A 278856-nucleotide genomic window follows, 5' to 3' on the forward strand; every position below is an offset into this window, starting at 1 on the left:
TTCCCTCCCCTTATTTCATCCCATCATACATCTCTAACCTCACTATACACCCTACTAATGTCAAATTCAATGACAGATTGTCTGTGTTTGCCCTTTTGGGGTTTCAAAGATGTGAAATGTTGGTGAACTAAGATGGGACACTTTGTGTCATCAGGGAGAGGGTGCATGTCTGTAGACACAAATAGAAAGGAATGAGGGAGATTAGTGTTTAACGGAAAAGGTATTTAAGGGCATTACAGATTTCACGAAGAGGAAATGTTTGAAGAGGTGTAGGTGCTAACAGTAGCCTTTACATTTAACACATAAGTGAGAGCACAAGTGACATCCGCACGTGGCTTGGTGGTTAAGCACTGTTGCCTCACAGCAAGAAGGTCCTCAGATCCAGAGTCCTCAAGGTCCTTCAAATTCCAACTTGGGCCTTTCTGTGTGGAGGTTGCATGTTCTCCCCATATATGTGAGGGTTTTCTCTGAAAGAAATCTCACTTCGATGAATTGGAAACTCAAAGTGCTTATACAAACCCTATTTACTTAAACGATATGTCTTCCTTGAACAACAGCGGTAACATTGGCTTCTGGGAACTGATGCAGATGACAATGGAGAGATTTGTTGTGGTGGCAGGCCTGGTGAGATCCCTCATCACAAAGCAGGACCCTCATAGACCAATGCACACCTGATGATGTAGTAGTCTATTTGAAATGTATCTTTGCATCTGTGACTCATCAAGTCTGAAATGGAATGAATGTCACAAGTGCACACACAAGAGAAAGTGTCTGTGATGTGAACACGCTGTGAGTTGGCTAAGGTCTGGGGATTTTTGTTACAGAACATCAAAGGTAGAATAGCTTCTGAAACACTGAAAACACCTCTGATCCAACTGAAGACACATGACTACGTTGTAAAAAGGTTTAAACACACCAATAACGCACAGCTACAGGTAGAGTCTCATGTCTTCTCTGCTGCATATGGGTGAGCCGTGTGATTAGAGCAATGTTCAATGTGTTTACGTGATTTTAGTGTGATCAAAGCAGATCAGCTGATCAGAATGTTATTAGAGCCATTTTCAGTCCGAGCATTTTTATTTTTGTTATGATGATGCATCCCAATTGTTATTGGAGCTATTTTCAGTGTGTTCAGAGATTCTTCATTTGAGATCATAGGTGTTTTCACTGTGGTCTGGGTTTTTCTTTTTGTTGTAGTCAATCTTTTTTCTGTGTGACCTGTGTGAGTTATTTTGACTGTTATCAGATAACTTTTCAGGGTGATTGTGTGTCTTCAATGTGTTTCAATGTGTGTTCATCACCTGCCTGTGACAACTCCATTGTGATTAGATTGTCAGTGTCTTTGTGTGTTTTCAGTTTGATTGTGTGTTTTCAGTGTGATCAGAGCTGTTTTAGCATGATCAGAGAGCTGTTTACACTTTTCAAATTAAAGAAACAGCTCTGATCACTTTGAAAACAATGCTATCATAGTTATTTCATTGTCCAATGTCTGAAGGGTTCAGACTATGAAATAATATCATCACATTAAAAACAACCCTGATCATAAATATTTCTTTTCTAAATTAAAGCTCTAAATACATTTTATTAGTCTTATTCTAAATGCAATAAACATGGACATGAGCTATAGGTGATGTCAACAAAAGGCTGGCTGGGTGTATTACAGGAAGAAGGTCTCTGCTCCTGTGTCCCATCATTATATTTCAAAAGAGTGATGAGCACCTATTCAAATAAGGCAGCAGTAGTGATAAACCAATATTATGGGTTTAATCGGAATTTAGCCAGAGAGGGGCCATCAGATCCTGTGATCGCAGGTGGACCAGGACCTGTGGATAAAATGAATAAAGAGTGAAGCATTGTATGATAAAAAATTAGGGTTCATTCTGTGATTCTGTTAAAGGTCCACCAACTAAATTCCCTGCTGAGGTCTCAGAGTGTTGCCTCTCTCTCCCAGACATTGGTGGATCTCCATCATAAGTACTGGATACAGCCCCTCTTACAGACATTATAAAATATATTGTCTGTGTTGACTCGTCGCCAGTCAATTGATGAATTCATGTTTTGGGAGATCACAAATAAAGCATAAGTATCTCAGTTGTGGTGTAAATGGTATTGAATCAGGGTTTCTTGTGTTTATGTAGGACTCATACCACTCACATTGAAGCCCCCCTGCCAACTGTGACTGTGTCATCGATTCTACTGATATTTTGATGGTATGATATGACAATTTCAATTTCAATTTGTTACCTTACCCCTGTGTTCTAAGGAAAGTTTGGCTCGGGGGGGCAGTGTTTGGTGGGACAGTGATGTTTTATATCACATAACCAGTCTTCACCAAGGAGTAATATTGTCATTATGTCATCATTTAAGTTCTGATAACACAAGTAGATGTTATTTACCGCTTCTTTTTTTAAAAGATTATTGGCGAAAAGGACATTAATGATTAAACTAATTTCATAATACTACCACTTTTTTAATACTATGGTATTCCTCTAAAAGAAGGATGATTTCTGGCTAAAAAATAATCAAAATAATGCAAATGTGATATTTCACACTCATGTCTGTGTCTTAAGATATCACTCAAGGTAATTAAATATCCAACAGATGGTATGCTGAATATTTCATAAGTCCTAAAAAGGCTATTTATAAAAAAGAAGCCTTCATATCCATTACTTGCCTCCATAAATTCTCCTCCATGTAGATGTATTAAAGTGACAGCAGAGCAGCTTATGGTCTTTGTAAAAACATAATTCAATAAAAAGGTAAGTAGCTGTCTATATAAGTTTTGCTGTCACAATATTTAACCAAAATGTGAAAGCTAGACTCTGTAAACCACATGCAAAGTTGATGGATGATGATATCAAACATAAAACCCATCAATCCATTTATGCACATAATCTTCACCCATGTCACAAATAAAACAATGTTGTGAAATAGCTTGAGTAAAAACAGGATCAATTTAAACTGTGTGTGTGTAAATAGTGAGGTTTCTTGATATGAATCAATAAACACAAACCAGATGTAAAAGCATGTGTGATCCTTGCTAATTGGCATTTCATCTCATTAGAGTTACACAGAGGAGGCAGAGCTGAAGCTGTGCAGGAGGTTGAGATGCTTCTCAGCACATCATACTGTACAGAGGCACCTGGAGGGTTGGCACATGGCCAGGCCGTCTTTTTGTTATTCTTCTTACACGTGTTAACACATCACAAACACATCAACGCTTCCCCGTCCTGTCCTGTTTCATTGCGTGACTTTAGAGGTGCCAATGGAGCACTTTGTAACTCAGACATGCAGCGAGCGGGCAGTTTTTTTGGCATCCTTTTGCACCGTGCACACCAGGCACGCTGGGATTTGTGACAGCTGTAGGCAGAATGTAACAACATTCGGTCAGTCTTGGCAACTGGAAAGGAGGGACAGGTGGAGCAAGGCTCATCTGATTGAGTCTTGCATGTGTGAGCGGGTTGAGTCAGCCAAAGCCTCATATTATTATCATAATGCAGAAATCCAGTACGTGACCCCGACCCCATGCAATGTGATGATGCCTGACAGAAAAAAAAAACACTTGAAAATACTGACCAATGACAATGCAATAGAAGTTTTACACCTCAATCCTTAAGTGACGTTTTATAATTTAAATGGAAAAGTCTACTGCAAAAAATATGTATAAAGGTAGACATTGCAGGGAGTATAAGACAGAAATCATGATGAAATGACTTGTAGTTTCATGTTTTGGTCAAGAATCACAAAGGGGGATACAAGTTCCAGTTTTATTAAATACAGAAAAAATCAAGGCTGCTTTGAGAGGTGCAAGGTTTAAAGTACGTTGTTAAAATATGTTGTTTCAAAGAACGTACCTGTATTAGCTCTTACGGGACTGTAAACTCAATTAAATTCAACTGTAAGATTATATGGGAAGTATTTTTCATTTACATATAAACTTTTGCTGCACATCTGTCCTTGAGCTGTGTATCAAACAAATTCAATTAGTGTGTTTCCATTTCATTGCACCGTTGGAGTGACAGGTTTAATGTCAGAATGGCTGAGAAACAATTGTACCTTTTATGACTCTCCTTCATCTGATTGAATTAAGTGTTTGTCGTTAACTAAAAAAACCTTTTATTGTTGTTGTTGTTCCTCTCAACGTCATGAATTCATCATATATTTTCATGTACAATTTCCAATATCCAGGCTGAGCATTAACATAAAGCATAAGTATTATTTTAGAGTTGAACAGAGGCTACAAATACCATGCCTTATATTATTTTGTCCTTTAGACCAGTGGCCGGTAGCCATTGCTGACCACTGACTTACACAGTCTGGATGAGGTCTATGTTATTGCCCTTTGTGTGTGAGCACCATGAATTGTAAAAAAAAAAAAAGTGATCTATGGTGCTGACATCATTAGGAAAAACAGTGCACCATCAGTGTGTAGACGACTGAGCCGGGGTGGATGGATGCAACGTCATGCAAACAGATGTGCAGGTTATTATACTGAAAAAAATGCAGAGATGACAGATGTGCAAAATTTGGCTAGCGTGAGTAACTTAAATTTGTGGCCATGAGCAGATTAACAGTGTTTCTTCAGTCTGTCAGGTCAGGGTAAAGAGCATGTGTGTATGTGTGTGTGAGGGAGAGAGAGGGGGGGGGGGAGAGAGAGAGAGAGAGAGATAGAGAGAGAGAGAGAGAGAGAGAGAGAGAGAGAGAGAAAGAGACAGAGAGAGAGAGAGCGAGAGCGAGAGAGAGAGAGTTCGACAGGCTGGTTAAGCAGGATTGTTGATATTTATGCATCTGATCAAAATGTGTCTCTCCACGGTCCAGATGCCTCTGAGCCTCTCTGTTACATTCCTCTTCTGCTGACATATTTCTCATCTCTTCCGAATCTATTTGCTGCTACTGTTTTTTTTATTGTGGTGTAACCACCTGCCAAAGGCCGTGGGTCAAGGAGCCTGTAAAATGTAAACTTGTAAAGATCAATCCGACCCTCTGGCTCTGGACCTGTGTGTGGCTCGCTCATGCCTGCTGCAGGCTCCCATTACCTAATTGGAATTGAGAGGCATCTGGCCTGCATTTTTGTCTGCACTGCATTCCTGATGGAGATCCCCTGCACAACCACCGTCATTTGGACTCAATCCGCAGTGTGAGGCTTTCTTTCTCCTTATGAGTGGTCCAACACCCATTTAGACTAATAGGAAATGGGAGATGGCCAACCACTGAGGACACTGTTTAATTCACAAGATCAAAGTACTGTGGCATCATCTTCAGTGTTTCTCTACTCAAAACCCCTTTTTGCGTCAGTGACCTTAGAACAACGAGTATATGGTTTAATTAAAATAAAGGCATGGAGCATTGCAGATAAATTAAACTGGATGTTCTTGACCAATTCAAGTGGGCTCGACTTGCAGTATTGACGGTGATTTTGTATTCACCATAGTTTAGGATTGATCATTTCTAGCCTATCACATGAAATGAATTATGGCTCATTAATATCCATTAATATGGTAGAGAACTGCCTGGCAAATGACCTAATTTTGGAGAAAATGAGAGTTCTGACTGAGAAGAAAAATGTTAATTGGAGGAGATAACAATATCATTGTTCTGCTCCTCAGCTTGTCCCTTATATTGATAATACTGGTACCACTAAAACGCAAATGATGGCAAATCTGAAAGAGATTCATTAGCGCCAAAGAGAAAACAGAAGAGACAGATTAGTGCTAAAGTGAAACAATTTGGATTAGAGGCTGCAGAGTGGATCCTGTCTCCCATTTCTCTTCATTAAACACCTCTTGTCTCTTTAGCAGGTGCAGCTGCTCTCTGTCTGGGTGGAAACATCTCAAACTAAAGGCCCTGTTAAAGCAAGGTTAGTCTTTTCTGAACATAAACAAACCTAAAACAACGCAGCAATGAATGAGCGTAATACAATCTGGTTTAATGAAATTTACAATCTGAAGGGTCTCCCGTTCTGTGGGCCATCTATTGAGGGAGCAGTTGGGATCTGCAGTGCAGATATCTGACTCCTATTGTCAGTGAGAAAAGAGGAAACAAGAGCAATAGACAGGCGTAATTTGTCCAACACAAAGGGCTGAAACTCATTCAGATCCTGAGAAAAGCTGAACTTTTCACATTTCACAGCAGTAGCAGCAGCGTGACTTTGGACTAATCTGTAAAGAGAGGGACCATTTCATCAGAGGTCTGTGTTTTACATTTGATGGTCCTTTATTACGTTGGAATATTTTTCTCACATAAGCTTGCCTTAATATTAGTGGTGTAGAAACTTGCTACAACTGATGATGTTCAGATAATGAAATAAAACACACAGATTAACTGCAAAATAGATTATCATTGGATTAACTAGTAGTTCCAAATAAATACATGAAATACCTTTTAGAGACAATGCCAATAAGTGACAGAGCTATTATCTTTATTATTATTATCTTTTTTTTAAAGAAATAGAAGTGTATAACTTCAGTACATGAACTTTTAAAGGTTATTTTGGGACTCTTCATCTCTGCTTCACTGTCACATAGAAGCAATTTATCCTGACACCAGACTTCAGGTCTTCATTTTATAAAAGGTTAACAGTTAAATGGACTGTTGTGTGCTGAGGTGTCACTGCCTGACTCAGTGACTCTGAGTGCTCTGTAAGATTAAGGACTTGACTTCATTTGTTTGCTCATTTGAGATAAATGTAATAGCTGCATGTTATCATAAACAGCAACTAAAAAAAAGGTTACTTTCAGACATTTCATCCTTCTTTCTATAATGAATTATCACTCCACTGCCACACTATAGAGATGGCTATCTCTGGTGTTTGTAATGTATAGTGAGTGGGAAGCTTTCAGGGGAATAAAGGGAGTGTGGATGAAGACTGAAATGTGACATAGGTCTTAAGATTAGGTTTTGGCAGTCAAGGACAGTGGAATCTATTTTTAGCTTTACACTGACTGTCCACCTTAAGTCATGTGTTATTGTTTGACAGCTTGATACACATGAAACTCGTACACCCTTGCATCAACGTCTGTCAGCAAATAAAATGTGAATCAAACCTGAAGCTTTCCTACAGGCCTCACTCATAACGTGCTCCTTCTTCCTCCTGTGCTGTGATCACTTGTGTTGTGAAGGAGGGTGAAATGTGCGTGTGTGAGTGATCTCACGTGAGCTCACCACGGGGACCTCCACCCACTACACAGCCTTGGTGACCACCTCCCACAATGCCATCTGGCACCCTTTACAGAGGATCCAGGCGGGTGCTCTGTATCTGCTCACTTGTTTGTTTGAGTGAGCGTGTAAATGCCTGAGTCGTCCTGTATGTGCTGTCAAGCGAATGGCAGTTTTCCAGCATTATACATGTAAACACCACAATCTATCAACCTCACTTTTTTCCATGCTGGGTGCCTCTTTTCTGACGGATCAACAACATTGGCCAAACCTCCACACCTATTTCTTTTTGTAGTCAAAGCATACCTTCACAGATGTTATTGAATCATTTATAACCCCTATAAATATTTACAAATAATTATCTGGAATATCTCCCTGGTGATTTTTTCCAACAATGTTTGTGTTGCAGTAAACGAGATGTGCTTTGATTTGAGGGTGTACAGTACCTTCAGCAGTGCATGCAGATAAGCATAACTCACACGGTTGTTGTTGTTAAGGTTTCCTGCATCGCACACATTTTGCAGGTCTAATTTTAGCCTTCGCTTGCATTTTCTCCGTTGAGGATCGTGAATTTACCTTGGAGTGGTAATAGTATAAATAGCGCTAAATACAGTAGCATGAACCAACTGATGAAGTAGTGTACAGAAAAATAACAAGAGACAGAATAAAATGGTAGACTGGAAATCCAGTGTATCCATGACTTTAGATACTGTGTGCCCTCTTTGGAAAACCCTCCTGTCCTATTTCTTTGATCTAAACTCATTCTATACTTTCTATTTATTTTCTTCACCAAGTGTTTGATTCCCTGAGCCCTGTCAAAGGCCCAAGTCAGAATTACTGACCTGAGAACCAATAGGAATCCAAGTGTCCCCTCAAAGCCTCAGACTAGTTTTCTTTTTTTACACTTGGGAGGCAAGATGCTGCCATGGAGAATTTTATGTGACAGGAGCTTTCAGTTTGTCTGTCTATCACTTCAAATGAGACATGAGTGATATAAATACACTGTCTGACTGTCTGTCCAGATACCCTTGTCTCCATCCCTCACCAATAATCTGTCATGTGGTCCCTGTGATTGCACACTGCCCCTCCAACCCCCACCCAACCCCTGCTGTGGCCCCTAGCAGAGCCTGTAGATCTGTCTGAGCGCTGGAAGTACTTCACCCCTCTTGACTCTGATAAGGACCTCCAAATAGAAACAGCCTTCAACATTCTCAAATTGGCAAGCCAGCGTAATGACTTGAAAGAAAAAAAAACACCAACGGGATGGATACAGAGATTTTATTGGATTAGGGCTTGTCGTCTTCTTTACTGGCTTCATTTCTGTAACGGGACTTATGCTGAGACAACGTGACAAATCTGTGAAACGGCACACCAGTGACAGATTAATTTGATTGACTGCAGGAATTGTATCTATGAGGACGGATGTGACCTGGCAGCGCGGAGATGTTCAGTTTCTGCTTCCATGTCTAGTTTGTGGGTCAAACTAATGTCTCAGCAGTGTAGACAGTCAAGGTAAGACAAGAGTGTTACACATTGAGGGAGTGCGACACATCAAACACCTGCAGCCAGAGGGGAGATCAGGCAAAAACGATGATGACGATGATGATGATGATGAGCATATTGTAATTATAATGTTTAAAAAGTCATTTCATCAGCCCAGATATTGTCCAAGTTTTCCAATAATTTTAATGTCAAATTCATAATAACGCTTGCAACTTGCCAGCCATGATATTACTTAAATTAGGATGTATTATATTACCCTGTAAAAATCTTTAATAGTTTTACTAATGGAAATGAATGCCAACTTAAACCACAGAGTGCTTTGCTCTGATCTTGAAGTTTCACACTGATGGATTTTAAATAATTTATACTGCATAGCAACTTACTGTCTTGGTCTGCATGCTATGATAAGTATGACCAAATCCAATCCACTTCTATTAATTTATTTCCATAGATTTTGACTACTACTGTAGCAGGCTGTCGTTTTATTATGCAAAACTGTCTCCCTTTCTATTTTCCATTATGCACCTTCCTGTCCCTGCTCAAATTTAGTCAAATTACTTAAAAACACCATGACACAACAAAAAGTGAAAAAGGAGAGGTCGACTATTGAGCAGATTGTACATTGTAAAATATAAAACGTATCAATTTTTCAATACTCTGTGGAACAATATATCTAACAAACCCCAAGAGAAGCAATAAATTAAATGTAATTGAGATCTGACAGATACAAGCCTGGGTAACTGATAACCCCACCTGCTCAAGCATAAAGCTGCAGGAAAGGATTTGGGGGTTTTCACAAAAAATGTGCTTGGTGAGAGCAAAACAAATTCTGATATATTAATGTGGGATTCCAAAATGACAGTATGCTTTCAGAGTCAGAGCACAAAGTCAAACTGTTTGAAAATCCCAATGCACATCTATTGTCAACTCTATTGGGGTTTTTCTAGTACAACTATGGAGTGAACACATAATTCATACACTGTGTCGTGTACAAAAGGAGGTCGGCCAGAGTTAACGTGCGGATGAATCACTCGACTGCTGAATCATTTTTGATCTGGAAACTCTGTGGCTACATCAGCAAAGTCCACAGGCCTTTGATAGCTGGCACTGCTGTCCGCTCCTTTATTAGCACTGCAACGACGTCGCAGCAGAGCCGATCAATAACTGCAAAAATATTGGAGGCATTGCTGTCCCAGCCTACAAAATAATCTTACTCATGAAGTTCTGATACTCTTCATATTTTTTGTGCACTGTTGCTTTTGCCTGCTCAAATCATTTGTCGCAGTGACATACTGGAGGTTTCACAATTTTTTCCCAGATGACCAGTGATGGAGAGGCCAGTTTAGATAACAAAAGATGTTGTAAATTAGGGGAAAGTTTCAATATAGCAATTGATCCTTTCAAGGCCATTAAAAAGATTAATGTAATCAGGATCATCTCACTTCTGTGGGACTCTGTCTGGCTGTATTTAACAGTTTGCACAGGTATGTAGATCCGAAATTACAAAATTGTAACTCAACCTAGAAATTAACTATATATTCATAGTGGGTTATATGTAGATATAAATTTCTTAGCGGCCCTACCACCTGGATCCATGCACATTCAGGGGGCAGCGCCAAGGACAGCAAGGATTGAAAGATACATCAAAGATAGTCATGGGTGAAAATGGCAGACTGAAATGATGAAGAAGACGTGATAGGTAACCCATAAATATGTAATGCAGATATGTGATGGGCTGAAGGGGAAGATCCACCACAGGCAGAGGGCCATACATATAAAAGCCAAGTATAAGAGAAACATTAATTTTACTATGAAAACAGTAAAAAGTGCTCAAAATATCTCCAGATCAGTGTCTCACTCAAATCTAGGCCAACATTCTTCTTTAATAGTAGAAGAGACCATATGGAGCCCAGGTGTTACCAAGTTATTTCTCAGCACACTGGGCAATTCATGTCTCTGTTCATGTCATCCTATGCAATGACCTATCCATGACTCTAAAAATAGATCTCATTACATCCATCCATTCAATCATTCTCTGCATTCGACATATCTTCCTATCCTTTGCCTCCTTTTGGGCCTTGGATCCAATCCCAGCATCTACTGGGCAAGAGGCCACACAGGTTATCAGATACAGGTCAAACACAGACAAATTCCAGCTCCACATTATGAATCGTCGTTCCTGCCTTCCACTCATTACACTTGCTATGTTCCATTCAACTTATTAGGGCCATACTAAAAGATATTTTATTGAAATGAAGACATATTAAAGGGAGTTTATCCACTATTATTCAAAGGCCCATCTGTCACGAGTTCTCCTCACAACGATTTACCTCCACCCATATCTGCTCTATTAGTTTTCTGAACTGCTGAGCACATAGATTCTAGCAGCACCAACAGCAAGTCTGCATTTTGCTTATAGGACTCTTGATGGTTAATGATATCATATGAATGTTAAGCAAGCTGACACATGATTCTTCATCCATTTGATCGCCCAAAGTAAAGCTCTGTATGTATAAATGGGCTGTTTTTGTTTTTGCCCCTCTAGAGCCTGAGGAGCCAGTCTGAAGGGTTAGCATCAGTATCTGCCCCTTATAGAATATTATGACCACAGTACAGACAACAAACATTTTGGGGTAAAAAAGAAATAAATCATCGCTTGTAATGAGAAAAAGTTTTGAATGAAAAAACTTAACTCTGTCACTGTTTCATTTCCTTTTATTCCTTTGATAATGGTAAGAATGATTAATTCTCATGTGTACCCGTGTAGTGAAGATGAGCTGATCTCTCTGATGAAGTACTTGGTCTCAGGTCAGTTCTGGAAATTGGTTTTGTGCACCTGCAGTATTGATCAGTGTAAATCAATGCAATTGTTCTTTTTGTCCTTGCTGCACTGTAGACAAGGGCCATTCACAGTGGTTCCATTCAATCTCTAGACATTACGCAATTATCTTATCTATCGCAATTTATTTTAAAATGTTTACTATGGCTGTAAATACATAAATTACAGTCTGCATGATTCTAATTTTAAGTGTATCCGGACATTTTATAGATTTAATTTGTTTCAGATTTATTGCAAGACCTAAGTAAAAATATGTCCAATTGGACACTTTCCAAGTATCAAGGCATACAGATTGCACAAAACAGCTTTTCTGAGAGCCTAAATATTTGCTGAAGATACTAACAGTACTGGTGTATGTTGACAGTTATTCAAGCCAAGATAGCTTCTCTCCTTTCTGTCCCTGCCTATGGGCCAACATATCCATCTGGTGTTTGAAAAGCTACACTTTTGATCCAATAGCAATATTGCAATGTGTTTGATTACTGTGGGAACTTTGGAGTGGAGTCTGGAGATGTAGGCTACTGTGTGAGGAGAAACAAATGGCTTGCCTGGGGTGTCAGAACAGCAGAAGGCTTTGCTTGTGTGCAGTCTGGAGGAACACGTGTCAGGGTTTAGCCAGAACAAGGACACAGCCACCGTTTGCTGTGCTTACAGAGGCAGATCTCAAGGTCTGAAAATGTTAAAGCGGACAGCTGCAGTAAAACATAAAAGCCCATCCAAAACTATTTATCATTATCAACTCATCATGTCTGAAACACCAATGAAGTTTGAATACGGATGTAATAATAACCTGCAGAGAGTCAGTCAAAGCTCACCTTTCTCTGAAGCAGCTGAAGATAAAATTACAACTAACAGCTTGCAAAGCATAATGGCCTTTTCTGATGCCAACTGATTTGTCTTTCTGGTGTGTTCACTTTTTCTCTGCTACCCTGATTCGTTTTCAGTAAGTGATCACCTACTTGCCCCAGAAAAGGAATGTGAGGTTTTTGTATTTAGTCAGAGGGGATGCATGGACATGTTTCTATTGATTGTGCGGCAACTATATTTGTGAATGTTGTGTTGTCACTGCGATCTTGAACATGTCTCTTAATGTAGGTCACTCAATATTGTATATGACTAAAACGTCAAGGTGAAATGTGTAAGACTTGGTTGAGTGACAAACCCACAGAGAATTATCAGCCAATTTGCAGGTTAACAAAGATTTGAGCTTATTTTAGTTCATAGCTTTGGTTATCCAGCCAAACACGTAAGGTATTTTGATTCTGAGCTCATGAACCCCTCATCCAACACAGAGGGCAACTGTTTGCATTAAAATGACCAGCGTTTTAAGGATAACAATTTTAAATGAAGAAGATATGTCACGTTTATCAATCAGTTGGTTTCAGAGACTTCTCTCTGTTATTTCAATTAGAGCTGATCCTGAGTTTATGTACTTCCTGGTGTGAAGTGTCCCATGTTTACAATATTGACTTTTTGAGAGGTAACATATTGCTTTCAAACCTTTGTTAAAGTTTTAAAAAATCAGTCATTCGGGATCGGGAATTTCCTGTTGTTGGCCTGTAAAGCCCTTTGAGACATTGTATGTGATATTGGGCTAAAGAAATAAAGCTTGGCTTGAATATTTTTGCAATGTTGACAATAGAACAACTAGAAAAAACTGTCTCACAGGGGATAACAGAAAGATAAAGAATAGAAGAATGGTAGACAGCTTGGTGCCTTCTTTAAATTTGGCGTTATAAAATCTGTTTGTTTTAAATAGAACAACTGTCAATACTTTCTAGGCTTGGTGCCAACAGCTTGAATACTGAGCAAAATGAGGGCTGCTGCTTCAAGTGTTGTAGGTATTCAGATCTATTAAGTCTCCATTCTGCTTCTATTATTCAAACAACAACAGGAATGCAATTCAAAAAAAAGCAGCAATGTGGTGTGTGCAGGATAGTTCCTCCTCACAGAACTGGCTTACAATCTGTACAATGGAGTGCCCTTACATTGCAGGACAAACTAGATGCACTCCAAACCACCATGCCATCAAGCACTGCCAAGCAGGGACCAGTGAACATGATGCAGTTCATGCACAACAACAGACAAGTCTACCTGTTCCCCAACTGCTTCACAGTCACTGATTTTTTGATTCGCCTCGAGTCTCCTGTTGACTAAGGCCGGCCTTGTGTGTATATCTTAGGTTCTATGCTCATTCATCCACACATTACACTGAAATGCTTGATGCATCTGGTGCATAATTTAGCTGTGGTGTCTGGGGTGTGACAAAGCTGAACTGTTAGAGGAACATGTGCTGGACACTTTCTAGATGTTTTCTCATCTCTGTTGCTCTAGCTGCAGTTTGCATTAAAACGCAGTCTGTGTATCTGGACAGATTGAAAAATACGGTCAGGAGTGGGGCGATATCTGGATTCCGCTCCATCTATTTTTCGTGGGCTGTTGCAAATCCCAAACTAAATTTATTTCTTCTGCTGGCTATGAAATTGTATTTTAGAATTAGATATAAATATCATAAATTAGCTACTGTGCAACTTTCTTCATGTACAGATATCACTGTTTTATTTTCTTCTTATATTGGCCTCATACTTGTCTATCACCACAAACTGGTCTACTTGACAATTGTAGCATATGCCTTTCACCAAAGTTTCTGACAATGTATCAACACACACTGTGAGAAAAATACAGCAAGGAAGAACTGTGAAGTGCGTTGTGATAGAAACCCTGGCTGAACAGAAGAAGAATGGAAAGCCACAGACAGAAACTTATCCTTTATCCTCAAAACAAAATCCGAACACACAATTGAGGTGGATGTAATGTTTATTTCCGTATGGAAGCAAAGGCACTATATAAAATGCATCCAGTTTATTTTAAAGACACATCCTAATGTATTTCCCTCTAATGCGGAATATTGAGCGACTTGGCACAACAATTTTCCTATCTCCCTTATCTCATCTTATCTAATACTTTAAAGAAGAACAGAAGAGTTTTTGGCTTGGGATGACTTGGATTTTCCACATAGTTGCAGGATCTAATGTGCTACTATCCCATTACAATACACTGTATGATGGGAGCAGGAAATGTAAAACAGTCAGGAAAATGTTTAACTTTAACTTTCACTTTAACTTAAACCGAGTGATACATTTGAGAAACTGTTTCTCAAACTTTTTTCATAGGATTGTCATAGGATTTGCCAAATGTTTAAGCAACTAAAATGTGTACTACCACAATTGTTATGTATTAATGTTGGTTTAAATATAAGCATAACCTACGGCATAATTTCAAATCACCCCAACATGTCCTCAAATTTTTTTCCTGGTTTCTCCTGCCTCATACATGTTCTGGATGTTAGATTGCCCTTGATGGTGAAAGGCCTGTTTTTGTGCCTGCTCATTTAAAAGAAAAATAGTTCTTAGAGGACACACTCATAACCAAAATAATCTGACTTGATGGAAGTGATGCATGCATCTGGCAGCAGCGAATAGCAGCTTCTCTGAATTGCTGAATGCAATCTCTTGACTCTTGGCCATCTTTCAATAGACATCATCTGCACCACAATAATTGAGAGACTCGCGCTTCCAGCAAGTAGTAAATATATAATTTTATATAAGCAATAAAACAAATGACACTACATGATGATCTGCCCAAGCACAACTCTGGGCACTGAAATTTGAAGCACTGAGATTCTTAGCTGGAGGGTGCATGTATGTGTATAGTGTAGGATGAATATCACACTATACAGCAATACAAGGCTGATCATGAATATAAGGATTACGAGATACCAGAATATGGTGTATTATAATCCTATGGTATCTTAAAATGGTAGTCTAAAGTATAACTTTAAGACTAACTAGACATGTGAATTTGGGTTCAACGTGTAACCAGTTCAAATGCACTTTTTCCTTTATATTCAGCTTTTTTTTAACAGGTTAGTCAGTGAAATGGCCAAGAAATCACCATGACTAGTATCACAGCTGTGCAGTAATCATAATTGCATAAGTATTCAAGAGCACCAATCATTAAAAAGGCATACAGGTGAATGATAAAGCAGAAGTCACAATAAGATCAGTCAATGTGCAACAGCAGTTCAATACCACACCAACAGGAGGAGGAGGAGGAAACAAGCTTAAATAGATTGAGACTAAACAAAGAGCTTCTATTTGAATCAGCCCTAAGATCTTTAATAATCAGTTTAAACTCACTTGAAGCTCTTACAGTTTTACATTTTTGACCTGAGGCTGTAGGTTGTGGGTGGGGGGTCGGAGGGGGACCATTTCCCACCATGGTTTCTAGACAGAATAGTTCTTCTGCTTTGTATTTATCAAGGTCTGTGTGTGTGTAATACAGAATCAACTAATGTAACAGCAAAGAGTCATTTACCAAAGAGTGACGTTATTATATTACCATAACTGAGATGTTTCTAAGAAATATTCACCTTGAAGGAACTCAACTACCCACCAGCTGATTATACATTGAGCTGTAAAGCATAATTTAGTTTATTTACAACCAAATAAATCAATTTCATTTCCCTGCACTCCATCCACCTCTGTTTGTTTGATATATCACCAATAAATAAATAAAAAGGAGATGCTGGAATACTAAATTGTCGTGTATCACACATTGTCATGCTCAGTGGTGTAATAATCTTAATGATGTGCTTATGTTGGCTTGTTCTACACCGTTAATGACTTGTCATATTTCCTGAACTACCCATTAGCTCTATCTGATTTTAGCAGTAGAAAATATGATAGAAACATATCCATAGTATAAACAAACAAGTATTAAACAAAATAATAGCTGTAATTGGTGTTTATCCATCATTCCCATCTGTTCTAGATGTGTTATGTGTTATCATACAATATAGAATAGAGCCTGAAGGCAACACTGTGGTTAAAATAAGCACACCTTGATTTGTGTTAGAATCTTGCCTGAGATACAGATTTACATCTGTTACGTAACGCAGTAAGCATGCATGCTAGCATAATTAAACATAGATATATTTAGGACACAGCGAATGGTGTGCACCTCACATGTGGCTGACAAATATAGCATTCAACTAAACTGATACACAATGTTTATTTGTGAGAATGGGTATACAGATGGAAATTTCTGCTTTATGGACACATTACTACACGTTCCAATTTTATGATTTTGAAGAGAATGTACATTATGTCACAGGTCTGTTAGTACTCAATATCAGGAGCCATCGCTGATTTGTAACAGGCCACAGAGGTAGAAATGGCTCTATGTATGCAGGTAATGTCGCTGGAACTGCAGGACACATATGACAAAACTGGACTGATGGTCATGTGAGCGAGGCAACAGAGCTGTGGGCAGATGGGGCTCCAGTGCCTGTCACTGGGCCCAGACATATGAGTGGGTCTGCAGGACAGGCCTTTGATTTGCAACTGGGGGGGAAATGGTTAGTGAATATTTCATTGAAAGCCTGGTGTGTATGCCATGGGTCAGTGTAGTGACAGCTGTCAAGCTCAACATATCTTATTTTTCTATTGAAGCAGAAATAGCCTTACATACATCACCTATGAGCATAATAACCACTAATTAATGTTTATTTTCATGGAAAGAACCTTTTATGAAAAACTACTAACAATATCCCATCAAAGGCTCATAGGAATGTGGAATGTGTCTGCAGTTAATTTGATATTAAATAATTATTATCCATAATGAATTTTGAGAATTTATTGTGAAATGATCATTCCTAATAACCTTAGAGGCCCACTCACAAAATTTCCAATGTCAACATATTAGGATTGTGTTTGAAGTGAGTGCTAAGTGTAAGTATAACAAAACACACTAAGAATGCATTAATAAGAAAAATGATGATGGTTAATGGTGAACTCAAAAACAGTTCAGGTCAGTTTGTCGTCAAATTTTAATCCCACGGATACAAGTTTATTTTACTGGGATCTGAGTCCCATTATGCCTATTGAGTATGTGGGTCCAATGACATCATGAAGTATAGATGGTCATAATAAATGTAATAATAATAATCTAGGAATATTGTAATTGTTTTTATGGCAAAGGTAGCGAATTTAATATACTTTGTTGTATTACAATATTGGCTTATTTTAGCGGGTGTTTTCCTTTCTGAGCCTGCTGCTGCTGCCTACCTACAGCAGTAAAAGCCTCCCACATAGTGTCAACTATAAATTCTTGCCTGTGTGAGTGATGCTTTGAGTAGCCATGGAAACCTAGTATAATAGATCCCCCCGCCCCTTCTCTCTCTCCCACTCTGTCTCTAGGTCTCTCTCTCTCTCTCCTGCTCCCTCTCTCTCCCCATCCACACCAGTGCTACTTTGCGCATGTACGTCCGGCTACCGAGAGCATTGCATCGACTCCAAGATGGCGATAACACGTCTGGCTTGCCTCCTCACTCTGCTCTCAACTCACTGTAAGTAGAAAAATAGCGTTAAATAGCGTTTGTTTTATCCTCTCGCTTCGGGAGACATAAGTCCGTGAAATGTTTTACCCCCTACAGCTGCCAGGGCGACATTTTACTCTGGCGTTAGGCAGAAATAGAGCCTGTCTCCGAAGTAACCCTATATGTACACAACTAATGGAAAACTCGAAGCGGACTGTCAGCAAACACAGTTATCCCACTGGAACGAATTGTATTTATTTTCTGAATCACAACTGACTCACAATTTTCGGTGTATTTTTTTGGACATCCTGACCGGCAAATGTGCGGGTCAACCCTGGTTTTAGTCCGCCAGTAGCTATTGTTTCATAAATCCATGGCGTAGCCGGTCTGAGATTTACTCACTTTTATTTTTGTAACGTTGTGTTAAAATGGACCAAAAAAGTGTAGAAACTGAACGCAATTTAGAGTAATTCCTTTAGTTTAATCCGTGCCCTATTCCAGAGTGTGTTGAGCTACCACGTTTTTGACTTTGCTTCGGAAAAGTTTCGCCCCTCGCAAGTTCGGAGTGCGACTTCGTATCAGTGAATCAGCACGAATTCACCTTATTCCGTGTATTTTGACTAATGTGACGTCTTTTTTGGTTTAGTTTTAGTTTAGCCACGGTGATGGTGGAGATGTTGAAAGTAGTGATGCTTGATAACGGTTTTCCTGGCTGCGGCTGAATACAGCAGGCTGGTCGCAAGGAGGAGTCAGGCTAGCGTAGCACTCCTCCTCCTTCTCCTCCTCTTTCTCTTTCTCCTCCTCCCGCTGGAACCCCGGAGAGCTGCTGGCTTCTGTCGAGCAAAAACAACCGTTGGAAAATATATATTTTAAGTTTTTTTGTGTTTTTGTTTTTACACACTCATATGCTGTGTTGGTTAAACCCGGTTTATAGTTCGAAGCGACTGTACACACGCACACCAGAGTGCATATCAATGCGCCAGGCTACAGTTCATTTTATCCAACCTTTTAAAACACATTATTTAGGTTATTCTTTGGTTTTCTTCTCCAGGTAGAGCAGGGTTTAGTCTTTTTTGCTTACAAGCGATTCGTGATTTAGAATTATTATATTACTTTGCATGTTTAATGTAACTCTGTGTGTGTGTGTGTGTGTGTGTGAGAGAGAGAGAGACAGAGAGAGGAGAAACGATACACGCCACTTGTTGCTGTGCTAAGTAATGACTCTTAGATACTGAATATTGTTTCACTTACTTGCATTATACCACACAACGTTGCTCCCAACAGCCCTTACAGCTGAGTTACTCCTAAATCATACTATTGCCAAGTTTCATTAGATTAGTAACCATATCCATCTAAGCATATATAAACAATTACTTGTGGATGTTAATGAAGGGAAACTATTGAGCAAGCTGAAAATATCATTTAGAGGCGTTTATCCTGCCCTGAAACCATGAATTAGAAGGTTTATTTTAATTCATGGCTATATTTCAACTCATCATTAAAAGTAAAGGAATTTATATATTTACAGTAGCATCTGTGATTATAAATTATGAGATTTTAAATAGCGTTAGATTTCAATATATGGGTGCCTTAGCCTTTTTGGAAAATGTTTGTATAGCAATTGTTTTTGATATACACAATGTTAAAATGTACTTGCGAGACATTTACAAAGTTGCTGTTCTGTTACTGGTCTAGCATGATTTTTTTTTCTTTCACAACATGCCTTGAAGTGTGATGGTTATTTTTCTCCTTTTGCCCCAAAATAGACCACATAGGCAAGGTGGGAGTGGACAGACATGAAGATCAAAGGGAGAGACACTCTCCTCTGATCTTTCTAGTGTGGGATTAGGCTTATTCTCTTTGCTTTAATTAGGGATAGCCTCCAATCTCTTGCTGTACTCTGAACACTGGATCTATTGAAATACCACGAGGTTGCATGCTGTGTTTTTTTTCTTCTCCAAATGATACATTTCAAAGTCAGCACATTTAATTTGTGTGTCGGTCCCCTTAGTAAATCTGAGATAGGCCATGGTGTCAACACAATTGACATTTTCACAGGGAATGAACTGACAAAGATTTAGGAATTTCTTTTGTCTTCCCTGGACAGGCCTTAGGCATGTTGGCTGGCTAACAGCCAGCAGCGGCACTGTCTTTAGAACCAGGCCAAAGCTGATTGCATTGAGGCTGGTAAGAAGCTGTGTTATACATGTTAGGCGGTGATATATAGAATAGAATACCTCTTGTGTTTTGGAGGAGCTAGTTTGAAGTTGTTGTTCTTGATGTTCTGTGGAAATGAAAGAGAAATTGAGTTTGCCTTGCCTCTTGTTCCGTCGGTCGCACAGTTATTTCTGGGACTGTGAGATGTGCTTGTTATTTTCAATTTGTGACATTCTTTGGATCGATCTTAATCGCCGTGCAACCCAGCACCACCAAACATAGTGTAGCTGCAAATATCAACTCAGTCATCTGTCAACGAAGAAAAAGAGCAGGGCTATTGTTATTTTAAGTATGCATACCTACTGCAGACTTTCCAATCGGCTCTAATGGAATGCATTTTTTCCATCTTTACCTGAACCGTTTCCATTAAAATATTCCAAAGAAAGAGGTGCACACTTAGGAGGACATCTGCCAGGACCCTCCTGCCAAGAGCATAGCCAAGATATGTGGGAGCTTGGATGATGCTCAAAGTGGATTACTCTTGAGCTAATATAAACTTTGAGATCACTGCTTTGACTATTATAAGAAACACCTGTGGACATCTCTACAGTTCAAAACCTTTTTGCTGTACTTTTTAAATTGTATGTATCAACAAAAGCAAACTCCAACAGATTAAATTAAACTTGTATTGTCAATAATATTGTGATGTGTGAGAGGAGAGCCATGTCATTTCAGCTTTCAATTATTAAGCTTTCCCATTTAACATACTCATATGTTGACATTATTAATTGTGAGATTACTCTAGATGGATAGCTGACATTTTTTAAACCTAACATTGTCTTAATTGTCACCTTGTAGCTGTCAGACTGGTCCAATTCAAGCTTTCTCTATCTGCAAGGATAAGATAAGGGGAAAGCTGTCCACTAGACATCGGTTGAGGCTCCCCAATGTTTCCTGCTGATTGAGTTATTGCATCACTGCAAATGCTTTGAAAATCTGCTACCCCACACCTATCTTGGGTCTTCACGTGGTGACATTTGCCATCACTCACATCAAACAATTGTCTAAATGACAGCCAAATACCAGCAATTGTCTGATTGTGTTAAGTTGGCATGTGTGCCGAAGCTGGTTGGCATGGCAGGATATGGTGCCCCCAAGATAAGCAGTGATAGTGGCTCCCCTAGGAGGTGCATGTTGTCACATGTTTCCCGACCCACCCAAAGCTTATTAGCAAATGTTTGGAGCACTGTCTGAATGACATGTGCTGCCCCTGTGGGCAAGTCACATACACTCTGACATTTTACCATACAGACAGTAAATGGCAGCGTAAAATGGGAACAACAAAGATACAGAACCGGGTCCTTTGCTGCTCAGAATTTGTTTGTCACAAGCCAGGAGTTATTCTCTGTGGAAACCTGTGAGTGACAAATGTGTCGTCTTACTGCCAGTTACTAAGGATTTGAAGTTTAAACTGTTGTGTGTGGTCTCGCAGCTGAGAATTATATAAATGTTTTCCTAAAATCACATACTTTTGTAATCATTGCGAAACAAATAACTGCAGTCATCTGTGAAACAACAGTCCCTCCATGGGATAAAGTCAAAGTGGCACATGGCCCTTCCTGTGGAATGACCCTAAACAGCTGAGCTGAGTGGGTGGAGGTGTTTTGAGCAACATTGCAGGCGTAACCAGAAATATCCGTGGTGTCCCTCCCAAACCTGAGTGTGTGTGAGTGTGTCTGTTAGCAAATGCAGCATTCCAAATAGAAAACACATGGAGGCAAAACATTCACATCATGTGCAGAGACGAACAATCATAACCACCCGTTTTCCTAAGGGGATAAAAGAACCCCCGATGATGAGTTGGCTAAGGTCAAAGTAGAAGAAGGGAGAGATGTGAGGAAAGCTCAGCGGTCCTACCAGCTAAAGAAGTTACAAAAACAAGATGGGTGTGGCGCTGCACCTCTCGAGATAGAATACCATTTCAACTTAACACAAAGAAGAATTCAGCCCCTGTCCTGCTTTTATCATTTTTTCTCTCTCTCGATAAACTGTAGCAGATGCTGAGGTTGAAAGGCAATCACTAACATGCTCATGTTCCAGAAATGGAAAGCGTTTGCGTGCTTCAAATGTCAATAAGACTACAATGTGAAGGAACCACTGCTTATAAACTAGATGCCAACCTCTAGGCCAAACCTACTGGCAGAAAACTCCATGTGAAATATCACATTGAACATATTCGTGGAAAACACGTTGAAACATTTTCTCAATAAAATTGGTCTGCCTGATGTACAGAGAGATTTGTTTTGTCTCTTCCTCATCAGCAGGGTAGAGTAATCGTTTGTTTTGCCAAGACGCTATTATTGGATGTTTAGGCTCCTCAAGATCAACAGGGTAATCTGTGAGACATGTCTTTATGGCGGTCTGGGTTTAGGGCAGCGTTAGAGTAGTTTCCTGTTGGAGGATCTTTATCTGTAGTCACATTATGCCCTGGAGGGAGGAGGTGCAGTAGCAGTTTTCCTACTGATGGGCTCACTAGATACTGTCGGCGTATGCCAATAGGTCAAAAGAGAGCACCATCGATCAAACATCGTGATGCTGTCAGCTGAGCAAAATAATTATGGGATTCATTAATGACACGGCAGAGGCAATGAACTACATGTGGACGAGCTGCTGTCGCTCTGAAAGGAAAAGGCTGGAGGCTGTGCTCCCACTGACAGTCGTAAACAGATAATCGCTCCAGACTCAGCTTTTGTTTACCAGGCTGTAAGCAAAGGGCAATCGCTGTCTAAAAACGTCCAAAAGGTGCAGTCATTTTACAACCTCAGTTGTGTGATTGCCCTTCATTCCAAATCGCTGCAGTATCATCGCAAATATAATCTTTAGAAATATTCAGAACGTTTCCAGACATTTGCAGTATCATCATAAGTCAAAGAACTTTTTGAGTTATAATTTTCATTTTGAATTACTAAGCAACTAAATGTGATTTGAATATTCAGATGTCGTCAGTGCAGTGTCAATCAAAATCAATCACCAATCAACCGATAGTTCTTTGGCTAAAAGGTCTGCTGCTACAGACAGATGCTTTAGCCGTAGCTATGTAGTTGTATGGTGCAAATTACAGTGACCCAGTACACAGTCCCTCTCTCGTCTCTGACTTAGTGTTGTTATGAAGTCGTTAAATGTTAGGACATGACGATACAACAGACACAAATGGGGGGATAGAAAAACTAAAAATAGTTTTTGATTATATGCACAGCATCAATCTGTCAGGTGTCAGGTCTCACACTCTCTCTCGTCACACACGCACACATACGATGAAGAAAGGTGTCATAAGAGCTAAGCAGCCAAGAAGCATGTGCGTGTGGTGTACCCAGCAGTGACGGGCAGTCCGCACCCCATGACCTCTCTCTGCCTGTGCAGACACATACTGGCGCACACAGATACATGTCCGTGATTGTTTAAAACCACTATAGACAATCCAGGTCCAATGTAACATAATTGAAGTCACATTTGAAACTTTTATTATTTTAAAATCTCTAGATTTCTAGTACCGAAGACGGTGCCTCCCGATTAAACCGGGTGGGTTTGTCAAAGCGAATGCTTTCCTTTGCCAAGGGAAACTTTGTTCTGATTGGGAACTCCTGCCGATTGCATGAACTAGCTTATATTCGATTTAAATACTTAACTTAAGTTTATGTTTTAAATATTAACATTTAGCCCCACTGTGGTAGATGGTGGTGTTTGTTTTGCTTCTTAACTTGGACTTATTACAATGAACAGCATCTACACACAGCATCTGGTTTGTTTCCCCTTTCATGCACATGCTGAGATGCCTGTGATTGAGGAAGACTATGTGACAGTCAAAACCATGTAAAGACTTTGTGACTATGATTTAAGGGAAAGCCGCACAATATAGAAGTAACACTTCGGTGATTAGTAGAGTACTTCATGTTAGACACAAGTTGATGCAAAGTGTGTTCATAACAGGTCAGTACGCCACAGAAATGAAAGATTGGCCTGTTGGCTTGTTCAGTGAGGGAGACCTGGATCTTGATGTTCTCAACTTAAACATAAAGAAAATTGGAATCTAAGCTTAGCATGTCTAGACTTAGCACATGTTAAATTTAGCTGATGTTAAGCACATGTAAGTGAGCTCTTCCAATAGAAGACGAGCTAATTATTTTCTTGATGGTTAGTAATCCTACTCAAGACATGACACTAATCTTTGTACTTTTCCAAAGGGGTTATTTGGACCAATTACTATAAAATAAATTGCCATTTTTGTTGGCCCTAGAGATAAATAGATAGATACACATAGAATGGTGATTAGAAATGATAGCTCCGCTGCACTGTTTACATCTTTGCCCACAGAATGAAAAATGATCAATAATGGCATTGATTTTAATGGTATTGAATAAACCTAATGACTAGGTTATAAAGCTAAAGGAAAGGTCAACATGATGATGATGGAGCTGTGTGCTCGTCATCTGTTTGCATTAAAACTTCAGCAACTGGGTGAAAACTGTCCTTGTTGGAAGAGCTGTTAGATGGAACAAAAATAGATACTTAAGAGCGAGAGATGGAATGGATGATATCTTGGAGCATTAATGGGATTTCCGAATGCTGTCAGAAAAGATCATGGGTGCCTGGATGGCCAGTGCTTTTCAGGGCTTTGCTGTGAATCACGCTGGAGTGCACAGTCGAAGCCCAAAGACAGCATACACAGGCCAGTTGCCTCATGTGTGTGAGGACATACTTTGAGTTAGTAAGTGCCTCAGATATTTGTCGGGATGCCAGACATAGACGGCGAGTTTGTAACATGGTGGCTGGCCCCCCGATAGAGGGAGCATTGCCTGTGGTCCTATTTAGCTTCTATGTCAAAGGCAACAACAGGGTAAAGGAGAGGGAAACAGTAAATTCATCAACTTTCAACTTCCATCTGGAGCAGTTTGCTTCATCGTAAACAGGTCCCTTTGAATGGCAAGGCTGGAGTCTCAAGGCTTATCAGAGACCAAAGTGTTAAAAGGAGATTGTTTAATGGTTCTAGCAAATGAGCATCGTTGTCCAAATAAGAGCGGCATTTTAAGGAGAACACTCAAGGAAAGTTAATCTTAGGCAGCTGGACTTGCTAGTTAAGGCTTGAAGATGTTTCAACTCCCATCTGAAAAGCCTTTGCAGTTCTGTTCTTCAGTTCACTTAAAGAGAAGAGAAACTGATATATATCGTTAAATACTGCACTCTGTATCAGCAAGGGCTCAGTCTGGGAAAACAAAACACGGATAAGAACCCTGATGAGTCACAGAATGCTCCCAATCCCATTTGGTGTTTCCTGAATTTATGCCATTAAAGTTATAATTAAACTAAATTGTCAGCTTCTCAACATTAAACCTCATATCCTGCCACGTAACAGAGCAGAGGCGTCTTTTAACTGACAATGCTATCTGCTCTGCTATTTCCTTTTACAAGACTTGTAAAGCCAGATTAACATATTTATACAGTGATCACCACAAGAGCTTAAAACGTACCCTTAAAAGAACGCATCAGGATTGTGACGATTCCTCACAAAGACATAATAATCTCAGGGCATTGTTATAAGGGATTTTCTAAGATTTAAAAGATGTACCCAAAGAACAATTCCACAACAAAGAGAAAACACAAGCCACGAATACATTTGGAGACGGTCAAGGTCAAGCCTCCACAACTGGATTTTCATCTTTACAAAACAACAAGCACGTAGTTTGTCTCAGATTGTGCTATACAATTAAAAACTATACATACATTTCACAAGTGTTAATTAAATAGAGCATTTATTCTGATGTACCCTAAGACAAGCTCCAGATCTAGGACCTCTGGCCAATGTTCACAATGGGAGATAAGTTCACTACCATTCAAAACCAAAATCTTTGGATTGACCCAGGAGGAATGATCAGGAATCCCATTACTGTTGTATTATCCGCAGCCAAGTTGCAGGTGGCATCCAATCACAATGAATGTGTTAATGAAGAAAAGCGTTTTTAAGACTGTGTTTGAGTGGTAAAATAGACTCTCAAAAAGGACTCTCACCGAGGAAAGCCTAACTTAAGCTTGTAGTTTTTGGAGAAGAGGTTCAGTAGTAAGGCAGTAACAGTAAAACAAATAAATATGATTAAGGAAACAATCGCAGGATGTGCCATGTAGTTTCCTGAAAGCTCCTGACAGCCAAACGCGTTGGCAAGGTGAGAGACAAACACAAAAGCATGGACAACTGGGAGTCCCAGAAGTACTCCAGAAAACATACTGTCGACCAAAAGCAGGTCTTATTTTTAACATAGCCGTATACTTTTATGAAATGCTCGTGGGACATGCAAACAAGTGAATTGCGTGGATTGGAGCAGTAGAGTCACATTTCACACCAAGGGAAAAACAACCGGTAAAGGTTAAAGTTTATGATTGATGAGAAGCATCAGCAAGACGAGATGCACCCATAATGTGACGTTAAAGTTGATGATATCTGTTATGAATATTGTCCATTGTTGTGAACGTGACAATACACAGAGCATAGATACATAGCTTCTAAAATATTCAACATCCAAAAGCAAAGAGCCAACAAATGATTTATTGATAAAACACAAAACAACAGTAGATAACACAGCAACAAAGCCACTTAGTCAGCAGCGGTAAAGTTTTTAGTGCTCACACAAGGTCGAGAATGTGTGTTCCTGTTGTGGGAGGTACACAGGAGGAGGAACAGGGGAAATATATAACGGGACCAGCCACCCCACACCCACCCTACTCCACCCCAAAGTTTATCCCAGAGCTCCCGCACGGCTATTAATTCTGGCTCGATCTGGTTCCTGCTAGAACAATGATCTTATGGTTTTGTGAGCTTTCTGCCACACTCGGAGGGAATCTCGTTCTCTGCGGTCAGCGAGTGTCTCTTAACAGCCTCCATCCTGCCAGTGCCCTGTCTAATGATTCCCCTGCCCCACCCCACCCCCAGCGGGAATCGTTCATGCAGAAATGACCGACTGTACAGCTTTATCTGATATCATCAGCGCTCAAGATCATCACCGTTCACAACTGTGGGCAGCTTCCTTTAGGGTGGTTGTTAGTGTGTATCAGCGAGAAGCACAGTTCAGGGTGAGACTGTAATACTCCTATCTGACTGTGACCTTTGGATTGGTTACCAGTGCTACATTACAGTTACTATGTATGGCACTTATCCCTGTCGTATTGTACTGTTCAGTGATTAGCAAAATATATTCAGGCAGATGGAGACTGGCGGTTTTCCAGTCAATGATAGTCACCTCTTATCATGCCACAGCTCCAGAGATTCAGTGCAGGCTGAATGTTTGTTACTGGGAGCAGGGAACATTACATTACATTACATTACATGGAGCAGGGAACAGGCTTGTTCTCTCAAAATGATGGAATACTTAAGGTTCTATGGCTCATTTTAAAGTAGGAAGAACTGTATCATTTAGGCAGTGTCATGTATTGGAACAGAGAGCATATTTATTTCTGTCATGGAGGAACTAAGGTCCAGAGGAGCAGATACTCAGACAGAATGCCACAGAGCAGTTATGTCTGACGTAAGCAATGACAGCAGGTGACTGAGGTTGCCAGCTGTCCTCTATTCTTACCATGAAAGCATTTTGGAGCTTGGCCATTGTTTCCCGGACAGTTGCCGAGGTTGCACCGTTACCGCACACAGCCCACCTTTACTTCCTGTGCGTGTCTGGTGTAGCTCTCTTTACAGCCAGGAAGCGTTATGGGTGGCATGAAACGGACGCTCATTTGGCTCTCTGATGCATTTGTCTGGTATTTCCCACGGAAACTCATCGAGGATTCCATCCTGAGCAGGTGATAAGGAGGGGTTGGGGGGGTGGCGGGGGGTGCACGAGGGGAGTCAGATGGTTTGACTGACTTTCCCCAGCTGTTGTCCAAGCAACATTCCCTGTCCCACCACTCAGGCAGCCGATGCAAACTATTTGAATGTGGAGTATGCCTTTGTGCACATTTGTTGTCTGAGGGCACTGCTTGCTTGGAAATTGGACACTTTGATGTCTCAATATTTAGTTAAGTTTTTTTTTTTTTGACTTGGTGGTCACATCTTGCTCAGCAGTTGGCTCTTCAAATGAGAATTGTCATGATTTATCTCTAGAGTATTGCAAATGGAATTTAGAAGTGTTATAAGCCTTTTAAATCATCAAGTTATTTTGTCTGGTCGGAACAAACACATTAACACATATCCAAACATAAAGCTGTTGCCTCACAGCAAGAAGATCTGTGAGAAGTTTGAGAAACGTTTGCTAGAATTTCCTCCGGGTGTTCTGGTTTTCGCCACCCTCTGCCAGTGCCCTTGACCAATGCACTACAATGTCGATCTGGAGTTCTTCCCCGGGCACTGGACTGTTGCTGCCCACTGTTCTTCATGGTTGGGATGGGTTAAATGCAGAGAACAAACTGTTTGTGTTAAATTATAATCACAAATATTCCTGTTACCTTTGTGTTTTGCATTTCTGAAGTCCCATAGTTTCAGTGAATGTCATGTTTTGATGCAGCTTAATCAGATACAGACCTGACCTTTATCAGATCAGATTCAAATGTCATCATGGTGTAAAAAGGAATCAAAATTATAATCTTGTAATTATATTTTAGATTTAACTACAGATGTTGATAGTGTAACTGCAAATTTTCACAGAACTCTTACAGCTCCTGTTTTCATCCTTTTGGAAAGAACTCTATCTCACCACCATGAATGTGTCATGAGAGTGTGAAAAACCTGGCTGTTACGTAACATTTAAAGTGTCTTCTCAGTAAACAAGATGATTTAGGCTTTTTTTGTGATAGTACCCTTGTGGCATCACTTTCTCCATTTTAAGCCTTCAGGGACATTCTGAAAAGTGACTCCCTTTCCCTCAGCCATGCCCGCCTGTCAAAGTTCATTTCACCTGTGACCAATCATCCCCACACACTCCCTCCTCTTCATGTACTCACAAGTGCTTACTAAGGAACAATTGAACAGCCAGAGCTGCTTCCCACAGCATTATAAAAATGCAGGCCATATGCCATAGTTTGTGAGGGGTTGGTCAAAGCAAATCTTTGTCAAAGAGTAAGAGATGTAACGTATTTGACCCCTCACTCACTTCTTGACTGTGTTGTTTGACTGGAGCTTCCCTTTGCTCACACAACAGTGAAATCGAAAGTGTTCTTCTCTTAACCTTCTCTTAAATAGGGTTGTTGCATTTACTGGCGTTTCGTAATGGAGCATTATATATGTGGCATTTACACCAGTTAAATATATATATATATGTAATTATATAGTTAAATATATATTTAACTGCATTTACACTAATTAAATATATATATATATATATATTTAACTGGTGTAAATGCCACAGTTTTCCGGTGTTCGTGACTCATGACACAAGATGGCTTTTGTTCAAGCGTGCAAACAAAGGCACTGTGGAGCCGCTGTTGTAAGTGTAGACTTTAGAAATGGTGGGATTTGTCCTGACCCTGCTGTTTCAGAGCCGATAGCATCTCGATGACGGAGCTGAATACTGCTGGGGGGCCCTTTTATGAAGATTTGATGAGTTTCCTGCAGCCACATTATGCTCCTGAGTGCCACCATTGTACATCTACGCAGTCGAGGGGCATGACTGCATCTGGCTCCACTCTTTCCCTGTTTGTGTATCAGCACTTGTACAGTCAGCTCTTGGCATTTGTGTAACACGTTGCGAGCCAGTAAATTTACAGTAAAATCACATCGTTAATGACTCCTCCTCCCCAACGTGATCCAATCACAGCCTTGGACAAACCAACAACGATGTGGGCCGTGCTGGGAAAATAGGGACGTCTGGTCACTTCCCTTTTTGCCCCTCTGCTCTTCTGTCCTCACCCCTTCAAGCTTTTCACTACTTGTGAATACAATTGAAAATAAAAGTCAGCAAAGGTGTATAAAAAGTGAGTGTGTCCCTAATGGTTGGATCACAAAACGCACCCTTTCAGTTCAGCTCTTTTCAGCTCACAGTGGGCGTCCTTGGCGCATGCAGGAAGTGAGGCAGATTAAACCTTTTGGACTCACTAAGTCAACATGTCTCTGCTCTGTGGTGTTGCATTATTGTTCAGCTGTCAGACAAGCCTTAGCGCATAGTAGTCATCTACGCTCACTGTCCGCCACCGCGTCGACAATGGGCGCTTATCTCGCCAGCCGGTCACAGAGGGTCTCAGCTGCCCAAAAAAGGGCCCATGTTAGTTTCCCAGCCTCCATATTAGCCTGATAAGTGCGGATTTGGGTTTGGTTACCAGATTTTTATGTTGTACAGTAATTATTTGCTAATCCTTTGTGGTGAGCTGATGGAAATCTACATAAAAGGGTGAATCATTCCACTGAGGAGAGTGTGTGTGTGTTGGGGAGTGTAGTGGGTGGGGGAGGTTCTTGGTGTACAGGGTAGAATATTATCCAGGGATTTACTACTATGTATTATTTCCTGACCAGTTTGTTGTTGACTTGCTGAGAGGATATAGGTGAGTGCATACTAGTGATATACTAGTGATTTATAAACCCCTTCTGTCGTGATTGGTTTAAAACTGTGTCACACTGAATGGATTCATCCTCGTGAAATTTCCCATAATCCAATGCCAATGGCAATTTATTTTCATCATGCTTGGTAAAGGCTTGTGTAGACATTGCATTCCTAATTAGGTTTAAGGAAGGGGTCAGCCCCCCTGGACGAGAATGTGAGGCATTTGCAATGAGCGCTGCTGATGCCACCTGTGCAGTGCAGTGAGGGGCTAATTCTGGCAGCGAGTGTGGCGTGATTTAACACAGATTTTCATCTCTGTTAAACCTGTTGCGGTGAGTTGAATTCGCTCCCCTCCCCTCCTGTTACGTCTCCTTTAAGCTGACGCCATGGAGCTCCCGAATTCATTTGGACTTACAACATGTGTGGCATGTCAGATTGTTCACATATCAGAAATGCTGCGCCAGTGGAGGCCTCCTCACCCTCTTAGCTTTACGCTTACCTATGTTTTGACAAGGCGTTCACACGGGCTCAACCAAAGACAGACCTGGGCAAGAAATGATAAGGCAATGATATCATCCTGGAGTATGGCTATGGTTTCCCTGGATGCCTGTAGAAGGCAGAAAGAGCTACTGCTGCTTACACTTCTTATTCCTGACTTGAGAGGGAATGCAATTAACAGGCTGCGGGGGCTCTGGCCACGTCTTGCAGTCACTATAAATAGCATCTCAGCTTTTTAATGCTATCCTGTTGTCACTCTAGTGAGGAATAACTCATGAATGTACAGTACCAGTAATTGCACTGTCCATTGATAAAATACATTGACAGAGGATTAACACACAAGACGCATATACCAGAATTGACAATGATATTACATCGCTGATTAATCCCAACCAGCGGCGTTTGGAGATTGCAACATGCAAACCACCAACCAATCACCAGTACAGTAGGCGGTTCATCTATATTGAGAATGTTGTCATCATGTGGATCAGGTTTGGTCGGACAATGGCAGCACTTAAGAAGCAAGCGTTTTGATGTTCTTTCGCCCTGACGTATTGCATTCTTTGTGTAGAGGTTACAGGGCAGACTGACATTTTTCTGCTTATTGCAATTATTCATGTGCTGCTTTTATCAACACTTGGCTGTTCAGCGTCATCGTAAAATGTTAAAATATTTTCTTTTTAACTCACATTCTTCAGCTGTTATCACATCACCTGTTGCCGAAGGTTGATAACATTATCTCACAGTCAGCCCAAGTGTCTGACTTTGTTTAACTATCAACACTGAGACCACAATATATAATACAAATTAAATTATTTATTATCTTTTAAATAAAAACAATGGCTTTGCAAAGATGGTTCCCCACCCAGGTTTTCGGTAACTCTCTGCTCAGACAGCAGCTGGAGCAAAGGGCCCATTGTTTCAGGAGACACTGTTAGAGGTGCAAAATGGTTCATAAAACACTTTGTAAAATATTTCTGTCTCTTTGTTCCCTTGTCATGTTTTCCAGGAGGATCTCTGGTCTTTGGTCTGTACTGTATGTGGAATGTCATCATTCCATAGACACAATAGCCATCGACCATTGTTCCGTTTAATTAAGCATTCATTCACTCCTACTGCCTGAAACGGTCACAAAACAAAGGTCTCAATTGACATGCATGACTGCTATCACCGTGAGAAGAAGCAGTGTGACACCAAACAAAAGTTCTATTTTTATCCAGTAACTAGGACCTCATTATCCCAGCGCCAAGATGTTTCACATGACTTCATGAATGAGCAATAGTCTCATTTAAGATCATTCAGTTTGACTATGGAGACTCAGGGACGTAAAGGCACTTGAGGTTATTTATCGGAACATGTGCAAACGAAAAAACAAAAGATTCTCCTCGTCGTAGGGGCCCATTTTATGGCACAGCATTTGCAACGCTTCCACGGATCCCAACAACATAGGGGTGAGGAGCCCGCTGACAGGATAGGGACCAAAACTGGTGGCAGTGGGGAGAAGGGGCGATGAAAATGCATCAGTTGGCACACTGAAAGCAGAAGAGCTGAACGTTAGTGAATGGTGTTTGCAAAGGTAAGCATGCATGTGATTGGCCAGGCCACTGAATGAACGGTGACATGGCCAAGCTAGTTAACATGCTAGTTTCTCCTGATTGCAGAAATTAATGAATGAAACGTGACATAGTGGAGGGTTACTTTGATTGGGGGAACTGGAAAACAAGTGTGGACTATGAGTCTGAGTTTCAGGGCCCATAAGTCTAAGTCTAATGATCAGTGTCGTGCATAGTGAGTGGAGTCTGGTGTATAAAAAGTGCTCACCAATGGTACTTACATTTCAAAAATACTTTTTGCATAACAGCCTTGTGTTCAAATATGCATCAGCTAGCAGATCATACAGTAGTTTTGACACGACTCATTGCAAAAGAATTCCCTGCTTATCATGTGATGGGTGTGGCTGTGTTCAAGTTATTAGTTGCTAGACTCTGGGGATTCATTGAGAACAGAAGATCATATTCACTCCTGCACTCACTCTTTGAAGGCCAAGTGCTATTTGCATGTTTCTGCTGTTTTATCTTGAATGAAAAACATCAATGGGAACTTTGGAATCGGCAAGTATAGGACAGCAATATATGGCTTAACTGTGTCTAACACACACACTATCAACAGTTGCCAGGTACTTTGATTTTGGACTGAATGATGTTCAACTTACATTTATTGATCAGGTCAGTCATAGTCCTCTGCATACAATTCTACAGTTCTGCAGATTTTGAACAGTGAGTTTAATCTGTGGGGCTGATACGATGATGGCTGGCATCATGGCAGGGGAAGGACACAGCGTGTATAAGGTGGGAGAGGAAAAGTTGCATTTCTTGTTCACAGTCAACTCCTGTGAGCTTGTTGTGCTTTGCTCGAGGTCAGAGTCAGAGCAGGCCCGATGTAGACGGGAACACTGACACAAAGTGACAGGTTCCCAGGCATGTGGTGACGCCACCAGCTCTCCCCCACAACCCCCGGCCCCTGGATGGCTCAGACCAGGCCTAGTCTTTGACCCTGCCTAGATCACGGGGCTCACTAGCGGTAAGGCAGATGGACTGCCCTGGCTTCACTGGGCTCTCACATGAAGGCCTCCAGCAGCCTCATATGTAAATGCAGAATACATGAATACATAAGGAGCCCTTGTGGGGAAAGCTGAATAGTGTTTTAGTAAACCTGTTACAATTGGATGCAAATGAACAAACTCCTGATACCAACTTCTAGTCTGGCAGATTCAAAACTTTTGATGATAAAACTGCCTCTCTGGGACGTCACCTCCACTGTAGGATAGCATGTACAGAACAACAGAACTGGGTTCTCTTCTGGGTCATTGCTGGTCTCATGCTTCTATCTTCTAATTTTATTGTAATTCTTTTAGATCTGAAAACTGGAATTTTTTATTAGATGTTTCATACTGGTGTTAGTCTCGATTAGCTCGATGTTCGAACATGTAAAAAAAACTTCAAAAAGCTATACTGTAGCGCTCCAATATGGAGAAGCCTTCATGGGATACATAAAGGTTTAATATAGCTGAATATTTTATAAACTCTTGACATTTCCCGCTTCTACAGTGACATGCTTGTCTGCCTCCATCCATTTCTGCAATCAAATGTGTTGACATTTGCTCAGAGACTGAAGCAGTGTCTGGCATGTTTATTTCAGAGAGGTTGCTATCTTGAAGTGCTCTACATACATAATCTATACTTCAAATCTAGAGGGTTATTCCCCTGCATTGACAGGATCACTAATTTAGGTCTATCAGATTGAGCAGAGAAGCCATCTGTGGTTTTGAGTATCAGTATCTAATGGGAGGGTTTTGACATTGGTGGAGAGAAGTTGTGTAATAAGAGATAAATCAATTGGAATCCTTTCTTTGGTGCCTTTATTTGGTTTGATGTCAGGATTTGTTCCGCTGCGGTGCTGTGAAACGTCCATGTTAAGGACTTTCACTAGTATACAAAGAGCAGAGGGTTAAAAATAGGTGTGAGCGGGAATAACAACGTTGACCAACCAAGACTAACCTACAGTTGGTGATGGGAAAGTCTGACTGTTGGATGACCGCAGCTGTCCCAATACAACCTGGGGTCATTCTCCCTGCCAGCTCAGCCCTCTTCTCTCTTCACGCAGGAACACTTGAAAGGTTTGTGTCGTCACTTTCTCCCAACTGTTCGCGAAACAGGTGGGACCAACCGTGTCTAGTCATGGTCATCGGAAAACGGAATGCAAATCCAGTTACTATGGAAATACCAATATTGCTATGGGAACTGGAGAGGCAGAGCACACTTTCGTCTAGCCTCACGCTGTAATTGTCTCTCAGGAAGAAGCTTATGGTAATGTGTGATGCTCTTATGAATTCATTTGTTGGGCCTTGCATCCCTGCTGACATCACAGACTTTTACCAAATGGAAATTAGCATCTCTTTGGGGTGAAGCATGCAAGAGTTCTTCAGCAACAGATTAAGTGTTCACGGTGGTGATCGCTGAGTCTGAGTCTGAGTCTGCTGTCCACTCATGACTCACACTCATATTATTATTATTATTTAAACTTGGATATTGTGTGATTTTTACATGATCAACAACATTTTAATTGGCTATGGACAATACCATATTATCCTCCCTCAGATGTCCTCAACAGCCATAAAACAATAACAACAAATTTCTCATCAAATCTACAGTATCACAAGTTACACCAAATGGATTCATACTGCACAAGCGTGAGCCTCAATCTTTGTGGATTAAGACAACAATAGTGTGTATTGATGAAGTGAGCAGTGCCAAAGGCTGTAACCTAGTTTCCTGGATCGGAAAAAACATTTGCACTTAAAAGATGTTGTGTGCGTTTTCAGCAACCAGGGCGCAGCAATGAGACACCACAGGAGCCCTCCCATTGGATCACACTCCTCATTTATAGACAGTCAGTCAGTTGGTTAAGTTAATATTTGATGATGAGCATTTGTGGTTGCATATTTTGTACTGCCTGGTATGGGTATGTGGCACCTCCATACACACAGGCTCTGTATCTGGACACGCTACTGAATCTGATCTTCTAGACGACTTACAGTATGGATTTGGTGGCTCTAGTTCATCATGTTTTTGCTGCACCTAACATATTGTGTACCTGCACCGGGATCATGGAGAACGACAACAAACACATAAAAGTTATTACTCATGTAAAAAAAAGTACTTTGATAGAGAAAGGAGAAAGAATCAACCCTGGCCACTAAGATCCCAATCTCGCCAGCATCCACAGATGAAGGAGAGAGTATGTCCGTGCACGGCGTGAGTGCAAGTTCTGTCATCGGATGACATTATCCAGATAATGTATCCAGATACCGAGATGGCATTTTATTCGAAGGCGTGAAAGGGGGAACGAAAGGTCATAGTAAATAAAAAGCACCAAGTTATGCCCCTATTAGGAAACAAGACGGGACGGAATAACGATGCTATTCAGAGGGAGTGAAGAGCGCAAACAGCACAGGGAGAGGATTTGTTTGTGGGGCTATTTTAGATTTCTACCAGTGTCTGTAGTGATTTGTCAACGCAAGGAAAATCACACGTGTAACAATAACGTTGACGGACCATGCCATTTCTCTGTGAGAAATGATGAACCGATGTGTTTAATGATGCGTTTGTGGTCTGGACTCGCACCATTGGCCGTCTCAGCTGCAGTGACTAACATGGTTTAACTCCTCAGCTGCCATATTACTGATTTGGCTCTTGGCTATGGCTTCTTAACCTCCATGAAGGGAACATGATTCTGATTAAACTCTTGGAAGAGTTCCAAAACTGCAACTGGTTGATGGTTATAAAGATGAAGTGAATATACTTTGATGTCTGTGGTTTCCGACAGGAGCGTGGGAAACACCCACACAGGCACGAGGCAGAGCCGCTCCATGAGGAATATCACTCGCTTTCTTAATTGAACCTTTCTATTTATGATAGCAGTGTCACCTCTCTTGGTACTCAAAGCACTGGTCTTCCCAAGAGACACAACAGAATAAAAGGGTGATTCATTCCACAGAGCAGGCATCAAGAAACACCCTGCTCCTCTGTGTCTGTTATGTTATTCAGAGATGGAAAATCTAGAGGGGAATTACAGAGAAAACACTGCAGTCATCACAAGGGCACAAGTTTGATTCACATGTAGGTCACAGAGTACCGGTGATAATAATCAACATCACACACAGACCTGGGCAGGAGAGAATGTCACATCTCCATAATGTCATAATGTATACACACATCATAGAAATACATGCTGTAGGTTGTCAGTCTCTGAAATAGTTGTCAGAGGTCACCACAGTAGAGGTTTGTCATAGGGGATAAAAGAGAGAGGATGAGTAAGACACGATGAGGGAAGGATGTGTCAGACGGACTGAGTGAGAAACAGGAAACACTCCTCTCATAACGCACATTCAGCACTTTCTGAGCCTCCATCAGGCGAAAATCCGAGACTGGCCAGTGGAGTTGTTTGGTCGCTATGGGAATAGCCCGAAGGAAACAGTTGTCAAATGAATTGCTCGGATACTTAGGTGATGATTGGATTTAGTCTGAAGCATGGAGCGTTTTGGGAAGCAGAAGCTAGCAGTGTTAAAATGGCCACCACACCTCTCACACTACGACAATTCCAGCACTCTTTTATGAAAGCGGTGTTCTATGCAGATCACATAAGGCCGTGTCCTGGTTTGTTCTGAATTGTTTGATTTCTGCAGTATTATCCAGTGCCTTTTAAACAATAAGTGATGAACGATTTGATACAAATAGATCCCAGAATACTCACATGTTCATGTATGGAGCTGTGCCACCTACAGTAAATGTGTGAGTGATACTACCGATGAGTCACAATGCAGCATCATATCAGTTCAGCCAATCAGCTGCCAACAGTGAAAGTGATTAGGGAGGCTAATAGTATTCTTACTGATAGGAACAACAATAAACATAAGATGAATTCAAACAAACTCACTAATCCAATTGCTGTTTCTCACATAACTCTCACATTCTCACTCAGTGTAATGTGACGTGCTGTGGGTCAACCTCTCTGTGTGTGGTTTGTGTGTGTTTTCTCGGACAGCTGTCTGCCAGACACGTTTCTCAAGCTGTTTATCTCCACTTAAAACGCCTGAGCTGCACTAATACTGTACTAATTACGGAGGAGGATAGAACAGAGACCAGGACTAAGTCACTCCAATTAACTCTGTCAAAACACGTGGAAATGAATTGATAGGGAAGTCGCCGCGCTAAATTCATCTACGGCAATAATTTATTGTCAAGTTTGGATTCGATTTCAGCATAGCATATTATGATACAGTATTTTGGACCCGTAACATACTTGGCCTACTTAGATTTCGTATTAGCTTACACAGCATATGCAGTTAGTTGAAGACTAAAGCTGAGACGTGAGCGTGGATCACCAAGCGCTAAACAAACAGAACAAAATGTAGTTTCAGTTTTCCGAAATCTGGGAAGTTGAATGAATAAATCCTCCCCACATCACTTTTAAATACATACAATAACCTGGTCTCCCTTTTTGCATATAAAGTAGTAGTTTGAAAAGCTTCTTCGCCGTATTGATGCTGTCCTAACTCACATTTCAGAGGAGAAGTGTAGATTGATGTCCTCTTTACTTTGCAGTCCTCTGTAAAACTTCCTCTCTGCTTCTGACAATGACGACATCAAGGACATTGTCATCCAGAGCAGCAGGGCTGAACTTTCTGTCTGTCTCTCGGGAGCAAAGTTTGTTGCCTTTGCTGTCCCAGTTATGTCTGGAGGTGCAAAAGCTTATCCAAATTAACATTTAACATTCATGAACGTTTCACCCCGACAAGGTGTATTCTCCCAGAAATAGCTTCAAATGTGACAAAAGCTGCAAGACTCTTGATTGTTGTAGGGGAGTTGCGGTCAGAGGTCAGGGTTTCGGGAATCACTGTCCTCTGGCTGTTTGTCATGAAGAGAGATTTCCCAGTTTAAGTGATTTCTACCTGTCTTTCTAAGTCTTCACCAATTCAGTTGAGTAACAAAAGAGACAAAAGAATGTCAAGAAAAGAAAAAGAAAAAGAATAGATACAGAATAGGATGACCTTCAACTAAATATCTCCGTGAATGTGAATTTCTGAGGGTCGACCCCTGTTTGACCTACATTCAGCGTCGTTACCGTCAACACCGAGCACCAGCAAGCTGTCGTCTTGTTATGGTCTCCATAAAGACTGTTGGCTAATCAGCTTAGCCCCGTCTGCTCCAACAGGTGACCCTCCACTCTGTGCCGGGTCACTGTGTGCCGTGTGGAGGGGACAGTTGGTGGGAGGATGAGCAGTTTCCTTCATTAAGGCCCACCAACACTGTTACCACTAGCTAGCTCTGAAATATGCTGCAATTCAGCAGTTCGGGTTGTTTTGAAGTGATGACATTACTCTGTGGTAACGACTTAAACTGGAAGATGGTCAGAAACAGAACAAGCCCAAAGAACACTGGGATGTAAAGATAATAAAGACGACGCGTTAGAGGGAGACAGGGTGTTTGGTGATATAATGTTTGACATTATATTGACGTTGAAGCTCACTTTCACATTTTTGGAGGAGTGAACACGCAGAGAGCTCGCGAGTTCATGTCATCTGTGTTGCACCTACATGTGATCAGCAGCGTACTGTGAAAGTTCATGCTCATGTTCCACCGCCCTCTCTCCTCGCCCCTTCTTGTATTGCAGGCTACTTTACCGTGTTGGCAGTGGTGCTCAAGACGAATGACAATTCACCGTGGACCAATGAGTTTGAATGTAAGAGCCAATGGACGATGGATGTCATTTGACTTCTGTTTGTTTTTTTCACATTTACACTGACTTAGTTTCCTGTCATGACATCACTTCCTCCCTCTCTGTCCTGCAGCAATTGAATTATCATGTTTGATCGAGTCCATTTCCACAACCAATCCCAGAATTGAATGGAAGAAGATCAAGGTTGAGGGACCCAGTTATGTGTTCTTTGACAAGAAGGTCTCAGGTAAAGTATAAAACCTACCAAACCACTGCACTGAACTACAAATAAGACATTTTGACGTCAGTGTAAAAGACATTTCTCTCCCCACAGGTGATTTGGAGAACAGAGCGAAGATCAGGGAGCCTGCGACGTTAGTAATAATGAACGCCACGCGATCGGACACAGCCAAGTATCGCTGTGAGGTCACTGCCCCAGATGATCAGAAGTCATTCGACGAGATTTTGATCGACCTTGTTGTAAGAGGTAGTTTAACTTTTCTGTGCTATCGATTAATCTCTGGATAATTATGTCATACACATGTACAATAGAAAGCCATGATCACTTTGAATGAGGTAGGATGAACCCATGTTGCTGCGCGAGATGCATTGCAGAGGCATGTTGGAGGCTATAAGGGGAAGCCTCTGAAACTACATCTGCTCTGAATTTCAGTGCTAAAGAAAGAGAGTGTTACATGTTTGGTGCTGTCTGTTGTACCCATTTACGTACAGTCCAGTGAACCCTTCAGGGTCAGGAGAATGTATACTGTCATGTCAATCACAGGCCCAGCAACAACACAATAGATCAGGGAACACTAACACACAGTGGAAGCTTTACCCAAGTGTCAAGCCCCACGTGAAAATGCGATACACTGACTGCAGCCATGTGTTCTGTGTCGATGCAGTCAAGCCGGTGGTGCCAAAATGTCGAGTCCCAAAGTCTGTGCCTTTTGGGAAGTCGGCGGAGCTCCGCTGCGTGGAGAAAGAGGGCTTCCCCAAGTCCCAGTACCAGTGGTTCAAAGACAAGGAGGAGATTCCGGACGACCCAAAGACCAGCCCCAAGTTCTTCAACTCCTCCTACATGCTCAACTCAGAGACAGGAACTCTGGTTAGTACAGGCGCGCATATGTTTGTGCAAGGACACGCATGAGTGGCAAAGGGCTGGGTGGGGCGGGGGGACGGTGGCCTGATGCCCAGGGGTGGGGGCGGATATTTTAGGGAGACAGTTGATGGTGCAAGAGGGGCTGAGCCACGAGGGGAATCTGCTGTCCTCGTTTGCACATTCCTCATTTCTCTGTCGCTCTCCAGCACAGTCACTCAGCAACCCTGCGACGCTCCTCTGTCGACCTTTACAATCTAAGATGTTGGCCAGTCAGGCACACACAACAGCATTGTGCCGTGTCTTTATGTATGTTTTATCTTCTATGATCACGTTGATAGGAGAAGTTGGCCGATTCACCATTTTGCGGAAACACTATAATCTGATATTTGTTGATACTGTTACACATGGGAATGTCTTGTTGAGACGCAGCGATGAGGGCAGTGAGTTTGACTGTCATTGACGCGAGCGGCAGACGACTATTTTTATGTTGTTTTTAAAAGGCTAATGTAACTCAGCACCACCAGAGTCTCTGTGTTGCGTACTGATTTAAAGTTCAACAACTGGCTAAATTTAATAGATCACGCCAATTTAACTAAGTGCTTTTGTCCTGTCTGTTTAATGTCCATGTTTATTATTTCCTGCTACAATGGCATTTTATCAATTATCAAAAAGAATGCTATGTTGATATGGGCCGCACACTCACATGGTGTGTGTCACGTAGTCCTTTCCTCCGTGTTGACTGACTGACAAAGTGCAGAAACTGGCGACATCAGTCATAGATTATGACTTTATAGATTATGACTTTGTCTCCCATGCAGAAGTTCAGCTCAGTCAGGAAAGAGGACGCAGGATTGTACCACTGCCGAGCAAAGAACGACGCAGGACACTCAGAGTGCGGCCCGCAGATGATGGAAGTCTGTAAGTGTTCAGGCTCTCTTCATGTAGAATCAAGGCTGATGGATATGAAATACTCTAAAGTGCCATTTCATTGACTCTCTCTGTCTGTGTATGTGTCTTGACTCCACAGATGATATAGACGTTGTAGGGATTGTGCTGGGTGTGGTGGTGGTGGTTGTGGTGCTCTTGTGTATAACAGTGGGGATCTGCTGTGCGTACAAGCGGGGCTACTTCGCCAGCCAGAAACAGAACGGGAACAAGTAAGTCAACCAGGAATCCTCCCGTGGAAGAAATCATCAAGAGTGTTACCAGTAATTTCACTCATCAGAGCTAAAAAAAAACAAACAACCTCATAACAGCTGTGTTTTCCTTTCAGTTACAAGGTTCCAGCTAAAGGTGATGGAGTGGACTACGTCAGGACGGAGGATGAAGTTAGTAAAGAGAGAAAACCTAAATGATCTGAAGTGAAGCTATGAAACTCTTTCAGCTGCATAGTATCACATTATACGTTACTGTTTGTTGTTGTGGTGACCTCACTCTGCAAGCCGGCTTAAAGAGCAAGACTATGGTCCATCAGTCATGTAAAATATATGCAAATTGTACTTAGTGGACAAACAAACATCTAATGTCTTTATTGAGAGACAATACCAGACAGGATATGTAGCTCATTGCCCAGAGCTCAGACATAGTATGAAAATGAATTGGGTGATAAATTGGGTTAAAGTGGTGAGCAGGGAAGTCACTATCTGTATATCTCAACCAAAATATAATTCAATCATGTATAAATGTCGGTCAGGAAGTTGAGCTCCAACAATCAACAGAAGGTAATTGTCTGCATAATGTTCCTGGCAAAACTCCTGTAGTATTGTAATCTCATGGTTTGTGTTCTCCGCAGGGCGATTTCCGGCACAAATCCTCATTTGTGATCTGAAGAGGGAGCGGGAAGCCGGCGGGGGGACGGAGGGGGAGCTGCCGAGTGGGAAGCGCGACGTGTCGACGGAGCTCAACGGAGCCGAGGCAGTTTGGGCTCCGAGCGCTCGGCACCACTGATATCAAACATTTCAAGTTTGCCAAAGGTGACAGGATTTTCACAGGACATCATCCGTATGTTACGTATACTCAACTACATGGATAGCAACTGAAACGCATTTCTTTATGTTATCATCACCCACTAAACCTTTCATTTCATCTAAGTTATGGAGTTGTTACTTTACAGGTTTATTTTTTGCATGGTTTTCAAGGCTAAACATAATTAATGATGAAGAGAATTGACATCTTCCATAGTCAATCTGTCAAAAATCCATTTCTACTGTAAACATGTTGCTTCAAACCTTTTGTCATTTGTAAAACATTTCTTTTCTACTGTTGAAATTTGTCAGACTATTTTTGATGGAATATATTTTAAAATGCCTATAGAGAAAGGTTTACTTTTTAAAATATTTGTAAAATACTAACATGTTTTTTTTTTTGTTTTTGTTTTTTTTTTGGTTGTGGATAAAATTATGTAACACTTAAACCACTTTGCATCAAGCTGTAAGCATTTGTGACTGAAAGAAAGAAGGGTTTGACAAAAAGATAATCCACTCGTGTTAGCATATCAAGATCAGGTCTTACATATTTAATTTGTCGGCTGGGATTCCAACCAGTTTGTGTCACGAGAGACTTCCTTGTTAATGTGTGTAGATAGTCTTAGTGAAAGGCTTTGAAAAGTTCCAGTCAGATGCTGTGAAACACTGTTACACAATCAGTGCTGCATTTTCTTCTTTTTAAGTGTCCTTCTGTGCTTGCTGTTCAACTTGTATATATTGAATTTACTGTCCATGTTGGAGTTTTGCTGTCATATGTACGTACGTTCAGTATTACACTATAATAATACAGGGTTTGTTCGTTAACCCTCTAGACCAAAACACAGCATTACAAGAATTTTTACACAGAATTTACTTTGATTCTCTATTATGATTATTCCAGTAGAGATGTCAAGAAAACAACAAGAAAATGTCTGTGAGGTTTTAATACTAAACACTAAACATGGTTCTTTACTATGAGATACCATATTATTTGAGTTATGAAATCAAATTACCCACAGAGTTAATTGCTGCTGTGAAGAGTTTAAGTCCATTAACACATAGTACTGGTTTAGGCTGGACTAACTACTTTGTAAAGGGTACCAACAAAATGAGCAGATATACTGTAAATACTACAACTACATACATCACAATATCCTGTACTACAATCTTAGAGATAAAGTTTGGTTAATATTTCCTGATGTATATTGTGTTAACAATTTTATTTTGCTAATTTTCCTACAAGATAATAGGTTGCTTCATCACTATCCTTAAGTTCAATTTAGGGGTCCAAGCACAAACATCTGCAAACTCTCTCTCTCTCTGTGGAGATTTTACGGTCTCAAAACTTAATTCAAAATGACAAAGAACGTAGAAGAAACTGTCAAAGCTACAGCAGCAAAACCACATCGGTCCAAAGTCTCTCTAGATTTTCGATCATCAACTCAGCAATCACCCAACGACTATCAACTTACCTCAATCATCAAAATCAACATTATGCATATAGAATGTCTGGACCAAGACGGACAAATACTATCACTTTGTTTTATATTCTTTACCATCTTGCCTGAATTGGCTGTCAAAGTTGAGTGGGCGTGGCTTATTCCAACCAAAGTGTGGTATCTCGTGAACAAATCAGGCAGTCGAAACCAGCTTTTATGGTAATATGCAGTTCAGACTTTTGCATAGACTGAATCATCAATTCATTTTTTCCGTGGTCATCACACCCACCTTGTTCATGCTTGGACCCCATCACCTGCCACTTGCGGCTTTGTTTTACTGATTGTTTTAGATGAAACTTGTAAAGGTGGTATAGATAGATAAAATATATCTATCTGTCAATTGTCCTCATTCCTCTCAGTATTGTCATCTAGATTCTTAAAGTTATTAATTTAGCAGAACTTTTTTTTGAAGGGGTCTTATTTTGGTGGTCACAGTCTTTTATTTTGTGAAGATGTGAAATGGCTCTGCAATTATTGTTATGGCAAATACAGCTGGTGTCTGGAAGGGTCTAGAGGGTTGACATTTGTACTGATTGTATATAGATGTTTGTGTTTATTTTTCCCCTCAAACGATTGTGTAAAGTGGTGAAAAATGTCAAAAGTTCCTATTTGAGGCAATATGAACCTCTTTCCATTTGTAAGACTGAAGAGTAACATTTAGCACGGAGTTCATAACGCATTGTTGACAGATGTGTTACGGACGTATTATGATCTGGAAGCGTGATGGGATGTTACGGAAGGTTCAGTCATGGTAGAGACGATCGGCCTGGCATTTGCAAGTAGTTACCAAACAACCGCTTCTTCTTTTTCCAAGTGAACATGATGAGTAAGGAATGAGAGGAGGTGTTAGATGTACTATTAACACAATTCAGTTCACAAATAAATCATTTTGTAGCGTCATGTTACGCCCCAGTTCATTTGTACAAATTTCATTCCTCTTAAGTGCCTTCTGCCTTTGTAATAGACCAGTTTCATACTTTGTTTGTTTCTATGACGCGGTTACAGCAAAACACGTATTTTGTGCTCGTTACACCACGACCACGGCGTTTGAGAGGAATGATGTCACCACACAATTGTAAAGTGGAGAGAGTATTGTACCATTTCCCTTCTTTACATATCTGCAAATTTGTAAATAGCTTTTTTCAGACTTGAAGGTGTAGACATGTTGAGGTAGAAATAAAACTATATTAGTGCCTAAATATAGTGGGTATTATTTTTTGGTAAAAACAGCACATATGCATCAGCTCTGGTTTATAAACACATTGAAAAAGCAGCAGTCCGGATAAATCCTCAAGCCATTTTCGACACGATTGCTCTATTTAAGTTGAAAGATGAGTCAGTATTCTGATCCTGGAGTTGTAAGTGATATTCACCAGAGTTAATGCAGCGTGTTGGCCACAAAGTTTAACAGTCGAAGAAAACTGACAATAAAATCAGTGGAGTAGCTACTATATGCCCCCCCCCCCCCCCACACACACACACACACACACACACACACACACACACACACACCGATGACCTCTGTCTTTAAGTTGGTTTGTTGGTTGGTTATACGGCTGAGGAGATGTATTTATGTCACACAAACAGAGTGTGTATTCTGCAGTACAGAAAACCTAAGAAATGCAAACACACCAGCGTATTCTGATCTTTCATTGATTGAAGACTGGAATGTCTGGACAACGCGATTATGTGAACCAAACTCTTAGACAGTTGAATGGCCGTGTAGGGCCACTTCTCCTTTACTGTTACTGATTCAACCATTCTATTTGTGATTTAATAAAACTCACTGTTTTACCATTTCACTTTAAGTGGAGAATTGTGATTTTTTATATATATTTACCTCAGCCAAGGAGGAAATGTTCACCTGCGTGTGTGTGTGTATGACGAGGCCCTGACAAGTCTCTGGTCGGACTTACAAAACAACAAATAAGGTTATACTACCATGATTAATCGTTCTTATTCATCTGATTTCAAAGTAATGATAGTAAACATCTGGCTTGGTGGAGAAATGAGCTCTCTTAAGTTCCCCGTCCATCTTATTTTCCACAAATTTAATATCCAAACATCCAGGTGGACGAAAGACAAACATATGACAGTTCACTGCTCTTCCCATGTGTTTACATACGCATCATATCCCACTGACAGCATTTTTGTAAATCCAAAGCCAGAATCTGTTATTGGAAGTGAAACCATGTCCACTTCCTACATAGAAATCCACTTTTTATGTTTCTTTCTGGTCATTCTGTTAACTGGCAGTAAGTTCTCTGACTGGATTTCTCTAAAATCAATGTGTTGAGCAGGGATGATGTACTGCAGCTGTCTGGAGAGAAGCACTATAACCTGATTTCATTCATGCAGAAGTCAATTATAGTCTGGAAAGCCCCTTTGGTTCAACATGGGATTAAAGAAAGGACTTTCTTGAGTGATGTTTCTCAGAACACACAGAGGCTGACTCACACACTCCCTCTGACTCAGGTCGTATATCTGACCAAATGTATCCAGTCATGTTTGATCAATCAGCTAAAATGGAAAGTCATGACAATAGAGTGATGGACACTGTCAGATCTGTGTTCCAGGAATATAAAACATTTGCATTCTTAGCATTATTTGGAGCATTTTTTAAATTTTCCCTGGGAAACACACAACATATTATCTTTTATCAGTTCAGTCATGACTGTTATGATCCTACAAAACCTGAAAGTAGAGTTCAACTGATAATAAGTTGGAGGCAGACAAGACAAACCAACACAAAGTTTATTTAGAAGAATTAATGTGAATAACCAATACTGATAAAGGCTGGCTTGCTGTTTTAAAACGTTTTACCTTGGTTACCAGCCAATCAGGAGAGGTGGTGAGGCCATGGTGCCAGCATCTCAGCTGATAAACCTGTTTTAAATAGAGAGAGAAAGGGGTAGAAAACGGAGAGAGAAACAGAAAACAGGCCCTCAAACGCACCGCACAGAACAATGACCGGCTGTCTTTAGTCCTCTGATGGAACAATAAGATTTGACCATATAGTGAATTCATTGTTATATTGGTGTGGAACTTGAACTGTTTGCACAGGTCAACGTCTAGCTGCCAGTCCTCTGCGCTCATGAATAGAGCCGTCAGTGCTTTGAGCTGCTGTCTGGGCTTCGATCTCTTCCATCCTGCTGGTTCCTTCTCTACACCCTCCTATCCTGTTTGTTGTTGTTAATCTTCCCTATGTCCATGACTCAAGTGCACCTATTCATAATTTAAATGTAACAAAATGTAATTGTTTTTCTCTGAGCCATGCATCACCCTTCCAGTAAGTTCCATCAGAGTTTACTGTCCCTCCACTCAACCTGTTGAGTAACTTGTTTCTGCTTTGAAACAACAAACCAACGGACGATGAGATCCTGGTGGAGGTGAAGGCTGTGTGTGTGCTAGCAGTGTGCGATTTTGAACAAAACACCACTATCACCTGATTTATTGGTCTAACTAAAATGAGGCTTCAATTAGGGTAACAGGGAACTTTTACATTTCAGTTCTTCAGTTCAGAAAGCCTGAGCAGAGCAGATACACAACATGTGGAGGAATTCCTGACACATGAAGTAATTCATTTAGAGTATCACAGCATGAAGTGATATTCTGACACACTGACATATTTGTCTGTATCAGTGCAGAGCTGCGCCTCATACACTCCAACCACAAATAATTGGCTCCAGCTTTTCCTGCAATCTGCAGCTAGAAGAGCTTTGTGTCTGCTCTCACTCTCACTCTCACTCTCACATATCCCAGCATGCAACTGGAGGACAATTTGAGTCATTTTTTTTCTCTACTAACAAACTTAGTCAGTGTTATGAAAGAACATGATTACATCTTATTTCATACAAAATAAAAGCTGCCAAGGCATCATTCAATGGTTGTTTGATTGTGAAACTTTGGATTAAAGGAGGATCAATATTATCCTTTTCTCATCATCAGAACTAATTAGGTAGTTAAAAGAGTCCCGGAGGAGCCTTATAATGAGCTGCAGTAACACAGACACTGTTTCTATTAGACACACATACCCTTTGCTATCACTGTGTCTTGGTTTATTCCCATAATAACAATAAGGATATTACTATTTATACACTATGATGAAAAATGCTATACTGATTTGGCGTATACTAGCTTTTTTATCAAAGTTTATTTCAAATCAGTCAGTGTTGTTCATACCACACAAATTGTGTCCCCTTTCTTAAATACTTTACTACTGGATCACTGACAAAGTTTACATTCCAGGATGTCTTCCAGTTTCTGATGGATCTCAATGCAGATTTCCTGTGTCCTCAAAGGCGATTTCATAGGCCTTACAATACAAGACACACTCTTACACGCTTGTAATTTGTGGCAATTTATATTACAGGTAAAATGGTCAGATTTGGAAGTGTTGCCAGGTTAAAGTAAAGAATACTTGATTTTAAACTAAAAGGAAGCAATCGGATCCCCTGTTGTGATTAAACTCTGCTCCCTGGTGGTGATGGGTCGCAAGTACAGACCAGTGTCACTAAACGTGCTATGTTGTTGTGCTAAAAATTGTCTCATAATTTCATGTCCAGTTTAGCAAGTGTCGAACCGAAAATGTGTGGAATTTGTTAGATTTTAAAGAGTGTGATTTATTTGGAAAAATGTGCAAAATATTAAAGTTTGAATTGTGTTTTCTCACTATAAACATATACTGGTTGGACAAAATAGGTCAAAGTTAGCATTTCAAAGGGAATTATGTAAAAGAAAAATATGTATGAAGAAAATGAATAAGCTGAAAGATAATGTTTGATGACAGTTGGAATATTTTCAAAAACTGATAGCGACTGCGAACTGGACTAGAGACCCCTAGAGGACATGATGGACACTACATATTGCCAACCATTGGTTTCAAGGGGGTTTCAGCAGTTGTGTGATAGTTGTAATAATCAGCTGCCTTCAGGGTCTGGTCCAGGTCAGGGTCCAGGTCTGGGCCCCAGGCAAGTGTCTGCATTGCATTTGTAAATTAAGAAATCGCAATCGTTTGCTTCTTCTTCTTCTTTGTCATTATTATCATTATTGGTAGGAGTAGTATTGTCTGACTGGACATGAAATTATGAAACAATTTGTAAGAAATGTACGTTTTGAAGACACAATGCTGTACTTGCTGCCGGTCACCAGTGAGCAGAGTGTAATCACATAAAGCAATCAATCAATCAATACGTCGCTCACGATTGTCTCCTTCACGTCTTTTTTTTTTTTTTTTTTTTTTTTTTTTTTTTTTTTTACATCATTCTTTAAATATTTTAGGTTTCCTTCAGTCATTTCCCTTTTCCATCATCGTAATCATAGCTAATTGAGATGTTCTTGTTTTACATGTTAATAGTCCTTATTGTTATTATGGGTATAAACTAAGACACAGTGATTACAAATGGAGTGTGTGTCTAACTGCTTAATTAGTTCTAATGAAGTTTTACGATCATTTTGACAACAATTAAATGATGCCCTGGCAGCTTTTATTTTGTCTGAAATGAGATCTAATCATGTTCTATCATAACACTGACTCATTTTGAGGGCTAATGGAGAAAAAAACACTCCAATTGGCCTCCAGTTGCATGCTGGGATATGTGAGAGTGAGAGTGAGAGCAGACACAGAGCCCTTCCAGCTGCAGACTGCAGGAAAAGCTGGAGCCAATTATTTGTGGTTTGGGTGTATGACCGCAACTACACTGATTCAGATAAATATGTCAGTGTGTCAGAATATCACTCCATGCTGCCTGAAAAATGATGCCTCCACATTTTGTCTCCTCTCTGCTCACACTTTCAAAGTTACCTAATATAAACAGAAAAATACTTGGTGTTCATTACACACACTTACCCTCATCTGAACCTCATCAACAAACCAAAATTCCCAAAACATAGAGATGGTGTGTAAAATTCTCTTTTACCTTAATGAGCATAAATGCAATATAATTAATGTTTAAATATGATGCCTGCAACATTTCCAAAAAACATTGAGAAGCATTGTAAAAGTTCTGTGTATCCCAACTATTATGGTAATGATGTTAACATAATCTACAATAATCAACATCATCATCATAAAGACAAACAATAAATTAAATCATCACAGAATAACGTTTTTTCTTGAGTTCTTATAACTTCCACAAAATATATTTATTGTGTTTTTATTCCAATATCCAGAATTTATTTTGTAAAACGGAGTCGTTCACGTTTTTGCCACAGTTGTCTTTATTTCAAGGCATCATCCACTTTTCTCTGATTTATACCAAATAAAAATAACAAAAAGGTCAGAGTTAGACAAATTCTCTATGTTACTATGAGTATGGTTCATATCTTTGAGTTTTACATATGACATTATAAATATTTACATTTAATAATGTTATAATCTGTCCAAACATCTTCTGGTTAAAACAGCGGTCGCGTTCACATGACTGGTCGCGCATGCGCAGTTGCACACTTGGAACTCGAAATATTACATTTTCTGTCAGGCTTTTTGCACTGGACATCACACTGACAACCGAAAGGCTAAATTACAGGGAAAACAACAACAATAACAATACAACAAAACGTGTTGAATCGGAATCAGTATCCTGGATGAGCAGCGATGAGCTTCTTTGGTTTCGGTCTCAGCGCGGACATTGATATAGTTCTGAATGACGCCGAGACAAGAAAGAAAGCGGAGCATAAGAGCGAAGACGGGAAGAAGAACAAATATTTCCTATTCTACGATGGAGAAACTGTAGCCGGGAAAGTCAACGTCACCCTCAAGCAACCGGGCAAGAGGCTGGAGCACAACGGCATCAAGATCGAGTTCATCGGGCAGATAGGTGAGCGGACGCGGCCTGTGTCTACCCCTTAGCCGTTGAGAGGGAGAAGCAGCTCTCGGAAGTTGTGCAATATTTACTTTTATGACGTTTTAGCTTCATGCCAAATGTGTCCCGACACTTTGAACTTCACACCTGCACGCGAACGCACCGTAATGTTAATGTCAGTTTGAAAGCGTCAGGTCTCGTGACAGATGTGTTGACGGTGTGCTTGAACGCATCAGCTGAGACCTTAAACGCTCCACTTCCGTATATTTTCCTTCTACAACTCAGACCTCTGACCTTTTATCCTCCTCTAACCTCTGTCACAACTCGTGATGATATGAGACAAGTTCAGGATTTGCATTTAAGATGTTATTCAAATAATTAATGTTGAAGTGCAAGTGTTAGACCAGTGGTTCTCAAACTGTGGAAGGCCAGAACCCAGTGATCTGCAAATACATGGCAGATTATTAACATTAAGAAATAGTCATTATTAGCAACATCACCCAGTAACTGCTGTAAACTCAATGTTACCACAGAAAACTTTCACCTGAGGCTTTTCAACTTCTAGTAAGGTGGTTGTTGATATGTTTTGCTCAAAGGTTGACACATTTAGAGTCTAAATGAAAAGATATGTTACTGTCTGGATGGCAGACTTTGCAAAATGAGGTTATAAGCTTATAAGGGTCCACTACAGTTTCTGGGTCAGGCTATGCAGAGATAGATGGACTGGGTCAACACATACACTGTTGTGTTATAAATAAAGCAAATTCAGAATAAAAGCAGAATAGAAGCATGACATTAACGTTCTATCCTCCTCTCACAAGCCTTGATTGTGGAAAGGGAGAGTTAATGAGTGAATACAGCTGGAAAACAGGTTTGAATGAGCTGAAAACCTTTATTCATGTTCTATAGTGGATCTCTATGAAGGTGGTGGTTCTCACTTGGTACGTAAGGACTACGATTGAGAACCGCTGGCCAAAAGAGTTAAAACTATGTGAGGACAAGTCAAAGTAAAGACATTAAATTAAGCAGAAACCAGATCCAGTCAGTTGTTTAATCAAACTGCTGTGATTTGTCCACCATGACAGACAGAGAGGAACATAAATTTACTTCTTCAGAGTTTAATTTCTTTAATGGTAAGTATTGTGGTGGCTGTGGGCTCCATCCATTTGTCTTTGCCAGACTGTGCATTTTGAATTCAGTCAGTAGCACTGCAGTGCGCCTCCTCCTGTATCTGTTTATCATTATTTGTGTCAAAAGTGGAGCTTGGAAGAAGAGTTGCAGTTTTGAAAATCACCCTGTTAAGAGAGAAAGTGGAGTAATGAATCAGATCAGATCAAGTAGCTGCATTTTGTATCTTCTCTGAGGATCCAATCAATATATTAATATGTTAAGTAAATAGTTGAAAGCGATTTGACTTGAATCATATTTAAGAGAAAGCTTTTATAGTGGCCTTACTGCTCCCTTGCAGCTGTCTGATGGTCCTAATGTGCCTCTTCCAGAGCTTTACTACGACAGAGGGAACCATCACGAGTTTGTCTCTCTTGTGAAAGACTTGGCTCGTCCTGGAGAACTCACACAGTCGCAGACGTTTGACTTTGAGTTCACGCACGTGGAGAAACCCTACGAGTCGTACACGGGTCAGAATGTCAAGCTACGGTAAGATCTACTGAAGAACTGAACAAGAGCGGTTTAGTAATCTGCAATCTAAACTCAGTATGAAACGATCACATGTACAGTTTATTACATAACAACACCATCACAGTGTTACCTCAGGGCAGGGGTGTCAAACTCAAATACACAAACTGGGACTAAGCTGCGGGCCAGACTCCATATTTCTTGAACAATGGACTATAATTGTGCATGTTTTCCCTTCTCTCCAGATATATGATCATCAACTTTTTCGTATAGAAACATACTTAAGTTTAGCTTAAACATTAAATCTGGAACAAGCACAACTTAATATTATAAAATGGCTCTTATTTTTATCTTAATCCCCTCTATTGCTTTGCACTATCCACTTTGCTGCTTTAACGTGAATTTCCCCATTGTGGGACGAATAAAGGATTATCTTATCTTATCTCTTATTTAAAACACATGAGAAATGGATTTTCAAATAAGAGATCCGTTTCTTATTTTTATTTAAATAAAAGAATACTTTATGCCTCTCTCTAGCTGTAACCTTTCAACTTTATTTTCCATGGGAACCTTTTTTTCACAGAACAGCAAAACAACCAAAATAAAATAATAATTTCCTTCAATGAAAATCAAACAATTCAACTATTCACAGTCCATGACTTTGAGTAGTAACACAAAAGTCCATAAAGAAAGGCTCAGTTTGCTACACTCTGTTTTACTCTGATGCACATAGATCTGTGCTGACGAACATAGAGTGACTTTGATTAGAGTGTCACTGATTACTAAGCAGTCCAAACTTACATTTCTGGGCTTCAAAGTCGACAAATGGCCGGGTACACTCGGCGCTGGTTACGTAGAGTTATTCAGCAAACTGTGCACTTGGCAACACGGAGGTAGAGATCTGCTCTTTCAGGTTTGGCAGCACGGGAAATGGCCCAGGTTTCCTTGTAGCATCTGAGTCTCCCACAGGCACAACTGGGTTTGAAAAGCCCTCACCGCAGCGTACATGTCCGTGATGACACGGCCCGCCCTGAAGATGTATAGAGTAATAGAAGTATTTATAGACAATTTTTGAGCCGTAGGAGCTGATTTCCTGTTTGTTTCGCAGATACTTTCTGAAGGTGACGTTAAGCCGGAGAATGAACGACATCAGCAAAGAGCTGGAGCTCTTAGTTCACACACTCAGCACCTACCCAGAGCTCAACTCCTCTATCAAGATGGAAGTAGGCATCGAGGACTGTCTACACATAGAGTTTGAGTACAATAAATCCAAGTATGCCTATAATATATACACAAAGATCTCAAAATGACTGGTGAGTTTATGTGTCTTGTGTTTGGTTTTGATGGACAGGTGCCATTTTCTTTCCAGGTATCACTTAAAAGACGTGATCGTAGGTAAGATCTACTTTCTGCTGGTGAGGATCAAGATCAGACATATGGAGATCGACATCATCAAGCGGGAGACGACTGGCACGGGGCCAAACATCTACCATGAGAACGACACAGTGGCCAAGTATGAGATCATGGACGGTGCACCAGTCAGAGGTAACATGAAGGTTTCATGCTGAACTCTGACCTCTGCCCCCCCATGCCGGCTCTGGGGGTGCGTTCAGTTTTTGACAGACTTGATTGATTTTTCTGTCCTGCAGGAGAGTCCATCCCCATCAGGCTGTTCCTAGCGGGCTATGAGATGACGCCAACCATGAGGGACGTCAACAAGAAGTTCTCTGTGCGTTACTACCTCAACCTGGTCCTCATCGACGAGGAGGAGAGACGCTATTTCAAACAGCAGGTACGTCAGCGCATACTGCAAAATGTCCCAATGTGAGTCATCAAGTTCACTGTGAGTCACATGCTGCGTTCAGGTCATCTAGTTTGGCTCGTGACTTTGCTTTCTTAGTACTCAAATAGTTGAAGTTGTGAGGTCTTGCTGCTTTGCGGCTTATTATCAGAGATGATATTCATTTATTTATTCATTCGATCAATCTTTCATACATAATTACAATACATTTTCTGTATGCCAATCACATAACCAAGCCCTCCAGGGTATGGGAGGGATACGACATCATAACAAGATAAAGATATATAGGGGATATGCAGTATATTCAAATCATTCACGACATCTCACCATAAGTATAAATGAAGAAAAATACCCCTAAAGCAGCTAAATGTGTCAAATTACGTAAACAGGAAACTCAAAATGGCATAAACTCCAAAAATTGACAATGATGCAATTCTGTATTTGCCATAAAATGAGCTCTAATTGCCATGCAGGACTCTGTAGCTCATTGCCGTTACCCTTCAGGAGCTCTAAGGTCGTGGTTAGATTTCTGTGCTGGATCTCATTACCACAGTTGTTTAAATTGTATTGTAAATATTACTGTTTAATTTATTTCCATCATAAGCATGACAGGAGACTCGGCTGATTTTATACATCAAATTCAATCTATTTGTCATGGAGGTGCTGCTTCCCAGGTTACAACAGCTGCATGGCTCCATCTGATGAGCGATGAGGGTAGAATATTAAAGATATGATAGAAATATATGATAAGAATATCAATAAAGCACTCAAGTATATGAACCATTTAAAGCACCTGTTTGTTCCAGCCTACAGACTGAATTTATGTCAACATTGATATATTATTTTAGTTTCGAAATCCTAGAATTTCCCGTATATAGAAGGATCTTTTTCTAATTGCCCAGCCCCCCTTCCTCTACATTGTCTGTTTCATTAATAAAGCGTAATTTGCATGTTCAAGCAGAGTCAAGCAAGGCTGATGCCTTTTTGGGGCCAAATATCTGGTGAATCATTCAGCGACACTATGAAATGGAGGTCGTGGCGAGCTTACAGATGAACGGGCTGGAATATTGGGGAGGTCAAATATAGGATGAGGTGCTCAACCAACCCAAGCAGGAAGGAGAACATGTAATCTGTGCACTAAGTTGTAAAGCTCAGTGTGCGGATCCCCGTTTCTCCCAGAGGTCCTCATTAGCCTGTCAACCGACGGATGAGTGAAGATGACTTGCATCAGGATGTAGGCTGGGTTATGTAAAGTAGTGTCTTCAGGTGACATGCCTGTAGTGATGTTTAGTGTGAAGTATTCAGTCATTTATAACTCTGTGTTTGACCTTTTAGTATTGATTCCTAGCAGATCAGACGTGAGCGACCACCTCATGCAGGATCCCATGGTCATAATCAGTCATTATGTCATTGCAGGAGATCACGCTGTGGAGGAAAGGCGACATAGTGAGGAAGAGCATGTCTCACCAAGCAGCCATCGCTTCCCAGCGCTTTGAAAGCTCCTCCAATGCAGAGAAAGCCACGATCAATGAGGACGACAGCTAAAGCTCTGAACATCCTTCATCCTGCTGTAGGGAGAAAGTGTGTGTGTGTGTGTGTGTGTGTGTGTGTGTGTGTGTGTGTGTGTGTGTGTGTGTGTGTGTGTGTGTGTGTGTGTGTGTGTGTGTGTGTGTGAGAATGTTTGGCTGTATTTGTTTGCATTAAGATAGTGGGTGTGTGTGTGTACAGGCACTGTACATATATAGCACCTTTACAATATGCTTACGATACCTCTCACCAACACACACACACACACACACACACACACACACACACACACACACACACACACACACACACACACACACACACTCCATAGATGGCAGGGGCTCAAGGTGCCAACCTGCTCATCAAGAGCAGGTCACTTAGACAGGCTACCTAGGAATCAAACCTGAAACCCTCTATAACCCCTTTAGGGTCTGTCTGTCTGTCTGTCTGTCTGTCTGTCTGTCACGGGAGACAAATGCACTTGTGTATGAGTTGGAGATTATATATGAGATTATGTTTCTAAAAAAAGAGCTCACATTTCTTTTACATTGTGATGTCATTCATTTAATATTATTATTTTGCATTCATGCCCCCTACTTATTTGTGGTATTGACTACAGTCTGACAGATACTGGATTCTTTAAGGGCGATGTCAACATTTGATAGTAAAATAAATGTTCACAGCTGACTAATAAACTTAATATCTACAGTAACAGTAAATATAATAGAACAGTATTTCTCAGCAGCACATGTCAATGAACAGGCCACCAACATTAAACTCAATTGAAATGCATTGAATAAGATTGATGCATCGCACTTTCCCTTTTGCATAATTCTGCATTGTTCTCCATCTGACTCACCTGTATGAGTTGATCATTTTGTCCCTGCTGAAATCTGTCAGTCTCTAGTTTTTATGTCAAATTTTGTCCGTATTTTACCAAACAAGCCTGTTAAATGCAAACGTGCAGACGCTCTGAATGAAAGGAAATGAATTTACAAATTTGTATAAGACGATGCTGAGAATATTTTCATACATTCCAAGGCTTTCCTCAGATAACAGAGGTGAATATAGAGTATTTATTTTAAACCGAATTCATTTTTATCCGCTCCATTTGTCCATTTCTACCAGCATTACCACTGCATCACTTGCTTGAAAAATGCAAATGTACTAACTGGTTGTGTGTGGGATTTTGCTCTTTACTTTTTAACACTGTTTGTTCTATTTTGACACTCTGCTTTCATATTTGCACTATGATCTCTTTCTGCTTTTTGTGTTCTCAGTGCTGGATGAGCTGGACTCAGGAGTAAAGTCAAACTCTGTCCTCAGGCATCACTTTCTAATCCAATAGAGTCACTTTAACACTTGTGTTTAGTGGGACTCCTGCCTATTAACTGCCTGTAGAATGTTTGGACTACCATTTTGTTCAGCTTTGTGCCGAAGGGTTTATTGCCACGAGTTTCAGTGCAATACTTGAGAATAATTGCCACTTTGTACTGCCGTGCCTGTTCTCCCCATTTATTTGCTGCAGCTGCTCTTAAACTGAGCGTGGGGATGTGTCTGAATTTGGTTTTATGATCCTGTTATTGTAAAATAATGAATGTACAGAGGACGATTCTGTCTTAGTTTGGCCTGAAAATCATTTACAGTCCGTTTACATGCACGTTGAAATGTTTATTTTTAGTCCCATTAAGGCCGTAAATCTTTTTACTTCATTAGATTGAGATCTGTGTTCATTGAGTCAGGTGGACTCCAAATAAATTGATATACTGGAGCATGTGAAGCAATCATTATCTTATCAGTGGAACGATGGTATCTCTCCCTTCATTGGCCACTTAAGCAACAAGTCTTGTATATGTAATGATTATAGAGCTTATTCGGCTTGTTGCCTTAATAACAGCACCGAAAAATCCAATATGACGTGCATGTTAATGAACTGACTGACTGAGTCCTTATCACAAACTTAGTAATGGAACCGGAACACAATTATCTACTCTGATTAACCAGAAACAAAACAAGTATGATTATGCTACTGATTGACTGAGCTCTTATCAAAAACTGAAAAAGAAATAATCATAAATGTGTTGTTTTGTCGTTTCTGGTTAATCAGAGTAGATCATTGTGTTCTAGTTCCATTACTTCCCTTTATTACTTTTCTGAACTTCATTTTTGTGGAACAGCATAAGAACACACTAAGCCCAGACGCACCCTGTTGTCCTTTGGTTGCCCTGATCAGCTTAACAAGCTCTATGCTGTGCAACTTATATATATACATATATCACTGTGTATCATGTGAGGGGGTTAGATATTTTTATAATTCATATCTTTAAAAGATTAAGTACAAATGAAATATAACAAGCTCCATCCCAGCTTATGTTTATCTGTCTTGACCGCCAGGATAAATCAGTGTTTGTATTTCAGAGGTTTTCTCTTTTTGCTATATTGTTGATGCTTTTAGAGATATCTGCTTCTACTGGAACTCCATTTGCACTGGTTATACAGAGTGTGACTGTAAAACACTCAGTTTCACATGTTTTAGTTGTTCCTCTTTGTGATTTTTGTCTTTGTATGTGCTGATGCAGACAGTAGCTCAACTGATTTATGTTGTGGTAGAGTAGCCTGAGATTGAAATAGGAACAAAGGATGAAATGTGAATATTATTGCACAATGTAAATGCAGACTTCCTTATAATATTCATATTTTATCTTCCTGTCTATAAATGTTCCCCTCCCCATTTTCTTTTAATTAAAAGGGAGTTATTGAAAAACACATCTTCTCTGTCTTGATAACTTTACTACTTATAATAGGAATTTACATATGAATGATAATTTTACTGTTTCAGTCTCTGGTTCAACACATTGGTCCTCAGATGAGCTCTGACATTGTTGAGTGAGGGTTTTTTGCCATTTTTGTTTCATGATCTTTTGAGATGTGTAGAGTTGTCAATGCTTTACGGTGAGAATATTGGTTAGTATAACTTTGTTAAATACCCTACAGCTTGACCAATCATGTATTTTGTGCATGTGAAGATACAACTGATACAAAAAGTGTTTTGTGTTGTTGATATGAGGAAGGATGAGTGTCAGATTAAACAGGAAACAGAAGAGGTTCAGTTAACCTGTAGTGACATATACTTCATGTGTATATTTCTATATTTCTAGAATATATATGTAAATCATTGTTCTAAATTAGAATGTATTGGGGATCCCAGGTTGATTCTAATGTAGATTCTTCAGATTTACATTTATAAAGATAACTCAATAAAATATCTAATTTAACAGAAGAAATCCTATTTACAGACACATTATATAATCAAACAGATAAGTAATTAATGCTTAGAACTAATTAATATAATAGATAATTATTAAATAATTAGTAATAAGATGCATATAAAGTCCAAACCATCACCCATGTATGAACCTGCATATCTGGTTTATCTCACACCCAATAAGTTAAATGAGGTGTATTCAGTTAATCAAGATCTGTGGGGAACCAACTCCTGATCAACTGAACACACCTGATTTGGCTAATAAGTAATTTTTGAATCTGATCATCTGAACCGGTCCAGCGACGTCTGTGAAAGAACAGCTGACGAGGAGGGAAAGGCCTTGTGTCAACATGGAGAGACAGCTGACATGAGGAAACAGACGTCCAAATGGGGGAGGAGAGACAGGGGCCTCACATTGATCAGTACTTCTTAACAGGTCAGCCAAATCACTCAAGTGAAGCACAGCGTCTGGATGAAGAGCCTCAGAACTCCTGTCATGGAGGAGGAAAACTCAGAGCACTGAGACGTTGGTAGAGGGACCCAGCCGACCACCAAGACCTCCAACAGAGAGGGAGATACACGGGCACAGACCACATGTGAAGTGGCTAAGTGCAGCTGATAAGAAACTGTGGGAGGTAATAAACACTGACTTGACCCGAACTTGGGAGCAAGTCAGAGGCACAGAGGAGAAGCAGCTGGAGAAAATGGAATCTGGGACAACGGAATTCACTTCAGAGCCCTGCGGAGATGCCATGACATCATTGTTGCAACTGGTTAGCTTGGTGACATCTTTGTAGTTGCTTTCCGAAATTTGATCAGGCCACAATATAAAAGTAACCACCAGGAACTTCAGGAAGATAGGAAGTGCGGGTATATCTGGGACGCCAGGATTCACTGTTGAGCCCTCCAGAGATGTTATGGGCTCATCAATGACACACTGAAGAAGGATGATGCCCACTTGATAACCCCAATGTGCCAACTGCCTGCCTGCCTGCCTGACTAACCTCTCAAAGCAATCTGCAAGTCCTCACACTATTGACAATAACATCTCATCCAGTGTTTATTGACTCAGGTGTGGGTAGAACAGCGAAAGATGGCAAATATGCAATGGAGTGAAACTTTGAGGATCAGGATGCGAACCACTGGACGTTTTGCTTGACAAATTAAGTTTTTTCATTTTGTAGCAAATTGTGCTCTATAAAAACATCAATTTATATTCATTGAAACATGGTAAATATTGGGCATTTTTGCTCTAATTCTAGAATGAGGGAGACATGTACATAAGATGCGATTCCAACATGTTTGGTCACTGCATGTGAAGCGTTTCTGCAACTGAATGCTCAAGTTTTCAGTAAATGGAAGGTCAGAGAGTATGTTCCAAGTCTTACCACTAGGGGGCAGGTGTGGCTCATGTTTCTTACTGAGGTAGATGAGATTTTTTTTTAAATTTACAATTCAATACTGAAATGTAAATGAATTACGGGTGTTTATAGTTGTATTGTGTGACATAGTTCTTTGGTTTCCTCACACCTGTCATATCTTCTGTATTTAACTCAGGCATTACGTAAGATTTAAAAAAGATGTGAATGCTTAGTTAGTACAGAGAGCAAAACTACTACTAACTTCCCCTTGAAAATAGAAGCAAAAACGTCCCCTCCTGGCTCAGGTGCGTTAACAGGTTGTCCAGACAACAACAAATTGTATCAGATTACTCAACACATTAAACATGGAGTGAAACTCAAACAGGCTGAATACCACATGAATGATATCATGGACGTTTTTCCACATGAACAAGCATTGAAGTTTATATGTAGAAAAATGTTTTGCTTGGTGAACATGACTGAGCAAAACAAGACAGACGCAGCCAGAGTGCTGAAATATGCCCACAAACAACAAATATTTGCAGACAGATTGATCAGGAGCAACATGAACAGCTGCCAAATCTGGACGTCAGCGGGCATGAACAGAATGATGAATTCACTTCAGCAGAATGAGGAGCAATTGAAAAATGGCTCTTCTAGTACAAAACTACATTAATCAGCCAAGTGACTGTCACTTCAGATTCTCGCAAGCAGGCTCAAACACGGTTTTGTTTGGTGTGGAAATTGCACATTAGTCAGTGAGTTGTTGTCGATAAGTGAATTTGAATCACATCCAGTATAGTCACACACATACAGTATAAGGCTGTATCTTATCTTATCTTATTTGAATTAAGGGGTATGTAGGCTTAAGAGTTTTTGGATGGTTGTGCCTGTTTCAGATACTGCAGAGATGATGGGATATTTCAAATGTTGCATCTTTCACTAGTAGATGGATTGAGGGTTTACTGGAAGTTAGGAATTAGTGTAGAGAGAGATATTTAGAATTCAGAGCTCATCCCAAGTTTCCATTAAGGATTCAGTGAACTGAATTATGTTTGATGCATTGATTCATTTTTATCTGCTGTCATATGCTCAACTTTCAAAATCAGTATGTGTAAGGCTTCAGTGCCTCGGTGCAGGACTGAAGCCTTATTCTGAAGCTCAAGTTCAGCCTCCAGTGTTAAAGGCCAAGCATTCTTGAGGAAATGTCATGATGGATGAGTGACTCGCATTTAAAGTGCTGGCCATTTTCATCCTTTCCCAACAAGCCTTCAGGCTGTTTGCTGTTACATTTATTTTGCTGCTGCGGTGAGAATGTGAGTTTCAGGTAATCAACAACATTTGGATTGAATGACATGACTGAAATATCTTGAGCCCAGTTTCACCGGAAGCAAGTGTGAGGGCTGAAAGGATATTAGACCCAGAGTGTGACTATGATCCTGTGTTTGCAAGATGGCTCCTGAACAGTTTCAGCTGTGTCTGATTTCCCCTACGGACCGACGTTTGTTCTTGCTGACAGAGCTGACAGAAGGGTTCTTCATTTTTATCTCCAGGGTGAGTCAGTCTGTCACTTAAGCCTGGAAGGTGGAAAGTGAATCGAAACAGGTCAGGTATCATGTATCTGAGAGGAGCAGGAGCAAAGACATCAGATGCGATGGCCAGGTTTGAATTTCCTCTTCGATTCCTTAAGTTCTCCTTTAGTAACTCCATGACTCCTTATCTCCATTTCATATGTATGAAACAGACAACATTCATGAGGATTTCTAATGTTATGTTCTACGTTTCTGCATGAGAACACCTATTTCAAAACAAACATGTTCACACTGCCAGTTCAGCCTGTTTACAATGATTTGGAACAGGGGAAACAGTTCAGTACTGAGGTTTGACTTTTGACCTAATGTGGCTTGGCATTGATCAGTCATCAGTTTAGGAATAGAAATGATATGGAAAAATTTACAAACAACAATATGAGTCATATGGTTGCTGGTTGAAACCCCATCACATTTTGCACTCAGGGGCTAAACCTTCAGCTTTAAAAGGTTGACTCCAGTGAAGCTGAAGAGCAGAGGTGTCAGACTCCCAACTAGGGAGGTACATCACATCTAGCATCACATACCGCTACGCTGGACTCAGATCTCTCAGCGAATCCCCCTTTGAAGAGAAGCCTATTTATCCAAAGGGCCACACTCCCTTTCTAGCATGATGTAATATGTGTGTGTGTGTTTATGCCTGTATGGGTGAGTGAGTGTGGTGGTGTCACTCGAGGTCCTGCTGAAAGGGGTCCAAGAGGGAAAACAATCTTGAGCATATGATCTATGAGGATATGAGTCAGACTTCTCCATCTCCTCAGAAAAAACAGATTTGTCTTTGTATGGCGTAATACTGAATGAACACATCACTGCAATCCTGTGTTTGAGATTCACATACAGTATGTGTTGTTTGTGTCAAAATGACACTGGTGAAGCAGAGGGTGGCACTACGCTGTTCATCTGATCAGTGAGCTGCTGTTTGCATGTGAAAACTGCATCATCACTGCATATCAACTATGATACATTACATGAAAAATGCAAAACATCACAACATTGTGTACAGCCAAGTGCAGTCAAGCTACACTTTAACCCTGTGGAGTCTAGAATTAACTAACTAAATCATTTCACTGCTTCATGTTTCATTAGATTGTTTTTTATTTGCTGCCTAAAATTTGCATTGTTTATAAATTCACTTCACTAGACAGAAAAACACATTTTTGTTGTGGGAATCTTAACATTTCTGACAAACTTGTATTGTCAAATCAGACAATTTGAGTGAAGAAAGCTGAAGAATCTAGCAAGATTCTTCTCCAAGATTATTTTCACGTAATTCATTTTCAATTGAATCGTTCAAACTTGCTTCATAAATGGTTTTAAGACGTTTTGGCAAATTCAAATTTTCATGTCCACCTTTTCACAACCCCAAATTTGTGATGCTTCACAGTGCAGCTTTTATAGGTGAAAGATCAAAGATGAATTCAGTGCACATCAAAATTATGAAAATGACTTTGGACTCCAGAGGGGCTCAATTTGCTTTCATCCTGCCAGATTGAGTTCAAATACTAGAACTAAACAGGACTTTCCCTCATTATCTGAATTCAATGTAGTGCTGAACACATTAAGTCTGTGATGCCTTACTGCAGGTTGGTAATGGTGGGATCTGTAAACTGAGGGTTAAGGTCTATTTTCCGGCTAATACCTGTTAAGGCTTCTAATACAATGAAGACCATTTCACACATAAACCTAAAATATTGCATGGTTCCATGAAGGTCACTTATGCATTGTCTGTGTTGCTTGAATTGCAGCAAATTCAAAGTAAATCTTTAGATTAATATATTGACCATGAAATCATAATAACATGGATAATTAATAACCTTCAATACTTAAATACTTGTTTGTCACATGCAACACAATAGACAATTAATTGGGTATTCCACACTTTGTTTGCCAAAGCTGACAAATTTATTGAACAGAATAAGGCTCTGCAATATTCATGGACCATCAGTGTTGCTCTGCGGTGCACCTAGTATGTTATATTGTGTGTTTAGACGGATACATCCTAAAGTATTTGATTTCTTCATGTCTACCCTCTCTGGGGCTGAAATCGCTTTAACCGTAAAAACTCCGATAGCCCTTGAAGGCACCACAGGGACACTTCAGCTCCTCTGCTCCCAGTCTCAGTCTGTGGCGTGCTCGCTATTCATCCACACGGGCAGAGCCTCTCCTCAACTTTTAACCTGGAAAAACGACCCGGAACGCTAACAAACAGAGAATGTAATTGGGATTTCGCAGTGGAAATGTCGAGTTATTTTTTTTTTTGGTGAAGGTACTCTGTATTTTAGATAGAAAGCAAATGCAGCTGAGTGAACGCTGTTGTCCCGAGGGAGCCTTTTTGTTTGGGGTTAATGTGAATGCAACTAATGGCGCGGTCGCCTTCAGCTCGGAGAGACATTGAGTAATATTGTGTGATATGTTCACCCGGAATTGTGTGATTCTGATGGGTCAAGCTGAAGCTGCGTGTGCGGAGCTCAGGAGAGGAACATTTACCAGCGGCGGAACGCCAGACAGACACCGCGAAAGCTAAGCCCATCTCCACCGAGCAACGGAGACAATACACAGACACAGGTACTTTAATTTCCATTTTTTTTGGGTTACATGTTTGTGGTGTTAATTTCATTCACCAGAATAACTTTGCTGAATAAGTATCATTAGTTTCTGGTTGGTGGCCACTCCATTAAGAGTGCTAACGTTAGCCGGCGCCTATGTATGTATTGTGTGTGGGAGAGGCAGTCAGGGACATGTGTGTGTGACTGTGTGTGTGCGTTCGAGCGTGCGTGTGCCGTTGGCCAAAGGGAATAACGACTACCCAGCAACATTTGGCTAATCCCTTGGTACAAAATGCAGTGAGGAGAACTACATGCAAAATTCCAATCGAATGTCAGGCATTTTAACGCCGCTTTCAACTATTGTAAAAGTTTCAGTTTGTAATAGAAAAGGTTGAATATTCACATTTTAGATTTGATTCTGGTCCACGGTGTTACCTAATTCAGCCACACCCCACAGCGTGAGGTCGTTAGTCCTATCTGATGTACTTTGGTTAGGAGGCAAGCTATTTTAGAAAGAGCGATTTTTTTTTCAATGGAGTTTGCCGTGTGGTGTTACCCTGACAGGAGAATGGTATGCATGCCAGCAGGCGTGTACAAGCCCATCCATGTGTTGCTCAGTCCTACTAGAAAACATTCAAAGTTTTGGTTTTGCATTGGCATAGAGCTGTGGTTCTCAAGCTGTGGTGCGTATTCCAACTGTGGTACATGACTGAAATGTTCTGTTTAGAATAGATAAAGGGGCAATCTATCAAAACTGTTGTGCTATTCAAAAATAGAAAGCTATCCTTAAAATATTCCTCCAATGTTTTATCATAATTATCATGTTTCAAGTAAGAATCACACCGTAATTCTTGTTGGAAAATAATTTGGCTTGTCCTGTGTGCAGACAAAGTACTTCCCTTCTACCTCAGTGTTGCATTTACTTGAATTGATCAGCTGTGATCTCAGTCACCTAGACAACAGCAATTAGCCAGGAAGTGTTTAAATTTTGGTTTCTTTGTAGATTTGTGCTTAGGTCGTTGAAAGGCTTTTGTTTGTGGTTGGGCTGAGCACTTCCCGGTTTCACTCTGAGTTTCAATGGGTGGGTCCTGTAACCTATCTCTTGCTTTGTTGTGGAAAACCGACAGGGACGGTATTTTTCTCTAAATACTTGATGCCCTCAAGAGAGGTTGAACGGGGCTGGAAAAGCAGAACAGGCTCTGATCTGGGACATTTAGGACACAGCAATTAGTCAGTAAGTGTGTTTGAATCTGTGTTGCTTTGTTGATTTGGACACTCACTCCGCTCTGCCAATGAATGATGGCTAGTGCCACCACCACAACGAGGCCCTAAATATCTAGCCAGAGACTTCTCCTTTGTTGTCCCAAGGTGGCGGAATGACTTACCAAACTCTTGGAAAGTATTTGGTCTTTACCAAAGACTTTTGTGAACAACGTCATACCTACCGTCTACCTATTTATTAAAAGAACCCAAACCCTTCAACTAGAACTCCCTTTCTTATCACTTTCACCCTTAATTTTGAGTGTTCTAGGAAGGATTGTCAGAAAGCCACCCACAAGTTATTTGATCCAATGGTACTCTAATGCTTCTTTCCTTGTATTTGATTAGATTTAGATTCAGATATGCACGGTTAATCCTTATTTAACTTGGAAAACCAGCCAGCTAAGCAAACAGGAAGTGATAGGAGTGAATAGGCTGCACAATGCACTTCACAGTGTGTTCACATAAAGCATGCAATCTCTAACCACAGATCTCACAACCCACAGCTAATCATTTTACTCATGTTTTGGTGGAAGATAAAAGGGGGGGGGCTTGATTTTTACAGGGTTACACATGGATGAGAACATGTTCTATTTTACATCAATGACCTGAGACATGTTGCCATGGCTAGAAGAAGAAACTTTTAGGGGAAAAATGGCAGCGGGAAAAGCAAATCAGAGAGGCGTCTTTGATGTGGAAAGCCTGGATTCACTTTAGCTTTTATAACGCTGAAGGGACAAGCAAAATCTATTAGGGGTGCGCCATCTGCAAGAACTGTGTCGTACACAAGCAACAGAAGGAACATACACGGCCACCTTGTGCGTCGTCATCCTGATCTCGTGGTGGAGAAAACAGCTAAAGTTACAACAACTGGAAGTCAGCCTATATACACACACTTTGTGACTGCAGGTGACATGATCACTGCATAGAGGAGTGAAACACCTCTGTGCATGCTGATCAGGTGGTTGTCCTGAAAAAGAACATGCGTATTTGAGGATGAATAAAACGCGTAAAACTGAAAATATTCTCGTGAGGGATAGTTGTATGCTTCCTTGAAACATTTTAATCCCAGAACTGTTTTCTGGCAGCTTGACCGTGGCCAGTTTAGGACTATTGTACATTGGAATGATGACACATGTGGACATGGACACCCCACGGGCCATTACTCTTCTTTTCTGAGAAGGTTATATGGGTAGTTATTGCCTTTTGTATGTAAATATCATTTTATGTGTTTATAACTATTAATCAATTATGGTTAAATGATGGTGTAAGTAAGTGATGCACTTTCATTTATTTCAATGAAACCCGCAACATCCCCCTCGGGGTGACGGCACCTAAGACCTCCAAAAGCTTGGGAAAGACCTGGATTTGTATTAGCACAGCGTCTCTCAAAGCGTCGCAATACTGCCACCATCATGATTGCCGTGAAATTGTTTACATGCTATGGTTCATGAAGCCTACATTTAAGCGTTATGGCTCAGTGCCTTTTCAGCACAATGAGAGAAGACATACTTTTGCCAGTTGGCTCTTTGGTGTATTGGTTAAACCCAAACGCTCTGTGCTGCCTTTATACTCGACATGTTTGAATTTGATCTTACGGTGATGCACTGTCCTTCTTGAGCTTGTCATTTCTTGCATGAAGTAATGAAGTTTCGGTTTCTTTGGGTTTTTGTTCCACTGGATTTAAGTCTTATTCTCTCTCTCTTATACTCTCTGATTGAACACTGTTAAGGGAAAAAAGGCAACACTGTCACTGACTTAGTTACAAGATGTTCCAAAAATGTCTAGCCACACTGCCAAAATGTGCCGTGATGTTCCTCTTTACCTACATTGTTTATTTGAAATGAAAGGAACACAGTGGATCTCACCATCTGCACATTCGGGTGAAATGGGATCAAAGATTGTACAAACACCAAGATGTATTTTACGGTTATATTCATTTTAATCCTTTATTGTAAGTCAAGTATGTCTTTGGATGCCGAATGTCAAACGGTTTCTTATTTATCATAGTCTGCCAGCAACCCACTCCCAGGTGTGTTTAGAGTGGGCAATGATAAGAAATCATGACATCACAGTGCAGTTCCACAGCAATATCTTAATGTTGACGTGGTCATAACTCATCAGCCAAATCAGCCGTGGTGGTTTTGTCCCTCATGTTCGCTCCGTTCAGTGAGGACTTTCTTTGTTGCCGGTTAAGAAAGGCTTGTATTTGGAGATCTAAACAATCCGTCCGAATCGTCTGTCGTCTTAGTTTGCTTGAAATGAAGAACAGATGATGACGCTTAGGGAGAGATTTTACAGTGGCAAGAAGGAGGTGGACATGAGCTATTATATAAAGGACACTAATCATAAATGCGTCAGTCATAAGGAAAGCCATTAGTATTTTGTCCAAGGCCTGTTTTTGGACCATATTGCTGCCAGTCCCTGTAGCATTTATAATAAAACCATTTGAAAAATCAGCAAGCATAAAATGGATAAGGAGCTCCCATGTTATCTGACTCTCACAGGCCATTGCACCAGGTGTCTACTGCCAACAAACCAGTTTTTCTACTCTATCTCTATTTGATTTAGTGTGGCAGAGTGATGTGAGTTTTAAAAGGACTGCTGAGGTCTAAACAAGCAATGAAAATGAGCCGTTCTTCTTCCCCGGGCCCCATTTAGCTACAGTATCATAATGTAATAGCCCTTCTACAGCGGGGTTCCTGGCTGAAAAATGGTCTTTGGAGAACACATTATTTTAATGCTGAATTTATCAGTATTAACATTAACTGCATCAAGTAGCCACCCCACAGTTTTCACCAGATGACGTTGTTTGAGAGCACATTGTGTTTTACAGCAATGACCTGGCCAAGGGGAACAGTGACCTTATTCTCACTTCACTGCTCTTTGGCTCTTCATCTGTTCCAACAGTGACTATAATGTGGCTCATCTTGGGCCTCTGTTGGCTAGTTGCCTTTCCCTAAGGGATTTTTACTTGACTCAATTGACTTAAAGATTTTGAAAAAATGTATTAAAAAGAATGTGAACCCGATATTGGTCTTTACCGCTGTTTGGAACCTATCCAACGACACTCACCTCTCCACTTCATCTCCCTCCCTCCCCTCTCCCTTTTTCGAAAACACTGATGTCATACAGTCAGGCGGTTCGCACTGTGGCTGTTTCACAACAACGGTGGCGGATGAGCGTGATGGGGCTGTCGTCCTCTTTGCGTCTATTTTGATAGCTTGTTTCACATTAGAATTAGCTTTATGTAACACACAAACACACACGGACACTCACACACAGACACACACACACACACAAAAGGCAAAATGCTTTTCAATCAGAGCTGCTGTGGTGTGCACTGCGACAAGCTCAGTGGTGCTATCAGCCATACAAAGAGCAGAGATTTTTCACCAGGTCTGGACTGACGAGTGTGTCTTTACATTTGCCAAAGCACAAGTGCTCCAAATTATGGTAGTGGTAGCGCGCCTTGGTTTATACTGGCGTGATTATAGTAATCCTGCAGCTGTCTCGTGGGGGCTCGTGAGGAAGTCCGACACTTCAAAATGCATTGTAGGTGCAGCGTAATGACAAAGGCCGTGCAGGTGCCTGAGCCGAACATACTGCGATAAAGTTAGTTTCACCTTAGACAGCGTATTTATGCATACCGAACTAGCAATCCATCCGTTTCACACTAGTGATAAAAGTACATTTCTTAATGCAGTTTACTAAAACATGTTTAGCACTAAACAACTTATGGTTGAACCATTTTACATAAAAGAGATATATATATATATTTTACCCTAAAGATATATTTATTACTAGTTATTACTGTATACGTATACATTCATCTTGTTGTGTTGGTCATGTCTTAATGATAAATATTTTAGCCTACTAAATTGTCATATCACTATTAATTGCTCATTTAATGCAATGAAACCACTTTCTTTTCTATAATTCTCGACATAATCTTTGTAAAATGCTTCTTGCCTGCCCTCAAAACTTAGCTGACTTCTTATTGGCGTCACAAATTGACAGTTTGGAGACAAAAATACACCATCAAATCGGTAGTATGCGTGGCAGTTTAGCACAACAACGGTATGCAGACAGATTATTCCCTTTCCTTTTCCTTGTTACGCAACCAAATGGTTTGTTTTGCTGTTATGTACATGAAACCTCCTCCACTCTCAAAGGTCTTCTTGTTTGTCTCCGTCCTTTGCTGCCACGCACAAAGCCAGACATGACCCCTGACCCCCGCCTTGGATACTGACGCATTGTGAGGGGCTAAGCATCCATTGTGACTCCTTTCCGCATGTTCATCAATTATGTATAAAGCATTCTGTGCTTTCCTCAAGCCCATAGAGCATTCTGCACTGTCCGTTGGCCTTGTCCCCACAAACAGCCGCAGACTCTCCATTCCCGGCATTAAAAAAAGCTGTTAGCTTCAAGTTACCTGCACAGTGGCAGATCCCCTGAGGATTCCGTGACATTCCCAAAGGAGATTCCATTCCCCCGTAAACAATTCTGGTATTGAGATAGGCGGTGATTAGCGAGTTGCCAGGGTATTCCCACAATGCCACCGTGGAGGCTAATGAGCTTGGCTTGAAAAAAAATAGTTGTCATTCAAGATCCTGCTGGCAACAAGTGTGTGTGTGAAAGTGCTGTGGACGTCACATAGCTGATAGTTATGCTGGCGGTCTTACCAAGAGAGTCAACATTCAACAGATCTTGTTGTTACAGTGGAGAAAAACATCTGCTGAGCGCTGGAAATATTCAGAGCTACAAGGATTGGTTGAGAGATTTATTGATTCTGTTAGCATTTTAAAGCACTTTTACTGCAGTTGTAAGGTGTTGAACCCATGGGGCTGTAAAATCATTTAACCACTGGTTCAGTTTTTTGACTATTGGTGGATAAGCTAACATGAATTTTGTTAATCTTAAAGCACCAGAGAACAGAGGCGGGAAATTGCAGCCCAAGTATATAAAGCAAAAGCAAGGACCAAATAAATGGCAAATAAGATATCGTAAGTGACATTTTTAAGATATGGTGACCTTAACGAGCAATGACATTAATAAGAATTGAGGAAGAGCGACCAGAGTGCACAAACACCCACTTCCCCTAAGTCAGTTTGGACATTAAAAAGTACAACTACAAAAACAGACAGACGTTCCCCAGAATTTCATCACACAGAAAGTAAAGGAACGTTTTTTGATTAGTTGTTAAAATTCAATTTTGGACACATCTACCAAATGTTTTGCCATTTCTGCGCTGTTTGCAGTGACCATTACCCTCGTTGGGCTAAAATGAGTTTGTTTCCTGGGCTCAGTTCTAGCCTTTGACCTTTGACATCATGTTATCCACACATCTTTCCCGCTCACTCACTCTCTGTCACTCTCACACACACGGATACACACATACTAAAAGTATAAGAAATTAAATGCAGTCTGAAATTCAATATTAGATCGTTATTACTGGACGCATTGTTGCGATGTGTAATCTGTCTCATCATGATAGTCTGTAAATCTCTGCCAAAAGCTACACGGAATGGAAAACATTCAGCTGTTGCCGCTACAACCACCCTGTAAACTGTCGCCTTTTCCAGTGCGGTCATGTGTGTGGTAACTTGTCAGGAGTGAATTGTGTCATCTGTTGGAAAGAGACTTGACACACTCGCTCCATTTTTTATGACAAAAGCTTTTGGCATTTAATTCAGAGTTTAGGGATGTTTTTAGATGGATGCAGTTTAGAAGAAATCATCCATCAGATGAGCTCAGTCCATTAAAGAGATCGTATACTCGATTTCCAATTTGTATAAAACGGCCATCATTTCAAAGAACCTTGTCAGCAACATCTTACTCAAATTGTTCTTGTCTGGTGGTCTGTCCATTTGTCTGCAGTGGTGCTTCTTGTTTGGTCTGAATGGTTCATGCTTTGTAGTTAGTTTCAGACTTCTTGAGCAGGATGCTCTACAGCCCGGGGGCTTCAGACAGCAAAGGCCTAGTGAGGCAAAACCTTGCCTAAAGCACATTTATGTAGTGGGTCACACTGATTCTTTCCATTGGACACACACTTATCAATACCCAACACCCCCACTACACCTCCATTCCACTAATTAGGTTGATGGGTGTCATGTTGTCTGGGTACATTAAGGTCAAATCTACCCATCATGCCTTCACAAGATGCTCACATCTTCAAGTACTACTATATATTATACTCATCTCTCTTTTGCAATAAAGCTAAATGAAATTCAATTGCAGTCACCTTCAGGATAAACTAATATAGGAATAGAAGTATATAATGGTATATCATATATTGAATAACAAGTCTGTATGTAAGACTGCACAGAACTTATTAAATATGCATGCAGCATATGGTCTCTGTGCACTATCAGCATCACAAACACAAGCGTCGCTGCTGTAGAGGAGACCCGATGTGACCATTTTGTGACATTGTAGCTGTGTTTAGTAGGAAGTGAAATTAAAATATCCTGTTTCACAAGAGGAAAAGTGTTGAAAGCCTGGAGCAGAACAATATCCTCTGAGCAAGACTGTGCAAAAAGCACAATGATAAACAGTAATAGCCAACAGCTGTAGATTTATAGACGACACAGGTGTGTTGTGGAATCTGGAGGTGGTGCTTAGGGGCAGGTGGCGTAAGCTGAGTCATGCAACGCAAAGTGCAGTGTTGGCATCGGCAACTTGTAGGTGCATCTTTAACCAGGCTATGTCACTGATGGGGGTTAACCCTGCCAGTATATATCCTCAGTGTAGCGGTTTTTCCGTGGCGCACAAGCTGAAACGAAACGGTTAGAACAACAAAAAGCGCAGTGAAAAAGATACAGTAGTTTGGCCTCCGTTTGGTATTCCAGTGAGCACTGCAGGGGCACACGGAGGTTGTCAGCTGGTTTCTAGGGGACACACTGAAGTGCACTGGCAGTTTTTTGGTCTTTCGATGTGCATGGATCTCAACCAGCTGGTACAGTACACAAACACTTTGTAAAAAGGTTAATTCATGCAATATATCAGGAAATTCCTTTTTGTATTGCATAGTGATTCATTGTAAACCTGTTTTTACCAATGCAGCTGGATGATGTGACTGAAAAAGTACAACATGTACAGCACACACAGATGCAACATAAAGTGGGTTTATCAGGCTTCTTCACAAATGTGGTAATGCTGATGGTCCCAAATAATGTGGAAATACATAGTTTTCAGTTAAATAACTTTTATATGATTTTCTTTGGAGTGGGAGGGGGCCCTACTTCACCTAAGACTTAAAACAAGTTTGGGAAAGCCCTGCACTGGTAGGCCACACCCTCCTATGACAGCAAAACAAATGACAAGGTTGGAGAAATGGAGACGGACGCCACTGACACCAGCCATATCGGAGTCTATACCAGCTCTGTCAGAGTGCAGCGTCACCCTTTATTCTTAGTTGTGCATTGGTCGTCCTCTCTCTGCAGTGCTGTGTTTGAGAATGCAGCTTGGCTCTTACACAGGTTCCTTTGGAATTGACACACACACTCTATACTTGCAGATATATTTGTACGTTTTCAACCCTTTATGTTTTTGGATTGTGTCCCAGCTCTGCCAGCTACTTGGAGCTCATTCTCAACCATGGCTCACACTTGCAGTTGTTTGTTCTTGCCGAAGAAATGCAGTGTTTGATAATGTGCCCCAACACAAGAAGCTGTCAGAGCTCACTCAGCTCACTGTGTCCTCAAACATGCGTCATACTGGAGGACATGTTTTCGTTTGAATGTGATGAGACTTTCTTGTGCTCATTTTGAAATAGGTTTATTCATTTTAAAGGTTTTTTATAACCAGATCTCTAAACTGGATGAAGCACAGTTTCCAAGTAAGGCTGTTGTGTATACTTCTAACACAGGTTAGGAATGTAAAAAAAGAAACTGCTCAACAGCAACAGATGACCTCTGACAACATCTATTTTTTAATTTCTTAACAGATTCCTCGAATAATGAACTTGTTATGCTCTCCGCTCTTAGGGCTCTACTCCCACTCTTACCTCCATAGGGCATTTGCAGATGTCTATCCATTCAGTGTTTCATAACCCATTCCATTAACAAGGTGTGAGATGAGGCTGTGCGATTATAGACAGAACTAGAATCACAATGATTTCGCTCAATATTGCATTCATGATTATCAATAATGCTCATGCCACAGATTCAGAACAAAATATTTTTATTGCACTTCAACAGTGTTATTGCAGACAGGAGGTGTGAAAACCGATCAGGCTCAGTTATGGCCATTTGGCTGCAGTCTCAGTCAATTTAGCCCAGATTAAAAGAAAAACATTTAAATAAACAAATGGTTTATCATGGTACAAATTAAAACATGGAAAAACAGAAAAATAAGACTAGTCAAAATAAAATGGGGCTCCTCGTCCGTCATTTCAACAACAAGATGATATGCTTCTTGCAAACGTTACCACATGCGGGAGGAACAGTCAGTTCATAGGTCTTTGGCTTGAAAGACAAGGCCGTTAACATGTAGTAGCTGTAGTTTCTTTAGTAGACACAGTGCAGACAGTAAAAACTGAAACAATTTGATGTCGAAGCTTAACAATGTCTTAACTGATGCATTCTAACAATTGTGATGTGTGTAGATCACAGGTGTCAAACTCAAGGCCTGCGAGTCCGGCCCGCTAGTCACTTTATGTGGCCCGCGGGAGCAAAGAGCTTTTGAGCGTTAATTGTACATAAACTACATTTCCCACAACGCATGTCGAATTTGGGACCCGCAAAGTCACGGCATCCTGCCATTAAAACGCAGCGTTTCCACATCAGCATCAGATCAGCGCTTAGCAAAGGTGATTTTCCGAGGATAGATTCTCTGATATTTTAGTAAAAGATTCCTTCATGTAATCTTTGTCTGTGAACGGCTTTCCGTGCCTTACAAACTCCTCAGATCAGTCTTCTTGATCGATTTGCTCTCCCCAGCTTTCCACAGCAGTATCCAAATCGCTCTTTTATGTTCATTTCCTGCTTTGTACTTTTCAGTAAATGCTGCGTGTTTGTTCTGGAAATGTCTTTGAACATTGGACTTGTTTTACTTGAGACAGTGGTTCCCGAAGTGGGGGGCGCAGCGCTATTGCGGTGCGCAATGGGAAGAGGAACGATACAAATAAGTATCGCTTCAGGCAAATGAATGAGGCCATACTTAGCTTGGCTAGCAGTTAGTTTTGCGTTACAAGCCCAGTTGTGAGGGATTTAACTAATTATTATTATTATTAACAACGCAGGAGACTGAGTGATAGGGGGGTGATTCTTATCAAAAGAAAAAGTTTGGGAACCACTGAGTAAAGAAGTTTCAGGTTGTTCATCATATTTTTTGTAAATAGATATGTTAACATTTGCAATATGAACCTGTACTTCTTTGCACTAAAACAAAGGGAAAACATTTACATCCATTTATAGGTTATTATGCTATGATTTAACTAATCCCGCCCGCTTGAATCTACATCGGGCTGAATGTGGCCCCAATCTAAAAATGAGTTTGACACCCTGGTGTAGAGGAACACTTGGTATAACATGGAAAAACTGCTCACCGGTTTGTTGAGTGAGCGTGGAGCATTAATGCTTCAATGCAACTGACAAAGATTGGCATTAGTGAGCCATCCTTGCCACATTGAGAGAAGAAGCCAAGCTAATGAATACCAGACATGCACGAAACCATCCAATCAGTGAGGCATGGGTTTGTGTAGCTCGTCTGTCCCTCGTTGCTCGAGCTGTCAGAGATAATTGACAAGAGAGATGCCACACTGAGGCTGACATCCTGGCAGCATTTTCAGCACAGCTTTCCCAGAGATTTATGCTTGAGTTTTCCTAATAAATCACTTATTTATTTGTAGGTGTCACAGTGAGCCAGTGCGCCAAGCGACGGTGCCCTCTATGCAGTAGCAGAACACTGCTGCAAGGCCATTCTCTTTCATGCACCTTTTCCATGTGTTTGACCCACTGAGTGACCAAATTGTAAAGCTGCAGGCAAGTCCACATTACAGTTAATTAGACTGCCAGCAGTCCATATGGCTGGCTGTATGAAAACAAGTCTGTATGAATAATACAACCAACAGATATATAAAACTAGCTGCTTTGCTCTTTCATTTGATGAAGCTGACAGTCATTAGTTGCCATTCCTCATTTATTTAATGTGCTTGAAAGGCCATGATGATGATGCATAAGCAAACCCCTCCTGAAGGGTGAGCGAAAATGGCCAATTTTTGCATCGGCCAAATATCGGCTCCATCTGTTGCGGCCTGAGGAAGGTGAGGTGTAAAATTCATTTCCAAGATAAACATGTTTTGAATTTCTGTCTTTTGCTGCCCATTTTGCTGGACAAACGCACACTTTCATGTGAGTACAGTGTAGCCTCTCCATGTGATGCTTAGAGAAACACTCGTCATGGGGGTGTTTGTGTGCGGCTATAGGTAGAATTGGGAGGTGATATGCTACCTGCATTTCCCTCTGTTCAGGTTAAGCAGCTCAGGGCAGACAAACGCACTCAGCCCCTGTCTAATTTTGCGGCAAATTAAATAACTAATATTAGAATGAAAGACGGACGGGACAGAGAGGGACAGAGGCCAGTGAGCGTGACAAACAGGTAAAGGAGGGAGAGAGACAGCTCTGTTTTCTCTGCTTATCTCTCAGCCACCAATCCTCGGTCGGCAAACTTAAATTTTTAAGGGCATGATTCATGCATTTTCTCTTTTAGAACCTGTATGCTTACCTGCACTGCCACTTAAGTAGTAAGTCCAGTAGTAAATGTCATTGCAGGAGCCATTAGCTGTAGGTAGTTGTGGTCTTAGGTGTTTAACTGTGGTTCCTGTGGATCCTTAAGAAGTACTAAAATGCAAATGACAAACAATACTTCCAGGGGCACATGCAGGATAAATCGAAAGACACCGTATACAATGGATAATAAGGCACTTGATACCTACATGAAATCTGAGAGACACAAATGTTATGCTAGCGCCCGAAAGAACACAATGAGCTATAAGGTGAAACATAAAAGAGAATTCACTGTCAACCAGATAGCATGTTTTTGCTCCCTACAAGCCCTGGCCCAGCTGTGTGACATTTTTGGTGTGTGAGGAGAAGTAAAACTGTGAAAGCTACTAGGTAAAGGAATGGCAGAAGTTTTTTGAAAGATGAACATATGGCTCAGTTAATCGAGTTGTGCTTACTCTGATAACATTATCGGAATAAGTGAGGTTATTGGATTAAGACATTTACATGACGGCTTCAGCAATCAAGCTGTGGCCTGATTCTACGTGTAATCGCATCATAGACCCGTCTGCCTCCTCATATTTCAGCGTGGTTATACAGAACCACATCTCGCCTATATTGTGTTATCTTCTCAGGTAATTCACTTAGTACGGTGACCCCATGTGGCGCTGTTGTGAGTGGGTGTGTACCTCCGCAGGTTTTAGTGCTCATTATCCAGACTTTTATTACTCAGCCTCAAGGTCGTTCATCTCACACGTGTCACTATTCTTTCCCTGCACACATCACAGCCTGTTCACATGGTTGCAATAAGCTCCAGTGGCTACTACCAACTCATTTTCTTCAATGGTCTCTCTTGGCACTCATTTAGTCAGGCCAAGGTATCAGTTAAAGTGTGTGTGTGTGTGTGTGTGTGTGTGTGTGTGTGTGTGTGTGTGTGTGTGTGTGTGTGTGTGTGTGTGTGTGTGTGTGTGTGTGTGTGTGTGTGTGTGTGTGTGTGTGTGTGTGTGTGTGTGTGTGTGTGTGTGTGTGTGTGTGTGTGTGTGTGTGTGTGTGTGTGTGTGTGTGTGTGTGTGTGTGTGTGTGAGATGCATCGCCTTTTATTTTCTCTCTCTGTAATCTAAGTGTCATGCTGATGAGGTCAGACTGTTTGGGGACAATATTTTGCATGGTGATGCTTTTTGGCATAATCGAAGGTCACCAGTTACTATCCATAGTATGTGTTGTGTGCGACAGGGGAGCAGTTTTTGATTATGGACCAATACAATCCGGTGCAATTGCAGCCATTTGTTGATTTTATTATCCAAAATGTTTCTCCCAGGGGCGCAGGGGTGCAGTGGGGGATGCATGGCAAAATGATGAAATTCATTTTTCCAATATGGTTTGGGTGCATATATTCCACTGCCACATTGGATGATTTTATTAGCCTAATTTTAGAGCCTTTTTGCAGCTCTCTACTGTATCTCTTTGCTTTTACATTATACAAAACTTATTTACAGACAAAATGAAATTAATTCAGACTCCAGTCAACACAGTGGTGTTGTGTTTATGGTCGAGTGGCTTTGCTCTTTCTTGTGCTGGCACGGTAACATGTTCTGGTGCCTATGAGATTAGCTAACCCAAATCTTGTCTTGTTCATCAAATCCTCTGCTCGATCTCCCAACACCCAACCACATGCCGTTGCATTAAAATGGGTTCTATGAGGAAGAATTAGACAACAACTAGGAATGAATGAGCTTCTTTTGGCGCACTGGCTTATCAACGTCGATATGTGAGTAGATGTTTTTCTCTATTGGTTTCTAGATTTAAACTTGAGCATAAGTGTTGTTTATGTGAGATTTGTAATTGATATGGTATTTTATTGATAATCAACGTAAAGTAAAAATTGATTGGTCACAGATGCCAGATGGCATTTTGAAAGTCATTTATTCAACCTTGAAATACTTAGATTTTGTAAGTCATATCTGTTGTATACCAGATGAATGAGGCTAAGAGACAGTCCTTTCTTTTGCTGCCTCTTTTAGTTATTCACTTTGCATTTGAAATCTAATGCATAACAGTGAAACCTGAACTTCCCTGCGGGTGCTAATCTAATGCTTCTAAGGCCAGCTGCGAGTCTCCTTAGGACTTATTCCATACATCAAATGTAAAAGCTATATCGTGAAATGGCACCTCACTAATGTCTTTTACAGCCTTTATTACCAAACATGAATATTGTTGGTTCTGTAGCTTAACTTTTTTGAATTACTTTGATTTATAGAGCATATGCTCTTAGCTACTCTCTGTAGATCCTTCCACACCAGCTCTCAATAGAAAAAGAGCAACAGACTGATATTTGGTATACATTTTTTTGACTCAGACTGTCTGGCAACTATCTGCTTTCTTGGTCATTCAGCTGTCGTCCAGGCCTTAAATGTGGCAATGTTAGGGTCTTTACCTAGAGATATCGGTTATTTGTCGGTGTCTATTCAGTTTCATCCTGCAGAGCTTCTCCTTTTCGCAATGTTGCTAAATTGAATTCCCGACAAATCCATCCTCAGGGATATCATTCTGCTGATATTTCGTGTGAATCTCTTTCCCCAGCCATTTCCACAACCGGGATTTTTGCTTCTTGCACAAGTAATGAGCTGCTGAAATCAAATCAAATTTGTTTTAATCTCATTTCAAAAATCTTCATGCAGGAGGCAGATGTCTTCCCAGAGGTACTTCATTGATTTCTGTTCTTGTTTCCCCTTCTTCAGACTGATGATGTGAATGAAGTTCTGTAAGGATTTAATCAGTGAAGTTATAGTATCCCATGCAGGTAAACGACTTAGATCAACAGTTGATTTTTGATATTCTGTTAGTTTTCTTAAATTGATGGCCGTTTTAGCTTGATGCTGTGGTGGATTACAAAGTTTTACATTTTAAGTACCTTTGCTACCCTGTCTGTAGACTTGAAGTTGCTGTGTGAATGAACTTCAGTATCTCAACTAAGGACACTTTATCAGCACAGATGGCTTTTTCAAGGATCTTACCTGTAACCTTTGAGTTGAGGACAACTGACCTTTTAGAACAATCTCTCTAACCAGCAGGAAACCCTGCCATGTACAGTTTTGCTAGACTGCTTAATGACACCACTTGAACATACAGTCCCAATTTTGCGGTTTTTATTGTGCAATATATGTAATATGAAAACACAGAGAAACTAAATGTTGATGCCTGTTATTTCCCACACCCACACACAATATTAACCAACAAATTCAAATGTGAAATTAATCTAAACATCACAATTTCTTCACTTTTTTGTTGATGTTACCCTACACGCGGGATTGGAAGTTCTGTCGGTCTCACGGGGGGATAATAATCACAGTATAATTATTTATGACGTCATCAATAGTGTCTCGCAGGCCGGATCAAACGGCATCGGGTTCCCCACCCCTGATGTAAAACATGAGTAGCTCTCAGACACTTTTATTTTGTCAAAGTAGCTCTCAGAGGCAAAAAAGGTTAGAGACCACTGTCTTAGATTCTAATTAGAGAAATTATATCAGCAATTATGGCGCTATCTTTATGAAACTACTGTGTGTGTGTGTGTGTACAGTATGTGTATGGACTATTGAGTCTTTTAATCTCTTCTGAGCTTAACTTCTGTCCTCTCCCAGGAACGGCCATTTTGTGTGTTTTCTGCTGCATCATGTATTTGTGGGAAGCTTGGCCTGCTTTGCCCTGATTACGTTGGCATACATAAATTAACTTCCCCTTTTATCTTGTGTTTCTTTTCGCTTTACACAAATGAGAAATTTGCATTTTTACTGCCACACGTAGTATACAAGCGCAGTGCATGAGCTCAAGACCTCCTTACGTTTTATTTGGAGGCAGAGATCGACATAACATACAACAACATGTACAACATAACAGAGCTGAAATCAACAGCTTCATGTCCAAATCCCCATGTCATACCGCTTACTTGTCCTCAGCAGTGAGTATCATCATGCACTGTAGTTGTCAGGCCAATACTCTGTGGGCTGAAATCGATAAGATCATGTACAGAGTTGCTGATTTCTGCTATATATAGAGAGCAATGTTAATTTTCGTCTCACAGAAACAGCAGTCAGAACTTCAGGGAGTAGACAATCACAGGTCAGAACATAGTTGTGCATTTGTTACCCATTGGCTCGACACCTTAAGCGTTGTTGATTCATACTGTTACCAGCAACATGGAGGAAACCTTGGTACAGCATGAAATAGCAGCCGGATGCTTTTGAAAACATTATTTTTTACGGTATTTTTGTATCTGGAATCTGTTATTAAATATCTCTCCACATGAACCATCTGCATATTATGTGTGCTACATGTTTGTCTAAATTATACACCACAGAGAGCCTTGAGGATTACATATGCTCAGCGAGGCTCCTTCAGATTCTCAACCAGCTGCTTTTACTGCGGCCTGTGACGATCTTCTCCTCCTACGCATCCCCCCCCCCCTGTACGGCTGTATGGGCTTTTCTCTCTTGCCTTGTTTTCTCTGGGTCATTCCTGTTGTGTTCCTGTCGACTATTTTCGTCTCTCAACAACACTGCATTTAGGTTTCACTGGGAGGTTGTCATGTGGCTGGTCGCATTATCGCATTAATACCTGAGAGGGTGCTCGCTGCTCGGATCAGTTACACTGATGACCCAGTGGGGATGAGCTTAAGACTGTTGACGTGCCTCAGTAACCTTAATCTGGGTAAATAAAGTCCTCCAGGGTGCTATCAGTTTTAAACAATGGACAAAACATTTTCTTCAAAGTAGCCTTACCTCATTTGTGAATCGTTTCATCTTGTGGAATTCAATTCTTACTTTTCTTGAAACCTGTACATTGAAAAACAAATGGCATGTTCAATTTACTTTACACTCTGAGATTTTTGCAAAATCAAAACCCATGCAAGGTCAAGGTGATCAAGGGTGATTTAACACAGACTTTATTTGGTCCGCTTGAATTGAATCCTGATGTGTTTGACCTGAATGTCCTGTTGATTTTGACATGTATGAAACCTGGACTATGACTGCTCCACATATTAACCATACCGAGAGCTTATAAAGTTGTGTTAAGGCTGTAGTCAGTGTAGCCAGCAGCGATGTGCAAAGTGATCACTAGCATAAAGTAGTGCATTAATTTGCAACTCTACAGAGTGAAAAGAAGTATTGTATAATGAAGTGATCTGAAGAATATATGAATTACCGAGAAATACATTTCCGCGATTCTTTTATTGGGCCGATGCATGAGCGGGGAACAGTTTTGGGAATTAGTGCCCCAAACTCATTTTCGACATTATGGAAGCTACGATCTGATGAGAAGCTAATGGAGTCTATTCAGTTATTAGACTGTGACCCATGAAAAATGCAGATGTTTCAGGGTAAATTATCGAAGCAAAACTTTTCTTTTCTTGTCCAGTCAAAGCTGTACAGAACTTAAGTGAATATCTCATATAATATAAGTGATCTCTCAAAAATAAATCAATATTTAGGATGAAAATTAACTGGAAAATCCTGACATTTTGTCAAATTGCTTGGGTGTCACTTTAACCATTAAACTTCCAGGTTGAGAATGGAGACCTCAGTACAGTCACCACAGCAGACAGTGTTGGTGTTTGGCTGTTGATTCACACCAGGATGTGTGTGCCAGAAACTCCATGTGTTCATACTGAAGTGAAATGCTGCCTTGCAAAGCTCCATTAGCATGACTTGTTTGATCTACTGGCTACACACACAATTAATGATTTTTTCTCCCCTCTCCCTCCCTGCGCTCTCATCCTGCTCCCATGCCAATCTTCCCACTTTCCTTTTTTCCCCTCTCATCACACATCTTTTTCTCGGTGTCGTCTCTTCTTTCATTATTCCACTCATACCTGTCTTCCCTCTGCGTTTTCCCCCAGTCATCCTCTCTCACGCTACTACATGTGATTTATTTCATCTCATTCGTCTTTCGCCCTCCTGATCTACCTCTTCACATCCTCCCCCTCCCCCTCCCCTCCCTCTCCCTCCGCTTCTCTGGCAGGCTGCTCATTGCAGTGAGTCAGTATCATGGAGGCAGGCAGCGGGGCTGCCGCAGCGGTGGGGAGTGCAGCACTAGGACTGCTGGGAGCCACAGCAACGTCCAGCCATGACATCTTGGACAGGTAAGAGCATGGGATGAGGCTAGCATAAACGCTCAGGAATGGACTGCCCAGTACGTTTGACATTAGTGTGAAGCATGGAGGAAGAGTATGTGTGTGTATATATAGTATGTGATATGAGCTGGACCACACCTTGCAATGTAGATGTGTGTGAATGTGCTAGTTTGGTCATAGTCAAGAGTAGGGACATGATGTGTGTTTGTGTGTGTACACGTATACAGTTCAAAAGCATATCATACTGCACTCTGCATGCGTGTCTGCATGTGTATCTTAGACTGTAACCACTGGTTTCCACATACAGTATCTGTAGCAAATGTGCTCAGGTGGTGACAATCAGAATAGCTGGTTTGTGCTTGAAGCAGCGCTAGTTTGTGTGCGTGCGTGTGTGCGCGAGCGCGTGTGTGTGCGCGCCTCTGCTAGAGTTTGTGTGTGTTGGTCATGTTGATGGGGGTGTTAACTTGGCTTTCTCTACGCCTCAAGGAGAAACGACACCAGTATATGTTCATGCTGGGGGAGGAGGGGGAGGTATTGGTAGACATGCCTGATCGCTGTAGCTGAGCTGAATGGATGATCTTGCACAGTCACCGCTTAACCCCCACCCCCCCATCATTGCAACTCAGCCATCACTGCTGGAAACTCTCATTCAGATGTCCTTTATTGACTGATCATTAACTCCCAACTCCCAACAACCGTTACTACTGCCGAGGGGCCAAGTTACATCAGCTCTCAGCTAGTTCCGCTATTGCTACAGCTGGACACCCACGCGTCAGACACCTACTCTTCAGCATGTACACGCACAAAATCACATGTGAACACGTGCCCAATACATCCATAAATACAAATACGAAGCCTCTTGTTGAAACACACGTGGGGTATGCATACACAACAAACCCCCATTAATCTTTGTTGTTGGGCGCTTTACACTGCACAGGGGGATCACACTGGAGGTGCTATGCAGTTATCAGTAATCCCCTCTGTACTACAGTAGTTACGGAGGTATCGCCAACCTCCTGCACTTCCGTGGGACTCGTACCATTAGAGAGGAAAATTTGAAGTTGTTGACCTGACTAATTTAGATTTTTATTTCCGTTCTCAGTTGAGAATATTACCAGCCATTCTAAACTCTCATGCCTGCAGGCTTGTAAAATTTGCATCCGCATGCACAACTGTTCCGGTGCCGTCCAATCAAGTAGCCATCGTGTGTGGCACAGCCCCTCTTCTCACCCCCGCATTTTTGCCAGGAGGGGCTTCTATTTCAATTTCTGACGCGGAATATCATTGGCTCCCCCACATGTCTGCATCTGTCCATGTTTAAAGGACATGGGCGATGGGAATGGAATTCAAATTTATTTGGGTGGATTACGGTTAATGCTGTTGAGCCACGTCCCACCCCGCCCCTCCACCTGCCCCTTCTCCTGTTCTACACCCTCCCCACCCGGTTCTGAACTTGGTCTAAATCCTGCACGAGAGTTACCATGGCAGCAGCAGCAGCTTAGCATACATTACACAGTGGTCCAACATTACAGCGGAGAGATTGAGTGAAAAGAGAAAATAAGACTGATAGGGTGAGACGAGATTGAGAGCATGGAGAAATGACTCCAAGTGACCAGAGCGGAAGAAGAAAGAGACGTTTCTCAATTGAAACTCAATTGTGATGCTTGTAAAATACTCCATTGCTGTGTTTGCATGAGGGTGTTTGTACCCATTGCAGCACATTATTTCACTATCAACAACGGCATGGTGACTGTTTTGCTAGGGCGTTCTAAAGTTGTTTGGTTAACCCTGCTGGGGAATAGTGGATCAGGGGACCAGCAGCCAGGACAGGGAAGGCTGATTGCAGACACAAGGCCCCCGATAGGTGACACAGTCAGCCTTTTTCCTTATCCATCTAGGTTTGCTCAGGAGTTTTTCCTCGTCGTCCTTGAGAGCTTTGGGCTGGGTCGGGAATTTTCCGGATGTTGTGGGTCTGTAAAGCCCTTTGAGACATTTATTGTATGTGACATTGGGCTATACAAATAAACCTGACTTGACTTGACAGAGAGAGACGGAGTAAGTGGAAAAAGTTATAAAAATCACTTTGTTTTAATAATTTCCTGTTGTGCCAATTTCTGGAGTACCACAGTGTTCAGCAGAGACCAGTCAAAGTTGTCAGAGAAAGCGAAGTTTAGTCACATTTGCAAATGGAGGAGAGCTACGTGTGCACAGGAAGCTCACCTAGCTCTCTCTGGCCCACACAGAGAAAAACACTGCCGTATATCAGAACCTATCACTTAGGCTCGCAACCTATATGTCCATCTAAAGTGAGAAGAACCCTGTAAATTGTGACTTTATGACCGTGAGGCCAAAACCAGGCACCAAAACCAGAAACAACCGGTTTTCTGCTGGACAGGAGAAACCCTGAACAAAGGCCAGCATAAGATACACGTTGTATAAGCATACTAATACATAATAATACACAGTACGAGTATAAAATTAATCCAGATATAGACATAATCTCTGCCGTGTGTCCTCACATAGCTAATTAAGGGTACACACACGCCGCCCAGGGTATAGCTTTCCATTTACTTATAGAGCAACACAAATTAGTAAATTAAATTAAGATTAGTAATTTCTTTTAAGTAGTAACATTAATCCAAGACAAATGAGATTTTTCTGCTCTAGATTAGAGTCCATAGAATGCATTATTTCTAGCTTATTTAATGGCCTGTTATGAAGAGCATATCCTCATCGAACCAGTTATGATTTCATTAAGAAATCTTCTGATCAAAAGAATGAAAAATCAAAAGATTTAAGTTCTGAACGCTGCCACCAGCACTAATGTTTAACATACTGTATTGAAAGCTGTAGTAGTTTTTGTAGTATTGCCAGAAAATGGTTCACTTTAGCTTTAGTCACACATTCAGTCTTTCCCTGAAAATGTCTATCCAGGGACACTTCCTGTGTGAGCGGGATATTCAGGGAAATCTGTACCTCCACTTTTCCACCTGAAGACCATGTATCATTCCGGGGCAAATGCCTCGTTGAATGTTTTGTCTTCAACAGTAGAGTATGATGTAGTTTAACTGGGCATACAAACTGGTAAGAAAATCCGAGCCGATCCCTTTAATGTAGTAGTCTGTTTATTTATACTACTGTATAAACAGTATATTGCTGCTTTGTCATCAGTTAAAGGTAAACACACAGTAGGCCAGTCTCTGCCAGTTTTGAATGATAATTAGGGCTGAGGATTGGCTTACAAGTTTAACAAATTAAATTTCTTTCTCTCCTCGTGGACACTCTAAACAGCTCTCTGAAATTGGTGTCTTAGTGCTTCATACCAATTTATTTTGCCTAGCCAATTTATTTTTCTAACATGTGCTCTTTGAAACAAGACGCAACATTCATTAATTCAAGTGAAACAATGTTGAATATGGTGTTTAAACAGGCAGTGTGAAGACCAGAATGTTAAAACGGAACCTACAAACCCCAATTCCCCAAAAAGTTGAGATGATGTTTAAAATGCAAATGAAAACAGAGAGCAGTGACTATTTATTAGAATATATGGTGCCTTCACAGACGTGCAAGTCGCCCATGCCATGGACACCATCACACCCCCATACCACGACAGACGCAGGCTTTTGAACTTTGCATTAGTCACAATGGGGACAGTCCTTTTGCTCTTTGTCTCTGAGAACACTACGTCCATTATTTCCCATAACAATCTGAAAAGTTGAATTGTCGGAGCACAATACAGGTTTCCGCTGTGCGTCAGCCCATTTCAGATGCACTCCAGCACTGAAAAGTTGGCAGCATTTCTAGATGTTGTTGATGTATGGCTTCAGCCTTTTGCTTGAAGTATCGTTTGCTATTGAGGAATGCCTTTTGAGCATTGGGAGGTTCCCCACCCCTGGTCTAGAGATATGGATCGTTTGTTTTGGTCTGATGTACCATGTATATGACAAAGAAGCAACCTCAGTGGGATCGTAGCTAAATTGCTTTTTTCCTCGAGTTTTCCAGTCAGTAGATGAAATGGAGAACATCCTGAAGGTAGAAACTTCGACCTAGACCAAATGCTCCTCTGTCTTTATTCCTCCTTGTTTTTTGATTTCAAATACTTTTTCCACTTTATCAATAATCAACTGTAAGTGACTTGTGAAAACAGCCATTCAGCAATTGCAAATAAATGAATGATTCTGTTTTTTAGAATTGTCTCTTCAATGTTTTAAGTGAAAGTCATGTGGTAGGAATGGCTTAGTTTACCCTTTTTCTATTGAGGCAACAGTAACAGTAGTAATAATTTCTCCCTTTTATTGTCTCTTTATTTGGCTTAAGAAGCAAAACTTTGAATTGATTTCTGCACATCAACATGAGTCATTCTGCTAATAACTGCAGTTAGTGGAAACTGGCACAGTAAAGCATTAAGGCTAAACTAGATTTTACACAACATTCTTGGATAGGTTGGTCTAGAGTTGCTGCTATTTATGTACCCCTGGTTCACCTACAATAAGAGACATTAAAACTCTAACCACCAGGAGGTCATTATGATCTAAAATGGACTGGCGATGTTTCTCAGGATCTTGATGAATAAAAATTAGATGCGTTTTCCTGATTTAGAATCATTATCCCCCTGTTAAAGTAAACCCTCTAACTGAATCAGAGCCCAAACATTGTGTGAATATTGTCACTATGTCTTCAGAGAAATACTTGCACAGTGTCTTGACTGTTAACAATTACTATAATAGTTACCTTGAATCAACATCGGTGAATAGATTTTTGAAGAAATATTGTTAAATGGTAGAATTCCGCTCAGTTTAAGAATTAATGTACTAGTTTTTTTGTGCGTGATTAGTTATGTCTGTACTGGAACATATTGGCTTAAAAAAAGGGGTTTGTGGATATCAAGTGGCTGAATCTAAACTCAATCATAGATTTTATTATGTAGGGCCAATTGATAGAAATTATCGATTTAAATCAATTGTGTGTCATCAATTAAATATTTATTGATGACACATTCTCTGTATTGAAGGAGTGCTGTCTGAAGCAACGGCTCATCGTTTTAATGTAGACAGGGAATCCAGAGTTTTCCAAATACACTGACCTCACATAGCCATGCCTGACTCATAAGCAATCATTTAATTGCTTGTTTGGTGTTACATTTAGCATGTGTCTAAATGTTTTCCGGTCACAGTTGCCGTGGTGCAGATTATGACGAGTATAGTGGCGTGAGCAGACACACAAAGAGCAGCAAGATATGACTTTATGTGGACGGACCAGTGTGTGTCTGTTACCTGTGCTAATGCTGCCTATACAAAACGTAATCGGCCAGATATAAATCACTGCAAATGTTTTCAATAATTAATTTTACTCCAGCTAAATCATAAATATGTGCTAAATATTCAAGCTGGTGAAAGTAACAGTGTGGACTAGATACTTTATTCTAGCAGAACTCTACAAGGGATTCAACCTTCAGACAACCAATTTCTTGAGGGAAAATTGTGCGATTAAAATGGGAAATTGTTCAGCGTCGCACAAAAATAGGGATGGAGGGACTGGCTATCAGACCTATGGTTTGTTGGACGAAGAACACACATCCCCCTACACACACAGACACATAGGCTGTGTTTGAATAAATGTAAAAATGATAAAGATGCCTGCTGTTTATAAAAATGGTAAAAAAACACACTCATGGCATAATAATAAGAAATAGCAATGCGTAACAGCACAGGCTACCACCCATACCATTAACCCCAATAGTTTGTAAATAATAAATCAACAAGATACAGTACACCAGTGATTTCTGGTTCACACTGAACGTCTATTTTCCCAGGCATTCCGTGCCTTCACTCTAATAGTAGAGACGTGAGGAACCGTTGGCTCGGGATTAGTGAGAGATTCATGGCTTTCACTTGCACAGCAAAAGGGAGCTGCTATTCGTACTGGTATGGTGGGCTGCTGCGTCATCTAATTTCCAGTTGTCAGTTGTTGAAAAATTCACTCATCCATGCGAAAGACTTCTGTGTTTTTTGTTCTGGTCTTCCACTGCCTGTTCTCCTGACATACTGGTCTTTTTTTCTTTTAGGAAAGTGCACATCATTACCAGAATCACAAAAGTGTGATGTGTAGTCAACTAACGCCACTTATTTTAATTTTTTGCAGCAAAAATTGAGAATCCAGGGGCGAATTTGTCCCATGTCCCTGTTTCTTTCCTACTCTGGCTTTGATATACAGACATAGAAAGATTGTAGGAAATTTTCAAAATTGATCACTGAAAATGGAAGATTGTTTTCTCTTGCATCTCACACGATGCAAAAGGAGATATGAACTACTGTATTATCATAGCAGGTTGATGGGACTGGATACTTAGTTTCTTCAGTCAATTTCTCCTCTTTTATGGATTTCTGGAAGGGTGGTTGGACAGAACATAGACAGGAGTGCTCCATAATTCACATTTTAGAGAAAAGTTTTCAGGCTCTGGTGCTTATAGAGTGGCTGGAGCAGGTGCTTGAAGCAGCTTTCCTTTTGCTTTGCATGCCTTTTCACCAAAGAATGCTGGGAATGCTGGGAGTGCAGTACTACTGAGTGGAGAAAGTGATATTTGGCAAGTATGTGTCGAAGCTTTGCCTTCATCTCTCAGCTGCTTCAGTAATGCTCAAACTTTCCCTAGTAAGTGGCACTTGACGCATGTCATTAAGGTCAGCTTTGTGGGGAGATGTCATGCGCAGCCAAGGCAGTTTCGTTTTCAGTCTATCCAGAAAGCCTTCTCTGTCCCTTCTCAACGTATTTGGTGTTACCTGCTGTGCTACATGACAGGGACATACCAAGAAAATCACATTTCTGAAGACCGCCACTGTCTTATGCTGTGGGATAAAATCTGCTGAAATCTGAAAGGGAGAGACCTGCTGTGATGCAAAGTGACTAATACAGGTAAATGCATACATGAAGACACTCCCAAGGTCTTTGCATGCATTGTAGGACCCTTGTAATGATTTGGATTTGACAGTATCCTTATGTGTTTTGTCATGTATGTAATAAATCCTTGTGTTAGAAAGCAGGAAAAGCCTGTATCCAGGTAACCCTGACACTGGTGATGAAACCGAGAAGTTAAATCTACCCATACCAAGTATGAGAACGCTGCAGTATGTATAGGCATGGCAAAAAGTATTGTTATAGTTCTAATAAAATCAACAAAATGTTTTGAAAGAAACATGAAACTGAAAAAGAATATCATTCATCATTCTTTTTTCATGTTTAATTATCCATATGCTTTACTTTTTATTTATATAATATCCATAAGGATATTTCAGAGATAATCACGGGTGTTTTATATATACATTATATACTGTATATATATGTGTGTGTGTATATGTATTTATTTTTATTTTTTTATATTGTGATGGTACCAACACTTTGAGCCACGTCTGAATGCAGCCATGAACAAAAGTGTGTATATCCAAAACCAAGCCACCACTCACAGCCAGGATACTAGCGGACTATAAATGTACTAATTTTGAGCTGTTGTGCTGTTCTGGGGTTTTAGCCAGAAGTGAACTTGTTATCCGTAAGAAGGCGGAATTGTCTCTCTCATAGATATCGAGTGATTCAGAAATGGTGTGTACAACTTTTATGCGTTTCCCCTTATTTTGATTCCAGGCAATACATATTTCTGTATACTATATTAGGTCTTGTGAGTGGACACAATATTTGTCTGTATAATGCAATGCAATCGAGTTTAATAGCCCAGTCATTACCACTGTCTGTGGGAGAGAAGAGTTTGTTCCACCCAGTGGTAATGTTTCAGGCTGTAGTTTGTGGTGTTGCTGTCATGGACTTTATTATATTGTAAGACACACTCAGTGGAGAATTGAATCAACACCTCCCAGAGACGTTATAGTCTGGCTTACAAAGGTAGTATTCATTGCAGGGCTGTTGTATAACATTGCATTACCTTGTAGAGTTAAACTTTTGTTTCGTCTCCTCCGCATACAATAGAGGCAGAGATAATGGGAGCATAATGTTACACAAATTTAGTTTTTATCAATTCAGGTATTTTGTGTTTAGTTTATACCCATGAATCATCCACATAAAAATGGAAATAATGCAGTAATGTATTGGTTTTTGTTGTATTTTCTATACCCTTCTGTCAGATACTCCATGCTTGAATATTGATTTTCCCTCTACTGTATTCATATTGCAGCGGCTTCATCCCCTCATTTACTTTCTTCCTCACCTCTTCTTGAGTCATTTCTAATGGACACTATGTTTATAACTTTTTGGGTCTCACAGCTTCTAGATATTTGCTTGATCTCCAAAGCATTTCAGATTTAATTGTCCTCAGCAGCCATAACTAACCAAGTTACCCCCAAGAGTTATTATAAAAATATCCACTCACTCTAATTAAGATACTGGCAACGCATTCCCAAAAATTCAGGAAAGGGACCATCTAAGACTTGGAATGTTGAGGAATGTTAAACATTCCACAGGAAAAACAGGTTAATGACTAACGGGTGATGCAATCATGATTGGGTATAAAATGAGCATCGATGAAAGGCTCAGTCGGTTATGAGCAAGGATGGTTCAAAGGCCACTCCTTTGCATAAAAACCGCTTGAGCAAATATGCAAAAACTGCGACTAAATGCCTGCGATCTTTGAGCCCTCAGACGGCACCGCAAGAAAAACTGGTACGCTTCTGTAATGGAAAGTGGTGGTCACCACACTGGCTCGGGAATACTTTGGAATACCGTTGTCAGGAAAGGCAGTTCGTCACCGCATGTACAAATGCAGGTTAAGACTGGACTGCACGAAGAGGAAGCCATATATCAATATCCAGAAACTGCCTGCAGTCCAGACCCGTCTCCCATACAAAGCGGGTTGGGCATCATGAGGTGTAAAATATAACAGCAGAGACCCCGGACTGTTTAGCAGCTGAAGCCTTATATCAAGCATGACTAGGGGGAAAATCCACTTTCAAAAAGACAATAATTGGTGTCCTTATCTCCCAAGTGATTGCCGAGTGTTGTTAAAGGGAAAAGTGATGTAACACAGAGGTAAACACAGCCCTTTCCCAACTGGTTTGGAATGCGTTTCTGGCAGCACATTTAAAATGAGTGTTTATTCACACAAAAACAGTCTAGTTTATCGGTTAAAAGATGAATTATCTTGTATTTGTACCGTTTTCGATTAAGTATGGTAAAAGAGAACTCTCATATCCCCACTTTGTTATTATTTTCGGAAAAATACACGTAAATAGCAGAGAGAGTAACTCTTGTAGTGAGAGTGCAAATGGGATGCTGCCCTGATAAGCCAGAGCCCAGAGTCTTTTGAAGTGTAGGAGTGTGACTCAGCGAGAACTTCCCAGATGCTCCTGGATGCTCACTCGACATGCCTTCCACAGGGAGTCTGCTCACCACCGCACTCCACAGTAGACAATCCCCACAATGCATGTAGAGAATTAGTGTCACAGATGGAGGTGCCCACTGATGATTTTGTTTTTAAATTAAGTGTTATGTCCATTTTTTCTAGTGTGATTTAGTATTATATCACCTCAGTCAAAACAGAATAATGAATTAATGTTTGTTTATAATATTCTGACCTTTTATAACGGAGGTTTTGTCTGGTCCAGACCCATTTAGAGCTCTAAGGCATTAAGGTTTTGCCACTCTTGCTTTTTGACCTCTTAACCTCTAACCTAACTAGCCCTCTAAAAAAACACACACATGCATTAGAAAGCACATGGCCTTTGTTTACTATCTTTGACAGCTCATTTTCATGTGGCAACAAATATTTTTGGACAACTTTAGATCCCAGACACGCCTACTTCGCCGCCATTAAGTGGGTCTCATTTCGGCCGTAAAGTCCAGACTTCCCTGAGTCGGCCCACTGTGCTCCCTCAGCTTGCTTGTGTGGAGTCAGCGAGTCAGCATATTGGAATACAGCCCTAGCAGGGCACATAGCGATGCTGCCAGCGTGCCAACAAAGAGTATCAGCAGGGCGAACAAAGCTTCATGCCTCCCTCTTTGTTTTCAGAGGGGGCGGGGCAGGCAGGCCAGCGAATTGGTTCATTATCGCAATCATCTGGACTGGAGTGCGAAGCTGTAGACTGAGAGTGAAAAAAACAAACCAAGAAATAAATAACTAAATTACCCCAGGTCTGTCTGTTTCCTTTAAGAATTTGAAAATATGTCTGTTTGTTTTGCTGATATACTTCCCTGGGGACCCTCCAGTGACAAATTGCTGTGTTTTGTATTTATGAGAGCTCTAAAGAGTTTGTTCCGCCGCTCACTATTGGCTCTGAATTCTAATAAGACATGCTTTACGGTTTCCGGATCATTACCAAATGTGCATGCTCCTTTGGGGTGTTTGCCAACTTTATGCAGTGTGTAATTGATTTGTCTGTGTCCCATTCTTAATCGGTTATGATGCTTTCTTCCTTCTGATTCCAGCCCCTATTCCCTTCATCTCCTACGTGCTTATGTAAGCCGTAGAGATGCCTTCCGGTTTCACTCTGGTCCCTGTCCTTTTGCCAAGTAGTATACATATGTGAGCTTATAATTGCTTCAACAAAGCTGCGTGACAAAGGTTTGACCTTTTTATTAACGTCATATTTAATGAATTATGTTGCAGCCCTCTGTGATAGGCATATCACACACATCACTATGATAATAAAGAGTCAGTCGAGCAAAATCATTTTATTAAAAGGCCACTGCCTTTATGTCTTGTCCGTGCACTCTGTCATCTTAGTGTCAATGATGATAATTGTACTAAGGATACTGATTTTTTCTTTTTAACTTAATGTACTGTTAATGTATAAAAACATTCCTTTTTAATATATTAAGCGCTCAGGCTTCAAAGTACGGAAACTAAAATCATATTCATGCAACTTTTAACTGCTGGCATACGCATCAAATGCACATTTCTGTGACTGGCTGGGATCTGTTGTTGGTTTAATGTCATTGCACTGCATACTCTTGGTACTCGCCACCATTATAGATCATTCTTACATAATAGAAGGGCTCACATCATCTTAAACAGACTTAAAAAGACAGACGGAATCAGATGAAAAGGAAATCAGATGCAGACACTGTTGCCCAGGTGCATTAGGGGAAAGATGAAACAATTTAAAGTCTTTGTGTTACCATAACAATGATACTTGACAAGGTTTCCTCCTGCCCTCAAGTCCAATTATCTCAGTGAAAAGATGTTTCAGGCGCTGTCTTGTCTTGTTGCTACAGACTTCTCCATTTTTCGAAAATCCACAAGTCTCCTGTTTCCATCTCATGTGTCATCTGCTCTTGTTCACTCAATTGATGCAGATGTACTGTTGCTTCAGTGCTGCATTCAGAACGATAAAAATCATCCGTATGCAAGCCTAAGAACCTTGAGTGCGTACGTGATGCTGCATATACCTGTATACTGTATGTGTGCATCACTTGTCTCCCTTTGAAAGCTGTTGTAGCAACCCTGCACCCAAAGCTGTGCTCTGCTTCTCTTGGATTTCTTGGACCAAAGGCAGTCTTCAACCAACTTTGTTTCTTTCTAGACTAAATCTCTTTCCAGTCCTTCTGTGCAGATGATGCAGATGATTTACTTGGTCTTTTATTTAAATGTATGTAAATTCATTACGGCCCTAATAAACCAAGCTGCAACCTTAGACATTTTGTCTCTATTGTATTTGAAAGCACTCAAGTACCGCTTTCAGTGAGACATGGGGACCCAGGTTTGCGTTGGAGATCAGTCTGAATGCTTAGCATTTATCATGTGACCTTACCGTTGTTGAAAGCAAGTGCAACACTGCTCAACCTTTGTGATCACAGGTGGAGATTTTATTTAATACTAAAAATAGGCAGCGTGTATAAAGGAAAAACTTCTTCTGTATTTCTGTGGTTAAGGGAAATGTGTATGTAACAATAGTGGAAGACTCGTGTCTGAATGGGGACATCCAGAAAACCGATGACAGCAGTCTAATATGAATGGCTCCAGTGTGGGCTGATTGTTGGTGAAAGACTTGTAATCCAAAAGGCTGTGACACACAAGATAAGCAGCTGTCTTTTCAAGCCCACGTGTCATTTCAGCTCTTTGTTCATGCTCTGTTCCTGTGTTGGTTCAGAGCAACATTCAGATTGGAATCTGCTTTTTCTCCAAATAGCTGTGGCCTGCCTCATGCAATGACTTACCAAACTTTCCACCATCTTTGACCTCTTTCAATGGGTCTTAATAGTTGCATCTGCTGTAAATTATGGTGTTTCCCATAGTCATTTCTTTTTTCCTCAGATTCTCCACAATTGTATTTGCAACAAAGTTAGGAAATAAGTGCAGCACTAACTTTCCATTTTTGTTTGTTCTAGGGGCTTGAGGCCAGGACGCCACCTGGAGGACGACGACATTGTGCCTGAACTAGCTTACATACATCCCAGAGAGAGACCTGACTGGGAAGAGACCATCAGTGCCATGGTGAGACACATGCACTCGGTGTCAGTCATTTCTTCTATATTCTATATTTTCCATCTAATGACTCAAATATACGGACAAAGAATGCCTCCTGTATAACTGATGGGGGGGAAAATCGGCCAGTAGTGTAATGGATTTACACCGTTAAACGGTTAAGATGTTTTTATTTCACAAAATGCCCCAAAACACTTTCTATTCCCCCCCCCCCCCCCCCCCCCCAAAAAACCTAAACATTTTCGTTTTTTGATTTCTGCCAGCGAGGGCAAACATAGTCCTATACAAATAATGTATATGTCTATGATCTGTCTGTGAGTATGTCTAGGGTAAGACACAGTCAAAATGCAGTCTCTCACGTCGTGGCTCAGGACTTAAAAAATCTGACATGAATGTCTTATCAAATTTGTTGTTCTTGAATAGTGGTGTGGTTGTTATCTGCGTTTGTTTTCAAACTAGATGATCAATTACTCGTCTTTCTGACTCTTATCAGAACTGCGTCTCCACTCCTGAAACACCACCACACATTCGTGATTAATGCCTATGAACCTTTGTGTCTGAAAGCTTCCCGTACGAACAGCTACCCACATAGATAATCATCTATCTGCCATCTGTGAACTCTTGTCAATCGTTTATTTCAGTCCGTCTCTCCGCCTTGGCTCTCATTCACTAGACGGCATCATTTATTATTTTCTTTCTTCCCATCTTTGGTTGGGTCTTGCTTCTTGCATCAACTGCATGTTGAAATGAGGCCGTCTCCATGGTAACATGCCGAGCCACCCGTGGTCTGCACGTGGTTGGAGCCCTATCACTAGTGTTCACTTCGATTCGGCTACATCGATGAAGAGGAACAACAATCTCACCAGGCTAATGAATATTGATCTCATAGATGTCTAATCGACATTAATACTGTATCTATGCTATTCTTACCTTCAATATGTCATATGAAAGGGACTGTAGTTTGCCATACATTATTATGTCTTCATGAGCTTAAGGTAGTGATGAGAAATGCTAAGCAAATGAGTGGACGCTGTCACTGTGCTAGTGCCATGTTGCATCACAGATAATGAGCTTTGTGGACTATAGTGCACATAGAAGGCTTATACTCCAAACTTCCCCTTCAAATAAAATATACTGAAAAGTGTACATTTTTAGCAAAGTTATACATTTAACATGTCTCACTGCGTTAAGATGTTGCATTGTAATTGCATTTAGATCATCCAGTAGGCTGTTACTGTATTAAGATCATTGACTGCTGCTTGTCTAGAGGTAACTTCAGGTTAGGACGTTCAAAGCTTAGACAAGCTGGCTTTGACATTAATTTACACTTCTTTCTCTCTCCTGTGCGTATGCTCTTCTCTCACACTCTCCCTCTTTGGCACTAAGCTTTAGCGAAGCTCAAGTGAAAAATTTCACACTAAGTTTTGATAAGTCCCGTATAAGAACAATTAAAATGAGGACAGAGCAGCTGCTGTCCCATATCTGCCTCAGTCAGCCTTGTGGAGTGAACACCCTGGGCCAGAGGTAATGAAGGGTGTCTCAGTTGTCCGAAAAATGCTGACCTCATCTGCATACCACCTTAACTGTCAGTGACCGTCTGGCTCTGCAGCCACAAGGCTGAAACAGGAAACTTTCACACTTTCTACAGTCCAGTAATGCAGTTTACTCTCTTTTTATTCATCATAACTTCATTTTATGGTTTGCTGTGGATGTGGTTTTCAGTAGCCTGCTGTCAGATTAAGCCCTGTTCTTATAGGTAGGCAAGCAGTACTTGATATGCAAATTTCACCATGCAATCATTAACTGATAAAATCTACTTGCACCAAATGGATTCCTCGGGCTGCTTTAATGTGTTTTAGGCCGCAGCTGCACATTTTTCTCACACTTTTCACAGACTAATTTAGGCTAAATAAATCAACTGAGTGGCTTCATTAAGGGGTCATCTAACAAGAAGAAAGAACAGTGTTTTTTTCTGTTGTTTTAATGAACCCCTATGTGGATAAACTGAAATACTGCTGTAATCCAATGAGTATTAGGGTTTCAGACTAAATCGATCTCCATCACTACTGACTCTATGCCAACTAACAAGATTATTCTCTAACACGGTTAAAAAGCGTATGATAATCAATACCAATTAAGGCAGCAGTACACTATAAACAAATCACACTTGTGCAAACCCAAACTGCTATTGAACATGCAGTTTTAAGCAAATGTCTCCATACTTTACATACTGTGGGTTGAAGTTTGAGAGTTTAACAACACTGCATTCCAAATGGGAAAGCTTGTACATGCCTCTTTGCGGTTACTATACAAATCCTTTTCTCACCATCATTTGTCTTACAAATGAGCAAAAGACATGTAGAACATGTTGTTTCCCAACCCCAACGCCAAGTCATGTGGATATCTAATTATAAATTGTGGTCAGTCAAAGATTTCCACCACAGACGGGTGAGAATTTGGGAAGAAAAGGTGTTAAGGGTTTTAATAAGGTGGTGGGCGAACTGAAGCCACCAGAGCGGCAGTATGTCATCATTTTACTTACTGTGGCTGTGAAGGCCATTGCATCATTCTCGTACTCATCCACTCCTTATGTCCTATAAATGGAGGCAATATCATTCCAGAAGAGCCCACTCCAATCAGGATGGGAAAATCAAATTCATTTACGACAGTTTTTATTCAGAATTACTGTATTGATTTCAAGTGACTCTTCCCTTTAAGGCTAAAATTAGAAAATCATGGCTGCAAAATGGCCCATGAGAACTTGTGATCCAAATCAGTATAATCCATGGTTAGCACAGTATCTTCAAGTATACCTTGGCATAGGTCAAATCCTGTGATGGCATGTGCCAATATGCACTATTAATTCATCAATAATTCACTCCCGGCGTAGAGGGCGTCACCCCAGCCTGACTTGTTAAACGAAACTTCGCTGTAGGGTTGGTTACCCAAGCTGATCACAGTAATATAATACATTAAAATTGTGTAACCACGCCACACAAAAAAAAACTTTAGTCTCAAGTGTGTGTGTGTGTGTGTGTGTGTGTGATGTTGGGCAAGTTTCTTGTTATCAAATATAGTATGCACCTGTTGGAGAGCTGATGTTTGTGTGTTTCTATGTATTAGGCAAGAAGTGCAGAGATCCCCGAGCTGCGAACTGAGCCCCTCATGCGCTCGTGCAGCAGCAGCACAGCCAGCATGAAGGTCAAGAACGTCAAGAAGTGAGTACACACAGACACACACACCTGCCTCTGCCTGTCTACTGTACCTCTTCCGTGTCGGTCCTGCCCTCTCTGTTTGTCTCACCTTTGTAACTCTTTATCGCCCCGGTTCGCAGATTCTATTCCTGTCTTATTCCTTTATGTTTCCACTGCACTTTCCCTCCCCTAATCCTACTCACTCCATTGCTGTATCATGCTTTGTGGTGAACTGCTAACCAAAATTGTGTGTATGTATGTTTGTGTTTGTTTTTAGACTATGCTTCACCAAAGGACACTTCCCAAAATTGGCAGAGTGCGCTCACTTCCACTATGAAAACGTGGATTTTGGTACAATTCAGGTAAAGACCTTAAACATGAAACGTGCCTTTTCAGTGAAGTGTGTGTGTTTTGCCAGTGTAGCGTTTGAAGTTTAGTTGATGTGACATTTTTTTATCATTACATCAGTCTGGATTCTTGTGTCATGGTGCAGAGGGCTCTTTGAAACACCAGGGAAGTTCAAAGAGCAAAGGTTCCAGTTATTTCCCTGGAGTGTTTATAAAATGGAGAGATGATGTTCACGAGCACAAGTATGACTCAAAAGTCTCTCCAAATTTATGTCAAGTAGAATTGACCCTTTTGATGTTATCATGACGAGAGGTGATGATTTGCATTTCTTTGATTTTGTTTTTGACTGTCAGCCACATTACAGCACTTATTCATTCATCTGTGCTTCACAGATCCCAGTTAGGGGCTCAGATAGAACTATTCCAGGCCTATTTATCTCTAATGAGCTTCTTCATCATGGTAAAATTGCATGCTGACATGAAATTGCTCCTCTCTACCTGCAACATCTTGGATGAAAGCACTTTGAACGTTTATAGCATACTGTAACAGTCTTTGAACACAAGACTGTCAAGGCTGTGCCGTTTTTCACAGATTTATCTTAATTCTCAATCGTCAATGTGATGTATCGAAAAGGCAGACAGGCTTGTGTCTTTATGTGAATACAAAGGAGTAAATTACAACTAGACAAAGGAGACGATTGGAAAAGAAGTTAGAATGGTTAAAACAGTTCAAATTTGTTGCCTTTATCTGACTTTTGGCCAATGCATGGCAGGACGGGCAGCACCTCAGTCCCTCGCAACCTTGAATAGAAATGAACGGGTGTCATGAAAGGTTTTATATTCATTGATTCCATGTCACCAGCACAGGTGTCCATATGAAATAACTTAAATAAAGGTAAAGAAGATTTTCTGACATTAGTTTGACAGACCTCAAAGCACTTTCTCAAATCGTCCACCTTTCTTAGACAACTTAATGTCATGTTAGCAAGAGTCCAATAGGGGTCAGCATTCAGCTAAATTTATAACATGCAGCCATTGAAAGAACAGGATGAGAGTATGCAAAAGAGAGTAAAATTCTACTTTGGAAACCAGTTATTTGTTTTCATATCTCAGCGATCCAGGACAGACGCAGTCTGTTCAACTAATGTGATCCTTTCTCAGTACACTGGCTCTTCTTTTAATGTTCCCAGCTGTGTGTGCTGGGTGGCCTTACTCCCTCAGAGCAGCACTGTCTCAGCCTCTGTGGTTTTAGTATTTCTTTGTATATAACACTGTCTCTTTGCATGCTTGTGCAGATGCTGCTGTGTGCTTTTAGTATTCACCATGGCTCCTGCCGCCTCTCTTGAGTGAACACAACCCCAAGCAAAAACTCCTGTCTTCTTTGTTTTCTGAAGGTTGTTCCATTTGTTCCTCAGGTCTTCAGTCAATTTAATTTGTTGACACGCTTATACTGAAATGCTCCGAAATTCATTCAGTCAATTTGCCCAAATGAACCTGACATGTTGATAAATGTTTAAATTAGTTGGATAGATGCAAACTCTGTTGCTTACTTAAAGATTCAGAGAACGTTTCATCAGATTAAATTCAGAGGCATCATCATTGAGTCCCTGCAAGCGCTGCTAAATAGATCGGGGTGTAATATCACAACAACATACTGATAATGCAAGAAACCCAAAGAGAAAGTGTTGTGTTGTTTGATCATCACAAAGGCCAGAGGAGTGTGTGTACCATTCAGAGCAACACATGTAAGGGCAGTACTGCTATTTTAACTGTATTATTAGTAACCTGCGGAAACCAAAAGTCGCCTTCCTCCCATATTTAATGTTTTCTCTCAAACTGTTCCTGTTTTGAATACATAGTTAGAATATTTGTTTTTAATATCCAAATGAAGGTTAGAGAGGTCTAATAACATATAGTTGTTTGTTCAACCTGAATGAAAGAGATTTTAAAGTCAAGTGGAAGGTTTGTGCTGTTCCTGTCTTTGAGCTTTGCCTGGCAGTTCAATTATTATTATCTTTGAGCTGGATTGGAATGACAATTAATTTTTCCTAGCAAATGCTGTTTTTCATTAATGTTGAAAGTACAGTGTGGATATTATTCTAAGCCTACGTTTTACATATATGTTTGGTGCATATACTTGATGTCAGCAGCACAGTCTCATTGATAGGAGTTCACCCCCCGCTGGTTCACTGTATATGCGAACACATGTATGGTTTGTATTGTAAACTGGTGCCTCTTACTGACATTTGTTCAATGGCAGTTGCAAATTCATAGTGAATGCCTCAGCAGCAACACCTGCATCATGTCCATCTGCGTGAGTGTGTTGTGGTGGTATTCACACTACAAGCAAAGCTTCATATGGGCAGAAAAATGCAGTCAGGCATGTGATTGGGCTTCCTCACTCAATAAATTCAAGTTCAGATCTATATATCAATTCTAGTTTTATTAAGGCAATGGTTTTATGATGATTTATTAAGTCCTTTCTTTGATGCACATGATCAAAATCAGAAAATCTTTATCTATCTTCATTAACCTTGGTAATCTAATATTTGCTTATGTAAGAATAACAATGTAAAATAGATTAGAACAGTACAAGCACACACGATATACAATGTTAGATATAAGATTCAGACATCGGTGAATGGAACCAGTTCTCCAGATAGAGAAGTGTGATGTAGTAGTTATTTGGGTAGTTATGGATCGTAGAATATTTCATTCATGAGATAAAGCAATTTTTGTAGACACTAACTCTCATTTTTTGCCTAAATTTATGTAGAAAGTAATAAATATCAAAAAGCAAAGAAAATACTTTTGTTGTTTTGCTCCCGAAAGTGAAATAATTCAAAATGAAAAAATCAAGTTCGGGTGAAAGTGGATGAAAAGAATTCTTCACGGTTCAAAAGTTACAGACAAAATTATTACAGCGCCGCCATCAGGTCAATCACGTTTTGTTATTTATTTGCTTGACTAGTGGGTGAGTTTTTAAATTTATGTGCTTGGACCCCTAATAATAAAAAAAAAAGGTGTGTGATAGGCCCGAGACATTTATGTGAGACAGAGAAGGGTGACGTAACCAGAATTGGACAATAATCTAGGCAATCAATCTGAATTTAACAGCTGTGAGGGATTGCCCCCTCCCTCATCTCAACAACACTGTATGCACTTATAAAGGGTGTGATTTTTGTGTGTGAGTGAATGAGGGCTATAGCTTGTATGTATCTGTGCGGCCATGCATGTGATAAAGATTGACACCCCTCTGGGCCATTCTCAAGGCTCGCTTACTGTGTTCTGCTGCTTGGCCGATGGGGCCTTGTCTCCAATACTTCCTACTGCCTTCGGACAGATGACAGAGAACGTCTGTAAGGGAGGGGGACTGCTTATCATCTTGACTGTCTGTCATCCATAAAACCAGCCATCCATCTGTTCATGTCTGCGTCCTCCCTGCTAGCTGAGCATCGTGACACAATATGCTCAAACGGCCCACTCGCCTGCTTCACTCACAAAGGACCAAAAGAGATGCATGGAGATGAATTCCCTCCCCCAAACCATGGGACCCAATCCATCAATCGCAGCACAAACGCTGAAGGCAGCAGTTGCCAGCACACACCCAGCCAGCCAGCCAGCCAGCTAGCATGTCCTTTAAAGGCACAGGACTTACAAATTACACCACCCCTAACAAAATGTAAGCACAATCTGCATTTTAACATCAGGTTGGTAATTACAAATTGTCCAGGTTTACAGTGTTAGTTTGTTCAAGGCAAACTCGGGGCCACAGCAGGCAATAAGATGATGTCAAGCCTTCCATCACACGTTCTTGCAGGGGACCTCGCTTCTTGTGAGCAGAGGATGATGTAACTGCTTCTTCATTCTGCCCTTGTTAGAGGAAACAAAGGACCAACCACAGCACCAACACATACATACAGCACCAACACACATAGACACACACACACACTCATATGCTTAACCTCCATGTGTGTCTGTCTATTAATGGAGGACAAATATGCTATGGACGTATAATATACAGTATACACCATCATCGTGTTGTTTTCAACTTCAGAAAATATTCAAAATCCTAGTGTTTTTATTTTCCCCATTTTGTTGCACAATTATCTAACTGATAAATGATTGTTAGTATAACATTTAGCTGTAAATCTAGACAAATCAAACACCGTCTTGGGACTTGTAACTGGTAACTGAATGGCTGATCAGCAAATCTTAAAGCTGCCTGCATACACTACAGCAGTGGTTACCAAACTTTCTTTCGTGCCCCCCTTATATAGATCAGAAGTTTTTTGCGCCCCCCCCCCATACGTCTCTCCACTCAGGTTGTTCCTAATACATCTATGTATGTTTGCACTCCTAGAATAATATTCATATTGTTTTACTGTGACATACAACCAGTCAGAAAATAACAATTTTCTCCCAAAAATCGGTTCCATATACTCTTACTCTCTTCCCATCCTCTGTGACCTAACTTGGAGAGCCTTGGGACCTGGGATGTGGGAATGTTTTAACTGCTCAGCTGGCGATTGGAGTAACTGGTTCATTGCAGGAGCATTAAAGCATCCGTGGAATGCCTTACCCCATCCTGGCCTCAACAACTGTATTTTGCAATTTCCTCCTCTCAGCAAGATTAGTGTTCTTTATAAGCCAGTCATTATGTAAAATTGGGATCAGTGATGTGTCAAAGGATACTGTCTATTGAGTTAATTGACAACGAGCTAATGTATGTTTGTGAATATTGTGATTTGTGTACATTGTGTGCAGTTGTGTGCATTTACAGGGTGAGAATATTGATACCAAACTCTCTACGCTATGGTGGAAATCCATTGTTAGGCCTGACTGAGTGCTCTGTAGCCTGAGGCTTACACTGAGTTAGATTACTGTTGGTGAATTTGATAGCACGTGTATGTGTGAATGCACGTACACCAGAGTAAGCAGATGTCTCTTTTAACGGGATTGTCATTAATGAATCCCCTCCAAGTCATGATCTCATCCCCTCGCAGTGTTTAAATCCTATTGCTCTCTTCAGCCCCTTATAAGATCCATTTTATAGCTTTAGTAATGATTTCAGCTGTACCTTCACACTCCCTCCGTCAGCTCCGAAGTACTGCAGCAGAGCCCCACAGGCATTCTTGCACTTGAATCCCGTCTAGTTCTGCAGACTGACAAAAATACCACGGTGTGAAAGTGATGTGATAGATAATTTCCCTCGCAGCCTAACCTTCCAGCTTCTCCAATCCCCATAAATAACAATTAATAAATAATGACAACCTGTGACATATGCTGTACTTACTCATAGTCCATGTGATAAGGTGAGAAACAAGTCGTCAAAGTACAAAAAATAAAGCTCCCGGCGTTCAAATGTGAGTATGAAACTAGATTGAGTTTGTTTTTTTATGTAATGGAACAGAACAAATTGAAAAGATAAATACAAGTTGACATCACTTTACAGGAGAATGTATTTAATAAGCTGAACTCAAGAGTGAATGTAGTGGGAATAGCAAGCGAGTGAGTTTATTGATTTGTTCAGAGCTGTGGCAGACAAAGATGCATTGACCTCATCCACCATGCCTGACAGAATTTGCTCTGCTAAAAGTCAGCAAGCTTTCAATAAGTTGGTTTTGGTCATTCTGTGAGTAAACTTGTTTTTCTAAAGTTGCTGCATCTGAACAAGCCACCAGCTCAGAAAAATCTTATTTGTGCATATGCTGCACTGACACTAGATTATTTTTTAACATTTAACGGAGTATATGAGAGTATATTTAAAGTATATGAAATAATTTCAATCTAAAGTCATTCTGTATCTCTCCATAATCGTGTATTAAATTGCCGCCTGGTGATCAGTGCATTTACAAGCTTCTTATTTAAGTGAAAGGATGCTGATGGATTGTCACTATTGGTGTTTGGGTGAATCTGGGAGATGTGAGGCGCAATCAAGTTGCTGGTTCATAAGAAGTCAATGCAGGTTGAAGAGTGGCAATCAGGTGAGTAAGAAGAGAAGGATGGTGGGAGCGTCATACATCGCTAAGACCAAAATCACTCATGTATTGTTTGGCTGTTCCTATAGATTTCCAATTCTGGGTTCTGCCTGAGCTACTTGACCTATCAATTTAGCGATCAATCACATCGTTTCAGTCCCCACAAACTATAATCATGCGGTGTTGGCATGATTTGAGAGATGAGAAGACAGAATGGACGGATCATTTCCATCAATATTTACAATACAGATGACTGTGTTGATATATTGTTATTATTGATATGTTTTCCACTGAGCACAAGTCAGAATAATGAATAACTGAAGTCCAAAATCACACTTGTGAGTCTGAAATAGTCAAAATTCAGAGTTCAGGACTGCAGCACAGCTGTGTGTGTGTTCAAAATGTCTTCACCTGATTGATAAAGGGGAAATGTTCTGCTGTTCTTGCTAGATGAATGGATAGATAGATAGATAGATATATACCTGGGTAAAACATAAACTTGCTTTTAAGGTTAAAATATTCCTGGTGTAATTTTGCAATTGATCTTAGTCGTGATATTTCTGTGCAGAAAAGATGTTGGGCTGGTATATTTAATAGTTAGAAGAGTAAGTATCTACTTTCTTTGAACATTTGTTTCTGCAACAAGATGATTTCTAAAGGCTCATTTGCATATGCATAAAGCTGGCCATTGTATTCGTTTAAATCAAAAGAAAATTTAATTGAGACCCAGCACCCACTTGCAGTCCAATACCTCGTACTTTCTACAGTTTTATTTCTGTGATTAACACAAATATGCTGATCTAATTCAGTGAGTTTTTCCTGGTGGATGTAGTTTAAGATAGACACTTGAAGAAGTGTTTCAGTGTTACTTTTGTCAGGAGCTTCCGCCGTAATTACATTTCTGAGATAATGATGATGATGAATCGACCTCCTCTCATATGGCTTAGACTGTGTGTTAAATCAATCCATCCTGTCACCGGCAGACTAGAGAGCTCAATGAATTGGGTCATCTTTGGATTATCATTTAATATTTATATTTAGACCTGTTGTAGATGATAACCGCGTTCTCATCAGACTAGCATCGCAGCTTCATACGTAGGCTATGTTCAGACTGCAAGCCTTAGTGATCAAACTCGATGCATTGCTCATATGTGATATTTTTTATTAAGCTCTTCACATTGATCTTTGAATGTGGCCTGCGTTTGGTACCAGTCTGAACAAACTTCTGACTACACGCTCGCCCAAACATAAACCACTCTCTCATATACGACAGCATCACAGGAGCTTCCAAAGCCCAGAAGTGTGATGGTCCATATCCTGAAAATAAACCCAGACGATTACTTCTCATACTGGGAATTAAACTGGATCCAGGTTGCAAATGATAAAAATCCGATCTAGGTCACTTCATACCTGTAGTCTGGACGTAGCCAAACTTTAACAGACAGAAGTGTTGCTCTGCTTCCCTCTATTTCGGGAACAATTTGGATTTCATGTTTTTAGCGCCACTGCCATTTCCTCTGCAAATATTTTGTACCTTAGGTGTTTACCATTATAGAATTTAGAATTTCAGTCCAACCAATCTTTAAAAAAAACTTTTTAATCTGTTATTTCAAAAGTGTAGATGGAAGCAACAAAGGTCAATTCAATTGTTCATATTAAACATGAGGTGCACATGCTGCCTATAAGGTACTCACTCATCTGATCACACAGTATTTGCATTTCCCATTGACCTGTAATCCTGTAGTCATACAAACTGAGACATTTAGCCAGTGTGCAAAAGTACATTGTTAGATTTCCTCTGATGTCAGTGTCCTAGTGGCCCAGTTGTCTAAGATGCAAACCACATGAGGAAATTCAATTTGCCTCGGTGTAAAACTCCCCCTATTTGTTTACAACTGCATTTTCCTTGCACGGAGAAAACCTGCAAGTGTGGGGCAAGTGCCAGTATCTTTGTAGCCAGTAACCTTTCACATATCCCCGTCACAAAGGTTGGCTGATGGGTTTCTGTCCTTTTTTAATCCATTTCATATGGGGGCGGCACAAATGAAGTCATCATAGCTGATGCAACCAATGCTTTTTCTTTCCTTTTTTTGTTTGAATTTGGCTGCAACCTGAGAGCAAGTACTTCTACAGAGGGAGGCCAAGATGATATTTTTAGTGATTTTATTTCTCTTTTGCCAATGTGGTTACACTGCACGCTACCGTCCTATGACTATTTACTGTGGCTTAAACTCCAGACTCTGATGAAAGCCTGGTTTCAAAGGGGCTTTTTCATTTTTCTTGCTTTTATAGGGAGAGTGGGTCGGTCAGTAGTAAATCTGTAAAATACACATGGTCGCAACAATACAGAGAGAGCGTTGGTTAGTTTCTTTTTTAGAGATATTCTGTTCTGCAATGGGTATTCATTATAATCTGGATTGGATTGGATTTTTCTGCATTTAGTGTGAGTTGAGGTGTCAGGCCCATGATCTTTTCTTCTGTTTCTCTTCAAGTAGATCTGTCATTCATCTGCTAGGTGTGCACTTGCAAGAGATGCACATTTATGTAGTTGAATCCTCTTCGTAAGACTGTATTTTCCAAGAGGACAGAGTGGAGCTTGAGAGAGAGAGAGAGAGGAATGCACATGTGAAAGGAAAAAAATGTCTCTCCTGCAAGTGTAACCCTCCCCTTTGTCTGTTACCTCCTGCCCCCTCTCTCTCCTCTTTCCTTTCTGTCTCTCGCTCACCCTCTCCCTCCATCCCTGCTCTTTGTCCAAGGAATGTACCAACCAGGGAGAGGGAAGAGGAGGAGAGAAGGGGGAGGGTTGAGCCAGCATGTCAGACAGGGGAGAGGAGGGGAAGGGAGAGAATAGCATGTGGCAGAAGGACAGAAAAAGCAGACGGTGAGGTCGACGAAGGAACAAAACTGGGTAGAAATTCTGGCTGTGCCCTCCTCCTATTCTATTTCTGTTGTGGATCAAATTGGCCGTTCAGAAAGTTCAGTTGGGAGCAGAAAGAAGTAAGCACGCAAGAAAGACGGCAAGAAAGAGAAGATGCATCACAATAGGAGGATGGTAGGCAGAGCAAAATGGAGGGGATGAAAGCTGTCCCAGAACCGGCTATCATCCTCCAACACCAACAGAGTAGCTGCTGCTGATACTGATGCCTCTCTCTCTTCTCTGAATCCCACACTGGGCGAGCTTAGGCTGTGCGTAAAAGAAAAGTGGAGAGCTGACATTTAGGTCGCACTGAGGGGAATTGTGTTCCACGCTGGTGAAACGGGACTCTGCGTGACGGGATGCACACTCGCACATTCTCACACTCGGGGAACCCCGTACACTCTTACATAGAGTGAGAAATAGAGTCTGTGGACAGGTGCTGGAGTATTAAGGAGGGACACGACTCTGAGCTGCTGCATGGCACGAAGGAGAGGAAAGAGTAGGAACTAAATCAGGGAAGGAGTGAAGACACAACTCAAGCGACAGTGAGTACAAAGGGTTTCTCTGACGGTGGCTACCACAGTCTTCCTCTTACATCCATCCTTCCTATTTGCTCTAACTCATTTTCATGCTGCTGGTCTGTATGTTTCATTGCTTGCCCTTTTCCCTGTGTACCTGCAACACTCATCAAAATATGGCTGTTGGATTTAAGTTTAGTCTTTCTCTGCAGAGACCTCTGTTAAAGGGACAGTGCAATTTAACCTCTGGGATCTCTGGTTTATGAATTCATATGCTTGCACTTTGCACACAAAATCTTTCTCTTTTTTGGGGGTGTTTGACTGAAACATTATTTTAAAAGAATAGTAACTTTGGTTGTTGCTGATGTGGCAAATGTGACATAGAGAGCAACATTGTTTTAAGGATATTGCATAGTTTTTAGGAAGGTGCAGTGCTGTTTTATGCAGGCGATGTAAATGGGATTTTGTACAGATCCATTGCGGAAGTAACCAATCAATACCTCAATTCAGGGGTGTCAAACTCATTTTAGTTTGGGGCCACATTAAGCCTAATTTAGATTCAAGCTGGCCAGATTAGTAAAATCATAGCATAATAACCTATAAATGGATATAAATGGACAACTCCAAATTTTACTTTTGTTTTCGTGCAAAGAGGTACAAGTTCATATTGCAAATGTTTCCTTTTATTTAACTATCTTTTTACAAAACATATGATGAACAACCTGAAATTTCTTACCTCAGTGGTTCCCAAACTTTTTCTGAAGGACCCCCCTTCTGTAGATAAGAATCGTCCCCCTATCGCTCCCTTCTTCTGCGTTAATAATAGTAATTAGTTAAATCCCTCACAACTGGGCTTGTAACGCAAAACTAACTGCTAGCCAAGCTAACGGTGCTGATCAGCGCAAACTGTGAAGCAGCGCGGATAAAATCAAACAATGGATAAGGATACACATACATGGAGCAATAATATTATCTGGACACTGCTATATGAAGAAGTATGGCCTCATTCATTTGCCTGAGGAGAAACTTATTTGTATCGTCCCTCTTCCCATCTGGCACCGCAATAGCGCTGCGCCCCCCATTCCGGGAACCATTGGCTCAAGTAAAACAAGTCCAATTTCAACAATAAAAAATAATAAGGTGTATACATAAAACAATTTGTCAAGATCTAGCAATGATTTTAGATGTACATACATTTCCACATCTGTGTAGAAATGTGAACTGAACTGACTCACTATCTGTGGATAACTCCAAAAATCTCTTGGAGGAACATAGAGTTTAATTCGTGGACAGTTACAATTTGCTTTCACTGACAACAATACAGAGAGAGAAATAATAATAATTGTAATAAATAAGAAGTAAAAGGCAAAATATTCAAAGACCTCTCCAGAACAAACAAAAGCAGCATTTACCGAAAAGTCCAAAGCAGGAAATGAATGTAAAATAGCAATTTGGATACTGCTGTGGAAAGCTGGGGAGAGCAAATCGATCAAGAAGACTGATAATTGAGAGATGATTGAGAAGATCACAAGGCACGGAAAGCTGTTCACAAAGGGAGATTACATGAAATAATCATTTACTAAAATAGAGAGAATCTATCCTCGGAAAATCACCTTCAATCACCTTTTCAATCTGAATTCGACTGTGACCAAGGACAGCAATGATGTCTTCCGAAACTGACTTAATGATGAATATGGTTGAGATGAAAATCCAATCTGCTCTGGACTTGCTAGATGCAACACCTTGAGGTCATGTTTGAAATTACACTCCCATCGCTTTGCTGTCAAAGCTGCAATGCCAATCTTAGTGAGCGGCACCTTCACAACAGCATGAGTTTTTAATTTTAATGTAGTTAAAAAGCAGGTAGTGGGCAGGCACAAGCCTGCATACAAGACGAGGAAGGGATTTTAATGCTGCTGCTTATTTCTTTGCCTGCAAATCTTGTAAAACTTGCAAGAGCTAAAAAAAAACTGCACAAACTGGACCCACAAAGAAATTATGGAGCTGCTCTCCATCTAAGCTTAACAGACATTTCTGGTACAGTTAGAGACACAGTGGTGAACAGCAACACTACAGCAACGGGGGATAAACAGCAGGATCTCAGCTAAACACTGTGCAAGCATCTCAACTCCCGACTCGTTCCCAGTTGAATAACAGAACTCGGGAAGGAGCTTGTGATTGTGCAACCTACCTGTATGTTAAGCCAAAGTGGCAGGCTTTCAATGTTTCGCCAAAGCAGAAACGTCTTTCAATGTAGTGTGTGAAGTATTATGCACTTAGAGGAGGCCTAGAGTCGCAATTGCAACCGCAACTCGGTTTGAGATGCACTATTCTTTGTCTTGCATATTCATTGTGGACAATAATTTTGATGAACTACTCCGCAGGACCAGTCGCCAATGTGTTCTGTTTGTTGCATAAGTGGGGAGATGTCCATGTCAAACAGTGCAGAGCTTTGTATTTACTGTCTCATACAACTACCTACAAGGTTAGTTATGGGTTACATAACTATGAATGAACTGAATGGAAGCACCAAATGTTCTGCTCACTTCACTCTTGCTCCTTGCTACAATGAGCCTGTAAGATTTCTGAGCATCACTGGAAGATTCTCCTGTTCTCACGATCCGTTACTATCTACGTACAGTAGCGTTAAGGCTGCTGGCTATTTTATATTCTTATACAGCAACGGTGGGGAACCTTTTCCCCATTGCGGGCTTACAATGCTAAACAATTGCAGAAAACCCATTTGTCACTTGTTTCACAGGTGTGATCTGTCATTGCAAAAAACATTGCTGAGGAGATGCTTGTTACAGTTCTGTTTGGTCTTTGTTTTGTTTTGCCACAGCAGTGAATCCCAAATCTAATTTGCACTTAGGTCCGCTATCTGCCTCTGTGGGTCTGTGCTTCAAGTTAGTTTTTTTTCAGCCTGCCTGGCTGCTCTGCCAACAAAACAGATTTGGTATTGAATTGAATCTAGGTTGCTCAGTGCTGATAGTACACAAGCATTGGCTCATTTACCGTTTTCTCTCTTTGAAATGAAACAAAGCTACAGAAAAGGACTTTGGTTAAAGCCCTTTTTACTGCAGCCCCTCAGTTAACTGTCAAGGCAGGTAAATGGGAATCAGAACAATTCCAATACCGTATTTGCTACCATGTCATTGGTCTAATAGGTCTATTTACTCCATCTGTTTAGGGAACCTTCTAAGCGCATGAAAATCTTGCTTTTTAGGATCTCTGTCCGAGCAGAATGTTTATTCTGTTTGAAAGTGCAGCAGACGATTTATGTCACAATTACAAGGGTACAATTGAAAATGATGTAAGCTGGAACATTGTCCTTAAGAGCTGGAGTTCTTTCTTTGAGACTCGGTAGGTGGAGAAGAAAAAATGGATCAGCTATTATTGGCATCTTTGAAAGAGGATGACAGTGGCTTTAGCTTATTTGGAAGAGATGGTACATCCAGGAATATGGAGTTTTTGCTGTTTGACAAAGCAGAGTTTAGACCAGCTGAGGAATTGCCCAAATTAACCAAACGTCCAGCTCTGCCCACTGGCCCCTCAATGGTGATTCACGCAGCCATGGACAAATTATGACCAGGAGGAAGAAATAGAAACGACCAACAATGGAAAAACTACATTGGACTCACTGAAAGAGAGATTTGCAAAATGTCTTTTTGCCCTGAAAGTGCCAATCTGTATAAAGTCTAATGGGGCGTTCAGAGTAGAGGGGTAAAGTAGGAGAGTGGCGGTATGTAAAACGAATGAAAAGCTTTCAGGGACACTTATAAGCAGAGGGACGCGGTCAGAAACACCGACACCGCTCCTCAGCCGTAGGTCCTCCCAGGGTGTTATAGAGTTTCAGTGCCGCTGGAATTGGACTTTCACAATATAACCTTTGTTCCGTGGCTCCCTCCTCCTTGCTATTCAACATTTACAGAGACAGAACTTCACTCGCCCAGGGAATGGACAGGTGGCGAGTAAAAAATGAGATTGCATATGAAAGAAGAATTGAACCTGGCGAGAGTCAGAGTGGGATAAAATTGCTCAGTAGGAATTTCTGCTTGAGTAAACTTGATCTTAATGTCTCAAAGATATATCAAATAGGTAAATACAGAAAACCTTGTGTAGTTCCTATTAAGGCTTTGGAAAGAATGTAAGCCACCAGAACGCGGTGGATGTGTAATTATTTCCCCGTTCCAGCTCCAGTGCTTGCTTTGTAAAAGGACACTGAGGGTCTCAATGTTAATATCTACTCGAGGGTCTGGGCACAATGATGAAGCAGAAGAAAGCATATATGCAAGGAACTTCCCTCTCAATACATTTGATCTTGTGGTATGCTTCAGTTGTCTATATTATTCTCTGTAGTGCTGTCCACTAAAGACCTGTAACAGATGCTAACTGTAGCATAACTCCATGCTTCATCCTCCTTACCTCATCAATATTTCATTGAGATGTGGGCCGATAACACTGGTCAACCTGCAGTGTAATCATTTTAAAGAAAATATATTTATTTTCAGAGAATTTATGTCAGTGGTCCATTTTAACCATGAAAAGGAATTTGTACTCTAAGATCAAGAGCCATGTGCGTTCTGGATTCATGCCTGCTTTGTCAGTCTAGTAGTAGGGAAATGAAAATAAAATATTTGGAGTAAAGATGACCTCCTTACAATGTCTGATAGCAGCATATTTCTATATTGTTTTTCAAATTTAGGATTCCACAAGTTTATAATTGCACCTTTATGTAAACGTCTGTGTATATTGTACTTTTGTTACATTGATACTTCCTGACATATCTGGAAACAACTGGATCCTGGGTGGGATTTAAAAAAAATGTTTGTGTCCACACATCATGAATTTGTAACGATGGGCTGGCCTATTGGTCCATTAAGTTGAGTTGAAGAACTTATAAGCCATGATTGATGCCACACTATTAAGGGAGAGCTTCATGCCATGCCAAATGAAAAGGTTACTGAGACAAAAGACCTTAAATGAAGGCTGGGTTGTTATCAATTGTCTGATCTTATGTATGAAGAAATGTCCTAACACTTCACTCTCTCTTTCTTCCAGTTATCCCTTGGAGATGAACAGTGTGAAGTGACACGGAATGGCTACGAATCTAAGGAGCTGGTGTACTTAGTTCATATCTACTGCCAGGTAGGGCAAAGCAGTCCACAGTTCTTCCAGGCTGATCAACAGCAATTGATCATTTTTGTGACCATTTGTTTGTTATTTGAAGAATCTAGTCATGTGTGTCTGAATTGAAAGGAGCTGTTGTGTGAATGTCAGGTAGAAGGTAGAGAGATTCAGATTCTTTTAGTCCCCCTAAGCTCTGACGTGCTTACGTGTGCTTATAAAATTTTCAGGATTTTAGCTGTGCTGAAATATGTAGCTTTGATTGCCTCGCTTAATGGAACGGGTCAGTATGTGTCAAAGTCCTCTAATGTGGGTCACTCAGAGGAAAGGTTGCAGTGCTTCATATTTCAGACGTTCCTATGGTATTATTAAACCTTTCAGCCACTCATGTTGGCAGCATCCATAAAGTACCAATTTTACATTTGATGTGCTGTTGAATTATCTATGTTTCCATCATAGAAAAGGTTTTGAAGAAATTTGTTCAACCCAGAATTGGACATGGGTTCAGGGATAGAGTACACATACACATCAACCATTCTGAAGCTGTGTTTCAATCTTGTCCAATGACCTCTTCGATTTTGGTTTAATTTATGTTCCTCTACAGATCTTATTCCATTTGCCTGACCTTGGCAATACCACATACGTGTGTGCTTCAATACTACTTGGAAATTCCAGCTTCTTATAGCCATCGGAAAAGGGCTAAATCTACACCAGTCTAAAAAACAAAAAGAATTGAAAACATTTGGCTCTAAGCTCTGCACTAAGACAATCTAATGGTGAAAGTAGAACAGCACAGTGAGAGTGGTACTGATCCGCAGACTCAGAAAGGGGTGGGTAACCAGAAGCACCGTCTGAAACTGGGGCGGAAAATGCAAAGAGTTCCCTCCCAGCAGTGTGTCTCCCAGCCAGCTCTTTTGCGGGCTGAGCACTGCACTGCAGTCCCAGTCGCACAAGCCCTGGCTCCAGTACACACACATCTTTCTAGGCCAAATCAAAGCACAACTTTTTTTCATCACCAGTTTCACTCTGTGGGTTTTTTGAGGCTTGGAACCCTGGGTTGCTGGATAAAAAAACAAACAAGAAATCCATGGAATAACTCAAAGACAGAAAGAAAATCTTTTATTTCATGTGGTGGAATGAGCACAAGATTCTCTTGGCGTGCATGTGCTCTGTTGGAGATAAATGGCCACAATTACACTAGGAAGGACTGACTGAGATATAGATATTCTTTGTGAGAAGAAAAGATCTGTAGCAAAATCAGTTGATACCTGAGAATAAAGACTGACAGCAGTGTGGGTGAGTTTTAGTGGTCTTGACTCTGTGGCTCTTTTGTAATGTTTCCTGCGAGGTTGAACTACCAGTCCCAAATATCGTGCAGCCAGCGGTTAACCTTGAGGTTTAGTCTCGATTTTGCACCAGTCTGAAGCCTGGCGTGGTTTTCAAAATCACAGATGTGAAGGCACAGGGGCAATGTTGTGGGTAGCATGTTAAAGTACTCGTGTACTAAAGTACATTCGGGTCCTCAAGTTGTTGACTCTTCCATAATATAGGGGTTCAAGGTTTTGCTCAAATCTAGATGGAGAGAAACATAAATCCTCCAGCCGCTTTGTGTGTACTTGCAGTGCACCACAGAGGGCTACATTGTCCAAATAAAAGCTTCACCGCCCCTCCCTTATGAAACCTCACTTTTTAACCTTTCTGCAGGGACGAAGCTGGATCGTGAAGCGCAGCTATGAGGATTTCCGTGTTCTGGACAAGCACCTGCATCTCTGTATATATGACAGGCGCTTCTCCCAGTTGCCTGAGCTGCCACGTTTAGACAGTCTGACCGATCAGACAGAGGTAAACTCACATAAACACACGTCCACACAGTTTATTTGAACTGAAGAAGTAATAGTTGTGAGAGGCGAGACAAGTATGGATTACGCACACACCCGCTCCCCCCCGCACATTTTAATTTGCAAAATCAATGCTTGTGTTCATTTGGAGAAATGAGCTTCCCTTAAATATTACTCAGATTTAATTAATGTTGTCACAATGCCAATCAGTGCTTTAGTCGGCCCCTAAATGAAAAGAATGACTGGGCAAAACCTTTATGGACAGATTGCACACGGATCAAACCAAACTGGTAAAACGAGTTTATCACTGAGGAGCATTGTGTGGGGATTTAAGAATGATAGTATTACAAAGCTGCCGTCAGCACATAATTGTCCCCTCCAGTCTCCAGTCTCTCTCTGGGATTAGCTGTTCCTGCCAAATTTCCCTCCATTTCAGTTCAGTGGCAACTCCACAGCAGCAGCGACTCACTCTTTCACAAACTCTTCTTCTGAATAGGGCCTCTTCTTTGCAATTAGCTCGCTCACTACATAACCCGCCTGAATAACGTTGTCTCTACAACAACAAGGTTTTGTGAAAGCGGCTTGTTGTGATTCCAAACTTACCAAAGAGCATTGATTTTTAGACTCTAGACACATTTGTCCACCCAGCTCATTTTGTTAAGCATGTTTTGGGCGGTTTCATTACTGCTGACATATCCCAGGTTTATCTCTCACTTCAATAAGAAAATAATGGTTTGTCCATTTCTCTTGGAAAACTCGGATACATTCTCTATCAATCTTTCTCATATCATATCATTCTTTTCTTTCCAGTCAGCATCTTAATTCTGCATGTCGACAATGTGGCAGTGCAGAGAAAAACAACCAATCACAAAACAATTCAAGAAATTTAATTCCATGAGTATGATTATGCTGCGCTGCTGAGTTGGTTGGATATTTAATTGAATTGAAATAACCTGTAGGCCAGCACAGCCCTAGTTGTTATTCAACTCATGCATGATAAAATGTGCTCGCCTCATCTTATGGTACTTATTTAACACATTTGGAATGGTCTCTATAGCTTGGCTGAAATTAAGTTCAAATTAATATTCAGTTGAGCACTATTGAAGGAATGACTGTGTATTAAATGTAATGATTCTCTAACTGGCTTGTGTCTTTGTCCCTGTTAGTCCGTTTCCCAGATGTTATTGGCTTACCTCTCCCGGCTCTCAGCCATTGCGGACAACAAGATCAACTGTGGACCTGCCCTCACATGGATGGAGGTATGGCTGCGTTGTTTATTGTGAAAATTATATTGACTGGATTTTGCTTAAATAAGTGTCAAACTCTGATCACTAAAATGTCAAACACTCACTAAAACTTCCATGTTCTCCAGGTTGACAATAAAGGCAATCATCTGTTGGTCCATGAGGAATCGTCCATCAATGTGCCGGCAATTGCTGCTGCCCACGTCATCAAGCGCTACATTGCCCAAGCCGCTGACGAGCTGTCCTTCGAGGTGACGACCCTCAACTGTCTCCGTCGCCATCCCTCTCTATCTCTCTCTCTACCTGCATTAAAATGGAATATACGTGAATTTGAATCTCTGACAGATATTTCCTTGTTGTTGTCTTACATACAATACATTAACGAGTACATAACTGAATTTGTTAGATGTGGGGTAAAGAAAGGAGAGATTAGTATTGTCTTTTACATTGCAAATAGTCATTGTAAGAAAATGTGACTTTTATTTCATGTACTCTAAAATGTACCCTTTACTCTTCCCTCATCTCTTTGATGCTCTCTGCAGGTTGGTGACATTGTGTCCGTTATTGACATGCCTCCTAAAGAAGACACCACATGGTGGAGAGGCAAGCACGGCTTTCAGGTTTGCAGCTCATAAAATGGCTCTCAGGCAGGGGGTGGATACAGAAAACTCACATCAACATTTTTCCATGGCTCTTGCTGTAGAAATTCAATTACACTTAGATGTTATTGGATGTGTCATGTGGACAAAGTGACAATCTTGTTGTGTAGAACATCACAAATGCTCGGTTTGTTCAAAGACAGAGTTACAAATCCTATTTTAACTGAAGCTGTTCAGATTACAGGCTGTTTGCCTTCCTCTGTACCTGACTTCATCCATATGCATACACCGTCTTCAGTATAACCCAAAAAGAGGCTCTGCGTTCTCTTCAGGACTTTTGTTATAATATTACATCAACTCCCCCAGTTGCTGCTCTTCCTGCTACTTTAAGGATTGGAGCAAGGCAATGAGGAACCAGGCAAGGCAAAAGATCAGAATCTATTGAATCTATTTATTCTTTCTATAAATCTGATAGAAAGAATCCTAGTGCTAAGAGAGGTTTTTCGGTTGTTTGCTAAAGGAATAGGTCAATCAATGTGTGTATCATAAGGAGAAATATAAATTTTCTGGCCTTTATCTGAACATTCATTCATTCAAGCTCATGCGTACAATTTTAAGACTTTTAAGCACCCTGCTTCAGACATTCAATTAGGTCTAGCTGAGTTTTTCAGTGCAGCAACAAAGCTTGGCTTTGTGCTGGCGGCTTGGCTGAACCTCCCCCGACCTCAGCATTGACCCAGTTGGTTTTTTTTGCTGCCACAGGTTCACAGCCAACACGTTACCCTCATTCCATATTGCCCCATCGTCCTGTGTGTTTTGGCTCTCTGCCCACAAGGAGAAGTCATGCCTTCCAGGCTCACTGGCAGGGTGGCAGCCAGCAGGCAGTTACTGATCAGTTCCTTTTATACCTAAGAGAAGTAGCCAGTGATTGGAGGCTGCCGTTCTCTTCTCGGTTAACAGACCCTCTCTATCTGAACAGACATCAAGCGATGAATAGCAATTTACTCTGATAGACATTGATTAAAAGCCAACTGGTAAATGTATCAGTTGCTCTTCTTGAAGCCAGACTGAAGCTCACACTTGTGGCGGGCACAGGGGGAACCGGTCATCAAACAGCCCATGCAAAGACTGCAGTGACATAAAAAACACATCTGCAGTGCCATCTCTCTCCACTAGGAGGGTGTAGCCTGCATGACAACCGCAGGGTAACAAACACTGCAGGGTTGTGGAACTAAACCTGAGAGCTGTGCACCAGTGGAGGAAAAAAAGAGTGTACTGCAGCAAACTGACAGATACGTACAGCCATGTGGATAGTAGGGAAACGTTCTATATATTCTATAGTTCCATACAGCTAATGCAGTTGTGGGGGCCCACAAATCAGTCAGATTTACTGTAAAATGAACGGGAAGCAGCCAAGGCCATGTAATGAATCTGCCACAGAATAACTACATGCACACTTGTTCAATACCACTTTATTTCTACATTCAACGTCTCTGTCAGTAAACCAGAATCACATGACCCAACACTTGACCGAGGAGTGAAGTGTGCTAATAGTGTTTCCACTTTCTCACTGTGTTTTTCTCCAACTGTGTTTGTGCTTCCTCCTGCCTCTCTCACTGCTATTCTCTCTCCCCAGGTTGGCTTCTTTCCCAGCGAGTGTGTGGAGCTCATAAATGATAAAGTGCCGCAGTCTATGACCAACTCGGTGCCAAAACCAGGTACTACTCCTTCTCTTAAACTGCTCAGAGGAAATTTTGGTGGAAGGAAGTAATCACTGGTGGTTGTTAATGCCCCACCACTGAAATGGCTGTATTTTCAGGAAAAGGGTGATGGATGATGCGACTAGGTGGGTGGGTGGTTGTGTGTGTGCGTGCGTGCGTGTGTGTGGATCTCAAACCTAGTCCTTGAATATTATTGCAAGTGTGATCGATTTGTTGCATCAGAGAAGTGCTTTTGATGTCAAAAAGATCTTTATATTGCATTCCTGGGATAATACATCATGCATTGATAGATATTTTGTGATGATGTGCAAATATCTTAGCGAAATTTCATATTTTTCACCGACAAGCATATATAAGTAATGAAATGTTATCATGGCAATATAAAGTCCAAATTGTAAGGTTGTTGTCGTGAATGGTAATTTCTTATTCACACAGATCATCCACTTACATAGCTAATAATGTTGTATTGACTTCATGAAATTCAAATGCCATGAAAATAACTGCTGGTCTATTGCTGGTAAAAGCAGACAGATAAGCCCTTAAGTGCACCTTAAACCCTTTAACCCTCCTGAGAGCGTCTAACTGGTGCTGCACTTGAACTTTACCCTCACCCCCTCTTCACACGTTGCATATTACCGCAGCCAATGAAAATAGCAACGGGCATGTCACTTTACATTAACTGAGCTCCTTTGATCAAACCTCAAGGTCTTTCATGAATCCACGTCACATCTTCCAAATCCAAAATATTGATTAAACCAATATGACTCACTCTCGCAACCCTCCGGCTGGCTCTTTTGGTGGGCGAACGGAGCCAGAGTCTAACCAATGAAAGGCCACCAGGAATCCCAGTAACTGGATAAGTGATGACAAACCAGAGAAGAAATCGACACCGCAAAATTCACAATTATGGGGTATTATTACAGCCGCTGGGCTCCTGGTGCTGTTGGACGTCCATGTCATCTCATGTGCCATTCAAGTTTTTGATTAAGACCATATGATTGATCGGAACTGCATCTTGTGGGGGAGACGTAACAGTTGCTGTGCACACAAAGGCTTGCATTAATCTGCCTACCCACTCCCCTGCTTTTAGGCAACATTTAGGTGCTCGTTGCAGTGTTTTACTCTGCTGGACTCCATAACTTGCATATGTCGTAATTTGTTTCCTTCCAGTGTCACATACTTTATTCAAGTGCCCTAAGTACTAATTTTTAGATTGGCTTCTGTATTGAACAGCCCTTTTGCAGTTATTTGCTAGCTGTTCTAAGAAAATCAACTATTGTGTTTTTAAATGATGTATTAGATTAGAAAAACTAGCTTGTCAGCTCCCTGTTTGTGTCAGAACTGCACTGCTCGTTCTCCACGGTTCCAATACATCTTTAATACTGTCTTTGTTCGACTGCACAGGGATACAGTGTTTGCGTTTGACTTAAATTTTGCATTTGACTGTGACTCCACCTCCTCTGCCTCAGCCTCCCCCTGCTCTGGCCTGCAGCCTGCTTCATGGAGTCTCTTCCCTCCCTGTGCGTGTTGGTATACACACTTCATCCACCTTCTGCATTGCACTGACCCCTTCCCCACAAATGTGTATTTACACTTTTGAACTTGCATGGCTCTTTGTGTTTACTGTTTGGACAATTACAAGTTAGGAATTAAATATGTTAACATTTTATGTGTTTAGTGCTGAACAGTTGACTTAAGCAGGTTAGTAAAAAAAATAAAAAGAAGGTAAACTTTGGTTTGTTCAATTAGTCATGTCTGTACCTTTTGAACAGTTTGCTGCCTTTGCATTGAATAAGAATTTCAAACATACTGCACTCAAGTCCCAAAAAATGCTGCTGTTTTATTTTATAACTTATAAGTGCTTCTCTCCCTCTGCTGATTCTCTCATGACTCCATCGTCCATCCATCCATCCATCTGTCTGTTGGTCCATCTGTCCACCGGGCTGCATGCAGACTTGGAGATGGAGAGTGTAAATCAGGACAATGCATGGGTGGCCGACCCACTAAACCACTACAGCCTAAGTTCAGGTAGACAACAATCCTCTACGTGTGCTGCACTGTAAACCCTAACCAAGAACTAACTTCTAACACATCCTTTAGTAAACGTGTGACTTTTAATACCACTATACTGTAAATATGTTGGAGTACTCTGAAATTTGGGGATGTAGCTTTGGCCTGTCTTCTTTCACTACCTTAAAACTATTCTGTGTGACCTGTGACCCACTTTTCTGTAATATGGCTAGTTTTCGCTCTTATGTGGATGTACAGTAATAGTACAGCAGTTATGCCCCAGTAGTGTGTAGTGTAGTGTGTTTGTGTGTATGTGTTCGTTCTCTTCAGTTGTAAAGTCTGAATGGGGTTCTGTGTGATTTAAATCTTGTAATTATCACAGTGCTTTAGAATGTTTCAGTGTTGTCAGTTCATGGTGTATGGCATGCCTCTGAAAAGGGAAAAATGTTTTGTAGTAGATGTGCAACCTTTTCATAGCCTTCCCTCTACAGCGTAATCCTTCCAGCCCCGCTTATGCCGCCTTGGCATTTTTTGTTTTCGCCTCACAAAGTGCATGCAAATGACCCCAGGAGCGATCCAGGTTACTACAGCGTTTCCCAAAGCCGCTCAATATAGCCCGTGTCTCAACGAGGTCCTGCTGTATTTGTGTGTGTCTGTTTGGTTGACGCTGAAAGGCCACGGCAGGGGTGCCGTGGTGCTAGGTCTCAACCAGCCTTGATTTATTTAATCCTTTTACAATGAGGGGGCCTGTAAACCTATCCATTGAGGGTTAAGCTTTGTCCTGCAACAGTAAGAATCTCTGTCTCCCTCTCCATGGTGACTGAAAGAGCACATTCCTGCAGGGAGGCACACAACTATGGAAAAATTTTCTTGCTGTGCTGAGATTCACTCCATTCACCACAAGCTATTGCTGTTTCACACATAATGATGGACATTGTTGACATGCTACCCTATGCAGTTAAAAATAGGGTCATTGACATGAGGTTTTTCTTACTCCACAGCCTGTATGTCTATTCTGCCCGTCTGAAAAGAAAACTACCCCAATACACAGCACTTAAGTAAGAGTGACAGTCTGCCCTTGTTGCCTTTCCAGACAGTCCAGTAGACCCACAAGTTACTGACCCAGATGTAGTGCGCCCTCCCCCACCCACAGTGCAAGCCTTCATCATGTCTGGGGGCCAGTCGTTTGGGCAGCTGTGTGTATGTATGAGCCAAGACAGCTGGTTATGAGAAGGGGAGAGGAAGGGAAATGACAAGAGAATGTGTGAGACAGGGTAAGATGTGTCCTCCCAACCCCAAGCTTCTCACATCATTTCCTTTTGCTCCGGTGCACGGCTTCTTGTGTAAAAGCTTCAATAAGGAAGATTGTTGTTTTAGACAACATATTTGTTTGGGGGGATGTTGCTTTTGGTGAAAGTGCACTTCCTGCAAAACTTTCAGCTAATCAATGGCTAGTGGCAGTGTATAGAGCTGCATCGCATCATTATTATTTGTTTTGCTGAATATTTTTATTGAAGAAAGCGTCTGGCATTACAATGAGCATCCAGTTATGGGACAAGTTTTGACATTAATTTACACATACAGAAGGGAAGAAAAGACAGACGCAACAGAAAAAGAAGAGAACTAAAACAAGAAAGAGAGCAAGGACAGACAAATGGATAACAAACTGACCACAGCCAGCAAAGATATGTTGAAATGACAAGACAATGTAGCCATGGAGAGTCAGATTACATCAGTGTTGCTAGTATGATGATCTAAGAGGCGCAGTTTTTACAGGGTGACATCATACCACTGTACCATACCAGCAGTTGCAAAATGCTTCATGGGCTGTGGCAAGTGAAAAAAGTGGGGAGACACAGGGGGGAAACAAAACAAACAAAACAAAGAGGGGAGAAAGCTCATTCTCCGAGGCACACAACTTAGTTTTGGGTTCGTTTGATCCCGTAGATCCAGGATGTGGTGATAAATCTCAGAAACAATCCCTATTAGTGGTGTCCTGAACATAAGCAGACCCTCCCACATTAGTTGAGGAGAGGAAGGGAAGCTTTGAAACTTGTGAGAAGCAACGTGTCTGATTTGTGTCTGTGGATTTGTGGAATTGGTTTGCAGGCAATCTGTGTTGTGATGACAAACAACAAAAGCTGTTAAAATGACCATCTGAGTACAAATCAAGGAAGCATCATATGCCTTTACTGATATGATACCATACTTAGAAGGTAGAGTCCAAAAATTAGGGAGACTGGACCTAGGTCAGGTGTGTCTTGCAAATATAAAGTGTTTCCTAAATTGGTACCAAATCGTTAAATTATTGCGAACCACAGGGTTTTTGGTGAACTTTGAGATCCTGGTTGGGAGAGAGAAGTATATTAAGGCAGTAATGGAAGATGAAGTGCAGCAGAATTGAGCTTCCAGCCTGCACCAGACTGGAGAATCCATCCAGTAGCGTAAGATTGCATCATTATTGGGATTCATAAATATTCTCACCCACATCAACATCATCTTCCTGCAGTCTGAACTTTCTTCAACATTTTTTTCCACTTCCCACGGTTGAAATGGATTGTTTTCAGTGCTGAATAGCAGGTGTTTACCACATCAGCCTGCATGAGAGCTCACTACTTCCTGCATAGGTAGCATGATGGTAACTCCATGCTGCGGATGGATGTTTGGCTCGTCTCTTGACAAAAAGACATCTGTCCCAAACACTCCCCAAGCACTGTGTTGGCCAAACTCCATCCACTGTTTTATTGTCTCAGTGGTAACCCAGCTGCCTCTCATTATTCTGCCAATTCTTCTCTAAAGAAATGCCACCAGTACAGTTTTCACGCGATTGTATTTTAAAGGGAGCATATGATAAATAGCTACTAATCAGAGGAGGGTCTAACTATCTTGCATAATCGGCCCACTTCCATCTTTGGCAGCTGGTTTACGCAATCTGTTGAGAGAGAAAACGGTCCTGTGTTTCACTTTGTACCTCAGTAAATGTAGAAGTTACTGTTTAAGCTTGTTTGTTGTTTAAAGTGTTTCTGCTTTGCCCAGTTTGATACTTAGTGAGACAGATCTATGATCAGTGCTTGCTTGACTTAACTTAGTGGGATCCTAAAGGTAATACATATTGGAAGTAGCTGTTGGAAATTATAAGAATAAATATGTAACACACTGTAAGTGCCTTTTTGCCTACTGGGAAGCACAGACATTTAAGGATCAGCTGAGAGAAACTTTGTTTGGCAAACTGAGTAGCTTAAACACTTGTCAGTGGAGGCGATCACACGCATTTAGGGAGTCTAAGTGCAATCTTTTATTGCTAGACCAAAAACAAATCTGTATGAGTTTGCTTTCACTTAACATTTCTACTTAGGGACCCTGCTAGATAAGGAATTAGTAGGGTAATGCTTTTGGGGCCAGAAACTGGGAAGAGCTGTTGCAAACTGGAGGCTAGGCCATCGTGAGTGATAGTTTAGACAAATGTAAAACAGACTCGATCATTCTGGCTGCCAGGGCGAGTCTGATGGTTGGTCAATAGCATCAAAGAATTGGAGGCAGTTGTGTTTGATTTTTGTCAGGATGTTGAGCCTTTATGAGAGCCAGTTTAAAATTAAGTCATTATGGGGAAATAGAGAGTGAAGAGAAAGTAACTTAAAACGACCTCCAGTCATGGCACAAAGTATACACTATATCTGTAGCAGTGGGGGTGCTGCTGGTTACACAGTGTAAAGGAGCATTTTCCACAGTTTTAAATAACCAATGCCAATGGCTTCTTGCCTGCTGCACTATTATGTTGCCTTCACTTGGAAATATTGTAATTACAGCCATGAGTGCTGCAGCAGTGTGTTATTGCTGGTACAGTGGGGGTGTCTTCTGGGTAAGGGACCATAAAAATGATGTACAACTAACAACAAGTGGGGATATGTACAAACATCAGTGACATTCTAAAATTCTCTATTTGTTTTTGGGTCCCGCTGCTTCGTCTTTTAAATGAATAGCCATCTGTGTAGGCCTTTTGTGTTACATGGCCAATTGTCTCATTACTTCTGGATGCATGCGCTTAAATGCAGCCAAGCATTACAGCATTTACACCCTCCAAGTTGAATATGTTGTTGTATGTATGTTGAATGAACGTGCGGACCGTTTTGTTTTCGAGGTGAACTGGCACAGAATGCAGTGATTGCATTTGTACGGTTTAGGTACAAATTTCTACTATGATTTATTAAAAGGGCAGCACCAAATTAAATGATTGGCTGACTCTGGGAATCAAAATGTTTCTTAAATATTGATTTGAATATAGAGATTAATTTCAACAAGGTCAAATTGCTAAAAACAAGTTTAAAGTCGTACAGACTGATTCCATAGGTTGGCGATATAACATAATCTGGGATAAAGCTTGTGGATTTATTTGTTTTGATTTACAGAAAGAGAAGAGAGGTAGACTTAACCTATGACAGATTTAATACTTCACATTAAATGTTCCTAACAATTGGATGGTGTTCAAGACGATACAGGATTTAGTATTTAGTATTTTTTGGCCCAAACAGAAAATTGTGCTGAAATAGGTCGTCCCTTTTTGTCCCATATTACATTTGTAGGAGACCAGAAATCGCTTAGGCAGCTGTTGAGCGGTAGGAAATGAGGAGTCTGATTTTTTCCGACATCACGCGAAGGCAGCACGTGTGTGGCTGTAAACCAATTGGGTGCAGCAGCTTCAGTACGGTTGTTAGCTGACAGAGCGGGGAGAGAGAGAGAAAGAGAAACATCCACCCAAGCTCCTTTTTAAACTCGTGGAAACTTTTAACGTCGCCGTGTCTTTGTCAGAGATTTCACGCCGCTGTGGTGACTTTTAAAAACTACTCCTGTCGCCGTTTTCCTTCGTCTTCGCTCAAGGTAGAAGACGAGCGTGTGTCTGTACTTTGGACTTGTTTGAAGTCCAGTGTTATGGAGCCAAGGTAAGGAACGCGTCTGGAGTGTGTGGAAGTGTGTAAAGTTGCCCAGCCGTGACACTTTTTACTCAAAAGAAAGAACAACGTCTAGATATATCTCATATTATTCCTACATTTTCCGCGTTGGTGTCAAAACTACCTACACCTCAGTGATGAAGATAGGGGAGCAATCTGGAAATGTGGAGAAATGTGTGGAAAATATTGTGCCTTCCACGTCGTCCCTCACTCACTCTCCCATAGATCTCCCACAGATTGTTTTCCAATATGTTATGGAAATAAGAAAAGAGGCTTTAGAAAGTAAGGAGTCTAATTAGTAACTTTATAAACACACAAATACATCTTTGGTGGATATGGTTTACACTATGTTCAAGTAAAGTAATAGCCAGTTATTGCGGTATCGTACCTCCACATTGATGCTGTAGTAGTATTGCTGTTCTGATGAGAGCACAAAGATGGAAATGGCACTATGATGCTGTGATGTTTGTGTGATCGCCCTTATATTTTTAGCACAAGTTAATCAGACTTTGTGTACTCACTGTTTATCTTTGGGAGTTTCTGTCCTAGCTGGGTTTGACTCATCGGGCTCCAACTGTTGCATGACAAAAACATGTTCAACTCTCATTGGAAAATAAGAGATTGCATTTCATGTACTGTGTAGTTTGGCGTAATTATTGGGTGAGACCACACATGCCACAGCTGACGTAGCCCCTCATGTCCTCTCTTCCCTCCATTCAAGTCCAGCTCAGTGGTGCTCTGAGAGATGGAACAATAACTCATTATGCCTCTGCTATCAGCACACACACTTAGGCTCTCAGTGTCCAGAGGTCACTGTCTCTCATGGCTGCTTTTTTATGGGCAGACACTGCTCTCTTGTTTACACACTAAACAATCCCTCCAGAAACACCAACAGGAGATGGTTATGATGCGTTAACACAGTGTCGCTCTGTGTTATTGTCTTCTGTTGTCAGAATCCCTAACTTCAGAGCCACAGTCGGCTCCTTCCAGTCTGTGGATGAGTTGCTTGTAGGAAGTCCGGGTTCAGTGTTTGATTTCTATGTGCTTTTTTCAGTGTCAGCAACCAGGAAGATAAGATAACAGTATTCACAAAGACTGCTTGTTAATTTGGTGGTTGTAAAAGTAAAACTATTCTGGAAGAATCCTCTGAATCCAGACAGATCCATCGAGGCAAAGGCCTATATAGTTTAGTTAACTTTTACAGAGTTTTAGTACGTAATAACTGACCTCTTTACACGTGTCGAAACACCTTAAGCGTATTGACGTTATTGATAACTGTAGACAAAGTAGGAAAGTCGGCATTTTTTACAAGTATAAAACTCCCCTGGATTCTTGTACAACTTCTTGTATTCTTTTACACACGATTGTAGACGTTGCTGTTTTATCCCGAGGAAGACTTTTATCCCACCTAGCAGAGCTCTCGGCTGTTGCCGAAGCCTTTGGATAGCACAACAGATCACATTCCACCCGAAACTGGTGTTTGGCAACATTGTCTTTGCTGTTGTGGGTGATGTAATCATCACATCCTCCCTATTCATGTAGGCTATTTTTTAAATATCTACAACAACAAGGGGAAGGGCAGTTTGGATATCCTGCTCCACTGCCTAAATGGGCACAGTGCTCAAGTAGGTGTTGGCTGAATTGAAGGCATTGTGATGCTCCACGGAGCCTCCTCTTGTTTACGGATTCAGGGAATACTGGAATTCACAATAGTTGTATAATATCCGTCGGTGTACACTTGGCTGATTGAGGATTGAGGATATGGTGAGATGGTTGTATTATTATGATGCAGGAATTCTTGTTAACTTAGAAGTCTAAGGTGTAGCGTGTGGGATGAGGCGGTTAGTTTGGGGTTTGAGCGAGAAAACAGAGCATGACGTTTGCCATTACATCCGTAATTGGTCTGGCTGTAATGCTTTGCCCCCTCCCCCTCCCACTCATACTCCAACCTCTCACTGCGTTCTCTTGGGGAAAAGCCTCGTCATAGTTACAGTCACTCGAGGGCCAAACATTTCATCATGAGGGCCTCGTGTTGAAGTTGTCAGTGCTCCACAGGCATTAACCAAATTTCCTGTGTTTAGTTTTGACCTTACTGGAGTTTATCTGTTATACATGCAAATGGGAAACATGGGCGATTGGCTCATATTTCCTGAGCTGTGAACAGTTGGGGGCCCTGTCTCCACCTAGGACGTTTTGAATCCTGAAGAATCCTTGGGGTCATGTCATGACCCCTAAAGAAACTCCAACCATATTGCTGATGACATGTTCTGCCACACATCACACACAGACGAATGTTGTGCAGTGTGTAAATATCCAGGAACAGATTATAGGAAATATATTAATCTCAGCTGTTTGTGGTAAGATAACTCAAACTAGGAATCTTACAATTAAGGTTACAGAGCACACTGGTGAGGCTCTGTCAAAGTTAATATACTCAACTAAAACGCTCCTCTCCATGTCAGATTGCAGCTATTTGTCAGCATTTTTCTGCAGGCGGCCTCGGCGTACTTGAAGAGCTGCTGTCCCCGAGGCCGTCATCTGATTTGACAGTAACCAGATGGGAGTCTCTGCCTGCTTTGCACTACTTTCTCATATCTTACTCAGTCTGGGTTCCTAAATAAAAGCAACGTGTCAGTGTAAACCAACACAGTTGCACCGTCAGCCCTCCCTCCCTGATATTGGAGGCCCGTTTTGATGCCTCAACAGCGAGTAAACAAAGCTGCTTCAGCGGTTTTGTCTGCGGGCACAGCAGCACAGAAGGAATTTCTCCCTGTGGGGCAAATTGAAGCTCCACTTTTCCCTGAAATGGAACGGTGGGTCTTGTTTGTGGATGCTGGCGCCGCGGCGAGCTTTGATTGCGAATTGATTGCGCCACCTCAAAAGGAGTCGCACGCAGTAGAAACTGTGGGTTGTAAAGTTTTCTCCAGAAATTGTCTACTTGGAAGAGTGAGGTCACAATAAATCTGTTTGGCATTGGGCTTGTGTAGTAGTGTGGGGAGAAAAGCAAACATCAGCATGCATTTCAGTAAAATTGAAAGTTGTTTACCCAGGGTTTAAATGTTACAATGGTTCTCCCTCATTTATTTAATTGTAAACAAGGATTCAGTCTGTTAAACGCGTGGAGCACTATTCAGCAGGTTTAAAGGGGTTTACAAGTGTAGATGGAGTTGTTGGTTAAGTTGGAGACATCAGGAGAGTAACTTCAGGTTGGTGTTCAAAGCTACAAATCTACACTGCGAAAACAAGAGATCTAAGAGTGACTTTAATTTTCAAACTCGTGGTAACACTTGCTTAAGAGCAAGTACCCTTGTGATATCATAGAAATCTCCCTTTGCAAAGTTCCCCTTTAATGCAGAAGTCATCCCATGTGTTTTCATGTGCACATATCTACCCAAAGTAACACCTTTCATGACTAGTTTAAGTGTAAGTACTCTAATTTCTCTGAGAACGTCACTGAGCACAGTTTCTTCTACTTGTGCCCATATTTCTCTACATCTTTTTGCTATTATTCTGACAACACAACCCAAAAAGTACTGCTGTAACTCTACATTTCCATCAGCTCATTAGTGTTTGCATTGTACTCTGTGGGCTTTCAGCTAAGTGTGCCGCATGCAGTTTACCTCTGTAGTATGTATTTAAACGCTCATTAGTTTTGACTCGACAGTCTTCAGGCTAAGGGGTCAAGTCTGATGCTTCATAATAATGATCAGGAGAGCGCGTTGGGGTTCCAGCTGTAAAGGTCTCGTTGATGAATTAATCACAACATCATCAAACCTAACAAATCATTGCTGCAGGAGACGGTGCAGCTGCTTTCTTTAATTCTGCTTGTGTTGTTCTGGGAGATGCAGGATGGTTCGCAGTGGCCTACTTTCTGCTGTAATGCAACAGGGCAAAGCTTAGCTTCGCTCGGCAAACAGCAAGGAAGTGCCTCTCTCCAAACACTTTCAGACCGCATGACTGTTTATTTAAATGAATCCCAAATCCTGTATCTTATTAATGCAACCTGTTCATCAGCTTTAGCCGACCAACTGTCCATGAGATGCCGGAGAGAATTTAAAGTGTGATGTCAGGTCGGTGAAGCATGAGAGAAGTGGAAGATTTGCAATCGTGACTGTGTTTATAATCAGTTAAAAGAATTTGCCCTGTTAAGAAAAAAAGGACACAGCAGTTTTTCCACTTTACCCCAGAAGACCTCAGAAGAGACATTAATGCAGTCACTTTGTTTTGAAAGATGAAGTCACGTTCCCGGATTACAGTTTTGTTTCTATGGCTAACAAAGTGGCCGAATACAATGATCACCCACTCATGGTCAAATAAAGCTGCCATCTTAAATCAGAGACTTTTTATTTCTTCCAGATTGTGACTCAATGCCATCTCAGATTTCAGGAGCATGGACGGGAAGCAGCAGGATCTTTTATCAGTCTGAAAGATTCTGGAAATGTAATAGTGTGGCCAATGACAGAGTGAATGAAGAGCAGAGGGAGTTGCGACCCAAAGTCACTGTGACAAATGAGGAAAGACAGACGAGTAGACTCAGGTGATCAGGCAATGTAATTGTTTTTAGTTATGTTAACATGATTCATTGGTTATGGTTTAGTTTAAGTTTTGCAGCACGTTTCTGTTAGGAGAGTGAAACTGAACGGAATGTTCACATGAAGGAAACCTGTGTTTTCATCCAACTTCCTGTCATTTGCAGTAAGTGGTCCGGGTGAATAGACTTAAGGAGAAAAATACTCTGCTCCTGTCATTTCACCAGTTGACTGTGTTATGCTTTTCATTGAAGATCATTCGAACAAATGTTTGATGGCTTTGCCGGCTCTATTGTTCCACCGCTGTGGATTCCTTTTTGGATTCACTTGATATCCTTTCCAGATCACTGCAAAGCGGCGAAAACAACTGGTGTGTAGTTTAAGAGGCTTAAAACCTTTTCCCAGACGCGGCTTCTGATGAATACGGTTTGGTTTTTTTGAAGTAGGTCTGCAGTGTTTTTTGTTATGAAGGGGAGCAGAGGATCCTGGTATTGGATGGATTCCTTTGTAGTTGCCAGGGAGGTGGTATTTAAGAGCCAAGCTTACACTTCAAGGAAACTACACATGCATAATGGAAGGGTTTGCATTAGAATGAGGCTAAAATCCACAATGGGACAAACTCCACCAGCTCGTATGAGGTTTCATAGCATCGCATGCACGGATTGTAGCCCGGCACTCTAAACCAAAGGCCTCGAGTGAAAACTGAGCCGGTGTCAAAGCTCTGGGATTGGTTAACAGGTGTGCAAAGATATCTGAGATGGCGGTCGGGTAGGTTGAACAGCCTTGAGAGCGTGTTGTTGACTCGTCCTTTCTCTCCTTCCTTCCACAGTGTCTAAGAAGCACGGAAAGCTGATCACCTTCTTACGCTCCTTCATGAAGTCCAGGCCCACCAAGCAGAAGCTGAAGCAGCGGGGCATCCTCCGCGAGAGGGTGTTTGGCTGTGACCTGGGAGAACATCTCCTCAACTCAGGCCATGATGGTGAGAATCATGTCCACACGCCTCTGTTAGTCGTCACTGAGCAAACTTGAACCAAATGTAGCTCCTCATCCAATTTAATGTGGTAAATAGTATCACCTTCTATTGAAAATTCAGACCCTGTCGATCAATAATCAGTCATTGCTATGATACATTAAAGACAGGAATCAGATTCATATCAGATCAGTGTTTACATACTAATTGGTGTCATATGTTTGTGGTGACATGAGCTACAAAGAGTATTTACAAGTTCAGGATGCTTTCATCATGATGCTTAAATGCTTGAATTAAGGAGCGAATTGTAAATGTTCACATTCTGATGTCATGGCTACGCGAGTCACATTTCATTGAGTGAATTTCGCCACACACTAACACACAGCTGCTGCTCACTTCCTGCCAATTTATGAGCTAATGTTATTTAGATGAAATTCACAATGGATCTTCTGAAAACAACACAAATTCTTGGCACATATGCTAACACTAAAAGGCTTTGCTTGTACTTTCATCATATTTTGGGACAAAATCCAGATTTAGTGAATGAATTAAATCATGTTACTACTTTGCTGCTCAGTTAACAAGCTCGTTCTGCGTCACAGCGAAGGAGTCGATCCTCCGCCTCCGTGAGTCCTGGCTCACCTTGACACGGCAAGATAAGACATTCTGTCACACTGGGTCAAGGGGTCAAGGCGCTCTGACTGCTCCAGTGGCCTGTAAACATTGAAAGGTTACTGCAAGCTAGAGGGGAGGGAGAGAGGGAAAGAGGGGAGGTGATCCAGACCTCATTACAAAAATGTATGGGGGAAAATAGTGGAGTTGATTCATCCAGCCTCACTGTCCTCTGCTGGAGGATAGAAGCCCCTCCCCTCCCATCTCGCCTCCTTTGCCCTTTGGCTATGTGTGGAATTTGTCTCAACAGCTGCTTCAGATAGTGTCCCACTCGCTGTCGTCCTCTGAATGATGTGTGAGGAGTGGGAGGCACGGGAACCTCTTTCCAGACGTACACATTCTCTCCTAAACACACACGCTTTTTCTTATCTCCCACATTATGATTCATGGTCGCAAAAGTCAAACGATGAAGGTCTGTTTTTTTTCCGAGGTGAGGCTGGCGCACAAACAATGTTGTAAAAGGGCCTAGGTCAAAAAACGAGACAAACTTCATGTCTAACTGAACTCAAGCCGGGTTCACGACGGCGACGCACTTCAAAAAGAGAAGCCGTCCTATCCTTGGCCTTGAGTGTGAAGACTATAGGACAAATATTGACCAAAGGAGATGCTATGTGACGGTGGGCTGTTCTTCCTTTCACAGTACCGCAAGTCCTCAAGAGCTGCACAGAGTTCCTGGAGAAGCATGGCGTGGTGGATGGCATCTACCGCCTCTCGGGAATCGCCTCAAATATCCAGAAACTGCGGTACAAAACACACCGCATATGAAATTGTGTGTGTGTGTGTGTGTGTGTGTGTGTGTGTGGCCCCAGTGTTGTTTTTTTTCCAGTCTTCACAACAATGTCCTTTGTCGCATCTAATCCCACTATCAGCCACATCTGCATGCTGATAACAAATTCATTCCATCCTGGGGTTTATTGCATCTATAAAAAGGGAGAAATACATTGTAACCAGGAATGTAACTGTCGCTTTTACTAGCTCATGTTGTCACACGGGGGTAAGATCACGTGTTGTAGTAATGTGTGATGTTACTATCTGGCCTGACAAAAACAAGGGCATGTTATGAGGTTATACAGGATCGCGTGTTAAGTTTAGTCAAAGAGAATTTACACTGGGATGTGCCGGAGGTTCTCTTTTTGAAAATAGTCTTGAAAGTTAAGCTTGTTTATTGCGTGTTTTCATCAGGGTGATCTCTCATCTTTCTCCAGGCATGAGTTTGACTCTGAGCAGATCCCCGACCTGACCAAAGACGTGTACATCCAGGATATCCACTGTGTTGGTTCACTGTGTAAACTTTACTTCAGAGAGTTGCCAAACCCGCTGCTCACCTACCAGCTGTATGAGAAATTCTCTGTAAGAAAATCCTTCATGTTCACATACACACACACACACACTCTCTGTCAAGGACATCTGTCTGTACCTCTCTGTCTCAATCCCACACTTGTTTCTTACAGGGATGTGTGTGTATATAAGCCTGCGATTAGAGTATTTGAAAATGTGGCTGGGTGATTGGAGCTGCAGTTCTTCGTAATGCCCAGAGGACATTCCTTAATTCTAAAGGGTTTAAGAATTGGGTGTGGCTCAGAGTATTAATTGCGTTTCACACTGTCTTTTCACAAAATCCCACGTGATCGCTGCAGGGGGACGGAGGAATTCCTCTCAAAGTTACGGAGACACCTCTAAAATAAAAGAATTTAAACTTCATGCACTGTCATTAGAATGGCAGCCAACTGCTGTCTTGGAGTGAAAACCTTCTCCAAGCACAACAGGCTCGTCCCTGAAGTTCAACACCAAGTCAATGTTTGCTGGTTGTCATGGCAGCAGAGGGGAGGGGGAAGAAAAAGGCAGAAAAGAGGGAAATACGGCTGCAAAATAATGTCTTTCCTCTCCTTGTAGCATTGTGCACCTGAGACGTCAGGTGGATTTTGATACACTCATACGACCCACGACTAATATCTCAGTGTGTCTCCCCATCTTTGCCTTTGTTTTCATTCTGAAGGATGCTGTATCAGCAGCAACAGATGAGGAACGACTCATCAAAATCCATGATGTCATCCAGCAGCTTCCTCCACCGCATTACAGGTCAGTGTGGAAACATACTGCCCCCTTGTGGGCAATCACAGAAAATGCCAGATGTATGCGCAGGTCGTGTGTTCACATCATTTATGTCAGGATACTGTAGTGTGTGGAGCTCAATGAAATCAAAGCACTGTGGATTTTAGCTGATATATCTACGGCCTGCAGAGCATTAACTTTGCCCATCACTGCTGAGAGACAATTAAACCTGAATCAATATTTGATTCTCAGGACCCTGGAGTTCCTCATGAGACACTTGTCTCACCTGGCTGCATTCAGTTACATCACAAACATGCACAGCAAGAATCTGGCCATCGTCTGGGCTCCCAACCTGCTGAGGTGAGATGCTGTTCGGCTCTGTCAAATGTTTTTGGTGTTGATATTGTAGTAGTGGATGGATGAATAGAAGAATAGAAGGATGCATTTAGATTCTCTTCAGGTAATGAATTGTTCCATCCGCTGTTGTCACAGGTCAAAACAGATTGAGTCGGCGTGTTTCAGTGGTACTGCAGCTTTCATGGAAGTCCGTATCCAGTCAGTGGTGGTTGAGTTCATTCTCAACCATGTCGACGTTCTCTTCAGCGCTAAACTGAGCTCGCTGATACGAGAGGGAGCCGGTACGTTCACATATCACACCCGTACGTTTTAATCCTGGTACCCGCCGCTTCTTTCAATTTCCTATCGCTTCTCATACTTCCTGTTTACATTACCAGGTCATAACTCGTTGTCACGGCCGAAGTCCCTGCTGGTCTCATCTCCCTCCACTAAACTGCTGAGCCTTGAGGAGGCCCAGGCCAGGACGCAGGCTCAGATCAACTCTCCAGTCACTGAAGACAGCAAGTACATTGAGGTCGGTGAGGGTCCAGCTGCCCTGCAGGGCAAATTCCACACTGTCATCGAGTTTCCCACAGAGAGGTTTGTTCTTCTCACTCATTATATTGTATGTAAGGTTGTAGACTAAAAGTAAACTTAAATTAAAGATGAGATTAGCAACTCGTCCATCCTAATTTCCTGCAAAGAAGTGTTCTGTATATATTTCTAAAAATAGCTCAAAGCATTACATTCAATGTAATGTAAACAGTTTAAAATGAGGGCTGAATTAGAGGAATTAGTGGAAATTAGTTTGTAATTCTCAACAGACAAAAAACATTTGTGAGTGTGCAGTAATTAAATACACAACGCTATGTCAATGTGTCTCCCCCGGCTGGTTGTTGGTGAGACTGGAGGAGTCATTTTCCTTTTGCTCTCTGTGCTGATGAAGTTTCGGTTAGGATCTAATACTTGTTTGTGACTTTTGTGTGACTTTTTCTGTACAGCAGCTTTATGACCTGTTGTCAGTGCAGGTGACTAACTGTACATTATCTTTGTACATCCAATGTTGTTTTAATCGCAGGAAGCGGCCTCCTATCAAATCCAAGAAGTCTCCCGTGGGTAGTTGGCGCTCCTTCTTTAACCTTGGGAAGTCTTCTTCCATGTCCAAACGCAAACTGCACCGCAACCCCAGCGAGCCTAATGAACTGAAGGCCATGGCTCTAGCTGGTGAGTCCTTCCGCCACAATTTGAAAGGAATACGGGATGAATTTTCATTTCTGTATCATATCTCATCTTGACACTTGACCCCATTTTAAGCTGAAGCATAATCTCTACAGTTTTAGCATATGCCATACAGATATTGTGGTAAGGTGAAACCATTATCACATTAACTTAGAGCATATTTGACAAAGTCCAGCTAAATGCTCATATTTTTATTGTCATGTCCCAGGAGGCAGAGGGGACACGGCCACATTAAGATCAGCCAAAAGCGAAGAGTCACTGAGTTCCCTGCACAATGTTGAAGGTAGATTTTGTCTCTCTGTGTTTTCAGTGTTTCTGCTTTAATCACTGTCATGACTACAGTTGACGATGCTGCCAAACATCTCTGCTGTTGGTCTTCATTTGTGATTCAAATCTGCTTTGCTCCTGTAGGAGAGTCTAAGGTTTACCGTCCGAGGCGACCTCGCTCCAGCAGCGACGCCCTGTCGGCCTCCTTTAATGGCGAGCTCCTGGACAACCGGCAGCACTGCAACTCCTATGACAACCTGGACGCCACGGAGGAGAGCGACGGAGACGACGGGCCCATCTGTGTCCCCGCCCTGATTTCACCGCCCCGCTCGGCCGGCGAAGATGTAGACCTCAGCCCGCCAGATATTGGCATGGCCTCCTTGGACTTTGACCCCATGTCTTTCCAGTGCAGTGTCCCTGACACCTGCTACCCCTTCCCCCTAGATGACTCGCCAGCCGGGGCTGAGGGCTGCACCCTAAAGCGGAGCCCTGGAAGTATTTGCGGCAAGACCAACGGCTCAGATCTCATCCCTCCGTCCTTCCTGGGCAACTTGACCTCCCCGATGCTGTCTGCAGACTTCAGCCTGGCTGCTGGGGAAAAAGTGGAAAGTAGAAAGCTGACCACCTCATATTCCTACTCGGATAAGCCCACGCAAGCTGTGTCGCCCATTAAATGTGGGAAAACCACCAGTTTGACACAATTTGCCACATCGGAGCTTTTCTTCGCAGAGAAGCCGGACAAGAACACAGACAGACAGGTTGCCCCTCCGCGCCCGCTCTCCCCTCCTTCGCTGCCCAAGGACTCTCCCCCTGTGCTGCTGAGGGCCGCTGAGCCGTCGCTCAGTGAAGCGTTCCAGATAGAGCTGCACTCAAAGCTCTCTGCTTATGAAAGTGTCGGCAGTCAAGAGACGAAGGAGGAGAACGGCATTCAGCAGGGGAGAGCGACCAACGGCCAAGAACACAAAGGTAGGTGCTGTGATGTCATTGGTCAAAGTATGTTGAATGTGTTTGTGGCTTGTAATAGCTATTATAACGATCCACTGATGTCATGCCCTTGCACCGTGATTCCCTCTTTCCCCCTCCTGAAGAACCTTGCATCCTTTCTTCACCCAGCGCCTTCCCTTGTGTTTTTGTGTCCCCATGGTAGGAATGGTAGCTGTGGACTCTTTGAAGGACCTCCACCCTCGTTCCCTCTGCTCGACAGCCCCCAGTTCTGCTCCTCCCCCTCCGCCTCCCCCTAAGAATGCTGCACGCATGTTGGCATTGGCCCTGGCTGAGTCCGCCCAGCAGGTGACCATTCAGTCTCAGTCCCGGTGCTCTGAGCCCACAACGCCGGTGTCTACTCTGCCACCACAGGAGGCTGCCAACGTCCTGGAAACATTTCCTCTGACCACACATTTCCCTGAATACGAAGCTGGAAGGGGAAGTTCCTCACCCACGACCAGCTCAGCTCCAACAATCACCATGGCCTTACCTAATCCCTCAGCTTCCAGTCCTTCCATCAGACAGCAGCCAGTGGAGGCGACCAGCATGGCTACCAAGCCACCCAACAGTGCCAAGCCCGCTGCCACCTCACCAAAAACCCAGCAAGTGTCGGACCTCACTCCGCCGGACACGCCGCTTCACCCGCGCGCCCCTCTCTCCACTTCAGCCAGGGTTTCACCAACGCAGAAAAGTCCAGAAAGGCAGCAGGCTGTCACTGAACAAATTCCACACCGCACCAGCTCCTCCTCTCACACTCCAGCCACCACAGCCAGTAGCAGCTGCAAGGAGGCCGGAGTGTCAGCACAGCCTGTTCCTGAGGTACGGGATCATCAATAATTAATATATAGCTCTACATTAGTGACTGATCATGTTTGTCTTTGGTTCACTGACACTTTTGTGGCATTTTAAATGTTTTCTAGCATAGTTCTAATTGAATTCAACATGTTTTTGCACAGCTATGCCAAAATCATCAATGGATTTGGCATAGGGTTTGCTAAATCTCCACTGTGACATTGTATAGATCAGGGGTGGGGAACCTCCGGCCCGCGAGGCCCTTTGGTCCGGCCCGTGAGCGGGTCCGGCGATCCGGCCCGGCCGGCCGGCAGATTGCTCCGCAGCAGATGGCTTTGCCCCCCCTCTGTGTTACATCACTTTTCCTCTAACAACACTCAGCAATCACTTAGAAGATGAGCACACCAATTGTTGTAGCTTAGTGTAATTTCTCTTGATATAAGACCTCAGCTGCTCTACAGTCTAAGGTCTTTGCTGTCGTGTTAGGCTCTTCATAACGCACAAGACGTTTTCTGTGGCAGACAGGTCTGGACTGCAGGCAGCCCAGTCTAGCACACACACACACACACACACACACACACACACACACACTCTTAAACTACAAAGCCACGCTGTTGGTACACATGCAGAATGTGGCTCATCCTTGAAACCTTGAAACCTTGTCTTGATGGCAGCATATGTTGCTCCATAATGTAGAGGTGTGCTTCAGCATCCAGCCCAGAGAAGTGAGCAGACTTTCTGGAGTTTGTTGACATGTTGACGTCTTTATGTAGAATCCCTAAGGTCCTTGCGATCACACGTTGAGAAGTTACATTTAATTATCTATTAAATTTATTATCATTTATTATCATTTATTATTGAGCGTCTGTGGAGCGCCACTTCACCAAAGTCCACGGCAACTTTTCACGGGACTTTCCGGCTGCTAGCAGGGCGTCATGTGTTGTTAGCGAACCAACCGACTGGAAGCATTCCCCACAGTCCCCATATCATCTCTTTTAGCTCTTTTAGGTGAACGATGGGAGCCGGCTCCCATCCGAGAGCCGTTTTCATTTTTTCAGGAACTTATACAAGACAGAATGATAGGATGGTCTCGGTCTACTCCAGGTACAGAGCAGTGCGCAATGAGATTAGTGACAGCTGGGGGGGGAAAAAGCAGCATTTGGATGCATTTAACAATTGTGACAACATAAATGCAGAATTTGCAGAATGAAGCTGTCATGTCGAGCAGGGTCCACAAAAAACAATAATTATCTTCTATTTATATTGTTTCCAGTTATATATAGGTAAAGCTGCTTTCTTTTTTTTTTCTGCATTTTACACACTGTCTCAGTTAAGGACTGACTGCCTCTGTCTATAATGTGTGTAATCCTTTCCTTTTTTATGATGAGTTAATGTATGTATGTATTTGTTGTTTTTCTCTGGTCAGGTCAAATCAAAGGAGACAGCTGGACCCCCGACCCTTCCAAAACCCTCAGAGCAGCCGCCTCTGAACGTGCAACTGCCTAAAAAGCAAGCTGTGTCTCTGCCCCCCCAACCTCAAACACAGATTCAGCAGCAAAGCCAGTCTCAAGCAAAGACGCAGCTTCATCCACCAAAGCAGCCTCAACCTCTGACACAGCCTCAACCTCACACTCAAACCGCCCCCTCGCCTCAACATCAGCCACCCTGGAAGGCCAGCGCCAGAGTGGCCCCCACCTCCACCGCGCCCACGGAGAAGCCTTGGGAGGCCATCAAACCGGTGCAGCCCAGTGTGGAGTCTTCAAAGCACCAGGACGTGTACGTGCCCACGCCGCCGACCCCTCCGGTCCGCACCATGGAGAGCAAACTGGCTACGGCGGCGCTCAGCCACAGTGAAGCTTCCTTCCATATCCTGGCTGAGGGCTGTGTCCCTGGCCACGCTGAAGACGCTCCACCTCACCATCCTCCTTCTCCTCGCAAATCTTCCACACACCAGCCAGCCTACATGTACCATAATAAGGGAGAACCCATCGTGACCGAACCTCCAGCGGCCACATACTACCAACAAAGGCCCCTTCCTCTGGGCCCGCAGTCCATTCCGCACCACTACCGGCCTGATAGCATTCCTTCACACATCTCCTACGTGTCGAAGTCGGAGCCTCAGATACCTTACAGCGCCCGAGTAGACAACCGATACAGCACTTTAGGTCCAAGGTCCTACCACCACTCAATAAAAAACAGGGGAAACCCCAGGGGTGTGTATGTTTCCTCCGGGTCAGGGCATCAGGGTTACAGCGCCATGGAACGAGCTCAGAATTACGCCACCATCCGCCGAGTGCACTCACTCCACGTCCCCTCCACTATCCGCTCAGTGCCCATCCAAAGGACCGAGGTTCCCCCCGACGACGACATGTTCCTCTACCACAGGCCCGTGTACCAGTGCAAGTCCTACAGTCCGCAGCCCCCGCCGCCCCCGCCTCCGCCGCCGCCGCCCCAGCCCCCTCAGCAGTCCTCACAAACCGACTACCACGTTACCCAGTTGCAGCCTTACTTTGAGAACGGGCGAGTTCAGTATCGCTACAGTCCGTACTCGGGTTCTAACCCTCTGGAGTCGCCCTATTATGACATCGACCCTTACGGCACCATCCGGGTCAGGCACGTCCACTCCTACGGAGGTCGAGATCCGGGGGCTGTAGTTGTCCGGCAGGGCGGGAAGGCCAGTGGCTATCACTACTTTTCCCGCCATGTGCTCCCACCCGGGAAGGAGCACAGCTTTGTGAGCAGAGACATGCCACCGAGTCACGGGAGCAAAGCGGCTGCTGCTTACTTCGCCTGGGACCCTGAGGAGTCAGAAAGGCTCCGTATCCATTCAATCCGTAGGGAAAGTCGGGCCAGGCAGAAGATAAAAGGCCCCGTCCTCTCTCAGTATGACAACGTAGGCTTGTTAACACACGCGGATATGTCGGGCTATGAAACTCTGCACTCGCGTAGTAAGTCTGACCCGGGCAAAGCTGTGCTGGCGGCAGCTGAAAGCAAAGACGGGCGCTACCTCCCCAGACATCTAGTGTCAGATCCGGATGTCCTTCTGTACATGGAGACTGACAAGCACGGCCATGGTGGCGCTGTGGGCGACAAGTCAGACGGTCTCGCCAAGCAAAGCAGTTCCAAGAAATGCCAGTCCTCACACTCCCTCTCGTCTACTCTGAGCCACAGCCTCTCCCATCAGCAGGAGAGCAGCCAACACGAGGCCAAATACGAAACTGGAGACGAGATGCTGGGCGGAGAGGGCGGCAGGTCAAAACACTGGCAACAAGAGTATCCCAACAAGAGGAACTTCCAACAACGTCACGAGTGCCCGGAACAAGACCACCACCAGAATAAGGTCAAAACATCAGGCGGTTACCACAATACAGACGAACAGTCTTCAGCCTCGAGGGAACAGCTTGTGCGCTCCAAAGTGGAACGATCACACAGCGTCCGAGAGCTGCAGCAGCAGCAGCAGCAGCAGCAGCAGCAGCACTACAACCAGGGCAACCCAGAACTGGAGCGAGACTATGCGTATCAGAAACACAACAATAAAGCGACGCAGTCCCATTACGATAACTTGGACGATTACCACCCAGTACCTCAACCTCAGGCCCCTGTTCCCCTACGTGGAGGCTCCAGCACGTACCCCACTCCCGGATTCACGGTGACCCAAGGCAACAGAGCCTATTCCACAGCGCTGGGCCAGGGCGCCTTCATTCAGGCTGAGTTGGCTCTCCAAAGGCCAGAGGCAGAGATACGTACCGAGTGAAGTCATCGGGGGGGCGGGGGGGTAAATGTGCAAAATTGTCTTTTGCTGTGTTGAAGAAAGCAGAATATAGACTCTATAGAGCTACGGTTGAGCAGCCTCTGCAGGACAGCGGACTGTCGTATCACCATTATTTTTGCGCCTCTGTATTTTTATCCAATTGTAAAGAAAATTGTAAGACTTTTTACAGGAAGTCCTGAATGTACCTGAAATTATTGTCCAAGGGGTCACATTATTCTGATTGATTGAGACAGTAGCCAGTGATAAATGTATATGTTATGAAAGACGTATGGTACAATTGACAAGAACCACAAAAATGTAAAATATATACACACAGACATATATATGTATGTATATATATATGTATATGTATATATATATATATATATATATATTATATATATATAATCACTAGTAAAAGGTTTAGTTTTTTTGTTATGTTTTGTTTTCTTAGGTGAGGTGATGGTATGAGCATCAACTGGGATTAAGGTTTGCATTTTAGAAATGCATGTTCTCTTTATCTCTTACAGAACAGTTCTGTGTAATTCACTATCCATTGTGTACTTTCTGAATGTTACAGCACAAGTCATTAAAGGAGGATACATGTAAGTCATCAAGCCCTCCCTCTGCGAATACGTACACAATTAGGCAGTACAGTGTGTCCGTTTTTGTCTTCAAGCATCCCTTGGAGTGTGTAAGACCCAAGAATACGATAATAATTAAGGAGCTGCAGTGGGTTACTTTCAATTAAAGTGGATATCTACGTCTTATTTCCTCTGTGACTGTGCCATTTTTATGTGTCTTTGCTATAAACACATTTCAGTGACTTCTAATGGTATGTTTTGGTACATGTTTGTTCTTCACTGGAAGAGGGACCAAACAACTAGCGCAGTCTGGTCTCAGAGTATTCTTGCACATAAGAGTTTAAGAGGAGAAGAAGGATGAATGCCTGTTTACCTGCAGAGTGTGTAAGAGGTGACATTCCTCTTTGTCACTTGTATAAAGATCTTGAGTGAACTGGACTAACTGAATAAAGCTGAAAATGGTGTCTTAAACAACGTGGTGAAGAACATGTTGATGCTGCTTTGGGGTAACAACTTGGTGATGAGCCTTAAATTTTGTTAAATCACATTTAGTTTACTGTCATAGTCTAGTTAAATCCTTTGTCATAATGCACAAACGTTGTGATATGTTGATTTAAGGTCACTTTGGATTTTTCTCTCCATTGTTTGGGTTTGACAAGCAACCTGCTGGGGTTATTGAGTTTTGTATCATCTCATTGGTTCTCAATTTTAAATGGATGAGTGTTTTTGGTTGGGTGATATTTGAGGTCATTTATTTTTGATGGTAGCAATCTGAGTACAGTTAAATTCATTTAGTATTATACAACAAATCCCTTTGTTTGACCATATTGGATGGATTACAAAATGATTCAATGTTTAAATCCAGGTTGTACTCTGTAACTGTTTGACTTCTACAGTATATAGCTTGCAGGTTTTGCTCCTCTTGCCTTATCTATTGCCTCAACCTTTTCAGATGGGACATTGAATTAAGGCACTCTGTACTTGAATGTGAAAACACTCATGTCTCAAACTGGAGGTGTCTAAAGGTAAATATGAAATAGTTAAATAAAACTGTTCAGGAATAGCTGTATATTCATGTCTGTTCATGTGTATGTCCCTGATACGTCTGCTTGCTTCAGTCTTACCATTCCCATTCAGAAGGAGCAGTTATGGGAACAATTGGGCATTTAGGCCAGAAGACAAGTCATTTCTGCAACGATGAGTATTCTGGGCAAAAGTAAGCATGTAGTTTGATTGGTATCATTGTACCTACTAGTATTACATATTACAAAATGTATTTAACCATCAATTTCCCAGGATTTTTATTCCGCCGATACAATTCAGGGTTTCGGAAATGGTATCACTGGTATATTTTATTTGGAGCAGACAACTTCATGTACTAGCCATTTAAAGTGCAAGACTGAAACTAAGCAGAAGTTCAATCAATTCTGAGCATGAAAGACATGGTGAAAGACGAAGGTATGAATTTTCATCACAGAAAGTTATTGAAGTATGAATAATCTTAAGGGCTGAGTGGACAAAGATGTGATGCAAAATTATTTGGAGAATATTTTTATTTTTGTCATCTGAATTGAATATATTTAAGAGCTCTTCATTAATTCTAACTAGTTGGTTACAGAAACAGGCTCTTTGCAATTATCCCCAAACTGCTAGTTTGCTTATGTGAATAAATGATATTTACGATTTGTATATTATTCCATATGAAGCCTTACTATTACATTAAAATACAAGGAAAATATTTTTTATTATTTTTAAATTTAAATTGATGACTGGTAGTTGTCGGTGAACACATTCATCGACTTGACATAATGACGGTGTACATTCATACACAATGACTCGTGCACGCAGTAGAACATGCATAAAAAAGAAAAAGATGATTCCATCATGAAACTGCATGATATACAAAACGGAACATAAATGTAGAACACAAAAGAAAGAATACTGTAGTTATTATTGTGGAATACATTTTAGGGTTGTGCAGTATTTAGTTGCATAGTGTGCAAATATCTTCATATATACAGTACTGTGCAGTGAAGAATACTGTACATTAAGTGCACATAATATATACTTATATACTGTAAATGAATGCATTATGCGACACACTGACAACACGAATGGCAATACTGTCATGTTTAATTAATGTACAACAACGGAATGTATCATGTAAAAGGCTAAAGAATATAGAAATAGTAAGCTATACAGGCGCACAACTGATCAAAAATCTGATGTTTTCTTATTTATTTATTATTTCCCAATATCAATGCTCTTTTGAAACTTACAATAAAACCCAACAAGTTGAAGTTACTTTCAGGAGACGCACATTACTTTGTTTACAAATGTTGACAGTTGCATTATGGGAGACAGATGATTGACACGGCGGCCATTTTGGTGCTGCTCGCCTTGCTTCCATTGTGTGAGAGATAGTAAATATCTGACAGCCATACAACCACAACACACTTACTCTCTACCGAAAAAAAACCTGAAATTCACCCACGGTAAGTCGAATTTTTTCGACATTTTTTCCACCAAAAGACGTTATTTACTGTTTTATAAAGGAAATGGTATAGATCAAGTAGTTTTATGGCTGGAATATGATGTTATTTCGACGCTTTAGACGGCGAGAAGCAGTTGCATCGGAGCCCAGGCAGAAAAACGGCTCGTACTTCCACTCTAATATCTGCTCCACTTTCAGCGCTGCTTTTCACCTCGCCGTTCTGCTCTAATTTCCCGTCGCTTCTCACATCTGTGACGGTTCTCCGATAGCTGCACTTGTCTCCTATGTTTTGGTGGTAATCTTGTGTGCGCACATTTTCTGTTTTTGTGGAAAAATTTGAAAGTTTACGTCCCGCTCTTTACCCGTAGATTGGTAGGTTCATTTAGCTCTGCGGCCATAATCTTGCGCTAAGAGGCGGGGTTGGCGCCGCTCTGCCCGCCCCCAAACTCTGCAGACTGGAACGCTATTGGTCCGTATATTCCATATAGTCCCCTAGGATTCGTCTGTTCTCCCAAGTGGACCTGCTTCCTGTTATGATTGGTGTGTCTAGGACACTGCAGCGTTCTGATTGGCCCGTTACGGTTTGTTTGTGCAGCTGCCAAAACGGAGCGAGGTTTCCCAGGCGGCTGATACACAGAACATCACAGAACAAACCTGTTATCATAGTGAATAAATAATGAGAAGGAATGCCAAGATATGCAACTTTATGGATAGATTAGTATGTGTGCACAGCTATGAATCTAAAACCGGTTCTGACTTTTGGTGCACAAAACGCAGTCGTACACATGAACCAGATGACGTATTCCATGGCCTGAATTTAAATTTTAAAAGTTAATCAGATTTAGAATGTTCTGATGATGATATATTGCCAGTTTTTTATCCCTACCACTGGCTAGGTGGATATAGATCCATCTGCAGTAAAAGTAAATAATTGGCATCTATATGTCAATACCAATGTATCTGTGATAGGCAAATACTGGCTGTTAACATTGGCTTTTCTGATTTGCGGAAATGGCACAAATATTATTCTATACCTCTGTCAGGTATTTTGAGCCAATGTGTTCAATATTTGCGCGTTGTCATTTTGGTCCTCACAGGTGTCTCTGTTGTCTTCAGGTGATACTTTGTCGTAATGGCTCGTACCAAGCAGACTGCTCGTAAGTCCACTGGAGGTAAGGCTCCTCGTAAGCAGCTGGCCACCAAGGCTGCCCGCAAGAGTGCCCCCTCCACTGGAGGCGTCAAGAAGCCCCATCGTTACAGGTAAGACCTTCACTGTGTGTGTGTGCGGTCTCAGCTTGAGTTGACTGTGAATAACACACACCTTCAGTAACAAAGAGCCAGTCCTAAGCCAGGTGTGTTCTGTTCTCAGGCCCGGCACCGTGGCTTTGAGAGAGATCCGTCGGTACCAGAAGTCCACTGAGCTGCTGATCCGTAAGCTGCCCTTCCAGCGTCTGGTGAGGGAGATCGCTCAGGACTTCAAGACCGACCTGCGCTTCCAAAGTGCAGCCATCGGAGCCCTGCAGGTGCGTGCTGGCTCACAGTGCAGAGCCATTACTGTGGAAACCCGGATGGGTTCCTTGTCTTCCGATCCAAATCCGGTGTCCGGATGATGCAGGGAAGGCGTGGTTAGATCTCCTATGGGCACTGTGAAGTTATTCAGACATAGTTAAATATTCTCTTTTATCTGACTACATAACACAATAAGTATTTGTGGCTAGTGATCATTTAGTCTCTAATCGGTATTTCACATTTGAATGTTTGAAAGTCTCATAATTAAAGAAATATCACAGAGTATACCAGAATCCAAAAATACTTTTCGTCTATGTCACAAAGCAACGAGCAGTTAACGCAGCATCACCACGCGGGTTGTCCCTTTACCAGGAATACACCTTAAAGTCTAACACGCAATTGTGTGCAAACACACAGTGTACGTGGGAGCCCCTGCTTACTGCTAAACTCATACAAATGTTCCTTGGATAGACCTAAATAAGAACTAAAAGAGTGGGCATGATGTCATCAGATTACTATGTGCCTTGTGAAGTTACTGTTTGTCTTGCCCTGGCTCTGGTGTGTCTCCTGTGTTGATCTGAGATGTTTTCACCTAGCGTCTGTGTTACACAACAACAATAACCAATAATAACCTTTGTTAATCCTATGATAACTATTGAAATATATATGTATATATTTTCACCTTACAACTGTAACATTCAAACTGTAACACAGACCTGACTCTCCTGCTTCTCTGCCCCCTGCAGGAGGCCAGCGAGGCGTACCTGGTGGGTCTGTTTGAGGACACTAACCTATGCGCCATCCACGCCAAGCGTGTCACCATCATGCCCAAAGACATCCAGCTGGCACGCCGCATCCGTGGGGAGCGTGCTTAGACGCTGTCCCCTGATATGTCTCCTCTGTCCTCTTTTTCTTTACCTGTCCCTGTCCTCTATCACACCCGCTGACCCGCCCGTCCGTATCTCCCCTCCCTGTCTTGCCCTCCCAGCTTCTTGGTAGACTTTAGAGTAATCCTGATAGTGGAGAGATAGATATATGTTGAAATCTGGTCTGATAGGTTTTTAGTTTTTGTCTTCAAATGTTTTTAGGGTAGAGTTTTTGTGCATGTAACAGGTTTTGGTGGACGGGATGAGCACGTGCACACATTTCCACACGTATCAGTGCGCTGGGTTCGGTCGGCGTCTTCGGCCCGCTCAGGTGCCAGCCGCAGCGGAGGGACGTGGCCGAGGGGCTAGTCTGCTTCAGGGGAGCCGCAACTTCCTTAGCAGGGTGCTATTGAAACTATTCCTGTGGCCTCCGTCCCGCTTAGAGACGCCTCTCTTCTCACCCAATCCGTCCCTCTACAGCCCCCCAACTTCCCTCCATCCGCCTCCTTCGCCCGGGTAACCCGCAGTATGAGGGGGGGCGTCGGTCTGTCGGTCTGTCGGTCTGTCGGCCTGCGTGTGTGGACGTGCGAGCACCGATCCGCCAAACCCGTCGTACTCAAACAACGATATCTTTGGTTTTTAAGGGCATTGATTGTCATTGTGGATACGGTGTCTATTTTTTTACATATGTAATTCATGATGATCATTTCTCTTTTTCGGCACTTCCAAAACTTCAAGATTAGAGGGGGAAAACGATTTGATAATGTTATATGGTTGTCACTTTTTTTGGCAGTGATATATGACTTGTTATGAAAAAAAAACAGGAAGGGCTTCAGTTTCCCTTGACAACTTGTGTAATGGCTGCCACACGATGGCGCTGGTTCACCTGCTCCCTTTCGTTGATCAGTCACCACACATGCTTCTCTCTCTCTCTCTCTCTCTCTCTCTCTCTGTCACAGCATCATGAGCTCCTCTCTCTGTAGATCTCAACATCATCTGTCCCTTTTATCAAAATTTGTGATACACAGTATAACCTCATTATTTGCTTTCTTTTATATTTTTACTTATTCCTCAAGATTTTCAGACATAAATAAGCTGATGTTTGTATTTTCCAAATTTCTCATATTATGGTAGTAATAAATAGGTGTAAAAACAAACTGATTCGTGTCTGATTTATTTCCTCATCATGGACTGAGGCAGAAAAACTCAGAAAGTGTGTGCGGAGTGTGTTGGTATTGTTCGTGTGTGACTGAAACCTTCTCAACTGCCACATGGGGGCGAGCTGGAATGAGTTTCAACATAAACACTCAAGTCCACACCAGCTGTGAGTCGCTGGAGACATAGTTTAAGACTCTAACTGCATTTAAGTCAGTACATTTGTACTTTAAGCATTTGTGTTTGTACTTCATGTAAACACGGCAAGACCACATGCAGGCTACAGACCTGTCACAGCAACTAGCGTCCACTTCTGCCCTCTAGTGGTTACATTTTATGGAAACATTTTAGTTAGGTAATGATAATAATTCAAATTTACAGTACATCAGATTTTTATTGCAGCATCAGGCTTCAGAAACATTAACAACTAAATACTCCTGCTATCATTGCACAAATGTCAATCAGTCCAGTGATAGTTACTGAATGGTACATTTACACCATCAGGTAAAAGTGACCCAGTTGTTTTGTCGTCATTTCAACAGTAAAATGGAAGTACATGAAATATGTTGAAATAAACCTGACATGTATTGGATTAGACTGTAGAATTTGATTATAATTTCCTAGCCATTATGATTTACACTTGACTCTAGGTGTGATACTCCTTTGTCCCGTAAACAGCTGCAATCAGATGTTTTTATCCGAAGCAACATATGAGATTTAAACACAACAGAAGCAAGGATCCAGTAGCTTATTAGCTACTTATACATCATAAATGAGCTATTCATAAACTTTGTGTGTCATTCTCTTGAAAAGCACATTTACTCTATGTTTCAAATCATCACTTCCTGAAATATGGAGATGACACCATAATGTTCTATACCAGTGGGGTTTGAGGCACATGGGACGATTGTGTAGTTTGTGTGAGTGAACACTGTGTGTATATGGGACATGTTACTCTGAACTGATCTGACTGAGGTGACAATGTAATCAGGTTTTTGATTATTGCCTAGAGTTAATATACAGATTTAGTGTGTCTGTGATAATGAATTTCAACACATTTTCTCTGTCGCCATCCTGGTGTTATGCGTTTCAACTCTGTTCACTTTCCTCAAGGTCTGTTCAGTGCCATCCATCCCCCATCACATCTGCTCCTCCTTGGGATTACAGCAAAATGTCTGTCTGAGGGGGGAGATTACAAGTGCACTGCACCCTCTGACAGAGGTTAACCAATCAGAGTGCACAGACTAAGGGATTAACCAATGGCACCACAGGGGGGAGGGCAAAGGGATTAAAGGCAGAGGAGAGTGGGATTATGTGTGTGATGAGTGCACAGAAACACTTTGAAATGGCTGCTGGCTTTTCTTATTACAGTCAATCTGACATTTTAATTCAAACTTTATGAAGATGAGGCTTTCAAAATGATCGATGTAACAAAGAATAACAGCGTCAGTCATTATTATTATTGTGGTTTCAGATGTTTCATAAGTGTGTTGCATGTATTTGATCTAATACCAAGCACTTTATTGTGACGGTTGCATAATTTTAATCTGATGGGGCAACATCAAAACATATTTATAATTTTAACCAACACAATATACAAGTTCGCCTTCACTGGATATGAGAAAGTACAACATGTATTCAGAGGTAAATATGAAAAGAAATGAATAATGAGTATTGACCTCGTTGCAGAACATATGAAGAAGAATTTGTTACATTTGTGTGGTCCAAAATGTCCGAGGAGGTGGACAAGAGGTTGGGTGATGAGGAAGACGAGGAGAAACAAAAACAAAACATCCACAAACATTTTGATTAGTATTTGCGCGTGACTTCCTTCCGCTCTGGAGAGACACAAAAAGAGACCGGAGCGGGACAAATATAGGAAAGATTATGGAAGAAAATGCAGAGAGGAAGAGGAAGATGGAGGAGAGCCACACACACACACACATATATATATATATAGAGAGAGAGGGGGGAATAATCCAAACTAATTCACTTAGGGCATTGCTGAAGAGAGGCTAAGAGGATTGAGACGCTCCCAGAATCAGATCAGCTAAAATAACCAAGATGGAGCAGCGAGAGGCAGCAGGACGGACACGACGGCTTCACAACCTGTCACCTTACATCGTCCATATGCTGTCAGTGTCCATGCACACACACTCTCACACTATCACATTATTTGGCATTTAATCAACTGTGATCACAAACTCTGATTAATGTCAAATCACATAACCAGACAGACGCGTAAAGACAAGATATCTTTAATAAAGCAGCTCACAACTAAAACACATCTACTTCCGTCAAATAGACTGAGGGGACACAACTCAGCTCAAACTACAACACAAAGGGTTAAAAAAAATCTACATGGTACAATTATTTCTAGCGTAGAATAACAATAATAATGATAATAATAATAATAATAATAATAAATAAGTTAAAATAAATAAACCCTGATGAGTCTTCCAGCAGGAGGAGGAAGAGGCTCATGGGAGTTCAGACTCTATGACAATGTAACTATAGAAAACAAGATGAAAACGAGTGTGATGAGAAAAGCAGGGACGACTTGATGTGTGTGTGTGTGTGTTTGTTTGTGTCCATGATGACGTCATCTGCCTGGAGTCTCTTCTTCCTTTTTTGAAAGTCTCATTTTATGGAGCGTGGAGACGGCAGCAGACAGGAATGGCAGTCGGGCAGCGTTGATGATGATGATGGCCTCATCCTCATCATCATCATCACCCACATTCACACACAATGTATTTTTACAGAGTTTGCCTTCAGAAAACAATCAAAATGACATCTTACAAACATGAAACTTGAGGATAAAAGATCAAAGTCCTCTGGTAGAATCGCTTCATTCTATCTCATCACAGACTGGTTCTGACTCTGGACACATGCAGACTTCACTGCCCCCCTCGTCTCTTTAAAGGACCTGGAACTTCCAGGAGTTTTGGTCTTTGTGGTCCAGGCAGTCCATAGTGGTGAAGCCCAGTTTCCAGGCCTGCTGGTCCTTGTAGTCCAGGCAGTCGACAGAGGTGAAGCCCAGGGAGGAGGCGGTGCTGTAGCCCTGTGAGGACAGAGATGCCGGGGATTGGCTCAGGGAGCCCCCCATGGAGGGCACGGTGATGGGGCTGAGGGCGCCCCCGGTGCCCGACAACTGCGAGTGCATGGGGGATAGGTAGGCGCTGCAGTCCAGGCCGGTGAAGTAGGAGGTGGTGCTGGCGTAGCCCTGCGTGTAGGGGGACGGCTGGCCGTAGCTCATGGGGTAGGGCGAGGGCCGCTGCATGCAGGGGGCCGAGGAGGAGGCCAGGGGGTCCGGAAGGGGCGAGATGGCCGGGCTCCAGATGGACACGGCTGCGTTCCCCGCGCCTGAGCTGGGCGCCAGGCTGGGGCCCGACTGGGAAGAGGGGCTGTAAGAGCCCGCCTGGTTTGCTATGGGGTCAGGGAGGTTGGGTTCCTGCACGGGAGACGCCTTCTTTTTGGGGGGACGGGGTTTGGACTGGCCACTGCTCTGCTGCTGCTGCTGACGGCACTTTGCACGCCGGTTTTTAAACCAAACCTGAGGACACAGAAGAAGACACAAACTGAAAACAACATGCTGCTGAAGAGGTGCATAGATGCAATATGGGATCTATGTGACTCAATGTTCATATTTACGGTTAAGATAGTGACAGAACATGAAGCGTGAATATATAAATGATCATAGCTGAAGTAAAAGATACCTAAATGCATATAGGATGACCTTTGATCTACATTACACCTTCCCTCACCTTCCCTCAAGTTTGAGTGTCTGTTTCTATAAGCAACATGCAAAACAAGAACAAACTGTCCATCATCTGTGCAGTACCTGGACTCTGGACTCGGGCAGGTTGATCTTGAGGGCCACCTCCTCCCTCATGAAGATGTCCGGGTAGCGTGTCTTGGAGAACAGAGCCTCCAGGATGTCCAGCTGCGTGCGGGTGAAGGTGGTTCGCTCTCTGCGCTGCTTCCGTGGAGTCGCTGCAAAGCCAAGGGACACACAAAGGAGGATTATGAAACAAACAGGGTGAAGAACGGACATGTTTATATGTTTATGGAGCATAAGTGATAATAACATCTCAACAAAGCTTCATGAATTTATTCAGTGATGACAGTAGAGTTTCCTCTCCTCACTGCTGCTTTACTGGGGCTCACTAAGGAGAAACAGCTGATTCATTTGACTACAGTTTGTCTAGTCACATTCATTTTGTTTATTTGATGGCACGGTGCCAAGTGCCTAGATATATTTGTTTGAGAGCAAGAAAAGTGAATTTAGTCTGGGAAAATACCATTTCATTTATGTCCACACACTGCTTTTATGTTGACTTAAGTGTTGACAACGGGAGAAAGTTTCAACTTAAGAGGAAATAAAGTATATGGGACATTTTATCCTGAAGTTCACAGATTCACTGCATATATTTATAATTCTGTAATGGAAAAGACACCAACTTACTGATGATTTATTTATTAATCGCCGCATCTTCGCGAAACTTAAATCAAATCAAATAAATACTCTTCTTCTGTGGTTTTATTCTTGTTTGGTCGCAGCGTTACGCACCAGCGCGCGCGTAAAAACACTTGTAATAATGTGCGTAAAATGCGTAAAAGTTCATCCATTAAACGGAAAGTTGTCGTTTTATGTACTTACATGGATACGCGACGGTGGTGTGCAGCACGTCCATCCCGGGAGCGGGCAGGTTTAACCCGTTCATCGCGTAGTGCGACTGCTTTATGTAGGACATCATCCTCACAGCGGCGTTAAGTCCTCACACACTGACCGACACAACCAGGGGCCCCTCGCCTCTCTGCTGGGTGGGCAGAGCCGGGCAGTCAAGGTCCAAACCACCGGTGCCGACTGACTGGAGGAGGAAGACCGAACAGGTACTAGCAGGACTCGAACTTTAACTCTTTGGAATTCCACTACTGGAACTTCTTCTTCGTGGGCGCTGTAGGCTTGACACGGTCCGGTCCTCTCATTACACACACACACACTCACTCACACACACACTCTCAGGTGAGGAGGCCTCCGGGTGGCTGTGCTCCGTGCTGAGGTCGCTCCTCTGAGTTCCTCTACCGGCGGACGCTGCTAATTAGAGGGAGCAAGTGGCTGTCGGAAACCCCTCCCACCGCACGCGCGCTCACACGCACACACACAGCGCACGGTGAGAGGTTGCTTGGTTGCCTTCATCAACAGGCTGCGCGCACACACACACACACACGCCCAACTTGTTGATAATAGAAATACGTCGTAATACATCAATGTTTGTTATTTTTTTGATTTGAATATAATGAAATGATTGAAAATAATATAAACCAATATGATAAGAGAACAAGAATCCGATATTTGAGTCAGTCAATACAATGATCAAATATCTACACTTCATAGTTTGACTTGAATGGAACTGTTTACAGTATATTTCATTATTTTGTGTTTCTTGTTCACCTAATTCACACATTTAAACAATTGATCTAATTCAGGAATCATTGTGGAATAAAACATTTCCCTCTTCATCACTTCTTCCCTCCTTCTCTGTGATCCCGCCTCTCCTCCTCTACAGGCCTGATTTAAAATCAAACTGCTTTAATTCATACACTGACAGATTACATTAATTTCACTAACACTCACAGTGAACAGTGCACACACACACACACACACGTACACACACACACATGCACACGGGTGCCCAGATGCACAAAAGCGACAAAGCTCATTTGATTTATCATAATATGGTTTATCTGAAAAGTAAGTATCTTATCTCCAGATAAAGGGAGGAAAGACAGAGCAATCCGTTCAGTGGCAGAGCTGGAAAGCAGGATGGAGGGAAAACCAGGGGAAAAGGAAGCAAAGGTGTGAGGGCGAAGAAGAAACACGAGGAGACAGCAGAAGTTGAGGAATAAATGGCAAAAAATGGAGGGAGGTAGGAGACATGCTGAGGAGAGAGGACACCGGGCAAGGGGACATCTGCTGCACGTTAGGACACCTACACAGGAGAGGAACCAGGATACATGGAGTCCCACTTTGTCTCACAGGCACACAGAGACACAGAGACACAGGGACACAGGGACACAGAGACACAGAGACACAGGGACACAGGATGATATGAGGAATGTCTGCAGCGTTGGAAGTATTCATAGATTTAGATAGAAGTTATCAAAGTAGAAGTTGAATCAATTACAATGTACAACTCTTGCATTTGAAATTGAACTTAAGTGAAAATAAAGCAGCGTGGAGGAAGGAATAAACTTTATATTTATTAGTTTTGACTTTATTTTGTACTTTTAAATGTAGTGGAGTAAAATGATACTCTCACATAGTAACACCTCTCCCCTCTGTGTCTGTGTGCACTGTTTATATATGTGTGTGTTATTTTGACCATGATGAGCTTAAAGACTGACAGACATTTAAGATTTCTGAACATTTATACAGTTTCTAATTCTATTAGTTTCTACGTATTTGCTATATCTGTGTTAAATGTTGTTTTTGGTAATATTCTCTTATTTTTTGGGATGTAGATTTATAACACATTGCCCTTTGCTTAGCTGTGCTGTATAAACTATAAACACACTCCGTACGCCACAATCTACCGAAGATTATTATACATTTTACATGCTTTTTTTTAATTTTCATGATGTCAACTCAATGAAAATGTTTGTTGTTGTACCTTCCCCAGGTTTTGCAGTATTAATGGCGCATTATAATCTCTGGTCAAGTACTGAGGAGGAATTTTAGACGACAGGATGTGTTTGTGTTTCATGTCACGCAATATTTGGCCTCCTATTTTCATCTGATCGTGATGGTGACGTCTTTTCATCTAACAGAGGAACAGATCGTCCTACAGCTGCACATGGAAGTGGGGAGGAGGACTGAGCCGCTGTAATCCCCCCCACCCCCTCCTCACACACACACACCCCCTACCTCAGCAGAGACTAACACACAGAAACACACTCACAAACATGAACCAGTACAGGTTGTGTTTGCAAAAGGAAGTGCCGAAAAATAGAAAGAAGGCAGAGAGAGAGAACAGGTAGATACACAAGGTGATGTAAAGGGAGGGAGGAGGGGGGAGGAAGAGGCACAGGGCGAAGGGTGAAGCGGGTGAAGGGGCAGAGGGTGTGTGTGGGGGAGAGGGGGCGGGGGCTCCAGCTCTCGTCCCCACTGACACACTGCTGTCCTTAATCCAGATTAGAGCGTCTAAAACAGGTCGACTAAATCTGCAGGCCAGCCAGCGATACAGAGGCTGCTGTCAGTCCCAATCACTCAACACACAAACACACACACACACACACACACACACACACACACACACACACACTCTCACACACTCACACACACACACACAAACAAACACACATGCAGACACACGCAGACACACGCAGACACACACAGACACACGCAGACACACACACCCACACACACACACCCACACACAATGGAATAATCTCTTTTTTGCAAACCAGGTGCCACCAGAGACTATAACATCCCCAACCCCCCTCTAGTTCAGTCAGGACTGATACCACTGTACAATGGACATACTGTCAGACTGGACACACACACACACACAGAATATTGAGCTTTTGAGATCATTTGAATTTCCTTCTCACTTCAGAAATGTGTAAGAGAGAGACCTCACAGGTTGACAATAAGTTTCAGACTCATGAAGTTGCAAATATATGCAAATGAAATCTGCTGAATCAGCATAAATCTCGGTATGACCTGTAGATTGAACATCTGCATTGATTTTGTCGATGCATTTGATTGTTCTGAGGACAGAGGCGGCAGTCAAACACTTTTAAAGGTCTAACACACAGAGAATTCCAGAAACATCACAAGCAAGTGTCTAGACTCTTGCTTTGGCATGAAGAATTCATATTCTTTGTTTCCTTGTCACATAGACTTCATTACCATATATGTCGTATTTCCTTTGGTCCCCCTCCCCTCCCCTCACCCTCCTTCCTCCCCCCGCGTAAACTGCAGAGAGGATGAAGGAGGATTTTGGAGCAGCAGAGAGCGGAGCAGAAGCTTCTGGAAGACCCGTCCCTCACTGGTCCTGACCCGTTCACACACACACACAAACACACACACACACACATATGACAGAGTCCTGACATGAGGCCTCAGGAGGCTGCAATGAAGGAAACATGGATATCAGACACATGATGATTTACCTGTGATGGAATCTGAATAGAAACAACTACTTTTGCTTTGATAATCATTATGAGAATGCAGGACGACCTTCACTTAAAGCTTTCCCCTGCAGAGGACTGTTTAGGGGTGACTATGAGCGGACACAGGTAGATACCAATTTGGTCATTGTGTTGACCTCTGACCTTTGTTGATGGTTACTGTGAAAGCCTGACAGGGAACTTGAATGTTCTCTAAAGCATCTCAAGGTAGTGTGCTCCTGCTGTAGAGCCACACAGATGTGGTGTTGAAAAGCAATTCTGACTTCCATCGTTTTCTGTGAAGGTTCTCAGTCATCCAGGTCCCGATATCCAAGGAAAGTTCATCTTAGGGCAACTGGACTTGCTGGTAAAGAGTTGAAGGCGTTTCACCTCTCAAAAGGCTTCTTCAGTTCGGACAGACAGGTTGGGATTCTCAGGTTTGAACCTCTGTGGAGTCATAATCAGGGGGGTAGATATAGTCCTCCTGGTTGAGATGATTGTCGTAAGGGTGATTGGAGTCGTCTGTGTCCAGGTGTGGACGATGGCCACAGTCTTTGGGGTTCTCCTTCCTGCTGTAACAATGTTTATTAGAGGCTGAATGGTTGTTTAGTTTCCTGGGGACGGATGAGAGAACAGCGTTCTATGTAGGTGATCGATAGTGTCATAGACCTCTTCCTCAGTTCAGAGTTGGTTTCCCCATCTTTACGTACAGAATATCGCACCTTTCACTCCTCTTTCAAACCATCTTGTCTCCTCCTTCCAGGATGTGCACATTGTTGTCCTCAGAGGAGTGTCCCTTGTCCTTCAAGTGTAGGTGGATTGCTGAGTCTTGTCCTGGAGAGCTGTCCCCCTGTGTTTAGCCATGCGTTTGTCATCACTGCATTGGACTGCATACACCAGGTTGCTCTTCTTGTGTTGAGGTGGACCAGTTTATCTCTCAGTGTGTTGCTGGGTTTGAAAGCCACAGGTGTGTGGTGCTCACAGTGCTGGTGTACTTCCTGGTTCTTCTGGCTTGACGTGTGTTCCTTCTCTTTGACCTCTTAGGCACTAGTTGGCACAACCTCGCTTGTGTTCCATTGGATGGTGAGTGAGTGAGTGAGTGAGTGAGTGAGTGAGTGAGTGAGTGAGTGTAATTTGCAAACTTAGTTTCTTGCTTAAAAATATAACATAAAAATGTTAATGAAATGAAAAGCACCATATGCACATGCTGGTCCCCTGAATTATGTTTCTGCTACATTTGGAAGCTATTGGAGGAATTCTGCTCGTTGCAACTTCAAATTTTCATACCCACACATACACTCTCCAAATATACAAGTTAGACGTGTGTGTGTGTGTGTGTGTGTGTACATTGAAACCTGTTTCGAATGAGCATTTCCCTTGATCCTTCCCTCCACTTGACATAAAAGAAGACAGATACAGACACACAGGAGTTATGATCATCACTTCTAATCGTCACTTATTATTGAACCTGCATTAGTTTGAGCCAGTTTTAGGTTTGCTTCTGAACGCAGCTCATCGTTTGCTGGTTTTGAAGTCCAAGGTTCACTTACTATGTAACCTACCCCCATATTATTTTGATTATTGAGATATTGAATATCTGTGGGGGTTTACCTCAGGCTGATGAACATGGAGTGTGCCAAGAGTGCAAGCTAGTACGCTCAATCACCCCTCACACACACACACACACACACACACACACACACACACACACACACACACACACACACACACACACACACACACACACACACACACTATTACTACTGTTCATACAGTGATATAGCCAATTTTTATTTGTCACTCTGAAATACTTATGGAGATCCAGACCCCTGTGACCTCATAGCTGGCTGTGGCCACCAAGCTGAGGTGTGTGTCAGTGTGCAGGCTGAGTGATTACAGTGGACAGTAATCCTGCACAGGGATTAGCAGGTGGTATTAGGAGACGTGGGAGTGTAGCAGACCTCCTCCTGCAAACTGTCACAATATGGAGCAGCAGCTTCACCTCCGTCTGCTTCACTTCCAGCTACACACACACACACGCATGTACACACATACGCACACATATACTGTACGTAAACCCATACACACACACACACACACACACACACACAAACACACATACAGAACACACACTGTGCACTGACAAGATAGGAGGACAGATACTAGTGATCCGTTTTACACACAAATAATGCGTTGTTGTTTTTCGTAATTATTGAAATAAAAATATAAAATTAATAGAATATATCTCGATATATTTACACCTCACAGTCCTCTCTCAGTCATTTCATTGATCTTGATCACATGTGAACTATGACTTGTGAGTATGTGTTTCTTAAAGATCAGGCCTTAAATTATGATATGAACTTGTGTGGCAGGAAGGAAGGAAGGAAGGAAGGAAGGAAAGAAGGAAGGAAGGAAGGAAGGAAAGAAGGGTTTCATTCACTATTTCATGACCTTATTATATGTCTTACACACACATTCCCCTTAATCTGAACATATTCAGCTGATCCTTATAGCCTGTGAATCTTCTCAGACTTCATTTTTTGGGCAGTAAAAGGCTTTTAAAACAACTTAAAATCAACTGTGGTCTCCTCTCACCTACATCTGATGTGGCATCTGTGCTAAAGTCCATCATTGTGGTTTGGTGTTTGGTCTACTTTGTATCATTACAGTCTAAAGATAAACCCTAACCAAATCAATAGCACTCGTAATTCAACTGCGGTATACCTTATGTTGTAAGAGTTATTTCTCAATTTTTAACCTCGTATATTATGTGGTATGTTTACATTTTCCTTAGAAAAGATTTCCTTATACGCCAAATCAGCCCGGCCAACTACTGTACACTGTGCAGCTGGTCTCTTGATGAGTGACTCTTCACTGACACCTAGTGGACAGATACCGTTTGTTACCCTGGTGTAATTGTTATGGATGCCTAATTTTTTTTTCTCCGTGGGAGCATTTTTTATTTATGTCTAAACGATTTGCGCGATAGCATGTTTATGGTGCTTAATTGTCCAAGTTTTACTGTGTGTTCTCCATTGGCATATAGCCGTAATTTTTGATTTGTGCAACGCAAGATTTGAGCATTTTGTTTGTATGCCTTTGAAGCATTAAGCCGTGTGAAATAATTTGATTTTATAAAACAATAAAGGGTGTAAATACATTTAGAAAGTATCAACAGAATAGGAGAAAACGCACTGGTTTTGGGCTGAAGCCATAGTGTACCAGTAGAGGGCAGCATTATTCGGGAAATGTGTGGAATCTGCCGTCCATTTAGATCAAGACGTAGAAATAGCGTGGATTGCATTCCTATGCTCCTGGTGGGCACGGATTTACAAAGTGTCTGTCACTACAAAGTGGCAGGCACTATGTATTAAGCAGCTTTATTTTGAAAATGATAATCTAATTAAACCTTCAACGGAAACAGTTTAGATGGCTATTGTTTAATTCGAGATATCAGTTGGCATAAATCTGCTTTTGACGCAGAAAGGTTTTAAACATTTTATCTCAGAATAAAACTGTACAGCTTTTATGTATTCATAAAACACGAGGTGTTAAACACAATGACAATTAATCATACTATGTGAACGCACCTTTCTCAAATAAATTGTAATGTTTGACTCATTGTTGTGTCGCATGTCTGCGACAAATCCTAACATTTCCGACAAAACCCAAATGCAGCAATAAAGCTACCAAACCCGGATGTTTTGCTTCGTCTATGGAAGCAAGAAAATACCGGATTTACGAATGTAGTGCCTTCAAAATAAAATGTATTTGCTATGTTGAGCATACGTTTACAAAAACTATTTACAGTGAAATCTTGATTTTGAAATTTGAAACCGGAACTCAAATTTCTTATTCAAATTAGCATTCGTCCCAATGGCGCAGAATTACCGGCAACCACCAACTCTCCTACAAATGTCTGTCTTTTCTCTCTAAATCGGGGGTTTTCTTTTTTATCGACAGGATGCACCGACAGTCGTACCCCTTCGTGGAGGACAGCTTCAGCCGCTTCCCGTCTCAGAGTAACATTTACGGCCTGTGTCAGGCCGGAGAGCAGGAGCTGCTGGCTGCTACCCTCAAAGGGAAAGTGGTGTGTTTCAGATACCAGGACCTGCAGCACAAGATCAGACCTGTGGCCAAAGAGGTCCAGTTCACATACATACCAGGTACACACTGCACAGCCTCTGCTCTAATGAGACAGTAACTCACTGTGAAATTATAAGGAAGCACCGAATCACTTCACATGAGGTAAACAATAAGGTTTAGTCCCTGTAAACATGTTATTGTGGTTGAATGGCGTTAAAGGGGAGTGTCACCTTAACTTATCCCTTAACTACCTTAACTCAACTTCCTTCTTTGTAGTCTGAAAGATTGTGTAAGCTTAATTATTATTTATTTCCCCCCCAAAAAAACAATTTTCCTCTTCACAATCTAAGAAAAACCAACATGCTCACCAAGTGTATGTCCTCTCTGTAATCCAATATTGCCTTATGTTTTTGTAAATTGTGTGATCTATTCCAGAAATATGTCATGCATGGTGCTGCCTGCCATGTACACATACTGGTTCAATTCACATACTGCACCTTGGTGCTACAATGTTACCATTCACTCTGTCTTCTTTACCTAGTTGATGCAGAAATTGTGTCAATTGATGCTTTCAACAAGTCTCCACCCAACAGGGGGCTGGTGGTGGGCATCACATTCATTAAGGTATTTGATGTCAAAGTTGTGTGTGTGTGTGAACGAACTCTAGATGTTGTAATGCAGTTTGAAATGATAAAAGTTCAAAGTGACAGTTACTTCTCTCCATCCCTCAGGACTCTGGTGACAAAGCCACTCCATTCCTTAATATCTACTGTGACTATGAGCCTGGCTCAGAGTTTAACCTGGACTCTATTGCACGTGAGTAAACCTCCTGCAGACAATGTTCAATCTGATTATCACACTAACTCTCACACTCTGGTGTTAATGTGTCTCTGAACAGAAAGCTGTCTGAATCTAGAGTTGCAGTTCACACCCTTCCAGCTCTATCACACAGAGTAAGTAGGGAACCATGAACACCAATTAACTACAGTACAACTAAAGTCAGACTGTTATCATAACAAATGAGTCAGTGTCATCACACCTGATCTGTTGAATAGAAGGGGACTTTGTTTATTCACTGTACAAAACGTGTATTCAAAGCCACTTAACAGAACTAGTTTGACATTTTGATTTAATGTCATACAAATATTTATGGATGTGTTTGTGTGCTTATGATTGATCCATGGATGATCTTACTGTCTCAGACTCCAAAATCCATTTCAATGGCTTTTCTGCCACGACGAGAATTCAAAAGTTTAGAAACCAGTGATCATTATCATTTTAGAATACAGTATAACCTATCATCTGCTTCAATACACTGAATATCAGTGTTCGTGTGTATGGCAGAATACATGACAGCCAGTGTGGGTAATAAATGTGAGGTTTTCTCTCTGTGTCAGAGTTCAGTGTGATGATGGAGGCAGTGAGACCGTGTTTCTGCTCAGCGGTCACGACCAGAGGATCCACCTGTACAAGGAGGTCAGATAAGGCATCACGACCTCATGACTGTGTGTGTCACTCTAATAGAGAATCTCCTAATCTCAGCTAAATACCACCTTTTTGACAGCAGCACTGCTTTATAAAGGTCCCTCTTCCCTCTATGGACGTATGTAACAGTACGAAACAGTTAGTATGAGATGTAAATGAGAGAAGATTGGTGTTGATGTCCAAACTAATTCTTCATGTCTAAACCTCTTATTCTAATTGGCATTTATAATAGTAAAAATCCCTGAAAACCGCCTCTATGCAAAAATAATTGTTATTGAGTCATTACACACTCACACTCGGTGTTTCTCAAACTTGCTCAATTATTAATTTGAGCGAAATTTGTAACAAATGTAGCTTCATTTTCTCAATACTTTCTTTGGTCCTGATTGAACTCCTGTCAGTCTGTAATTCTATGCGTCTGTGTACATAGACACATGTTGCGTATATGCAGATGAGGCTAAAAAAACAAAACCCACAATTTAGCTGGATTAAGTTGAAACTGACTAAAGTAATTGTCTCCCAGCATTCTTTAATCCATAACATATTCTTTATAATAACAAAACAAATGAAAATGTCATGGACAAAATGATTGATTCCCCTTTAGAAATAATAGTAAATAATTGGATTGTGGTGACATTTCAAACAGACTTTTTCCTTTAATTAGTATCACAGGTGTCTCCAATCTTCTAATCAGTCATTCATCCTGTTTAAATGGAGTTAATTCTTTCTGTGCTGTTTTGTATCATTGCGCACCACAGTGAACATGGACAAGAGAAGGAAAAGAGAAGTCGCCTGAGCAGATAAGGGAGAAAATAATTGCCAATCATAGTCGAGATTACGGCTACAAGAGCATCTCCAAACAACTCCATGTTCCTGGGACCACTAATTTATATTATTAGGAAGTTTAAGGTCCGTGGGATCGTAGCCAAATCTCCCTGAATGTGGCCCCATGAGGGAAACTCAGCCCAGATTGAACAGAAGGAAACTTCCAATGGTGGAAAAATAAGCACGGAAAACTTCAAAACAGATAGAAGCTGACCTCTTAGAGAAACATCCAAAACCCTGACTGGAGTTAAAACATATGTTGACAAACCATAATGCGTTTTGGAGAATAAAACTTAATATCTTTGTCAAGTCGCATCATCTCTATGTTCACTCAGGAACAAATGAAGAAGAATGTTCTCAAGGCATTCTGGAGCCAAACACAGAGTCAGAGTGTGTCGGGTCACAGGTCAGGACTCCAAAAGGGTAACGTCCCTGAAAGAGAATCAAACTACCAGCTGAGAAGTGCAGGAGTCTAATTCTAAGCTTGATTGACTCAAAATGGGGCTACAAAGTATTAGGTTAAGGGTCCAAACACACAATGATACCAAACAGCACAGAGAGGACGTGTCTCCATTTAAACAGGCTGAGTGACTCATTAGAAGATTGGAGACACCTGTGATACTCATCAAAGGAAAGAGTCTGCTTGAAGTGTCGCTACAATCCATGTAGAATGAGCATTTAATCTTTTCATCTCTAACTGTTTTTTATACAGTAGATACATTAATTAAGCTGGTTTTATTTTGAAAATATGTGTATTGTAGAATAAATTGGATTCATCTATTAAAGACTTTTTCCTTTCCAACTATGTTTCCAACAGAACGCCTCCCTGCACCAGTTTGAGGAGCAGCCAGTGGAGAAGCTCTTCCCCGAGCTGCAACAGCTGCCCAGCAAGTCCGTCTGTCTCTGCCTCTGTCTCTGCCTCTGTCTCTGTCTCTGTGTGCGTGCGTGCATGCGTGCGTGTGTGTGTGTGTGTCAAGTGGTTGAATGGTTCAGACCATCAGTAGCTTGTGTAATGTCCATGGTAACCCCAAAACTGACTAGTGTTTTACCTTTCAAACTCAAATGGCTTATGCAAAAACGTTTTGCTGCTTCAGTGACCAATTCAAGGTCAGAGAGACAGATTTTAATAATGTATACATTAAGTTGAGGTTTCCTGGTTGCAGACGCAGGATAATTACATTTGAGTAAAAGCTACCTCGCCTAATCTTCACCTTCTTTAAATCTCAATCTATCAGCTCATGGAGCTAAACCAGGACGTGTGTGAGATATGCATGTTCGTTCAGTGTGTGTCAGATAGATTGATCGTTGCAGTGTGTGTTACCAGTGTTTCTCTCCCTCCGTGCAGTGTGTTGTGGTTGGATGTGCTGTGTATCGACGGTGGCCAGCGGCTCTCAGTGTTTGGCTGTCAGAGCGGTTGTGTTGGACTGGCACTGGTCAACCAGACCGGTCCAGGTGAGGGACATCCACATGTGTACTATTGAACGTTAACTAACTAAGCATGAACCTTTTATTTGGACTTTATTTCAATCTTAATTTCAAGAAGCTGTTGTGTTTCTACGTGTGTGTGTGTGTGTGTGTGTGTCAGAGGTTCTGCAGAGCTGGCGGGTGCAGTTCGACAGTCCCATCGCCACAGTGCTGCTGTTCCCCCTGAGCTGCCAAACTCCACCCAATCAGTCCACCGCAGAGAGAAGTGTGTGAGAAATATGGAAACATTATATATAAATATGATCCCATTGAATGAAGGAAATATGTTTGGGGATGGTTTTGGTGTGTTTGTCCTTCTTCCAGATGTTGAAGCGGAAAGTTACAACCTTCTGGTGACCAGCACTATAGAGATGGCAGTAGTGTACAGGTAAGCGTTAGACGAGCATATACCTGCTTGATAATGATACGCAAGGCTAAACTCAGAATTGTGTGTGTGTGTTTGCAGAGATGTCCAGGAGCGCGGCATGTCTCAGCCCTTGTACCTTTCAGAGAGCGACCAATGGGACGCAGTTCTCTGTGCTCTGGTCATCGACCTAGATTTTGATGGGCAGAAGGAAGTGCTGTTAGGAACATATGGCCAGGTCAGACCACCATTTAAATGACATATGGGTCCAGTACACCTGCGTATGATGGGACAAGACAGAGTAAAACATGTATAGTGTCACTCGCATGACGCAATCTGATAAAACTGAATTAAGCGTTGAGGCCTTGATCATACCAAGGTCATCTTATTTACCTTTCTTTATGCTGTGCAGGAGCTTCTCTGTTACAAGTTCCAGTCGGCAGTGGGTGGAGGAGATGGACAGTTTGATCTGCAGTGGAGGCAGAGCTTCAAGAGTCCTCTGCTGTCCATCATCTATTTGGACTTGACAGGAGACGGCCTCAGAGAGCTGGCTATCCTCACGCTGAAGGGACTCCATATTTTACAGGTGTGTCAGCCATCACTTCCACTGCAAAAGTCAGTTTTAAAGAGTAGAAAGGAGAGTTTGCAGCAATATTGAGCGACCTGGTGCACTATTAAAGGGGCATAGGGAGCACTATTTAGCAAGTTAAGGTTATTGTATGACTTTTGGGAAGTTAGAGGATTTACAAACTTGTATCTGAAGCACTAACAGGAAGTCACCACTGTGTTTCCCAGACTCTGCATCATCTTATCTGACAAATGGCTCATATATTGAATTTGTGTAAAATCTGTGTAGCTCCCCTTTAGAAGCCTTCATGCCCCTCTTACCCTCAACGTTCCTTTAACCATTAGCTGCCTATAACTGATACAAGTAATAAAATAGTACTTTCACAAAAAACCCATCTATTTAGAGCTATTCAGAGCATTGAACGCTGTTGTCTTGTAAGCGTGTAATAGCCGACCATTATTATTATCTGGCCACAGTTCAGCCTCAATCTGGGGACACATTTGCAGCACCTCAGTGTTATAAGGCTCTGTCCATTTGGTTGAAATTGAGTTTGGGGGGTTATTTTTGTACTTTTCAAATTTATGGGTTTAATATTTTAAAAGTGGGAGCGAGTTCAGCCAGATGGCAAAACTTCAAACCCTTTATCTCAAAACGGTCTAGGGGCAGATAAAACCTCACAATACCAAGGTCACAATTTCTAAAAGCGGCGCCTGAAAATAGCTGTGTGCCAATACGTCCTCTGTGGGAATAAATATGATAGACGAAAACGTTTGATGCCGTGTTATTTATCATCCTTTGCTCTCTGCTTCGTCTTTTCAGCACAGCCTCACCAGCACTGCTGATCTGGTCCTTCAGCGGCTGGCCCACAGGGTATCAACGCTGACGACTGGCTCTGAGCTGGACTTGGCCAAAGCTGAAGAGGCAGATGAGGAGGAAGAGGAGGAGGAGGAAGCTCAGGAGGACGAAGAGAGGTGTATACCTCAGACAACATCCAATTAAGAAAACAAACTCTTAACTGTTTACCGGTGCCAGTAGCAATGCTACAGACTGGAGTATTTACCTTGTTTCAAGGTGCAATTTTAAGGATGGTCTATTCTTTAAGGAGTCTCTTTTCTTGAACTGGAGTTGTAAAGAGTCACGTTATATGGAAAATAAAACATTACACCTTTCACCAGACAAAACATGAGCACTGGTGCTGTTTGCTCTCAAACTAAATAAATGATGAAGAGTTGACATAAGCCAAATACATGCAGTGCCAAATTGTGGGCTTTGTCATCATAATGAAAGAGGAAATCAAACGGCTTCACTGATTGGTCAGCTTTGTAAGTGCATTGTTAGAATTATGATGTCACTGATTTTATTGTTTTTTAAAAGTAAGCACCACAACATAACTCTACTATCTGCATATGCTGCCAGTTATTAATGTCATGGTCACTGTGTCTATGGTGCTGTTAATTCATACCAATCTTAATAATGACTATAAAGCTAGTATTGTATTTAAAAGTAGCGATGACGAACAAAATGAGATTATTTTTCTCCTTTGCAAAGTAATGTCTCATATCACAAATGAACTTGTTAAGTGTTGAGACGGTTGGACTGAACTGGTTTGCTTCAACACTGAAATTTCGAGAGAAATGTTTCAATGCAAATCATGATCTCACCACCAATACGATAAATTGATTGAGATTTATTTTGAGGGGCTGAGATTTAATGACACGAGACATGAGACCGGATGTTTTAACATTTATTTAACACATTCATCTCCATTTTGAGGGTGAAAAACTAAAACAAGTCCAGAACAACAACAACAAATAAATGTAAAATACAAAAGTAAATCAAGAACAAATAACAAAATAGCAGTAAATGGAATCAGTTGTAATTGAGACACTTGACGCTCTTTGCTGTACTGGTCTCGTCTTTTTACCGGTCAGTGGCAGTGTCGTCCTCTCTGGAGCCCTTAAACTCTATCTTTCCCCGCTCTGGCACTACAAAGGCAACAATAACAACAGCTGCACTTATCACAGTGAGGAGGAACCCAGAGGAACACGGCGTGAAGATGACACACAAATCCACCACAGCGCCTTTGCTTCCCCCCCCCCCCCCCCTTTCTCTCTCTGCTCCACTTGTTTAATGGCTGATCACATCCAGACTGTTGTGCTGCTTTATTCCGAGACGCGTCAATATTAAGGAGGCATGCAGTTGGAGCGGCGCGTTAAATGAGCGCATTTCACTCAATGGGATCTTTATATTTAGCGCAGTGAGAGACGGCAGGACAGGACACACAGGAGAGACTCAGAATCCCACTGCTGTTCTGTTTCCCCCCCACCCCCCCTGCAATCTTAAAACGGAAACGACCCCCCAAAAAACTTGTCGTTGATATCGCGGTGCGCGTTATCGGGCTTATGTGGCGGCGGCTGCGGTGAGGGGCGCTGTGTGGACAAATAGCGCATATTCCTGATTCACACTTCGCGGGTGAAAAGATGATGATGGCCGGTGGTGGTGTTGGCGGAGCAGCGGTGGACCATAACGGGATCTACTCGAATCCCAACAACCTCCACAACCTGCAGCAGCAGCAACAGCAGCCCCTCATGGAGGCGGAGAACCCGGACTCCCGCAAGCGACCGCTGGAAACTCCGGCGGAGGAGGCCGGTTGTACCAAACGCACCAACACCGGAGGTAAGAACGGACACCAAAACCGCTCATCCGCCCGGCTGAAAGCGTGTTTGGAAAGGGAGAGAGAGAGAGACACGGCTGCACACAACACAACACCTGCACACTTCTCACTTTGAAACAAAATGCAGACCGTTACTTCATAAGAAAGCGACATGTGTGTGAGAGAGAGAGAGAGAGAGAGAGAGAGAGAGAGAGAGAGAGAGAGAGAGAGAGAGAGAGAGAGAGAGAGAGAGAGAGAGAGCGAGCAGCCCGGTGGTCTGTTTGGATCGAACCCAATCACCTTTCAGCTCCACATCTGGAGGTTTTGGTTTGAAGTCATGAACTCATTCAGTGCAAAAGTGATGAGTGTGTGTCTCTTTCTCCCTTTCTCTCCTTGTGTGCAGGTGGTAGGATGTGTGTGTGTGTGTGTGTGTGTGTGTGTGTGTGTGTGTGTGTGAAGGGGGGCACTCTAGGAGAAGGTTCTCAGAGGGATAATATGACAAAGGGGAACAAGTGAAGTGGTCAGAAGTTCAGTGTTGATGGTGTATCTTAGGTTTCCCCTGCTTACATCAGCATTTTCTATTTTCAACCTATTATGGCGTTTCATGTGAGAATAAATTATAACACTAGAAGCCTCACAGCTGTATTAACAGGACAGGACAGCATCATCTGTCTCTTATTGTTAATATCCTGTAAATGAATTGTATGGATGAAATTAGTTGCGAGTCCCCTGCACCTTTGTTTGAATGGATGAAATGAATGGTAGAAGCTGAAAGACACTTAAGTTTCACACATCACTCAAACTCTGATGCTTTCACGACCACCGATCCAAGATTTGGACAGTGAAAAAGAATAGAGAGACGAGCAGATTTTTTTTGGTAGAAAAAGGAACAAATACATCCATCCTTTACTGTCTGACCGTTCTGTCTCAACACCCACATGAGCGGCGCGAGAGGAATCATAGAGCTGCTGTGTTCACATGAAATGGATGATGGGTTTTGTAGGTCCAGTGACAGCTGAGTGAGGAGATTTTAGACGGATAGTGACACACACTTTTGTGCTACATGGCTGGCCAGAGCTGTGGGAAAAAACGTTTTGCTTTGGATCTGGAGGCCTATGCTAAGAGCAGGTGTGTGCGTGCGAGTGTGTGTGCGAGTGTGTGTGCGTGTGTGTGTGCGTGTGTGTGTTATAATCAGCTCACAGTGGGTTAATAAGGTGGGCGAAAACCAACAACCCTGCATTACTAGTAGGGTACACACTCATCACCAGCCGCAGCCAAGGTTCCCATCGAACACGTGTTATTTATAGGGTGCAGAGTGAGACGCATTTCAGCATCTGCGTGGTGTTTTTGTTACATCCATGTCCTCTCATGCCACACTGTTAGCAGAATGTACTAACTGACAGGTTTCAAATGCTGAAATGTATAAATATTTAATATGCAGAATTTGGAGCAATGAAGTAATTGGAATTTGTTGTACCTCCTGGAGACGATTGTTGGTTTCATTGATGTCTTAGGCTGAACAATCCACAACACTTCCTCCATCCTTATCCACATCCAGGCCAAATTGCATCTATTGATGGTACGTCACTGGGTGAATATCCCTGTAATATATAAGAGAATATTTCCCAATTTCAATCTTCAATCTGTCCCTGTATCTGCACATCTCATTTGAGCTTTTCATTATGGTGGTATCCAGCTCATAGGGACCACTTATTACAAGAGCTTAATGTTAATTGGATGTCAGCAGAGAATTGTCAGTTCCTTCACCATATGTCTGTGCGGTTTGCTTTGTCTCTCTCTTTCCCCACACACACACACACACACACACACACACACACAAACACACAAACACACACACACACACACAGTCACTGGATGATAGCACCAGCACGACTGCATCTTCGCCACACTTCAGAAATGTAATTTCAGTTTTGCAGACCTTTGTGCCACTAGTAGATTCATCCTGCCTCCATTAGCACCCCGAAAAAACAGCCTTGCTTCTGAGAGAGCTGCGGCCATGAAATCGTAGCATCACCAGGGCTCAGATTGAGCATGCAGCAAATTTGGTCAGCTCAGGCAATTACTCCAGTGATACAAATGGCTAAATGGTGTGAAATTGCATATGGAAAATTGCCAACAAATAGTAACGATACACAACTAATTTAAACGTATGTGATTGTTTACTGCGTCATTTCTACAATGAAATCATTAATAAATTCTCCTTTTAATTTTTCTTGACTACACATTTTTCCAAGACCTCAGTGTCACAGCTATGATGTATTTATATGCGACTGCTAATGTGGCAATAAAAAGCAATATTTGAAGCGTAATGCTTCAAACTGGCCTCCAACAATATGGAATCCCATTAATAACATTGTCATGTTGTTCTAATCTGTATTTAAATTCCAATACCAAACAAGATGAACACGTTAATATCATATTTTAAACACTTAACCTATTTTGAGGTCCTAGGTGGGGAGACACACACAGGTTCTTAAAGGTCTTCTGTTGTAGTGAGGTTCATGTTGACTTGTAATAGCAGAAACAGCACAGGTGCAACTAATAATGTTAATCAGGACTGTGTTCCATTTAGCTGTGCCAGTAACCCAGCATGCACAAAGCTCCAGCTCTGGCACCAGCACACCTGAATGGAATGCAGCCATCAGAGATGTTATTAGTTACGCCCCTGTTTGACTGGACGCATATTTGCCAAAAAGCCGATACCATTTTCAGGCAGATAAAGGACAAAGGAAACAATGTTTAAGGTGTGTGGAGAAGGGATATATGGATTTGAACAATATTCTGTATAGATACTGTATCTAATGCTGACCTGGAACTGTCAGAAATTGATAAAATAGTAATCATTGTAAAGAAAAGTCCATGATAACATATATAATATAGGGTTTGAATAATCATACTGATAACAAACAAAAATCATGTTATAATCTGTATTTGTACCATTTTAAAAATAGACAGACATTGGCTTTAACAGTCGAACCAAGCAGCATTTTACACACGATCCCATGTATGTTATAATCTACAGGACCTATTATAAGGATGTTTAAGGGATTTTATCGACTGCAGAAACCCTTAAATGTGTCTGCAGTGCAGTAGCAAACCACAAATGGATTAAATAGCAGTGAATTAGCAACCAATCCATTCCTCTTTATGATAGCTCTGTTCTTCTTTAAGACAAATTCATACATAGCACAACCATTCTCTGTATGCACATTCGACACACACTCACACACACACACACGGCTCAGGAGGAATGCCTGCCACACACTCATTTGTTTCCTCATCATGCCGTTTGCCGGCCTGTGTTGCAGATTGTGTTTTACCATCAGCTCCATTCTCTCCGTGCCCCTTCATGCTTTACATGTAACATCGTGAATGCAAAGCTCGTCTGGCAGTACTGCGAGACAGCCTGATAATCCGCAGCCATCCCTATAATCACCAACCCCTCGACTATGTCTGATATTGATCACATTATTCCTACTGAACTGATCATTAACATGACTGGCAGCTCCAACAAAGAGAAGAAAGCCTGTGCCTCTTTCGTGCTGAGCCTCTTGTTGTGCATTTAGAGGTGGAGGACAATTGAGCCCCACTGAATGGGGGAAATTACTCTTCTTTCATCAGCATTGCCCTTCCCTCCTCCAAATGAACATCTTTCATTTATTCCTCTTTTTTAATTACCCATACTCTGAGCCCAGGTTGCATCGCATCACATGTGCCTTCAGTAAGGTTGTGTGGCTGAAGGATTAGGTATGATCTCCTCACGTTGCTAATGGAAAGGTTGGCACAGGAATGTAAGCAGTGCTTTTTTATTTATTTTCGTGGTGGGAAGGACACAGGTGCCCTTGCAGAGTGATGTGACGTGAGTGGACTGTGAATTTGCCAGGTGGCAGCGAAAGAGAGAATGAGAGAGCGCGATAGAGAACGAGGACCGAGCACAGTGGAGAAAGAGAGAGAGAGAGAGAAAGGGAGAGATAGATAGACTGTGAGGGAGTGCAGGCGATGTCTATACAATAGAGCATCCCTCAGTGAACGAGACCGCTAGAATCTTCTAGAAAGGCGTTCACTCCCTAATCAAAACGGGGGGCCGCGATTTGAGATCAAATTTTTAAGACAAAACCGATAAGCTGCCAAGAGAAAAAGGGGTTCCTTTTTTTTACCAAGATCCCTGGAAAGCAGCGTTTATTGGAGCTGGGCCGTTGTGTCTACACCCAGCTGCTCACACACGCGCATGTTGCAGTCTTTACACACATACACACACTTAAGATACCTCTCTGTGTAAGATTTATAGGCGTAGTGATTGGCTTCATCACACCCCTCCACCATTCTGCGGCACTGCCATTTGCAATGGTTGATGAGCCCCTCCGCCCTCTCAAACATGGCCGTCCAAGGGATTGGGGGTGGGGGAAAGGAGGAAAGGAGGGGGTGGCGTAAGGCACGCCGTCTCCGATCACTCCTCCTCCGCCTCCTCCATCATTTGCTTATGTTATCCATACACCTCTTCAGCCACTGTTGAAGGTCACTCCACATGCTTTTCTCATTCACCGCCGAAGCTCGCTCTCCTTAGCCACTTCACCTTTTGTCACTTTCCGCCAAAAAGTGAGTGAATGAACTGCCGTACTTTATAGTGCTGCGTCAAAAGAGGCGGAGTAGGGGAGAAAATTCAATTTTTTGGGACCGGCATCGGGGGGTGGGGATATGACGCGCCGGAGGGAGGAGGGCTGTGATTGGCCGGCGGAGGCGTCAGTCCCGCGTGCTGCTGCAGACGGACAGGCCACTCGATGAATATGGATGAGAGCAGTGAAAAGGGTGATGCGGCAGGGAAGACCCCCCCCTTCAAACCGATGCAGGCTTGAACAATGCGTGCCGTCTTTCACTGAAAACACTGAGAGCCTGCATTAGCATTTTCTCAGACAATTGAGGCTCTGGCCAGCTGCAGGCATGGCTCGGATGATGCGGTGAAATCTCTTTTTCTGCACCCACTGATGAATTAGACCTCGGTGAAAAAGGTCGATTGGCCGCATTCCTCAACACAACCATTGCACCTATGCCGAGGCTAATGTTAAGATACCCTTTTGAGATTGTGCCCCGGCATTGATGGCGATCTGACAGAGGACTCGAACCAGCAGATCTCAGAATGGGTAAGCCGCAAACTCTTTTTGTCTGACTTGTTGAATTGATCTATCATGCTAAACTACATTTTCATACACCTTAAGCTCGTTTTTTTCTATTGTTGCTCATTTTTGTTCCATCGTCCTTGCTGCCTGTCAGCAGCAGGTTAGTCCATTGAAATGCAGAGTGGGTACGTGGAGGGGTAGTGAGAAGGAGGGAGGACGGTCACAAGGCATTTCCTCCTGACCCACCCCCCTTGAGTGACTTAACTAAACACATTTGGCTCAGCGTCCTGGTCTCTCCTCCAAGCCATCCGTTCAGTATTGGAATCAGGGGTTTGAACTAACACCCCACTGGCTGAGTTCTCCAATGTGCCTCACTGCTCCCATTCCCTGGCGGATTGCAGCAACAGATTGCCATGTTTACTCTACCACATGACGCCATTAAAACCTGTTACTGTGATCTCAGACACTAGGACAGAATTAATTATTGACTAATGACAGCAAACGTGGCTGTGAGGGCAATGGAGGGAATCTTAGTGGCTTCCTCCCCTGCTGGCTTTACTCCGGTTGAAGATGAGCAGAAAGTTACGCAGTGGGTTTGGGCTTGTCTGTCAACAACAGGTCTTTGGATATTTGGACTCTGCAGTCAGCCTCACAGAAATTGAAATTCTTTGGAGGACTACAGCACCAAATATCACGGAATAGTGCCAAGCAGTGAAAAGCTGAATGCTAACCATGTCTGTCATGCACAATCTTTTTTCACCAAGGTCATTTTATTGTCATTCATTGGGGGTAAAATGGACAGATGACTGCAATATAGCATGGAAATTCAAGAGTAGCAAAAGCAACAGCAATGACTATAACTGCCACTCTCATCTATATAATGGCTTTGAGCATGTTCTCCATAATTACGCTTTGACCACTATGAACCTTTTTACCATCTTACGTGCTTGGGGTTTCATGTCATGTCTCTGCTTTCACATAGACATGATTCGCTCTTTGGTTTGGGATTTCACCAACAAACCTGGTCAATTTATCACAATGAAAAGTGAAATACCGTGAACTAGACATGTCATTGTCTGAAAAATTGTCAGAGACAGTGATTATGGGGTTGTGTGCACAAAAACAAGCAGAGTCTGAATGGAACATGAGGGGCATATTAATGCAATAAGGACAAGAGCTAATGTGTAGGCTGTGAAATTCCTGAATGTCACAGTGCCATGTTCATTCTGATCTGAATCTAATGAGTGTATTACTGAGGCAACAGGTTGGTCTCAGTACAGTGATCCATCTCCATCCATCCATCTTTCCTGTGCACCATGCCGGACAAGCCCCCCACATTCAATACCCTTCATAAAACATAGCGGCGACGGCCCCCGTGGCACTGCCGTCTTCATCTGGAATCGGGAATCGTATTACGCTCAAGTAGAAGGTTGTGTCAGAAATCTCGTTTTACCAAGATGGACTCGAGTAAATGACGTCACCGTTGAAGCAGCTGAAATGAATCGAACATGACGTCATTGTCTCGAAATGAGCATGCAGAGATTTTTTTGACTACTCCCGTAGTGGCGCCACAGCTTTGCAAGTACGCACCTGAGTGTTTACCATGATGTCATTCGTACGGTATTTGTATTAAGCAGAGAATCGCAGTTGGTCCACATCTAAAAATAGAATATTTGTGATGTACTGTTGGCACAGTCAGGTACTTTATTTGTATTCAGGTCAACAGTGTCCAAGCTCAGTATTTGACTGATTGCTTTGTGCTCAATCAACACGCTCAGTTTAACCCGGGTTTTTCTTGGACAGACGCTTTGCTCACCTTAGTGCTGAACGCGTCTTAATTAGCAATAAAAGAAAGAAACTTTGTCAACAGAAAGACACAAAAGATTTAAACTGACATACAGTCAATCACTGACTGCTACAAGCCACTCTAAGCCACACAAGCCCCATCCAAAATGGAGGAGATTTAGGCTGTCTTGGCAGTATACCCGTCGAACAAAGCTGCAGGATTGGTTCCCATATGCTCTCTGTACTTTCATTCATTACTAAGGATCATGCAGTATTGGCATATGTGGACTGTGTGGATAATGATTTCATATGTTTGCAATTAGGCCTTGTTGTGTATCTGCGCGCAGTGTTTCAGGTGTTTTGCTCCTTCGCATGTGTTTTATTTGTGTGTAAATAGTGGTTATGAACATTGGCCTGGGTTGTGTGTTTTGTCAGAGGTTGCTAAAACTCCTTGAAAACAGTTAAAATTAGACCTCTGCAAACCGAGAAAGGAGGTCATCATTTACTCTACAAGAAATCTGGGACAGGACACGGAACATGTCACGGATCTCTGATACAATGTGAATGCGCTGAAGGCAAAACCGTTTTCCCTTCAGCGTCGAACATAGACACCAGACGTGTAATTGCCTTTCTCACATATATGCCAATGCTACACAGCACAATGTATTCCCATTAGGAATTTTTGCTTGTTCAGGGTTTTGGGGGGTTGGGCACCATTTAGGCGTATATGATGATGTGCAGAGCCACTTTATGAGATGTGACCCTCTCCCAACTCTTTGTGTCTCTCTCTCTCTCCCCCAGAGGAGGGTGAGTACTTCCTGAAGGTGCTGATCCCCAGCTATGCAGCCGGCTCTATAATTGGCAAGGGTGGCCAGACCATTGTACAACTACAGAAAGAGACGGGCGCCACCATTAAACTGTCCAAATCCAAAGACTTCTACCCAGGTAAGAATAAACAATGAGTAATTAAAATCGATCAGCATGTACGTATATGAGGCTTATGTATGAGAGGAGCTGTATGATTCAGTGGCTCGATGAAAGAAGGAAAGCAGGTCACATTTTCTCTTTATTTGGTTTTGCTCTGTGCAGTCCATTTTAATCACGCGCCGATTGTAAACACCTTGCATTCCATTATGCTTATGTCCTTGAGGGACTGAACACACATGTAGATGTTACAGCTGTCAGATGCGGCGTTCGAGGGCAATTCCACTTCCAATTAAGCTCCCCGACGAGCAGGTTGCACCTCTCTTTGCAGGGGCACATTACACGCGTTACAAGAACTGAAAAAATGGAAACGGCTTCCATTTTGCTCCTGGAAAAAGCGGAGCAAGTTGTGTGACGCAGAGGACACGTAGCGTATATTGAAAGTTGTAAGTGTACCGCAATGCCTCGTTGAGAGTGGCAACCAGGGAGTGACGCTCCTGCATGCAAGTGACCCTCCTGTTGGATGGAGGTCAGAGCTGAAGCCTCTTATCCTCTAAACACAGACGCCGGAGTCGTACAGAAGTCTGAGTGTTTGTCCTTCATGCCTCAGAGGCTTCAACCTGCTGAAGAATAACAGGTGCTGAGCGTCTCGCTGCTTATTAGCGCCAGATGTTTGCTGTGATAACTGATAGAAGCCAATACGTCCCATTTAGCCCTATTCAATCTAGAATATATTCAAAAACATATTATTGCCTCTTCAAATAGAAAATAGGCGGCAGTGCACATCAGCTCAGAAATACGAGTCGCACTTGATACGCATGTGATAAATGCTCATGTTGGTTTTTTTTGGTGCCGTGTTCACAGTCAGTTCTCTGGCTGCCTCAGCAAACACCTCCATAAATCAAAAACAGAAATCATATCTGCCAGAACATTTTTTCACGTCTACTTTGATTGTTTCATCCTCCCCACGACCTCAGCTTGTACCCGAAAATAGAGGAGTAAGTCCTTCGATTGTTGTTTATGTAGAAAAGGAAAGAGGAATCAGCACAACGCGGCCGAAACACGACATCAGTGTTTGGAGTTTCATGTTATAAAGATATATTGGACTGGCCTGAAACGTGGCAAAGAACGAGTGAGTGCTGGCAGAGAGGGGGGAGGAAGGACGAGCCCTGCTGTACTCCTTCCTGCGTGTTTCACTTAGCCATGATGAAAGAACGCGTGTTCCCAGAGCACTGCTTGAAATTCTCCACACCCGAGTCCAAGTGTTCGGAGGAGTGAATTACAGCTACTCCACTGGCACAGGAGCCAACAAGAGGAGTGATACGTATCCTTATTTCTCTTTTGGGTTTGTGGATGTGTTCATAGGCCACCACCTGCTCTGCCCATCCCCCCTACTCATTACCGTGATGAGTGAGAAGAGGAGTTCAGGGAGAGTGTGTTGGCGAGCATTTGATTGGGCGGTTGTTCTGGTTCACAGACGTAAAATGAAACGACTGCCACCGTACACTATACATTAGTCGAGAGACGCTTTTACCAGTACCAGCATCCGTGCGGGCTGAGAGGCTCCGTAACAGATCCAGGTGTATTTAGTCTATGCAAATTTATAACAATAAGAAATAGACCTTAATAAAAGGCAAATGATTCAGCATGGCAAACGCATCACCTACATTTACCTTTCCCCAGTGTCGAATTACCTGCGCTTATGCTAATACAGCATGCAAATGCCATTACATACAGTTCACGCCCTCATCCCTCATCCTGCAGCAGCCTGCGGACAGTCCAACCACAGCACAATCGCACACTAGAGAAATCAAGGGACAACAACCAATGCAGCCATTTTCTCCTGCAATCCTCAGTGCGACGGCCTCAGTCTGAGATTCCCACCCACCTCAAATCTCCCATCCGTCAGAATAAGACATAAAACCGCGAATTCAGAGGTCCTGATGGGAAGCGTGCAACTCGGCCCTGCTGTGACGAACTGAGATAGATGACTGGAGATAGTGAAGGGTGTGGATGATGCATGATTGTATGTGAGCGAGGGGACAGGGGGCAAGAGCAGAAATAGCTTGTTTCAATCTCTGTCTGTGGACGTGACCCTGCCCCAGCTGTACTCAAGCTGCTCCGACACAAGCCAAGTTTCCTCTTTCCTCCTCCCCACTCACTGTTTCTCTCAGCTTTTGGTTCCCAGTATTCGGGAGGGTTAAAGCCAGATATGATGACATCATCCAACAACAGAAATTTTTTGTTTGCACGCCTCCCAGAACACTTACTTGGACTTTCCTCCGTTGTAAGTGTTTGATTCCAACCTGCGTTAACTGTGTCAGGGCTGGATTTCTAAGCCTACATAAAAGCAGCGCACTATGCATTCACCCACTCATACTGTGCATCAACACATACAGTACACACACCTACACACACACACACACACCTACGTTGACACATCTACAATTTAAAGCAGCTGCAGCCAGAGCTGTGAGAGTTCCTGATTTGAGCATAAACTTGGAAACTAAACTCCAAACCCTTTGCTTTGTACAGCTGGCCAAGAGCCCAGGACCAAGCATTGGCTAACATTCTACAGCACGAACAGATGAAATGTGATGTCATACACTCTGGCCCTATGGTTTAGATTATCTTATCATTATCAGCCACAATATGTGACCTCATACTGGAAAATCACAGGTCCAGTGGGTGTAGGATGAGGGTTTTTTTCCTCTAAAAAGAGCTTACAAAGTAAAAAAACCACATTAAGGGAACACGGATCTCAACATATATCTTAACTAATGGTCACTATAGGGTGATGCCATTGCTGCTTGCTTGCACTGGGTCATGATAAGATGATTATGTCAGGGGAGGGAATTCCAAACTAATGGATGGAGTGGATTCCCCTCCTGAGGTGTTACAAAGCCTCATACAGCTTGTTAGCAGCTTAACATTTGTGTTAAAGTTCTGTTGGATGGAGCAAAGGTTTCTGCTGCATCATCTACGTAGTACACATTAGCCAAACTCATGCTGCAGTCTCTGTTGTGAGGAAGCGTCAGTCAATGATGCACATCCAAGCTACTACTGCAACATACGTAGGCTATGGCTAGTTGATGTTAGCAGCTACGCTACTCACTTTTAGGGATGATAACCACATAAACTGTTGTTACATTTCCTAGCCACGTATAAACATTAAGTGAGTAAGATTTGCAAGTTATGTGTATTCTGAGTAGAACTCCATTTCTAGGCGCCACATTCGGACAGTTAAGTTCAGTTTCTGTAAATGATGTTTTCCAATGTGTCCCCTGTTGTTGTCTGAGTGTGTTAATGCCACGCTCAAACATGATTTTGAGGCAGTAAGGAATGTTTTCCAGTAAATGCTAGAAAGTCATGTGGGACTCATTAGACACTCCCGGTCGTGAGTGGTGCTTAGTCCTCAGGTAAGTCTGAAGCTTGGCATTACCGCAGACTTATCTCAACTCTGATCTGTTCTGATTTGTTTCCGTAGTCATTTCAAACCCATGCTTCAGAATCCAGAAACGTCAAATAAAAACGCATGATATGTTTCATAGAATGCTGCAAGAATCATGAGTCATTGTAATATGTTTCTGATCCGGAGCCCACTGCTGAGAACTGACACCCAGTCTTCACACTTCCAGCAGAGCTAACTGGGACGATAATGACAGGCAGAGTCAAACATTATTTAGTGCTTCTTTGCCCCCTAATGTTCCTGAGACCCAGTCAGTATGCTGAGACTTTATCCTACCAGACTAGCCTTTGTCTGCCTATGTCACTGATGCAAAGGCTTTCAGTACTATTTGGAATACACTCCATGCAGTCAAAGAAAGCACCTGACTTGCCTTTGATTGCTGCAGCGTGTAGGCTATGCTGGAATGATTATGCAGCCTCCTTCACTCATTTGTAATTCACAGGATTCCTTTGTGCTGCTCATTTCAAGTCCCATCTTTTGAGGTACTTGCTTATCCTGTCCACTTCTGTCCACAGGTAATTACCGCTTGACCATGACTAATGACACAGAGTTGAATACCCAAGCAAACCATCAGATGTACGTTTATAAAGGATGTGACAGGACTCTCGGGGCATGGGCATTCCTGGAGCAATTTTAATGTTTGTTTTGATATTAAACTAGGACCAGCACAAAAAAACATACAACATGGTTATATTATAAGCTGTGGCTCCTGATGCGACACCAGCACCCTGTTTCAACGGACTCCCAAAACAGTAGTGTTGACTCGACGCTAAGCCCTGGCAGTGGTCAGACAGGAGTCAGTGGAGTCGGGTTACCAGCTTCTCGACTAGACTCACTTCATTATTATTTACCCACAACACCTTTAACGCACAAACAAAGCCAGGGCTTGCTTGCTTTCTTTTTTCTTTACCATTTTTGGAGCCAGAGGAGCTCACTGGTTACAGTACTAGACAGGAAGAGCTTTGGAAAAAACCTGCACCAGATTCAGGTATAGCCAGAACCTTTATTTAAATCTCCTTGGAGGTGTCTTAAATCTACTTTATTTCTTTAATTGAGGGGGCGCATCACATACTACATGGATATATAGCAATTACAATGAAGGCCTTTCTCACACGAGGCACCGTGATTTGCAGCTGTGACTATTAACGACCATGACTGTGTTTCATTTAGGTGTAACAGGGTCTTGGCACAGGACACGCTGGCTCACTGACACAACCACATCAAATGAAGCACCATCACTGTTACACGCATGTGGTGCTATGATGAGGCTAAATGGTCAAAAAAAGGTATATAGATTGAGATGAGACCCTTTATATCCAGCTATTGTAAATACATCAATATTTCCACGTAGCTCCACATTCCACAGCATGTTGACAAAATTGACAAATTAATTTTAATGGTAATTTAATAAAGATGCTTTGTGTTAAGCTTAAAGTAGCTACCTTAGCTAATGTTGCTCGCTAGTTTTGAGAGCTACCATAAGGGCCTTTGGTGTTCATATTCATCCACTGCTTAGAGTGGCACTGCTGAACTGAACTGCATAAACAGTAATTATTGTTGTATTGTTATGTAATACAACACTACATGCAAGGCAATGTTTGTGCAGTAAGTGAAAAGCTTGCACCGACATGAATGTTAGCATGATGGCAGCCAAGTGAAGATGCAGACTTTTAGGAACTGTGGGTGGTGTTACCATTGAGGTATTCAGGGTCTAAAATCCCACAATCATGAAGTTGTTTGGGCAGAATTTGACATATTTAAGGTCTGTATTCTAGATTGATTGATAGCACCTTTCAAAGCGCGTCTTCAGTGATCAGCACCGGGCATTCAAGGACCCAAATTGAGATCAATTGACCATAGTAAGACTCACAATATGAACATGAACTGTTCATTTACAAAACCAGCACCAATACATGCAGAAAGTGCATAGCTTCAAACATCCGATGTAGCTTGTAATCTTGCACTGTATATTGTGTTGTGGAGTAGTTATTTTTACCAAATGATTAGAAGGACTTATATCAATGTGAAATCACATCAAACTGCTTTACTTAATTTTATGAGCAATTTTAGCAGATGAGAGTTTGTAGGCTCTTGACAGTTTCCAAAGGCCTGTCGTGTTTGTGTAATAGTAAAATCCCTGTTGTGTTAATATGAGACACAGATATCAGGTTCTATGTTATATCTGTCCCAAATGAAGTTATCTAATCCTCCACGATGTCCCACAGAATGCTACTCCTGCCTACAGTTTACTGCTAAGATATTACACTCACCTATGTTACTGCTCAATAGAAGCAGGTACAAGCATTCGGGCAAAGTGTGTGACTTTAATGGGCTAAATTCATTTGTACTAACTGCCAGAAAAAGACTATGTGTTGTGTAGTCACAGTTGTGGCGGGTATCTTGTCAGGGTGTGATGCAATATACGTTTTTGAGTCACTTTTTCTCCTGATATACTGGAAATGAAATACACACTGAAAACTATTCCTATCATTAAGAGATATTTTAAAATGATACAAAAAGGTGGCAACAACAACATTCCCGACACCATCAGTAATGTGAAAGAACACTTACTAATGGTTACTGGTGAGATGTCTGATACGATAGCTGGGGTTGGTTCAGGAGAGGTTAGGCATAAGGAGGACCCAAATAAGCTCAAGCAACTAGGTGATAGTGATGAAAGTTCCATACTTACACCTGAGCATAAAGATAGAAGACACCAATCTAACCCGAGACTCAGTGGTCTCTCAGGGAAAGCTGAAGGATGAGCTGTGTGCTCTCTGAGGCGCCGACATAATTCTCCCACCTCCTGTCATCAAGAGGAGAACATAACTCTCGCTGCAACTCAAAGCCCCGTAGCAGGTATCGTCAGATTGTTCATCTACAAAGACAGAGAAAAGGCAAAAGCAAGCAATTAACCAAAGACATAGCTGGAGAATGAAAGTATAGCCAGTTTAGATAGTGTACTTATAAATCATCTGGTAAAGATACTTTGATAGGATGATGTTGCAGTTGAAAGCCAAAGTATTTCCTTCAGGGTGACATGGAATAGCCATCATAGTCGACTGCATACACACATCTTCAACACCTGCTATCCCAACATTACATTTCACCTTCCAACAGGCTTTAAAAGGCATCCTACTTGGATAAAACTACTTCTCTTTGTCTTCTATTGATCATAAAAGAAAACAATCACATTTCGCTGTCAATATTTGTGCATTTTCTTCATGAAATTATGCGTTGTAATTTTGAATTCATAATGGTTAAGTCACATGATGAATACATGGAAGAACATATGTCATCTAAAAGGGCATGTTGGCATGTAGCAACATTAAAGTGCACGGTAGGTCAAATCAATTGGTCTTTTGTTTATTACTCTGTCACCCAAGAATGACAGGCAGGTGTGCTAAAACGTCACAGAGCAACTGTGTGTCTGTGGGGTCCAAAATCTTGTGTGGTCCCATTTTCCTTTATTTTCAGTTTAAGGCCTTTCTCTTTCAGTATAAGCTGCAGTTTGTAATGCATTTGAACACTGTTAGGCAGTAAATAAGTAATAATTTGTGGACAGACTCTATGTCTAACACATTCATTCAAGGCACATTTCACATTGTCTGGAATAACTGAAACATGACCAAGAACATAAATAGGAGACTAAAGTAATAATTTTGACTTCTTCTGTCCTGCTCTGATACTCTTCAACCAACCCAGTGACACTAAAAATCCAATACGAAACTGTGGTACAATTTTGCCACAAACACGTTCATTTCATTAATTTAATTTTTGCTCTTTCCAACGTGTTGATAGATAACAAGTGCACACATTGGGATGGATGCCGCTCAGTCTTGTAATAGGAGATATAACTGAAATGCGGATGCAAATGCCAAAGATGAAATATAGCAGTGACAGTCACTGGCTGGCTTATCAGACTGTTTCCCATATGGCAGGTTTTGCAAACTCTGCCAGATTTACTGTAACTATCAATTCATCTAAGAAAACAATGTGACATTATAAACCATAAACAAATAAAGTGTAAATGGTTAATATATGTTAAAAGGTCAAACCAAGTCTCAAAAGGTTTCACAGGTTCTCACAGCAACAATGGTTCCCAATCCGGCCTAAGCTTTATTGCAAGAAAAACCTCTTTAGAAAAAATGGCAGAACCCTCATGAGAGGCTCTCTCCCTTTTTGAGTTGCCTCTCCTTAGGGTCCTTCCATTTTTTTCTGGCTAAGTATATCGTACAGGCCATAGATGTGGAAGCAGGCAATTTAGGGAGAAAGTAAAACACGTGCATATTGTAATAGTTTCATGTGAACAACACGCACATTTATCCACCATGAAAAAAAGGACAAAACTGAACCTACAGGGCAGTCAAGTTCCTATGGATGCATTTTTATATGCATAGACCTCAAGTTTTGTCACTTGAACAACGTTGAACACAAACTCACTACTTTTTTTAAAGACTTTTTTAAAAAGTCCTTTAAATAAAACACAAAACACGCCATGGAGGTTACTACAAAAAGAGGAGAGAGCTTAAAAAATCATTCAAGCAAGTAAAAAGGACTACAGCCTGGCCCCTTTGCCATGGCAACAGAATGGCAGTTGGGTCATCAATGTGGGTGAATAAAGGAGCTTAGGAGAGGAACAAGTGTGTATTTAGTCTATTAGAGCTGCAAGACGAGTACAGGCTCAGTTCCAGAGCATTGAAAGAGTTACATCATTGAAGAGGAATCCTTTCCCCCCTGTGGCTTGCAAACCAAGCATGGTTCTTCTTTTCAGCTGTTTCTGTGTTGATTGTATAAATGAAGGAAGAGAGGGGCTGCTTAGCAATCAGGCTTCTTTCTGAAATGTCACGGAGCATTTTTAATTGCCGTCAGTGTACATTTTATACCTGCCCTTTGACACTCAAACCTCGACTAGCACAGATGTCTGTTTGCCAGTTGTCTGTACTCGCTCAGAGACCATTAGAAGTAACTGATCACATATGCTGTCCTCCTCTCTTTTCTCCACATAGGAACAACAGAACGTGTTTGTCTGATTCAGGGTACAGTCGAAGCCCTCAATGGTGTCCATAACTTCATTGCGGAAAAGGTTCGCGAGATGCCCCAGAGCGCCCAGAAACCTGAGCCGGTCAGCATACTGCAGCCACAGACCACTGTCAACCCTGACCGTGTCAAACAGGTGAGATGCCGCATTGTCAACACGGGCTCAGCTCCAGTATTTATGCACAGTAAACCTACTCATGTCAGAAGTCGGTAAAGCAGCTGTAAACAATGTGTGTTAATGGCTGACAGAAGTGGATGCTGACAAAGGTCAAAGGGTGGGTAGCTACTGTGTGGCACAAAGAGGCCTACTTACAGGACACCTTGTTTATTAGTCACCCGTCTTGTGTGACTCCCGGCCTGGTTGGGTCAGGAAAATGTGAGGTATATGTGGTTATTTTTACCGCCACTCTTTCATAACTAGACAGAGTCGCGTGGCAGCTGCAGCCTAAACCCCTGGGATTAGCAAATCGCTGAGTAAAGTGGGTGCTGGCGTAGTACTCTGACTCAGTGAGAGATAAAGTCTGCTGATCATTTATAATGTTACATTCCTCTCCTGCTACATGTGATCGCTATTTAAATCTGTCTGTTTTTTCCGCAGGCTAAACTGATAGTTCCCAATAGCACAGCTGGGCTGATCATTGGAAAGGGCGGAGCCACAGTCAAAGCAGTGATGGAGCAATCAGGGGCTTGGGTGCAGCTCTCCCAGAAACCCGAAGGCATCAACCTTCAGGAGCGAGTGGTCACCATCAGTGGTGAGCCTGAACAAAACCGTAAGGCTGTGGAGATCATAGTGCAGAAGATCCAGGAGGATCCTCAGAGCAGCAGCTGCCTAAACATAAGCTATTCCAATGTTTCGGGTCCAGTAGCCAACTCCAACCCCACCGGCTCCCCTTACGCTAACACAGCCGAGGTCCTGCCCAACGCAGCTGCAGCAGCTGCCACTGCCTCCAGTCTTCTGGGTCAGGCAGGGTTGACAGGAATGGGCGGCTTCCCTGCAGCCATGTCCAGCTTCTCTGGCAATGATCTTCTGGCCATCACCTCAGCTCTCAACACACTGGCCAGCTACGGCTACAATACTAATACCCTGGGCCTGGGTCTCAACCCCGCAGCTGCTTCTGGAGTCCTCGCTGCGGTAGCAGCCAGCGCTAACCCGGCTGCTGCTGCGGCGGCTAACCTGCTGGCCTCCTACGCCAGCGACGCTGGTGGCGCAGGCCACCCTGCTGCAGGCCTTGGTGGGTTCTCCCTGGGTTCTCTAGCTGCTGCTACAGGGGCTTCCAATGGTTACCTAAATGCTTCATCCCCACTGATGGCCTCCTCCCTACTGGCAACAGAAAAGCTGGGCGACGGGGCCAAGGACGTGGTTGAGATAGCTGTGCCCGAGAATTTGGTCGGTGCCATTTTGGGTAAAGGAGGGAAAACGCTGGTAGAGTACCAGGAGCTAACAGGAGCCCGCATCCAGATCTCCAAAAAGGGAGAGTTCATCCCTGGTACTCGGAACCGTAAAGTTACCATAACAGGGTCGCCAGCCGCTACACAAGCAGCGCAGTATCTGATCAGCCAGCGGATCACTTACGAGCAGGGCGTGCGCGCTACCAACCCACAGAAGGTGGGCTAAAAGGAAAAAGAAGAGGAAAGAAGGAAAGGATGAAGACAGAGATTGAAAGGAATCAAGAGGGTCACAGCGAATAGGAAAAAAGAAAACGTCCAAATATCTGCTCAATATTTCAGTATCAAATGAGAGAATCACAAAGGAGGAGGTGGGGGAGACAACCAAGATATGTGTGTGTGATATGTGAATGTGTTTTTAGGACTGATGTCCTGATGTTTTTTAAAAGTTTGTGTCGAGTCCTTTTGACGATGGTGATCAGAGTAAGCTGAACTGGTCCACTGCCAAGCTGCAGATTCAAGGGTGAGACCGCAAGTCTTCACCTTCCTCCAAAACCTCATAGCTGTTTGATTTTACTTTTTTCTCTGTTTTGTTGATTTGGAGTTCAATTTCAGTTGCAAACCTCAGCTCCCGGCGAGTTGAGAGTGTCAGTTGAAGTTCCAGTCAGCTAATAGAGCTGTTTCACTAAACTTGCTCTTTGTGTGCAACTCAGAAGGCGTCGTTACCAAGGGAGAGGTTTGATGAGAAGCACCTGATCTCAGATGGGGGAGCAATCTGAATTTAATTTCTTTTTAGGGAACAACATCTATGTTGATATGTGTTGAATTCTGGCTCATACCATAATTGAATTTTTCTAAATTTGGATATTTTATATTTTCATCCATTATTTATTGACATGGTCTCATTCAAACACAGATAGATTATTTAAACCTGTGAATACAGGTTGATCTGAATGTAAAAACAATTTTAGCTTATTGCTATTTTTATTTACAGGGATCAAATATTGTGTTGCAGTGAAAGAAATGTATAACTCAAACCCAGTCTGAACTTTACAGTTACTGTGTGCAAGTATAGTTCAGGGGTTAAATAATCAATGTGAGAGGACAGAGGAGACGCAGGAATGTACAAATATATTTTACACGAACACAGATAGTTAATGCTCCCACAAACGCACAAACTCTAAAATACATTTGCATATTCAGTCACAGTGACAAACACAAACAAATATGTTGTTCTTGAACCCTTAACTTGGTGCTATAGAATTAGATCACCATAAACACCAAAATCAAAAATCTCTCTGGCAACTATTCTCTTTACTTGATTTGAAAATGCTGTTGAGTGGTCCAGCCATTGGTAGCCCATTGGATCTGACGCAGCCGCTCACCTAATGAAAAAGGGTTGATTTCGGCATTTCATAACGAAAAGCAATCCAGTCTTAACCTAATTGTGCAACTCCATCCTTGCCTCCGATGCAAGATATGTCTTTTTTATAGATAATTGGCCGACGTCTTTATTTTATCTGGCAAGTATTTTTCCTCAGTAACAGAATCGTTACTCTCAAGAACAAACTCCAAGCTCAGAGTACCTTCCGCCTGAAGTCTATCCAGTACAGTTTGCACGGGAACAAATAATTCCAAACACGTTTTGATAAGAGAAGCTGTATGAACCAATATCTGTGAACAAAGAAACTATTGCCTTTACATATAAAGGGGTACCAAATAGTCAAAGAGACATACGCTAATGAGAGCGAAGCAGAGTGACACTCGAAAGAACATTTGGAGTCTTTCCTGGGAATCGTCCCTCTTAATTTGCATGGAGACAAAACGAGAAAAAAACAAAAACGATTCTGCAGTTCATCCAGCCAGCCAGCCAGCCTGTTATCTTCCCCAGGAAACACGTTAGCGCTGGCTAACTTTGGGCGGAGCACATAATAAAACATTGTGAAATTGTTTCGGCATCGTTGTCTTTTATGGGCAGTTGTTTGTCTAACGCGGAGAGGATAATTATTCCGAGCATTTCCAAAACGCGCAAAGATTACCTTAGCTTCCTTCTGTGCTGCTATCCATGGTTTCACCCTGAGTACACTGGGTCTCTGAAGACTGCACTGTGAGACATTAAAAACACACAACGTTAAAACGTGTCTGTCCCTGGTGGGATGTGAGTATTATTCTAAATGTGCACATCTATGTGACATGTACAAGACCTACAGAAGGCATTTCTCCACAAGAGCATTTGTTAGCCTAGCATCTTGTAATGTTTCCGTTCACCGGTACCAATGCACTGCAGATAGCCGCTAGCGCCCACGTCAATTAGCGAACATCTCCGGTAACCAAATTAGCCCCCCGTCGCATTCCCCTGCACTGTATTCTATAGTCCTATTACGTCCACTTCCCCACTCAAAAAGCATCTTTCAATTGTCCCCATCAACCCCAAGCTCTATGATCAGCTTTCTAATACACAGCTGTGAGGGTTGGTGCTGAGTTTAGTGTCTAAGATAATCAGAACCACTCCCGTGTTTTGAGAATTTAACAAACAGCCTTTTCATTTCATAACTCACGTTTGAGAAGTTAAAAGATATATTCTGAAGTGTTTGACTTTAACTCTTTTGTGTCTGAGCGTCGTCAAGCGTTGGACACGGCAGCAGTGAGGCCTGTTCTTTCCAACTTCCCCCCAAATCTTTCCCTTTTTCGCCACGTGTCTCCGGAAGTCTTCAAAAGTCAAGTCGTCCGCAACTCCAATCTGGCCACGAACACCTTTTACTGCCCAGGATTTTTAGCATAGAAGAAGAAACAAAGCACAAATCAAAGGGATGTCTATCAATGCAACTGGACTGCTCGACTGCGGGGAGTTCCTCCTTCAAAGCTCGCCAATCAATTCATCATGCCAAATACTGTTTCTCTCTTACCCGTCATTAACTTTCCTCTTTCTTCTCGACATTTTAACCCCCCCCCCCCCCCCCCCCCCCACTTGCTGTTTCTCACCCCTTCTCGGATCCCTGCTGTCTCCCCCCATCCCTGTCCTATGCTTCTTCCAACACTGTGCTCTCCCCCTCTTTCTCCTTCCTCCTGTCTCGTCTTCTCATGAGCGGTGTGTAGGGCATGCTGCTGGCGGGAGTTATGCACTATAGGTCATAAGGGTATACAAATATTTTGCCAGGCCATAGAGTGCACAAGGCTGAAATGCACAGAAAACACCTGCCTCCAAAACTGTGACACCCACCAGACCAACCAGCAACATTAGCTCGACGTATCAAATTCACTCTATAAGAAGAACAAGTAGGGTTTAGAGAGGTTTATACCGTGAACTATGGCCTTTTTAGGTATGAGACAGAGGGTTTTTTATTTCAAAAGAAGGCTAATCTTGGTTGAAGGAATATTCGCGTGTCGGCTGATTAAACTGAGCTTAAATTTCAGTCTCTAAACAAAGCGTAGTAATGACAGAATGGGTGAGACAGCGAGAGAAAAGCGGGAACTTGTTTGTGACCTCAAGCCGAAACAATGACATCCTTTATGCATATCCTCTTATCTGAAAATGACTAGACTTCATTTCTGTGGAATACAATATGTCATGTCATATGATCTATATGTACTTTATTGTAGCTATTCTAGTTTGTAGTCCAAATGCAGTCCAGCGTTGTCAATACAATGTGAACTATGTTATATTTGTGTGGATGATGAGAGTGCCAACTAAGCCTGATTAAGATTAGCTTCGCAGTTTGTTTGTGCATTATGATGACTCATCATCAACCGGTGGTGTCCATATTTCTGTCATTGATGATTTAGTTTGACAGTAAGAAAATGTAAAGAATATTGGAAGCAATATAGTAGCATGTTGTCCTGTTTTGTGTTTTATGTCTGTTGTATGAACCTTTGAAATTACTAAGATTTTGAATGAATAGGTTTACATGTACTTTTTGTAAGTTATGAAAATGCTGCTATTTGATAAGTAAACTATACAAAATATTTTAGTTGAAAAGATGTCTGGTCTGTTGATTAGAAATATGCTCCATAAGATTGGAGCATAAAATGAGGTGTATAGAATACTATACAGTATTGGTAAGATAGTAAAAGTAATAATAGACTCCATAGTACAACCTGTGCCAAACTAGACCTCCGCAGCTTCTGAAATTGTAGATGTGCGATCAAATGTTAGATATCAATAACTTGTTTAGAAGTGCTGATCAAGTGCCAATCGAACACTGTCTTTTAAGTTAAGAAAAGATAATCAAACACATTACTTAAGAAAACAAAGGACAAATAACTTTTTGTGCATTGTTTGATCCCATAGGTACATAGAGTAAGAGTTAAAGATTGTGATTTGTATGGATCCATGTTGTTTTACACTCCATGCATCCCTTGTGTGTTTGTTTGACCTGTGGCTTAAGTACTGCTGTTTTCTCACAAATGTCTCTATAGGCCAGCATGGACTAAGCATAACATGTTATAAGCATTCATAACATAGCCATTAACAATCAAAAATGTGTTTGTGGAGTTAGGTGTTATCTTTTTGCACGTCTTCTATTGCATGGTATCAAAGTGAATTATGGAGGAAAAAAATTTACAAAATTCGCGAGGTGTCTCGCAACATTCAAAGACATAACGCTGCATGCAGTCAAATGTAAAGCACTTAAGTTTACTCGCCTCATGTTTGAAAAAAAAAAAAAAGAGAAAAGTTGTTTTCTGTCGTAAGTTGGGAGGGAGCTCATTATTGTCATGTTGGCCCGAAAAAAGAAAATCTCACATCTCAGATCAAATTGTCATCAAACAAATTCATCATCTCTCTTTGCATCATCAGAGAAGATACTTTGATTTTTTGGTACAGTGAGGAGTATTTCAAATGTGAAACAAGCAAACGTGAAAATGTTACTCAGTGCATTGGCTCCTTGTGTTTTCGGATATCAGGCATGCGTTTCTGTTCCTAACAGGTTGAACCTCACGTAACCTGTCCCATAATATTTCTCCAATTCTTTTATATCTCAGCTTGAAAGCCCAGATCTAATCTATGAATGTACCCATTTACTCTTTTCTTTTCTGTCGAATGTTATCTGTCTTTATTGTAAATTCAGGGCAGGAATGTCAACTACATGTAGAGTTAATATCTATGTCAATAACAGATTTCAGCTATAGTCAGGTAGGCCACACACGGCCAAAGTCATAAACCAGATGTTTTAACACAACTTCCGATTCGCTGTCAACATTATCTTGTTTGTTTGGTGTTGCATAAATGCACTTTACTGATCTGTGGGTCATGTCTTTTTACAGATACCATCTCTTATTAATGGGTGTGAAATGGAACAAACCATGTTGGCTTTCAACAGTTGTTTTTGACATTTTTTTGCTGTTGCTCAAATGTTTTTTTTTTTCATTTATTTATTTATTCTCTGAATGTTTTGGGTCTCATGAATGATGGAAAGGGCTGGAGTCTCAGACGTATTAGAAAAGTAGCACCTGTATCCTCACATTCCCTTCAGCAGAGGTGTGTGTGTCAATCACTTTGTGCATTGTTGTGAAACTGTGTGCATCCCATGTTAAAAATGACAAAAAATTGTGCCATCGGCACCAGCAAAATGAAGATCTGCCAACTCCACAGGATTTACATTAACACACAGAGGAAACCGATTAGACTTTGAACTCTTGAGGCCTTGTGAATGATCTTTTCTCTCATTATTTTGTGTCACAAACCCCTGTTTTTTTCCACTGCTTCACAACTAATTCACATCATGAATGAATGCCAAATTTATTACAACATCATTCCAAAAGTTTGTTCTATTGTTCTTATTTCCACACCAAATGTATTCTGGACGTTCATCCGCCCCATGGAGCCCTTTCACAGGAAGGCTAGGACTGGTTTTAATGCTACAAACTGGCTAAGACTGCTTGCTCCTCTCTTAAAACCTCTTCTACCTAAGTCTCACTTTAACAGCCTACATGATATCACCACCTGTGTTTCATTACATTGAGCACCTGCTACTGTATCCACCCTTTAAACGGATTATGGTATTCTGAGCCCTTTCGTCTGAGAAAATACTGGATTCTTGCTGACCAGACATGAGGCCATTTTTGTCTTTGACACTCTGAACCTCCCATGAACTTAGTTGACCTTATGCATCGCCAAGAACTCACCCATGTGTTGGATATTTTACTGTCAAAACTCTGCAAGACTGTTTTTTTTGTTTTCTGGTTATCTGGACAATTCTGCAGGGTTGAATGCTTGCTTAGGTGTAAACTCAAGAAAGCATGCCGGTAACTTGCAAACATCCTCACGTCATTGTAAATATACTTTTGGGGTTCGGTTTTCACCTTAGTTAACCTCTGTTCTTTCCATCTCAGAAAAAAATGGACTGACAGCATAAGATCAAATATTCTAACCGAAGCAAAGTGATGTTTTGTTGATTGGGTACATTTCTCTTTGATATTAGTGACAGTGCTCCTGTCTTTCATTTGTGAAAGTCCAGTGTTAACTACTCAAAGGGCTTTCTAGAACTGCATTTATATGTCTTTTAAATCGAAAAACGTCCTCTGAATATATTGAAAAAATGAGAGGAAAATGCCTTCCTGTGCCGTTTCACTAAAGAATGTGAAAGCTTTCTATGGCAAATATTTGTCAGCAAGAGTGCCAAATAATTCCATACTGAGCCAAAAGGCAGCCAGCCTGCATAACTAAATGTTAGATCACTGGAATGGATCCCACCACCTCCCCCACCCTCCCAAAACATCACCCTAATTGTACGGCGTTACCAGTATTGTTATGCTGCCAGTCTGTTTTCTGCTTTTGTCAGAGAAACATCTCAAAGCAGTATATTTTCTAAATGATACACTGTTGATAAAACGACAACAGCTACTATAGCGAGGGAATGAGAGGATTTTAAAAGTGTCATTTGTGTTCTTATTCTTAGTTTATTTGAACATTATTCATTAATAGATTTAAGGGTAATGACTATTTAATGTAACTGTAGTACTGTGTTTGTAAAAGAAATTCAGTGAGTTGTGTTTTATGACTCGTGGACTACCAGTGAAGTCAGCATTTCAGTGTTAATAATTGAATTGTTTTTTAAAGATTATTTTTGCGACGGCAACAAAGAGTCATTATAAATGTTCATTTTAACATCACTTGTCTTCTGTTCCTTTTGTTCGGCGCCTACTCCCTCTGTTCTGTCTCCTTTGAGTGAAAGATCAAGTGTTTATACAGTATAATTGCGACGGACATGTTCTATAAACAGATCCGTTTCAAGAGTGCAGCTGAATCGGAACTGAATGGAATGTTGACGTGCACACAAGATGGTGAAATATTCATGTAGGGAGAAGCAGCACAAATACCTCAATACTTTGATTACATGGATTTTGACATTTGGGTTAGTTTACACAGAACAGGGTGTTGAATAAGACAAACCACACATTGGTACGTTCCACATATTTGTACATAAAGGATAAGATAAGATAAGACTTTATGCCCTGGGTGGAAATTCCTCTGCACATAGTTGCTGTACATAATAAGAAACGGGCAAACAAGAGAGGAGAATAAAATAAGAACGGTGTATCGAATCAACAATAAAGCTGTAAATATATACATGTACAGTTTTGGAGGTAGTGCAAAAGTAAGAGAGATTTGCAAAGTACTGCCTCCAAATGACATGTAGTTGGCTCTAGCTCGTCTTGAGCACAGCTTCGGCATTCCTGGCCCAGTCCAGCTTGTTGTCGATCTAGATTCCAATGTCCGCTCCCCGGATGAAGATGAGGGTTGGTTGTGTTGTGTGCCTCCTACAGTCCACCACCAATTTCTTAGTTTTATTGGTGTTTAGCTGCAGGTGGTTCCACCCACGACGGTGTCCACTACACCCCTGTGCTCTGTCTCCCTCCTTCACTGATGCAACCCAAAATTGCAGAGTTGCCAGAGAAGGTTTGCAGGTTGCAGGACTCCAAATTGTATTTGAGGTGTAGAGGGTGAACAGAAATAGAGACAGGGCTGTCCCCTGTGGGTCCCCCCGTGTTGTATGGTGTCTTCCATTCCGACCTTTGATGGCTTGACCAGGAGACTTAGTTGTGACAGGACCAGCCTCTAAAACAACTTCAAATGGGAGATCAGCTCAACCTGCCTGTAGCCTGAATTGCATGTGGTGTGTTTCCACAATTAAGTTTGCGGTATCTGCTACTTTCCCTCATTTTTTATAGTGTAATACAGTATAGAGTCTGGGTTCATGCAGATCCTATAAAAATGGTTCCTTTATGATAAACCCAAAGGTCCTGGATTGCCCTGAAAGTTTCACTTTTTTTGAAGAGGTGTTTAACTCTCTAACATATTTACATTAATGTGTAACACATTTGACCTCACCTGTCTACACACCTGATCGGAAACACACAGTTAGTGAGCAAGCCTGTCTGTATTTCACTGTCTGGTGGTCTTGCCAGCCTAAGCCGACACAGTAGGTCAGCCAGAGGACCTTCAAGACACAGTAGCTTAATGTTGTTTTTTCTCAATGTGCATAGTGGTGCTGCAGAAAGGAAAAACATTTCAATATGGGTTTTTTTGCATGTTAAAGCTTGACAAAGATTTCAGAATGGACACATTGCAGTGATGCTTTTCAGTGCTGATTGCTGTGTCCAGATCCATCTATAAACAAGCACATTCTTTCATTTAGGTCAGTGTCCAGCATTAGCAATTGCTCTAAAATGTTCCTCTCGCTATGAACTCATCACTAAGTAATACATTTAGGATTGCTGAGCACAAATTCAGATGTGTTCAACAGCTTTGGGTGTCAACAGCTGGACTAGTATTTGATTTGTCATTTTCCAAAATTCATTTTGTTCCCAAAGATGCAGAATTTATTGGGATGGAACCTCTGAACAAACATTTAGCCTGGGTAATCACATTCTTGTAGGGTTAAAAGCTCATGCTGGATGGATGACCTCACTATGCAGATTTAATACAAGCTACAGGCTGAGTCAGGCCTTAATATTTATTCATCTAGATAAATAAATGAAAATGCACAAAGAGACAGAAGTTAATTTGAAGATTTTCTGGGTTGCGGTCAGACAGGAATCTCCCCAACACTGACTGAACAAATATCAGCACAGTATAACAATATAAACCTACCTACAACACAAATCAGCCCATCGAGAATTCATTTTATATTTTTTGGACTTGAATTCATGCTCACTGTAGATTCTAAAGACTTCTCGCTCTGATAAAAAAAGTTCTGCAACATGTCAGAAACTCCACGACTTACATAATAACATCCACAAGCAATGCAGTATGCAGCCATTCCTCCTCCTCCACCTCCACTATGACCTCGTTCATTATCCAGCAAATAAATCCTAATTTACAGAAGTCAGCTGCATAAGCAAGAAGTGGGTGACATATACACACATAAAACACCAACGTTCAGTCACATCGAAGCGTGCACTTTCCATTAAATGTGCTAGTTTTCCATCTTCTCTCAAACTATTCTGGTTTCCAATGCTCAGATAAGACTTGATTGTCAGTTTGATTTAGATATCTTAGTGAGCCATTGGAATTCCTTCCTGGATACTTTTGGGATTCATTAAAAGAGACTCAACAGCAGATGGGCGCACCACGTGGAAAGCTTGCATAATAAAAATCAGAATGACTAACTAATGTGCAGATATGGCCTGATAATTAGGACTGTAACAGCATGAGTAAGTTGCTGCAAATAGTAACCAACACTGAGGTCACTGGTATTTGGGGAATTACATCGTGTCAGTTTGAATTTATGAACCTCTCTCTCTAATCCCTGCAGTTCATCCCTCATAATGCCTCACCAAAATGAAAATAGTTTGAATATTTTATGTAGTTGTTGTGCATTTTTAGCGTATCTATGACAACGGGTAGCTGATTTTACACATGCCTCAGAATATCAGATGCGGTAGCAAAGGGAGCACAGCTGCATTTCCTATGATCGACATGATTATAGTAAACAATACCCCCAGTATCTTCCTCAATTATAATCCATTCTGTTTTAGGTGACGCACTTAAGAGCTTACAGCACCTTCCTTAAAGTGAGGAGAGGGAGAAAATAAATGCACATTCATCCCATTGTGCAGCGAATGAGTTAAATCATCGCTCAAAAATGTTCTATACGTTTTTCTCAATTCACCTGATCTAATTTCTACCCTGAATTGAGTGTGTAAAAAAACCCTGCAGCAATACAAATTTAAGGCACATTTGATTCCTGCTGTGGGAGCAGGTAGCAATGGGCTTGAATGATAAAATTGCGTTGTCAAGGTAACTGGTTGTTCTGAAGGCTGCGAATATGTCGTACTGGGGGATGTTCCTATACAATATGTCAACCCGCACGCAGCCTTGGTAACTCTGAACTACTTAAGCTCTGCAGTTTATTCCCACAAGGCAGCTGCACATGTTTTTTGTTATGCATTCACAATTGAAATAGCTTTAATAACAGTTTGAATCAATAAACACCAAGCAGCATTAAAGAAGTTATTCATGGAAAATTGCATTTACAATTACAAAACCAAGTCCTGGCCGTCATAAACCTTGAGGTGGTGCATTTATTTCTTTGAAAGATGAATGGGGAAAAAGGTGGAGACTGCGAGAGAATGGAGAGACACTGAGGCACCCTTTAACATGGCTCCTGATGTAACCATGGATACCTCTATTTCATGGATGGAGTCATTTTAGCTGGAGAGGGATCTGATGGATACATATCACTGTTTCTGCACAGCACATCATATATAGTATATGGAGTTCACACTCCAAATATACAGATACATGCCTACATTACAAAGTCTCACAGCTAATTGAATTTGCAGTAGATATCATGTGATGGTGCTAAAACAAAGAGTAATATTGTGTAAAAGTGTGCACTGTTAATGTATGGGATATTTTATTTGCAGCAAGGATCCCACATTTGCACAAAGAAGGCAGGTGTCAGAGATACAATAGGTGATTTATATATGTATAAATATATATATAATTTAGTGACCTTGTAAATACCAACTCTGAAAATCAAAGATAAATTTTACTGATTACACACCAGTGAGTGCTTTGATAAACGTTCATTTTGAGGAAAATTGCAGATTTGAGGTCAGGATGACAAACAGTCATGGCCCTGATAACTGTCGTTTCTTTCCCGGATAAAAAGGACATCTTAAAGGTGTGTTATGATTCCACCTTAGGTTTGAATCTATCCAAGAACCAACACAGATGTTTTGAAAGCACAGATCACAAGGACTGAAGGGGTCATGCATCTGTGTGAATCTAAGCGTCACACACATAGTTCAGGAATATAGTTCTATGGGTGCTCACGAATCACACTTGGGCGTGAGGAGAGAGTGAAGCATTTCTCACCTGTTATTGTCATGATGTTATATTTTGCTATGAAAATCAATGAGAATAGACAATGACCGCTGCAGGGGTGGGGTGGGGGGATGTTTTAGGAAGATTTTCATGGGCATAAATGCAAACATAGCTTTGATTTGGTCAATATATCCAGAATAGTTTAATGATTCCTGTTATCCATAGGGGAGGAGCATTGTGGGAATTGATTTATCTGATGCAATCCAGCAAGTTTGTCATGCTGGATATGACAATTTTTGCTGCAAACGTTCATAACATTGTTTGTTTAAGTCTAATAAATGCAGGTATCCATCACTTTGAAGCTCTATCAATATGTTGCACTGCAGCAGAGGTGTTGACGCAAACAAATTGGCATTCACCATGAATGAGTGGTTAAGGTTTGATTGAATGAAGAAGGAAAAGCCTGTGTTTAGGTAAATAAATATGTCAGGGTGAAGTGTTGGACTGGTCAGTGAGGATCGCTTAAATCCTCACAAGAGAAGCAGTTGATAATTCATTCAGTGCTCTCTAACGCCACCCGCTGGAATTATTTTGTAACTCCACACACTACTTTACAGCTGCGAGCATGGCAGCTGTCTGATTGTATCTAAATATATTAGGATAATTGTATTTATCGTTGGAGATTTGGGTTGGGAGGGGGCACTTATAGTGTAAATATTAAATAACTATTTCAAAACTAACTATTTTTAAACTGTTTATAGCAACCACATTTGGAATTTAAGCTCTAAATTTTCTTTCAGTTGAGATTCGAAGCAATAATGACTAAAAACCAACAAACAAAAGCGTGAAGTCACATGTAGTTACACGAGAAAATCGGGGACAGCTGAGCGCTCTTTGCAGGGGGTCCCATGTACCTGAGTTCCTGAGGCCTCTGCAACGAGACACAGCCCAATATACGTCCTCTGTCGACATTAAATTCCATTAGAAAATAAATGTTATTATTTAATTGAAAATATTGTAATTTCATTGTTTTAAAGCGTCTGACATGGCTACAATGCGCATGTCTGAAACGGGACAATCAAGAGCTATACGCGAGTTGCAGATAATATGAGCTTTAAAGGCCATTGACGTAATCACTTATAAACGTGACTTATATATCAAATAAATAAACTGTATCTACAAAAGTAGAAGTACAATACAACCGTAACAAAGCCGGACGCAGGCAGGAGACGCGTCACCTTCCATCACCGCTGCGTCAGTCTGGGCGTGTTGACAGATTCTCCTCCCAGCTGACATTCTTACGCAGAGGAGCGCAACTAGATAGCTGCCTTTAACTTCATAAAGTCTTTTGACCCTTTGGTAAGTACAACATGTCGAGTTTGAGATCAACAAATCAACCTTAATTCTGAATTTAATGAAGGATCTTCACGACGCCAATTCTGTTTGTTTGAAGCTTTAGCGAGTTCGACAGTTCGCTAGGTTAGCATAATTTAGCATCTCAGGCTACCGTCATCACTTTTAAGCTCTAGTTGCTCCGGGTTTTTTTTATATAGATGTAAAGCTTTACATTTACTCTACATAATACTGTATATGATATGCTAATGGTATTATTCAAGGAGTATGTCTGGTTATAAATTGTTGATGTGAAAAAAAACCTTGAGCAAATGTCGTCGCTGACGTTAGCTTAGCATGATTTACTACGACGTCAAAGTTGCCAAAAGTTAAAAATGATGTTGAAGTTGTCTGAATTGATTGCCAACCTGCCATTGCTCTCATTATTACTCTTCTGGTGCAAGTGTCGTACTTTTTAATTTTGTAATTTGGGTGCGGCAATGGTTGTTATTTCCCTGCAGGAAATGGTTGTGAGTGAGTCCATCCAGCGGGCGTGTCTGTTTGGATCGAAGTTAGTCCAGATACATGACCGTACATGAATGTTAAGAAGTCTAATTATGGCTTTAGTAAACTAATAAAACACTGCATCTGTTCCTATGGGCGAAACACGACAGAAACGGAATTCCTGGTTCGTTTCACTGAGGACATAATGCTAAACATACCACAACTTAGCATTAAACAAACACCAGGCTTCTATGAGAGTATAATAAACGTGTGCTTAGACACGGAAGTAACCGACAACTTTTTAGGTTTAAGTACATTTGAATAAATAAAGCTTTATCAGTTTCCAGGTCTTCAGATGTGAAATGCTGCGTTGACGTTTCATATTTTTGTCAATTTCATCTTTTACCTTTTTTATTGTTCAGCCAAACTAATCACATTTGAAGACTTCTCATTTGCCTCTGATCAGCTGTGTCATGCCTTTGTTGATTTGTTTTTAAATTAAATGCTGTTATCGTGAGTTGCAACTATTTTGAAAAACTGCAGCTTATTGGGTTTTAGATCTAGATGTTTGTCATTGCCTGTTTTCCGCCTCCAGTTGCATTGAACTTCTTAAAAATGAGTATCGTCTGTTTTATATCAAACCATATGAAATTATTATTATTTACTTGCCTAACCTTTGTTTTCTGCAATTACATTCACAGTCAACATGTTTACGGTCAAAGGTATCCTGGGGGGACTTGTGAAGGTTGTTGGGTAAGAATCTGCTTAAAGTATGTGTGTGTATGTATGTGTGTGTGTGTGTGTGTGTGTGTGTGTGTGTGTGTGTGTACTGTAGTGTGTGTGTACTGTAGTGTAACCTGTTTGTCTGCTACCTTGTCCTTATTCATAGCCAGCTTGACCCGGCCATGTTTATGCCTTCCGACCCGGTGAGTGACAGGTTTTAAGGTTACGTTAATTATAGGCTTATGCACTGTTAAACGCTGATTGTGCTGAACGTTTGCTGATGCCCCTGCTCCACAGCCACCGCCACGCAGGCCGGTGCAATACGCTGAGCACAATGAGAGCGACGAAGACAGACAGTTCCGCACCGTTTTCCAGAAACTGGCCGGAGATGTGAGTTCTTCTGAATGTCTGCTTGAATGACTTCTGACAGTGACTGTTCACATACATATACATCTATTAAATTACATTTTCATCATGTAGGACATGGAGGTGAGCCCAGCTGAGCTTATGAACATCCTTAACAGAATCATTGGAAAACGTAAGATGTGTTTGTTGCTGCTGGTCTTTTTCTACTCCCGTTGAGCTTTAGTAGCTTAAAGTGTTACCATGTTTGATGATGCCTGTGCTTGTATCTTAGACGCTGACCTGAAGACAGATGGTTTCAGCATTGAGTCTTGCAGGAGCATGGTGGCAGTCATGGATGTATCCTTTCCTTCACCAGTGGGCTAACTTGGTGTATTATAGACAGTACAATGGGATTAAGACTATATCAACTGTAAGAAAGGAAACACTCACCAGGCTCCATCACACCCTCGGATCATGTGTGTGTGTGTGTGTTTGTGTGTGTACTTTGGGCTGTTGCATCATATGATAAATGGCCTCCTTCTGCATGAGAAGCCCTTTTTTATCATTAGACTATAATCGTGTTAGTCAATGTTAGTGCCACCTGTGAGCACTGAAACTATGCTGTGTTGTTGTGTGCAAGACAGGAAACGTCTCTAAAAGGGTGATTGGGTCTGAAACTGTCAATAGTCTTCTCAAGACCCGAGACGATGCTTCTGTCAATGTAAACATTAATAGCTCACTAATTTCATATTGTTGTGAGTTCATTGTGGATCACAGTCTTCACTAATATGTATATAAAATGCAGACAGAGACTTCCAGGCTCATAAAACCAGGAGAATACCTTAGGTAAATATAGGAAGTCCACAAGCAATCCGACCTTTTGTGTATACTTTGTGTTTCTTCCTTAGCCCTGTTTCAGAGCGACAGCACTGGGAAACTGGGGTTCCACGAATTTAAACATCTCTGGAACAATATCAAGAAATGGCAGGCAAGTGCATCTAGTTTATCAGGCTCAGTTTCATTCAGGCTGCTTGTGCTCGGCAGCAAAGTTTGATGACCTCCAGTAACGATGAACATAGAGAATTTGAAACAAAAGAGGTTTAGGATGTAACTCAGCTATTATTGGAAAGAAGCTTTATTGTAATGCGAAGTGTTGGATATCAACAAATGTTTACACTGTTTTATCATAAAACTCATGCTCTTAAATTGTCTATGGACTGACCTAATTCCTGTTAAATTCCTATTTTTTATTTTTGCTCTTTGGGTTTTTGGATGGGAAATTGATGTCAGTCTCTATTAATCAAGCCCAATTGTGTCCTTTACAGTTTTCCATTTTACTGGGACTCTGATTCATATGGTGCTATTACTTATATCTTGTTTAATTGTATTGTAGGGGGTGTACAAGTCCTATGATGCAGATGGCTCTGGTGTCATTGGTGCAGATGAGCTGCCGAGTGCTTTCGAAGCTGCTGGTGAGAGGTTTTGCCCCTAAATGTTAGTGAAGCCAAAGTAAAGATGTAGACAGAACGAAAAAAAGTGTTAGCAGAAATGATACTCCGAGAACCTTAAGAATATCGTTTACCATGGCAGATATTTGAATATAGCAGTGTTTTTCAACCTGTGTGCCGCGAGAGATCGTCAGGTGTGCCGTGGGAAATTATCCAACTTCACTTAATTCATCTGCAAGCTGATCCGGCCCGCTATCTGGCCCGTGGGACAGAGCGCAATCGCAGCGCAAATTTGTGTCATTCTGTAAAACTTTTGGTTGGTGGTGTGATTTAGGACTTTTTTTATGTAAAAATGTCCTTGGCACAAAAAAGGTTGAAAAACACTGGAATATAGTGTCCACTATAGTTGGTACACCTGCAGTCCAGAGGCTCTGATTCAACCCTAAAGTCATTTGTGAGGCGTAGGTGGTGCTTTTGTATTTGTTGACATGGAGGTGAGCAGTGTTTAATATCCTGCACCCTCGTGCCACTGTCAACAAAACAAACACAAGGTTATGATTTTGTTATACAGTGAGTTAGTGCAGCCTCAAACCTATTTTACATGTACAAGGTCAATTCTGTTTAATAGGGAAATGACGGTAATTTCCTGCGTTCATCTCTTCCTCAGGTTTCCCTCTCAATGATCATCTCTACCAGATGATAATTCGCAGATACAGCGATGAAAATGGGAATATGGATTTTGACAACTACGTTGGCTGCCTTGTGAGGCTGGATGCCATGTGGCGTAAGTTTTAAACCTAACAGAGAATTAATCATTTTCTTAATCATCCGTGCAGCTGTATCTGCTGTCTGAGATCAGTGATTGTTTTAAAATGTAATCTCATAGCCGAAAAATGTAGTTGACTTAATCTCTGTTCTGACTCAGGTGCCTTCAAAACCCTGGATAAGGACTCCAATGGGACAATCAAAGTCAACATTCAGGAGGTAAACTGATCTTGGTTCGGTCAAATTGGCGTTTACTAATAGAAAATATTGTTAATTTCATATATTTTCATTCATCTTGCAGGAAAGTTTCATCCCTTTGGTAAAGTTGTCGCTGTCCTTTTGTCTTTTCAGTGGCTGCAGCTGACCATGTACTCTTGAGTCACGATGATGTCGCTCTTGCCCGTTTAAGAGAACCACTTTCACAACACAATAAACACAACATCCCTACATCCTCCCATGTTAATCAGCTTGTCAACCGGTGTGTGTGTGTGTGTGTGTGTGCGCGCAGGTTTTTTATTTGTATGTTAATTTCTGTTTATATTTCAGAAAAGCTGTGTGTGATTCTTTATTTCTCTTCTAAAGAGCCAAATCTAAGGAGCTGAGGAAACTTGCCAACCTGCACTCATTTTGTTGGTGTCTTTGTGACCGCCACTCAATGCTCTGGAGAAGCATGCAGCCTATGTTTTCCTGGTGCATAAGTACTGTAGCATCATGGATTGTTGTCATTTGTTGTAAACCCACAATGCTTTGCTTTCATTTTGCCTCTTTCGCCCCAAACCCAAGAATGGCAGGTGCAAAGACAGACTGACAGTAAGAAGCTTTCCACTGTGGGACCTGTGAAACAATTCATGTGCTGACTGAAATTTCACAAAAACAATGGGAATTCACTATTTTAGTTAAAGGGGAAGTTTAGCAGTTTTACAAGTGTACACGCTACTTTATGTCCACGTGCCAGGGATCCATATTTTTTTTTATAGCTAGTAGCAGGTTTACACTTTATTTGAAATAACCAAATATTAAAAAGAGTATGCTACAGATGTATATGAACATGCCAGTAGGCAATGTTTTGTTTTGCAGGTTGTGCCATCAAATGTATTATGCTGGGTGGATACTAACATTAATGTAGCATTCTCTGCCTCAGCTTAGAGATCAGTTCATGCTGTATTCTGTGCCTGTGCAGAACACCTGCACAAGACCAAGCCAGCACAATGTTGAATTAAATAAAGAATTCATTAACAGACAACATTTATCCCAGTACTGCATGCAAAGTATAGGTGCCATTATTTGGGATTTGATGTGTACTTATTGCTGTACTCACTGAATTGTTACTGAAATGCCTGGTAGAATAAAATGCCTGTGCCATATTTGGAATAAAAGCGTCAGAATGTATAGTATGTCTAATCATATGGTGGGGTATAAATTCGACAGATTATTTATAAATGTATCATTTTTAGGAAATAACTGATAAGCTAACAATTCAAAGCATTCCAATAACAGGAAAAAAAAATTCATTTAAAAAAAAAATGTAGGACAGTACAAATGACGCTTAGAGTGCACACAGTTTTATTTCTAACGAGAACATGATTTTAATTAAAATAATTCAAAGTAAAAATAAATACCAGTGATAGTCATTCACAATTCACACGGCTCTTGCTAATAAAATATACCTCATGTCGATAATTAACTCCACGTGTTAAGGCTAAGGCATATAAATCCGATTCGTGAAAACCTTCAGCAATACAATTTGTGTGTATTTTTACACTTCACATATTAAGATGAGTGAGTATGAGGTATATGTAGCGGCTATTGCGATTAGTGGCCAGAGGGCGGAGCCAGTTAGCTGATTTACAGTGGGAGTGTGATTTATTGTGTATGTGTGTGGCGTGTTGGCCCTGTGATGGTGGTGGTTGGCACACACAACTATTTCTATTAACATATTGACTGTATATGCATGTGGTGTTTTGAACATTTATCCTAAAATGAATGCAATGCTCTCCCTCTCTGTTGCTGTTTGTTGCTCTGGAGCATTGCTGAATTAGTTCTGGAAAAATCAACAATGAAATCACAAAACTACTTTGTGATCTAAAAATAAATCGAAACCACTCTTTCCCTAATTTTGAAACCATTGTAATGAGTAATTTGATATATAATATCATATAGTAGTTTCCCATTTACATCTATTTGCGTCTGTATTCTTTTGGCGAATAGTGCGTCAAATATCTGTGGTTAGGACAAAGAACCTGGAAGAAGAGATGCAAGGTTACATTTGGGGGTTTTCACACCCAATTAGTTGCTTAGTTACTGATTGGTTTCCTGTGGAATCACCCACAATTGCAAAAACATTTGCAAATGCATTTACCTCACATACATTGAACAACAAAAGTGCATATTGGAATGACGTATTCATAGCGCAGTGCCAAAGTAAATTGGTATTAAACGTGTCTGCTTGGTCAAATCAGAGCCTGTTTGTTAAGAAAATAAAAGCTTCACGTGTTTCATTTACGACCCAAATCACAAAACAAAACTGGATGTCAGTGTTTCCTTCAGAATAAAGTCACTGAATATTCAAAATGGAAACTGAAATCACAAATTAAACATAGTTGTTGTTAAACCTTTTAGCCCAGCAATAAAATTGCGATATATTTTCCACACACTAATACGTTACCTGAATTCAATGTTTTAGCTATCCAACACGATTAAAATCATTCCATCCGGAAGTGACCTTGTTTTGCTCCAGCTAGCTTATCACTGCTATGTGTAGCTATCTTGTATATACGGAAGTTTATCGAGTCGTATCTGGACAAAATTTCAACAGTTTAAAATTGTGGGTATGTCTGCCATCATTAAATATGACTAATTACATATTTAGAAGAAATCTGCCCCGCGGGAAGTGAGCTTGCAGTGAATTGGCAAGCTATATTCTCCTTTTTTCACACCGCAATGTTAGCATTAGCCTTCGAGCTTTACGGTGTACAAACAGGGCGCGCTGTCATGCGACGTTAAACCCAAACGAAGTGTATGCTATGCTAACCGAGGAGACATCGGCCGTTAGACAACCGGCGACGAAGTGCACACTTATGTTTTCCTTGTAATCACCAGGGTGGAATTTGTCAGCCATGACTAGCCAGCCTGCTATCTCATGTGTCATTGATATTATAGCACCGTCCATTGTTCATTGACTATTCCACTATCAGCACCAACAGTGTTATGGCCGATGGAAGCAGCATTAATTCCGGCACTTTCTGACACCAATACGTGTTTGCTACAATTAAACTAAATCGAACTGCGGCCATTGATTCATATTAGTTAAACAGCCCGAGCTCTACACATGACCCTTGCTTATCTGTATGCTCATACCCAATGATGCAATGTGCCATTCTGCCAAGCTAAACTTCCATTCTTTTATCAACTTAGTCCTCCTACATAACGGCTTTCATCTCTGTCTCATCAGAACCACAACACACCTGACAGTCCCAGGCGGTGGAGCAGGAGCCTTCAGACACCCAGTGTGGAGGATGTCTTCACAATTGTTCTACAACCAAGACAGTTTTCGCTTCAAGAAAAGAAAAGCCCGTTTCTCCTTCAGTGAAGTCCACATACTGTTGGATGAAGTCAGGAAACACCGGAAAATTGTTGTGGGTATGTGATCTGTGAGGGTGTATCCTCATCAGAGTGCTCATGTTTGGAATAGAGATGGATTCTATGAATGGGTTCCTACAATGTTGACAATGATGACAATGAAATGATGACACTGTATTTCTGGGTCATGTATCACATTTATATCAAATTAGATTTTTCTTTTGCATAATACACATAGATCATTTGAGTGGTCATTTCATTTGTCTAGTCTTCAAAAAGTAAAATAAAGTTCCTGGTTCGATTCCCGGCTTCTCTAAGAGAGCCTGTGGAAGTAACTGCTCCTGATGTGCAGGAGGCCCCCAGCCATCAGTGTGTGAATGTGAATGTGCAGTTTAGAGAAGAGCGCTATATAATTCCAGTCCATTTAATTAATATTTTGAATTCAGTCTCAGCACTGATTGGCTGACATGTAAAGGAAAACTTGTAACACTTCTTGTTTTTTATTCCAAAGGCAAATACAATCGAGGTGTGCCAACAGACGTTAAGAAGCGCACGTGGGCTGAAATCACTGCACGTGTTAATGACATCGGAGAGTGCCAGCGGGAGGTCATTGAGGTCATCAAGAAGTGGTCAGACCTGAAATGCGACACCAAGCGGAAAGTGTCGGCTATGAGATCAGGAACGGTGCCCAACAGAGGCCTCAACTCTCGCCTCTCCCGAGATCTCAATCCCACAGAGAAAATAGTGCTGCAAATTCTGGAGATGAACGAGGAAGACCAGAGCATAGGAGACTTTGGTATGCTGGGAGATGATGATGACGAGGGAGAAGAGGAAGAGGAAATTGAGGAGGATGATATGATTGGAATGCCGGGTTCTCCTGACGGGGGGATGGACATGGGATCTATGCCGCCACCGACCTCCTGCTCTATGAGTGGACTTGGCCAGCCGGGTGCGAAAGAAGATCAATCCCTGCCCAACTACAGCGGCTCATCTCGTAAGTGCATCAAATAATCTTCACCCAAAAACTAATTTTACTTTACCTATCTGTTACTCATGTCAGTTGAAACACAAATATGTCCATACAACAACCACCTATTGTCTAAAACTACTTACCAAAAAGGATCAAATTACATATTTACTCTGTTACTGGCGACATGGCGTGATGAATGTGTATGTAGAGCGAAAAGGGAATGTCAATGTAACATCAGACGTGTATTTAAGCTTTTAATATAAATGTAAATAAAACAAATGCTATTTTTTAATGCTAGGTTGCTTGGTTTCTTAGGACACAGACACACAATTGGACTAGTCTCAGTTGCACCTTACAATTTGCTACAAAAATATTTATAAAATGAATATATTGTTGACAAATTCAATAAAGTGGACTATTTTGTAAATAACTGCATCAAGTAAGATAATGTAACATCAGCAGGTGATTACCTTCAGGGTTAATGACCTTCAGGGTGATGCCGAGAATTCCCTTTAATTAGTGTCACAGGTGTCTTCAATCTCCTAATCAGTCATTCAGTCTGTTTTAATAGAGAAAGGGCACCACGGTGAACATGGGCAACAGAATGAAAAGAAGAGAGTTGTCTTGGAAGATGAGGACAAAGTCATTTGTTTAGATGCTACAAGAGCATCTGTAAGCAACTTGATGTGTGTGACCGCGGTTGTAAATATTATGAGGATGAGGATGTTTAAGGTCCAAACCTCCCTGGACCCAACAAGAAGAAGCATGAAGAACTTAATAACAGATACAAGCTGAACTACAATGGTGTATGGTTTCATTGTCACTTTCTGAATGAATGTGGGCTCCATGGAAGTGCCATTTGAAAGAGAAACATTAAAAAACAGTTTGCTTAGATTCCCATTGACAAACCCCAGTGCTTCTGGGAGAATGTCCTTTGGACAGATTAAACTAAAAAACGTCATGTTCACAGACGGAAAATGAGTTTCTTTGCTGTGTCTGGCACCGAGTGACTTCAACCTGTGAAGGATACAATAGGCCAGTGTCAGATTGTGCCAGTCACAGGTCAGGACTCCAACAGGACAGAGAAACAAACTACCAGCTAAGAAGTGCAGAGTCTCATTCAGACCTACAGACAGAGCTTGATACACACACACACACACACACACGTACACACACACACACACACACATATACAGTATGTAAAGTATATGTGTCTGTGTGTGTGTGTTAGGTTAATGTTTCCAAAGGTTGTTTCTAGGCCATTTTCATTGGTTTCTTTTAAAATAATGTTTCATCGAACATCAAATGCAAAGTGTTAGCTCTATTGAATGTGGAATAATGAACGGTGGGTGCCAGGTGCTTTACATGTCTGTGCATCTTCATGTTTTTATTCTGCTTATAACAAATTTGACCGTTGCAGGAGAATCATCCCAGCCATCCTTTGAAACACCTGCTACTGAAGGTGAGAATCTTGAACTTGGTTTTATGATGTGGGAAAAACACTGATGCACTTTTTAAATCTTTATTTTTTTTACCTTTTAAGATGCTGAAGCTGTGTTTGCAGACTCAGACGACGACCAAAGGGACGACTTGGCGCCGTCCACTTGGTCTGAAAAACCAACAGAGGATCATCAAGGAAGCAACGGCTTCCAGAAACAATATCACAAACTACCTCAGGCACCCGCCGGACCCTCTTCCTCTACGGCCACACACCCAAAACCGGTCCAGCGCTCCCAGAACTCCAGGGACGGCATGCTACAGAATGTTTCACATAGCCTCCAGGAGCAACACGCCACCAATATGCTACTAGAGACGGTTTCACGCTCGCTGGAGCTGCTGTCCGAGTCTGTGCAGCAGCTGGCAGAGACTCAGCAGGAGTTTGTCCGTGAGTCCTTACTGCTCCAACGGGAGACCGTTCACGTCCTCAGAGACTTCACTAGTGGGGCCATTGCCCTTATGCATGACAAACTGAATGGACGGCCGGCGTTATAGCAGCTCGCTGTCAGACAGAGGTGTTGGTGCTAGAATTTGTTGAGTTGCATCACTGACTTCATACTCTACAGGCACAGAACGTTTTAGTTCATTTGGGGTCTACTGCTGGTTGACTGTATACCTTTTTGATAGTACGCAACAGATTTTCTGTGGCTATATTTTAAAAACTGTATTCATAGAAGATTTATTGATAGAATTGCTGTTTAAGTGCAAATGGATTGAGAAATGTAATAAATACTTTCAGCCATAATGAAAGAATGTGGAGTTTTTTAGCTACTGAAAGTCATAAACATGTAAACATGTTTTTGCTATGCATACAGATTTTAATTGTTTACGTCTGTTCTTATGTCTTTCATTGTTAAACATCGGTGAAAACTATTTGTGTGTCTTTGATATAAGCTGTAACCTTACCTTGCATTAGAAATGTTCACATGTGCTGTAATTGTGACTGTTTTTTTGCGCTGACCATTATATGGTCTGAAAGCTGACCTAGCTAAACAAGGTGTGTTAGATATGTTACCTGTAACTTTTTTTACATTAAAACATGAACACTTGAAAATGAAAATGTAAGCAACTTCTTTCAGTGATGGAATAAACCCCGCATCTTTAAACAAAAGTTTTCCTGCCTATAAGCCTGCAGAGTTCTTGACTAACGGTTATTAAACCGTCTATATTATACACATGGAACGCAACCTGTGAAGGAATTGTCAAAATCCAATCTAAATGATTAAGATTCAGAGAAAATGAGCCTCAGATATTAAATACTGTGCATGTTATTGTGATGGGACAGTAACACAAATCCTAACTGTAAACATACATACCCTTTATTATACATATATAAGTCTAATTCCCTCATATTGTAATATGCTGTAGTACAGGCTCTTACCTTCCTTAAACATCCAAAACTTCCACTCCGTCTTGCAAGTAATGATGGACATTTTCAAGTATAGATTTCTATTTTCAAGACAGCTAAAAGAGGAAAATACTCCAATATCTTTAACCATTGAATGTGTATGTCCACTACCTTCTGTTACTATGAATGCTATTTTATAATTTGTTGATATAAGGTCAAGGCGACAAAGAAGAAGTGCATGTATCCTTATCTTTAAAAATCAATTTCTTAATGTTCTCAAATTTGTCAAACCCTTATCTCTCTAAACCGAACATCCTGCCAATGATTAACCTGCTGTTTGTTCATCTGTGCAGACCACAGTTAGTTAGGTTTAGCAGTTGTCTGTTCAATAAACTCTTATTATAAAAAACTTTTATCTTATCTTAAACTTGGTTGTTGTGTGACTTAAAACTATGATGTGATTTTACCAATGCAAATAAGAAACTTTGTTGCTTAGTGTCATTTAGAATCAATGACGACCAAGTTATGGCATTAACATCTGTTTCACAAATCTATGCAGACACTTTATGTAGGATGGGGCTTCTCAAATTTGTAAAGCTCTATTATTGAATGTATACTCAGAATACAGTGAGTGCTGATGTGGGCACACACACACAGAAAGAGAGAGAGGGTAGAGTCATATTGACTGTATTGTGCACTGGCCCCTTCTGTCTTTGTGAGTTGGTTAAACAGCTGCCAGAGTCCGGCTGGTGTACACAGCAGGGGGAGGAGGGTGGGTGTGATGCTGCAGGAGTGCAACAGTCTGCTGGGGCTTCCTCCGTAGCTGGAGGGCTGGGTCTGGGCTGGGGGGTGGGGGGTGGGGGGTCTGGCAGGGGGGCCTGGGCTTTGTATAGGCAGCTGTATTCACATTGTGAGCCAGCGTTTTGCCTTTAGTTCTTTACGGAGCACTTAAACCTGAGCCGCTCTGAAAAACTATTATGCACTTTGAGTGTCAATAAAAGTCTATCTTAATGATGTAAAAACTCTTCTGTCTGTAAGAATAAACATACCAAATAACTTTGCTTAGAACGTGATAGCTGACATTAAACTCGTAACTGACTAAAATGTTTGTCAAAAGCTTTTACGGGCATTTTGTTTACGTCTGCTCGTCCTGATGAGACATTACATTCCTGCAGCAGAAACAAAGTGCTGTTTCAATGGAACAACTGAGGAAAAATACAGACTTTATTTCCAGTTGTGACAGGTGGACATTTCTCGTGTAGCCACTTGATGAAAGTAAATGCATACTTTCATGCTTTCATGCTTTTCATTCAATGCATCCTTCTTATTTGTTGATTTCATCCTCGTCTTCTTCTCAGCATTATGCTATATATTTCATTTTTCTAAAGACTTGGTAGACATCTGGAGAAAACCAAAGTCGACTTATTAGGCCAAAATGAAAAAGGAAGAAAATCTATCCATCGATCTGTCCCTCAGCGAGTCTCTGTAAGTTTCCTCCCCCTTCGCATCGCCCCATTTGACCCTTGTGCCCTTTCCTTTCTTCAGTTTTCACCCCCACCTGTTCTCATTCCCTCGTCCCTCCCAGCTCCCTCTTTCATCTCCCATCTGCCACTGAGGCAGGCCAGAGTCTGTAAGGTACGATGGAAGGAAGGCCGATCCGTCTCAGTTTGGACAGGATTAAATTATTATCGTGGCTCCTTCTGTGCCGCAACAAAAGAGTAATTATGCATCTGCCTCTAAGTCAAACAGTTCAGCTTTATTTACTATCAGTTGTTTTATAGGGGCGGTGTGGTGATGTGGTCAATAACTCACAGATTAGTTTGGACCGAATTCACACTTTATACAATCAAGCAATAATTACACAATGTTTATCAACCCTGCTGACAAGTCGAACTACAGTTCAAATTTAACAGGATGATGCAGAACAAAGAATGCCTCAAACATACACAGGGTTGTATGATGTCACGTAGAAGTATTTTCAAAGTTTTACCATCACAGTCTGAGGAAAAGGAACCAGCTTAAAGCTTAATAAGACATATTTCCATTGCTTCTAAAATGCTGACATATGAGGAATTTGGAACACACATCCAGCATCTTAATGAGATGAGCCAATCAGCCAAAGACTCAGCCAAAGCCGCTATGTGCACACACACACACACACACACACACACACACACACACACACACACACACATGTACACATAAGCAGGACGTCACAGCCTACCAGACAGACCATACCACCCCTCCTATTGTTCCAGAATCAGACAGCAGCAGCAGGCTGAGGCTGCAGAAGTGGCCACAACAGCCCAACTTCTCCCCGGAGGGCCTGGGTTAGATTTGCAGCAGCTCCCCCTCTCTTTCTCCCAAAGCATCCTTGGGGAGAAAGGATCTCCAAGCTGCTGTGTACGGTAAAGGAGGCAGATGCCGGCCACTCTCTATAATGGGTGGGCCGGGGGGATGACATGACTCCTCTGTGGTTCCCATGCCCCATGGCACGCTCGTGTCACACCCCTGCAAGTCATAGAGATGACAACAGCCGATAAGGCGCACTGTCCATCTGCTCCCCTGACACAAAGACACCCGCGTCCTCCTCACATGCAACATATACAGTACAAGGATTCATTTAAGAGCAGCGTTTCTGTCCAGTCCGGAGTCAGATGTCAGATATATGGGACATGTATCCGACATCAGCGACTTAGAGGAATGCGAGATGGAAGAGATATGATGAGATGGAGATGAACATGTGCTACTTAGTTGATAGAGATACTACAAGGGTCAACATGTTATTGTGAAAACTGACATATTCAAAATCAGTTATTTTTGTTCTTTTACTGAATTCTTGTCATTTGTACTTGTTTTTACTTAAGAATCCATGATTTGTTTGGAAAAAAAGCACCCTGAAAATCACAATTTCAGCTACAATAAGCACAAACAATAACAGAACTAAACTAAATCCTTGATTGGAGTGGGGATGAACTTGAATCATACCAGAACACAGTCAGGCAGTAGAAATGATCACGACATACACTGTGCAAAAGACCACTACTTGTAAATAATAAAAATACAACTGCAAATGAAAAGCCAATATATCTGATATGTGCAGGCTGTCAAATGATCAGTATGGATGTAAACAGGTAGAAAAGAGACAAATTCATAATGCAAATGTGTCCTCATTTTGTTGGGGACATTCTTGAGGTTGCAAGACCACCAGTTTCTGAACCAGTGCAGTCTAGGCATCATAAGGTTCTGCAGCTTTATTAAAGGGATATGATCTGTAATGTGCCTAAAGACATCCTTCACTTTGTTATTTATGTCACGGTTTATGTTTCTGTGTCCTTTGTCCTTGTGGCACTTTTGAGGGAAGCGTGCCAGGATATACAGAGGCCACTTCAGGCACGCGTCATTAGAATATGAATACTAGATAACCCCCCCGCTCCCCAACCCACACACACGCACACACTCCCACACATACATATACACACACGGCATCGCACGATGCAAAAGTAATACATTTGCCCGCCGTTCTGCAATGTTTACGTTATAGTTAATGGTTTCATCCCCGGACAGTTGCTTTCTTTGCATAAATAAAATCGATTTAAACTCAAATTCTTCAACAATGTCACTTTTTGCTGACCGAAAATACTAAAGCCTTTTGAGAAATCGGTGAGAAGACTTTCGCAACAATATAGCTTATAGTATTGTTGTTATTATTACTGTTGATGCTATTATGAATTGTTATGAATATTCCGATCACCACAACTAACAACAACAAAAGCAAATCACTGTTGTCAGCAGGTTGTCAATTCGTGTGACAACCAAAGTGTCAAAAAAGTGTTAAAACTCCCTCCATCTTCATTGAGGTAAATATTACTTAGTCTTAGACCATAAAGATTGATGTCGTCCTTGAAGGCAGCACGAACAGACTGTGTCAATAACAGTTGAGGTGTGTTTACTTTCCGTCTCTACATGCGGGAGGACATGACAGGTGCTGGAACTGACGACTGACCACAGGCTCTTACAAATCAATACCACTAAAGGGGTTATAGCGGCGTGTTTGTGTGTGTTGGGGCGAGGGGAGGAAGGGGGGGGGGTGTGGGGGGGAGGCGTTTGTGTGTGGGGACAACAGCCTGGTTTGGAGTCCCACACGGTCGACCATGTGCCGTTCATTATCATACAGCTGTTCGCGTGAGGTCCAGACAAAAGCAACCCGATAGTCCAAAACTCCACCGCATCCACCCTTCCTCCACCCCCTCCTCAAGACCCCAGAACAGAAGAGGCCCGAGCACAATGAAAGGGTCTTATCAGGGGAGCAGCCCCACTCTTTGTCCCCGCACACGCGTCAGAGCAATTATAACGTTGCCCCCTCCTAAAGAAAGGAACTCCACACGCCATTCTTACACGCGTCCTTTTGATATTTGTATGCTGGGGAGACCTTCAGTAAAACGCACAAACACTCTCTAAACTATGATTTACCCCCTCGAACCACACAATTCAGATGTGTCTCGACCATGTAAGGTGTGATGAAATGCAGAAAGAAGAAGAAGAAGAAGAAGAAGAAGAAGAAGAAGAAGCTCTGTTTACAAAAATTGCCAGAACTTCCGGTCTTTTATAATTTGGTAGATTCTTGGAAGACTTTTACTATTTTATTTCATGAGATAATCCTTGTCAAGTCACATTGCAACATTAAACATTTTCTACTATTATTATTACATATTATTAATTTATATCTTGCATCAAACTGAACTGTGGTCATTAGCTTTGAGTGTGTCACTGCCACTGCTGCTTTGCTGGTCAGCAAGCTACCACAAATGGATGCAAAAACGCCAAATCTTCCATCCTGCAGCCACCTTATGCATTATTCCTACATCCAAAACGAGTCCAGATGTGTCGGGGGGCTGCCTGGACCCCCACGCATGGTCCCTGGAGTCAGGCTCAGCTCCCCCGGGGTCGCTCCGGCTCCTCCTCTGTGCCTGTGACGCGGCAGCAGCCAGGAGGTATAAAATCCACCATGCGCCTTGGCCCACAGGAACCCAAACAAGCGGCGCGCCAGGTAACAGGGCAGATGCCAAGAATATAGGGAGTAGACAAGGATTTAGTGGACACTCCGAGGATCTACGCGCACACTTTTAACAGGGATGAAAGATTTTTGAAAGCTTTTTTTGTTTTGTTGAATTGTCTTCATCACTTATTTGGAATATAAAACGAATGCGGACAACTTCGGACTTGGAGACAAACTGGGAAAATGGCTCATCTACACCTACGATACTTCTTGGTTTTGGCTTTAGTACAAGTGGTAAGTGCGATATACTCTATGTACATAATATAGGAACAATTAGATTCACAAAAAATGTCTTTCCACCGCAGCGAGTCTGATGTTTCTGTTCTGTTATTCCAGGTTTTGTCATCGGGCGTGTTTGAGCTGAAGATCCAGTCATTCAACACTGCGCACCGCATCTGCAGGAGGCACCGGGAATGTCATATATTTTTTAGGATTTGCCTGAAGCATCCAGAAGACGTCATCTCAGCTGAGCCACCTTGCACCTTTGGCACCGGACAGACCAACGTCATCAGAGCAGACCACACGTCCATCTCCAGCAGCGCTCCTATCAGGGTGCCCTTCCACTTCAAATGGCCGGTAATTGGGAAAAGCATAACTACATATGATTCATTTGAAAGTCAATTTAAGTGAAGAGTAAAGTCTGTTATACATAATTCCTTTAATAAGTGACAAATGTTTATCTTGGTGATTTCATAACTGTCAAACTTACTTTACCTTGTCCATATTAGTACGTAACGTTGGCCTAAACTCGTGTTTGTGATGATTAATGAATGCCATATACTGATTGCGTTTGAATTCTGTTTTAGGGAACATTTTCCTTGATAATCGAAGCCTGGAACGCCGAATCTCAGACTGAATACACAGGTGGGTCCAGGTTCCCCACGAACCAATAATGCGCACGCACCACTTTTTACGCACAACTTCCTGCACAATTCACTGTCTTAACAATCGAAACTTATACTCTTTAGACAACCAAAACAATCTCGTGAGCCGCCTGGCGACTAAAAGGAGACTGGCCATTGGCGAGGACTGGTCCCAGGATGTGCACTTTGGCGAGCAGAGCGAGTTGCGCTACTCTTACCACGTCTTCTGCGACGAGTACTACTTCGGTGATGGCTGCGCTGATTACTGCAGACCGAGGGACGACACGCTGGGCCACTACACCTGCGACGAGGAGGGCAACCGCATCTGTCTGGAGGGTTGGAAGGGCAACTACTGCTCTGAGCGTAAGTTCACACTAATAACTACGGAAGTGCCTCTGAGCAAGGCACCAGGTACAAAGGCAGAAATGTGGATGGTTGATACAAAATACGCTCCTTATTCATTTGGATTAAGTATTCGGATGGTATAATTATTATGGCGTAATCTGAGTTTATTATTCTCACTGATTCTGCTATTTTGCATCAGGGACTCTTGATGCAAATGAGTGTAAAGTGTTATGAAAGTACCACATAAAACGACTGGAAGAAAAGAAAGTTCCATACTTTCTCCTCAAGCAGGGAACTTTCCAGAAAGTATTAAGTATTTTTGTTGTTTTTGTGTCAGAGAGATACCCTGTAGTGTAGAGTGTTTGAGTCTATTGCAAGAAGGGCTGTTGTGCTCCATCTGCCTTTTGTTCTCAGTTACAATGAGAGAAAGAGCCTTGGCCCCCATTAGACAGGCATTTTTCAAGGTGTGTGTGTGCGTGCCTATGTGTGTGTGCGTGCGCGTGTGTAATGGGGTGGAGATAAAAGAAAGCGTTTTTCTCGGCAGTGTGCCTGCCAGCTGCTTGGCTTAATACTTAACCAACAGTGAAGACAGAAGCATGGCTGGGGTCAGACGGGGGCTCAGTATGCGCGTGTGTATATGTGTGTGTATGTGAGATGTATGAGAAGGCGTGCCCATTGTAATCACACACCACCCCCTCCCTCTCCTCCCCCCAGCCATCTGCTCGGCGGACTGCAGCGAGAAGCATGGCTACTGTGAGGCCCCAGGGGGCTGTACGTGTCGTATGGGCTGGCAGGGCCCCTCCTGCAAACAATGCGTCCGCTACCCGGGCTGCCTCCATGGGACGTGCAGCCAGCCGTGGCAGTGTAACTGTCAGGAGGGCTGGGGGGGTCTCTTCTGCGACCAGGACCTCAACTACTGTACCAACCACCGGCCCTGTGCCAACGGCGCCACCTGCACCAACACGGGCCAGGGAAGCTACACCTGTACCTGCAGGCCGGGATATGGGGGCACCAACTGTGAGCTGGAGACCAACGAGTGTGACAGCAATCCCTGCAAGAACGGAGGCAGCTGCAATGTGAGTGTGCAAACCATATGGCGTGCTTTCATCCCTTACTACACTGAAGTTCACCCTATAACCCCACAATGCCTTCAGACTTTGAACTTGAAGCAACTTTGACTGCTTCTGCATAATCTCTCTTTAACATGAAGGTTTCTTCTTTGTCTCCTCCTGCAGGACCTGGAAAATGACTACTCCTGCACCTGCCCACAGGGTTTCTACGGTAAAAACTGTGAGATCATCGCCATGACGTGCGCAGATGGGCCCTGCTTCAATGGCGGCACCTGTGTGGAGACGATGACCGGAGGATACACCTGCCGCTGCCCCCCCAGCTACACCGGATCAAACTGCGAGAAGAAGCTGGACCGCTGCACCAACAGGCCCTGTCTCAACGGTGAGGAGGCAACTCTGGCGACACCTTGTGGCTAAAGTGTAGACCAACAGTTTCTCACCGAACAAAAGAAACATTTTAGGAACGGCTTTACTTGAACACATATATATTAGGGCTGCACCTAACGATTATTTTTTAAACGATTAATCTACAGATATTTCTTTTGATTAGTCGAATAATCTATAGATTATATTTATTACGCAATATAGCAATTATTTCCCCCAAAATAAATATCTAATTTATCTCATTAATATTTCAATATTCTCTTCAATCACCTTCTCTTGAAAACAAACAAACGTAACAAAGATTTTGCGATGCATTATTCCACAAATAGCCACCTTTTGACGGATAATCCTCGTTTTACAATATGCTTATTCAATTCAAGTAGACGTGATCGAGCGCAATCTGCATTCAACAACAAAGCAACATTCAACAACAAAACACAGGTCAGTTTGCGCTGCGCTCGCGAGCCACACGTCAGCCGTCAAAGCGGGACACAAAGTGCTGTCGCCTTGACACCGCGCTCCGTGATGCTTTCACTTCAGACCGTGGGCGACTTGCAGTCATCTTACGTCCTTAAGACGCGTCGGCGCACGGTTATGCAAACCGACGCATTTACGTAGTCGGGTAGTTTGCGTTGCCGCGTCACCCCACCCCTAATATATATACATTACAAATAACACTCAGTAGAAGGATAATAATTCAAATTGAAAGTATTTGCAATAAGTTGTGAGGGAGTAAAATAAGTATAATAAAGAGTTTTGTATTTAATCTTTCAGTTGAAGAAAGAATGAAAGAAAAGTTTGATATTTTATGATCTTATTGCTCATTGAATGTGAACACTGAATATTGTTATGCAGTAAGTATTTAAGTATAAAGTCAATCATAATATAAAGTAAAGTACCTCAGTTAACGTACTTTGTTACCTTCGGCCTTTGCTCCCTAGGTTGTAGTACAATGCTGTTTCACTCCTAACACTGTGTTAAATTAAATCCCATTAACACTAAACACACTGGATGGTCTGCAGGATGCTAAATAGAGTGTGTGTTTCTCTCTCCTGCAGGTGGCGAGTGTCTGGACCTGGGCCAGAGTATTCTGTGTCGCTGTCAGCCTGGCTTCACCGGTGCCAACTGCCAGGTCAACATCGACGACTGTGCCTCCGTCCCCTGCCAGAACGCGGGGACCTGCCAAGACGGTGTGAACGACTACACCTGCTCCTGTACCCTGGGCTTCACGGGTAAAAACTGCAGCGTACGTTCAGATGCCTGTGGCGAACGACCTTGCCAGAACGGCGGCACTTGCTTCACCCACTTCACAGGCCCTGTGTGCCAGTGCCCCAAAGGCTTCATGGGTCCCAGTTGCGAGTTCACTCTCCAGCCTAGCTTCAAGCCAGCTCTGCGTCAAGCCTCGGAGCCTTCATCAGCCACGCTCACCGCTTCCTGCGTTCTGGCCATCCTGTTGGTGGCTCTGGTGGTGGGCATCATCATCCTGAGGAGGAGGAGGAGACTGAATGGCAGGAAGCAGCTGAGCGACGTTGCGGTTTACAACGACTTGGAGGCGGTAAACAACATGGGAGGAAGCGAAAGAGACTCCTTCCTTGGACCGAACGGCCTCTTCAAAATCAGTAACAGCACAGCCCGACTCAGCCTGTCCATCTGCCCGGACGGAAGATCCGGATACAGGCAGAGCCCTGTGGAGAGCAGCCTGGCTAGAGGGGAGCGACAGGACTTGTGGAGGGAGGAGGCTGGCCTGAGATAAACCAGCTGTGGATCCAGAGGGAAAACATGGACGATCCATGCAGGAAAATGGGAATATTAGCACTTGTTGCTCCTCTTGTCGTGCACAATGAATGACGGAGCAAAATTCATGAGCCGGAAACTTCTGTGCTCATGCTGAAGATATTGTACTGTTAAACATTGAAATGAAATATTAACAAATGAACTGTAAGATACTTTACAAAGATTATTAACAAAGTATATGGGGCAAAGTTCTTCTGTGTTAAATGACCCAAAGAAAAAAAAACAAAAAAACATATGATGATACACTTTTCATGGACCTACAACACAAACCAAAAACAGGATCAGGTAGTAACTACCTGGTTGTTTTGGAGAGCCGGCCCATCCAACATGTTTTAGTACGGTTTATCTTTTACGTTGACTTTGTTACATTTTTTTCTTATTTATTTTGCTTTTCAATCTTCCTTTTGCCATTCGTTCCTGATTGTGTGCACCATCATTTTTTATCTTTTAATATTATTTATTTATTTGAAATTTTATGTTTATGAGCTCTGTCTGTCAGAGATATATACTGTATTTATATGATGCGACTGATCACGTATTGCTCCTTCAGCTTTTTGTGTTTGTGCCATTTTATGTTCATGCCAAAGTTTATGTTATGTTCCATGTTTCCATTCATGCTTGAGTTTGTCACGTTTTATATGATTGTGATGTGGAATTAAAGATTTGATGTGATTCTGGATGCAAGTTTTTTTATTCCCCAGACAGAACTTGAAGCGGATTTTCAAGATTAATAATGTAGTTTGCAAAGAATGAACATATTAGATTTTTAATGGTGTAGATTAGTGGTAGGCAGCAAGAAATTGAAAAGTAAGAAATAAATAACCTCCAACCTCAACCCAGTTTACTGAACAATACTGATACATATTGAATTTAAGCACAGTGTGTGGAAAGGTCAGCCTATTCTAAAACGACACATTTTTAAATTGGGCTAAATAAAAGTCAAAACCAATTCCAAAAACCATTTGCCCTGATTTCTTTACTTCATGTATTTATTTATTTGAGATTAGGTTCTGTAAAGTGATACAGAAGACATGATGGTTTTCTAGGATTAAAACAAAATTTAACGGGTGGCTCATGAAAGCGAAGAACTATAATTTGGAGTTTAGACCTGATAAGAACTGTATCTAAAACTATTAAAACAAATATAGGACTGCAATAGGTTTTATTTAAATTTAAATTGTCTGGCGTTCCATAATGTCATTATTTTACCGAATTTACGAGACTTTACTCTTTAAATATCCAGGTGGAAATAAATATTTTTGTTTTGACGCCAAACGTCTACTCAGGTGTTTCATATCATTCAATCACACGATAATGAGCCTCCGCTTCATGCAGCTCAGTGAATCAACGGCAGGAGCAGGAGAGAGAGAAACGCACAGACTGCTGCTCTCCTCCCAGCGCGCGCTCCCCTCCAGCCTCAAACCAGCCAGACCAGTTCAGACCAGACATGGCAACCGACGGGACCGGTACGACGCTCGAGGAAGATGGTCGAGTTCAATCGGCGGATTTCGGAACTTTTCAGGACCACGGCTGCCAATTCCAGAAGAGACAAGCGAGGGTCACCGTCAAGTACAACCGCAAAGAGCTCCAGAGGCGCCTGGACGTGGAGAAATGGATCGACGAGTGCCTGGATCAACTCTACTCGGGACAGGTGAGCCGGCGATTTAGATATAAGAGCGTCAACAAAGATTCAACAAGCAGGGCAAGATCAGGAAAGTATTGATTTATTATCAGATATAAGATTATTCCTTCAGATATGGCAGGTTCCATCCAGACAGCATAACAAATGAAGCCAGATGAGGATGCGGTGGTTCGGTGCTTTTATTTTGATAGGAAATGTCATCGCCCCAAGGGAAAACTGATTTAATCTGATTGTGCTATACAGTGAGTCTCCAATGTGATGTTTAGTAGAGAGGAGGACAATCTGGTTCTCCATAAAAGGCCAACCACCCCACCAGCCAAAGTGAGATTCATCTCTTTCCCTTTTCTCACCAATCCTGGTGTGTGTGTGGGGAGGCGCTGCCTTACAAGGCCAGTGTGTAAGGGAAGGGAAGAAGGATGGACCTTGAGAAGGAGTGGAAGAGGGGGGGAAGGTTACGAAGGAGGAAGAGTTGCAAGTCCCAGGAGGAGGTAAACACTGTGCAGGGCGAAGCCTGTGAGGGAGCTGACAGGAGGTCTTGGCCTCTCATGGGGAGGTTTCTGGGAGAAGAAATGCATATTTTGGGAGGCAGAGACGCAGAGTTACTGATTACAGCAAAACAAAAACAAGGCACGGTTGCTCTGATAAGGCAACAGTTCAGTCCAGCTCTGTCAAGGAAAGATTGCCGCTTGTCCTGCACCATGCTGCTCACACCAAACCATCTACTTTATGTTGTGCTAACCTTCAAATATTTGTCAAATAAGCTTTTCGTGCCCTTCAATATCTCTTGTGACCATAAATGAATCCCCAAATGACAAAAAAAATAAAAAATTTCAATGCAGACAAGAGTTGCATTTTGTCATTACATCTGCAAAAAAAATCCAACAAAGCATCATTATTTTATTGCTTATGAAGGTGGTGTGTGTGTGTGTGTGTGTGTGTGTGTGTGTGTGTGTGTGTGTGTGTGTGTGTGTGTGTGTGTGTGTGTGTGTGTGTGTGTGTGTGTGTGTGTGTGTGTGTGTGTGTGTGTGTGTGTGTGTGTGTGTGTGTGTGTGTGTGTGTGGAGATGAAGCTGGTGGGCTGTGTGGGTGGGACTGTCTGTCCACTCAGCTGGTATAATGGATGTTTGTTCAAACAGAGCGGGTCACTGTTACTATGGTGTGAACATTGTCACTATGCACCAGATGGACACACACACTGTATCTGAAATCTGAACTTGTTCTCATAGTACAACACTTGTAATAACTTCATAAATCTTGTGCACGTTTGGAAAATCTGGTGGTTGGCTCCGACCTGTCACTGGTTGTTGTTAAACAGCGTGTTTGTTTTATGGTGTGTTCAAACGCATGTAAATACATTTCAAGTGGAAATCTCAAAGGTTTAAGTATACCAAATGCATGATCCCGACTGGTAGGGAAAGAGGTTTGAATAATATACAAATCATCTATCATGAAATGGTACAACCATAACAAAGACGTTGAGGGTTCAACGTTTCAGTCGCTGTCAATGTGATGCATTGTAGCTTCAGATCAGACATCTTGTTGGTTTCTCTCTTGTGTGTATTGAACATGAACATAGCAAAATGTGAGGGTCAGGGCTACATAAATGCACTCAGTGAGACGCACTCAGAGGTTCTGAACCACGTGGAAAGGTTTGCTGCCGGCGTGCATGTTGTTGTTTTTCGCTGGGTGTGCATAGTGGTGCTGTGGCAAAGTAAAACGGGATCAAAATGATGTTAACACTGCAAATCAGAATTGAATGACCATATATAACACAAGGGCCATATAGTACTGGAGAATCTCGACTAAGACTTAGGTGGGAATTAAGAGGAAATGTTGTCGAGTGTTTTCTCACAGTAAACATTCCGTATGAGGAGTTACTTTCAGATTGTGTGTGTGTGTGAGTGTGTTTAATCATGCGAATGTCCATGTGCACGTTTCAGGAGGATGACATGCCGGAGGAGGTGAACATCGATGACCTGATTGACCTGCCTAATGATGAAGAGCGAGTCAAAAAGCTACAGGTGATGTGAATGTGCTCCTTGCAGATGTACCTTTACACACGTTTATGCAGAAAGAATTGACTAAACGTCCATTTCATTTTGTTTTTTGAAATAGGAAATTCTTCACAACTGCAACAACAACACAGAGGTACGTTTTAACTTGACCTAATCACAATGTTGCCTTCATTCCATATACTGTACATGGATAATGAGGCTGCACAGCATCTGACACGTCCTCCCACAGCGTCTGAATGTGCCTCAACAATGGCGGTCTGTGCTCGCTGTCTTTTTCTTCTCATTTCCACTGGGAAACAATGAGTCTTTCTTGATTCAAAGAGCCTCGGCCCCAGTTCAGAGATGCAAACACAGGCAAAAGAGCAGGGAGGGGGAGCGTCACTGCCTGCCCGTCTTCCTCTGACTTCGTTGGTTGCGCCCTGATGAGGCTTGGAATCGTCCGTTGAGAGTTGCCTGGAGCTAAAATAGGCTTCTGGGTAATGTGGCTTGTTGTGGAAAGCTGGTTTTGTGCATTAAGACCTGAACACACGGGGTAGAGCCTTATTAAAGCTCTCTCTTTGCTTGTGAAATATTTTACAAGGTATTTGGTGTATCAGAGCAGCGCATTGCTAAAGAGGCCTGAATAAACATCACCTGTTTCACATTTCACAAGACGGTGTTTGTGTAAAGGAGGCACAGAGGAGCAGTTGGAAGTGAAGGACCAGCTCAGAGCTTCACATTGCACTTGTTACACTCATTAAGCAGCATCCATACTTGACCGTGCACAACAATAATTCAAGGACAACACAAAAACACGAGAACACAACGCTGAGACTTAGTGGGAACTTCCTCTCGGGTGGCCTCTTTGGTCACCCCCCCCCCCCCCTTTGGGAGCCACTCCACCACCAAGGTCTCATTCCATTTATGGACATATGCATGACAGATTCACAGGATAATGAAGGGTGAATGATTGATAGTAAAGTTTCTTTGCAGCTATTATTTCTGAGGGGTGATTCATCTTGCTTTCACTGAGTGAATGGCTGTGAGGGTTCACTATCAGATCCAGAGGAGATTACTGGAGCCATCGTTCCCATTAATCTCCCCAACGCTCAGCGGGACATCAGATAAAGCATCATTGTCATCATTGTGTCATTTTTGTCTCAGAAAAGGAAATGGCATGTATAGAGAAGCCTCCGATCCCGAACAGCCCTGAAAGGTTCATTGTTGATCTGTCCTTTACTTCTGTAACACATCTGTGTCAACATGTAACACATTTGAATTTACCCTCTTCCACACCTGCGTAGACACGCCCAGATTTCCATTTTTTTCTTCAGCAAACACTGGGCTCTATACTGAGCCGTGGCACTGTCCCAACTGAAGGGATCTGCAACCGTTGGTGCTTTGAATCAATACAACATTAAGTGTGTGAAAATGTCTCCTATATGTCAGAAAGAGTGGCAGGAGAATGAACAAACCAATGAGACACAAAAGCTAATGGATTCAGAAAACATGTTTTATAATGGATCCATGGACAGCACATATCTTACAGGAAGGAACACTACAATGATCTGTCACTTAATGTTTAAGTACTTTACTGTGTGTGTGTGTGTGTGTGTGTGTGTGTGTGTGTGTGTGTGTGTGTGTGTGTGTGTGTGTGTGTGTGTGTGTGTGTGTGTGTGTGTGTGTGTGTGTGTGTGTGTGTGTAGCCCTTCATCAAAGAGCTGGTAGGGAAGCTGGACGGCGTCCACAAGCAGGACGAGCTGCAGAGCGAAGGCATCGAGCATCCCGTCATCTCGCACAGCCACTTCCGCCACGAGCCGTACCACTTCAACAACCCCCTCCAGCACGCCCGAGGCCCTAACCAGACCCTCTGACCCCTCCCTCCCACACACACACACACACACACACACACACAATATATTACACGATAAACTACCTTAACATGAAAACACACACTTTGTTGATTCCAGATTGGAAATAATGGATTATGAACGATGAAAAAGGAAAAATAGACCCTAGGAAAATCTACAAAATGCAATTTGAATTCTTATTGCTCATATATTTGGCTTTTGTGGAGATATCTTGTTTTGTGAGGCGTTCTTGTACATTTGCCCAAAGTACGACACAACACGAAGGGTAACATTTCAGCGATCTCAGCTGAGGTCATTCAGAAGTGACATTCACTAATCCTCCAGGGTGAAATCCATTGACAGAAAGTCAGGGAGTCACATTTTTCCAGCTCCAACACGTGTTGTGTGTTTAGCCAGGAGTCTGTTTTCTCCATTCACTCCTTTTGCTCTTATTATTCCTTTTCCTCCATTAACATGCACATGTAACCCAGATGCATCTAGTATGAAGGAAAAAAGGTTCACACAAAGTCAACTTGTTTATTACGATTGATTATTGTAAAAGAGAATCCCAAGGGTGAATTTTTCGCTTAGAACGCCCATAATCATACTGTGACTTCCATCGTCTCCCCTGAACACACCCACTCCATAACTTTACTACATATGTGACTTATTTAATTTGTGTTACACTCTAGAGGTCGTGAATTCTGTTAGTTTTTATTTATTGTAATGGCATGGATTCAACATAACTACATAGTTTGTTTTTTTTAACGCTGAAAATAACCTCCTCTCATACCGCAGCTTGTCTTCTTACAGAAATATGTCTGAGCGGCGGTGTTTGTTGGAAATTTTACAGTCAATGCCGTCCCTGAATATTAACTCTGTAAATGCATTTGAGGCTTTGGTACTCTGCAGAGATTGCTAATAAAACGGTGTGCTTCACTCTGGGTACGTTGTTTTGTGTAATATGCTCCAAGACTCAAAAAGCTGGAATCAATTATAACATATTTCAGAGCAAACATGAACAGAAAGTACCGTTGAGGTCACTAGGAATGTTGAGTTTTAGTCCCATTCCATCCACCCTTTGCTCCGATCCAGCCAGTCTCTGCAGAATCCTTTGGCTTTAATTACAAATGAGAACATTTTAAGTAAAATAAGTAACATTTTGAATTGATTTGGTTTTACTGCTGAATTAGTGTTGCTTGTAGTGCCAAAACTCAGAGAATTATTACCCAACTCCACTACTACCATTACAGCTCCACTCAGCCTTTGAGCTCATTGTTGTGGTTGGCACAGCTGAATGTTTGCTGCATAGTTGTGGCTTTGATTTTCACATAAATACTCAGCCCAGCAGAAGACAGCTGCTTCCATTACACAAAAGCTGTGAAGATGAATGCACTAGATGCTACTGTGTGCTTAATTGTCCAGTAAAGAAAGCTGAGTATATGAAGTTAAACACTGATATGTTTCTCATGGGTTGGGGTTCTGCAGAATGGAGACAGATTTTTACCATTAGCTATTCATACAATGGCTAAGTAGCGAATTGTCTGCTTGCATATCAGTCCACCCAGTGGACTGTAAAACACAGGTTGAGTAAATGTAGGGTGAGCTGATGCAGGCCTACAGGTTTGGTTGCACAACACTGTCAGAAACAGGAATATCAGGTGGGAGAAGCCAAATGATTGAATGAGACTCTGCTTGTCAGCCTGCCTCATACTCCTCACTTACATACTCTCCCTTTAAGGAATTTCACTTTTCAGGTAAGCCACTACTTCTTGTCTTACAACATACTCTCCACTAGGGGGCGAAGTGCGACCACAGGGAATACAGCACTTTCCTCTAAGAGCTGTAAAGAGCTTCTAGGCCTCCATGGGAGCTGTTACCTTTTACAGGCTCACGTGTGTGATTTAGTCACATTTGTCCAACACGTTTATGATCCGTCTGCGCACAAGCCCTCTCATTTCATCACCTCCAAGTGTGTTTGTCTTGCTGGTATGTACCTTGTGTGACATTACCTTCCTGCAGTGGTTACATTGACCTTGAAGCTCCTGCAGTAAAGCAAAGACAATATAGCTCCAGTGTCCACCAGTGTCCCTCGTCATTTCAGCTCAGATCACTCCAGGTCAAGTCTTCCGGTGAGGAAAATTGCACTGCTTGAGGCATATGAATGGTATTTAGTCTCAAGGCCATGGACACTGAATCAGCCGCGTCTTTGTTCCTTTTCACTGCTTGCCGTGAGTAATATCACACAGTGACACACACACACACACACACACACACACACACGCATATGCAGACCATTTGCAGAACTGATAACACCATAAAGCAGCACAGGGAAGTGCACTGTCTACCTACGTCCTTCTCACTGTACAGTTGATGCAATTAGTGTAATTAGAAGGGGTCCCCAGGGTGCTGGGTGGGGAGGGGGGGGCTTGCGGGGGGGATATAGGAGGGGTGAAAGGACGGGACAGGACGGGCCTTTCCTCAGGAAAACATATCACCTTCCACCACAATAGAGGCCGTCAGGAAACCGCAGGCAACCACATTGCTCTCTTGAGCCGTTCACTGAGTACTTTCGGACACGCTCACACACTCATCAGTCTCTGACTCCGACACACACGCATGCACACACACTGCAGTCTGGCAGCCTGTACATCCAGCACACTCCAGGATGAGAGTGTTCTGAAACACTGCACACCAATCCAATCAGGTAAGAGTTTGAGTTTAGATAATGATGCTTGTTGCACATCTGTACTTGTTTACACTCAATTTGATTCTTTAGTTCAGGTCGGGTTCAGAAAATTTAAATGACTTAATTGAATGAATTGTGTACTTCTGTGATTGATTTACAGTTAATTACATGTCACGCTTTTTTGTAACACATCCCACTTAGCAAATTCAATTCATTTAAACTTTAGGCCTCTTGCTCATATGTGTTGAATATAAGTTGATACTGTTATTTGACCTTAATGTGATCTGAGTTTTTTTGAAGCATTGTGCTCTGAACAACAGCCTTATGTGTGAAATGGAATGATGTCTGTTTTTGTCATATAACAGATTCTTATCCCACCAAGGAAATGTTTCACATTACAAAGGCCAGAAATTCCTGAACAGCCTTTGGCCAGTGTCCTTCTGCCTTCCTCTCTCATGAGGAATCTGATTACAAATAAGAATCAACAATTAGTTTAATCAACAAACACAATGTTTAATGGTGTCTGGTCTAAGTATAGAAAAAATGAAAAGGTGATAACACAGAGACATCATCAGTTTTATGAAAAGGCCTCAAAAACAATGGTTACTGCGACAGAACCTGGAAAGGACAAAAGGAAATGAAGGTTTCTTTACAAACTAGATGCATCCCTGGAGATAATAAACCGTTTTGGGAGAGTTTACTTGTATCAGCTACAAACAAAACAGATATTTGTAAAAATAATAGATTATTATAGAATGAATGTTTTTTAGTGCCACACACACACAACAATTTTACAACCGTTTTCAATCTCACATCTTCAGGTTCATGTGACAGAGTAAGTGCAGTTCTTTCAGTCTTTATGTTTCTTGTCTAAGTGATCAACTCCTCAAATGAAATAATTTGACTTGATAATCTCACATATGTATCTTTATAGGCAGCCTGCTGTGCACAGTAGCCAAGCTGTGACCACAGGGTCGTTATTTTGAATCCCACAGCTCCCTGAAAAATGTGCCCTTGAACAAGGCAGTTAACCTCCATTATCTTTACTGGAGCCACTCAGGAGGAGACTGTGTTTCTAATGGGAAGCTTCCAGGCGTAAACATATAACTGTATGAATGTAAAAGGAAGTAATTAGTAGATTGTGTAGGTTGTACTAAAGTAGCCACATCTCAATAACAGGAAGGTGTCCATGAATTTGATTTAGATTTAGTGTATGTAACTTCATCAATTATGTAGTTGATATATTTGTGTTTATGGAGCAAGATAACCTCCAGCTGTGCTTTATCCTGCTCCTTTGTACATTTGGAGCAACTTTACATTGCATCTAAAAAGTTCTTGCACTCCCAAACTGTTTTTAAAATTGACAATTTGTGACAAATTATTTCAAAATGCATTTATTCATGTTGGTGTGACATCTGGAAATTGTTTTAAAGGAAGAAAAGTGTTTAAAACTGAAAAATAAATGACAAACATTAGGAAGTGCTGAATTCCTAAGAACTTATTACTATTTCAATGTATCTTAAGACAAATATGTAGTGGACTTCTACTTCTGTAGGAGAAAAATCTGATTGCATCGTTTAATCTAAGTGCCATCTGTCTGATTCTTTAGATAAGTTAACATGACTCAATGTTACAATAGCAATGGGCGATACAGGAACTTTGTAATAGGTGGTAACATTCTGTAATATCATCATAATTGAATATAATGGGATTCAAATTAAATAAATAAAAAGTAATTGCTACAGTAAATCCCCATGCGACTGCAAGTATAAACTGTTTTTTTGACCAAACAATATAGTTTTATTGATGAAATTGCTCAGTTCTTGTTTGCCAAGTTTGATTTTCCTCTCTTCACAACTTGTTTTCCAGGAGCTTTGTCTCTGTCATACAGAACAGAAACTTGTCTTCATTTTAGAATTGTACTTTTATCGACTCGCCTGCCACTCAAGTGTTAGTTTCAGGTCCAACCTTTGTCGAGCATTTGCGTTTATTTGTTTCTGAATGGTAATATTTATGTAAGGTTGTAGCTCAGCACGTGTGTATTGTGAGAAAAGCAGGGCGATATCCTGTAAATTCAGCAATATTTTGAGTATGAATTTCCTATTTGGTTGTTGAAGTGTATTATATAACCTGCATGAGAAAGAAAGGATGTTTTGGCTTCCAGTCAGATAAACTGGCTGCAGTGTGGTGAACCAACATATAAACAGTTTTCCATATTTACAGTTTGTCTTCATACATTGCCACTGTAAACTTGCGGCTCTCTGTGATGACATATTATGAAAGCCAGTGACCCTGACTAATGCTTGCATAAAGAGCTGATGAACATTTTGAGGCTCTATTGTCTCATCTTATGTAATGTTCTTGTTTTGCAGTTTGTTAAATTCTTAAACACAGCCATGCCCATTCTGAAGAAGCCCCCGGGAAGGTCCAAGAGCTGCCACGAGTTCCCCAGAGTGAATGGTGAACTGATCCTGCCCAGGCTGGACTTGGACCTCAGAGACCTGAATGACCTCAATAATCTGAAGGAACTAAATGACCTGAAGGGGCTCAAAAACCTGAACCCTTTTGAAGACGTGGACCTGGACGAGGATGATAGGAATGGGGGAGACATGGGTCTCATCATGGGCGAGGTCAGAGGTAACTACCAGCTCAGGACCTCTCTGGATGGAGAGGAGGAGGAGAACGAGGTCAACGCGGAGAGGCACGGGGCAGGGAACCCTAAAGGGAAGCCCCTAAAGGGAACCCTGGAGAAGATCTGTGGAGTGTCGCCCCTCAAGACGCTGGGAAAACTGGGGAAGGGGCTCCGCATATCAGGACGCAACGTGTGGGGGGGCAGCCCTCCCCAGTACAGCCCTGGGAACTCCAACACACTCCCATCACAGAAGGGGAAAAAGAAAGGAATACGCAGGGGCTCTGAAGGAATTATGACCCTGCTCCGGTGAGGAAGGCAGACAGGCAGGAGAGCTGAATATAAGAATATGTTTGAATGCTGAATGTCGATAAAACATGGAGAATTTGGATTACTGACAAAAAAGGAAAGTGATTCAACAGTTGTGGTTGCCCACACGAACACACATGTGTGTATCTTGACTTGACTATATTTACATTGCGGTTTATACATTATTTCTATTGGATCATACTCCTGATGTTTAGAACCGTTTTAGCGACGGCACATTGTTGCCAAAATGTAATGAGATAAAAAGATTAGAACCATGTTATACCCACATAATCTTATTTAACATGATCTGTTGAATACAATACTAATACAGTTTAGTGAAAAAAAGTCAGGAATAAAAACGTCAAGTAACATCCGAAAGGAAAAGAGAGAAGTCTTAAGTCTTAAATGGAAAAAACCCAAGTAACCTCAGCGACACAATAACAGAACAGGCTCATGACATATGCTGTGCTTATTTCCTATGTTATGCAACGGTCTATAACAATCTGTTGATCTTTGGAACCCCTTTTGTTTGTCTGCGCTGTCTTGTGTACTCACCGTGCCCATTGAATTGGACTATTTATAACCGAGACAGACGTCACGCTTATTGGCAGCACAGTTTAACAGATGTGTGAATGTGTAACATTCCGATCATAGCTGCGATTAGGTCATGCTATGCATCCATCGCTTCTCATAGTCGATTCATACATTCCTATGCAATTCCGTGGCGATCTAGATTGGTGGTAGAGACGTTTGGTTCAGAGTTACAACGTTTTGTGCTTCTGTCAACATTGTTCAGGTTCACAGGGCGACGTAAGGAGGAGCGCAGAGAGAGTCTGCCCACTGGTGACCTGTGCGCGGAGAGAGAGGCGGAGGATCGCAGGCGGCCCTCCTTTCTCAGGATTGTCAGTCTGGGCAAGCTGAAGAGGGAATCCATGTCTGACAAGGCTTCCCAAGAAGCCGACGAGGAATCACTGGAGGAAGAGCCGGAAGTCAAAACCAGAGAGCCGCTCTCAGGTAACACCAGAAACAGCAAGTGACAAATCCTAATACAGAAATAAAGACGATGAAATGTGATGAAAGACTTGGAGGAATTTGGAGAAGCTTCACTTTAGAGGTTTGATCTTCCTGGTCAGCTTCAGAACGATTTCCTCCCAATCCTAGATGGCTCTCTGACGAGACTGAGGTCTCCAGACCCCCTGAGTCACTGGGTTCAGTCACCACCAGACTGTGAACCAGGAAATGACCACACTTCCCCCTCACAGCAGGCATCTGCAGATAGAAGTTCAACCAAGCTACTGTTCGTAGAGCTCCACAGGAGATGGCTAGGAATAGAAAAGTGTGCAGAATAAGAAATAAATATCACACACACATACACAAGTATTCAGTTACCATAACAACAGACAACCTCTCCCCTGTTTGGTTCAGTCCATTTTCCTCCTCAGATTTCACATTTTCATTTCTTCCTATTGCTCCCCTCAGTTCTGGAGATACTACAGTTGGTCAACCACAGGGACCTTCTGTTGGCCGACACACACATTCAGGAGCTGGAACGAGAGTGTGAGCTCCTCTCCCTCCTGCCGGCCCCGACCAGTCCCACCCTCACGCCTACCATTTGCCAGAGCGGCCCCCCCAGCATGAGCTCCCTTACCGCCGCAGCTTTAGAAGAAGCCCTCAGCTCCAACGCCACGCTGGATTCAAGCCGGCGGAAGGCAAAAGATGTGGAGCTCCTGTATGAGGCCCTGCAGAGAGAAATGTGGGATGTAGTGCGGGAGTCCCTGCGCCAGCCCAGCGCCGGCCCCAACCTGGGGCTGGTGGTCCTGGTGATCCAGCAGGAGGAGCACGCTGACGCCGCCTGGGCCCTGAGGGAAGTGACCAAACCTGAGAGAGACGAGCCCCAGATCCACCAAAGCCATCGTCCCAGGAGATTGAAACAAAAATGGAGGCTAGCCATGGCCGAAGCCGCCGACTGGAGCCTCCCGCACCAGCTGGACACCCAGGCGGGTCAGCTGGCCACGTACCTGGAGCGCCTGAGGGGTCGGATGGTAGATGATCTGGACTCGGCCAGGAGGAATGTTGTGTCCATCTACCCTGAGGAGTTTAGTGTTTTCCAGGTGTATGTGGAGAGTTACCACAGGGCTGTAGGCACACGCCTGAAGACCATCACCAACGGCCCCCTGCAGATCACAGATGTCTACTCACTGCTGGATTGGTTCTACAACATCTACAACAGGTGCTGCACCAGATCAGACACTGAACCTTGATGAAACTATGACATATACCTTATTTCTATCAATACTACCAATACCTTAACCCTGAATGATTCATCATTTGACATCAGGGACGTCCTGGGAACAATCGGCACAGCCACATCCATCAACTACAACACACTGGATCCCATCCTGCCCCAAGACACAGTGGACAGGCTGGAAGAAGACTGCCTCAGTATCGTCATGGTAACCAAGACAACCACTTTTATATTCGTTTCTTTGCAGTGTTGTTAGCAGACACGTTGGATGTGACGATATGTTACGCTGTGATTTTCAGGAAAAGGTGACGACAGAGCTGATTTATGTTCTGGATGACGAGGAGAGACGGTGGGCCCAGACTCTGCACATAGAGGAGTACCAGTCCCACCTGGCACGCTCGGTCATCCAGGTACACAAGCACACAGTTTTAAAAGTATTTTCAAAGGGGATCTGTCACTCTTTTTAGTCAGAGATACAAATATGACTTTTTTTTTACTTAATTGCTCACATTTTCAACCATTCCAGAGGCTGAAGGTGGACCTGGATAGATCCACATCGGTAAACCAGTTTCTGGGGGCACGAGTGGCTCGCTGCAGTCTGATTGGACTCGCTAACTTTCTATACAGGTGAGTTCATACTATCAGCGAAAAATAACATAACTACTTAAAGTCTCATTAAGACTCATTAAGCACATATATGTCCAGTTTCCAGAGGAAGGTGGAGATGTTCCATGAGACTCAGGCAGAGTTCGGAGATCGAGGGGACGGATACGTTTCTAGAACAATAGCTCTGGTCAACTGTTGCCCTCCTCTCAGGTACACACACACACACACACACACACACACACACACACACACACACACTCACACACACACACACACACACACACACACACACACACACACTCACACACACACACACACACACACACACACACACACACACACACACACACACACACACACACACACACATATCATTCCATTCCACATTTTCATCTACAAACATTCATTTATTCTGTATAACTAAGCCCTTAATATCTGTGTGTCGTGTCCAGATCTTTTGTGGATCGCTGCAGGCAGTGTGACCCACAGGGCAGCGAGGAGCCTGCACAGAGGGCCGACTCCTCTCTGGACAGGATCATCAACCAGTCAGTGAGGGTGCTGACTGACCGGCTGTTTGAGCACATCAGGGTGAGGACACTGCACTGCCCTCATGCTGAGCTTTTAAGCAAGGCACTTCCACTGTAGCCCTGATGAAAATGATGGCTTTATGTGACCATGTTGGATAGTTTCCAGGCCTCTTCCGGTTTTTCTTGGCAAAAATTAGGAATGCGATGAATTGAACAATTAGGAAAATAACTGTCCTTTCAACATTCATAATCCAGAAATTCAATGACTTATATGTAAGGTGATATTGTTCAACTAGACTCTGCAGTGAGCCCCTAAGCTTGTTAAGTTGGATATGATCGTGACTCACACGTGACCTATTGTTCCAGCCTTTCTTTGATAAGCTGATAAAGAGAAAATGGCTAAACAACACCGATGCCTTTGAGGCCATTGAAAACAGCATTAAACAACATTTCAAAAAGTTCCGAAGGATGGACGCTCCTCCATATCAGGTAACACCTCTTTGATCAAACGTGGAGTGTTTTACAGCTTTAACTAGAGTGTATTTGGGCCATTCACTGATGAGTGTATTGAACTGAATGATAGACGCTGGTGGGCGAGGTGCACCGACGGGTCCTGGTGGAGTACGTCCGGGCCATCATGCGAGGGCGCGTCATCTGCACGTCCTCCAAGATGAGGAAGAGGATGGCTTTCCGCCTGCAAGACGAGGCCAAGCGGCTGAAGGGGCTGTTTAGGGATCTGGTGAGTCTGCCGGCCAATCAAAAACATTCAACTTTATTATGAGCCTTTAATATCACACCACCATCATTCATATCCCCTCAGGAGGGGCAGAGTAACTGACCAGAGGAAGGTGTTTTGACGAAGGCCTCCTTTTATTACGCAGACTGAGAATCCAAAACAGAAGTAATAATCACCTTAGACCTGAGACCTCAGTACTGAAAATATTCCAAAATGCTGATTCTTAAAAATACCAAGCAAAACTGGCACAGGGAATACCGGAGTGCAGCGGAGCTGAATGGAGCCTGACCCTGAACTTCCCAGGTCGGGAATAAATCAGTGGGTGTTGATACAGGAACCAGCTCTGAAAAATGGCTGCCGTCAGTGAGATGGAGATGGATGAGTCGCGCTTACGTTAGCACTTGCTAGAGAGGGGAAGAGGGTTTAAAACAACTCGGGCTGACGCTGTGGCATTTGCCCTCTGTGTGTGTGCGTGTTCAAACAAGTGTCCGTCACCTCTGCTGACAACAGGAAGCTGCTGTGTTCAGAGGGAACTTCCTGTTCCTGTCAGCTGGCTGGCTTTGATGTGGCTCTAGGATGGCCTTGATGGCCTTTTTTCGCTGAGGAGCCGGACGAAGTGCCTGTGGAAACTGGGAACAGGGGGAGGATGAGTTTTTAATGGCCGTCTAAAAGAGACGCCGTTATTTTTAGTGAATGCCAAGCCAAAGATTTCGGCTTTCTTTTCCTGAGTGTTTGAGGGAAAAACATAACTTGGAAAAACAAAGGTGGAGCTTTGTTTTTCACCAAATGACCTAATTTATTGGCCTATAGCCTTTAGTGTGTTAATCTGTGTTTCCTATGAAGGCGACTAATCAGGCTGCAGCTTAAAAACAGTCAATCTGTCATCTGGATCCAAACAAAGTAAAAGTTAAATGACTTTTTGCCTAACAGGTCAGTTAGGAGACAAGCTTTGGGTTGCCAGGTTGTGAAAAACTCATCAGGCTGGACCACATTTTCCTCCTGCATGATTTCCTTTGTCTTTTTACATCTTAAATTCATCAACAGGTCGACGCTTTGCCAACTTACCTCCTGTTAGAAAGGCTGCAGATTAGCAATAGTGAAATCAATTAACACACTTTTTATTAACATATATAGTTGCAGACTCGGGCCACTCTGAAGGTGAAATGAATGGTGTTTTTGTAGTATGATCATAGAAACCCTTTGTGACACCATTAATAACAGTAACAGTAAAATAAATCTGCCTTACTTCAGATTTTTACACTCAAAATTGAATAAAATGTGATGATTTTCAGGTCATTTACGTCCCAACAAGGTCACTGGTGTTATATTTTGTAAGTTGCACGCTGGAGCTGGACCCTTATGACTCTCTGTGCTTAACACACTTGGAAAGCCTCGACTTGAAATTACAAGTTAGATGTTGACACGAATATCTTCACCACTGTCTTTTCCAATGACATTGGACCCTGAAACGTATATATTTGTAACATGAAGCAGCTAAGGCTCTGTAGATCAATATAGTTACATTATGAGACAAAATTAGTTCCCAAAGAACAGAGATTTTTGCCGTTTCTCTCATTACAGCATAGCAGTTTTATTAGTGAATCCAGACTATACATTTAGCTTTTATTCTGGTACATAACAGCAGGGCAACATGTATCCATAGCAGCCCGACTAATTAGAAGTATCTCCGGAATTCTACAACTTACAAAAAGCGTCCAGCGTAACGATCACTGATGAGTTTGTCATGGTGGTGGTATGCATTTTTTTGTCATCATGATAAATAATCTGTTTCTCCTCTCTTCTTTTCTGTGCATCAGGAATCGGGCTCCTCCTGGTTGGACAGCGCCATCGCCCACCTTGCTGACATCATACTCCTGGAGGACACCCCCTCCATCCAGATGGAGGTGGCCGTCTTGGTCAAAGAGTTCCCAGATATACGGTGAGAGATGTTACAGATATGAAAATGGCTGGAACGTTTCTGTCGCAATCAGGAAGCATCTCTCATAAAAACATGATTTGTCTGTGCCGCATCCCCGAAGGTCCTATATTCTTTTATGCTTACCGCTACACATTCACACTGCTTTCTTTGGCAATCGGCCAGAGGAGAAAATGTGAGAGTGTATGGTTTTTTTTGTTGATACAATAGATCAAAACAAGGAAAAGGAGCAAGGAAACATATCTACATTAACTTTGCTATTTTTGGAGAGAGGCAAGAGCCTGTTTTGAGAATGGATGAGGCATGGGATGAGGGGGGTCTCGGCCCCCTCCGGCTGTTTTGTACTCAGCTTAACACTCAGGTGACGGCCGGCAACCTATGGGCTGCGTGTGACGCATAAGCCTCTGCGGAGCAGACAGGAAGCTGCTGCCGAATACTTCCTATTCCTGCCACCCTGCAGGAGACAGACTGGTGCCACACTTGGAATCAAAGGGGGGTTGGGGGGGTGAGGGATGTGTGTGTGTGCGGGGGCGTGGGGGTCTGGGGAGGAGGGGGGCTGGAAGAAGAGAGCAAAACATGGTAGTTCAGGCCTGGAGACATGCTAACTCACCGCTGGACTCACCCCCTTTGTTTACCCTGTGGCATCCCCCTGCTGGTATTTTGAGAGATGAAAGGCTGCCGGCCTTCGCTGTGTGTTCTTGGTGTTTCATTCCGTTCATGCACACACACGTGACCCCCGTGCATGCACATAATGACATACACACATGTCACACTTTCCTACCACATTTCCCAGAACATTTAGCAGCTGATTTTTACATTTAGTTAAGCTCTGAAGTACATTTGAGGTATTTGTCCTTCATTCCAATGTTTCCAATTTTACAACTTTCACTACATGTATCTGATGACTGCAATAAAATTGTTACCCTGCAGATTAAAACTCAACATGAAGTAAAAAAAAAATCCTATTTTTTAACATAATCTCAACATTTATAGACAGAGAATTGTGTTGACATCTTAATACCCATGAATGTGGAAATGCTCCACTTTTTGTCTTATCTTAATTTCTGTGTCGTTCTAGAGTTTCCATGGTTCCTGGAAATACATACAATTCATTTCAGTAAATAGCATTATAAAATTTCCCAGGTTGGATATTTGTGGTGTGACTCAGACAATCTTGAGTGTGACTCAGTGTGACAGTTAGTGTTGGCAGCACCAAACAGACCCAATTTCAACACCCGTCTGCCTCTCTTCCCCTCCTGTCCTCCCCATATCCTTCCTTTCCACAGGAAGAAGCACGTCTCCACCCTGCTGAACATACGCGGGATGATGCGGCAGGCGGAGCGTCAGGAGATCCTGAATGTGGTCAAAGACTTTGAATGCAGCACTGCGCTCATGTGCCGGGACCACGCCCTCTTTTCCGACATCCCCATCACCTCGGAGGTGCACTGCATCAGCCTGGGTCTCCTCCGCCTTGCCATGACTGTCAGCAACTGGTTCGCTGAGCACCGGCCGAGGCGAAGACCCGGAGCGAACGTCAGGAACGCCACACCTCAACCGGCCGAATCCCAAAACGCAGAGGAAACTAATAAAGTTCACAGAGAGGACTAAGTGATGGTGTTTGAAAGTGACGCGGATGTTTGAGTTTTGCAGGATGAACAGGAGAAATGTTAACGCGTGCAGTCACAGATATGCTGTGAAGAAGCCGATGAGATGTACATGCACCTTTGACAAAAAAACTGATTGTACCAAATATTGTTACCAGCGATATCAAAGCCAGATAAGAGAAACTTGACCTTAGGTACTGCTCGTACTGTACATGCTCACTGACATTGTTCCATCTCCAGATATGCTTTTGTGTTGGAAATGTGAAGCAGACTGTGTATTGTGGTAGTTTTCCGTTGATGTGTAGTGCTAGAAAAGTAAACCAGCCATATAAATGTCCTCCAAAAGTAATTTCTTCAGTCTTTTTTCGTATTTTATGCCTCTAAATCACTGCACAAACTACTACTAGCAGATGCAATGCAATATGATCTAGAGGGCAATAACAAAGTTTGCTGTTTATCATGTATTTACTCGACCAGTCACTCTTTGGCAACTATATTGCTCTCTGGTATATGATATAGTGGATATGTATGTTGGGATATAGTATATGAAACTTGTAAATGATTTGAACTCTCACTGTGAAAGAAATGGATCTGTTGCTGGAAAGTAATAAAACCCATTGATTGGGTCGACAAAGGAACGTCAGCATCTCCGTGTTCTGTATTTTATGCGAAACACTAAAATAATCGTATTTGGCAGCATGTTGACGCAGTTATTTGGAGTAGGATTTGGACTGGATATCCCACCGAACATGTTGTGACAGTCAGTACTGCAGTGCCTACGTCTGAGCCAAGGTGTGTGTGGCGCCCTGCCCGTTGGAATGTCTGTATACGTTAAACAATACATACTTTGACAAACAGACGCAGGTTGTGAGGATCTGACGCAGAAACGATGTCAAACACACACATACATTATGTCTCTGTTGTTTATCTTTGGGATACGGCAGCTTTGTTCAGTAAAGAGAGATCTTGAAATATCGGGCTCCACCACGGCTACTATATGACGCTTTGCTTTGTGCAGCCAGAGGGGTCATACTCCCGGGGCCCAACAACGGGATGTTTTTCGATAAACAAAGATTTCCTGTTGTCCAGTGAGGTGCAAACGGATGCTTTTATTGGAGCCAAGTTTACAATATGCACTAGGAGGGAACTTCCCCTTGGCTGCTCAGAGTTTAAGTGCAGCAACGGCTGATCTTTTTCATGTCTGACCTGCTCGTGGAGCTTCTGAAAACACAGTCAGCCGGCCTCAGCAGGGGGGGCTGTATGCAGTCGCACTGCAGGCTGACCTCTACGAGTCACTCGCTGTATATCTGAACTGGAATGTAGAAATCATTCACCAGAGCCTCTTGGCAACGTTTTGAGTTTATAAATGGTGGTTGGAACACTCACGCATGTTTTTGTGCATGAAAGCAGGAACCGCACAATTTGACCCGGATGGTCACAGGTCACAGTGGACGTGTCGAGCATCAGCTGATCTCACAGAACCAGCAAAAACACAAACATATGAGTAATACATTTAATACAGCTGGTAAACTTGAATAAGAGATAAGAGAAAAAAAACCCTTTACTGGTATTTAATGGTTTCATTTTTCTTCAAGACATTTCTATCCAGTCATTATCACAGCATTAAAACACAACGGATGTATCAAGGAAAGAGTTCCACCTTCTAAATTTGTGAATTTTCTCAGATGATTATTTATGACAAATATTTGTATTATATAAAATTGGGGCCTTCTTTCTGGGAGGGGCCATTCATGTCTCTCTCTCTCTCTCTCTCTCTCTCTCTCTCTCTCTCTCTCTCTCTCTCTCTCTCTCTCTCTCTCTCTCTCTCTCTCTCTCTCTCCGTAAAGTGGGCCTGATCTAACTCAAGGTCTTATTTTACACTTAAGTGAGTACAGATATATTGGGTGAGTGACTCTCTGACTGTACTATACTGGGAAGTTCATTTCTGATTTTAATGGGTTTTTACAGTAATATTTCTATTTCTATGTTAGGCTGCATCTTAATAAGTGAGCTTGGCTGCACCAAGGAGGTCATGTTTTTGCTGGTGTTAGTCGGTTTGTCTCTCTGTTTGTGAGTGGGGTTACTAAAAACACCCTGAACCAAACTGTCATACAGTCTTTGCACAACCCCCACAAAACAATAGATTTGGGGCCTAAATAGTATCTCTAACTCAGAAAAAAGCTACAGCAACCAAACCAAACCAAACCAAACGTACCATGTAGGTTCACAATGTCACCCAATAGTAACTACTGTCAATGTTTCTAGATACCACTTTGGCCTTAAGTCATAGAATCAAACTTCTTTTTCTGAGGATGTGTTGTGCTGATCTTCCTGGCTGATCCCAAGGCAGGATCCCAGATACAGGTACACATAATCTTTGCCTACCCTGTCCTCTCTTCCCAGTTGGACACGCCCACTATACCTCCCCAGGGAGGTGGCTAGGAGGCGTCCTGATTAGATGCTCGTACTTCCTCCTTGGCTTCTTCCTACTCAAAGGACTTGTAATTCTACTGCACAAATCAATTCCTTTAGTTACTATGAACAACAATCTCAAGCCTCTCCAATGATACGTGTGTTATCAGAGGTCGTTAACAGTAAAAGTGAGTTGCCACCATCCTGCATTTCCTTTGTGGGTGAATATGACCAGAGAGCATTCCTTCAACATGTTTACCTGTTACCAACAATAGACTTTCTATATCTTTGACCTTGGGTTGCACAGGGCACTTGTTTTTATTTTAATAAGTTCCACGAATCCCTAGTTCAGTACAGGAAGAACATTAAGTAAAGTTGGCAATGTATGAATGTTAAGTTTGGCAGCATTGCCTCTGACTCATGTGTGTATCTCCCAGAGTGATCAGACATCCGCTTGTGTGGCCCGAGTGCAGGATGATGCTGAAAGTTGCTGATTTCCAGGTAAGACGAAGATGGTAATCCCCCGGCCGAGGGGCTGCAGGTAGGAGCGGGGGCCAAGCTCTCGGAGGTTTCCCTCCATCAGGCCCTTGATGGTGGAACGCTCCTCCGTATCACAATGAAATCCCTTGGAAGCACTCCCCTGCTTCCTCTCATTAAAACAGCTCTGCAATGGAAAATCCATCTGCAATCACTGTTTGTTTTTGAAAGAGAGACATTTGCGTCCCCTGTCTTTGTTCATACTGTCCGTGCACTTTTCACAGTTCCTCTATCCTCTGTGTGTTTGCTGTTATAGAGTGGCCTATGTATCTGAGCATACTAAATTAAAGGAGTGAGTATTGGGGTGGAGGGGCACTTGTTTCCATGTCAGGTTTGAACCGTTAGGGCATGTTTAGTCTGGACGAAGCTCCTCGAGTGTTTTTTTCCTTGACATAATCTATAAATCTGTGCTCAGAACTCACTTCAGCCCAGAATACACATTTCCTCATTCAGTTGATTGATATTGTCCTTTGAATTGGCCTCATATTTGATGTGCACTCCTAAGATTGTTGTTGCAGAACAATTGCAGGTACTCATCATTTCATCAACATTATTGCTTTAACATCTTGTATATATTTAATTCTGATATTTTAGATCAGCTGTACTGCTGGGTTTGTCTGTTCTTTGTCATGAATGCAATGGATTCATGTGGAATACGAGATGCGACATCATCAGTCACGTCCCTGCGGTAAATCATTCAGGATAAATACGTTACAACTATGACTAATCTCATGGTGACAAGATAATCAATTCCTTACCATTAGCAAGTTGTAGCCAATGAAGAACCAGAACCTGAGCCTGAGCCTGGTGCAGGTTTTCAGATGCTTAGCCAGCAGCTTCCTTTTTCCACACTGTGGCAGACGCCATCGCATCACTCTGCCACCACTGCTGACGTGTGGCTGAGCATTATGTCGCCTCTCCTCTGTACAATCAAACTTGATAACTTGATGCAGGTCACATTTACATTTTTCACTCAATTTGCAGTTATGTTGCATTTTATGAGAAAAATGTTTGAGAAACACTGATCTAAAATGTGCAATTTCGATGATTTGCAGCATTTTGCAGCATTTTAGCACCTTTTTGTTGTTGAGTAACAATTCAACAACAAAAATGACAAAAACTTGAGTCGCGTTTCCTAATTAAATGAGTAAATCTGCCTAAATGACCGGCAGACGTTTATCAAGCTGTCTTGAAGTGTGTGTGTGTGTGATGTGGGTCGAGGCGTGTCCCTCTCAGCCCTCACATTACATAACTCGGTGCTATATAAATGATCCCCGTTGCCGTATTGACATGACCCATCAGGACAGGATTCAGCTCAGAGACCTCCTGTCCTCTCTCCATGTGCTGCCTGCTACCGTCTGTCAGGATGACTGCCCACTTGAACCGAAACAATGGTCCACCTCGTCATTCCTGATGGGATATCCTGATTTATGTTACGCCAGTGTATCCATCAAGTAGGATCTTTATTTAGAGATGAGGGGGTGCGTGGCCCTGCTCGCCCGTGCCAGCCTCAAAACTGGAAGTCGGACATCGCAGACACGGCACCACCCTGTTTGTGTCGGTGTCAACACCCACTTTAAATCACCACTCTCAGGCCCTCAGACACAGGGGGGGGGGGCAGAGGAAGTTGACCTTTGTTCAAGCCAGGGACTGTGATCGAAAATAACCTTTGATAATATCTTAAATCAAGGCATTTATTTCTGCATTTACTTAACTCCTCACAACTTTATCTCACCTCAGATCCGTTTTTGTTTTGTAAGTTGAGCCACGTTTACGTCATAACGTTGCTGACTTACGCCGAGTGGATGCATCGATATAAATATTTGCTCAGGTCTGTGCTGGCCTGATGCCACAGACACTGTAAACATCCCAACCTGTGGGGTTATTTGTTTTCCTTTGTTTAAACTATTTTGACATTTATATAATAGTGAGAAAAAACAGGGGGTCACGTTTTTCAGTCCTGCATGCAAAAACTCAACTGTATTTATGCAAACACATCCCCTGGCCCCATTACAGCAGACACACTGTTTATGCCCAACCGCCAATGATATGGTGCAAAAGTAAAGATGAGCAAATGATAACGCAGGTAGTTGACCATCAGAACACAAGCATAGGCGAAGATGTTTCATCATCAGGCTTCTGTTTAGGAAATGCATCAAATAAAGGGAGAAGTTTCACATGCAGGCTATGTAAAAATATGTGGGAATGTAAGAGAAGGTCACAGGTCTGAATCAGTCCATTGATTGAGATCATTTCCTGGGAGTAGCTCATAGCCTCCGTCAGCAGCCTGTTCCATCCTTCATGTTGGTCTTGTTTAATCTGGCATCAGTTTGTTTCTTCCATTGGTTGTGGTTCGTCTGTGCAGGTCAGTTGCGACGTCATGATCAGTGAACCTAACATGACTTCAGGCTTCACAGCACTTATTGTCTGTGTTCTCCTCATCGCCTCCTTTTCTCTCAATATTTTTGCCAGATTAACGTATCTGCATGAATAAATGTCTCTCGCGCTGCACACATTATTTAAACATTCAATAGGCATTAACCAGAATCTATTTGGTCTGATTTTAGTATTTTTATCATTATTATTATGAATGCATTTTTTAATTTTAATTTTAATTTTAATTTTAATTTTAATTTTAATTTTAATTTTAATTTTAATTTTAATTTTAATTTTTTGGACCCCTAAGAAAAAGACCTCTGTTACCACAGCAACATTGGCAGATGAAATCGACCTTTGTATCCATCAGCCTGGGACGCACACGTTGTCCCAACTGTGTTACCTGCTCATCACCGTTTGACCCGTTTGTCAATTACATGTGGTTGTTTTTCATATGAAGAGAATGAAAACAGAATCTGATTTCCAGTTGTGTAAAAAGAAAACGAAAGACTTTGCTTCATGGAAATTTCCAGTAGGATGGGAATGTCCTCGCCTGTTATTCATGTTAGTGGCATGTTCTCTGGAGTGACGACAATAACTCCAGGAAAAACAAGTCGGGGCTAAAAATAGGGGGAAAAGCCTGAAGAGAAAGAGGAGAGAGTGGGACTGACAGTGAGCAACGGCGCTGTCAGATGTTTGGTGGTACACAGGGTGGACAGGCGGACATCCTTGAAGGCTGCGAGGGAAGTCCAAGGCCTGTCCTGCAGGCTCCTAACCTCACCTCCACTCTCTGGGAAGGAATTTTGTTGTTCTAACCCCAAACACAAACCTCCAGTGCTGCTTTAGCTGATATGCTTGGCCCCCTCTGAGTGTGTATGTGTGTGTGCGTGCATGTGTGTGTGTGTGCTAATGTTCACATGGGACAAATGATTTCATCAACCTTTCTTACACTTGACAATATCCTGTGATATTTTCTAATGACAACTTGTTTGTGCCTGCTGGTTGTCTGCCAGTGAACAAAGGTGATTCACTATTTGTCCCACCGAAAAACAGCACAAACAGCACGTGTGTTTGTGAAGAAGCCTCCCCCGCTCCAGCCGCCTCACCTAGCCGCCAGAAAGTTGTCGGCTCCTTCTGTTGACAACAAATTTATCGGCGCAGGCCAGTTGCAACAACGGAAACTACTTTGCATGGCAAGGAATAAGTCTGCAGCTAAACAATGGTGCCTCTTGTGAAATATGGCAACAGGGGCTCACCTTTGGCTCCTCGTGCCTTCTCCCCCTGCTTATTTACGTAAGCAGGTTGTGTTCTGTACCCCATCAGGAAGAGGGCGTGTCAGGAAACCCAAACCTGAGGTAGGATTTAGAGTAAACTCACAGCATTAGACCCCAGGTGGGAACTTATCTGATTTCTCAGGGCTGAGAGAAGCAGAGGCACATGTGTGACCCGTATGCCAAAAACCACAGGGAGCCAAAGATTCACTCCTGGGTTTGATTGCTAGTGTGTTGTTTCCAAAATGCTGCCAGGTTGCGCTGACCTATAGAGGTGTAAACTGTCCATTGTGTTAAATTCCAGCAGCATTCCATTTTAGATTTTGCATCCTCGACGTTCCACTGCAAAATAGTATTAACCCCAAACACAATAAGAATAGAATTCACACACACACGGCAGGAAATGATACAAATGCACTGAATTCTACTTATAGAAGGCCAACGTACAACCTATTGGGAATTGAATCAAATTAAAATCTATGTCCCTTATATATGAATTCCAACTTATATATATTTCCGATCAGAAGTGTGAAGATGGTTTTATTTATAATAGAAAGGAATCTAATGTCCTCTCACAGGCAGAAGAGAAGAAGAAGTAGAGAAGCCAACCTAAGAGGACATTATGTTCTTGTCTTAAATGAATATACCATTAACATCAATTCAGTGTACAACAACATATAAGACCACATGACAACATCAATAGACAACAACATCAACATAAATATATATGAAATGGCTTAGAATGATACTGGTTATTGTAATAGTATCTCTAATCTAAAATTTGTTTTTAGGATTTATTTGTTATCTTGTTTAGTTTGATGAAGCATTCAAATAGAAAGATCGCATAAAAGCATTGGTAACAAAATAGACACAAAATTGATTAAAATAGATGGACACATTCCTACCAATGGAAAGGAAATAATATTGTCATAAAAGTGAGATTTTACTGCACAGAATAGAATCAAGCACCAATACAAATGCAGTCAAGTAAAACACTGTGCTTACAATTATAAATGCTAATAATAATTATAATGAAAATTCAGAGTGAGGCTGCGTTAAGAGAAACATCACAATCATATATTTATGGTAAAATCAGGACAGTAAAGGGAAAAATCACATGATTATGAAACAAAAAATCAGTGGAAAACATCAAGCAGCACAGATCAGCGAGAGGGCGAGACATGATCACCGAGTCTCCGTCCCTCCTGTGAGCCAGACGAGTTCATCTGAGTTGAGAACCATAAACCCAATTAACCTAACAACTCATCACAGCGCAGTGAAGGCAGCACGGCGGCCTCGCTCACCCCGGCATGAACCGACCATCCATCTTTCATCAACAGGGAGGTTTAAGGTTAGAGCCTAATGACTCCACATCCTCCCTGTCCCCTCCTGCTGCAAACGTGCCCCCTTTCACACTCAACAATGAGTCCATTTGACCTCTGACCCTACAGCCCAACTCACCTCTTTGCATTCACACACTTTCTGCTGTCTGTCTCTCACACCATTAAACAAAACAATGAGTACAGTGAGTTTCCTGACAAACCAGCAGAGGACACCTGTCAGGCTCAGCCGAACCCAGCAAATAGGTTGATTTAATATTAAAGCTCACTAGTGCCACCTGGGGATTAAATTAGGTATAACATAATAAAGTACTGTATTAAAATGATTTACTGTGTATTAAATATGCTGTGGCCGGGTGGAATAAGATGACATCATGCCTTATATAGATAAACAGATTAAAATGTGTTTTGTGTAAGCTGATTTTGTCATGCAAATATGAAGAAGCAAGAAATGTAGAATCACTAATATGATAAGCTGATACATTCATTTAACAGCAAAGATGTTTTTTATATATAGAGTACAGGTGATCTTTACTATTCAGTGATTTGTGGTGAATGTTGATGTCTATTTTCTGATTAGGTAGCAGCCATATGTATAATCAGTTAAACTTAAGATGTCACTGGATATTACCCTGGTTGATTTTATCTGGTTAATAAGGGCGAGTGGGCACCGTTGGACACTGCTGCCATCTGGTGGATGTTGGGAAGCACTGAGCAAATCTGCAACAAATCCAGTCCAGTTTAGACCCTTCACTTCTTTCTGAATGCATCATGCGTGAGGATACATACATTTGTAGATGTTCCCACTCCAAACACAGCTGAGTTCAATAGGAGATCACAGCCGTGTCTGTCTCATGACTCATGCAGGTGTGTATAGGTTCAGATGAAGTTCCTCTCACACTGAACACTTAACTCAATATCACATAGGAATAAACTAAAACAATCAAAACTCCTATGTTGACTGCATCATTTGTTTACATCAATTAGCACAATTTAAGTGATTGCAGTGTGAAAAAGCAGTGAAATAGTAGTTATTGCTCAAAAATGCATTTAATTAGAAATAAAAATTTATAATGATTATTTGACATTTAAATGCTGAAATGACTGGGATGTAGGGTCATTGCGCAATAATCACTCTTCACCTAGTTATCGTCAGAATCTGAATCTGGACTTTGGACAGATGGAACGTGACCACCTCCTCTTTGGACAGCAGAACAGAATCAAGTCATTCTTGCCTCTTATATTTATATATATATAGTAATTAGCATGACAGTAATCCTCTGTGTCAGTGCCTATTTTTGACCAACCTTGTTTTGGCACCACTCCTGTCTACTTTCCCTGTTGGAATTTCCATGCATCACATTTCTATGCAAATGTTAATCAAATAGGCCACATGATCCTGTGACATCTTGAGGCTGTAATGGTCCAGTGGCATGCATGTCTGAAAGATTGTATTCCCTGATAACTCCTTGTGTAATTTTCTGTGAAATGAATCATCTCATGGCCTCTTGTGCCTGCAAAGTTTCACCCACGAAGGATGAACAATCTTTTGACATGGGTTTCATTTGAATCTGATATGGAACAGACACAAAAATGGATTTTAGTCCCTATAACAATATTTCTGTATGTAAAGTGGAACGAGACAGCGCTGAAGAATCCACATAATGAACAAAACATAGAGAGGCCAAATACTGTGTACCGCACTTCTATGGTTTAGATGTATACTCCTCTGCTCGTACAGTATGTGATACAGGATTTTGTGTCTTCAAGTGTCTTAAAGTGTCTTCATGTGTCTTCATGTGTCTTCATGTGTCGGTCATTGTTGAGGGTGTAAACTGACAATAAGTCAGTCCAATACATGATGGCAGCAACAAAGCAGAGAACCTAAAGGGAGAACCGGCTACAAAGACAAAACAACAACCTGAGCTTGTGTGTGTGCACTTCTCTGCTCTCCGTGCCACTCTATGTTACAATTTTGGTGGGTGAGAAGTGTGTGTGCTGCTGCATTTCATGGTAAGAAGTTCACAGATTGACTGATTGGAAATTTCAGTGGGCTGAGCAGAGGAGTGACTAAATGAATGCAATGTTAGAGGCCCCAAAGTGATGGTTTGGTGACAATATAGTAATTTAGAACAATGGACGCACATACATCTGCCATTTGTACATACATAGAACATAGAGATCTTAAAGACTATGATGATATAAACCCCTTAGGTATTGATTAATTGACGCCTAGGCCCTTTTAAAAGATTTGCTTTAGTTGCAATTCCATTTTTGGCACCCACATTTGTGCTTGCGCCTGTCCATGTGCCATGCTGCCATATACCACCCACCCATCATGGACAGACAACAGATCTCAAACCAAAGAAAGTGCCTCAGATCTTTTGATGAAGCCACTCTGTGCTTCAGCCATCTTTAGGGCGCTGATGCTAATTTACGCACAAATCTACGCTGGTAACACCAGCAGTGGGTTGTGTTGTGTCGGATCTGTCAGCATCTCTGATGTGGCGCATCTCAACTGCATCAAGTGAAAAGTGATTAGACAACAACAGACAGGAAGTTAGAAAATTAGTCTCCAAAATAAAAGCAACAAGCATGTCCCTCGGGAGCCATTCAACCGTCAAATCCATGATTCTGTACCTGCTATTTCCTTGCATGATGGCATAGCTTGTTGGGGTAACATGTATTGATAGCACACAATGACGACTCTCCTGTTCATCTGACGTGCAGCTGAAAGTGTTTATGAACAAACACAACCCAAACACAGACCCAGAAAGCAGGATCCTGTCGCTGCTGGACGTTATACTGGGTGATTGTGCAACCCACCATTGTTCCCCCCCCCTCCCCCTTTCAATAATGTATAGATTTGCCAGCAGAGGCGTTATTAGATATTAAGTATAATGACACATGTAAATAGCTGAAATTGTAAATATATGATGATGAAATCTTGACTTTTATGATGAAAGTCTAATGATAGTCTAATGATGATGACTAATAGCTCGAACTTGAACTATTTCTATAGAATTATATGATTTCGTATCAGCCCTCCACATCATTTGAATAGCCTTCATGCAAGCAAAGGACATGTAAACTTGAGAAATCATCTATTTGTATTTTATTGTTGTTGCATAGATTACATTGCATTTCACCTCAAGTGATTTCAATGTTTTGTATTGACCTCCAGAAGGGGCTCACATTATTATTATTATTATTTTATTTTATTATTGGTGGGCTTTTATTTGCAATGCAGTGCCCGGATGTTCGGTCTCCACCTTCTCTTCTTCCACTTGACGCGAGTGCGCACCTCACCGACCGGGAATACCGATTTCTGGACATTTCGGCCTTTTTGTCGCCCTGCACTGTGTTTTCTCGCGGACTGCTGCAAAAAAGAGGGGGGGGGAAGAGCGGATTGCATTTAGTCGTCGTTGGGGGGTTAAAGCGAACGATTATCTCGGTCAGTATTATGACAAACGGAGATGACACACATTCACAGAGAGCCGTATTTGTTTTGTATGGCGAAATGAAGCAGGGGGTGGAGAGTCGCCTCAGAGACGCTGGGCTCCGGCCAAACATCACCGCATTTTAGCACTTATTCGGTACCGAGGGTGGGTGGGATTTTTGCATTTGCATTGCATTGCATCTGCTGCATCGCTTGATCGGGAACGTATTTTTTTTATTATTTTTTGCAAAGTGCACGGCGGAAGATGCAGCTTGTGTGAGGACTCCCCCCCCAACCTGATATCCGTTGCTGCCATGATGGGCAGAGGTCTCCTCTCGACCGCGGCTCGGCCGGCTGGAGAAGAGGCAGATTGATTCTGGGGGTGGTGGTGGGGCGGGAGGGGGGGACGCTGGGTCTCATCTGCGGATGTTATTCGGTGTGTGTGAAGCCTGATCCTGTGAATATTATCCGCGCTAACTCACCGTGATACTCAGGGAAAAAGAGAAAGAAGAAGAAGAAAAAAACATGTCTTCTCGTTCTGCATTACCGTCTGGAAACGACAGGAGTACTGGAGACCATGTAAGTGCACTTGCACCCTATAAGCCCGTATGTGCATGCAAAGATAACCCTGCATCCCCTAAACAAAGATGTCCTAATGTGTCGCCCCCTAGGATTTGCTGAGCTTATTTTGGGGTAATGGCCGCGCTGATGCTGTGTTCTCATTAGGTGAAGGGGCTCTGGAGGTGATGTTGGATGGATGATTTAGCAGCACAGTCTCTTTGTAAACGGGGCTAACCTTGAGTGTCTACGCAGGCAAAGAGCTGATGGCAGTCAAACAGCCCGGAATGAGTCCATCCGCATACGATAACACTCAGCAGATATGCGCACAAAGCCTGCAAACCAGCCGTCACCTCTGATTATAAGCCTGTGGAGAGATAGTGATGTCACATTATTACTCCTTGCCTCTGCCGCTGCTCCTGCCAAGGCACTGTGCGTATGTATGTATGTATGTATGTATGTGTGTGTGTGTGTGTGTGTGATCCCCACAAATTGGATGGGTGTGACAAGCGCACGGGGCTAAATATGAATGTATGTAGGAAATCTGGGTTGTTCCATGTATGAAGCCAGGGGATTACTGCGTAAAATGATGTGCAGCCCATTGCTGCGCAGCGTACAAAGCGCCCAACCCCAGAGCCAGTGGGTGTCAGACAGCGCCATACATTCATAAGGTGCAAAACAGTAGGGGCCTGCAGAAGGAGGGATGATTTATTTACACAAGACAGACACAGTATCCATCCATCCATCCGTCCATCCATCCATCCGTCTATCTCCAAATCTGTGGTTTGACTGTTTGACAAGCGTTATGTCATGTCTTTGCTCTAAACACTTCTGGCAAAACACCCCCATCTGTTTTTGAGCAGAGCTTTCAGCACAGAGAGAATGGTTAAGCCAGTTTGTGTGTGTGTGTGTGTGTGTATGTGTGTGTGTGTGTGTGTGTCTGTGTGTGTGTGTGTGCCCGCGTTTGTCCGTTAGAAGTGTGTTATGCTGTCATCTTACAGTGAAGTGATAATGGCAGAGGAGTGACTTGCTCAGGCAAAAATGTTGCAATGCCACATTGGCACAGGTGAGGCTTGGCTCCAGGCGAGCCGTACAGTCGTTGGATTAATGTACCTCAGTGCCTGTGTGGTTTGGCACTGTTGGGGTCTGGAGTTGTAGAGAGCAGGTCCAAATTGGCTTTAGGTGGGGCGTGTGAACAGGAACGTTAGCACGGGAAGGAGGGAGTGTCTGAAGGTGGGGCTTAATGTCTGTGTGTGTGTGTGCGAAACTCAGAGCAAGATAACATGCTGGGGGGATGGAAGTGCGATGCCTCGGGGCCTGGGACTGGCCAGGGACCACTGTGCCGGCATCTGCTCCCTTTTTCTGCTTCTTCCTTGTCTATTCCTCAGGCTCTCACAGTTCATCTCCTCCTTTTACCCATAAAGCATCATGTTATCTTATCATGTCTCCTTGTCTTTGGTTTGGTTACCTTTTCTCCTCACACCATCTCTTCTCTCTCTTCCCCCTTCTGTGTTGTCCGTCACAAGACAGGAATCAGCTTCAAACTCTAATACTTCATGCTTTGCTTGTGCACATTGTTGTCCTCCTTTTCTCTTCTGCTCTGCTTGCTGCTTGAGAACCATGAGTGACTCGAGCTGTAGCATGCAGCAGCAGCAGCAGCAGCAGCAGCAGCTAACTGTCTCTGGAGCTGCTCTGGAAGCTCGAGGGCTCCCTTAGATTGCAGCACAAGTATGACTTTAACCGTATACGCTGTCACACTGCATGAAGACGTCTCTCAGCAGCCCAGCAGTGGACATCTAAAGGAGCCTCTGCTGAATCCAAAATGGAAAACAATTTGCTCAAGTGTTCACCTGCTGGATCGCATCTGTTAACCCAGAGATGAGGGTCACGGATTCACATGAAAGCTCAGCTAAGCAGAAGTGTTGTTGTATGTATGACACAAACACATGGCGGAGTGATTCTGCTGACAGAGACGCACACACACAACGCGTCACAATCTATTTATAGTTCGTACATGAAGCTTGGCTGCTTATTGTCATTGCAGTTGATGTTAATGTGATGTACAATGATTATTCAGTGACCTCCAGAAATACAGAGAATACTCCTACAACAGTTTTGAGATCGCACGGTAGTGATTCTGGGATTGGTGCGAGGAGATAGTTGAGGACTGAGCGTAGTGGAGGTTCTACCTTAAGCAGCCACATCCTAGGTTGAATGCAGTGTAGAATCTGTGTGTGCCTACAGGAAAAGAGGGCCAAAGCCGAATCGTTCAGCTTGTGAGCGCTGTGACGGTCCGTCTCTAAGGGAGGCAAAAGGACAGAAATATAAAGTCCTCCAGGTCCCTGATTTGCCTGCTGCTGCCGCTGCTCCTGCTGCTGTTTAGTGTTGTTGGTTTGGGTTTGGAACAGTGACTAACCCACCTTCTCTCACCTCTTTCTCTCTCCCCCCTTCCCCCCACCCCAACAGCATGTGTCCCTGGCGGCTAGCCGCTCAGACAAAGGCACTAGCCAGTCCAGCCGCTCGCTGGGCGCCCGCTGCAGGAACTCCATCGCCTCCTGCTCCGACGACCAGCCGCACATCGGCAACTACCGTCTGCTCAAGACCATTGGCAAGGGGAACTTCGCCAAGGTCAAACTGGCTCGCCACATCCTCACGGGCAGGGAGGTAAGACCCCAGGATCATGAAAGGTCTCAGGCTGCGTCCCCGCGTCATTGGACAAGAGGGACCGGCCTTATTTAGACACACAGATCCCAGAAAGTGGGACGGAAATGAGGAAGCTGTGATTTTAGCCAACAAGATCCTCAATCTGTTGTCAAGGTTTGTTCAACTGTTTTCACAATTTAAAGCAATATAAGTACATGGGGTTAGATTCTTGGTTTGAGGACGTCCCACTAAAGATGATTACATTTAAAACGCTGTCATTCTGATATTTTTATGATTTTCCTGCACAACTCAGTGGAGATTATAACTAGTCGCCTCTGAAACTACTATTGACTGATTGCCAGTGGACGTAAATGTCTGCGGTTGCTTGAGTCCACATTTAGTTGCTCCAGCATTGCGCAACATATTCCATCAGAGGCGATCAAAGTGTCTGTGGGATGTGGAACGCTATATTCTCCTGTGTTTGGATTTGGAGAATGATTGTTGATTGATGGAGGACATTATTGCCGCGGTCAAGAGATTTTCCAGCTGAGGTTCGTGTCCATTCTCCTCATTGCAAACTCCCTTTATGTCTTCCAGGTTGCAATAAAAATCATCGACAAAACTCAGTTGAACCCAACCAGCCTACAAAAAGTGAGTTTTTGCCTATTTTTTATCTACTTTATGCTTGAATCTGTAAAGCTGTGAATGTGATCACGATGTATTCTGTCGTTGTTGAATACGATGCCCAAGACTTTGCCTTTAGGATGAAATGGAACAAAATACTTGAGGTTTGAAGAGGTTCAGGTTCAGGTTTGTCCTCAGCTGTTTGTCCTCCAGAAGAGGTGCATCGGGGCTGCAGATGGACAGAGGTTCTCCTGGGATGTGATGCTGTTTGGCAGGTGCTGAGGTCCGGACGGAAGCGAGAGGAGACCTCTACCGTGGATATGGCCTCTCGTTGCTGTGGGCTCATCGCTGCCCTGAGAGAGGAGTGACTCATCACAGGAAGGGTGGCTCCGTATGTGCGTTAGCGGTCTTCACTCGTATGTAACTACCATCCTATTACCGAAACAAGCGCAACCGAGGCATCCTAGTGTCTCAGTGATGTTTTGGTGGCCATTGCGCTGTAGGTGTGTGTGTGTCACATGCAGTGCGTTTTGATGGGCCTGGCTTGTTTTCCTGCCGGTCAGCATGTTGACGGTTGAGCCTGAGTGGTTGGACACACAAGCTTTTTTTTTTTTTTTTGACGCATGAAGGGCAGAGACGGAAGGGTGGACGCTTCGCTTTCGCAGCCATCAAGGGCGATGGCGACCGACATCCGCAACCTGGAAATGTTGGACATGTGAAGATTTTCGCCGAGGACCCTGGCGTGATCAAAACACGGAACCAGGCGCAACACGGCTGACACGCAGGGCCGTATGATCACGGGTGGATCACATGCTCACATATCTGCATCTTATCATACCAACACATCAGTCACATGCGTCTTTCTGACCGTGATCATGCAAGCTTAATGCATCTGGGCTCGCCACGGTCAGTAATGCTGAAGCAGGACCAAGGCATGCGGACAACCCCCGTATTTAACCATAATGCTGCTTTGCATGCATTATGGTATTATGGTAAAAAGAAAAACAAAGTGCCTATGTGCCCCCCGACCTCCCCCCTCCTGGATAAACCTCACTGCCTGTGGGTTAGAAGTGAACAGACCAGAAGGATCAAATCAGGGATGAAATAATTGCTCCTAATATGTGTGATGCGTTAGAGGATTAAGCTCAGCTGGATGGAATCTGTCGTCTCCTGCTGTATCCTGGAAAAATTCTGCTCAGTCTCTGTGTTTACAGGGCAATAAGAGCAATGACCTTGAGTTTGTTACCGTGAAGGATTTGCTAAATAAATGGACTTTTGTCCCTCTTCCTCTCTCTGGTGTCTTGTAAACCCTTGATACTGCGGCTTGTTGCATGTCTAGTGTAAATATGTTTACGCTACCTGGCTTTTTAACAGAAGCATCGTAGGAAGTTACCCGGCAATTACCCAAACTTTTGCCAATTCCCGTCCTCCTCCTGTGCGGCTCTGAAGACAATGGCGCGACATTTTATAGGAAGGGGCCGACGAGCGAGGCAGAGGATTGGCTGCTGATTGGCGATGAAGCTCCGCAATTGGCCCGTGATGATAGCAGGCTTCTTTACACGCCCGTAGGCTCCAGAAAAGCCTCAGCGCAGAAGACATGAAAGAGCCCATATTAGCATAATCTGGCCTGTTATGTATGTTGAAGGGGGAGACGGGAAGCGATGGGTGGGGAGGGAGGGAAGAATAGAAGGAAGAGAAATCACAGATGAGAGAATCAAACCTCAGCATCTGTGAAGACGTTTTAGAAAAGGAAATAGGAGATTACAGGAGGATGTTAGTGATTGTATCTCTGGGTAACTGGGAACTAGATATGTGAAGCTTTTGGTCCAATCATTCTGTTCTGATGCAACAAATCCAATCTCACGTTGTCATACTGTTTGTTTCCTAATGTCAGGAATTGCAGTAGGGACTTAATTGCCTGTGTGCATTTTGTGGCCGTTAGGATGGCGGCGGCCCAAACACGCAGCCAAAGGATTGTTGATTGTTTTGACTGATCAGAGCGCTCAGCCTGGCCACAATGAGCAGAGAATTAATGGGACGGCTGATGAAACGCTTCAGCACTGCATATCCCAAGATTCCCTCCAGCACAGCTGGCAAAAGCTGGGAGAGAGCCCGGGCTTAATACCTGGGTTGCTATGGCAACAGTGACGTTGCTGGAGGAAAAGATGGAGGAATTGAATGAAGGAGCAGGGAATGGAGGGAGACGGAGTAGGAAAGGATGAGAGGAGAAGGAGGACTGAAGGAAGATGAGAGCGAAGCGTATCACACCGTGTCTTTATCCAGTAGGAATTGACAACATGGAGCAGAGTCACTGGGTTTTGATGAAGACCTTTTTGACGCAGGGTCTGAACTGTAACGACATGAAACCTGTGTGGCTGCATCACATTTAATCCCCTGCTCGGCTCTGACACAACAGACAACTGAATTCATACTATATGAGTTCAATTATATATATGTTTGTCACCTTTTTCTGTGGGTTTATTGGATGACAGGTTTTTATTTGAATATCAGAGAGGAACGCTGGTATTTTTAGGTGAAATCTGATTTCTCACATCTAAGGGCCTCTCAGTTTGCTTTCAGGAGCAGAACTGAGAACACCGCAGGTCTAATTTACACCTTACATGAACATGTGATCTGTATCCAGATACGTTATCAGGATAATGAAAAACACATGTTACTACAAGGTGTGGATTGAAATACAATTCAGTCTGCCAGACCATAATACGGACACACAGCTCATATCAGGATTCAATCTCACACACCCAGTCACAGCTGCACTGCATTTGTGAGTTAAAACCTTCCTGCCTCTGCTTGTTTTCCCTAATAAAGTTATTTTGAATCGGAGCTGTACTGTGCTGTGAATGTGTAATCGTTCCTGCATGGACAGTGACAGTCTGTGCAAAGAATTACTATTATATCAAAGCATATATGAAGGATCGAAGAGTCCATGCTGACTGCTGAAGTTATTTAAGTGAAAACTCAATTGCATACTGCAATTTCATAATTTTGGACCATCAGCACAACCACATTTGTGAAATAAGAAGACTTTGATTGATATATACAGTGTAGATGGCTGTGCTGTACATGTTGTACTTTTTCAGTCACATCCTCCAGCTGAAGGTAAATCAAGCGTGCAGAAAGTAATTCTTACCCTTAAAATGGAAACAGGTATGGGAATGGGAACGATATCCGACGTGGTAGACTCTCTCTTGCTGGATCTCTGTAGCTGGTGCTTTGAGTCTTCTCCCATGCAGCTTCTGTGTGCCCCTACCGTGCAAACTGAGCACACTAAATGGAGCCCGAACTCTCTTTTCCCCGCTGCGCTTTTTGATGTAGAAACTGGCATTTACATTTTCTTCACAAACTGACATTCTGGATTTAGGTGAGTCTAGGGACAGCAAATTTGGCTCTAGCGTCTCTGCCAAGGAGCTTATGTTTCACTCTCTGCTGATTTGTCACCTGATATTCTAAAATCTCCTAAACTGATATTGTATAATACATTCTTTGTACCGATTGGCCATTGATCAAGAAACAATAGATATTTTGGTCGTCATCCAGAATTTAGAAATCCAACACGAGAGCAAATCCATTCTGAAAATGAAAGAGAAAGACTGACCTGATTACAAATTAGTTACATTAATTTGATGTGTACTGTATTGGCTTTTTATTTGTCTAAATTGCTCCTCATGTGTGTCGTTCTCAAAAGGAAACTATAATGATTCTTCAGTAATATAGAGTAGATTGTTGCAGATATTCATGGTCTCTAACACTGATTAAACATAAAAGAAGATACCTTTAGAATCAAGAATGGCATAAAACAAATCCAGTTACTAATCATAAACATATAAAGCAGATTCTATAGTATATTGTATGGATATGAGAGTGTGTGTGTGCGGTGAATAAACCTCAGTTGTTTGATGTGGAGATGGGGTCACAGGAGATTTGAAGGACAGAAATATTGATTTTGTTTGATACATCTTTCATATGGAATATGTTTTAAATACATTACCACATTCTCTATAGGATTTTGAGTCCATGTTTGAAGGTGGAACACATTTACATCACATCAACACAACTCTGGTGGGATTATGAGAATTTGGGGGAATGGACAGGCCAGAAAACACCATGTCTACAAAATCACTGATAAGGCACAGTTTGTAAAAATGTATAAAAGTTGTAACAAATGACATTATTTAATTTTGAATACATCCCTTGTTACTGATGTGAAATATTATTACATTAATTGACCCGTTCAATTCTGTTCCTTCTGTGCAGCTCTTTCGGGAAGTGAGAATAATGAAAGGCTTAAATCACCCAAACATAGGTAAGGCATCTCTATTTGTGTGTGTGTGTGTGTGTGTGTGTGTGTGTGTGTGTGTGTGTGTGTGTGTGTGTGTGTGTGTGTGTGTGTGTGTGTGTGTGTGTGTGTGTGTGTGTGTGTGTGTGTGTGTGTGTGTGTGTGTGTGTGTGTGTGTGTGTGCGTGCTCGTATGTTTTTCTGCCATGTGTGTTATAACCAGACAGAGTTAGAGTGTGTGATTCTTTGAATGGGCTCCACATCTGCCATTAATGCTACAGTAGCAGACGACTCTTCACGCTTCAACATAGAGGTCACGAGGTCGGGATTTTCTTAAGCTGAAAGGTCACCGGGATCAAACCCTTGCAGCATTAGCGAGGGGGGGGAAGTCTCTCTGTATTAAGACAGACAGCTGTATTATTATTTATAACGTGCAGGATCTGTTGATGTACAGTAAGTGTGATTTTAATCTGATTCCATTGTGTGCTACAGTGCAGCTGTTTGAGGTGATCGAGACGGATAAGACCCTTTACCTAATCATGGAGTACGCCAGTGGAGGTGGGTGTCCGGGAATTACAATGAGCACAAATGATGCAAAAGGTTACGGCTCGGCCGGAACCGCGCCTTGCAAATCCCACAGGAATCTCTTGTGTGTATTGCTTGGATTATGACGTAGGTTTCAGGCCTATTTTGCTTCTTTGTGAACGTGCAGTAACACAGTAGATATATGCAGATAAAGATTGTCCACATTTGTTCATTCCCTCCACAGTTTTGGAAGGTGCAAAAAAAAAAGTTCTATAAATTCTGCATGTCTTAAAATGTGTATTAAAATAGTAGTTGCATCGTTTGGGAAAATAATTGAGTGCTATTCTTAGAAATGTTGCATTATCATTTTGATTTAGGGCTCTATACATCCAGTGATTAACTTCTAGTCTCCCTTGCTACAGCATCGATGTGCACACTGTCTGTAAACAGACAATGTACATCCCGGGAACCTTACATTTGATCAATCCTTTGATTTAGATGGAAACTTTTGATTTGTTCTCAAGCGGCCTCTTCCTCAGGTCTCAACCTCAGCACTTCACTTCCTGTTTCTTGGTGTCATTGAACCATTTTCAACATTCTAAAGGCTTTCTCCTTATTTCTGATACCACATTAAGTGTTCCTGCTATATTTTTCGGGATCAAAAGTTGACATGTTCTCTTTTGTAACATCAATTGAGAATGATTCTTAAGTATATAACATCAGCATGTTGATTACCTAAATGTAGCAGTGAGCTCATTAATACCACAAAAGAATTAGTATGTTATAATGAATACATGCTGTTAACCACATAAAGGTGACAGAATTTAATCAAAATTGAATGACTTGTCTAGATGTGCTTCTTCTTCTTTTCTTTTTTTAAATTGTTTAAACCTTTAACAGACAGTTTAATATTGAAGCATCTGGCATTCTGCATTTAGATGCAGTCTAGATGTTTTGTAAATCTTCAATCCGGAAGGCAATAGTTTTAAATTAAAGGACATTGGACTCCCCTTATAGGTGTCCACTTGTACATCCATAGTGAATATATTGTGGATCCACAGTACAAATAAGTCAGCAGCCTCCGTTCAACAATAAGTTCAAGTGTTTAAACGTCCTTTAAACACAATTTCACAAATATTGCTGATACACAGGATCCATTGTTGTTATGCTTTTGTTTCCGTGAATCTGTTTTATTGTTCCACATGCATTAGTCACTTTTCCTGTTTTTCTTTTTTAGTTTAATGGTTTCAGCTGTGGGTTTCCTTTAGGCCAGGAGTCATTTGTCATGTAGAAGAAGAAGAGTTGTTTACTGTTTGAACGTTTGTAAAGACTACAGCACTACTACTATTTACATTTACAGCAATATTAAAAAATTGACCTACGAGAGGAATTTACAGATGAATTACAAAATTAGGAAGATCTGACGTTAGAATGTCTGAATTCTATTCTATTAATTGTAACTGAATATTGTATTATAATATTGAATAGTAAAGTATTGAATCCAGAAACACAAACCACTGAAGTAGAAGGCGAGCCAGCAAGTGTGGCATTTCAGGAGGTGGGCCTAAAAAACTGCATGTTTTCACTCAGTTTGCACAGCTGTGCTTTAGCAAGGGCAAGGGAGAGTTGACGTGGATTAACACTTGATGACCCGACTGATCTGTTTCTCCTGCACTTGCCCACAGGTGAAGTGTTTGACTACCTCGTGTCTCATGGGAGAATGAAGGAGATTGAAGCCAGAGCCAAATTTCGACAGGTATGTAAACACAGACACTCAATGCAAACATGTCAGCCATCATCCTGCTTACACTTGGGATAAAGTGCTTGATATTTGTCTCGCTCTTGTCTTGTCTCACAGATCGTCTCTGCTGTCCACTACTGCCACACGAAGAACATCGTCCACAGAGACTTGAAGGTGAGGAAGCGCAGAGATGTTTGATTCATTTTGAGAGACGGGGAAACTAGGCAACGTCTTTCACTGGCAGATAACGTTGAATTTTAGGTTTCAGTCTTCGACTAATCGCAATCTGTTTGTAAAAAGGCCACCAGAGTGTTTTAATCACACAGCAGAGCACTGATGAGTGGAGAGGCTCTTTTTTAAGACACTTATCAAGCTGGGAAGGGTGGGAGGCCGGCCCAGCTTCTGTTCTAACACGTTATTACATTCCTGAACACACACTGTGACATATATACAGCATGACTCATGTCCAGTATCTATGTTATTGGACTATGTGCAAGCGCCACCTCCCCCCTCCCCATCTGTCTCACATTCTCTCGCTCTCTCGCTTTCCTCCTCATCACAACTCCCATTCTTCTATCCTCCCACTTCATCTCATTCCTTCCATCTTTCACCTCCCCCATCCATTTATCCCTCTTTCTGCACTCGCTCCCTCCCCCAACGTGTTGATCTGTGTGCACATGCCTCTTCTACCCTCAATGCCTGCCTCCTCCTCTTCATCCCTCTCTGCGCCGCTACGCAGGCGGAGAACCTTCTGCTGGATGCCGACGCCAACATCAAGATCGCCGACTTCGGCTTCAGCAATGAGTTCACACTGGGCAACAAGCTGGACACGTTCTGTGGCTCGCCACCCTACGCCGCCCCGGAGCTTTTCCAGGGCAAGAAGTACGACGGGCCTGAGGTGGATGTGTGGAGCCTGGGCGTTATCCTCTACACGCTGGTCAGCGGCTCGCTGCCCTTTGACGGGCAGAACCTAAAGGCAAGTCAATGGGAGGAGACTGACTCACCATTTCTCCTCTTATTTGGTCAAGTAAAAACATCCGACATTTCCCAGAATGCCATTCAACATTCAATAATCACCCATGCAATGATTTCCAATGTAACATGTGGTCTCAATAGCACCATAAACCTACAGTTCAACCAATCGAGCATTTGGCGCTTAGCTGGTCTTATCTGGTTCTTACCTGGTGATGACTGATGTCATTTTCCACCTTCATTTATTTCTCCATTAGCAGTCAGATGCAACAGAAAAAAAACGAAAAACATCCAAAATAAATCTGGCTGACGTGTGGGTTATTTATGAACACACGTGGTTTCCTGTGCCAAGATGTGGGTGAGCATTCCTGTGGAAAAGTGCTGAGCGGAATGATAGGAAACACCACCTCCCTGTCCTCACCTGAACCTCCGTCCCGCCTCTGAAGCCTGCTGTATATTCAAGCAGAGGGCATCTACGTGGGCCAACTAAGCAGTTAGTCACTTTCGCACCGGTATCTCCTCAGCTATACGTTTGGCTGACCCTGCTGAACAGAACGGCGGCTAAGCGGAACGCCGAGGCCACTTCCCTCTCTCTGCCATCAGATGATTATAGCAGTTAAGGTTGTTTCATACATGGATGTGTCTATAGGTAGCTAAGTTATACATAAACACATATATATAGGTTGCACCTTCTTGGCTATAAAATAAATATGAACGTTACATTTCCGTTCCCTTGCAGCAAAAATGGCTGTATTCACTCAGTTTCCATTATGAATTTGAGGTTTATTTATTGGAAGTTAAGAGTTTAAACATTGTCTCATCCTTTCCATATTGTCCCTATATGTATATCCCTGACCAACCCAGCTGTCGCGTAGATTATACAGCATTTAACGTGTTTGTATGCCTTAAATATGACAGATTTCAAAGCTCTTTATCAGTCAGATATTCTGGGATCTACATACTGTATAACAGATAAAAGTTAGTGGTGAGTAAAATTCAGCTATTTGTCTCAGCCAGTATTTTTTTTAATCCCAAATCCAGCAGATGGTAATGAATGGCCCCCTAGAGCTGCACCAGAGGGTGGAGACAAATGTGTGTTTGACCCCTCTCATATCTGACCGCACCCTCTCTTACTGCCTGCAGCGAGAGACTAGGGGATACACAGTGTTATAGTACAGAATGACATCAGATGTGTTGTTGTGTTGGCGCCACCAATCGTTTTTTTTTTTTAAATCTTAAGTGAAATGATGAAATGCTACTTGGCCGACATCACAGTTCCACATGTTGTGTTTGCGCTCCTTGCTTGTGGTTGTGTTGCTCGTCCTGGCTGTTTTTAAATTAGAGATGTGTTACATTGGTCCTGCAGGAGCTGAGGGAGCGCGTGCTGAGGGGGAAATACCGCGTGCCCTTCTATATGTCCACAGACTGTGAGGGAATCCTACGCAGATTCCTGGTGCTCAACCCCTCCAAGCGCTGCACCCTCGAGGTGACGGAACAGGAAACACAACAGATACAGAACCTGCTTAAAGTAACCGTACAGGTGGACTGAAGTGTGTCTCTGTCGTTGTTTTTACAGCAAGTCATGAAAGACAAGTGGATAAACGCAGGGTATGACGGGGAGGACCTGAAGCCTCATATAGAACCTGTGGAAGACTTCAGCGATCCAGCTCGCATAGGTGAGTCAGACGGGTCTATGCTGGGCCACCGCAGCTGCATGATGGACAGATGGGATGGATGTATATCACAGTTCATTCATTCATATTTGCATCTGTGTGTGTGTGTTTCAGAGGTGATGGTTGGGATGGGCTTCACATCAGAGGAGATCAAGGACTCCCTGCTCAATCAGAAATACAACGAGGTCACTGCCACCTACCTGCTACTGGGCCGCAAAAACGATGTGAGCTTTCTGAGTCCAACCAGCATTTGTGATTATGATTTGTGAAAGAATATTGGTAGGAAATATCTAGAATACAAACATGATGTTACATTTATTTGATCTAAACAACATTGCTCTCTGCCATATTGCAATAAACACAGAGATCATATACACATAAATATATATCCAACATGTCTGTGTGTGTTCCAGGACGGAAGTGAGACTCGCACAGCTGGCAGCTTGTCCCTGGCGAGGGTACGACCCAGCCCCATCACCAACGGGACCAATAAGCACTCCTCGGCCACTGGCTCCTCTTCCTCCTCCTCCTCCTCATCACACAGCAAGACCCAGCGCAGTGCCTCCACCTACCACAGGCAGCGACGACACAGCGACTTCTGTGAGTCTCTGTCCTTATCTCAGAGGTCAACTTACACACAAGGGACTGAAACAGCCATCAGTTCCAGGTACACGCCCACCCCACCCCCCTAAATGTGCTGGCTCCTCCTTTTGTGTCTCTACTAAGGTGGGCCCTCCATGCCAGTCATGCACCCTAAACGGAGTCCCACCAGCACGGCCGACCGGGAGCTGAGGGAGGGCCGGATGCCTTCGCGTAAGGCCAGTTGCAGCGTGATGGGAAGCCACAGCCTCCCTCCCTCCAGCCCGATGGTCAGCAGTGCCAACAACCCCAACAAGTCTGAGATCCCCGACCGTCGCAAAGACATGACTGCCACCACGGTAAGAGAGAAGCTACAATCATGATGTCACCGTCAGCTGTGGATTATATATAGATATGGATCTGTTTCCATGCGACTGCTTTGTTTTCATCCTGTGTTCGTCCTGCAGCTGCCACTATTTTACATTGATGTACAACATGGATGGTTGAAGTAACACTGGCCGCGTCACCTTATTGCTCTTCTTCTTGGAGAGTTTGTACTGAACTGGAGAAAATAATAGCGTTGCATCTTTAGCACCAATAATTAACTTAAGAATATCTCGTCTGGTGTACGGTAACACGCTGCTCTGAAGGCTGTGATCCTAACACCACATACTTACAGCTACTTGCAGTCTGCAGCTGTTTCAGAGTGCAATGTCAGTGAGTTGACCTTTGACCTTTGCTGACCCCTCGCTCTGTAGAATAACATCCCCGGAAGCTCCATGACACGCAGGAATACGTACGTATGCACAGACCGCTCGGGCACTGACAGACACTCCCTGCTGCAGAATGGCAAAGATAACAGGTATCTGGACGTGTGTGAGTGTGTGTGTCTTGCGTTTGTGTGTGTGTGTGTGTCAGGGAGTCAATTGTGATCAGACAGCAGCATACACAGAGATGAAATAGCTACAAACACATCTTCAAATCACTTCTTCCTCTTTCTTCCTCCACAGCTCACTGAGTCACCGCATGGCTCCGGCCTCCCCGTCCACGCTGAGCATCTCCGGGGCCGGCGCCGCCTCCTCCTCCTCCACCTCCTCCACGGATCGATGCCGCTTGACCCGGGGCTCCACGATCCGCAGCACCTTTCACGGCGGGCAGCTGAGGGACCGCGGGCCCCCGGTTTACGCAGCCCCGCCCACCTCCCCCACCCTATCCCACCACGAAGCCAGCCCGCTGCCCCACGCCCGTACCAGAGCAACCTCCAACCTCTTCTCCAAGCTGACCTCCAAACTCACTCGCAGGTAGATTTAAAAACACATTCACAGCTTTACAGTTTGAATCTTTTACATTTCTCACCACTTTCTTGATCAATTTTCACACACTACACTCCTTTGCTCAATCTCTGCTTAGCTCTTATTTCTTCTCCTTGCACTTTGTTGCTACAGGTCCTGACATTATCACAAGAATAAGTCCACTATTGATACACATTCCCTCCTTTTGGCTGCCTTTGTGATGATTTGGTATCTGAAGATTGTTTGTAACTAGAGCTTTAGATAGTACTCTGCACTTCAGCTGGAGCACAACCCTGGTATGGATTCATGCTTCTCGTACTCCATAGAGGCCCTGGATCTTCCTCCGCCCCTCCCTCCTCCCTCCCAGTCGCCATAACCACACACGTCTAATCTTATCAAACCTCTGCTTTATCCTCGCCGATCAGCTCCCGCGCTGCGCTCTTCTCCACCACTCCCTCTCCTCTGACTGAATGATATTCTTTCTCACCCTGTCCTCTCGCCCCCATACTCCCCCTTTCTCTCCATATTTTACCTCGTTCTGCTCTCCCCCCACCAACCCACCCACCCCACCCACGTCATGGCATCAGGGTCAACCTTGACCCGTCCAAGCGCCAGGGCTCAAACAAATCAGTCTCGGGTTGTACTCTTCCACAAGGATCAAAAACAGTTAGTAAGTCTCCATGTCTCTGGCTTCTTTCTTGTCTGCCTGTTTGCCTGCCTGCCTTCCTGCCTGCCACCATGTCTCCGTTTCTAAAATCGCTGTTTGTCTGCATGACTCAATAGCTGTCTTTGTTCCACTTAGATTGAGTATTTGGTCTCACGCATGTTTGCAATCAAGTAAGGATTTGCTTAAAAAAAAAAAAAACATTTTCATTCATCATCATTCTTGTTGTTGTTTTTTTCAGGATCATAGTCGATGTTTGTAGAGATGGAGTCCCTAAAACAAATGATGTAATGATTGAAATAAGGCAATTTTATCATTATCACTGACCTGAAACTTTGATCTGTGGTCTGTTAATCTGTATTTTGGAGCACAGAATGGGAACGTTTACTACGGGAGCATTTCAGAGTCTCACTGGTGTCTGCATGCTTTAAAATTTGTGAATCAGAAAACTTGCAGAGTGAGTGTCTGTAAGGTGAGATCCTCCAGCCGGGACACACTGTCCTGCACGTCTGGTGCTGATTGATGTGGATGTTGATGCTTGCTTGGTCTCTCCGAACGCTGTCTCATTTCAGCATCGATCGTTTACGAGTTTACTCATTGTAGTCTGACCTCCAGAGTGTTTGTCGGATCGCCTCTGACTCTGCTTCTCTGTCCTACAGGGTCACAAATGAACCTGAGGGAATCGGGAGATTTGCGGTCACAAGGTCAGTATGCCGACGACAACGACAGAAATTAGAAAAAATTAAAAGTTGATGGTTTGAATCTACGTGGCACAGCCCTGACCCTGTGTGTGGATATGTTTCCGTTCTTCCCTCCCTCCTCAGTTGCCATCTACCTGGGCATCAAAAAGCGCCCGAGCCCCGGGCCGTCAGACATGGCTGGGATCTGAGGAGTGGCGGGCGGCGGGACCCTGCGGAGGTGGTACTGGCTCTGCGGGAGGCGGCGCTCGGGTGTGACTGCCAGGTCCACCACGCCGGCCCCTTTCTGCTCTCCTGCACCCACGGCATGGCGGGGGGGCGCGTGGCTTTCGAGGCTGAGGTGTGCCACCTTTCCACAGGCACGTCCGAGACTTCTAACGGGGTGCGTTACACGAGACTCTGGGGGGCACCGCTTGCTTTTCGGGACATTGCCACCCAAATCTCTAAGGACCTTGAACTTTGAGGGTGTGTGTGTGTTTGTGTACGAGTGCGTCTTTGTGCGTTAGTGAGTGTTTGTGTGTGTGTGTGCAAAAAAAAGAAAAAAAGAAGAAGAAGCGACGGGGTGGGGTGGAAATAATTCAATGAAAGCAAACACAGAAGGGCTGAGGGGCTGGACCCAAAAAGGAAAGACTTCTCCTTCTGTCTCTTTCATTGCCACATGACCACCCCACCTGCACACACTCCACCCATACACATACAGATAAACGCACACACACACCTGACCCGTGAAGTCACAGACTGAGGCACACCCCTCACACCCCTCCACTCACCCACCCACCTCAGCCAAGTACTTAACTGAGCAACTGCACCGACTGGACCTGGATCAGAGGGAATCTAGTTGAATATTTTTATTGCTACTCTAGCCATAATGACTCTTTATTTTCTTATTTATTGCTCTCATCGTTTTAACCACTGTCACTTTCACCACCACAGAGAAACAGCTTGTGTATGGGACGCCATCGACAAGTCTTTTTTTTTTTTAATTGAGTTTTATTTTCTTAATGTGAATCATCTTTAACGTAACACCATACATCTCCCCCCGCCCCTTTGTTAGTTTAATTACCAATGAAGTGATTTATCTGCCGACTTTTTATCACTTGGGGACAATAACATGCACAAATATGGAGATGAGTGTAACTCAGTGATCAGACAAGCAGCTGTATAGGGTCGAGCGTCGCTTTGATTTGTGTACATACAGCAGCGTCGACCGCACTGGATCACAGTCTGTGGGGGAAGAGGGTTGACGGGGTTTTGAACCAGCTAATCAGAGGCCGTCTCTTACACCCATAAGACGGATCGATGCTGAGGTTCTCTGCAAAGGACAAGCAGAAATTAATATAGATAAGAAGTTTATTTGGAAATGCGTCACAGGCTCTTACTCATTCATTCAAGAAAAGAGGCCCGTTTTAAAAATAAATCTGGACTAGAACCAAAATGCGTGGGCTCAGCTGATCTGGTTAAATATAAGGGGATAGAACTTAACTGCTGTTGTTTTCGCCTCATTAGCTCTTTCTGCAGTTGCCACAAGAGGAAATGGACGTTTTGAAAGGGCTGCACACACAATCCGATAACCTTTTCAGAGAATCTACCGCTGTCCTCTGATTGGCTGGTGTCACTGTCTGTCAACGCTTGTGGTCAAAACGTTTGTATTTTTCTATCCCTGCAAACCCACGACCGCACCCCCCTCCCCAACCCACCCCCGCCTAGTTCACCCCTTTACCTCTATCAAGCATGGCGTCGTGACTCGACACCAGTGACTCTCCTGTGAATTGTTCTCACGAAGACGATACAAGCAGGCCGAGCGACTGACAGAGGTTCATGGTGCAAAGCCTTTGCCCTTGAATTCCGTATGGATATGCCAAAACAAACAACAACAAATAGATAGATGCAGTATGTCTGGTTAATTTCAGTGCAATGAAGGTCTTCGGTTCTATTCTGTGCCATCATCTCAATGTGTCGAATGAAAACACAGAAAGTGGATCATCTTAGCAGCGAAACGTCTCAGATTTGACACTGAATTTGCAAAGATACAGACACACAGAAACACACATACACGCACACAGTCATACACACAAATCTGCTCACTCTCATTCTCTCTATCTCGCTCTCTCTCCGTCTCCTTCCGCATTATGGCACTGATGACTGTGGGGATCAGGTGAAGTGTTCTAGAGAGGCACGATGAAGGCAGTGTGGACAGTATTCTCTTCTTCTTATAGTCACGTTGCCTTTAAAGTGAACTAACCCCCAGCGCCTTCATGCAGTACATAATGTAAAAAAAGGAAGAAAAAAAAACAGAGAAAGCTTTCTATCCTCCCTCCCTGTTTTTAGTGAACAACGTACTGTGATATTTATGTAGGCAGAGATCATATCGTTTGGCTGCTGATTTACTGTTAATACTATCTCAGTTGTGGCTTTGCTCATGGTGACCCCACCCCCCAAAAAAACCCCATCTACTGCCTCCTTACCCCCTATTTCCTTTCCCTACCCCCTGTCATAAGATCCCCAATTCCTTCCATTTACCAGGAAAGCCAACCTTAGCTGTCCATCAACCCGTACGTAACACCCACTTTTTCTATCTTCACATCGAGCGTTTAGCTTTCCCGACTCTTCGTTTGAGACCCTGTTGTTCTGTCTGGGCAGGGAAACACTCCACCGTTCGCACTCTTCACGTCGTAGACCCATACTTGACATCTCCTTAGTCCTGTTTGGTGTGTGCCAGTTCATAAAGTCATTGAGCCCAAACAAGAGGAGACGCATCTGACATGTCCTCCTCCTCAGGGCGAAAAAGCAGACACCAATATGGACACCTGGAGTCTGTCCTTGTCCTCTTCCTGGACGTTTTTCATTGTGGTGTATATTAGCATTAGGTAATATAGACCTCAATGCACTTTGCTTTGACTTGAATCAGCTCCTTCCAGTGTGCCTGTATAGGTAATAACCAGAACTAGCCACTGGAGGGCGCCAATGTCTTAAATGTGAAACACTTCAATTTGTGGATATTTGCACAGGTACTTTATTTATTTTTTAGAATAATATCATTAAAAAACAGGATTTATATCAGTCACTTGATGACTGTATATAAAATATATGAATATAGTATATATCTTAGAGCTCAAGGTTTATTTATAGCTAGAGCAAGGGAAGTAATTCTAGTTTAAAGCAGTTTCTGTCAGTGACAATGGGGAACAAAACCAACCTGCAATCCTGCATGACTTCAGAGTTTGGGTTTTAGGGAAAAAATTAAACATGCACACCTACGACTGGAAACTTTGTGGAATGCAGACAGTCAGTTTTTAGTCATGAATCGATACAAAGACCGTGGTGCTGGTCGGGCACCAGGTCCTTCCCCCTTTCACAAAACAAACAGAAAGGCTTGAGTAAAATAAAGTGACTTCCCTCCACCTTGTTTGCTAGTGGAAAGGTTCAATTCATTCAAGACGGCTTCTGAGATCTTGATATGATATTTAGGTATGCCACGAAATGTGCCGCAGCATTCTGTACCACTGTATGAGAACGAAAACGGTCAGTTTTTGATTCAACTAAAGATTGGAAAGACTCTTACGGGGAGAATAAAGTTTGCAATTTAGAAATGTGTATTCACCAGTTCCACTTTATGTCAATTATGCCAATACCTCCTTGAAACATTGAAAGCTCTGGGTTGCATTCAAGCCATAGAATTGTTACTTTCCAGTCTCCTGATCACATGTACAGTTTGGATGGGTTTCTAAGCATTTCGGTGGAAATTACGTAACGGAAGTATGGGAAAAAGGTAAATATGCTGATGGTATACTGACCTCTTGTAGAGTGACAAACATTATCTCAAGGTTGAATCTACTGTGAAAAATTATTGAAATGATTGATTGTTGAGTACATGCTTGTATACCTACTCAGTGTCATTGTTCTGGTTCAGGTGGCTCGTACAGTATTATGACCCCAGAGGCTCAGTATTTAACATGCACTGTCATTTTGACTGATTTTGGAACCCGTTGATGTTATATGCAAGAGACTAATGAGACTGAAGAACATACACAGTTTGACCTGTATGAGTAATTTTACACAACACCACTGTTCAATTCCTCCCCTCAGAAACAAACTGTAAACTGAGATTGAGTGGTTGTGGTATTTAAGGAGAACTTGGAGCTGAAGATTAATAAAATTCACAGATGTTGGCATTTTTCTTTCATTTTGTTGTCTTTTTTTAAGTACATAACCTGTTGAAGTTGATTTTAGATTACACGAGAAGAAAATATGATATATATGTAGGTATGTTTATATATGTACATAGCCTTGATTTGTTGTGATTATTGCAACACAAGACAAAAAAGAATTGAAGGATTGTTTCATGGAATTTTTTATTGAACAGATTCACTACTGATGACTTGCATAACAAAAAATAGGTGGCTCAGTGGAGGTTGATCCCAGGATATTACAAAACCCATATAGGAGAAAAATGAACAAAGGATTGAGATGAAAAGCTGGAAGGAGGAAAAGAGGTGAGCAGAGCCAAGAAAGAGTCTCTAGTCATTGGAAAGAATAAAGATTGTCCCCTTTTACTTTTGGGTGGGGATCATGCTGTCAATATCCTCTCCCTTCTCCAGCTTCTTCTCCATCTCAACCATAAGCTTGACACCATCAACCACCAGCTGGACCTGAGACACCTCAGAGGAGCCCAGGCGGTCAGCGTTGGAGATGTCAAACACTCCACCCACAGAGGCGGTATCCACACCACCTACATGGGATGAAGATGGCATTGTGTCCAGATTACAATTTAGAGAACTGATTCTGTGTCTGTGCTATTTTCGGCATGAGATGTAAAATATATGTCTATACTGTACCTGTGCCACGCTTCTGCAGACGCAGTCTGGTGAGGATCTCCTCAAACTTAGCATGTGTGCTCAGCTTGGGCAGCTTGACGTGGACGCCACCACGCAGGCCAGTTCCCAGGTTGGAGGGGCAGGTCAGGATGTAGCCCAGATGCTCGTTCCACATGAAGCCGTGGTTTTTCTTCTCGAAGATCTCCTCAATCTGTTAAGAGAAGAGTCCAATGAAAGCCCGTCAGCGATCTGCAATGCATTCACCCATGTTTCCATTATGACTCTTTATGATGTGTACCTTCTGCAGGCCAACGCAGAAACGTATGAAGACCTCCCTCATGTTGCCGCCCTGCTGCATTGAGATGACACGCAGGTGATCCTCCTCGTTCACCCAGACCAGAAAGGACTTGTTGTCATTGTGCCTGACAAGAAGTCGATGCAAATGATCAACATGAAGCAAACTGGTGATGCTGGAATCTAATGCTAATATAGATCAATCCTAAAGGTTTTGAAAGGGTCCCAGTGATTTGACCAGCTGACTATTATTGCCCAGACTTACCAGATGCCTCTGCCATCGGGCCAGTCACGGGCCATACCAGCACAGGTCAGCAGGGGGGAGACGGGCTTGTCAAACAAGAAGTGATCGTTGATCAGCTGCTCCTGCTCAGCATCAGTCATGGACTTCAGAGGGTAGTACTTGCCCTTGAACTCACCATCTAGGCTGGTCAGAGCTGGGGACAGAGGTACCATTAGGAGATTGCATGTTCTCTCATGAAAATGGACATATCAACAGAAACCCTTACAGTTGAAGCATTTGGTGCTGGATTTCCTTACTAACTCTTTAAAGTGTGAAGTTCAAGCTTACTATCCAACCCTTTGCCTACCTGTGGACTTTGACTATTAATAGCAGAGAACCTTACCCTCAACGGACAGCTTCTCGATAAGTCTACGCTCGCCACGGCTGTTGTGGGGGGGCAGGGTGAATCCCTTGATGCTGCGTCCAGTACGGACACGGCTGGACAGGACATAGGCAGGATCCAGGTCGTCACCACCCTGATAACGATTAAATGTGATTTCTAAGTAAAAAGGTGACACAGATCATTAATTGGTTGCTTCTTCTTTGTTAAAAAAAAATCAAAGTTTGGACTAAATACAAACTAGCAGAATGATTTACGTCAGAGACAGCTGATTTATTTAGAGTTCCACATACTTTAATTACTCAATGAGCCATATGGTTTTCTGTTACTGGGGAAAACTGGTGTACTGCACCTTCAGGTTCTCGAAGTTCAGGTCGGTCTTGTGCTTGTCAGTGGGCTTGTATCCATTATGACGGTCAGAGATGATGGGATCCAACAGATCCTTGAAGACCTCATAGGACTCCTCATCACCAGCCACGCAGCCAACAGTCATAATGAAGGGGTGACCTGGTGGGAAAGTGATGGTAAGATGCTTTTGTCTGATGTAGCAAACCTTTGTGTTGTGTTTGACACTGAATCACTAGACACTTACCAGGATTGTCAACACCAGTCTGAATGACGTCATCCAGGGTGTAGCCACTGGGGGTTTGCTTATCCCTCATCTTGCCATACAATTCCTTGGTCAGAACCTTGGCCATGTGGTTGTTGTGCTTGCTCAGGTCAGGGAACTCCTCCTCAACTTTGTAGTTGAGTTTGAAGTTGTTGTGGGTGTTTCCGAAAGGCATGATTGCTTTTCTAACTCTGCAAAGACAGAAAACAGATTCCAAATACCTGAGATGAATGTATCCAAATGTGAGACCGGTTCTGAGAAGGGATTTGAATAACCCCCACATTTCTTCAAGAGTGTGTTCACCCCCCACGTCCTTTGTGTCAATAGATCCTATAATATGAAAAACTTAGCACATCATGAAAGCTGTTTTGACTCAGATTTTTAACAGAAGCTGGCGTGTGATAGTTGCAGTCCCGTCAGTCCATCCAGCCAGCAAGATCCACTTCCCTTTAATTAACCATATGCATAGTCACATTACCTTTGTCTTATTTGTGAAGACGCTGCCTTGAGAAGACAATGACTTAAAAAGTCTATCTTATAAATACTTAACCACTGATGCACCCGTTGCATCATGTGAATGTGATCTGTCACAAACTGCAATATGACATCAGCATCTATGATGTCATTACAAGTTGCTGGCAGAGGAAGGCAGGTCAAAAAATTATGTTATGACTGATAACGTTCTGATAAGCACTTTGTAAACAGCTGACAGGCATAGAGTTGTAAGAACCCACAGATTGACATTGGTAGGGTGGGTCCTCACATAACTCTACTTGTTAAAATGTTGTAAGTTCAAAGTTTGCTTGCGGATATAATAAATGGTAAGTATTGTGTATCGTTAGTGATACAATGTATGTTACAAAACTACATGTTTGTCACGTCGGTTTAGCACTGTGAGTGGTGTATAACCTCTGGAATCATTTGTGTAAGCTGGAGAAGGTATGTGTATATATTTATTTTCACTATGTTAAGGCTTGCACAGTGTTACATTAACGATTCACATGCTATCCTGTATAGCATGTTTAAGTGTTAGTGTAGTGTTAGTGTCAGGCTAACAGCTCATTGGAGATGTGGCCATTGTTGGTCTTACTCTATACAGCCATTGAGAGCCCTCTGGTACTGTGGACTGTTTTATTGATGCTCTTTTACATTAGTAGCTTGTTTTATAAAAACTTTGATGTCATATATTAGCTGAGCTGGTTATTTGCCTTGAACATTTTTTTTTGTTGATTTGTTTTTGTTTCCATATCAAACCATTCTCCCCACTATAGCTTAATTAGCTAACCCTGCTTTGCTTACATCTTTCTTCCTGCTTTATATGCTATTGAATTTTCCACAATGGCATGAATAACACATCTATCTATCTATCTATCTATCTATCTATCTATCTATCTATCTATCTATCTATCTATCTATCTATCTATCTGTCTATTTGTCTATCTGTCTGTCTGCCTGCCTGCCTGCCTGCCTGCCTGCCTGTCTGTCCTAGCTAGTCCTTACGTTATTGCTCACAAAACATTTTTATGAATTATGAGAAAATTAGGCTAACCTTTCTATTTTTCTACTAAAGCGTTACATGAAATCGATCCAAATAAAAAGCAGCTGTTTCTGTTATCAGTCAGTCTTCAGATGAGGTCACTCCATGGAAACTGCCTTTGTCCTTGTCCTTAGTGGAAACCCTGCGATCAGCGAAAGCCGCTGGCCAATCCTCAATTCTCAGCTGCCTTTGACAGCGCCAACCATCAAATCCTCCTCACCACACTCTCTGAGCTAGGCCTCTCAAGATCTGCTCTCTGCTCATTTGATCTTTTATAGTGCGGTGCAGGGGGAAATGTCTAAATGGCACTGCTTGTCCACAAGGGTACCTTAAGGTTCAGTGTTTGGACCCCTTCTCTCTTCAACACATACAAGCTCACTTATCACATTCGTCCGCTCCCGTGGCTTCACTAACTACTGCTATGCTGACGACACACAACTCTTCCTGTCCATCCCCTGTACAGTCACCCCACGGAAATCAGCATGCCTAATAATAATAATATAATATTTCAGCCTAGATGAGAGACCAACTTCAGCTCAGCTTCTCAAAGATGGAACTCCTTGTCATTCCAAATTACTTCTATTGATGACAGTATCAGATAATATAATAATGAGCTTTTAAAAACATAGAAAAGAAAGGAAAATAATGAATATTATAACTACTAGCAGACACTACATATATAGATTAGTTTGAAGACACATTTATCCTACATAAATACAGAATGAAAAACGACCACAAGACCTGACAATATGTAACCACAACTTCTTCCTACTATTCCTCACTACATTGGAGTCAAAGCTCACTCTCCCAAGCATAATGAAAAAGTAGAATCCACATTTGAGATGTTGGTTGGAAGAGAAGAGTATATGAGAGCAGAAATAGAGGATGGAGACCCAATAATGTACTGCATGAATGTGTATAGATCAGCAATAGAAGTCCGGTAAGGCGCAGACCACCACTGGACTCACATCTTTGGAGTTATGATCTACAAACCCTTGGAGACCACTTTCGTTATGAACCTGGTAACGGCCTGAGAATGGGCGTGTCACATTGATATAGAGGTACTTAAAAGGGCAAGTCAGCCTGCTTGAAGTTGCCAACCTATTGCGTTAATGGGGTAGAATAGATAGAACAGAATAATCAGAAGAAAAGATGCAGGCTCAGTCACATATCCACAGTAGACGGCATAATCAGAAGACAAGATGCAGGGTCAGTCTCATACAGCAGCAGTTTGTCTGCGTACCATGATAATAGGTATCCAACACCATTAAGAATAACACCTTTAAAAAGAATGGATGACTTGAATGAGATGGCCAGTGGTTCAATAGCCAGTGGTTCAATTTTGTGTTGTATTGTAAAGAGGAGACACGACTCACATGTCCTCCTCCTCAGGGTGAAATAGCAGACACCAATAGGGACACCGGAAGTCTGTCCTTGTTATTTCCCTGAACTTTTTTCATTAGGGTGTGTGGTATGCGTTGTGTAGTTTCGACCTCAATGCACTTTGCTTTGACTTGAATCAGCTCCTTTCAGTATGCCTGTATAGGTAATAACCAGAAATAGACACTTCTATTTGTACAGGTACTTTATACAAAAGTTTGTATAAAAATGTTTAATATAAAAAAAGTGGTGTTGTGTTGTAAAGGTTATATAATATTGATCAAATTCCCAGTTGACTTTAGATTACATGACAAGGCATGTAACATATTTGCTTAAGGTATGAATGTATGTGCGCATGGCCTCAATTTGCCACGATTGTTGCAACATAAGACAAGAAGGAATTGTAGGTTTGTATCATGGGATATTTTTTTATTGAACAGATTCAATAATGATTACTTTTTATGACAAAAAGTAGGTGATGCCACGTCTGCCAGGCAAAGCCTGGCTCAGTGGAGGTTGATCCCAGAATGTTACCATCCGAAGTAAGAGAAAACTGAATGAAGGATTGAGATAAAAAGATGGAAGGAGGAAAAGAGGCGAGCAGAGTCAAGAGTCTCTAGAAGAGCGGCTGTTTCCTCTGCAAGCTCAATTGCACATGAATGGTCAATAGAAAAACTAAAGATTGTCCCATTTTACTTCTGGGCGGGGATCATGCTGTCGATGGCCTCTCCCTTCTCCAGTTTCTTCTCCATCTCAACCATGAGCTTGACACCATCAACCACCAGCTGGACCTGAGACACCTCGGAGGAGCCCAGACGGTCAGCGTTGGAGATGTCGAACACTCCACCCACAGAGGCGGTATCCACACCACCTACACGGAATGAAGAAGAGGGCATTGTGTCCAGATAACTATTTAGAGAACTGAATGCAGTGTAGATTCTGTTATTTTGATAACAGAATGTATCAAGATGTAAAATACAGTACATGTCTATACTGTACCTGTGCCACGCTTCTGCAGACGCAGTCTGTTTAGGATCTCATCAAACTTGGCATGTGTGCTCAGCTTGGGCAGCTTGACGTGGACACCACCACGCAGGCCAGTTCCCAGGTTGGAGGGGCAGGTCAGGATGTAGCCCAGATGCTCGTTCCACATGAAGCCGTGGTTGTGCTTCTTGAAGATTTCCTCAATCTGTTAAGAGAGAGGAGTCACATGAAAACCTATCAGCGATCTAAATTGCATTCACCCATGTTTCCATTATGACTTATTTTGATGTCTTCTTCTTGTGTACCTTCTGCAGGCCAACGCAGAAACGCCTGAAGACCTCCCTCATGTTGCCACCCTGCTGCATGGAGATGACACGCAGGTGATCCTCCTCATTCACCCAGACCAGGAAGGTCTTGTTGTCATTGTGCCTGTCAAGAAGTGGATGCAAATGATCAACATGAAGCAAACTGGTGATGCTGAATCTAATGCTAATATAGATCAATCCTAAAGGTTTTGAAAGGGTCCCAGTGATTTGACCAGCTGACTATTATTGCCCAGACTTACATGATGCCTCTGCCATCGGGCCAGTCACGGGCCATACCAGCACAGGTCAGCAGGGGGGAGACGGGCTTGTCAAACAGGAAGTGATCGTTGATCAGCTGCTCCTGATCAGCATCAGTCATGGACTTCAGAGGGTAGTACTTGCCCTTGAACTCACCATCCAGGCTGGTCAGAGCTGGGGACAGAGGTACCATTAGGAGATTGCATGTTCTCTCATGAAAATTGACATGACAGAAACCATTTACAATTGAAGCATTTGGTGCTGGATTTCCTTATCAACTCTTTAAAGTGTGAAGTTCAAGCTTACTGCCCAACCCTTTGCCTACTTGTGGACTATTAATAGCAGAGAACCTTACCCTCAACGGACAGCTTCTCGATAAGTCTACGCTCGCCACGGCTGTTGTGGGGGGGCAGGGTGAATCCCTTGATGCTGCGTCCAGTACGGACACGGCTGGACAGGACATAGGCGGGGTCCAGGTCGTCACCACCCTGATGAAAATCAATGAAAAAGTGTTTTGATTAAATATAAACTTGCAGAATGTTTTACCTCAAAGATATCTGGCCTATTTAGAGTCGTTAGTTAATGAGCCACATGGTTTTCTGTTACATTTGAAAACTGGTGTACTGCACCTTCAGGTTCTCGAAGTTCAGGTCGGTCTTGTGCTTGTCAGTGGGCTTGTATCCACTATGACGGTCAGAGATGATGGGGTCCAACAGATCCTTGAAGACCTCATAGGACTCCTCATCACCAGCCACGCAGCCAACAGTCATAATGAAGGGGTGACCTGGTGGGAAACAATTGATGGTAAGTTGCTTTTGTCTGATGTAGCAAACCTTTGTGCTTCAGACACTGAATCACTAGACACTTACCAGGATTGTCAACTCCAGTCTGGATGACGTCATCCAGGGTGTAGCCACTGGGGGTTTGCTTATCCCTCATCTTGCCATACAGATCCTTGGTCAGAACCTTGGCCATGTGGTTGTTGTGCTTGCTCAGGTCGGGGAACTCCTCCTCAACTTTGTAGTTGAGTTTGAAGTTGTTGTGGGTGTTTCCGAAAGGCATGATTGCGTTTCTGACACTGGAAATACAGAAACACAGATTCAATTAACTTTTTTAACTTGGGATTTGAATAACCCCCACATTTCTTCAAGAAGGGGAAAAGAGTTTAACATGTGTCAGCTGTGGAATCCTGGTAACAACTGTCACTCAATTCTCAATGGATCAAATGTCCAGCTGAAATAGATTCGTGGGAGGGGCCCTTGGTGGCTAATTTTAACACAACACCGCCACCTCCAACTTATGAAGTCCTTTTCCGTAGAATGTGCTCAGCATATACAGCATTTACAAGTAGCATGTTTCTCTCCATGCACACTCATACTACACTGATGGATCTAAAGATTAGATATAAGTCATTTGTTTTGATGACGCTCCGCACCTCCCTTGTTTAAATAAATCCTGCAGTATCAAAAACTCAGTACCTCAATTAATGCCATGACTATGTCTAACTTTTTAACAGAAGCTGGCCTGTCACAGTTGCAGTCCTGCCAGTCCACCCTGCCAGCAAGATCCGCTTCCTTTTAATTGACCATATGCATATTCATGTAACCTTTGTCTTATTTGTGAGTACGCTTCCTTGAGAAGTCTATTTTATGAATAATAAAACATTGACGCACGCAGTGACGCATCCATTACATCATGCGAAATATAATCTATCGTGAATTGACATTTGTTGTTTTATGTAATTAGACATGCCACTAAGATGCCATTGTCACATGACCAATTACTGTCTTACTGGCTTACAACCCCCAAAGCCATCTTTAAGGCTTGAATGCTTGAATCAGTCAACTAGCCTCCATGTGTCAAACTGTGACACACCTGTCTACATGCATCAATCTCCACATGGCAAAAACACTTGTAAGGAAGACAGCTGCAGTGCTTTACAATTTAACAATACAACTACAGCACAGTTACTCTTCTACAACCTCACATGCATGCATTGTTTTTTTTTGTCACAAAATCCGCCAGAATAATCTTGAAAAATTTGCAATAGATCTCTTTTTCTCCCCTAAAATGAACCACTTGACCTGAAATATCTGAAAATTGTATTGACTCCACCATTTGTTTAAATCTAGGACATTGAGTACGAAAAAACCACAGTGCTGCCTCAAAAAATATTTTGCATGAAATTTCAGAAACAATGGGTTTTTTTTGGTCATTCTCAAAGTTTGGATGCTTCTCATAGTCTCCCAATCTCCAAATCTCAGCCCCTCCTTTAACTCCATTAACCTAATCATCTCAGTGATGTGTGATATTCCTTTACCTGCACACCAGACAAGAACAGAGGTAACAGTCCAGGGGATCAGATCCTGTACACCACAGTCAAATTAGGGGTCACCCAACTCTAGAGGTCTTTGCTCACCATTTATATACTGGGTAGACACTCAGTCATTGGCTTGGCCATTTTTAGTGCTTGCTGCGCTCTCATTGGTCAGAGCTTGATTCTGATACTCTGAACCGTTTATGAAAGGCCAACCTCAGTCATCCAAGTGAGGGGCTGCAGCTGTACATCCAACCCCTCCCCTCAGCCCCATTAGCCCCATCGCCCATACATAGGTGCAGTAGGAGGATCTGAGGAGGGTGGGGGTGGGATCAAAGGAAATTAAGTAACTCTGAAAAAAGCTGAGCCACTCTTTTGCCAAGCATTCCATGGAGATCAGAGGTCCTTATGTGTCAGGTCTGAAGGTTGGGCAGGCTTGCCATCTGTTAAAATTTTTCAAATAAAATTGTCTCTCTTAAAGAATTCACCCAAACCCAGGAACACGTAGTCAAACCTTTCTGTTATTCTCACTACATCTGTTTGGTTGGGCAAGTGTTTAGTACTGGGATGTCACTGTTAAGAAACCTGTTATAAGAAACCTTCTTGATAAGGAGTAATTGCTCCCTAAAGGATGATTGGTTAGTTTTGCACTATAGAATGCACAACTACACTATATTCCAATACAGCAGCTTGGTGGCATAAAATGCAGAGGACCAACGTCATAATATGGTCATTGGGGTTTCAAGGTGATTGGCAATACAAAAAAAGAGGGAATGCTGTCAAAATTAAATTTATGATAAATAAATATATATAATATATATATATATATAAATATAATAACGTGAGCAATACAATGGAACTTAAACATAAAGTACCACTTCATAAGGCAACAGAAGATTTGAGAACATAGGAGATATTGTATGCCTATTGTATTGGTTTGCGGTGCATATCACTGCGTATCATGATGTTGTGGTTGTTGCTGCTAAACAACTTCAAAACAGCCCAGACTCAGACCTTCATATGCAAACCAATAGATATCAAACCTGCATTGGGAATACTGACAAACAGATGGAA

General features: G+C 42.2%; 15 protein-coding genes across 19 annotated transcripts; 12 read left to right on the top strand and 3 right to left on the bottom strand.

Moving 5' to 3' along the window:
- Positions 1 to 17806: 17806 nt before the first annotated feature.
- On the top strand, positions 17807 to 45686 carry jam3b (junctional adhesion molecule 3b). Its single transcript, XM_076161399.1, has 9 exons — positions 17807 to 17906; positions 39275 to 39343; positions 39453 to 39566; positions 39654 to 39806; positions 40225 to 40427; positions 41240 to 41339; positions 41449 to 41578; positions 41695 to 41749; positions 42214 to 45686. The coding sequence occupies exons 1-9, from the start codon at positions 17858 to 17860 to the stop codon at positions 42247 to 42249; spliced, it is 909 nt and encodes a 302-aa protein (XP_076017514.1). The 5' UTR covers positions 17807 to 17857; the 3' UTR covers positions 42250 to 45686.
- A 4650-nt stretch (positions 45687 to 50336) lies between these two features.
- vps26bl (vacuolar protein sorting 26 homolog B, like) lies at positions 50337 to 58416 on the top strand. 2 transcript variants are annotated; one of them, XR_012964677.1, is made up of 7 exons: positions 50337 to 50702; positions 52187 to 52343; positions 53431 to 53595; positions 53692 to 53867; positions 53972 to 54114; positions 55540 to 55839; positions 56032 to 58416. XR_012964677.1 is itself a non-coding variant. In XM_076161316.1 (7 exons), exons 1-6 carry the CDS (start codon positions 50480 to 50482, stop codon positions 55666 to 55668), a joined length of 993 nt encoding a protein of 330 aa, XP_076017431.1. In that variant the 5' UTR covers positions 50337 to 50479; the 3' UTR covers positions 55669 to 55693; positions 56931 to 58416. The 2 variants fall into 2 exon arrangements, 1 of the variants encoding a protein (XP_076017431.1); XM_076161316.1 differs by having other exon boundaries at positions 55540 to 55693; positions 56931 to 58416.
- A 5583-nt stretch (positions 58417 to 63999) lies between these two features.
- Positions 64000 to 142033, top strand: arhgap32b (Rho GTPase activating protein 32b). 2 transcript variants are annotated; one of them, XM_076161219.1, is made up of 25 exons: positions 64000 to 64430; positions 82295 to 82537; positions 94856 to 94961; positions 98076 to 98170; positions 98424 to 98508; positions 112971 to 113057; positions 114741 to 114878; positions 116041 to 116133; positions 116247 to 116369; positions 116661 to 116738; positions 118354 to 118435; positions 119908 to 119958; positions 120392 to 120466; positions 130753 to 130902; positions 132206 to 132308; positions 132771 to 132915; positions 133562 to 133644; positions 133870 to 133977; positions 134110 to 134255; positions 134352 to 134553; positions 135032 to 135177; positions 135401 to 135475; positions 135604 to 136425; positions 136607 to 137262; positions 138662 to 142033. In XM_076161219.1, the coding sequence occupies exons 2-25, from the start codon at positions 82443 to 82445 to the stop codon at positions 140987 to 140989; spliced, it is 6072 nt and encodes a 2023-aa protein (XP_076017334.1). In that variant the 5' UTR covers positions 64000 to 64430; positions 82295 to 82442; the 3' UTR covers positions 140990 to 142033. The 2 variants fall into 2 exon arrangements, with proteins under 2 accessions (XP_076017334.1, XP_076017335.1); XM_076161220.1 differs by lacking the exons at positions 64000 to 64430; positions 82295 to 82537; positions 94856 to 94961; ... (8 more) ...; positions 119908 to 119958; positions 120392 to 120466 and adding an exon at positions 125174 to 125385.
- Positions 142034 to 143954: 1921 nt separating this feature from the next.
- On the top strand, positions 143955 to 147596 carry h3f3c (H3 histone, family 3C). Its single transcript, XM_076161222.1, has 4 exons — positions 143955 to 144065; positions 145181 to 145324; positions 145434 to 145587; positions 146320 to 147596. The coding sequence occupies exons 2-4, from the start codon at positions 145197 to 145199 to the stop codon at positions 146446 to 146448; spliced, it is 411 nt and encodes a 136-aa protein (XP_076017337.1). The 5' UTR covers positions 143955 to 144065; positions 145181 to 145196; the 3' UTR covers positions 146449 to 147596.
- A 2915-nt stretch (positions 147597 to 150511) lies between these two features.
- Positions 150512 to 152351, bottom strand: crx (cone-rod homeobox). Its single transcript, XM_076161363.1, has 3 exons — positions 152255 to 152351; positions 151436 to 151587; positions 150512 to 151147 (listed from the first exon to the last, which is right to left on the bottom strand). The coding sequence occupies exons 1-3, from the start codon at positions 152349 to 152351 to the stop codon at positions 150512 to 150514; spliced, it is 885 nt and encodes a 294-aa protein (XP_076017478.1).
- Positions 152352 to 159633: 7282 nt separating this feature from the next.
- kptn (kaptin (actin binding protein)) lies at positions 159634 to 165846 on the top strand. The gene is made up of 12 exons (XM_076161210.1): positions 159634 to 159938; positions 160400 to 160482; positions 160590 to 160674; positions 160757 to 160811; positions 161256 to 161334; positions 162986 to 163059; positions 163514 to 163620; positions 163754 to 163858; positions 163957 to 164020; positions 164099 to 164234; positions 164409 to 164582; positions 165384 to 165846. The coding sequence occupies exons 1-12, from the start codon at positions 159737 to 159739 to the stop codon at positions 165561 to 165563; spliced, it is 1344 nt and encodes a 447-aa protein (XP_076017325.1). The 5' UTR covers positions 159634 to 159736; the 3' UTR covers positions 165564 to 165846.
- A 1198-nt stretch (positions 165847 to 167044) lies between these two features.
- LOC143009321 (RNA-binding protein Nova-1-like) lies at positions 167045 to 185185 on the top strand. The gene is made up of 4 exons (XM_076161417.1): positions 167045 to 167240; positions 174939 to 175082; positions 183540 to 183706; positions 184169 to 185185. Exons 1-4 carry the CDS (start codon positions 167045 to 167047, stop codon positions 185183 to 185185), a joined length of 1524 nt encoding a protein of 507 aa, XP_076017532.1.
- Positions 185186 to 197463: 12278 nt separating this feature from the next.
- capns1a (calpain, small subunit 1 a) lies at positions 197464 to 202734 on the top strand. The gene is made up of 11 exons (XM_076161214.1): positions 197464 to 197587; positions 198766 to 198817; positions 198954 to 198990; positions 199085 to 199177; positions 199268 to 199325; positions 199425 to 199489; positions 200052 to 200120; positions 200526 to 200604; positions 201248 to 201364; positions 201506 to 201564; positions 201697 to 202734. Exons 2-11 carry the CDS (start codon positions 198771 to 198773, stop codon positions 201721 to 201723), a joined length of 651 nt encoding a protein of 216 aa, XP_076017329.1. The 5' UTR covers positions 197464 to 197587; positions 198766 to 198770; the 3' UTR covers positions 201724 to 202734.
- A 1223-nt stretch (positions 202735 to 203957) lies between these two features.
- LOC143009197 (uncharacterized) lies at positions 203958 to 208502 on the top strand. Of its 2 annotated transcripts, none has more exons than XM_076161212.1 (5): positions 203958 to 204169; positions 204797 to 204984; positions 205436 to 205918; positions 207315 to 207356; positions 207438 to 208502. In XM_076161212.1, exons 1-5 carry the CDS (start codon positions 204099 to 204101, stop codon positions 207884 to 207886), a joined length of 1233 nt encoding a protein of 410 aa, XP_076017327.1. In that variant the 5' UTR covers positions 203958 to 204098; the 3' UTR covers positions 207887 to 208502. The 2 variants fall into 2 exon arrangements, with proteins under 2 accessions (XP_076017327.1, XP_076017328.1); XM_076161213.1 differs by having other exon boundaries at positions 203961 to 204173.
- Positions 208503 to 213777: 5275 nt separating this feature from the next.
- On the top strand, positions 213778 to 218877 carry dlb (deltaB). Its single transcript, XM_076161334.1, has 7 exons — positions 213778 to 214032; positions 214135 to 214374; positions 214605 to 214662; positions 214767 to 215024; positions 215721 to 216082; positions 216242 to 216458; positions 217519 to 218877. Exons 1-7 carry the CDS (start codon positions 213982 to 213984, stop codon positions 218211 to 218213), a joined length of 1881 nt encoding a protein of 626 aa, XP_076017449.1. The 5' UTR covers positions 213778 to 213981; the 3' UTR covers positions 218214 to 218877.
- Positions 218878 to 219666: 789 nt separating this feature from the next.
- Positions 219667 to 224683, top strand: ppp1r14aa (protein phosphatase 1, regulatory (inhibitor) subunit 14Aa). The gene is made up of 4 exons (XM_076161311.1): positions 219667 to 219905; positions 221836 to 221916; positions 222011 to 222043; positions 223596 to 224683. Exons 1-4 carry the CDS (start codon positions 219702 to 219704, stop codon positions 223761 to 223763), a joined length of 486 nt encoding a protein of 161 aa, XP_076017426.1. The 5' UTR covers positions 219667 to 219701; the 3' UTR covers positions 223764 to 224683.
- Positions 224684 to 226243: 1560 nt separating this feature from the next.
- exoc3l2a (exocyst complex component 3-like 2a) lies at positions 226244 to 237679 on the top strand. The gene is made up of 13 exons (XM_076161163.1): positions 226244 to 226446; positions 228801 to 229366; positions 230163 to 230380; positions 230846 to 231596; positions 231705 to 231819; positions 231911 to 232021; positions 232138 to 232238; positions 232317 to 232427; positions 232670 to 232805; positions 233111 to 233233; positions 233328 to 233483; positions 235298 to 235419; positions 236703 to 237679. The coding sequence occupies exons 2-13, from the start codon at positions 228825 to 228827 to the stop codon at positions 237022 to 237024; spliced, it is 2808 nt and encodes a 935-aa protein (XP_076017278.1). The 5' UTR covers positions 226244 to 226446; positions 228801 to 228824; the 3' UTR covers positions 237025 to 237679.
- An 11158-nt stretch (positions 237680 to 248837) lies between these two features.
- On the top strand, positions 248838 to 267429 carry mark4a (MAP/microtubule affinity-regulating kinase 4a). 2 transcript variants are annotated; one of them, XM_076161438.1, is made up of 18 exons: positions 248838 to 248974; positions 251420 to 251617; positions 252194 to 252247; positions 256496 to 256544; positions 257009 to 257074; positions 258727 to 258797; positions 258900 to 258956; positions 259522 to 259758; positions 261121 to 261240; positions 261331 to 261430; positions 261542 to 261651; positions 261841 to 262027; positions 262154 to 262365; positions 262765 to 262868; positions 263017 to 263307; positions 263886 to 263968; positions 264622 to 264666; positions 264787 to 264901. In XM_076161438.1, the coding sequence occupies exons 1-18, from the start codon at positions 248921 to 248923 to the stop codon at positions 264849 to 264851; spliced, it is 2103 nt and encodes a 700-aa protein (XP_076017553.1). In that variant the 5' UTR covers positions 248838 to 248920; the 3' UTR covers positions 264852 to 264901. The 2 variants fall into 2 exon arrangements, with proteins under 2 accessions (XP_076017553.1, XP_076017552.1); XM_076161437.1 differs by lacking the exon at positions 263886 to 263968 and having other exon boundaries at positions 264787 to 267429.
- A 1781-nt stretch (positions 267430 to 269210) lies between these two features.
- Positions 269211 to 271180, bottom strand: LOC143009245 (creatine kinase M-type). The gene is made up of 7 exons (XM_076161304.1): positions 270984 to 271180; positions 270744 to 270898; positions 270395 to 270527; positions 270034 to 270205; positions 269773 to 269896; positions 269496 to 269685; positions 269211 to 269389 (listed from the first exon to the last, which is right to left on the bottom strand). Exons 1-7 carry the CDS (start codon positions 271174 to 271176, stop codon positions 269211 to 269213), a joined length of 1146 nt encoding a protein of 381 aa, XP_076017419.1. The 5' UTR covers positions 271177 to 271180.
- Positions 271181 to 274325: 3145 nt separating this feature from the next.
- On the bottom strand, positions 274326 to 277862 carry LOC143009236 (creatine kinase M-type-like). The gene is made up of 8 exons (XM_076161288.1): positions 277786 to 277862; positions 276335 to 276543; positions 276095 to 276249; positions 275821 to 275953; positions 275468 to 275639; positions 275208 to 275331; positions 274918 to 275107; positions 274326 to 274789 (listed from the first exon to the last, which is right to left on the bottom strand). The coding sequence occupies exons 2-8, from the start codon at positions 276525 to 276527 to the stop codon at positions 274611 to 274613; spliced, it is 1146 nt and encodes a 381-aa protein (XP_076017403.1). The 5' UTR covers positions 276528 to 276543; positions 277786 to 277862; the 3' UTR covers positions 274326 to 274610.
- Between the last annotated feature and the right edge of the window lie 994 nt (positions 277863 to 278856).

The sequence above is a fragment of the Genypterus blacodes genome, unplaced genomic scaffold (genome assembly GCF_046128005.1).
Source record: "Genypterus blacodes isolate CSIRO-AG114 ecotype Tasmania unplaced genomic scaffold, CSIRO-AGI_Gbla_v1 ptg000111l_1, whole genome shotgun sequence".
NCBI lineage: Eukaryota > Metazoa > Chordata > Actinopteri > Ophidiiformes > Ophidiidae > Genypterus > Genypterus blacodes.

Coding starts and splice junctions, on each gene's coding strand:
- jam3b (XM_076161399.1), top strand. CDS start 17,858: ATGGCGATAACACGTCTGGCTTGCCTCCTCACTCTGCTCTCAACTCAC. Junction 41,579..41,694: donor CAGAAACAGAACGGGAACAA/GTAAGTCAACCA, acceptor TTTTCCTTTCAG/TTACAAGGTTCCAGCTAAAG. Junction 41,750..42,213: donor ACGTCAGGACGGAGGATGAA/GTTAGTAAAGAG, acceptor TGTTCTCCGCAG/GGCGATTTCCGGCACAAATC.
- vps26bl (XM_076161316.1), top strand. CDS start 50,480: ATGAGCTTCTTTGGTTTCGGTCTCAGCGCGGACATTGATATAGTTCTG. Junction 52,344..53,430: donor GGTCAGAATGTCAAGCTACG/GTAAGATCTACT, acceptor TTTGTTTCGCAG/ATACTTTCTGAAGGTGACGT. Junction 53,596..53,691: donor TTTGAGTACAATAAATCCAA/GTATGCCTATAA, acceptor TTTTCTTTCCAG/GTATCACTTAAAAGACGTGA.
- arhgap32b (XM_076161219.1), top strand. CDS start 82,443: ATGGAGGCAGGCAGCGGGGCTGCCGCAGCGGTGGGGAGTGCAGCACTA. Junction 116,370..116,660: donor CTGACGAGCTGTCCTTCGAG/GTGACGACCCTC, acceptor TGCTCTCTGCAG/GTTGGTGACATTGTGTCCGT. Junction 120,467..130,752: donor CCACTACAGCCTAAGTTCAG/GTAGACAACAAT, acceptor TTCCTTCCACAG/TGTCTAAGAAGCACGGAAAG.
- h3f3c (XM_076161222.1), top strand. CDS start 145,197: ATGGCTCGTACCAAGCAGACTGCTCGTAAGTCCACTGGAGGTAAGGCT. Junction 145,325..145,433: donor AAGAAGCCCCATCGTTACAG/GTAAGACCTTCA, acceptor TTCTGTTCTCAG/GCCCGGCACCGTGGCTTTGA. Junction 145,588..146,319: donor CAGCCATCGGAGCCCTGCAG/GTGCGTGCTGGC, acceptor TGCCCCCTGCAG/GAGGCCAGCGAGGCGTACCT.
- crx (XM_076161363.1), bottom strand. CDS start 152,351: ATGATGTCCTACATAAAGCAGTCGCACTACGCGATGAACGGGTTAAAC. Junction 151,588..152,254: donor CACCACCGTCGCGTATCCAT/GTAAGTACATAA, acceptor TTGGCTTTGCAG/CGACTCCACGGAAGCAGCGC. Junction 151,148..151,435: donor TGCCCGAGTCCAGAGTCCAG/GTACTGCACAGA, acceptor CTGTGTCCTCAG/GTTTGGTTTAAAAACCGGCG.
- kptn (XM_076161210.1), top strand. CDS start 159,737: ATGCACCGACAGTCGTACCCCTTCGTGGAGGACAGCTTCAGCCGCTTC. Junction 163,621..163,753: donor GGTCAACCAGACCGGTCCAG/GTGAGGGACATC, acceptor TGTGTGTGTCAG/AGGTTCTGCAGAGCTGGCGG. Junction 164,021..164,098: donor GAGATGGCAGTAGTGTACAG/GTAAGCGTTAGA, acceptor GTGTGTTTGCAG/AGATGTCCAGGAGCGCGGCA.
- LOC143009321 (XM_076161417.1), top strand. CDS start 167,045: ATGATGATGGCCGGTGGTGGTGTTGGCGGAGCAGCGGTGGACCATAAC. Junction 167,241..174,938: donor CAAACGCACCAACACCGGAG/GTAAGAACGGAC, acceptor TCTCTCCCCCAG/AGGAGGGTGAGTACTTCCTG. Junction 175,083..183,539: donor ATCCAAAGACTTCTACCCAG/GTAAGAATAAAC, acceptor TTCTCCACATAG/GAACAACAGAACGTGTTTGT.
- capns1a (XM_076161214.1), top strand. CDS start 198,771: ATGTTTACGGTCAAAGGTATCCTGGGGGGACTTGTGAAGGTTGTTGG. Junction 201,365..201,505: donor GAGGCTGGATGCCATGTGGC/GTAAGTTTTAAA, acceptor GTTCTGACTCAG/GTGCCTTCAAAACCCTGGAT. Junction 201,565..201,696: donor TCAAAGTCAACATTCAGGAG/GTAAACTGATCT, acceptor TTGTCTTTTCAG/TGGCTGCAGCTGACCATGTA.
- LOC143009197 (XM_076161212.1), top strand. CDS start 204,099: ATGTGTAGCTATCTTGTATATACGGAAGTTTATCGAGTCGTATCTGGA. Junction 205,919..207,314: donor CAACTACAGCGGCTCATCTC/GTAAGTGCATCA, acceptor TGACCGTTGCAG/GAGAATCATCCCAGCCATCC. Junction 207,357..207,437: donor TGAAACACCTGCTACTGAAG/GTGAGAATCTTG, acceptor TTACCTTTTAAG/ATGCTGAAGCTGTGTTTGCA.
- dlb (XM_076161334.1), top strand. CDS start 213,982: ATGGCTCATCTACACCTACGATACTTCTTGGTTTTGGCTTTAGTACAA. Junction 214,033..214,134: donor TTTTGGCTTTAGTACAAGTG/GTAAGTGCGATA, acceptor CTGTTATTCCAG/GTTTTGTCATCGGGCGTGTT. Junction 215,025..215,720: donor GGGCAACTACTGCTCTGAGC/GTAAGTTCACAC, acceptor TCCTCCCCCCAG/CCATCTGCTCGGCGGACTGC.
- ppp1r14aa (XM_076161311.1), top strand. CDS start 219,702: ATGGCAACCGACGGGACCGGTACGACGCTCGAGGAAGATGGTCGAGTT. Junction 219,906..221,835: donor ATCAACTCTACTCGGGACAG/GTGAGCCGGCGA, acceptor TGCACGTTTCAG/GAGGATGACATGCCGGAGGA. Junction 221,917..222,010: donor AGCGAGTCAAAAAGCTACAG/GTGATGTGAATG, acceptor TTTTTGAAATAG/GAAATTCTTCACAACTGCAA.
- exoc3l2a (XM_076161163.1), top strand. CDS start 228,825: ATGCCCATTCTGAAGAAGCCCCCGGGAAGGTCCAAGAGCTGCCACGAG. Junction 232,239..232,316: donor CTCGCTAACTTTCTATACAG/GTGAGTTCATAC, acceptor ATATATGTCCAG/TTTCCAGAGGAAGGTGGAGA. Junction 233,484..235,297: donor AGGGGCTGTTTAGGGATCTG/GTGAGTCTGCCG, acceptor TCTGTGCATCAG/GAATCGGGCTCCTCCTGGTT.
- mark4a (XM_076161437.1), top strand. CDS start 248,921: ATGTCTTCTCGTTCTGCATTACCGTCTGGAAACGACAGGAGTACTGGA. Junction 257,075..258,726: donor CATGGAGTACGCCAGTGGAG/GTGGGTGTCCGG, acceptor ACTTGCCCACAG/GTGAAGTGTTTGACTACCTC. Junction 259,759..261,120: donor TTGACGGGCAGAACCTAAAG/GCAAGTCAATGG, acceptor TTGGTCCTGCAG/GAGCTGAGGGAGCGCGTGCT.
- LOC143009245 (XM_076161304.1), bottom strand. CDS start 271,176: ATGCCTTTCGGAAACACCCACAACAACTTCAAACTCAACTACAAAGTT. Junction 270,528..270,743: donor TGAACTTCGAGAACCTGAAG/GTGCAGTACACC, acceptor AATCGTTATCAG/GGTGGTGACGACCTGGATCC. Junction 269,897..270,033: donor CCCGATGGCAGAGGCATCTG/GTAAGTCTGGGC, acceptor ACTTCTTGTCAG/GCACAATGACAACAAGTCCT.
- LOC143009236 (XM_076161288.1), bottom strand. CDS start 276,527: ATGCCTTTCGGAAACACCCACAACAACTTCAAACTCAACTACAAAGTT. Junction 276,250..276,334: donor GACTGGAGTTGACAATCCTG/GTAAGTGTCTAG, acceptor GTTTCCCACCAG/GTCACCCCTTCATTATGACT. Junction 275,108..275,207: donor TCTGCGTTGGCCTGCAGAAG/GTACACAAGAAG, acceptor CTCTCTTAACAG/ATTGAGGAAATCTTCAAGAA.